This window comes from Lynx canadensis, chromosome D2 (assembly GCF_007474595.2).
Source record: "Lynx canadensis isolate LIC74 chromosome D2, mLynCan4.pri.v2, whole genome shotgun sequence".
NCBI classification, from domain to species: domain Eukaryota; kingdom Metazoa; phylum Chordata; class Mammalia; order Carnivora; family Felidae; genus Lynx; species Lynx canadensis.
In genome coordinates, this window is record NC_044313.2 from 19,258,864 (window position 1) to 19,473,530 (window position 214,667).

A 214,667-nucleotide genomic window follows, 5' to 3' on the forward strand; every position below is an offset into this window, starting at 1 on the left:
CCACTGGTGCACACGCGTGCTCTCTCCCTCTCTCTCAAAATAAATACATAAACTTAAAAAAAATAAAACAAAATAAAATAAAATAAAATAAAATAAAAATAAAATGCCCTTCTCAGGGACACCAGCCCATTCCCACCAAGACCTGGCACCCTCCCTGGGAACTCCTGAGAGAGACAGATCCCTCCCAAGCAAGGAAATGTTGAAAGTGTAAGCACTGGGTTTCAAGCAAACAAAGAAGTGGAAGATCTAGGAAAAGACCCTCCCCAGGAGCAGTGAGTTTGTAGCTGGGAGTTCTTGGGGCAGGCAGAGCAGACAGGGGGGTCGAATCACAAGTTCCCCAAACTCCTTGCAAACAGAAGGCTTTTCTCCCGGAGACGCCTGGACAAGCCAGGCCCGGCAGCCAGCAGGGCCAGCCCCAGTGTTGGGGCTTTATCTGGACTCCGAGCAGAATCCCTGGGGTGCCGGATGCCTGCCACCCCTCATCGGAGCTCACATTACAACCTAGGCTTCGGCAGCTGGACAGTGCACACGGCCTGCGTGTGTTCCTCCCTGGCCTGTGGTACGCACCAGGCAGCCGAGGTTCAGAAACGGGAGGGTGCAGACGAGGCCTCACGGCCAGCCAGCCAGAGATGAGGCCTCTACGCAGCACCGAGGCAACTGAGTTCACCCTCCGAGGGGTGATTTCACGGAACCGTGAGCAGGAAGCTCTGAGCCCAGGAACCACTCTCTAAAGACAGAGAAATCCACGATGGGAGTGGGAGGATCGGAGGCGCACTTCACAATCAAGGGTCCCTCTGAAATCCCAGTATCTCGGTCTGCACAGAGGCTGGCACTGCCCTTGGGCAACCGTGGGGGAGGCCGGAGCCCTGGCTTCCTGAGTGTCCTGTCAGCACCCTGGTCAGGCCACTGTCACCTCTGGGTTACTGCCCGGCTCCCCCCCACTAGCCTCCAGGTGCAGTCAGAATGATCGTTCCAAACAAACAAAAAATCTGGAGTCTCCTGGGTGGCTCAGTCAGTTAAGTGTCCAACTTTGGCTCAGGTCATGATCTCACGGTTTGTGAGTTCGAGCCCTGCATCGGGCTCTGTGCTGACAGCTCAGAGTCCACTTTGGATCCTGTCTCCACTCTCTCTCTGCCCCTCCCCCACTCACGCTCTCTCAAAAATAAATCAACATTTTAAAACAAAATCTGACTGTGCTCCTCTTCTCCCTAAAATCCCTCCAGTGGCCCCCCACTGACCTCAGGACAAATCTTTCCAGGTGGCTGTATGAGGGGCCCTGCCCTCTCCCGCTTCTCCACTCGCCTTTCAGCCTCTCACACCCAGTCCCACCGAAGTGGACTTTGTCTAGTAGCTGGAACATACGAGGCTTCCCCTCTCACCCCCACCATCTTTGCCAGACCCATTCTTGCCCATTCCTCCGTTCTCATCCTGCTGTCACTTCTCCAGGGACCCTCCTCTGATGCCTTAGCCCAGGCCAGGCCCCCTGGCAGTGAGGTCCCACCGCCCACGGCACCCCCCAACCCCATCACCCTCCTTAACCACTCCCTGCTGCCTGCTTATATCTGTCTCCTCCCTAAAGAAGTCTGGCAGAGCAAAGCCCCTCATCCTGTTCACCACAGCACTGAGCACAAACAGAGCAAGATCAGTGAGACTAGTCTGGGGACAGCTCCCAAAAAGAGTTGTTAAATAAATACATGAATGAATTAAAAAAAGGAATCTATCAGTCACTAAAACTCCGTGCCTTCTCTGAGGCCAGGGCATAAAAAAGAATCGTTCAGTGAGTATCTTCCAAGAAGGAAGGCTACGGGGTACTCACAGGTGCTGAGTAAGGACCCACAGAATCCCTAGTGTACCCCACGGACAGGTGTGACCACCGACCCCTCCCCACCAGGCCCTGCCTCATGGCTCACCACTGCTGGGCAGCTCAGAGTCTGCTTCTTGGCCTCCTATGTGGGGACCAAGTCACAGACATGAGGAGAGCCTAGAGAAATCCGGTCAACAGCCAGCTCCTCGGGTTCCCTAGGGCCGTCTCTCACCTGACTCACCAGCAGGCTGGGAGGATGGGGTGTGTGTGTGTGTGTGTGCACGCGCACATACGTCTGTCTGGGTGTCTATATGCATACACACTCTGTCATATTCGTAACAACCCCAACACAGAGTGGATGGAAAGAGGACCTGTGTTCTTCTAGAGCCGCCCAGTGACCCAAGCTGCTAGCCCACGGCCACACTGAAGGAACCGAGCAGCTGGCCTCCCTCCAGCCTGTTCCCCAAAGTGGTGGCACTTGGCCGTTTTCAGGTATCGGGTCCTACACTAGCTATTCCTGATTTTCCCCTCTGGCTACAGCCCCTGCCCTCGTCCACCCTCTTCCAAGCCCTGGAAGGCTGTCCCCAGGAGCCGCTCCCTTACCCTTCCTTTCTTCCGTGCTCTTTGTGTTGTGGCTAAGGGCAGCCATTCGGGTGTGGGAGTGAGAGCGGGGAAGGTACTGATTCTCGGGGTTCCCCACCCCGTCCAGACAAGCTTTGACCATGGCTGCGGAGGACGGGGGGGGCCCAGAACTGCGGTTCTAATGGTTTTGGTAACATCTCCCTCCCCTCACCCCTTTGGGTAGAGGGTGCTAACAGCTCCCACTGTGCACTCCCAAGGTCCTTCAGCACCGCTTGTGGGTTCCCCTTGCCTGCACCTTGTAAATAGTCCCCTTTCAATCTCTCTTTACTCACCTTCTCTGTGCGCCATCTTGTTTAGCTCAGATATAGATTCCAAAGAAGCCCCAAGTTCCTGCCTTTGAACAGCTGGAAAGAGCCTTAAAGCCCACTCCAGCTTGGCCTCCCACACCATCCAGAACTCCCCGTAATGAAATAAATTCCCCCTTCCACGGAGAACAGGAGAGCCCGGCTGCTTAAAAAAAAAAAAAAAAAAAAAAAAAGGCAGCTGGTAGAGGGCCGCCCCGGTGGCTCAGGCAGTTAAGCGTGGGACTTTCGATTTCAGCTCCGGATCGTGATCTCGAGCTTCTTCGGGAGATCAAGCCCCGCCCCCTGCCCCCTGGGGCTGTGCAATGACAGCAAGGAACCTGCTTAGGATTCTCTCTCTCTCTCTCTCTCTCTCTCTCCCCTACCCCACTCAGGTGCCTGCGCATATGCGTGCACGCTCTCTCTCTCAAATGTAAAAACTTTTAAAATTAATTAAAAAAATTAAAAAACACCTGCTAGAGAACCAGTGTTGGCGTCTCCCAAATGTCCACAGTCCGGGACATCTGGGTGGCTCAGTCGGTTGAGTGTCCGACTCCAGGTTCGGGTCATGACCTCCCAGTTCCTGAATTCGAGCCCCATATCAGGCTCACTATTGTCGGGACAAAGCCTGCTTTGGTTCCTCTGTCCCCACCCTCCACCCCTCTCTGCCCCTGCCCTACTTGCACTCTCTCTCTCTCTCAAAAATAAATAAACATTAAAAAAAAATTTTTTTAACGTCCACATTCCATCATCCCGTCCTCCTTCTAGCTCAGCTCCATTACCCTGGTAGGGAATCCACATTCCAGCATGGGGGGGGGGGGGCGGTAAGGAGGAGGAGACAAACCACAAGTTGGAGAGGGGCTAATTGTTATGAGAATCAATGACACACTACACTCCCCTTTAATTCTCTGTGTGACCTCTTCTTCCAGTACATACACGTTTGTCCTCAACTCCCCCGATGCTTCCACCCCAGGTCCTGGTGAGCAAAATATCCCTGTGAAAGAGGTTTTTAACCTGTTTGCACACAGAGACACGTGCACACACAAATACATTCATGTACACTCTCACACATGGACACATAGCCATTCACATTGTGTGCACACACACGCTACTCACATGGGCACACATACACAGAGGTAGAGCCCACATTTGAGATTCACACCAAACTCTCACTTCCACCCCAAGCCTCAGTGAGGCTCACGGCTCTTAGAGTCCCCAGCGTCCCCAAGGAAAACCTATGGCTTGCCCCCGGCCCCGTGTGCCTCACCTAAAAGCAGGACAGAAAAAGTAAAGCCAGCATTTTCTAGAATCTTAAAAGAGATCAACAGAAAAGCCCAGTGTGATTTCTTAGGCTAACAGTACCCAACAAGTGTTCCAGTGAACATGATTCACTGAGCTGCTCTTTGAAAAATAGAATTCTGCAGTCCAGGGAGTTTGCGAAACACAACCCACCATATGATCTCCTCTCAGAGAATCCCGAGGCTCTGACAGGACCTGAAGAAAAGCTTCCTGCTAAAGGTCATGTAACCCAGTATTTCACTGATAGTTGATAGACAGATGGACAGAGAGACAGATGGTAAATATGTGAGAGAGGAAGGGAAAAAGAGGGAGAGAGATTGAGATTGATTTTGTAGTTACATGAACTCCATGGAACACACGTTTAAGTAACACTGACCTAGAGCAACCTTCTTCATTTTATAAATGAAAAAAAAAAGTGAAGAAACGGGGGCTCAGAAAGGGCTCTGCCCAAGGTCACAGGGCACACCACTAGTAAAAGGCAAAGGTGGGACTAGAACCCAGGCCTCCTAATGCTCAGGTCCAGGTTCCTTCCAACAGACTCTGTTCCATTTTTGTACTTAACTCTAAACCCCAGGATTTCTGGGAATCAAAGAGATCAATGTTATTTTCAAAACAAACCCTGGTGTTTGTGATTGTGCTTGGTGCCTTCACATGGCCTCCCTCCCAGGCACACCCCGTGCTGCGGAAGACTCCCCTTCCTTCATCCCAGACTCCCAGGTCCACTGTGAGGGGTGGCGGGGCCCAGGGCAGAGGCCTGACCGCCAAGCCTGATATGGGCTGCTGACTCCGGCAAGGGCAGGGGCCTGGAGACCGGGATCCGGCTACTCTCCTTGAGGTGGGGAGGCAGGCTTCCTGACAGGTATACTCAAATGGGGACAGGAGCTCATGCCCCTCCTCACTCAGCCAAAGTCCTGACACCCTGCCTCCCACATCCTACCCCCTGAGCTCCCAGCCACAGTGTCCTCTCCCTTGCTGCACACAACTGGCACAGATAGATAGATGCCCAATGCCCTTGGTGGGCGCGCACATCCACTGCCCCCCACCACACTGTCACTGCTGAATGGCTACTTGATGCTTCCTGCAGGCACTTCCTGTCTCCCCGCACGGCCTTAAGGCTTCTAGAGTGCAGGGAAGACCCTAATTTCCACTGCCTCCCACAGAGACAAATGCCAGGCTCTGCAGGACCCATGCATGGAAAGAAGAGAACCGCCTTGTGGTGCCTGGCGTGCTGCTCAGCACACAGCAGGCACAGAGGGGTGTCTGGGGTTTATCAGCAACTCCCTTATCGAACCACGGAAAAGAATTCGTGCTGAATATCTGTGATCGGACAGAGAGCCGGGAGGATCTGCTGGAGGGACTGTGATGTCACACTGTCGATCAGCTTGTCAGGGTCTCAGGTCCCTGAACAGTACAACTGGGGGCTGAAGACGTAGGAGGACATTTCTGGCTCTCAAACTCTGATTCGATTATAGACTCACAGAGAGGGAGAGCCCAAGCGCTTCCCATTCTCTCCTCCAGCCCGTTAGTGTAGCAGAAACTGACCATGAACAAAGCCTTGGGGGGAGAAGGCTGTGTTTGTGTCCAGGCTCACACAGGGCACTACCCTTCCCCAACTCAAGGAACCTCACAGGAGTAAATCTGGCAAGACAGACTTCAGACCCAAAAGCCAGTGGGTTTTGATACCTCAACCAAAGTTACATAAAATAGGAGATGCGGCCGCAAAGACAGATTCTCTGGGCCCAGATAGGATCAGATGCAGACAGAAAGCTGTGGGGTGAGTCATCTCCTGATCTTTCCGCTAAGATCTCTGTGCGGAGCCCTTTCACCTCCTCAGATCCCCTCCCCACCCCAGACCTCTGCAGGCTGTTGCTTGAGCCCTCTGCGGTGAGCAAGCAGGGATGTCCATCAGGAACTCAAAACCCCAGCACCCAAGCCCTGTTTCCCCTATTTTCCCCAGCCCCATCCATCTTGGAGGCTTCTCCGCCGCTGGAATGAGGATGTGGGGTGACACCAGAGGCCTGCACTGCGTGGCACTATTGCTCACACTTCCCCCTTTACCAGGGAGCAGGGCACCTGCAGGTGAGGGCAGGGCAAACAGCAGAATAGACAGTCAACAGCAGCAGTGTTTATATCTGTCCCTTTGTCTGGGACACACAGCCCAGTTCCTGAGGGCCTGCCAGGGTGGCCTTTGTCTGGCATTGTTTGCCTTTGGGGCGATAGGTGCCCTGGAGTTGGCGGGGGGGGGGGGGGGGGGGTGGTAGCGAAGAGACAGGCTGAGTGCGGGTGGGGAGCAGGATCTAGCTCCAGTACCAGGCAGCCAGCCTTGGTGCCAAAGGCCATGGCTTATGAAGCCCCTGGGCAAGGAGCCAAGGTCCTGCCCACTCTTCTCTCTGCAGCTCCGAAGGCCTGGTGATGGCAGGAACTTCCCCCCTCTAACAAAGACCCCTCAGAACCACTGTTTTCCCTCTCCCAGGCCCCTCAGGGCCCAGATCACTTCCCAGAGCGCTCTCCCACCCCTGCACACACACCCCTGCCCTTGTGTGCACATGTGTGAGAGGTGGCTGGCCTTACAACTCCACCCTCCTAAACCGTGACCTGTCCCTTGACTGCCTCAGACCAGCTCGTCCATGAGCGGCTCTCCATCAGCGCCTCATCTGATTATACATATGCACAGGACCACTCCACACTACTCGGCTGTTCCTATCTGAATGAGGCAGCCTGGGTGCAGAGATCTGTCACCCTGAACTGTGAGACCCTGAGCAAGTCACTTCCTCTTTGAAGACGAGGGATTGGGTTCCTGAATCTCTAAAAGCCCTTCCAGCTTCAAAGTCACATAACCAGAACCGTAGGGTGAGGATCTTAAGCCCTCCTAGACAGCAGAGTGGAACTCAATACTACAGAAACACAATAGGAAGGATCCGTGCCTTTGGCCAGAGACAGTTCAAGCCACCAACCAATATATGGGGTTTTTTTCGGTGTTTATACTACACTTTGTGCACATGCCACACTCTGGGCCATACACAGAGGGCCCACATGTTGGGACACATGTTGCATATTATCACACTGTAAGGTGTGATACACATTTTGAAGTATATTCCATACTTTAAGGTATACCCACGCTTTGAGGTATATACACACTTTAGGGCATACAGACACTTTGCAGTATGTAACATTTTGTGTGTATCCACACACTTGGGCTACATCCCATACTTTGTGTATGTAGCACACTTTAGGTAGAGACTTCACTGCTGGGAGCATTCTATAGTGTCAATGTAATTTTGGCAAGGCTCTGAGGTTAAGAGTACAGACCCTGGAACCTGATAAAGCTGGGTATGATACATCTCCACCACTTGTTAACCTTGAGCAAAGCACTTGCCTTCTGAGACTCAGTTTCTTCACCTGTAAAATGGAGATAAAAATAGTATCTACCTCATAGGTTTTGCGGGGAGAGTAAATGAAGCAGAGCCCATGATGGGCTCATCATAGTGCCCAGGACATAAGAAACACTTAGTAAATGGTATCCTTGTTATTGCTGGCACTTTCAAAAGTGTTTTATAATGTAATGTACTATTTAATTTATATATATACATACATATATATATACATATATATGTATATATATATAATCAGATGTTCCCAGAGTCTCAAAGCTTTCGAAACTCAGATAACAAACAGAACCATTTAATTCATATTTATTTCACATTTGATCTGTAAACTTTTTATTAAAAAAAATTCACCATCATTAGCAACATGTGCTGACATTAGTTTGTCTTTAGTGAAATAAGAGCGCAGGCCTTAGAGAGTCTCTGTCTAAAACACGTAGAAACTCAGATGTAAACACGAGGTCTCTGCCCTTCTCCCTTGATTTGGGGAGTTCATCAATGACATCATCTCAACCAGAAAAGCAGGGGGGAAAGGACAACACTTTGATACCTAAGAGCTCTTGGGGCAGGAACTGTACAGTTTGGCAGGCTCATTTGTCTTTTCAAACTGTTTACCTTGGGCAAATTGTATCAGGTTTGCTTCTTCCACATAATTTCCACTCCTCCGTCTAAAAACAGCAGCCAAAAGATTTCTTGCAGTCAGCACTTTTGGGGAGGGAGGGGCAGGTGCAGAAACATACAAGATAGAAACATACGTATTCTTCAAGCAGTGGCCCTGGAGAGAGGAGGGAAGGAAGGAAAGAGGGAGGGAGGGACACAGGAAAGAGATACTTTTAAAGTGAGTTGCTGGGGTGAAGGGTGCATCGGAGGATAATGGCTTTATACACAGGGCTGTTGCATGGCAGAAAGGTTCCTTTACTTCTGTCTTGGTCCTTCGTTGTAGTATTTACATAGGAAAAGGCAATTATGCTGTTAGGCACAGAAAAAAAAATGGACAGAAATCTTTTCCCCCTCAGGATATCTCAAAGCAGGTCCAGGCCCAAGGGACAGTCACCAGTTGCTGGTGAAAAGGACACAGGAGGTAATGACACCGGAAAATGACTTGCATTACACAGGGGGTTGGCCTGAACCAAAGACAATGTATCAGCCTCAAGGGCATCTCCAACAGCATCAAAAGCCCAGACATTGGGGATCCTAGCGTGTACTATCAAAAATAGTGTGTATTTACAGTGGGGGATGGGGGGATGGGCAGGGCTGCCCTGAGCATTTGTTTAAAAACAGAGTTAGAATAAGGGGGAGAGCAATTAGCCAGGGCTGGGTAACCCCATCCATTAATCCTTTGTGATCAGTACTCTCTGGGGCCCAGTGTTTGCTTGCTCTGATCGGCATTGAGAACTGGACTCAGGGGAGGTGAAAATACCTTTAGGGAACAATACTGATTAGGGAGGGCCCAAGAACCCAGGAAGATCGTTCCAAGTCACAAGCGGCCCTAACAACAACTGGGGGGCCGGTGACCCTCTCAGCCTTTTCCCTGAGAGGGAAGAACAGAGGCCACGGAGCAAGGCCGGACACGGAGCAGGCAGGACCCGGGTTTCAGTGTGCTGGGCTATATAGACTCTCCCCTCGGTCCCCGCTGACTGCACTGGGCGCCAGTCTGTTGGCGGGTCGCGGACCCGGCGCTCACACGATCCGTTTCCTGTCCCCCCGGCAGAGGATCTTCTTGAAGGCGCGGCGGAAGTCGTGGTTGAAGATGGTGTAGATGACCGGGTTCAGGGAGCTGTTGCAGTAGCCGAACCAGAAGAAGAACTTGAAAAGCGTGCGCGGCACGGAGCAGCCCACGGCCGTGAGCGTGTAAGTGAAAAAGAAGGGGAACCAGCACACCACGAACACGCCGATGACCACGGCCAGCACGAACGTGAAGCGCTTTTCGCGGTTCTGCCGCCCGCGCCAGCGCGACGCCTTGGCGCCCCCGCCGCGCTCCTCCCCGGGCCCCGCCGCCGACGCGCCGGGCCCCGTTGCCCCCGGCCCACGCCGGGGCAGGCTGTCCCCGGGCTTTACCTGGCTCGCCCGGGGCTTGCCCTTGGCCCGGGGGCCGCGCTCGGACCTGCGGGGCCCCGGGGGCCGCTCGGCGTGCTCGGAGGACGAGCTCTCCTCCAAGTCCAGAGCGTCAGCGTCGCGTGGCCCTGCGGGCGCGGGCTCCCCGGGGGCACCGTTGAGCTGGGCGGGCAGCGGCTCGGCCTCGGCGCCCACGGGGCCCACGCCGCGCTCCGGGCCCAGGCCGTTGGGCCTGCGCTCGGCTCCCCCCGGCGGCGCGGCGGCGGCGTCCGGACCCCGGCGGCTGGGCGGCACGCGGGTGCGGCGCTTGGCAATCTGGTAGATGCGCACGTAGACCAGGATCATGATGAGGCAGGGCGCGAAGAAGGAGCCGATGCACGACGAGATTACGTACCACTTCTGGTCGTTGATCTCGCAGCGCGGCTCGGTCGGCTGCTGGCCGCCGCCGCCGCCCTTCTTCTCGATGGAGATGAGCGGCGGGAAGGAGATGACGGCCGAGATGACCCACACGGTGACGATGATGGCCTTGATGCGGCGCGGCGTGCGCTTCAGGTTATACTCGATGGCTTGCGTGATGGACCAGTAGCGATCCAGGCTGATGGCGCACAGGTGCACGATGGACGAGGTGCAGAAGAGCACGTCGAGCGCCAGGTAGATCTCACACCACGCCTTGCCGAAATACCAGTAGCCCATGACCTCGTTGGCCAGCGAGAAAGGGATGACTAGCGTGGCCACCAGGATGTCGGCCGAGGCCAGAGACACCAGAAAGAGGTTCTGGGGCGCCTTAAGTGCGCGGCTCGTGAACACCGCGATGATGACCAGCACGTTGCCGAACACCGTGAGCAGCATGAGCAGGCCGGCCAGGCACACCAGAGTCAGCGTCACCTGCAGGGAGTAAGGGGTGGCCCGGGCGCCGCCCCCCGGCGTCTCGGTCCCATTCCAGCTCGCGTTGCCCGCGTCCAGCTGCAGGGAGCCCATGGGCGCGAAGCTGCCCTCGGCCAGCGGCTGCTCCTGGCGGAACATGAACGCGGATGCCCGCTTGCCTGGGCCTGCTGCCAGTTGCCTTCCGGCCCAGCGCCCGTGGGTCCTCCTCTTCCTCCCGCGCCCCGCTCGCCCTTACGCGCCTCACATGGGGAGGGGACCGCAGGGACGCCGGCCGGAGCTGGAGAGCCGCTAGCAGCCCATGGGCCCGGCTCCCGCGAACGGCGCCCGGCCTGCGCTTGCGGCGCTCGTGGTGGGCGCCTTCTCTTTCCCAGCTCAGCACAAGTTTTATTTCTAAGCGGCGGGAGAGAGTAGGTCGAGCCGATGGGGAAAGGGAGAGAGATTCTTCAAGAAGGGAGAACAAAAACCATCGGTGGCCTGATGACTTGGAAGGATGACGGAAAATTTTTAAAAATATATCTATATCTTGACTCTTGAGCCCGAGCGAAACCAAGAGGTCTTACCGTGTGCGGGGCCCGCCCCCACCCGGGGAGGCAGCCGAAGGGCGCTGACGCGGGCTTGGGGTCTCGTGCCTGTCTTCTTACATCCCCGAAGCGAATACCGACTCTCCCGCTTCCCCCAGACGCGGCGGTGCCGGCCGGGCCCGGGCTGGGGCCAGCGTGCGGACTCTACCGCCTCTCGGAGCGCCGCCGGACTTCCAAAGTTGCGTGCCCAGCTGGGGCTGGGTCGCAGCGCGCGGAGCTCTGGGGCGGCGACGGCGGCGGGGTGAGCGCTGTGCGGGCCGCATGAAGACGCCCCCGTCCTCAGGTGGGCCGGGGCAGGTGGGCGACCGGCCCGCCGGGAGCCGCGGCCGAGGCAGAGGGTCTTCTGGGCGTTGGCCCGGCGAGCTGCGGGCGCTGGCCGCAGCCCAGCCGGACGGGCCGGGGTCCGAGGGCACCGTGAGTTGGGGCAGGAACGCGGGGCTAGGGGGAGAAGCTGCTGGGGGTGGCCGGGCGGCAGCGCTCCGGCTGCTGGGCGTCTGCACCGAAGCCAGAGCCTCTGCTGCTCGCCGCGCTCACCGTGGACTGGTTTTATAGCCCCAGGATCAAGCCAGCGTTGCCGAGCAGCCGGCGTCAGCCCCCACGTGGGAAACCGACCCTCCCCCGCCCCTTGCGCCTCCCCTCCGCGGGTCTAGCGCCCGCGCCCCGCGCGGGACCTTGAGGAGCGCTTGCCCCTCTGGCGGGACGGGCGCTTGGAGAGGCGGGTACCGTGAGCGAGGGGTTTAGTATATGTGCTGCCGAAGCGAGCACGTGAGCGAGGGGTTTAAAGAGCGTGCCCCGGGAGTGGAAGCGGCCCCTGCTGGGAATTGGCCGCGCAGCTCCGGGCCCGCGGAACAGAAAGCAGCGGGAACCCGGGAGTGCTCCCCATCCAGCTGGGTCCTGGGAGGAAAGAGAGTTGGGGACCCGGGCCCGAATCGGGAGAAGCCGCCACGGGTACAAGTAGCACCCGTAGCACGCTGGTCCTGGGCCAGGCCACCCTCGACCGCAAGTGCTCCTGGCGGCGAGGCGAGTGGGGTTCTGGTGAGAAAGGAAGGCACAGGTTCGGATCGAACCCCAGCTGCGGAATGGGAAGCACCCCCTGGAAGCGGGACCCGCCCGAGTCCGGAGCTCCGCTTGGGGAAGAGGAGGCCACCTGTGGTTCTAGCCGCAGAGTAGTCTGCGGGACACCCGGCCGTCGCGGGTCTGGACCGCACCTCCTTAGAACGCGGTGAGGAGGGGTCTTGGCGGCGGAGGCCGCGCGCCACGACTGAGCGAGGGCGCACTGACACCTGCTGGCAACTCGTCGTCACCGCTGCCATGCCGGGCGCTTTCTTCCGCCTCTGCAGTCTTTGCCTACAGCGCCTTCTCCTATTTCAGGATAAGTTTGGGTCCGAGCTCAGGAAAGAGAACCCAGATTTTAAAGTGCACTTTGTCACGTTGAAGAAATCTTCCTAAAGCATGTACTTGTGTGTCGGGAGTGGGAGTCCGCCTGGTAAAGTCACGCCGGGAAGGGCTTAGCAGGCTCAGAGGCCAGGACTGGCATTCCATGCTGGACTGACACAGCCCACTGTTCCCGCAAATAGGAGAGGCCTGGACGCTGCCCTAATGATTGACCAGTTCTGGCCTGCTGTGAACGAGTTTGTCTTTCTAGAGGCAGGAAAGCTATACTCCACCCCATCTTGCCCCCATTTCAGATGCAGACACATCATATTTCAGTTAAGGAGGGGGGTACTGGCCAAAAGAAGAGAGAATATTTTCCACGTTGTTTCCGATAGGAATAGCATGGAGTGAGGTGAATGGCTAGTTTTTCTCAGCATGCTGGATGTCCTACAATAGATCTTAACAATTGCTAGAGTATCAGCTTGTATTGTGCTGTCTGCACTTTTCTAATAGGCAGGCCGTTTAAGGGTAAGACCAGGGCGATAGGAGCTGTTAACAGGAGAGATTAACAGAAAAGTTAAAGCAAAGTTGCCTTTATTTAAGGACCCGATAAAGCAGAATATGTAGTCACCAGAGTTGGAAGTTCCAGATCAAACAGATCACCTCTCTGCCTGGCAGGGTGCAGGTCTGGCTGGGGGCTAAGGACAAATTAAGGACCTTGAGCGTGGAGTTCAGCCCCAACCGTCGTTGAGAGCCTGCACCAGTGATAGTTATTGAAGCTCTTGACATACATTGTCATGAAGTCTTTATTTTTTGAAAGTACTTCACAGATGTCTCATTTGACTTCAGTACCTTTATCTCCCAATCTCTGATCCAGCTGGGTGAACTCCTCCACCAGTCTTAATTCTCAGGAGCCAACAATGCCCTCTTCTGTGGGCTGAAAAGACAGAATTTCCTCCCTCTGTTGAGTCCCTCACTTCCCATCTACTCAAATCTCGGCTCTGAGTCTCATGGCGAGGCAGAAGCATTGCAGTAGGCTCGGCCGGAAATGTGATTATACTCATTTTTGCACAGCGACCAGGAGCCCCTGACTTCAAGTATGAATGATAAGAAAGACCAAAGCAAAGCCTGAGGCAGTCTGGGGCTCACGGTGTTGTTCACACTCGGGGAGTGAGTATCGGACAGCCATCACTGTCCATGCCCGCACCAGCTGCTAATATGATGCTCTCCCTGTCTCATTTCGGAAGCAAAAAGGAAAATGAAAACAGAGGCCACGGTGCTTTCCTTTCTGGATCTCTGCTGCCAGCCTGTGTACGACACCTCTTGTCCCATTTTCTAAATGCTTCCCAAATAGCCAGTGAGTTCCGCAATTCCTAGGTTTAGAGTCTTCTACTAGAATGAAAACAGGTGTTTCAAGGAACTAAGGTCTCTGAGACCAATAAACAACAAGGGCTGTCTTTTGTTAAGTACTTAGTATGATCATAGGCAGGGCTGTGTACAGGGCCCTCATGTGCCAAGTTCTTCCTCTTATACATGCACCTTATCACCTCCTTAGTTGGACACACGGTGTCTATCTGAGCTTTGAAAAGCCACGTGGACACCATTATTTTTTGCTAGAATTTTTAGTGCTGTGCCAGCTGAATGAGACAGCATTAAGCAGAGAGACATCCACAAAGATAATAGTTCTTAACCAGGCCTGTATATCAGCATTGCCCGGGAATGTAAAATACATTTATCAATGCTCCACCAGGGAAGTTATGATTCATCAGGGCTGTGGTGGGATGCAGCATGTGTATTTTAACAAAGTTCCTCGGCAGATGCTAACACACACACACTCAAGACTCACTGCTCTAAGCAGTAAATCCCAGCGGGGGGCAGGAAGAGAGTGTCCAAATGACCTGAGGACTTTGATGAGGCCAACCTAAGCTACAAAGAAGTGCCCCAGATTAAAAATCACTGCCCTGGTGGGACAGCCAGGAGGGTGACACAGTCCTCAGGGATCTGAGGCAGAATGGTTGAGAGCCACTGTAATATGGAGGTTGACTTTTCGTGGCCAAGGAGTCACCTGTGGGGGTCCATTGCGATTGCTACTATTAATAAAAATAAATACTTTTCATTAGCACTAACCCCCTGCCTGGCACAATGCTGAGCAGTTTATGTACTACATATTTTTTATATAATTCCAAAAACAACTCTGCAATGTAGACATTACCCGACTTTACAGATGGAGAAAACAAGGCTGAAAGAGGTTAAGTAGATTGCCCAGGGTAAGGGTCAGATCTGGACTTGGAGTTTCCTGACTATAAGCCCAGTGAGCTTTCTAACTATCTTTCTGAGGGTGTCCGTCCTCTACCACACTGACAAAGAGAAACCTCCAAGAGTCTCATCAGAAATGAAAGTGTTGGCGAGCTGTCAGATCCTCCCTATACCCCTGTCCTCCTAGTCCGCTTGTCGCTGCGAGGGCAGGACAGTAGAGGGCCAGACGCATCCCTTCATTCCACACCTGATGCTACTGCATTGGAGAAAGCGTTAGGCACACTCTACACAATACTGAACATTTCCCCATGACTGATGGAGGGCCAACGCGGCACTACCTGATGGTGCCAGCCTGGAGTTGTGTCCTCTCCTTGGTGGAGGTCACCACTCTGTCTCATGGGCGCCTGTGCATATTTCTTCCATGGCTTGGGTGAACTTTTATTGCACTAGCTCACCTGTTCACTTGAATGATGGCATAGTAAGGGGGAAGGACTGTTCTGTTCACCTTTGCATTCCTAGAACATAAAACAGCCTTTCCAAAACTCAGGTTTCTGGGACCTACCCCTTGGAGATTCAACAGGACTACAGTAGGACTTATGTTTTTAATGAATACCTGAGGAATCCAGTAATACCAAAATGTAAGACACACAGGTATAGATATTTGATAAATGTTTCTGTGATGACCGAATGAAAGAATTAGTGAATGAATGGGTATTACTTTCGATTATACTATCCAAGACATAAAAGGCCCAGAAGAAGGTGCCTAAGGTGGCTAGCATTTCTTCCCAAAATCAGGATTTAGTTGAGGTATCCTAACTAGTTCAGGGGTAGGATTCAGTATAGGGGTGGTTCAGTATAGGATTCTCTCATATTCTCTCTCTCTCTCTCTCTCTCTCTCTCTCTCTCATTACCTCTCTATAGATTTTTTTCTCCTAAAAACAAAAAAATGGAAACAGTGAGAGATGTTCTATTTATAACTGTCAGCTAGGCAATTTACCAATAAATGAAAGCTGCTTAAGCTAAATGATCTGTTTGTCCTGAATTTACATCTGTAATTAAAGTGTCAGGCAACACCAAAAATGTACCTTGACTTCATCTAAGGGAGTGAGGAAACTGGGTAGGAGGTAGTATTAATAGCTTACTTGTTCTTTTTTTCTTTCTTTCTTTCTTTATTTCTTTCTTTCCTTCTTTCTTTCTTCTTTCTTTCTTTCATTCAGACTTGACTAAAACAAAACAAAACAAAGCAAAAAACTACGTGCCTCGTTAGCTTGGGCACCTAGGCTGTGATATAATCCTCACAAATAGAAGTTTAGACACACAAACATAGGCCACACACCCACGCACACAGACCATACTTAAACACACGTTCTCACCCATCTGAACGCGACGAGCAGGTGGGAAACACCATGTTCCCACTGCTGCCCTTGCCATGTGCACAGCTGGAACCAAATGCTACAGCGAGCTACAAACATCTGTCAAGTCACTGCGTTATTGACGTTGGAGGCGGAGGGAGGGCAGTCACTAGAAAAAAATTCTATTGCTCCCTCTGAGCCATTATTTAATTCCTCCGCTCTCTTGCACCTGTGCTGGAGCCTTTTGGAGTCACACTGTTATTGGAGGTGAACGTACGCCAAAAGAAAAGCATCAGCGACAAGAGTGCTGTTACAGGGTGCTACCTCGTTTACCCCCTTCCATGAGTCTCATCACTAACTGCCAGACCGGTCCCGCTGAACCCACAAAGTCAAGTGCGAAGTGTTACCACTGCCCCCAGCTCTTTTTCTAAAGTACTAGCCCATGCCACCATCATCCCTGGAAGATTAAGCCAGGTGCTCTCTGCCCCTGCAAGGGCCCCTGGCCCAGACCAGGCAGAGAGGATTGTGCCACGATCAGTTCTTCTTTCAGGGTACACAAAAAGGATGGGCTCCTGCCTGGATCCTTGCTGCTGCCTAACCCTGCAGGACGTGTTTGTGTTTCCACTAAAATGTGACTGTGGAGAGCTGTGCACACACCGGAACCTTATCGTCACCTCTCGCAGTCCTCCAGGTTAGTCCTCACAGATAAGTGTCCCTTCCCACCACATCCTGTTCTGTCCAGAAGCATGAGGAAAAGCAAACCTTGAATGAGTTATGGCAAGTGATGAGAATTCATTCTCAGGGATAAGAGGTGAGCTAGAGTCTTGGGTATAAAGGCCATAATCTGTCACCAGTGTTAATAACTCTTAAACTAACATTCATTAATCTAGGTAGGTAAGGTGAAACACCCTTCCCATTTACTCAAAGAAACCATGGAGACATCGTGCCTAAACATAACACACACACACACACACACACACACACACACACACCCTATTTAAGAGATGGTCTGGCTATCACTGTTCCCTGGAAATGATTTCACAAACTCCAAGAGAAAGCCATCTTTCTAACCAGAAAAATCAGAAATGGGCTTCCTGGAAGTACACAAGTGACAGTAGCAGGGAAACCCAGAGAGAAGGGAGAAGGCATCCTCGAAGCGTGTATATGGCCGACATAAACCCAGGCTCACCTGTGAGCTGGTTGTGCATGTGACCAACAGAATGTAGCATGGCAAAGGCTTCAAACACTTCATTTTGGAAACAGTGGCCATCGGAGGAGAGACAAAACCTGTGATCTGAAACCAAGTAGGTTGATTTCCTATGAAAAGAAACAAAACAGATTTTAACAGGACCCAGAGTAATATAATGGGCAGGATATAACCCCAAATTACTCAACATACAAAGGACCAGGTATATATCAGGAAAGAAAATCATGAATAGATGCCTAACCTGAGATGTCAGAATTGTCCAATAAATAATCTAAAGCTGCTGTTACAACTATGTGCCAAGAGGTAAAGATAAATGCTCATGAAATAAATTAAAAGAAGTCATCAGCAGAAAAATAGGAACTACAAAAAGGGATCAAATGTAAAATTTTAAGCTAAAGAATACACAATCTGGAATTAAAAAGAAAAAAAAAAAACCTCACAGGAGGGCCTCTGTATTTGTTTTCTAGGACTACCAAAACAAATGACCACAAACGAGGTGATTTAGAATAACAGTTATTCTCTCACAGTCTTAGAGGCTAGAAGTCTGAAATGACATGTCAGCGGGGCCACATTATCTCCAAAAGCTTTAGGGAGATTCTTTTTTGCCTTTTCCAGCTCTTGGTGGCCCCTTGGCTTATGACAGCATCACTCCATCCTCTGGCTCCCCCTTCACGTGGCCTTCTTCCCTCTGTGCCTCTCTGTGTCCAAATATCCCTGCACTTTCTCTTTTAAAAACACTAGTCATTGGAAGTAGAGCCCATCCTAAATCTAGGAAGATTTTATCTTGAGATCCTTAACTAATTACATCTCCAAAGACCCTATTTCCAAATAAGGTCACATTCTGAAGTTCTAGATGAACATGAATTTTAGGGGATACACTACTCCACCCATTACAGGCTCAACAGCAGAAGAGTGATAACAGAAGAAAGAGTCAGTGAACTTGAAGATAGATCACTAAAAACACTCAAGGAAGTTGCTCGGTCTGCAGGGCAATGATACCAGAAGGCAATCTGGAACTTAAGGAATGGAAGAAGAATAACAGGAATAGGAAATACTTGGTGTATTAGTTTGCTAAGGCTGCCATAACAAAGCACTACCCACTGAGTGGCTTAAACAAAAGAAAAGTTTTGTCTCACAGTTCTGGAGGCTAGAAGTCCAAGATCAAGGGGTCAGCAAGGTTGGTTCCTTCTGAGGGCTGTGAGAGACAGCTATGCCCAGCTTTTGGTGGTTTGCTGGCAATCTTTGGCACTCCTTGGCTTATAGATGCATCACCCTGATCTCTTCCTTCATCCTCAACGTGATAATCTCCTCGTGTGTGTTGTGTGTCCAAATTTCCCCTTTTGATAAGGATACTAGTCATACTGGACTGGGGCCTACTCAGATGACCTCATTTTCACTTGATGGCCTATTAAAGATCCTATCTCTATCTCCAAATAAGGGCACAGTCTGAGGTACTGGAGGGTTAGGACCCCAGCATCCTTTTTCTTGAAGGACATAATTCAACCCACAACACTTGGGCAAAAATAACAGACTAGTTTTCTTCAAACATTCTTTAAAAATGTTGTTGATGTTGGGGTGCTTGATGGCTCAGTCAGTTAAGCATCTGACTTTGGCTCAGGTCATGATCTCACAGTTCATGGGCTCAAGCCCCACATCAGGCTCTGTGCTGACAGCTCAGAGCCTGGAGCCTGCTTCAGTTTCTGTATCTCCCTTTCTCTCTGCCCCTTCCCCACTTGCTCTCTCTCTCTCTCTCTCTCTCTCAAAAATAAACATTAAAAATTTTTTAAAATATTATTGATATTAAAATGAAAATTACAATATCTGACAGGGCTTTCAATGCCAGTAATTGTAATATATATGGCAATTATAACATAAAGAGGGAACATAAAAGAATTTACATAGTTGTAAGGCTTCTACATTTTATTTGAAATGGTAAAGCATTAAGTCTAAGAAGACTATGAATGATTAGGCACATATATTGCCATCTCTAGAACAGCCACTAGAAAAATAATGCGAGGATTATAACCAAAAAATAGGACAGAGAAATTAAAACAAAACAAACAAAAGCATTTGAATAATCAAAAGAGACAGTAAAGGGAACAGAACCAAAAAACTGAGGTGACAAACAGAAAACAAATAATAAAATGTAAACCTAAATCCAATAAAAATAATTACATTAAAGAGAAAGTCTAAGCCCCCCAGTAAAAAGAGATCATTAGATAGGATAAATAAAACAAGACCCAACTAGATTCTGTCTACAAGAAACCCAATTTAAATGTAATGACATAGATAAATTAAAAGTAAAAAGATTGGAGGAGATACCATGCAATCAGAAAGAATATTAATCAAATATAAACACTAATCAAAATGAAGCTAAAGAAGCTAAATTAATATTAAGGTCAGCTTCAGAACAAGGGAAATTGTCAGAATAAAGAAGGATACTACGTAATGATAACACAGTGGATACATCAAGAAAACATTAAAAGCCTTAAAAAAATGAAAGAAAGAAAAAATTAAAACCCTAAACAAAAGAAAACATTAAAATCCTGAATGTGTAGGGGCACCTGGGTGGCTCAGTCAGTTAAGCATCTGATTCTTGATCTTGGCTCAGATCATGATTTCATGAGGAGATAAAGCCCCCATCAGGCTCTGGGCTTACAGCATGGAGCCTGTTTGGGATTCTCCCTCCCCCTCTCTCTCTCTCTCAAAATAAACAAATAAACTTTAAAAAATAAAATAAAATCCTAAATGTATATGCACATTTAAGAACTTCAAATACATTAAGCAAAAACTGATAAAGTTGAAAGAAGAAATAGAAAAATCCACAATTACAATTTGAAAGCTCCACACTCCTCTCTTAATAATCAAATGTAGAAGTCCTAAACAAAACTATCAATCAATTGGATCAAATGGACATTTTTAGAACAAAAGATATACTCTTTTTAAGTACACAAGGAATACTCATCAAGGTAGACCATATCAGAAAGACAACCTGTTCATATACTGGGAGGCTAAATATTAAGGTGACAGTACTCACCAAAATGATCTGCAGATCCAATGCAATCCTTATTAAAACTACAACTGGCTTTTTAGCAGAAGGTGATAAACTGATCCTAAAACTCACATGGAAATAAAAATGACCCAGAACGGCCAAAACAATCTTGGAAAGTAAGAAAAAGTTGGAGGACTCAGACTTCCTGACTTCAAAACTTGTTATAAGCGACAATAATTGAAGCAGTGGACTAGAATCAAAAGTCCATAAATAAACCCACACATCTATATACATTGATTTTCCACAACAGTGCCAAGACAATCAAAGGGGGAAAAGAATAGTCTTTTCAAAATATGGCGCTGGGACAACTGGATTTCCACAAGCAAAAGATTGAACTTGAACACCTACCTCATGCTATATAAAAAAATAACTCAAGGGGCGCCTGGGTGGCGCAGTCGGTTAAGCGTCCGACTTCAGCCAGGTCACGATCTCGCGGTCCGTGAGTTCGAGCCCCGCGTCAGGCTCTGGGCTGATGGCTCGGAGCCTGGAGCCTGTTTCCGATTCTGTGTCTCCCTCTCTCTCTGCCCCTCCCCTGTTCATGCTCTGTCTCTCTCTGTCCCAAAAATAAATAAAAAATGTTGAAAAAAAATTAAAAAAAAAAAAAAAAAAAAAAAAAAAAAACTCAAAATGGATCAAAGACCTAAATGCAAGAGCTAAAACTATAACACTCTTAGGAGAAAACATACGTGTTAATCTTTGTGACCTTAGATTAGACAATGGTATCTTAGACACAATACTTAAAGCATAAGCAACCAAAAGAAAAAAAAAAAAAAAGATAAATTGTACTTTCTAAAAATTGAAAACTTTTGTGTTCCAAAGGACAGTATCAAGAAAGTGAAATACAACTCACGGAATAGAAGAAAATATTTGCAGAAGAAAATAAGAGTCTAGTATCTAGAGTGTTTAAGAACATTTATAACTTAACAACAAATAACCAGATATTTCTCCAAAGATACGCAAATGGCCAACGAACACAAGAAAAGATCTTCAACATTAGTCATTAGTGAAATGCAAATCAAACCCTCAATGATTTGCCACTTCACAGCCACTATAATGGCTCAACAAAAAAACAGCAACAAATGTTGACAAAGTGGTCATAGTTGGAAAGGGTTTCTCTATGCCCAATTAAAAAGGAAACCCCCATGTTTTCTCCTACTTACTGGTATAGCTTTAATTTTTACATTTAGATCTCTGATCCATTTGGAGGGCATTCTTGCTTCTGGCGGAAGGGCTGATCTAATGTTAACTTTTTCAAATGGCTGCCCGGTTGTCCCAACACCATTTATTTAGAAGACCATATTTTCTCCAGTGATTTGAGACACTACCTTTAGCACATACTAGTTTTTTATATGCAAGTGAGGCATTTCTGAATTTTCCACACCAATCCACTGGTCTGTCTATACAATGCATCGGTATCACATGTTAAATTTCAGTATCTTTTGTCATACATAGATACATCTGTATCTGTATTTTTAAACTTTTTTTTTTTTTTTTTGAGAAGGAGAGAGAGGGAGAGGGCAGGGGAGAGGGGCAAAGGGATAGAGAGAATCTTAATCAGGCTCCATACCCAGCACAGAACCCATTGCAAGGCTTAATCCCACGACCATGAGATCATGAGATCGTGACCTGAGCCAAAATCAAGAGTTGGACTTAACCAACTTAAGCCACCCAGGCACCCCTTATTTTATTTTTCTTCTTACTAATGTAAATGGGATTTTTTTCCATCTGTTGCATCTACTAACTGGTTATTATTCATGTATATCATACATTTTCAACAAGGGATTATTGCCCCTCAAAAGACAAAAATTGCTTTAGGAATGAAAAACATGATATTACAATGGTTTGTGGATCTCCAAAGAGTTACAGTAAACAGAGTACAGCATATTGTGTTAAGGTTTGGTCGCAACTCTGTCATAGTATTTTGTAAGTTCTGTACTACATTTATTGTGTTTCTTTCTCTACTTTATCTTTTCTTGCTTTTTAAAAATTTTAGATATTTGGGAAGGCCAGGGCCCCTGACTGGCTAGGTCAGTAGAGCATACAACTCTTGATATCAGGGTCGTGAGTTCAAGCCCCATGCTGGGTGTAGAGCTTACATAAGATGAGGTGAGAGGAGATGAGATGAGATGAGATGAGATGAGATGAGATGAGATGAGATGAGATGAGATAAGATAAACAATACAATACAATAAAATGTAAAATAAAATAAGTGTAGGAAGGCTTGTCTTTTTCTTCTAGTGGTTATCTTTGTATTAATACTTTTTTATAATGTCCTAGTTTTTTTTTTCTTACTAACCTTTGATTATATATGTTGCTTTTAAGTGGTATCTTTCAACTCTTATCTACACAACAATTATTTTATTCTCTTTTCCTCTCTCTCCCTCTTTTTAACAATTTTACTGAGATATAATTCACATAACACAACTATTCCACCTAAAGTACACAATTCAATGATTTTTAGTATATCCACAGAGCTGCACAAGCATCCCCACAATCAATTTTAGGAAATTTTCATAACTCCAAAAAGAAATCCTACGCCCATTAGCAATCACTTTCCATTTTCCCCGCTTCTCCCAGCCCCAACCAAACATGAGTTCTTTCTGTCTTTAGAGTTTTGCCTACACTGGACATTTATGTAGATGGAATCATATAATTTGTGGTCTTTTGTGGCTGGCTTATTTCATTTAGCAGGTTTTCAGTGCTCATCCATGTTGTAATACAATCATCATTCCATTTTGTGGGTACATCGCATTCTATTCATTCATTAGTTGATGATTCATTATGTCCACTTTTAGCTATTATTAATAATGCTGTATGAACATTGATGTACAAGTTTTTGTGAAGACAAATGTTTTCATTTCCCTTGGGTATATATCTAGGAGTGGAACTGTTGGGTCATCTAGGAAGCCTACGTTTCACATTTTGGAACAATCTGAGCATTCCTGTTTGTTCACATCCTCATCGATGTGTACTATTAGCTGTCTTTACTACAGCCATCCCCGTGGTATGAAGTAATGTCTCACTGTGCTGTTGATATGCGTCCCCTTTGGGGACTGCATTCTTTCTACTTGACTAGAACATTTGATGCTCCCATATTATTCTTCTACACTCACTCCATCCTTGTTTCCATCTCAACTCTACAAATATCCCAAATCCTCAGTTGGTGTTTGTTTTTTTCAGTCATCTTTTGACTAAATAGTTCTCACCATCTAGGAGATTCTTCAGAAGGGGCCCGTATTGGTGGTATTAGGATCTTGCAGGTCTAACACTACTTGTAGGCTTAATACTTGAAAATCAGCTTTCCTGGATGTAATAATCTTGGCTGACACTAGATTTCTTGATGGTCATGAGGCTTCACTGTTGCTGTGCTTTGCATGTTGTTTTTGAGAAGTCTGATGTCTCTCAGCCTCTTGTCTTTGTAAATTATCCTTTGGCCAGAGGCTTCAAGAAGTGTTTTAAATCTTTAAGTCTGATAGTTTTGCGATAGTTTCTGAGTCAGTTGTTCTGGTCGATTTTCCCAGGTACCCAGTGGGCCCTTTCAATGTGCACAGACAGATCTTCCTTCGTTTCTGGAAAGTCATCTTCCCCGTAGCAAATGTGGTGCCCTATCAAGTCTTTACTTCTAGTCAGTTTTTGGGCATTTACTGTCGAAATTCCTCTTGCTGGGGTACATTTATCTCTGCTTCTTAAACATCCCACTCCCTACTCCCCACACTCACGGGCTTGCAGCAGCAGCTGGAAGTGGAAACACCTTTCGAATTTGTCTTCTGTCTTCGAGTCGTGCTGAGGATGTGGGTCCTGTGTGGTTTCATTTGGTCTTGCAAGTTTTATGAAAGGCTCGGGAGGGGTATCGAGGGCTCCGGGATGGTGGGGAAATTCAAAATCAGGAAGCCACCTCGTTCTCCACACCTGGAAGTTCTCAACCAGACTTAAAGAAAGTCCAAGGGTAAGCCCAGACCAAAGTACAAAAGCACATCAGACCCCACCAAATGCCATATAATAAGATACATAACCCGAGCTGTATTTTCTGCTCTATTTAAAACCTCCTTTTATTTAAAAGTTTTGGCTGCCAATGGGCTTTGTTTTTTTTGCAATATTGTAATATACTTTATGATAGCAGAAAGACCTTCCAAGAAACAAAGACTGTGAGCCCTACCCACTATCCCAGCTAATTCCATTTCCAGATATAGGGGAAGGTGCTGCTATGAGTATTCAAATCTCTAATTCGGGGATGAAGAAATGAAGTTGAGACAGGGGCAGAGCAACAGAGAATGTCGTTGAATTAACTCACATTGAGGTGATTGAGTTTTCTTTATTTCAATGATTCTCACATACCATATCTACATTGACCCCTAAGGTTATGTGCAACAATATTCATATGCATCTTTTAACACACATGTGCGTGCACGTGCACACACACACACGCACACACACACACGGCTGACAGACAAGTTACCTGTGATCCTCATAAGTCTATTTCTTAAATTTCTAAATCTAAGCTGGAAATTTAAGACTCTAGGCACCTTTGAAACAGACAGACCTGCACTTGAATCAGCTTTCTCTACTTTCTTCCTCTGCACCCACACAGATGTCACTTAACCTCTGTGAACCTCAGTTTCAGCATCTGTAAGCTGGGAATAATAGAGTTTATTTCCTGTGGTGGGAATTAGATGACATGATGTATATTAAGTGTTTAAAAGAGTGCCTACCATATAGTCGTGGCTGGTTAATGACATGTATCATCACTAATATCGCCAATTATGTCCTAGTCTCCTATACATAAGTGGCATACAAGAGGTAAACAGGATGGGAAGTAAAGGCTGCCAATAGCACGAGAGAGGCCACCGAGTAGAAAGAGACCTCCCCTCAAAAAGATGTTTTGTGGAAGGTGATTTGGTAATGATGCATGTTTAAGGATACTGTTTTCTAAAACTCTGGAAGAGCACGAGAAAGAGTCCTCACATCCCCTCACATGGATCTTGGCACAAAGTTCATTATGCTAGGGAGCGCTATGCATGAGCACTGGAGAACCAGACTGGAATGTCTAAGCAGCTATCCATAGAGACTTGGCTAGAAAATGAGTTTCCAGTAAATCTCAGACAACACTAACGTAGGTGTCAGGTAACCCAGAGATCTAAAGGAAAACAGTAGAAGCAATGCCAGGTTTGCCAGACCAACTCAGACAAACTCTCACGTCTTTTCCACCAACACCTCAATATCCTCTCTTGTTGACAATGAGACTTCACTACATTGTGTTCTATTTTTTACATCTTCCCTCAGTCACCAACATATGTATTTCTTGTTTTTCTCAACGTTAGAATGTAATGAGCCAGAAGAATATTACTGGTGAGGAGAAGTAGTGAACGTTTTAAAATAAGAAAGACATACTAGAGAAATGCAGAAAGGCCATCTGAAGACTGAATTTTGGTGAAGGCAATTAATTAGCTTTTAATAGACAATATCCAAACAAAAGAAACTTTTAAAAGTGGCATTATTTTCACAGTATTGATTGCAATATAAAATGATTTTTATTTTTAATGTGCTAAAGAGGGGCTAAACCATGCTCACTGTTAGCACGGCAGAATTCAATATGCAGGATCTGGGAATGTTAACATGTTATCAAGGGTAACTCTGAGACTTACACAATAACCACGTGCTAGGGCTTATAAGTCACCTGCACAGCCACGAGCAAATAGTGCAAAATCATAAAGAATTGATACCTTGAGGCTGCTTATTACCACTTGGGGCATCAGAGTACTGTCCTAATTTCTTGGGAAAGGCAAGGAGTTGGCTTATCCCCAGAAGAGATAACAACTAGCGAATTTCTGAGGAAAAAATGGTGTCTCAAAATTTGAGAGGCTAACTATAAACATAACAGAATGGCTAAAATGACAAAAATAATACTGTCAGGCAAAATGTGGAGCTACTGGAATTTTTATCCATATACTGGTTTATGTGTACATTAATTCAACCACTTTGAAAAATTGTTCAGCAGTATCTACTAAAGCTGATCATGTGTATTGTCTATAAATAATAATTCCATTCTTAGGCATATACTCAACAGATATGTATATATCTGTTTAGTAAAAGACACATTTAAAAATATTCATAGAAACACAAAACTGGAAACGATTCAAATATCTATCAACAGTATAATGGTTAAATAAATTGTGGTATATCCCCAGGATGAAATGCTATATACAGCAATGCAAATCACCAAACTACAACTAAATGCAACACTATGAATCTCATTTGTAATTTGTGCACTCTCTGTCCTCTTCCGATCCTCCACTTTTTTTTTTAGACTTTATTTTTTAGAGCAGTTATAGGTTCACGAAATTGAGCTGAAAGTAGAGTCCTATTGTATGTACATCCCCTCCCCCTCCCCCCAGCCTTTCTAACCATCAGAACACGGCACTGCATTGATACATTTGTTACCAATGATGAACTAACACTGACATCTCATTATCACCAAAATCCACACTTCATACTAGGGTTCACTCTTGGTTGTATGTCGAACGGATACAAAGGTATAATAACATGTATTCCCCCCCCATCATAGTATTATACAGAATAGTTTCACTCTCCTCAAAATTCCATGCTCCTTCTTGTCATCCCCACAAAGCCCTTGGCAACCACTGATCTTTTCACTGTCTCAATAGTTTTGCCTTTTCCAGAACGTGATATAGCTGGAATCATACTTAACAATACGCATTTTGGGTTCCTCCATGTCTTTTCATGCCTTGATAGCTTATTTATTTTTGGCACAGAATATTTCGTTGTCTGGAAGTACCACAATTTATCCATTCACCTCCCGGAGGACATCTGACTTCCTTCCAAGTTTGGGCTATTATGAATACGGCTCCCACAAACATCTGAGTGCAGGTTTTTGTGTGGCCATAATTTCAACTCATTTGGGTAAACACCTAGGAGCATGATTGCAAGTGTATGTCTAGTTTTATAAGAAACTACCAAATGGTCTTCCAACGTGTCTGCACCATTTTGCATTCTTGTTGCTCTACATTCTCACATTTGTTACCAGGGTTTTGGATTTTAGCTATTCTAATAGGTGTGCAGTGGTATCTCGTTATTTTATATTTGCAATTCCCTAATGACACATGATGTTGGACATTTTTTTGATATATTTATTTACCATGTTTATCTTCTTAGGTGAGTTGTATTTAAATCTCTTGACCATATTTTACTGAGGTTAGGTTTTTATTTTTAAGTTTATTTTGAGAGGGGGAGGGGCAGAGAGAGAGGAGGAGAGAATCCCAAGCAGGCTCTGCACTGTCAGCACGGAGCCCAACGTGGGGCTCAAGCCCACAAATCACGAGATCATGACCTGAGCTGAAGTCACAGGCTTAACCAACTGAGCCACCCAGGCGCCCCAGGTTGGGTTTTTTAATGTTGAATTTTAAGAGTTCTTTGTAATTTTTTTTTTTTTTTGGATAAGTCCTTTATCGGATAAGTCTTCTGCAACTATTTTCTTCCAGTTAGTGACTCCTCATTCTTTTGCCAGTGTATTTCACAGAACAGAATTTTTTTAATTTTAGTGAAATCTGAATTTACTTCATAGATCATGACTTTGGTATTGTATCTATAAACACAACACCAGATCCAAGGTCATCTAAATTGTCTCCTGTATTATCATCTATGTGTTTTATAGTTTTGTATTTTACATCTAGGCATATGGTTCGAGTTAATTTTTGTGAAAGGTGTAGGTCTGTTTTTTTCTTTTACATGTGGATATCTGGTTGCTCCAACAGAATTTGTTGAAAAGACTACCCTTTCTCCATTGAATTGTCTTTGCTCCTTTGTTAAATATCAGTTAACTATATCTGTGTGCATCTATTTCTGAGGTGTCTATTCAGTTCCATTCACTTGTCTATTTTTTCACTAATACCACACAATCTTGATTACCGCAGCATTATTTAAGTTTTGAAATCAGGTAGTATATCCTCAACTTTGTCTTTCTCCTTCAATATTGTGTCAGAGATTTTGGGTCTTTTGCCATTCCTCATAGATTTTACAGTCAGTTTGTCAATATCCACAAAATAATTTTATGACATTTTGATCAGGATTGTGTTGACGCTATAGATCAAGTTGAGGAAGAACTGACATCTTGACTGATGAACATAGAATCTCTCCCCATTTTGTAAAATGTTTGTTCATTTTGCAAGAGAGAGCACAGGCAGGGTAGGGCCAGAGAAAGAGGGGGAAAGAGAATCCCAAGCAGGCTCTGCACTGACAGCATGGGAGCTCGATCTCACAAACCATAAAATCATGACCTGAGCCAAAATCAAGAGTGGGTAGCTTAACCAAGTGAGCCACCCAGGTGCCCCCCGCTAGAATCTCTGTCCATTTTCAGTTACCGGTTTCTCTCATCAGAGATTTGTATTTTTTACCACGTAGATCTTATACATATTTTGTTAGATTTATACCAAAGTATTTCATTATTTGGGTGCTAATGTTAAAAGGTATTGTTTTTAATTTCAAATTTCAATTGCTTGTTGCTAGTACATAGGAAAGCAATTGGCTTTTTTTTTTTTTTTTTAGCAGTTGACTTTTAACGTTTATTCATTTTTGAGAGACAGAGAGACAGAGCATGGGTGGGGGAGGGGCAGAGAGGGAGGGAGACACAGGATCTGAAGCAGGTTCCAGGCTCTGAGCTGTCAGCACAGAACACGACAAACCTCGAGATCATGACCTGAGCTGAAGTCAGACATTTAACCAACTAAGCCACCCAGGTGCCCCAGCAACTGACTTTTGTATATGAACTTTGAATCCTGTAACCTTACTATAATCACTTACTATCTAGGAGGGTTTTTTTGGTCAATTCTTTTGCATTTTTTACATAGACAATCATGTCATCTGCAGTTTTATTTCTTCCTTCCCAGTTTGTATGACTTTTATTTCCTTATCTTCTGTTATTGTGTTAGCAATAACATAATTCTAAATAACATAATAACATAATTCTAAATTCTAATAATTCTAAAAAAAGAATAAATGAGACAAGACATTTTGCCTCCTGTTTTTAATAGAAAAGTTTCTAGTTTCTCACTCTTTAGTATGTTGTTAACTGTACAGTTTTTGTTTTGTTTTGTTTTTTTGTAAATGTTATCAGGTTGAGGAAGTTACCCTCTATTTCTAGTTTGCTGAGATTTTTCATAAAGGGATATTTTATCAAATGCTTTTCCCATAACTTATATAATCATTGGATGCTTCTTTAGTCTATTGATATGATGATTGTATTTATTTTGGAATGTTAAAATAGCCTCACATATCTGGAATAAATCCCATTTGGTCATGGTGTACAGTTCTTTTTATACTTTTTATAGATTTTTTTATTCAAATGGCTAATATTTTGCCAAGAATTTTTGCACTGTTTATGAGAGATAATGGTCTGAAGTTTTCTTGTAATGCCTTTGTCTGGCTTTGGTATTAAGAGAATGATGGCCTCATAGAATGACTTAAGTATTCTCTCTGATTCCATCTTTTGGAAGAGACTGTGGGGAATTGGTATCTAATCTTAGTTAAATGTTTGGTAGAATTCACCATTGAAACCATTTGGCACTGGTGCTGTTTTGAAAGATTATTGATTCAATTTCTTTAATAGAAATAGGCCTGTTCAGACTATTTCTTGTGTGAGTTTTGGCAGATTGTGTCTTTCGGGGAATTGGTATATTTAATTTAGGTTACCAAATTTGTGGGCATAGAATTATTCATCATATTCCTTTTTTATCCTTTTAATATCCATGGACACTGTGGTGATGGCCTCTTTTTTATTTCTGCTATTTGTAATTTGTGTCTCCGCTTGTCTCTCTTTCTAGTTAGCCTGGTAGAGTCCTCTCAATTTTACTGATTTTTTCAAATCAGGTTTTGGTTTGGTTTCTATTGATTTTCTGTTTTTATTTTCACTGATTTATGCTAATTTTTATTATTTCTTTTCGTCTACCTACTTTGGATTTAATTTGACCATCCTCCCCCCACCCCATTTTCCTAAGTTGAAAGCTAGACTGATTTCAGATCTTTTCTCTAATATATCCATTCAGTGCTATACATTTCTCTCTAGGTACTGCTTTTACCACATCCCACAAATTTTGAGAAGTTGTATTTTCATTTTATTTTGTTCAAAATATTTTAAAATTGTTACTGAAATTTCTTTCAATATTCAGAAATGTGTTTAATGTGCAGTATTTTCAGATTTTCTAACCATCTTTGTTATTGACTTATAGCTTAATTCCATTGTGATCTGAGAACATATTTGTATGCTTTCCTTTAAATTTGTTTAGGTGTATTTTATGGCCCATAATGTGGTCCATTTCCATGATTGTTCCAGGTGATCTTGAGAAAAATGTGTATTCTGCTCTTGAATGAAGTAGTCTATAGACGTCTGTTAGCTCCAGTCGATGCAATTGAGTTCAACTATGTTCTTACTGATTTTCTGACTGCTGAATCTGTCCATTAGAGATAGAGGGGTACTGAAGTTTCCAACTAGATAGTGGGTTGACCTGTTTCTCCTTATAGTTAAATCTGTTTTTGCCTCACATATCTTGATGCTCTCTTGGTAAGCACCTACATATTGTTATGCCTTCTTAGAAAATTGACCTCTTTTGTAATGCCCTTTTATCACTGATAATTTTCCTTCCTCTAAAGTTTGTTTTGTCTGAAATTAATATAGCTACTCCAACTTTGATTAGTGCTAGCATGGTATATCTTCCTCCATCCTTTTCCTTTTAATCTATGTCTTTATAAATGACTTCTTGTAGGCAACATATAGTTGGTCTTGTTTTATGTACTGTGACAGTTTTAATTGGTGCATTTGGATCATTGATGCTTAAGGTGATTATTGATATAGTTGGATTAATATCTTTTATTCATTGACCTTGTTTTGCCTTCCACATTTTTTCTTTCTGTGCTTTGAACTGAATATTTTATAGGATTCCATTTTCTCTCTTAGCATATCAACTGTAATTTTTTCATTGTTAGTGGTTTCCCTAGAGTTTGCAATATACAACTAATCCAAGTCCACTTTCAAATCATACATCACCTTATTGGTAGAGTAAGCACTTTATAACAGTATTTTCCAATTCATCCCCCCATCTCTTACGACGCTGTGGTCATTCATTTCACTTATCTATAATCTATATTCACCAAATACATTGTTGTTATAATTTGGAACAAACTGTTACCTTTAGGTCAATTAGTAAGAAAAATTATTCTAAGGGCATTAATGTCCAACTCTTGATTCTGGCTCAGGTCATGATCTCACAGTCATGCTTTCCCTCTCTGCCCCTCCACCCCTGAATGCTTTCTCTCTCTCCAAATAAACATTATTTTTTTTAAAAAAAAGAAAAATGATTCTATTTTACCATCATTAATTCTTTAATGATTTTTCTTTATGTAGATTAAGTTTCTGACCTATATCATCTCTCTTCTCTCTTAAGAACTTCTTTCGGCAATTCTGGTAAAGCAAGTCTACTGGTGACAAATTGGTTAAGTCTTAGTGTGTGTGAGAAAATAGTTTTCCTTTGAAAGGATAACTTCACAAGGTACAAAATCCTAGTTGGTGCTCCCTCACCCCACACACTTAAATTACTTCACTCTTTTCTTGCATGGCTTCAAAAACAAGTCTGAGATAATTCTTCTTGCTTCTCCACGAGTAAGATGTTATTTCCCTCTGGTTTCTTTCAAGATTTTAGCTTTGATTTTTCTGCCATTTGAATAGGATATGCCTAAGTATAGATTTGAGGGCATTTATTCCGCTTGGTGTTCTTGGAGCTCCCTGGAATCCGTACTTTGGTGTCTGACATTAAATCTAATTCTCAATCATTATTGCTGAAATATTGTTCCTCTCTTCTTCTAGTTTTCCCATTACATGTATATCTTTTGTAATTGCCTCATAGTTCTTGCGTACTTTTTATTTAGTTAGTTAAAATTAGTTTTTCTCCTTGCTTTCATTTGGGTAGTTTCTACTGAACTTCAAGCTCACTGATTTCTTCCTCAGCTGTGTCATTTGCTAATGAGTCCATCAAAGACATTTGTTATTGTTTTTACTTCTAGCATTTTAAAATTCATTCTTAGAATTCCCATCTCTGCTTACATTCCTCTATTTGTGCATGTTGTGCACTTTTTCCACTTGAGCGCTTTGCATATTAACCAGTTATCTTAAATTCCTGGTCTAACAGTTCCAAACCTCCTGTGATATCAGTTTGGTTCTCATGGTGCCTGTGTCCCTTCAAGAAAAGTTTTTCCCTCTTAATATGTGGTGGCTCTGTCCCTTCAAAAAATTTTTTTTCCTACTTAATATGCTTTGCAAGCTTTTGTTGAAAGCCAGACGTGATGTATCAAGTGAAATGAACCTATGTAAATAGGTCTTCGGTGATGTGGTGATAGGATGTTGGGGGAGGGGAAGTGTTCTATAGTCCTGAGCAGGTCTTTTAGTGAGCCTGTGCTCCCGGGCTGTGCAAAGAGATAGATACTTCTTAGTCTTTCCCTTTCCCACCCCCATCATTTCAGTGGAACAGGAAGGCTACAGTTGGATGTTTCTATTCCCCCACATGAAAAGCTAGAGGAGCCTGTGGTTGGGTATTTCTCTTCAAGAAATACTTTTAGCCAAGTCAAATAGGCTAAATCTTCAGCAGGTTAGACTATGGTAAAATAGTTTCGCTTAAGGGCAGGGCTTGTTAAGGACGGAAATGCTCTGAGAGGCACCTGGGTGGCTCAGTTAAGTGTCCAAACCTTGATTTTGGCTGAGGCCGTGATCTCATGGTCGTGAGATGGAGCCCTGCGTCCAGCTCTGAGCTGGGTGTGGAGTCTGCTTGGGATTCTCTCTCCCCCTCTCCCCCACTCATGTGCTCTCTCAAAAAACAGAACAGAAATCCTCTCAGTAGATTTCAAAATGGCCACCTTTCCCCTTCCCACGATGGAAACATGAGGAAATTATTCTTCAGTCTTCACTGTAAGAACCTGCTAGGGCTTCTGGGGGCAAAAACTTTAAAAGTGTGGGGACCCGGTCCCTTTAGTTTGGGCTGCTAGGATTTTTTTTTTTTTTTTTTTTAACTCTCAGACTTGTCCGCACTGAGCTATTAGGAATTTGGGTATTACAGTTTAGGTTTTCCTAACCTCACACTGGTTTCCATGAAGATTCATGCTCATGGCCATCTGCTCAGGTAATTGTGATTCTCTGTATCCACCTATTTCTCCCGTTTGAGGGGCACTAGTTGCCCTGTGGCCTCAATTCTCTTACAAATCTTAAGATTTTCAGTTTGTTAAGCTTTGTCTTTATTGTTGGGACAGAGTGACAACTTCCAAGCTCCTTATATGCTGGACCAGAAACCGTAAGTTTGTTTTTGCTTTTTAAAAACATTTAGCAACCTTGAACAGACTAAAAAATTTACTTACTGCTTACCACTGGCCTTGCCTCACTAGAATGTAAGTTTCATTACTATGACCTGTTTTGTTGACTATTATATTCTGCACCTAGATAGGTGCCTGGCATCTTAGTGCTCAAATATTTGCTGAATGAATGTACAGTACACCATTTCTTCACACCCAAGCCTAGGATATAAAAACAAATGAACTTGAGTGCAGAATTCTTTACCAGCCATGTCTCAAAAGGCAACTATGAGAATCTTAATTTGGATCTATACTTTATAGGCCATCTGGCTTCTACGGTCTTAGATAAGTAAATACAACCTAGAACACCTGTCACTCCATTGTTCCCTTAAATTCATTTAAACTGACCAGGGGGTGCCTGGGTGGCTCAGTCAGTTGAGCGTCTGACTTCGGCTCATGATTGCTCACAGTTTGCAAGTTTGAGCCCCACATCAGGCCCTGTGCTGTCAATACAGAGCCGGCTTCAGATTCTCAGTCTCCCTCTCTCTGTCCCTCCCCTGCTCATTCTCTCTCTCCTCTCTCAAAAATAAATGTTAATAAATAAATAAATAAATAAACATGCTGCACAGACCATTATAAATTAAAAAAAAATAATAAACTGATCAGGAGGGCTAAGTAGCAGGCCCCCTTTCTTAATTACTACTCACACAGCTCCAAACGTCTCTCCCAAAGCTGAACCTTCAGAAAGGAAAATGCATTCACAGCCAAGCATACAATATTACAAAGCCAACATGATAAAGTCAAAAGAACACTGAACGAGCAGCAGTAGTCTCCAATGTCACTGTACTACTTGTTAGCTAGTTGGCTTAACAAGTCTTTGGATTTGATTATCTTTAAAATAAGTAGTGTCTCACTCTACCTGAAAGACAGAAATGGTTCATGTGATTTCTTTGAACCCTCAAATATAAAGGCATTGATCCTTGCTTTTGTCCAAAAGTTTTATCAGCAAATATTTCATGTATAATCAGTATGAAAGATTACCCACCCACACAAAAACAGTAGCAGTTAAGTATATAAATTATACATTGTAGATTTAAGTTAAACACTTTACTTGTAGTTTGTATCTTGCATTTGTGGTTTAAAAGGATGAAAAGGAAGGAAGCGTGGAACTCAATAGAAATTGTTCAAATTGACGGCTGTTACAATATATGGCTTTTCAAATTAGAAGATTCGCAGCGAAGGAAAAGTGTTGAGTTGGCTTTCACCTGGTTAGCCGATTTCACCAGGGGCAGTGTAGATGATGTGAGCCAGATGGGGTGGCCATACAATGGAGGAAGGAATTCTAAGGTGTCAGAAGGCTCAGGCTCTAATTTCAATGTTGACATGATACTGTATTAGTGTATAACTCATTCAATTACCCTGGATATTCCATCATCTTGAAAATAAAGATAATGGAGTCAGATTTACATAAAAACCAAAGGAACAGCAAGGGAAAAATGAAATTACTTAAAATAATATACAAATGATCTTTTAAAAAACCTAACCAAAACCAATTAAGTGGAAAAAATGATTACCAAGGTTGTCAAGCTTTTAAAGGTTCAAAATACCTTAACAATCCTTAGTGAAATTCATAGCCCATTGAATTCCAGTACTCCAAATTATTTTAAAATTCAGTCTTGGACAAACAATAGTACATTGTGGAGAAAATTTATATAACTGCCAAAAGCACTTAGGTACAAGCAAACGCTTGTTGAACCTAGAACTTAAAGACTTTCCTTGGTAGAAAAGTTGGTGTATTTTAGAATGTTTTTAAAACCTGGTATTTACTACATGATATTCAAACGTGCTTTAAAAAAGTTGGAGAAATGTAACCTCCATGAAGAGCGCATATATGTACATGGGTGTATGTATATAAAATGAAAAAAAGTTAACCCTAACACTCAGATATCTCATCCATGGGAAAACTTAATGAATGTGGTTAAGACTAATTATGCCCTGTGAAAAGTAGCCCAATAAGTTATAACCGTACAAAAGCAGAAAACTAGAAAACTTTTGCTTTTAGTTTTCATCTACAATCTGAATAAATTAGCGGTTACTTCGAAGAATTGATTGTACAGTGTTCTTTTGAAGTTCACATCAAAGCCAAAAAGTGTAGATTACTTCCATCTATGCTGATGTTCACGGAAGGGAAACATAAGTCACCAGACATTTTAGAAGAAAATGGTAATCATTCCAAACCCAGGCTCATCCGTAACTCACGTTAATATTTTCTTCTCTATAAACCAGTCTATTGGTACTCTTAAATGGCAATCAATGCTCTCAAATGCCTTAGGATGCCTTTATTAAGCAGTAACAGAAGGTGCTTTGGAGGTCAGAAAAATTGAATGAAATCAGCTACTCTTAATTTTTAAGTAGATTACTCAAAATAGGTGTGAAATCCATTAAATTCTGACCTCCTCAATGGCGAAAATTTGTCTGTAGTGTGTGTTTGACAAGGAAAGATATACAATAAACACTTTTGCACCAGAAGAGTGCCAGTCAAAATGCATGGAATCTTTAATAAAATTCAGCAAAACGTGACCTTCCAAATCAAGAAAAACCAGAGAACTTCTGACAAATTGTTCACCCACCGGAGTTGAAACAAAGTAGACTTCATTTATGTTTTCATCATTATGCTTTTAACTCTCACATTAATACAGATGTACTCACATATATGGCATATATCTTTACACTAGATATTAAAAGGCTAAATCCAAGCATTCTGAGTGTTACTTCTATCATAAAAAATATGACCATTTAGATGCTTAAACAGTGAGCATTAAAACTCCCTCTCGAATAAATTACATTAAAATTAGGTTTTCTAATTTTCAAAGTTAGCAATAGAAACTAAAAAAGAAATCCATTCATATTCTTACCTCTAATCTCAACAGGGAAATTTAAATAATGATATAGTTATTCAATCAAATGAAATATTTAAAAAGACTTGGACATTCACAATGCCTAATCTTGAAGGTAATTTTTAATATATATACTAGCTCTCTCACTAGGCATCGATGCACTTATAATTTAAAGGATAAATTATTACCCAGTTTTTAAAAATCTCAGTTAAAAACAGTTTAAGAGTTGACAGTTTCATTGCTTTAATCTACATAAGTCATTAAAGAACCAATCATCTAATCAGTTAACTTTAATCTAAGTTTTTATATAATGGTGTGCAAGTCAGAATTTTTTGGTATGCATTTTAAAATTGTGCCCTTCCCAAATACAGACATGCTCTTCCTGGGTCTACTTTTTATAAGCAGGGCTAAGATCATGAAAATCTAGTTCTTTAGCTAGACTAGGTAAGCCGGCCTTAATCAAAGATTTGTTTAAAAAAAAAAATGTATGGGGCACCTGGGTCGTTCAGTCCTGACTCCTGATTTTGGCTCAAGTCATGATCCCGGAGTCGTGGGATCGAGCCCCGCATCAAGCTCCGCACTGGATGTGGAGTCTGCTTGGAATTCTCTCTCAAATTAAAAAAAAAAAGAAAAAAAAATTGTATACAACTTGCCAGTTATTTCAAGTCTAATCTATTCCAAAAAATTAACTACAAAGAGTTAAACAGCTAAAGGGAAGAAAAACCACCATAAACAGGTTGATTTAATAATCAGAATATGGAAAAGAACAGGTAATAATTTTTTAAATAAAGAAAAATAGGTTAAATCTTTAGGTGACTTTTCTAGAGATAAGATTAAAGGGAATCAAACTTAACTAAGCAACCATATAAGATTTATTGGAAAGACCATGAAGAGTTGCCCTTAACATTCCTTATCTGGCACCCTCCACCCAATCTTAAAAACAAGCACTTGGTATAATCTCCAAGCTTTAGGGTTGAAAACTAATTATGGACAGTGGCTATAAATGAGAATTACTGTGCAACAGACTTTGATGACACAAATGTTCTGTATTTGCATTAATACATTAGTCAGCAACCATACATAGTTATTGATAAATTCATGTTACTAGTGTGACTGAGGACTTAAAGTTAAATTTTAATTAGTTTTAATTAATCTAACTTTAAATAGTTACATGCGGCTAGTCAGTGGCAACAATTTTGGACAGTGCAGAGTTGCAGAAAAACTGGTACAGAAATTAAAATGATATTGATGAATACACTGAGAACTTACAAATTGAACTCTGAATCAAACTGGCTATTTCCTGAACACCATATTCCTCCTTTCCTTCCCAATTCTACTACAGCTACTGCAATCTTTACAGGCCCCTCCCTACCTCGCAAAAGCTACATTTTGGAGTTCATCAGGATTCCATCCTGGAGGATTCCATTCTCTTCCCTTTCAACATGAGCTACCTAGGAAATTGTTTCAACTATCACCTCTATGCTGGACTGTCGGTTTCCGGGTCTAACCTATCAAGCACCAGATATAAGCATCCAAATGCTTACTTTGACCTCTCCACTTGAGGTCCCACAGGTACCAGATAGAACACGTCCTATCCCCATACCCAAAAAACTAGAAGAACCTGGTCCTCCTGCAAAGTTCCAGTTTAGTAAATACATTCAGATGCTTAAGCCACAATCCTAGAACTAAGATTTGATTCTCTCACTTTTTCAGATCAATCATGAAGTCTTACCACTATATCTTCCTAAGGCTCCCTTAATGTTTATTTTTTTCCATCCCCACTACTTCAATCCTGATGCCACTGTCATCTCTCACCCGGATTACTCCAACAGCTTCCCATTTGGTCACTTGGCCTCTAGTTTTGATTCCCTTCATCCACTCTTTCTCAAAGTGGCCAGAATGACCTTTTAAAAAACATGTACCAAAGAATGTTAAGAGGATACAGTTAATCACCTCATGCATAAGGACTGGTATTTGTGGCCTCCCCTGAGAACTTTTTTTTCTTCAGCCAATTAGATAGTTTCCACTGGGTAAACCTTATGGGTGTTGTTATCATGAAACATTTAAAAACATTAATTTAAATAATGTTCTTTATAGCCAATATCCCAACTTCATTTTTCTAGGAATCCTGTGCTCAATTCCACCTTTAGTTACTAAGACATCCTAAACGGCAGAGCAGACTTCTTATGAAAACTTACAAAAGCATTTGCTCGTGAAGGCTCAAAGAATGGATTACCTCTAATAATTCAGTATCTCCACGATACAGTCATTATATACCCTAATAGAAAAACCAAAACAGGAAAAAACCCAAAAACCCATATAGCTGGTAGTTTTATAAATAGTAAACAATATAAGTAAGTATAATGAATGTCACTCTTGACCATACAAAATACTTTGGTGCATTTTTTGTACACCTATTTTTCTATACTTCATGGTTGCCATTTGCTGTTTTAAAGTTTTCCAGATTAAATGGTAGTAGAGTCCCTTCTCTCAGTTCCACATTTTTGTAGTTCAAGGACACTGCAAAGGCTGATTTCATGTCCAATTTCAGTTACATGCAGCATTGAAAAATTTTTAAGACTCAGTGGCACAACATTTACAAAGACCTAATTTATACTGAATAACTTCATATAGGATAATTTAAAAAGGTAACTTTTATATGGTCAAAATAATGGACAATATAATTCAGGTTAACAGTACATTTTCTGGGGCGCCTGGGTGGCTCAGCTGCTCGAGCTTCCAACTCTGATCTCATCATCTCACAGTTTCAGGAGTTCAAGCCCTGCATCAGCTGGCAGCATAGAGCCTGCTTGGAATTCTCTCTCCCTCTCTCTGCTGTTCCCACACTCGCACTGTCCCTGTCTCTCTGAATGAATGAATGAATGAATGAATGAATGAATGAATAAAATAAAAATAAACTTAAAAACAAAAAAATGAAAGTACATTTTCTATACGCTATTTTATACCTCCCGATCTTAAAACATAATTCAGAAGAGCTAAGTATTCACCACGGTATACCTCCTGTTAAACATCAAGGGAAGGCTGAGCTTTACTAGGAAAAAAAAGTCAAAACTGTTAAATATGATTTTAAGATACTATCATTTTTGTAATGTTCTATCTTGTAACTGCCTATCTTATAAACTCTGTACTGTGCAAATTATCATGTATCTAATTAAAAACAAGTTCTGACATGCAAGTTAAAATATAACCAAAGGACACCATCATACAAAATACTTTGTTGACATTCTTGTTTAGCAATCACAAGACAACTGTTAAAAATGAGTTTTGAGGGGCGCCTGGCTGGCTCAGTCAGTTAAGCGTCTGACTTCAGCTCAGGTGATGATCTCATGGTTAGTGGGTTTGAGCCCTGTGTAGGGCTCCGAGGGGACAGCTCAGAGCCTGGAGCCTGCTTTGGATTCTGAGTCTCCCTCTCTCTCTCTGCCCCTCCCCCACTCGCACTCTGTCTCTTGAAAATAAAGGTTAAAAAAATTTTTTTTAAATGAGTTTTGAGCTAAGAAGAAAAACACTAAACAAGCAAAAATTATGTATATGTTTCTATTAAAGACAAATATTAAAATAAAAAAAACATTTGAGCCATACACATGATATTCCCTTCAGTAGTAGATACCAAGTTTTAAGTGCTAGCTAGACAGACTTACTGAATAATTTCTACAAAATTATCTAAAGAAAATGGTATAGACAACTAAAGCAAATGCTATTTGCATATTAAGTCTGATCAGACCACTGGAATTCTCCATATAAATAATACCAGTAATAACATATGAAATTTGATTAATAATGGTCATTAATAAAGTCCCTCTTAGACTTTCTAACAGTATTTTTTTATTTGTTTATTTCGAGGGGGGGGCGCAGAGAAGGAGAGAGAGAATCCCAGGCAAGCAGAGCCTGATGCAGGGCTTAAACTCACGAGCCGTGAGATCATGACCTGAACCAAAATCGGCCGCTTAACAGACTGAGCCACCAAGGTGCCCCTCCAAATAAGAGCATCAACAGCATTTTTACTAGTACCTATAACATATAAAATGCTTATAATGTAACTTAAATATTATTCAATTATTGTTACAATTGTTGTTGGAGCTCTGATAATCTGCACAAAGACTCACTAGCCCACTTAGTACCACTGGGCAAATGAGGGTGAAAAAAACGCTCCTTCCTCTAGACTCTCTACTTCCATCTGTCAGAAATTTGACATAATATACTGATTTTGTTAGAATGAGGCACTTTACTGCCATCTGCTGAAAAACTGCAAATCTATGATGTGACTACATCCACCAGCGTGTAGTGTTGTTGCACAATGCACAACCTGCAAAACCTGTATGTGACAGCCCTGTCCACACTACTCTGAATGGTGCAGACACTTCATAGTATGGACAGTAATACTTCCTCCTATCAAACCTTAACAAGTCCCCAATCTAAAACACCACAAATTACGATCCAGTGTGAAGTCTTGATCGTTAGCAAGTATTTACATTCAAAACAGTTTATATCTACAATACAGAATGTCAGCAGGAATAGTTAACAAGTGTGTAAAGTTTGTTTAAAGGTAATAATGATCCAACTTCAGTTTTAAAAGTTAAAAATCTCCTCCAAAAACGTACATTTTCACTTATATTTCAAAGTTAAAAATAAACACACAAACGTTTCCTTGGAATTAGTGTTAATCAGGTTAAGAAGGCATTCTAGTCAATAACAAAGTACAGATATCTATTTTATAAAACATTCTCTTAATTCTTTCTTAAACAGAACACTCAAGATATCCTTTTATATATAAACATCATAATTCTTTCATATTCGAATTCTCAGAGATGTGGTAGTCAACCAAACACTGTCACGTGTCTTCCAATTGCCCAAATTGGCTTGTAAAGTCTAAACAAACCAAAGAATACAGCAAGAGGAAAGTTTTAGCAAAGATATATAGTATGCCATCTTTACCCTCTGGTATAGGCAGAAGGAAACCTTTCTTTATAAGTTGTTTGTTTTAGTTGAATTTGGACATTTCAGGAATTTATTCGCTTGTTTATATACACTGTGCCATTTGTTTGGATCTAGTGTTAATCACCCAAGAATAACCATATAACCTGGTTTTCCAGAGACAGTTCTGACACATGGCTGTTGGGCCCAACATAATGACTAATAGTGCTCCCCATTTCTAAGTGTTCCATTTTATACACTTCAACCACAACCCATTCTTACTGATAAATAATTATAAATTCTGCAAGCTGAAATTTGGACTCAAGATGCATGGCTTAGCAGTAACTGATATGAAAAGTTGTAACAAAAGTTATCACAGAAAGACTATATAAATTGTAATGTATAACCATTTAAACATTTTAAATGATTCAGCCTTTAGAATGAGATAAGTTAGAAATATGCAATTACATTTTTAGAGGCCATTCCAATTTATCACCCACCTTTTAATAGAAGTACAAATAAAAGTTTAGTGTATTTTCTCCTCCAAGAGTTTCTATCTTCTGTTTTCATGTGCATCTATCAAGTCCATAAATTATTTAGCATCTCCCCCTTCTTTTTGTATGAAATAACCATATGGGATTTAAAAAGTACTGAACTATCACAAAAGGACTGTTTGATATGGTCATTGCAGTTTTGCTACTATATATTAACAAAAAGCAAAGTTTAGAGCAACTTTTTACAATGTAACATTCTAACCCCCCCCCCCCCCTTTTTTAGACTTACTGAGCCTTATGGAGAGACTAAACCTGATTTCTTCAAAAGAAAGAAAAATGTTTGGATATGCCAATGAGTCCCACTGCAGTTTCAGGAAAAGTATTTGCTTATATGTAGTCATTGAACAGTATCCCTAAACTATTTAAATATTAAATATCAATTTCATAAGGGTATCCCAATTAGAGTCCACTTAGTTTCTTGTTAGAAGTAACAAAATTCATGGGATCTTACAAGGTAGCAGCCTTAAAAAGGACATATGTTTTATACTTCTTACAACTTTTTTATAGAAGTCCTCAGCTATATATGGTTTGCCTAGAACATTACTTGTACACGTTAAGAGTGTGATCCTTCTGCATTTCTTTCTGTTGAAGACTAACATAAATGACAGCAGGGGAACCAAAATGTTTTAAAAATCAAATCTATTTTCATTTTTAAGAAACAATAACCTTTTCTCTCAAAAAAAAAAAAAACAAAAAACATTAGGTTACTGCCTTTAAAGTTCAAGTTCTATCATCTTTATACATAAACACACCTGGATATGATATTTTTTAAAAAACCACACATACACACAGGTATATAGAGCTGTAATAAACAAATTCCTTTTATAAACAAAATTTTAACTGAAAAGCCACAGTAGATGGAAAAAAAGAAGAAAGGATATTACTTGGTAAAATCCAGTGACATCTACAATAGTTTTACAGCACATTTAAGCATTCTAGGGTTTTATATCTTCACCTGCCTTCCATTTCTTACTTGTTCCTTAAAAAATTGCCAATTATGAATACAGGTTCAACCACAAACTTAGTCTTGATTTTGAGTGCCAGAAAAAGCAAAACATTCCAAATTTCTACCTTAATACAGCTTCAATTAAAAAATGGTTTTATTTAAAACACAATGCCCATCTAAATGGGAAAAAAAAAAAAGAAAACCAAGCAGCAATACTTAATTATACATAATATTCGTTATATGGGAAGTGTTTTCTAGGATGATATCTAGAATGCACTTGCTCTGTCTCTTCAATAATTAAATCGACTTAGGCTGACACTACCAAAAGTAAGATTACTGTATAAGGGGCACACACTTACAATACTGCTAGCCTTAAAAGCAGTAAAGCAAAAGAAAATGTATCAAATAGCACATGCACATCTTACAGAACTTCCACTGAACTGTCAATGGCTTCTATACAATGTGCCTCTTCTCCATAATTGTATTAACAACTACCAAGAAAGGAAAGATGAGATTAAAATCAATGGTACTGAACTGAATTGTTTGAAGCCAGTGCCCCACATGTGGGGAAAAGTGCATTTAGTTCAGCAGCAATACAGCACAGTGTGAAGATATTGTGCTTAGACGCAGATATTCCAGAACTGAAAAATGTACAAGGCAAGTCAAGATATAAAACCATAGTACACTGTTAAATAACCTTGAAACATACATATATTGCAGTGTTCAAAGAAAAACATTCATTTCATTGTACAAGGCTAGGGAGAAATCCTTAAAGTTACCTATTGTAGTTTATGATATAATAAATACATATCTATATAGCATTGTATATACATATATAGAATGTGTGTGTGTATGGGTGTGTAGGGTTTGTTTTTGTTTTTGTTTTGCCAAATTATTGTTAGTTTTTGTCATTCTGCAACTTACAGGAGTGAAAACTTTCATACTACAAGTTTCTGTTCCCCCAAACTTAAGAAAAGATATTTATTTATACTAGAAAAGGTCTCAATACCCTCCCCCCAACCTAAAGACTCACTTCAGATATTTTGCTTTACAATTGATCAGAGAAACACAATTAAAAGAATTCTAGAATTTTTGACTGTATCTTTTCACTTGCCAGTTGTTTCAACAAGCAAATATCTTTTAATATTTAAACCAGCTGATGCAAATTCTTTAGCAGAGGATATAAACTAGATTTCACTGATTAAAACAGAGCAAATCAAACAACAACAACAAAAAATCCAGTGATTTACTCTGACTGTAAACAATATATAAAATTTAAATCTCAAATTTCAAAATAAGTTAAAGAAAAATTCTACTTTTAGGGCCTATAATACTATAATGATCTGACAATTGGTAAGGGGAAAATGTATACAAAAAGTTGCAACAAAACTGTCCATTATTTTTGCTAAGAGAAAGTATATGTAACTATACTACCTCTGGCCCTTAAATTTAATAACTTCATAATTTGTTGGCAAATGTTTTAAGCAAACTGGCATTATCATATTACACAACAGAAAAACATCCATCAAGTTCAGCAAAGAAAACTTATATAAGCCTTTTGTACAGAATTAAAAAAAAAAATCTAAATGGCTATGATTCCTCTATTAGCAGAAACACATAATGCAGTCTTTATAAATCTGCCAAATATATCGATATCTACATAAATAGATACAGATATAGATATGAAACATTAATGGCAGTCTATTTTTGAACAGTGTGTGGGACCAGCAGATTTGTATCAGACCATGGCACGATATGGACCCTGCATCTTTAGGAACTGAATGATAAAAGAAGGACCCCCAGCAACAATCTGAGGTGGAAGGTGACTGAGTGGACAGTTCTCAATACTCATGATTGAAAGCTTGCTGCAAAGAGCCAGCTCAAAGGGAAGGCTATGTAGATTGGGGTTGTCATTCAAATACAGTTCTTCTAGGTTCTCCAGTGTACCTGTAAAAAAAAGAGAAGGAAAATCAATTACTATTTTTTAACAAATTCATTACTATTTTAGGGGCACCTGGGTGGCTCAATTGGTTAAGTGTCCGACTTCGGCTCAGGTCATGATCTCACTGTTTGTGGGTTCGAGCCCCACGTCGGGCTCTATGCTGACAGCTCAGAGCCTGGAGCCTGCTTCTGACTCTGTGTCTCCCTCTCTCTCTGCCCCTTCCCTGCTTGCTCTCTGTCTCTCAGATAAGAAAACATTAAAAAAAATTTTTTTAATTCATTACTATTTTAGAAATTCAATCGGGAATGATGTGGGCATTATATACACTGAATACATATTTCCTCTTCCTCTCGTCTCTTAGTTTTAAAGCTCTACAACCATGGTCTTAGATTTTGTTGCATATTCAAATCAAGTGGGGCCAATTTAAAGAACCTTATATCCAGGTCACACTCCATACCAATTAAACCAGAATTTCTTCCTTTATGGTAGGTTTTTAAACTTGTATTTTTTTTTTTTTTTAACACACATGCTGTATCTCCAAGGATTCTGTTCAGAACAACTTGGCATTGGTATGCATTTTTTCAAAACTCCAGAGATAAGTTTATTGTAAATCAGTGCTTATCATCACTTTCCTATTATAGATACTGTGATAATCTCTTTTACTAATAAATTTATCATGTGGAAAGATTTTTGTTACTGGGTATATAAATCCTTCACAAAGAGAGGTTATCACATATGTGGCAGGAAGCCAAAAATCAACTTATGTAATCTTTGAAAAATTTATCTTAGACTCTCTTAGGATATTCACACTTTGTAGGCAAATGTCTCCTGCAATCACATGAGGCTAGATGAATAAACATACTAAAAATGAAGTCACCTCCAGTGTTTTCTAATTTTTAAACTTCAAAATCTGTAATATTTGATAGCTGTATGCACAAGACTAATGAAAATAATGGCTACCAGGTAATGGATATTCACATTTAAGATTTTACTTAATATTCAGAGCAACCCTATGAGAAGTTACTATTATCATCCTTCCTTTGCACAAGTAGAAAACCTAAAGGCTTATGGTTTATCCAAAGCCATAAAGCCAATGAGCAGCACGGCCAGATTTTGAATTGTCTATTTTACTTCTTTTTTTTTAATTGAAGTATAATTACATTATAACTTCAAAATCATTCTTTTTGAGAGAGAGAGACGGGGGGGGGGGGAGAGAGAGAGAGGGAGAGAGCGAGCAAGCTAGCACGTGCACACACAAGCAGAGGAAGAGGGGGACAGAGAATCTTAAGCAGGCTCCACACCCTGAGTGGAGCCCAACATGGAGCTCGATCTCACAACCATGAGGATCATGACCTGAGCTGAAATCAAGAGTCAGACACTTAACCACCTGAGCCACCCAGGCACCCCAATTCCAAACTCCTTCTTAATCACTATTCTAAAAAGCGTCTGAAACAGCATGGTATATATGCAAGAAAATAATGCGTGAAACTACTAATTTAAGAACTATAATGTGACCTCAATCGATTCTCTTTGTAAAATGGGGTTACAACTTGAATTGCCTAAAATTCAAGGTAGTCACATTGATTATATGAAATAATGGATATGAACACTTAGAAAATTTGAAGGTACTGTCAAATATTAATTTAATCAAATATCCTAAAACCTCATAAGGAAATGTTCTTTTGGCATTGGATATTACTAATTTAATTCAAGTTTATATAATTTTGAAATGTAGAGGAAACAAGAGGATAACTTTTCTAAAATAAGGTTAAACCTATTGGAAATGTAAGTATGCTAAAACATTCTCAAATAAAATATTAACTCTAATACCCCATGCGGAAATCTCACCAAAACCAACCAACGAACTAAGAACTGGTGCTCTATAAAAATACAAAATAAAAATCTTGACTCTGATGTAACATCAGATGACAAAAACAAATTTGTCCCATCTGAAACACTGCTTGAACATACAAGAGCAAATTAGTAAGTACAGTCAAGCATCCAAAAGGTTCATACCAATTTCTTCAGGAAGATGAGTAAGCAGGTTCTCTCCAAGGCCTAGATGTGTGAGATTGGTAAGGTGACCAATGCCTCTAGGAAGGGTAGTCAGCTGGTTGTTTGTCAAGACTAATTTCTAAAAGATTAACAAAACAAAAGAGAAATACATATATATTTCTTACTACTGATGTAAATGTAAAACAATACATCTACTAAACTAATAAGATAAATTAATAGGTAAATTACATTGGGTAAGAATCACTCAATAAATTTCACTTTCAAAATATATCATTTGTTAGGAAGCAAAAAGCAGGCTACATAAGCATAAAACTGAGCCTTACTGCTACAACAGAAAAATCTCTAATTCAAGAATTAGATCAAATTCTTAAGAAAAATGCACAATTTGGAATGCACCCCAAAAACTTTAGTCGTAGAACTATAAAATCACCAGGATAATGTTTTACCTGTAAATCCTTAAGATAAGCAATTTCATTTGGCAAGGACTCCAATTTGTTCTCTTCTAGATCCAATTCTCTTAACTTCCTAAGGTTTCCAAGACCATGGGGAAGCTTTTTTAGAAGATTGTTTGACAGTATTAGAACCTAAGAGAAATTATTGACAGTATTTAGTAACTCAAGAAATGGAGTTATATATTACCATGTGTGGCTTAAAATTTATTAAACTACTAATTTTCTAAACAGTGAATATTAAGGGTAATGTTCATTTATATAACATAAAACATTTAATTTACTATTCTTAAAAAAACCACCATAGTTACTGGAAATAAAAGATTTTAAGTCAAAGCTAATGAAAGCAAAAGTTTAACTTTAACCATATTACAAAAAAATGTAAAATTAACTACTTGCACTAAAATTCATATAGTTAATGGTGTTTTGATACTGAATGATTACAAATGGGAATCTGATAGGAAGCCACTTATTTGTTCAAAACCCCTTACAAACTATCATTTAAGGGTGGTTAACAACTGATTTCTAAACTGCTAATTCAAAGCCCTACAGTTATTAGCTATGGTATATTTATTACATTGCAAGCCATCCTGTAATACACTGAAGAGAGAAAAAAGTGGTTGAGAAAGATAGTTCCTCTTCTTAGAGAAATTACAGTGGTGGTGGTGGAGAAAGTAGGGAGACAATACTGGGTATGGGACAGTGAAAAGAGCACTGAATGGAAAGACCTACGTAAGGTTTTGGGCTAATATTTTATGCCCACTTGTTTTCCCCAAAGTTATACCATACATAGTAAAATGAACATATGTAATAAGACCAAAAAATGATAATAATGATAATAGCTATTATTTATTGAGTTTACTACTTGCAAGGCACTAAATGCATTGCGTATGTGTTATCACATTTAATCCTAACTACAGCCTGTGAGGTAAATACTATCTTCTTCATTTCACAGCTGAGGAAACAGAAGCTTGGGCAAGTTAAATCCATAGAGATAAAAGTGGAATTGTACCTAGATCTGTCTTGCTTCAAAGCTCATGCTTTTTAACCATTATGCCATACTATTTTGGCTTACTAAATAAAATGATTAAAAAAAAAGAAATTAGATTTTTTTTAAAAACATGGATACAGAGGAAACTTTTAAAAAATATTTTACTATTAGTAAGCTTTTTCATCAAAAGGATGAAAATTCTAGGGACTCAGAAGCAGGAGAAATCATCCTTGACTAAAGAGAACATTAAGATGAATCTTTTAATTATGGAAAAAATTTTTAAAAGAAAAAATTAAAGGGATGAGGGGAGGGCATTCTAGATATTGGGAACAGTAAGACTAAATGTGCAGAGTTAGAAACACGCACAAATTTCCAACAAAGAAAACAGTCTAATTAGTAAATAAAAGAATACATGGGTAAATAGGATGTAAAAGTGGGCCAGAATCGTATGAAAGGTTCTCAATGCCAGTCTGAGAAATCTAGAATTATTTTGGTAGACAACAGTACAGGATTCTTTTTTTTTTTGGTTTTGTGTGGTTTTTTTTATTTAATAATTTCATTTTTTAAAATTTACATCCAAATTAGTTCGGATATAGTGAAACAATGATTTCAGGAGTAGATTTCTTACCCATTTAGCCCACCCCCCCCCCACAACCCCTCCAGCAACTCTGTTTGTTCTCTATATTCATGAGTCTCTTCTGTTTTGTCCCCCTCCCTGTTTTTATATTATTTTTGTTTCCCTTCCCTTATGTTCATCTGTTTTGTTTCTTAAGGTCCTCATATGAGTGAAGTCATACGATTTTTGTCTTTCTCTAATTTCACTTAGCATAATACCCTCCAGTTCCATCCATGTAGTTGCAAATGGCAAGATTTTATTCTTTTTGACTGCCAAGTAATACTCCATCATATATATATATATATATATATATATATATATATATATATATACACACACACACACATCTATATATGTATGTATATATATATATATATATATACATACATATATAGATGTTGCAAATGGCAAGATTTTATTCTTTTTGATTGCCAAGTAATACTCCATCACACACACACACACACACACACACACACACACACACACACACACACATCTTCTTTAACCATTCATCCATCGATGGACATTTGGGGTCTTTCCATACTTTGGCTATTGTCGATAGTGCCGCTGTTGCTGCCTGAGTTGTTAATGTTAGCCATTCTGACAGGTGTAAGGTGGTATCTCATTGTGGTTTTGATTTGTATTTCCCTGATGATGAGTGATGTTGAGCGTTTTTTCATGAGTTGGTTGGCCATCTGGATGTCTTCCTTGGAGAAGTGTCTATTCCTGTCTTTTGCCCATTTCTTCACTGGATTATTTGTTTTTTGGGTGTTGAGTTTGAGAAGTTCTGTATAAATTTTGGATACTAACCCTTTATCTGATATGTCATTTGCAAATATCTTCTCCCATTCCGTCGGTTGCCTTTTAGTTTTGCTGACTGTTTCCTTTGCTGTGCAGAAGCTTTTTAGTTTGATGAGGTCCCAGTAGTTCATTTTTGCTTTTGTTTCCCTTGCCTCCAGAGATGTGTTGAGTAAGAAGTTGCTGTGGGCAAGATCAAAGAGGTTTTTGCCTGCTTTCTCCTTGAGGATTTTGATAGCTTCCTGTCTTACATTGAGGTCTTTCATCCATTTTGAGTTTATTTTTGTGTATGGTGTAAGAAAGTGGTCCAGGTTCATTCTTCTGCATGTCGCTGTCCAGTTTTCCCAGCACCACTTGCTGAAGAGACTGTCTTTATTCCATTGGATATTCTTTTCTGCTTTGTCAAAGATTAGTTGGCCATACGTTTGTGGGTCCATTTCTGGGTTCTCTCTTCTGATCCATTGATCTGAGTGTCTGTTCTTGTGCCAATACCATACTGCCTTGATGATTAAGCTTTGTAGTATAGATTGAAGTCTGGGATTGTGATGCCTCCTGCTTTGGTTTTCTTTTTCAAGATTGCTTTGGCTATTCAGGGTCTTTTCGGGTTCCACACAAATCTTAGGATTATTTGTTCTAGCTCTGTGAAGAATGCTGGTGTTACTTTGATAGGGATTGCACTGAATATGTAGATTGCTTTGGGTAGTATCGACATTTTAACAATATTTGTTCTTCCTATCCAGGCAGGATTCTTGAACACAGTTAAGGGAAAAAATATGTTCTAAAATATGCTAAATTTTAGAGACCTTTTCTTTCAAAGACACATTATAGCATTCAAACCTACCAACTTTTAGTGGACAAGAGTAATTCAGAAGCATTGAGCCCAGATTATGTTCACACTTCATCAAGCTAATGGAGTTGTAGGTTTAAGAGAGCTCTAATATTTTTACATATGACCTTCTCCCAAAGAAATTGCTTATTTGAACTGGAAAGTTTGTAAGTGAGGTAACTGCAGAAGGTTTAAGGAGTTCTAAATAAACGGCTCTTTTATACTCACCTCAAGAGAAACAAGACCAGACACATCCTCAGGAATCTTTGTGAGCTGATTAGTGGCTAAATTCAATTCTACCATACTGGTCCAAGTTCCAAAATCCAAGGGAAGTGATGTCAACTGATTGTCCTGGCAAAGACAAAAAAAAAAAAAAAAAAAAAGTAACCAAGGTAGAACCACAAAAACTAAGCTCCATATATATATACCTCCCTATGGAAAGAGAATGCTTAAACACAAAACTTTATTCCCCTTTTTGATATCCAAATAAAGAAATTTAAAAGCAACAAAAAATATAAGCCTCCAAAGTTTTTCAGACAGTAATTAGGTTTTTATTTTGAACTGGAAGCTTGTTCCTTATGTGATTATCAGTATTGGATATGGAAAAATAGACTATACAGACCTAACACTGAGATGTCAAAGGTTCCAGTGAAAACCAGGTTTTCCCCATTTCACAATAATATACAGCAATCATGGAATAAAATGTGGATGGTCATGAGCACAATAGAAGAAGAAACATCTAATTATAGCCCATGAGGAAACCAAATAAGCTCAGCTATTCTAGAAATAGTGAGCAATAAATAGGAGAGAAAAAAGTCTAAAGAAGACAGCAAATTAAATCATTAAAACACTAATTGGAAGTATCCACAATTATACTTTAAAAATCCATATAAGAGATGGTAAAAATACATTTTTCAGTGAATAATAAAAACAGATGATGAAACAGTAGGATACTAATTTTGTTTAAAAATGAGATATATATAGGGATGCCTGGGTGGTTCAGTCAGTTGAGCGTCTAACTTTGGCTCAAGTCATGATCTCACGGTTCGTGAGTTTGAGCCCTGCATTGGGCTCACTGCTGTCATTGCAGAGCCCACTTCGAACTCTGTCCCCCTCTCTCTCTGCCCCTCCCCTGCTGGTGCTTTCTCAAAAATAGACATTAAAAAAAAAAAAGTAGATATTGCTATATGCAGAAAAAAGTGAAATATATGCCAGTGATTCACTATTTTTCTTCTTGCTTCTTCGTGTCTATGTCTAAACACATCTTCATCAATAACTCTTACCCCACTGTTTTTGTTGGGGCTTTTGGTATCAAAAGAGGACCATCAGTACCCTGATGTTCACTAATGTGTTAACAGTGATGCTACCTCTCAGTGGTAGGATTATTTTATGTCCTTTTTGTTAATCTGTATTTTAAATTTTTTCTGCAATATACATGGATTACTTGTCTCATTTTACACAAAACCATCCATAAATCTAAAGTAACAAACATCCATTTGAAACCAAGTTTTTATTTTATTATAATATTTATATTTATTACCTATTCAGTACAACATTAAACAAATTTTTTAATGCTTATTTTTGAGAGAGAGAGAGAGAGAGAGAGAGAGAGAGACAGACATGGAGTGCAAGTGGGAGAGGGGCAGAGAAAGAGACAAAATCCGAAGCAGGCTCCAGGCTCTGAGCTGTCAGCACAGAGCATGACGCAAGGCTCAAAGCCACGAACATGAGATCATAACCTGAACTGAAGTCATATGCTAAACCGACTGAGAGACATCCACGTGCCCCCACTGTAACAATTAAACTTATTAACTACTGATAATTAATTGTATAAGGCATTTTCATTAAAAAAAATTTACTACTGGTGCTTATATGAGGAGGAAAATGTCAGGTTTCATTTTGACTTCTTTCAAAAAAGTTTTATTAAACATTTGTCATATTGAAGAAAAATTAAGGCAAAGATCTGCTCAAACTTTTATTTCACTGAAAACAACAGGCCTTCCTAAGCTAACAGTACAATAATGTCATATCTATAAAAATGTATCACCAAATGCAAAAGCCAATGAACACCTGGACTGCTGCTGTTCTAAGCCTCTTATTAAACTGACCATTCAGAATTAATACCATTACCACTGGTAAATCTTATGTAACTGAAATGATGAACAATACATTTTATACCTGCTTAAGATTATAAGATTATCTTGAATTTCCACCAGTTCACTTATATACTTCTAAAGAATAATAAATATGGGGGCGCCTGGGTGGCGCAGTCGGTTAAGCGTCCGACTTCAGCCAGGTCACGATCTCGCGGTCTATGAGTTCGAGCCCCGCGTCAGGCTCTGGGCTGATGGCTCAGAGCCTGGAGCCTGTTTCCGATTCTGTGTCTCCCTCTCTCTCTGCCCCTCCCCCGTTCATGCTCTGTCTCTCTCTGTCCCAAAAATAAATAAACATTGAAAAAAAAAATTTAAAAGAATAATAAATATGTATGAACAAGTATAGATAGAATCAATAAATTGTACATTTAGACTACAGTTTAAAGAACCACAATTATGCTGAAATAGTTCACCAAAGATAAAAGAATGTAGTAAGATACAACAGAAAGAACACTTATACCTGGAAGCAGGAAATCTAGGTCTCCTGGATTCCTACACTTCAGCCATAAATTAGCTATATGGCCAATTTATTTATCACCTCTCAGCCTAAAGTTTATTCACTATAAATTAAATCATTGGAAAAATCAGGTTTCATTTCATTCCTCCTTTTTTATAAATGTGAAACATATTCACTGTAGAGAATGTAGATAAGCAAAAAGAAACTAAAGATCACCCATCAAAAGAAAATACTTCCAAGTAATGTATCTCATAAGGGGTTAACATCCAAAATATATGAAGAATCCCTATAACTCAATAGCAAAAGAACAATCCGATTAAAAAATAGGCAGCAGATGTGGATAGACATTTTCCCAAAGACATACAGATGGCCAACAGGTACATGAAAAGATGTTCAACATCACTAGTCATCAGGAAAATGCAAATCAAAACCACAATGAGATACCATCTCACACCTATCAGAATGGTTGTTAGCAAAAAGACAAGAAACAACAAGTATTGGTGAAGATAAGAAAAATAAGAGAAACTTTGTGCACTGTTGGTGGGAATGTAAATGGGTGCAGCAACTATGGAAAATGGTATGGAGGTTCCTCAAAAAATCAAAAGTAGAATTACCATATAATCCCCCAATCCCACTTCTTGGTATTTATCTGAAGGAAATGACAACATTAACTCAAAAAGACATATGCATCCCCCTGTTCATTGCAGCATTATTTATGATAGCCAAGATACGGAAGCAACCTAAGTGTTCACAGATGAATGAATAAAGAAGTTTCAGTACACACACACACACACACACACACACACACACACACAGTATTCAGCCATAAAAAAATCTTGTCATTTGTGACAACATGAATGGACCTTGAGAGCATCATGTTCAGTGAAGTAAATCAGATGGAGAAAGACAGATACCATATGATCTCACTTATGCAGAATCAAAACAAAACAAAACACCAAACTCAAAAATAAAAAGAACATATTGATGGTTGTCAGAGGTGAAGGTTAGGTGGGAAAACTAGGTGAACAGAGTCAAAATAAGTCATGACGCTGTCAGATACAGCATGGCAGCTACAGTTAATAATACTGTATTACATATCTGAAAGTTGTTAAGAGACTAAATCTTAGAAGTTCTCATCACAAGAAAAAAAAATTCTGTAAGTATGTATGGCGATCAGTGCTAAGTAGACTTATTGTGATGATCATTTCCCAATATACAAATATTGAACCATTATGTTGTACAACTGAAATACAATGTCAGTTATTCCTCAATAAAAAAGACCATCCATAGTTCTGATATCCAAAAATAAACATTTTGATAAATGTTCGTTATATGTATACATATAAATCTACAGATATCTAGTATTTAATTATGAACGTTAAGAATAGTTTTTAAAAACTGTGGAAAGTCTTGCATGCTGTAACTTTTTTCTAGTTAATAAACTGAGAATGTTTCAACTGGCATTTAATATTCTCCTAACTAGAGTATTATTTTTTTTTTTTTTTTTTGGGACAGAGAGAGACAGAGCATGAACAGGGGAGGGGCAGAGAGAGAGGGAGACACAGAATCGGAAACAGGCTCCAGGCTCTGAGCCATCAGCCCAGAGCCTGACGCGGGGCTCGAACTCACGGACCGTGAGATCGTGACCTGGCTGAAGTCGGACGCTTAACCGACTGCGCCACCCAGGCGCCCCTAGAGTATTATTTTTAATGACTTCAGAGAATTCCATTGAAGATATAGGAGTTTTAAAAAATGAAATCTTTGGGGCGCCTGGGTGGCGCAGTCGGTTAAACGTCCGACTTCAGCCAGGTCACGATCTCGCGGTCCGTGAGTTCGAGCCCCGCGTCAGGCTCTGGGCTGATGGCTCAGAGCCTGGAGCCTGTTTCCGATTCTGTGTCTCCCTCTCTCTCTGCCCCTCCCCCGTTCATGCTCTGTCTCTCTCTGTCCCAAAAATAAATAAACGTTGAAAAAAAAAAAAAAAATGAAATCTTTATTAAGTTGGTACCAATTAAACAGTTAAATAGAAAGCTCTACAATAAATATCCCTACAACTGTGCTTTTATGGACATTCATGATTATTTCTTTAGGACAAAATGCTAAAATATTTGTTATCTAATACAAATTGCCCTGAACTATCATTATCAGTTTAGACACCATCAGCAAAACACAAGTACCTATTCTCCACACTGATAGAGAAAATGCCAATATTAATAGAAGTACTAGTAATAGGAGCAAATTGTTCCCCCTCAATACAAACAGAGGCTTACCTTCATATTTAGCTTACTTAATACTTTTGCTCTGGAGAAAATTCCAAATGGGATCTTATTGATTCGATTGTGTTCCATGTTGAGGGAATAGATGGTGGAAAACTGAGATGGACCACCTACTGGATATAACTGGAAGCAATTTCTAGCTAAGGTCAAACTGTTCAGTTTCACAAGACTTGATAGAAGACTCTGTAAACAAATAAAATAAACATAGGAATCAGAACTGTAACAAGATTTACTTCAGAGTACAGAGCAACAGTCACAAATGCCTCAAAGGGCCTTACAGGTAACAAATGACAGAGACTGGTTGGGATGGCTCTGTAATGCCTCATATAGAGCAGTCACTACTCAGCTCTAGCTAATTGTTGCCTTATAGGAATGTGAAGCCAACAGTCAGATTTTCAGATTTTACAAAGAACAGAAAACTCATATAGACTCTGATTTTTATTCATTGGCTTCAGCTTATTTAAAACACTCAATGAAGAAAATATGTCTGTAAGAGGTTATCTCCTGAGCGTCCAGTTTAAGAAATTTGCAGAGCAGAATCTTTGGCATCCGACAGTCCTGGGTCTGAGTCCCAGCCCTGCCACTTGCTAGGTGACCAAACCTATTCAGGTCTGAGTTAATTATCCTCTAAATTATTATTAACATAATACCTGGCTCAGAGTAAGCTGTTATGCAGTAATTTAATGGCTCCTCTAAGGAATATTCGATTCAGAAGATAACACTTCCTGATATTACATAATATTGTTTTTCCATATGGGAAAATTTCAGAGGGAAATATCCATCTATCAATCCAGTGTTTACTGCACAGAATAGCCCCATATCCCCTTACTTTAGCCTCCTACCATGTAACCACAGTGTGAGGTGTTCAGGTATTACAAAACAATCTCTGCCATTAAAAAGACTAAACCCTATTTAGACAAATAAAGCACACGGATAGTAAAAAAATAATACATAACTGTATAATCAATAATAAATTACATGTAATTGACTCTTGTTACTCAAAGTATGTTTGAAAGAAAAGTAGCATTAGCTTGTTAGAAATCTAGACTCTTAGGTCCCACTCCTACAGAATCGATATGAATCTTAACGAGATTCCCAAGTGATTTGTAGCCCCATTAATATTTGAGAAACACTGGTATAGGCTATAAAAAATTCTGAATTCTGGCTCTATCTTTCAGTAGCTTGTGACTTTGGGCAAAATATTTCTCCAAGCCTTAATTAATTCCTTTGTAAAATGATGATGCCTTATTTTATAAGTTGTAGTGGAGACACTTTAAAGAGATAAAATACATAGCTTTACAATCTCTAGTATATAGTAAGTGCTTAAATTGTAAGTCCCTTCTCTATTTAAATTTAAAGAAAAGAAGGAATACTGGAATAACTGGAAAAGCAGGAAGAGACTGACATCTTGAAGGATGGAAAAAATTTAAATATTCAGAAGTAGAAGAAACAGTGAAAGCAGGGAAGAAACAAACCATGTGAGGTGTGTTATTTTAAATAGTGCTCAAATACCAGCTGTATACCATGAGAAAACTGAAGACTTAGTACCTGAAGTGTCAGCTGATTTGCAAGGCCAGCCGAAGGAATGAAATAACTATGTAATTGAAGGTATAATTATATGGTGAACTGAAACTTGTTCTTTATTCTTAACGTTAAGAAGCTTTCAACATTTGTCTACTGATGTGCACAGATAAAAGGAAGAGCTCAGGTGAGAGTGGTGAGAAAACCGCATGGCAGTCAATTCAAGAAAAATGTCTACATCCTACTTTACAGAAACAATGCACAAAGTTTTGAGTCTCATGGCAAAAATGTTATTTTTATTATTCTTACAGCTAACTTTATGGACATTCTTTGCAAACAACTGAGGGTATCTAAAAAGTGGCAACAAGAAGGCAGGTCTCCAACCTTTCATTCCTAGGTCATATGATGAAGCTTTGCAGTTGCTCACCATTGTTTTAAAGTCAGACACATGTGGATCCCCACTTAGGACTTCCACTTACCAGTTTTGTAACTTTTAGTGAATTAGACAATCAATATGTATCTCACAGTACTCCCAGAAAAATATTTAAGGTAACAAATTTGGCCAAAAACCTAACTCTCCTTAAGTCTAATTACCCTTCCTAGCTGATAATACCCCAATAATTAGTACGATTATAGTGAAGAATTGAATGGGATAATCCATGTAGAGCTCCTAGCCTTACACCTTAAGCTCATGTGCTTGAATTTATTACATTCCTTTTTATGTGTTTGTGTCCACATTAAAACTAGTCTATTTTCAGACAGTCATCAAATGGAAAAGTATATAGTCATTTTGCTGGCTCTGATTTCAGCCATGAGCCCCAACTGAAAACCACTTTCCTGATTTTACATGCCTAACCCAGCTTGAATGTCTAGTAAGTGCTGTCTAATGGATTTTATTGTTTTCCTTACTGTGCTCATTATAAATGCAGATAATTACATATTTGCATTAGGAATATGCTGCTTCCAAAGCACACAGACCACTTTTTTTAAGTACTTATTTGAGACTTAATGCTTTCCCAGATTTGGACAAGGCCAGTCAAGGATTTTCCCTAGAGCTTCTCTATCTGAAAACAGGCCAGTTTAAATACATGTGCACACACACGCACACACCACTTCTTCCACAGCAAGACTGAAGAGAGCTGTTCTCTTTATAATTCTCTTATCAAAAATAAATCTTGACTAATTTCAGTCACAAATATTTTATGTGAAACTACTTAGCACAATGTCTGTATCCTAAGAGATACCAATAATTATTAGTTTCCCCCCACATATAAGTGGATATAAAAAAAAAATTTTAATTTTCTCACTTTTTGAAATTTAATAAGTACCCAGTCTTTGTATTTAGTCTTACAGACATTGTAAAAGTAGTCAATCTTATTTAAGCTCACATCCTAAAAGAATCCCAACAAGGTCTAAATACTGTGCTAATTACTGTTAGCAAAGGGGATGATATTAAATAGTAGAACCCCACCCATTTTTACCATTCTAAATTACCGCTAGCAAAGAAAGACAAAAATCCAGACAGTCTAGCTGTTAGGGCTGTATCTACAATCTGTGGATTCTATTCCTTATCCTATTTAAAACGCAGGGTGAGATACTGTCACACAGCAGTGGCAGTAAACTGGTCCATCCTAGAAGACTACAATCCTGGAAAACTCATTTTTGTACTCTGATCAGTCTTCTAAAAATCCAAACAGCCAGAATAACAGAAGCAAAATTAATAGGTACTACTTTTTTCTGTATCCCTAAGAAATCAATTAAATACATTTATTTTATAAACTAATCACTACAAGCTCATAGCTTCATGTACTCAAATTGTTATAAATCATAGTATGTATCTGAAAATATCCACCCAAAGCAACTTTATTTTTAACGTTTATTTATTTTTGAGAGAAACAGAGAGACAGAGAGAGACAGAGAGAGAGCAAGTGCACACGCGCCAGCATGGGAGGGGCAGAGAGAGACGGGGGACACACAATCCAAAGCGGGCTCCAGGCTCTGAGCTGTCAGCACAGGGTCCAATGCTGGGCTCAAAGTCACAAACTGTGAGATCGTGACCTGAGGCAAAGTTGGGACACTTACCCGACTGAGCCACCCAGGCGCCCCCAAAGTACCTTTATTTTAAATTCAAATACACACACACACACACACACACACACACACACACACACACGCGGGAAAACTAGAAATAGTCTAAAAGGTCACTTATATCAAACATTTTTAATTCTTAGGAAAAAAAGACTTTTTTGCAAAGCTCAATCAATTAAGTCCATAATTCCATTCTTTTATTTGTTAGAATACTACAGTAAGATATTATGCTTGAATAACCATAAGCAAACATACAAGTTGTGGGTATGATAAAATAATATATAGCAAAAGAAGGAAAGACAAAAGAATATTGCATTCTGCCCAATAAATCTCTAAGCAAAGTAAGTGAAAATATTTTTTCATAGAACAAAACCCAAATTAAAAATAATGTGTTAAAAAATAACAAATTTTGGTGACTGGCATATGCTAAATAGGTTTTAATATTATTGTATACGCAGGGTAATAATATGGGTCATGGAAGTGTTGTGGCTAATATTAATCTGATTAATAAATAGTATGTTCTATTCTATGTAGCTCATTCCTTTCTTGTGTGATCTTTCTATAGGACTTCTTAAAATAACTGAACTGGGTGGGGTAGAGTTTTAAAACAACTAACCATACAACTTTTCCTTAATAGCATTTGCTGTCAATTCCAAAATGACACAAGAAAGATTTCTACGGGAAAGTAGCCATTGATCTCTCACTTTAGTTTCTCTCTTTTATACATAAAAAAAGAAAAAAATTAGTGTGTTCCTATAATCATACCTATTCTTTCTTCTTTGGAATATTTATCTTAGTGGTGGCTAAATGTCTGTAGCATGCTCATTATTTAAACAATCTCAATAATAAAATTATTCACCCAGCTGTAAAGATTTACCACCTCTCACCTCTGGTAGAGCAGAAATGTTATTGTTCTCTAAATTCAGCTCTTCAAGGGCACTGCATTTTGCCAAGGATCTGGGTATTGCTGACAGTCTGTTGTATCTCAGACCAAGACGACTTAAACTGGACAGGTTTCCTGTGAACACAAAAAAGAATTTTTTTTTTAATCTGATGAACTTGTCACTCTCCCTGGCAGTAATATGAATTACTGTGAAGTACTATTTCAGCAGGATCCTTAATTCCTAGCACCAAGGAACTACACACTACCCTTTCAATTAGGATGAAACTGAAACCACTTTTGTGTCCACTTGTCTTAGAGAAATAATGAAATACACAGTCATAAAGTCAATTTTAAAAATGAATTATTACAAAGTATTGGCATACTGTAATAACAAATTGACCTATTTAGATATGGCCTAATTGAATGCCAAAGTACTGTATCTTTTAAATTTATAATAATCATCCCATTTGTATATATGGGATCTTGATCCAACAAAGAACAATGGTTATATATAAAAATGTTCATGTAATTTTAACTAAATTTCCAAATTTCTAAAATGGCATTAAAATACAAATGCACAATTATTTTGTGAGATTGGAAAGGTTCAGTATTTTTCATGAGTTTAAATACAAACGTTCCAAAATTTCTGAAGATCAACCTGATGGTAAAAAATTTCTGAATTTTTCTTTTAAATTCCTTTACATTAAAATTTTTTTAGAAAGTTAAAGTTATATTCTCTCTTAATAATCTAAGCATAACCAATTTAAGCACAAATTAGCTATAACTGAATACATTAAAAAGCAGAGTAGAAATATAGGCTAGTTTATTGGCAAGTTACATGTAAGCTTACATAGATGAATATGAGGATACCTGCCATCATAAAAAATTTAATCAAACTTGATTTCCCAAACAATATACACTAGAGAACAAGTTTATTTTTGATACCAGAAAGGGGAAAAAAAAAAGGTAACAGTTACAAGAATTTAGTTCAATGTAACTATTTGTCATGGCTGGTTAATTTCTTTTCTGACTTCACATTATAACTGTTGCTGTCACATTTTTAGATGGGCCAGGTTTAAATATCAAATGTAGCCTCTAGTTTTAAATTGAACAGTATTACCAGTGTTAAAAAAAATTACAGCAGTAGATAGCTCCTGTGCCACACTTAACTTTTTGGAGACCAATATTTTGATGTCTGTCAACTTCTACCAACTTTCTGAAGTCTTCCCATTTCTTTCTCTTTGCTTTGACCATTTCTCAGAAAGTTATTGGGTAACTTTCTTTCTGAGATATAACATTACCACAGTACTTAAAGAAAACACATAATTAGCTTTTAACACAAATTAAGCCCTGGAACCCCACGAGGGCGGTCACTATGCCTCATAATCCTATCTAGTCATCACTCATCTGCATTGTTCCCTCTTGCTGAAGAGATCAGTGATTAAAGTTGTAAAAAAATGATTAAACAGAGCCAATTCTTACTCTTTACATCTCCAAGACAATAATTAGTCATTCATAAAGTATTCTGACAATACCATAAATCTAGCCAGCATTATATAATGCAGAAAAACTTAGCAAACATTTCAATTCCTGTAGGAATTGTAATTAGACCTATTCCAGAGGTATGTTATTTTCATTTACATTACTTTCTTATGATAGTGTCTGGAAACTGGGCCAATAGTTTGCTGGTTCTGTGTAAGCAAGATTCCAATAGGCAGAAAACTGAATTCAAAAGCAACAATAAAAACTATCACTTAACAAAAACAAATTAATTTTGTCTTTAAAATGTTTTCTAAATTAACTAAGGATGCTTCACTAGAATCTTTCTAATGACATTCTGGTAAGATGTGTCAATTTTGGAGGGGGAAAAAAACAAGCTGAGGCTTGGACTTTCCAAAGCCCCAGAGAATTTAGAGAATAGAAATAAGGGCAAGAATAATATTTACTATTGTTATTACTGTATTATGACATTGAATATGATACAAATGTTTCTTAAAAGTTGGGTTGGCAAAAATAAAATAAGCTGTTTTATGATGAAATGTTAATTATAGTCATATTTGTAGTGACAAAAATGGGGTCAACCTATTTACTCAAGAATACATGAAGAATTACTTAAACTGGAGACACCACAGTGTCAGACAAAACAAAGGGTTTTACATGATCTATAGGACTCTGGGAAAGTTACTTAACTGAGACTATTTCCTCATCCATAAAGTGGGGATAACACCAAATATTCCACAGCGTGGCTCTAAGGGTTAAATACAATGTGCATAAGATATGTAGCACAATGAGTGATACATAACAGATGGTCAAAACATGATTTTATTCTATAGAACATGTCTATATTCTGCTATATTCTATACCTATTAAAATTATGTTACAAAAATTTTAAGATGTGACTTTATGATGTTAAGTGAAAAAAGGTAATAAAAATTATGCATTTTGTATGATCTCAACGATGTAAAAAACAAGTGGAAAAGAGTGGAAAGAAAATATCAAAACTAAAGTTATCTCTATGTGGTAGAATTACAGAAGGTTAAAATGTTTTTCTTTGAACTTGCCTTTTCCTAATTTTCTATAGCTTTGTCATTTTTTTTAAATTTTTTTTCTTAATGTTTTTATTTATTTTTGAGACAGAGAGAGACAGAGCATGAGCAGGGAAGGGGCAGAGAGAGAGGGAGACACAGAATCGGAAGCAGGCTCCAGGCTCCGAGCCATCAGCACAGAGCCCCATATGGGGCTCGAACTCACAGACTGTGAGATCATGACCTGAGCCGAAGTCGGACACTCAACCGACTGAGCCACCCAGGTGCCCCTATAGCTTTGTCATTTAAAAACATTTTGATAAAGAAAAATCTGTAATTCTAAAGTATTTTAATTTTAAAATCTGCAAAATCTTTTACCATTCTTTTTTTGAATGAATATTTTACATTATGGAGAGGTTTTACATACTAATGTAGAGGTAAGACATTTGGACACTTTACATTGTGAGGCTCATCTTCTGCATAAAGGGTAGATATGAGATAAACTGCAAAAACAGAGTGTGGTGGTTTGAATTCTTAGATAGACACCCTGATTAAAAAGAAAAAAGGCAAAAGATGATAAAATACCTAAGAAACAGCAGAAAGAACCATTTGAGGGTAATAAGCATGGACTTCAGCATAAGATATGGGAAGAGACTTACCAAAGCCACCAACTAGTTACTGGCAAAGCAAGAATCAAACTCAGAGGGCTCCTTATATCAAGTAATCATTCTTCAAGATCTCTACTGATTGTGCTCCAGTTTGCTTGTTATACTTCTTGACACAGAAGCAAAATATGTTCATTCTTACTCCCATGCTGTTGGTCCATGCTGTAGTGCTCGTGGAATACATTTTTATTCCATACGGAGTCCAACAGATTCATTCATTTATGAAGCTTTCCCTGGCCATTCCATCAAGATCTCATAGATTTTCCTGTACACTGGACTTATGGCTGCATACTGTTTTCACTATAAGATGGCATTTAATTATACTTGTTTTTATGTTGTCATTTCATAGATGAGTTACCTCCACCCAATAGACAAAACCCTTTAAGTAACAGACCTTACATATTTCTATCTCCCCACAGAGTATGCTTCAGTGCTAAGCACACAGCAGGCCTTCACTCATACTATCTTTTTTTCTTTAATGTTTATTTATTTTGAGAGAGAGAGAGAGAGCGTGCGCGCGTGAGCGAGTGCACACAGAACCCGAAATGAGGGATGATCTAAAAAACCATGAGATCATGACCTGAACCGAAATTAAAAGCCTGATGCTTAACCGGCAGATGCTTAACTGACTAAGCCACCCAAGTGCCCCTATTCTGATTTTGAAAGTGATAAATTCAAAAGTTATTTTGCTTTTGGACGATAAATTTTAGGAATCTGCTTCTATTTATTGGGCTTTTAAGTTGATAAGCATTTAGAATTTGGTTACCATAACTAATCTTTTGTTATTAGAGAAAGCTTCTAGGTCTTGATCAGAATTAAAAATGTTTAAAATATTGTATTTCTGTACTATTCTACTCTTAACAGTGATTGAATGAAGCATGTCAACTGATGGAAAAAAATTATGGAGTCTTTGCACTTTACTCTTCAGGCAGATTTCAAAGACTCCTTGGCAAATGCTTCAGCCTTTTATTAAATGAAACAGGTTTCTTCCACAGGCAAAGCAGTGGTATGAAGGACAGAAAGGGATGGTCTGTCTTACTTCCATTTTTTTCCCTAAGGTTGACTGCCTTTTTTACCTTTAACTTCATATAGCAAATTAAATTTTACTATAACATTTTGAAGCTCTTTAAAATCAGATGTTATCACTGTGTGTAGAAAAATTTCCACCTTGACCAGCCTTGTAGCTATAGTGGCCATAGGGCATGGGAGAGGCAAAGAATAAAATATTTCTTCCTTCCTTCCCTCCCTATTTTAAAATGAGAACCAAAGAAAAGCATCTCATATAATTTTAAGATTTTACATTTTGCTCCCTAATAGAGACAGGAGGACAAACAGTAAAATGTTTTAGTTTCTACAGTATTAAAAAGTATGAATGGGGATGCCTGGGTGGCTCAGTCAGTTAAGTGTCTGACTCTTGATTTCAGCTCACGTCATGATCTCAGGATTCCAGAGATCAAGCCCCACTTCGGGCTCCTGCTGAGCACGGAGCCTGCTTGGGATTCTCTCTCCCTCTGTTTCTGCCCTTCCCCACTCATGTGCTTTCTCTTTCTCTCTCAAATAAATAAATAAATAAATAAAAATAAAAATAAAAATAAAAATAAAAATAAAAAGTTAGAACAGGTTTCTTTAAACATTATAAAATGAGGGGAGCCTGGGTGGCTCAGTGGATTAAGCATCTGACTTCAGCTCAGGTCATGATCTCACGGTTCAGGAGTTTGAGCTCTTCCATCAGGCTCACTGATAACAACTCAGAGCCTGGAGCCTGCTTCAGATTCTGTGTGTGTGTCTCTCTCTGCCCCTCCTCCCCTGCTTGCACTCTGTCTCTGTCTTTCTCAAAAATAAATACGATCTTGTATCTCCCTCTCTGCCCCTCTTGTGCTTGTGCTCTCTCTCAAAAATAAACATTAAAAAAATTTACAAAATGAAAATGATGTAGTCAAAATGCCACATGACATTATCTAATACAGAAATTAGTGGTTATTTAAGCAAAAATAGTACCTCCAACTTTCTTGAACTTTTTCTTTTTCCTTTTTTTGGTGGGGTAGAAGAAGTTTAACTTCCAAAACTGTAATCTGTAAGAATATGCTGTTCTGATGAACAGCTCACATTTGTGAAGCCCTTACCACTTTACTGAGAGCATGGCATGTTCAGAGTCATCCACATTTTGCCAAAATCCATTACTCTCAAAAAAAAAGAAGGGTGAAATATCAAAACTCTCTTGTGCCAGACAAAAAACCTGGACATCAGAAATCTGATATTTACTGTGATTCACCCGCTGCAGTGGTTTCAACTCTAACCTCTTTCAGTAAGCAGGTTTTACCACAAACTAAACAGCCTAGAAATCAAGCCATAGCTTGCTTTAATGTTGAGCCATTGTGACTAAGAAATAAAATCAATGTTGCTGAGCTTCTGTGTATAAATGTAGGCTGATCACTGCCAATCACTGGCATTTAGCTTTAAGTGCTTAACTTTAAATGTAAGTTGTTCTGTGCTCTGCTCTGACAGCTTGCTTTCTTATGCTGTCAGATTTTTAAATTACAGCAACATCAAATGGCTATGAATTAAAATTGGATGCTTTTAACTTCAGCAAATATAATCAGCATCTTTAGGTTAATTCAGTATAACTTTTGAGTAAATTTCTTACTCAAATGATCTTAATCTTATTTTAACAAAGTCTCAAAAAAAAAAAAAAAACAAATCAGAAAAGACACACAGTTTTAATGATTAAATAATGTCAAAGGTTTTTTTTTTCCAGAAATGGTGAAGAACCTAATATCAACCTGAAAAGCAAGCAATATAAAGAATTCTTAAATGAAAACCTTTAAGAATGCCACAATTAAAAAGAAAACTAGTAAAGCTGCAATATGAAGTTGCACTGCAATTACCTAAAACGTAATTATTAAAACTCTACTTGTTGCTATAACCATAATTACTGTAACATTTCTTCAGAGCCCAGTGCAACAAAATATCTCTGAATTGTTCTGTGCTCCAGCCTCGAAGGCCAGGTCTTGTTGCAGATTTCTTTCTTTATCTCATTTGAGAAGAAATAGAAAATAAAACATTTTTTCCAATTTCAGACCTTTCACCACTATCCACCACTGGTTTCAGAAAATCACCAGAGTTATCTCAGAAGGCTTTAACAAAACAAAATGACTGCTGTAACGAAGTTTAATTATTTTCTTTAGTCATAACTGACTCTTGAATGAGAAAATATTTACATGAAAGAGAATATACTTTTTACTCAGCAGGGTAGACTAACGGTTAAATCAGAGAGACTGTAAATATGTTTTTAAGTACTCTCTCACTTAACTGCAACCAGCTGTCTCCTCCCCACTTCCTTCTGCCTCTTCTTCACAGAACAAGGTGTAAATGGCAGTTTACACTGCCAACCAGTGATAACTACTCTAGGAGGGTTCATGTTAATTAAAGAAAGGGGTAAAAACATCTTGGTCTACTTCTAAGAAAAAAAAGGCAAGGAAATAAAGTGATTTTTAGAAAATTGACTGTCAGGTGACAATTAAAAGATCTCATTTCAATTGTGAATTAGGGCAAGTTTCTCTGGTCCAGAAAAAAGAGAGTAGAGCAGCTGCTCAGGACTCAAATCAACTGTGCAGGACAGGTGTTCCATTTTTGTTTGTTTGTTTTTCATTTTAAGTTATACTTTTCAGGAAGTAGATTAGGAAAAAAAAGGAAAAGTATCAGAAGAACCATATTCCAGTTAGTTTGCTACTAAATGTTTTGGGGTGAATTTCTCTTCTCCAATAAACAAGAGGAAGAATCACAAAGGTCAATTAAGACTGTTGAGATTTATAACAGACCAAGACCCAAATGTTCAAATTTCTCACCAAATCTCAACCTTCTGCTATACAAAATACTGGGGATGAGAGGGATGGAAAAGGCAAAGTAATTATTTTAATAATAATAAATGACAGTATTATAGGGGCACCTGAGTGGCTCAGTTGATTGTCTGACTCTTGATTACAGCTCAGGTCATAATCTCATGGTTTGTGAGTATGGGCCCCACATAGGACTCTGTGCTGAGAGCATAGGACCCTGCTTGGGATTCTCATTCTCTCTCTCTCTCTCTCTCTCTCTCTGTCCTTCCCATTCTTGGGCGCTCTGTCTCTGTCTCTCTCAAAATAATAAACTTAAAAAAATGACAATATTATAAAAAATTATAATAAACATTACTTATTCACTTTGCCATTATTTGGATTAACAGTTATAAATACTCTGTTTGCTGAAAACTATCAAAGCATATAAAAATAAATAAAATATTAAATTTTTTCTTATTGTTGGGGCACCTGGGTGGCTCAGTTGGTTAAGTGGCCAACTTCGGCTCAGGTCATGACCTTGCAGTTCAGGAGTTTAAGCCCCATATTGGGCTCTGTGCTGACGGCTCAGAGCCTGGAGCCTGCTTTGGACTCTGTCTCTCCTCTCTGCCCCTCCCCTGCTCATTCTCTGTCTCTGTCTCTGTCTCTGTCTCTCTCTCTCTTTCTTAAAAATACACATTAAAAAATTTTTTAATAAAATTTTTCTTATTGTTAATATTTCAGTTCTCATTGATTTCCAATACATACTTGTAACCTGATCGCATAGAATATGCTAGAAGCGAGGCATTTGTGTTATTCTGAGATGATATCTTAACCACAACAGATTAATAATGAAGTCAAATGTTTTCATATTAATAAACATACTTAAAATATAGTAAATCTGATAGAAGAAGAGATACATACAATTAAGAAATCCAGGAGAAAGGCGGCTACATGGTGAAGTCACTCTTTGTCAGAGAAAGTAAATCCAAGACACCCTGACCCTAGTCCTAGTAAATGTAAGATGTTATCATCCACTACCACCTATACTTCCTCTTTTTGCCAGGGCTGTTCATTTTTGTACTTTAACTTCATCCCCCTTTGATTGTTATTTAACATAACAGAGATATAGACACATGCATAAAATATTAAACAAAACATTGTTGGACTACTTAAGAGTAAGACCAGGGCTGATTGAGGAACAAACCCTATATATATATATATATCCATTTGATCAGCTGAAAGAGGAGAGGAAATTATGTGGGTATTTAAGAGAAAGATCATAAGCAGAGACACCAAGAGGTATAAAGGCCCCTACACTAGAACTTGCCTGATAACGCTTAAGGACCAATAAAGTGTTTAGCATCTATAATATCCTAAGAAATATACAGTGACTAAGCATCAGTGAGAGGGATATGAGTATTAATACCAGTTCAAGCATCTTTAATTTTGGTTTCCCTAGGTGATTTGCAATAAATAACCTTTATTTTTCTTTCTACAACTGAGCAAGACTTTAATTTTATAAAAGAAGTTGCTTTTTTAAAGTGCTTTTATATAACATTCCACTGAAAACTGATCATGTTAAGATTATGCATTATTCTTTCTTTTTTCCTTTACTGTTGCCATTAGTTGGCTGTTTAGAACAAGCAAACTTACAGACCTATCTTTCAATGTAGGAATATACAATCTATGTAAATAGGTCTACATAACCCAAGAAAACCATATATAAACTACATAAAACTATCAAAATTAAACCTATGTGTTGAGTTGGCTCAGAGTATCCCAGGTAAATGGACCATGAAAGATCAACACTAAGAAGTTATAACAGAGTTCTTAAATATACTAGAGTTCTTGAATTTCAGAAATGAAGAAAAGTACTCTGCATGGCCAGGCAAAAAGATTAAGTCACTTGCAATGGGGAAAAAATTGAACTGGCCTCATACTTTTGTACATTCAATGCCAGAAGACAGTAGAACTCTCTCTTAGTTTTACAAAGATTCTTAAAGTAAACAAAGCTGGACCCAATGATTTTTATATCCATCCAAACTGTTCAAATATAAAGATTACAAACAGAGATGCCTGGGTGGCTGAATCAGTTAACTGTCTGACTCTCGGTTTTGGTTTAGGTCATGATCTCATGGTTCGTTGAGTTCAAGCCCTGCATCAGGCTCTGTGTTGACAGCACAGAGCTTGCTTGGGATTCTCTCTTTCTCTCTCTCAAAATAAATTAATTAATTAAAAAAAAAATAAAGGCTACAAACATTCTATAACTAGGGAACAGTTATTTATGAACTGTTTCTAAGAAAACACTACAAGACTGACTTAAGCCAACCAAGAGATGACTGGGACAACTATGGCAACAGGACTGTCAATGAACATGAAGATGAAAAAGAACCAGAGATCAGTCAGCACAAGATATATATACCATGAATGTCCCAACAGTGTAATTAACACAAATTAGGAGGAAATAAGGACAAAAAAGGACAGGTAGTAGAATAAATTTACTGATTGCCTCATCTATGTCATTCCACTCAGTAAACACAGAACACATATTCAGCTGCACATGGAAGACTTACCACATACTGAGCCATAAAAGAAGTCTCAATAAATTTAAATGATTCAGGTCACAAGTTATGTTTTCAATCACAACAGAATTACATTAGAAATCATAAACAGAAAACCCCTTGGACAATTGTCAGATACTGGGAACTAAATAACGCACTTCTAAATAAACCACAGATCACAGAAGAAACGAAAAAGTAAATAAGAAGGTATTTTGAACAAAACCAAAGAGAAAAACACAATGTATCAGGATTTGGGGAATGGTACTAAAGCAGTACATAAGGAGAAATTTATAGCACTAGATACATGTATGAGAAGAAATCTTCAAAGTAACAGCATACAACACAAATTAAATATGTCAGTATGTAGTACAAACAAACTCCACCTCACATCAATGACATCAAGCTTCCACTATAAGAAACCCAAAAAGAATAAAACTCATAGCAGATAATAAAGGCCAAAGTGGAAATCAATGAAATAAAAGTCAAAGAAACAGAGAAAATCAATAAAATTTAGAGATAATCAATGTAATTGATACAATCTAATCAAACAGGAAAAAAGAGAGAAGATCTAAGTTACTAAGTTACTGATATCAGGAATGAGAGTATAGATTCTATAATACTACCATATTATTATTAATAAGGGAGTATTATAAACAATTTTATGCCTATTAAATGTGACAACTTAAATGAAATGAACCTATTCCTTGAAAGACATAAATGATTACGTTTGCTCAAGAATAAAGTGATAACCTAAACAGCTCTCTTTTAAGGAAACTGAAAATTGTTTTTAAAAGCATTCCTACAAAGAAACATCTGGACCCAGGTGGCTTCATTGATGAATCTTACCACAGCTTAAAGGAAGAAATAATGATAATTTTATACAAACTGTTCCCAAAACTGGAGTAGAAAACACTTCCATATTTATTGTATGTAACCAGCATTACCCTAAAACTGAAACTAGACAAAGACAAGTTTTAGAACATTATATGTGACTAGAAGGTATATTCAAAGCAATTAAGTAAATCTAATTTTTAAAACTATCAGAATGTATCTTTTTTCACTATGTCTTCTTGGTAAGCAATGTCAATCATATTAGCTGGGTTTTTGTCAAGTTCAGGGCAAGATTATAAAAGTGTATTTTATTAGTTTCTTCATTGTATTACTTATATTCTCTTTCTAGAACTCCTAGTCTTGTCTCCCGAGACTCTTTTTCAATTATTTTGTATCTATTTCAAATATTTTGTATCTTCTTTTTGTTCCAGATTCTTCCACTGATCCTACACCATCGCTCTTTTGGTCTTTGGATGTGTTCATTATATTATACAGTATTTCCTTTAAAGTTAAACTTTATATGGCAAGGATATTTCTAAGCAAAGTATTCTTTGCTTCTTTTTTATATCAGCCTGATCATGTTCTATAGATGTAATACAGATCTTTTCTCTTTTTCCTCAAGGGCCATTTTTCTTTGTTTATTTTGGCCATTTCAACAGATTTTAGAGAGAAAAGGAAGAAAGAATTACATTCAGTCTCTATTGAACCAGAAACTGGGATTCTTTTATTTACACAGGAAATCTGGTAAAATTATTATGAATATTAGTAGAGCAATTCACTATATGCTGTACATCATCTTGCCTTTCAGAGATGAATCTAATGCAGTTAACTAGAACACTTAGTCTGTTGCCACTACAAATAACAATGTGATATAAAGAACTCTGGACCAAGAATCACAAAGATACAGGTTCTAATGGCTAGCTGCTACATCCTAAAGAAGTCTCAGACTGCTTTCCCATGAAGAAATAGCTGTCCTGTAACCTAGAACAATTTAATATAACTTATTTAAAAATTTTTTAATGACTGCTTCTGTTTCAAGTAACAGTAGACTAGGTAATTCAGACAAACCCTTCCACTGAAAAAAATTTAAAACTCTTCCAAAACAAAAGTCACAGAGCTAACAAGATAATGACTAATAACCAGGGCAGAAATCAGGTGGGAACCCAAAGAAATAAGCAAAATAATGGAGAAAATTTTGTCCTAAGAGTGCTTCTCTAACTAGAAGATTCAGTTAATTGGGCATGTTTCTGCCAAGAGTCAAAATCTACAGCCAGCCAAGGGTGGAGAGTCCAGAAATCAATGTCAACAGCTAAGGGCTGTACCTTAGCACTAAGAGTAAACCGAAGTAAAACAGCCCTCCAATTATCTACACGCTACTTTTGAATGACCAGGGACCAGAAAAATCTCAAACCTTAGAACACAGAAGCATTCAAGTGGTCCCTTAGGTACCTGACAGAAACAAACGAAAATCTTTCTGGAGAAAGATATCACCATCACAGGCCTCTTATGATTTAGTAACAGAACCACAGAAATATTCATTATAGAAATTATAAAAATTAAGTACAGGTATAAGTTTCCTAAGTAAACATTATAGTATCCTTATAACAAACCAGTAAGTGAAAAGGTGTCCAAACTTTTTAAAATTTCTTTTACTGGTTTGTACAACTATATGGGCATTTAGAAAGATAAACATGATTCTATAAATATAAAACATATCACAACAAGCAGTTCCAACTTTTGGAGGCTGTGGCTAGGTCTTTGAAACACATTTTGTACGTCAAGACATCTCTTATCTTAGTCCCTTCAATAGCAGAGATGAACAAACTTTAAGCTATGTTGGCCAAGATTTTAAAAACTAAACAGTAGTGGTTTTATTTTTCAGTGTGGTTTGCTTTAGCAAAGGGACCACACCCTATATAATAGCATGCAACATTCTGAAATAAGCAAAAACAAAAAATGCACTCATTCTGCAATTTAAGCAGTTACAAAACATATATTCAATATCCAATATTCAACATTCTTTTTGATAGTCTAATTGAACTCCTTTCCTAAAACCTAATTATTTTCTTCACCAAGAAATGGAAATAAAAACCACTTTTAAAATATTCTCTTTTACAAGTTTTACTACTTTAATGGTGAATTTTAATCTTTTAACTTTTCTTATAGAAATGGATCAAAAATAGTCTTTTTAATGTCCAAGTAGTTACAAATGACTATCAGTATCTTCTCTCTCCATTCATACCTATAGTATCTGGGAGGTCTAGCAGTTCATTGTGCTGCAAGTCAAGGTTGGTTATCTGTGTGCAGTTTCCAATCTCCTTTGGGAGGTGTTCAAGTTGATTGTGAGCTACATCCAGCGTAATGAGGTTACATAATTCACCTGTAAAATTGACCAACATAAAAATTTAACAAGAATTATTAATGAATATATTAAATAAAACTGAAAGAAAGCTTCATGTTTTTTATCATAATTACACTTTCTGAAAAGGCAACAAACACAAGATCTGAAACTGTTAGAAAATGACAGCTTACAAATATTACATCATTATGTTGTACACCTGGAACTATTGTAATGTTATCTGTCAATTATACCTCAATAATGATAAAAAAGAGAAAATGACATCTAATAAAGTTAAAATGTTGATTATAAATGACTACCAATCAATATAAATAACCACCAATATTATACACATAGATTCAAGTAACCAATTCAACCACATTTATGTTTGTAAATTCCATACTTTAAATAGAGCTCACCAATTTTTTAACCAAATTCAACACAAAATATCAAATTCATCTTGAGTTCAACTTGACGGTCAGGTCACCTTCTATCTCAAAATATATATGCTTTCAAATAGGCATACATTCTGATGTCACAGAAATGTACAAAGTGAGGGGCGCCTGAGTGGCTCAGTCAGTTAAACGTTGGACTTCAGCTCAGGTCGTGACCTCTCGCAGTTTGTGAATTCGAGCCCCGTGTCAGGCTCTGTGCTGACAGCTCAGAGCCCGGAGGCTGCTTCAGATTCTATGTCTCCCTCTCTCTCTGCTCCTCCCCTGTTCACACTCTGTCTCTCTACCGAAAATAAACAAATATTTAAAAAAAAAAAATGAACAAAATGAGATTTATAAACTGACTAGATTTAAGAGTACTGCAAAAGTTTAGAAAATAAGGTATATTTTTCCTCATTCTGGTTGAAAGGGCTGTACTGGCAATTCAAATTATCCTCAGTGTTATTCTGCAACAAAGAATGTTGCACATTTGAACATAAAGTTTTTGAACTAACAGCTACATTGGTTCCCTCATGATTTCCCTTTTGTTCTAAAAGCAGAAGCTGGAAATACTGAAAAAGTAAGATGAGCAAATAAAGTGCATAAAACTCTGAAAATTGGGTCTGGGATTATTAAGCCACATTGTTATAAATACAGGCAACAAAAGAGAAAATGGATAAACTGAATTTCATCAAAATTAAAAACATATGTTCCATTAAAGGATACTATCGAGAGTGAAAAGGCAACCCACAAAATGGGAGAAAATATCTGCAAATCATGTTATCTGCTAAAGGATTAATATCTAGAATATATAAAGAACTCTTACAACTCAACAACAACAAAAACCCCGATTCATAAATGGTCAAAGAACTTTAATAGACATTTGTCCAAAAAAATCTACAAATGGCCACTAAATATACGAATATGCTCAATATCACTACTCACTAAAAAAAAAATCAAATCAAAGGTACAGTGAGATACCACCTCACATCCATTAGAATGGCTATAATTGAGGGGCACCTGGGTGGCTCAGTCGGTTAAGTGTCCGACTTCAGCTCAGGTCACGATCTCATGGCTTGTTGAGTTCAAGCCTCACCTCGGGCTGTGCTGACAGCTTGGAACCTGGAGCTTGCTTCCGATTCTGTGTCTCCCTCTCTCTCTGCCCCTACCCTGCTCACACACTGTCTCTCTCTCTCAAAAATAAACATTAAAGGGGCGCCTGGGTGGCGCAGTCGGTTAAGCGTCCGACTTCAGCCAGGTCACGATCTCGCGGTCCGTGAGTTCGAGCCCCGTGTCGGGCTCTGGGCTGATGGCTCAGAGCCTGGAGCCTGTTTCCAATTCTGTGTCTCCCTCTCTCTCTGCCCCTCCCCCATTCATGCTCTGTCTCTCTCTGTCCCAAAAATAAATAAACGTTGAAAAAAAAAAAATAAACATTAAAAACATAATAAATAAATAAATAAATAAATAAATAAATAAAATGGCTATAATCAAAAAACAGAAAATAACAAATGTTGGCAAGGAGGTGGAGAAACTGGACCCTTGTGCTTTACCACTCAGGTTTCTCAGGATGAAGACAGAAGAAAAATCCCCTCCTGTTCTTACCCAAGCACTGTATAATCAAATTGTAGAAAATCCAAGAAACAAAGAAAATTTTGGAAGAAGCTACAGGATAAAAGCACCTTACTTTTAGAGGAACAAGGGTAAAAACTGTACTAGACTTCTCTTCAGAATACCACTTAGGCAAAAAAAAAAAAAAAAAAAAAAAAAAGAAAGAAAGAAAGAAAGAAAGAAAGAAATGGAAATATTTAGTCTTGAAAGAAAAAAAACATCAACCTAAAAGTCTGTATCCAGTGAAAGTATCCTTCAAGAGTAAAAGAGAAATAAAGACTTTGTCAAACAAAAATTGACGAAGTTTGTCGCCAGTAGACCTGTCTTGCAAGAAATACTAAAAGAAGTTCTTCAAAAAGAAGAAAATTATATAGGATGGTAATTTGGATCTATATGAAAGAAGAGCATGACCTAACAGATAACAGGCTTGTTCAAAGTAATAATAGCAACAATATATTAGATGATTGTAGATTAACGATAAATGAAACGAATGACAGCAGTGTTATAAGGGACAGAAGGGAGGAATTGGCTATATTCTGTTATAAGGTAACCACACTACCCATGAAGTGGTATAGTGTTATTTGAAAGTTGACTAATATTAGCTGTAAATTCATACTGCAGACTCCAGGACAAAACACTCACTCTTACATCTAAAAATTAAAAGAAGTATAAACAATACACTAAGAGAGAAAATGGAGTAATCTAAAATCCTCAATTAAAACCAAATAATGCAAAAGATGATGAAAGAACAAGTTTAGCTAATAGAAAACAGTTACCAATATAGTTTATATTAATCCAATAGAACCAGTAAACATTTTATATGTAATAAATATACGAAATAAAAGAGACTGTCAGAGGGGCTCAGTTGGTTAAGCATCTGATTCTTGATTTCAACTCCTGTCACGATCTCACAGTTTGGGTTTCTGAGATCGAGTCCCTCTTCAGGCTCTGGGGTGACAGTGTGGAGCCTGCTTGGGATTCTCTCAGCTCCTCTACTGCTCATGTGCGCATGCACTCTCTCTTTCAAAATAAATAAACATTAAAAAAAAAAACAAAAAACCCAGGGGCACCTGGGTAGCTAAGTTAAGTGTTTGTCCAACTTCAGCTCAGGACATGATCTCAGGGTCCACGAGTTCAAGCCCTGCACCGGGCTCTGTGCTGACAGCTCAGAGCCTGGATGGAGCCTGCTTCAGATTCTGGGTTTCCCTTTCTCTCTGCCCCTCCCCCACTCGTGCTCTCTCTCTCTCTCTCTCTCTCTCTCTCTCTCTCTCAAAAACAAAAACATTAAAAAAACATTAAAAAAACCCCAACTGCATGTTGTCTTCAAAAAAGCCACTTTAAATACAGACACCGGTAGATTAAAAGTAATGGGATAGAGAAATACAAAGTTAATGTTAATCAAACGAAAGTGGGAGTAGCTACAATAAATTCAGACAAAGTTGACTTCAAAGTAAGGAAAATTATCAGGGATATAGAAAGCGTTACATAATGGCAAATGGAGCAACTCTCCAAAACATAATCCTTAAAGTGTACATACCTGCTTATCTCCCCTATATCTAGTATTTTGTGTGTGTGTGTGTGTGTGTGTGTATTATAGCATCACACATTAACTTAAGGAATGAATGAAGATAACTGGGGAAGGTAAAATTTGGGCTCTAATACTCTTCAAGCCAGAAGTAATAAAAACATTTTTTTTATATTTGCCATCATCTTTTGTAATAAATGATACTTAAAATTTAGTTTCCATTAAAATAACTTCTACTACCCTAAAGGAAGATACTCCAAAAGTGAGTTGAGGCAAGTAAATAAAGCAAGATGGAAGACTTTCTTTAACTTTAACCCATATGGAACAGGGGTGACTCAACTCAGTTACCAATATACTGCGGGACTCCTCAACTTCAGTACTATGACATTTTGGACTGGATAATTCATTGCTATAGGAGGCTGTCTTATGTATAAGCAGCACCCCTAGCCTTTACCCATTAAATGCAAATAGCACCCACCAACCAAGCTGTAACAATCAAAATTGTCTCTAGACATTAACAAATGTCCTCTGTTGTAACATTAACAAAATTGCCCTCAGTTGAGAATCACGGATACGATGGAATGATAAAATTCAATACTATCCAATTTTCACACTTTTCAAAAGAAGCTGGAAACCTAGATTTTCATGTAAAATCTTTTAATGCTTAAATGCTAACTAATTCTTAGGTTAAAACAGAACAAAACACTGTCTTACTAATAAACCCATTTGTGGACCTTTTTCAGTATTCAGAATGCCAGTTTGATAACCTCTGAACATAGATCAGTTACTAACATTTTAGGACAGAAATTTGCATATGACTATCTAATATTAAAACTAAAAAGTGTTTTTAAAAAGCAGAATATAATCACCTGGACTCAAATTAAGTTAAACCCTTTTGATTTGTGTAAATCACCACATGGCAACTGGACTATTTTGAACACATATTCTCTCCAGAAAGTTATCCTCCAGCACTACAAAACTCTGCAAAGTCAGGAAATCATGGTAATACTGACATATTAGGAAAGAGTGTCACCTAGTAACACTAATACTTCTTTCTCACAATCTAGTAATCTCTAAATATTTTGAAAATGATTAAAACTCAGGAAATGTGATTTAATTTTAACAACACACAAAAAAATAACATGAGGGGCGCCTGGGTGGCGCAGTCGGTTAAGCGTCCGACTTCAGCCAGGTCACGATCTCGCGGTCCGTGGGTTCGAGCCCCGCGTCAGGCCCTGGGCTGATGGCTCAGAGCCTGGAGCCTGTTTCCGATTCTGTGTCTCCCTCTCTCTCTGCCCCTCCCCCGTTCATGCTCTGTCTCCCTCTGTCCCAAAAATAAATAAACGTTGAAAAAAAAAATTAAAAAAAAAAAAAAATAACATGATTCAAAAATCTGGTCTGTTAGTCCCTGAAATATTGTATTGTACACTCTATTATATACATTATATTAATGTATATTATATATATTATATAGTTAAGTATAGTTATATATAGTATTGTGGATTAAATGTGAAAATTATTTTAGACTTTCCCCAAAATTCATGTATGAATTTTAAGATCCATGAAGAACTTAAAATTTTCTTCAGTCCAAAGAAAAAGATCTAGTAAACTTCAGGGAAGCTTATCATTTATATATAGTTTCCACGAAAATCTGAAATATTTTCAAAACTAATCCAAAATGTCCTATTTAATGCAATCAACAAAACCTTCTTAGTGGTGGTGGTGGGACAGTTTAAGATTGCTCTTCTTTAGAGTAATACTCATAACTTCCCAAGCTTCTCTTGTTCATATTCAAACAGTCAGAAACCTCTGAAAATTGTGAATATATGATAAATTCTGTAGTTGGCAACACTGTGCCAGGGTAAGAGCCTAGGTTACAATTTGCAAGATATTTACATATTAAATATCTAAGCACTTCATGAAATAATTTGCTATAGCACTATTTGCTATTTCTATACTCTGTCCAGCTACACAGTAAACATGTTTCACCACATATGAAACAAATATAATAAAAACCAAAACAAAATATAAGTCCATTCTAGATGGTTTTCAAGGACAATAACCAAGGTGTTAATAGTGACTTGCTTCTGATGGGGTTTAAGAGTGGTTTTTATTTTCTACTTCATACATTTGTATTTTGCAATTTTTGTTTTTATGTATTTTTTAATTCCAAGAAGAAAAAAAGGGGGGAGATTCAAGAGGGAAACACTAGCAGTCTCTCCTCCACTATTCATGGAAGAGCACTTTCTGACCCCAAATAGAAGCTTCCTGTCTGTGGAGCAGATGCATCCTTCAGTGAAAACAAATGGATCACCCTATTGTACTGCTAACGTCAGCCATTAATATTATGCATCTTAGGACTCATATTCCACACTTACTAAGCAATCTTTTGATTTTAAATTTGATTTCCCACACATATGCCTACAGAGAGAACACGGACTTCATTCAGTCATCCATTCTACAAATGTTTATTAAGCATCTACCATGTGCTAGGATACGGTAAGAGAAAAAAAGATAAAATGCTTGCCTTCATAGAACTTATATTTTAATTAGGAAAAAATAAACTAACATATGATCAAGGTGAGGAAGTATTAAGAGCTATAAAAGAAAATAAAGCCAGATAAAAGCAGAAGAGTATGATGGGGGAAGGAGATTGTAGATGCTGACAATAAATAAAAGGGAAAGAAACCCCGATGAAGTAGCACTTTTTAAAAAATATTTTTCCTTTCTTTATTGAGAGAGAGACAGGGTGTGAGCAGGGGAGGAGCATAGAGAGAGGGAGACAGAACTGGAAGCAGGCTCCAGGCTCTGTCAGCACAGAGCCTGATGTGGGGCTAGAACTCATGAACCGTGAGATCATGACCTGAGCCAAAGTCAGACGCTCAATCGACTAAGTCACCCAGGTGCCCTTCGATGAAGTAGCATTTGAAAACAGACCTAAAATAATGGGAGAGGGAAGAAACAATGAGACTATCTGGTGGAATAGTTTTCCAGGCTGAGTGAAGAGCAAGCACAAAGACTCTGAGGCAAGAGAGTAGTTCAAAACACAACAGAAGGCCAATGTGGCTGGAATCATGATTAAGGAAATCAGGTGGTAGGAGATGAAGTAGATCTCAGTCAGATTCATTTAAGGTCTTGTAGGCTAAGGTAAGGATTTCAGCTTTGACTAAGGAGATAGTGGTAATGGTAATAAGAGTGTTTTTTGTTGTTGCTGTTTTAATAGCAGTTTACAGAAAAATTGCACAGCAAGTACAGAGAGTTCCCATATAGCCTCTTCCCCACAATTTCCCCTATTAACATCTTCCATTATTAGGTGGTACACATGTTGCAGCTGATAGATCAACACTGATATATTATGTCTAACTGAAAGTTCATATTTTACATTAGCATTCACTCTTTGGGTTGTCCAGTTCTATGGGCCTTAATACAAAATATCATGTATCCATCATTACAAATATCGTATAGAATAGTTTAACTGCCCTAAAAATCCCCTGCTTCACCTAGTTATTCACCCCACTTTCCCTCTCCCCCAGAGCCCCTGGCAACCACTGATCTTTTCCTTTTTCCTTTTCTAGAGTGTTACATATAGTTGGAATCATAAATGATGTAAAATTTTTTAGACTGGCTTGTTTCATTTAGCAATATGCATTTAAGGTCCCTTTATGTCTTTCTGTGGCTTGATAGTTCATTTATCACTGAACAATACTCCATTGTATGGCTATATCACAGTTTATCCTTCATTTATTGAAGGATATCTTGGTTGCTTCCTATTTTTAACAATTATGAATAAAACCACTAAAAATATTTTGTGTGCAACTTTTTGTATGGACAGAAGTTTTCAACTCATTTGGGTAAATAACTAGGAGCATGACTGATAGACTGTGATGGTAAGACTATGTATAGCTTTGAAAGAATATGCCACTGTCTGCTAAGGGTCTATACCATTGTGCATTCTCACCAGTAAGAAAAAAGACTGCATCTGTATTTGGTGGAGTCAGTGTTTTGGATTTTAATCATTCTAATAGGCACATAGCGATTGTGGTTGTCTTTTGAAAGTATAGCTTTACAGGACATAAAGTAGCCCTATGGAAAAGCAGTAATAATGTGATAATGTTTGCCCCAAAAAAACAAAATTTATTCTGGAAAATTAAGACCTACAAATATAATAATAAGTAGAATGTTGTAGGCATCAAATAGGAGGTAAATACAAAGTGATGGGTAAATCAAGAAACAAGATTCTGGCTGGGTGGATTGGGGAAAGCTAGATTTCAAAAGATGGTCAGAAACTACAGATAAGGCCCCAAAAAAGAAATAATATGAGGAAACTAGGGAGGCAAAAAGAAAAAAAAAAATCATGGGCTCAACAATTCCTTTGCTAGGGATATATTCAATAGAAATGAATCCATATATTTAGCAGTAGACTTTTATCACAATCACACAGTAGCACTATCTGTATTAGCCCCAAATTACAATACCAAATAACAGAATGGATAAATTGTGGCATATTCACACTATGGGATAATATGCAATAACGAGACTAAACTACCTCTAACTACATACATCAATTATGATGAATAATGCCAAGAATTGAAACACAAAAACATACAGAGATTATGGTTCCATTTATATAAAAACAAGGAAAATTAATGTTTGACTGTAGAAGTCAGGATACTAAGTTTACTTGATGGGAATGAATAGTGACTGAAAGGAGTCTCCTGAGTGGTCTTGATGCTCTATTTTTTAACTTGGACGCTGATATTACACAGTTGGCAAACAATCTTCAGTTGTACATTTATGATATATCAATAAAAAGTAAACAAAACAAAACCCCAACTCTGGCCCAAGCTCCTGCTTTGGACATGCTTTAATCCAAACCTGGCAGAGAAACAGAAAAAAACATTTCTTCAATTTGTATTTAGATGAATAATCTTCAACATTTTTAGTTAAAAATTTAACTCTAAATTAATTCCATTCTGAAAAAATTATTTTCCTTTCATCTTATCTTTAGAGGAGGCAAAGGTTGCACACTATATCTAAGACTTTTTAAGCATGATATTATATATTATCCTACATCCAGACAATGGAGCATGCTGGACATATTCTTTCTCAAAGGTGACGACACTGTCTAGACTCTTGTTGGGAGATTCTTCCCACTATTTCTGTAAGCAATATTGTCCCCCAGGTTACTCTAATATATTCAATCCACTTTCATTTTGTAATACAGAAAGGTAGTGGTTCCACATGCAAAAAGCAGCAGGACACATGGTACCTGAAAACCAGAAGTCAGATAGTTGGAATGTAAAACTAATGTTCATCAAACAACAGAAAGGTGATTTTTAGGAGGAGGAAAGTTTTTTTCCCCTCTTCTGGAGATTGCCAAGTTATTAAAATGCAGTTAAATACCAACTTCTTGAGGATTATTGGGAATTTTTCTAAGTTTCTTATTTTAGAAAGATTTTTGACCTTTAATAATTATTGTTAAAAATATTTTATGCATGGCTTTGTTCATAGTAGAAGCTTAACAAATTATGTGATTAGGTGATAAAACTAAATGTGTTGGGTTTAACCAGTAACAAAAAAACATTATCATACAAACATCTGAATAAACTATGTCCATAAAACATAACAGAAGATAAATTATTGCTCTAAGAGCATTAATTCAATCAGTCAGAAAAAAAACTCTTTACCAGGCACATGTGTATTCTTTTTACCAGGCACAATTCTAAGCACTAAATATACAAAGAAACTATAAGACATTAAATACTTGTTCTCATGAAACTTAAAAGTAGTAGGAGACAATGTGTGATTTGATGTAGGCCAGTGAGGGCTCTGCTTGTGAAATCTCACCATTAAAAAACCATTCTTGTAGATCTTCAAGGCCTTTCATGGTCAAAGTTCTTTACTTTTAGGATGACCATCTCATTTACTTATTCATTCAAGAAAAATTTATAGTGTACCTACTGGAAATTAAGCAGTGAACAAAGTCTATTCTCAAGGAGCTTATATTCTACTATGCACGAAGGGAGAGAAATCAGAAAATAAGGAGGCACCAACATGGCAGAGAAGTAGGGGGATCCAAAGTTCCCTCATCTCTCAAACAAAGAAACCAGTGTTGAGGCCAAAGGACTTTGAACTCCAAGAGCCCAGGTGGCAAAGTGACAGAGATGCTTCCAGGGACCCACTGGGAAAACCTGACAGGACAAAGAGCTACTTCAATAAACAAATCAAAGCACGAGTGGTGGAAGATCCAAAACATCATTACGAGTAGGGAGATAAAGTAACCCAAGTCACAACAACAGAGGGCAAGTAACACTCTCCAAAACACAGCTCCTAAAGGGCCAGGCTCTGGACAGTGTATGACTCCTCTTTAATGTAGTAGTGCTCGCAGGTGCAGGGCATATAACAAGCTTTTAATACACGTAAGAGACAAAAAAAACTAGCCAAAATGACGAAACGGAAGAATTCTCAAGAGAAATTCAAGGAAGAAATGACAGCTAAAGAATGGATCAAAACAGATATAAACAATATAACAGAACAAGAATTTAGAATAATAGTCATAAGATTAATCACTAAACTTCAAAAAAGCATAGAAGACAGCAGAGAATCTATTGCTGCAGAGATCAAGGAACTAACAAAGTCGTGATGAATTTAAAAATGCTACAAATGAGGTGCAAAATAAACTAGAGGCAGTGACAGTGAGAATTTAAGAGGCAGAGCAGAGATTAAGTGAAACAGAAGATAAAATTATGGAAAAGATGAAGCTGAGAAAAAGATAAACAAATTCTGGACAACAAGGGAAGAATTAGAGAACTAAGTGGTTCAATGAAAACTGAACAATATCCATATCATAGGAGTTCCAGAAAAAGGAGAGAGAGACAGAGGGTCGAAGGTGTGCTTGAAGACGTCATAGCTGAGAACTTCCCCAATCTGGGGAAGGAAACAGACATTGAAATCCAGGAGGCACAGAGAACTCCCTTCAGATGTAACTGGAATCGATCTTCTGCAGGACATATATGAAACTGGCAAAATACAAAGATAAAGAGAGAATTCTGAAAGCAGCTAAGGATAAATGGGCCTTAACCTACAAGGGTAGACACCTAAGGGTAGTAACAGACCTATCTACTGAACGTTTATTTATTTATTTATTTATTTATTTATTTATTTTTGGGACAGAGAGAGACAGAGCATGAACGGGGGAGGGGCAGAGAGAGAGGGTGACACAGAATCGGAAACAGGCTCCAGGCTCTGAGCCATCAGCCCAGAGCCTGACACGGGGCTCGAACTCACGGACCACGAGATCGTGACCTGGCTGAAGTCGGCCGCTTAACCGACTGCGCCACCCAGGCGCCCCCAGACCTATCTACTGAAACTTGGCAGACCAGAAAGGAGTGGCAGGAAATTTTCAATGTGATGAACAGGAAAAATATGCAACCAAGAATCCTTTATCCACCAAGCCTGTCATTCAGAATAGAAGGAGAGACCAAGGTTTTTCCCAAACAAAAACTGAAGGAATTCATCACCACTAAACCAGCCCTACAAGAGATCCTAAGGGGGACTCTGTGAGTGGAATGTTACAAGGACCACAAAGGACCAGATACATCACTAGAAACATGAAACCTACAGATATCACAATGACTCTAAATCCATCTTTCAATAATAACACTGAATGTAAATGGACTAAATGCTTCAATCAAAAGAGACAGGGTATCAGAATGGATTAAAAACAAACAAACAAACAAGACCCATCTATTTGCTGTCTACAAGAGACCCATTTTAGACCTGAGGACACCTTCAGATTGAAAGTGAGGGAATGGAGAACCATCTATCATGCTACCACAAGTCAAAAGAAAGCTGGAGTAGCCATACTTATATCAGACAAACTAGATTTTAAACTAAAGGCTGTAACAAGAGATGAAGAAGGACATTATATCATAATTACGGGGTCTATCCATCAAGAGCTAACAATTATAAATGTGTACACACTGAATTCAAGAGCACCCAAATATATAAAATAAATCACAAACATAAGCAATCTTATTGGTAAGAATGTGGTAATTGCGGGGGACTTTAATACTCCACTTACAGCAAAGGACAAATGATCTAGACAGAAAATCAATAAACAATGTCCCTGAATGATACACTGGACCAGATGGACTTGACAGATATATTTAGAACTTTTCATCCTCAGGCAGAATACACATTCTTCTCAAGTACAAATGGAACAATCTCCAAGACAGATCATATACTGGGTCACAAAAGAGCCCTCAATAAATATAAAAGAATTGAAATCATACCATGCACACTTTCAGATCATAATTCTATGAAACTTGAAATCAACCACAGGAAAAAGTTTGGAAAACCTCCAAATGCATGGAGGTTAAAGAACATCCTACTAAAGAATGAATGGGTCAACCAGGCAATTAAAGAAAAAATTAAAAAATATATGGAAACAAATGAAAATGGAAACACAACAATCCAAACCCTTTGGGATGCAGCAAAGGCAGTCCTAAGAGGAAAATACACTGCAATCCAGGCCTATCTCAAGAAATAAGGAAATTCCCAAATACAAAATCTAAAAGCACACCTAAAGGAACTAGAAGCAGAATAACAAAGAAACCCCAAAGCTAGCAAAAGAAGAGAAATAATAAAGATCAGGGCAGAAATAAACAATATAGAATCCAAAACAGTATATCAATGAACCTAAGAGTTGGTTTTTGGAAAAATAAAAAAAATTAATAAACCCCTAGCCAGACTTCTCAAAAACGAGAGGACCCAAATAGATAAAATCATGAATGAAAATGGAATTATTACAACCAATCCCTCAGAAATACAAGCAATTATCAGGGAATATTATGAAAAATTATATGCCAACAAACCAGACAACCTGGAAGAATTGGACAAATTCCTAGATACCCACATACTACCAAAATTCAAAGGGGAAGAAATAGAAAAGTTGAACAGACCCATAACTAGTGAAGAAATTGAATCAGTTATCAAAACTCGTCCAACAAGGGGCGCCTGGGTGGCGCAGTCGGTTAAGCGGCCGACTTCAGCCAGGTCACGATCTCGCGGTCCGTGAGTTGGAGCCCCGCGTCAGGCTCTGGGCTGATGGCTCAGAGCCTGGAGCCTGTTTCCGATTCTGTGTCTCCCTCTCTCTCTGCCCCTCCCCCGTTCATGCTCTGTCTCTCTCTGTCCCAAAAATAAATAAACGTTGAAAAAAAACAAACAAACAAACAAACAAAAAAAACTCGTCCAACAAATAAGAGCCCTGAGCCAGATGGCTTCCCTGGGGAATTCTACCAGACATTTAAAGGAGAGTTAATACCTATCCTTCTCAAGCTGCTCCAAAAAACAGAAATGGAAGGAAAACTTCCAGACTCATTCTATGAATCCAACATTACCTGGATTCCCAAACCAGACAGAGACCCTACAAAAAAAGGAGGATTATAGGCCAATACCCCCGATGAACATGGATGCATAAACTCTCAACAAGAGGAGCGCCTGGGTGGCTCAGTCGGTTGAGCTTCCGACTTTGGCTCAGGTCATGATTTCACGGTCTGTGAGTTCGAGACCTGCGTCGGGCTCTGTGCTGACAGCTCAGAGCCTGGAGCCTGCTTCAGATGCTGTGTCTCCCTCTGACACGCCCCCATTCATGCTCTGTCTCTCTCTGTCTCAAAAATAAACAAACATTAAAAAAAATATTAAAAAAAAAAAAAAGCTCTCAACAAGATACTAGCAAATCGAATTCAACAGCATATAAAAAGAATCATTCACCATGACCAAGTGGGATTCATTCCCTGAGCTGCTGGGGCTGGTTCAATATTTGCAAATCAATCAATGTGATACATCACATTAATAAAAGAAACGATAAGAATCTTATGATCCTGTCAATAGGTGCAGAAAATGCATTTGACAAAATATAGCATCCTTTCTTAAATAAAAACCCTCAAGAAAGTCAGGATAGATGGAACATACTTAAACATCATAAAAGCCATCTATGAAAAGCCCACAGCTAATACCATCCTCAATGGGGAAAAACTGAGAGCTTTCCCTCTGAGATCAGGAACACGACAGGGATGTCCACTATCACCACTGTTGTTTCACATAGTGTTGGAAGTCCTACCGTCAGCAGTCAGACAATAAGATGAAATAAAAGGCATCAAAATTGGCAAAGAAAAAGTCAAACTTTCACTTTTCGCAGACGACATGACACCCTACATGGAAAACCTGAAAGACTCCACCAAAAGACTGCTAGAACTGATACGTGAATTCAGCCATCACAGGGTATAAAATCAATGTACAGAAATCGGTTGCATCTTTATACACCAATAATGAAGCAACAGGAAGAGAAATGAAGAAACTGATCCCATTTACAATTGCACCAAGAACCATAAAATACCTAGGAATAAACCTAACCAAAGATGTAAAAGCAATCTACACATTCAATGCAATCCCAATCAAAATTGCATCAGCATTCTTCTCAAAGCTAGAACAATCCTAAAATTTGTAGAGAACCACAAAAGACCCTCAATAGCCCAAGTAATACTGAAGAAGAAAACCAAAGCAGGAAGGCATCACAATCCCAGTCTTTAGCCTCTACTACAAACCAGTAATCATCAAGACAGCATGGTATTGGCACAAAAACAGACACACAGACAAACGGAATAAAATAGAGAACCCAGAACTGGATCCACAAATGTATGGCCGACTAATCTTTGACAAAGCAGGAAAGAGCATCCAATGGAAAAATGACAGTCTCTTTAGCAAATGGTGCTGGGAGAACTGGACAGCAATATGCAGAAGAATGAAACTAGACCACTTTCTTACACCATACACAAAAATAAACTCAAAATGGATGAAAGACCTAAATGTGAGACAGAAAACCATCAAAACCCTAGAGGAGAAAGCAGGCAACAACCTCTTTGACTTCAGCCGCAGCCATCTTCTTGCTCGACACATCTCCAAAGGCAAGGGAATTAGAAGCAAAAATGAACTATTGGGACCTTATCAAGATAAAAACCTTCTGCACTGCAAAGGCACTAAAAGGCAACCGACAGACGTATCAGATAAAGGGTTAGTATCCAAAATCTATAAAGAACTTACCAAACTCAACATCTGAAAAACAAATAATCCAGTAAAGAAATGGGCAGAAGACATGAATAAACACTTTTCCAAAGACATCCAGATGGCCAACAGACACATGAAAAGATGCTCCACATCATTCAAAATCAGGGAAATACAAATTAAAACCACACTGAGATACCACCTCACACCAGCCAGAGTGGCTAAAATGAACAACTCAGGAAACAACAGATGGTGGTGAGGATATGGAGAAATGGGAACCCTCTTGCACTGTTGGTGAGAAGGCAAACCAATGCAACCACTCTGGAAAACAGTGTGGAGGTTCCTCAAAAAATTAAAAATAGAACTACCCTACGACCCAGCAAATAGCACTACTAGGAATTTATCCACGGGATACAGGAGTGCTGATTCATAGGGGCACATTTACCCCAATGTTTATAGCAGTGCTTCCAACAATAGCCAAATTATAGAAAGAGCATAAACATCCATCAACTGATGCATGGACAAAGAAGATGTGGTTTATACATACAATGGAATACTACTTGGCAATGAGAAAGAATGAAATCATGCCATCTGCAGCAACATGGATGGAACTGGAAGGTATTATGCTGAGTGAAAAAAGTCAGTAAGAGGTCAGATAACCATGTTTTCACTCATATGCAGATCTTGAGAAACTTAACAGAAGACCATGGTGGGGAGGGAAGGGGAAAAAATAGATACAGAGAGGGAAAGAGGTAAACCATAAGAGATGCTTAAATACAGAGAACAAACTGAGGGTTGATGGGGGAGTGGGGGAGAGGGGAAAGTGGGTGATGGACATTGAGGAAGGCACTTGTTGGGATGAGCACTTGGTGTTGTTCGTAAGTGATGAAGCACGGGAATCTACCCCAAAAACCAAGAGCACACTTTACACACTATATGTTAGCCAACTGGACAAAAATTATATTAAAAAAAAAAGAAATCAGAAAATAAGGAAATAAAGTAATCGGAAGTGATAACTGTTGTAAACCAAAGTAAAGCAAGGAAAGAAAGTTAGAAATGAGAGTGTAACGGACAGCAAGGAGGAACCATGTGCATATGTGAACAGAAACACAGGACAGGTGAGGAGAAATAAGGAAAACAGGAACAGAACAAAAGAGATCTGGAGTCTTAAATATAAAACTAAAGAATATAGACCTTTTTGCTCAGGTAATAAAGTACAATTTAAAGTTTTTGAATAAGCATGATATGCAGGATGTTGTTCTAAAGTCTATTTTCTCAGGGTGCCTGGGTGGCTCAGTCATTTAAGCAACTAACTCTTGATTTCAGCTCAGGTCATGATCTCACACTCATGAGACTGAGCCCCATATCCAGCTCCGCATGGGTGTGGTGTCTGCTTAAGATTCTCTCTCTCCACCCCCCCTGCCCCTCCCCCACTAACATTTTCTAAATAAGTAAATAAATAAAAGTCTATTTTCTCATAGATTTGAAAGATGTACTGGAGCAAGCAGAATTAGGAAGCACAGTCTATTAGGAAGCTACTGCTGTTAGCCTACATGAAATATAATATGAGGACTACACTGAATAATCAATAGCAGTGGAATAAATAGGCCCAGTATACAAGCAACTAAGAGACATGGAAAAAACAACAGGAATGTGGTAAGAACAGTGATTCTCAAATCATATGCAGTGAATGACTAGTTTGGGTTTTTGTTTTTTTCCCAGGGTTGTGAACTAATATTCTGTAAACTACAAAATTGAGTTCTTGGATGTTCTAGCAATGTCAAATTGTCATACAAGATTCTAAATGCTTACTCTCAATTTCTGTTATTAACTTGTGACAAAAAAATTGGTTGGCCAGCAATCTGTCTGGTGATTAGACCACACCTTGACAAGAACTAGAACAGGAAGAAAAATCCTCAGATTCCAAGATCTTGAACCTGAGTTGACAGAGAAAGTAATGATGCAATTAAGAGAGAAACAGAATCCAAAAGGAAGAGATGTATGGTGAGGAGTTATATTTTGACCATGCTGAATCTATCAGTGAGACATCTAGGTAACAATCTATTGGTTAATTAGGAAAAATATATATATACAGATCTGAAGAAAATGTTCTCATGATAGAACATTTTTCTTCCAAAGAGAGAGTTGGGGTTAGTATCTGCAAAGAGTCAAATATTGGTCTTCAGAATAACAGTAATGGTGGAGTCCTGGATAAATTATTTTATTTTAAAAAAAACACTATATAAAAGCATGCAGAGAGACTAAACGCAGAAACTAGAAGGAATTCAACTCTTGCAAAATGGGAATTGTGGTAGGCAGAGTTTTAAGATGGCCCCAATGGCCCTGTCTCATGCGTAACTGTATACATTGCATAATTACCCCTTCCTTGAGTGTGGGCTGAACTTAGTGACTTGCTTCTAATGAATAGACTATGAAAACAATGATGTCACATCTCTGATTAAGTTATAAAAGATTGTGCTCTCATCTTGCTAGCACTCTATTGCCTTCTCAGCTTACACCCTTTGATAAAGCAAGTTGCCCTGCTGGAGAGATCCTTGTGGCTAAGAACTGAGGGCAGTCTCTAGCCAACAGCCAGGAAAAGCTGAAATCCCTTAGTCCAATAACCTGCTAGCTAAGTGAATACTGAAAATAACCACATAAGCTCAGATGTGGACCCTTTTCCAGACATGCCTTCAGATGACACCTCAGTCCTGACTACCCCTTGGGTGAGAGTTAAGCTATGCCTGATTCTGAACCAGAGAAACCGTAAGATAGTAGTAAGTGAGTGTTGTTTTGGTTTTTTAATTTTTTTTTAACTTTCTTTTTTTTTTTAATTTATTCTTGAGACAGGGAGAGACAGAGCATGAACAGGGGAGGGTCAGAGAGAGGGAGACACAGAATCTGAAACAGGTTCCAGGCTCTGAGCTGTCAGCACAGAGTCTGATGCGGGACTCGAAGTTGAGTGTTGTTTTAAGAGCTATGCTTCAGAGTAATTTCTTATGCAACAGTAGATAACTTACATAAGAAATTACATTGGGTAATATCCACATTTGCAAGGCTTTTACCATGAAGTTACTCACAAATCTGCCAGCAGAAAATAAATCTCAAGTAGAAAGCCAGGGTCCTACTGCCTGAGAAGCCAGAGGACAAGGTCTAGGATCGTTAACAGTGGCTGGAATTCAAGGTTGGATATCCTGGAAAGGAGGAAACCTTGAAGAGTGGAGTCCCAAAGTCTGCATATTCATACCCCTCAAATTCCTGACTGACTCCAAAAGTACACCTATGGGAGAAAGGACTGAAAGGAGCTTAGGGGAAAAACAATAGCTAGAAAGCTATAAGAGCCAAGCAGAGATTTTGACAGCTACCATCTGCAGTGGGGATAAGATTTTGGAATTTCAATTCTGCCAAGTTACAGGGGTCAGGAAACAAAACCCCAAAAGGGAAATACTATAGAAGTAAAGACCTTGTATCAAGACTAAATGCCAAGAAAAATATAATATCTAAAATTAAAATTTTTTTGTATGGGATTAATAACAGATTTAGACACTAAAAAAGGTACCATATAGAGCAATAAAAAAAACAGCAACAGGAACATTCTAAAACACACATAAAAAATGAATAGAACATCAATGACCTGAAAGGTAACATAATGAGTTTCAATATACACATAGAGATCCACAGAATAGAAAAGCAAAGAGGGGACCAAAACCAAGAAAATTTCAAAAAATAATGGCCTGTATCTTTCTACCTTTGATGAAAACCATAAACCCACAGATCCAAGAAGCTCATAAACTCCAAGCAGAAGAAACATGAAAAACACCAAACAAAGTCATATTATTAACAAACTGCTGGAAGCCAGGGACAAAGAAGAAAATTTTTAAATATAGAGAAAAAGACTACACAGAAACAATAACAGCAAAACTCTTGCTCGAAACTAGGCAAGCCAGAAAAACAAACAAAACAAAACAAACCCAGAGAGACATGAGAGACATGTTTAAAATATAGAAAAAAAGAAAAGCTGTCAATCTAGATTTCTATACCAAGAAAAATAGCTTTCAAAAATAAAAGCAAAACAAAGGCTTTAGGACAAACAAAAGCCTGGAGAAATCATTATGAGCATAACTGTACTACAATATATGTTAAAGGAAGTTCTTGGGAAAAAGAAATTCAGATCTACACAAAGAATGAAAGTACTAGAAATGGTAAATTCATGTGTAATCATGACAGGGTTTTTTTTTTTTTTTTGAAAAAAAAAATTTTTTTTTTTGCATCTTTTAATCTCTTTACAAGATAACTGAGAAGGATGATAGTATGGCAAAAGGTACAGGAACCAACCTAAAAGAGTCAACAATAACCAAAGCTAGAACAAATTGAGCAACAAAATAACAACACTGGGCTGGAACCACAGAAGAGAATAAATGAATCCAGACTGATATAATTTAAGTAATGGAATAAATAAATAAGTGAGGGAGAGAAGGGACAGCTATTCATTATAGAATTTCAATTAATGCAAAGGAAATGAGGGAAATTTTTTAAAAATCACCATTAGAATACAGTAATAATTGTTTCAGGGAAGATCAAGATCCACCAATGAATACTAAAATTAAGGAGCAAAGGATGAAGGAAAAACAAGATATTGTCATAGACTAACACCAGCACTCCTCAGGGTAATTATTAATTAAAAAGAAAAAATAATTAACTTTAAAGTGGAGGGGTGCCTGGGGGCACCTGGATGGCTCAGTTGGTTAAGTGTCCAACTCTTGATTTCAGCTCAGGTCATGATCTGGTTGGTGAGTTCAAGCCTCATGTTGGCTGCTTGAGATTCTCTCCTCTCTCGCTCTACCCCTCCCCTCCCTCAAAACAAACACTAATAAATACATGAATGAATGAATGAGTGAATGAATGAATGAAGTGGAGAAGAACAGCAGAAATCACCATAACCAAGGTCAAAACCACCAGCAATGAGACATATCAACATCCTATCTCTTAATATGATTCACTGGAGAAGGTACCACAATAACCTCAGTGGTTTTCTTGCCAAAACACATAACCTCAAACTAGTCATGCAAAAACATAATCCAAACAAAAAAAAAGAGTGATCTAGTACATTATACTTGATCAGTAGTCTTTTTTTTTTAATTTTTAAAAAATGTTTATTTTTGAGAGATAGAGACAGAGCTCAAATAGGGGAGGAGCAGGGAGAGAGAGGGAGACAGAATCTGAAGCAGGGTCCAGGCTCTGAGCTGTTAGCACAGAGCCTGATGCAGGGCTATAATCCACAAACAACATCATGACCTGAGCTGAAGTCAGATGCTTAAATGGATGAGCCACCCAGATGTCCGGAGCAGTACTCTTGAAAAGCATCAGTGTCATGAAAGAAAAGGAATGACTTTCAATCTTTCCAACTGTCACAAGTTGGAGTTGACTACAGATATCTGACTATTAAATGTAATGTAGGATTCTGGAATAGAAAAAGGACATTAGTGGAAAAACTGGGAAATCAAAATAAAATTTGTAGCTTAGTATTATTGTACCAATGTAAATTTCTTGGTTTTTATCACTATATAATAGTTATGTAGAATGTTAACAAGAGAAGAAGCTGGGTTAAGGGGTATATGAGAACCCTGTGTATTGGTTTTATAAGTCCAAAATTTGTTCAAACTGGAAAGCTTAAAAAAGATAAAGTTCATGGACTCCTGGGTGGCTCAGTTGGTTACGAGTCCAACTTTGACTGAGGTCATGATCTCATGGTTTGTGAGTTTGGGCCCCATGTTGGGCTCTGTGCTGACAGCTCAGAGCCTGGAGCCTCCTTCGCATTCTATGTCTCCCTCTCTCTCTGCCCCTCCCCCACTTGTGCTCTCTCTCTCTCAAAAATAAATAATAAACATTAAAAAAAATGATAAAGTTTAAAGTAAAAATAATATCAATGTATTATTGTGAGATTTATAATATATGAAGTATAAAGGTATGACAATAACTGCAAAAAGTGGAATAAAAGTGTTCTATGTAAGGTTCTTAGGATATATGTGAAGTGATATACTATTATTTGAATGCAGACTGTGTTATGATATGTACTGTAAATACCAGATCAGATACTAAAGCAAAGTAACAAAGACGCATATAACTAATATGCCAACAGTTGAAATAAATGGAATTTGTAAAAAAGGAAAAAAAAAAGTCAATCTAAAAGAAGGCATGAAATGGGGGGGGGGGCGGAGAATAACATATGGCACAAACAGAAAATAGATTAATTTAATTCAATCATATTTGAAACTGTATTAAATATAAATAGTCTAAACCCTTCAAGTAAGACAAAAACTGTCAGGATTAAAAACCACAAGAACTATCTATATGCTGTCTACAAGAAACCATTTTAAATGTAAAGACACAAAAAGGTAAAAGAATGGCAAGAGATATACAATGCAAGTACCAATTAACAAGGAAGTTGGAGTGGCTGTATTAATACCAGATAAAATAGGATTTATAAAAAGAAATATTACCAGGAATGTTATCAGAAATACAGACATTTATTAATGATATAAGTAACCTCATCAAAAAAAAATGCTAGGTATATCTATAACCAATAACAGATTGAAAAAACAGCAGACAGAAGATTGATAGGGGTACAAAATAAATGAATTATCAGCTAACTTGACCTTGCTTGAAAAAAAAAAAATTGCAGTGTATATTCTTTTCAGCTGCATACAGAACATTTACTAAGACAGGCCATATTTTATAAATCAATAACAAAAATATCGGAAACCATCTCTCAAACACTTGAAAATTGAACAATTCACTTCTAAAGAATCCCTGGGTTACAGAAGAATTAACAAGAGATATTTAAAGAATATTTAAAACTAAACAATAATGAATATACAACATATGAAAATTTGTATGCTGCTGCTAAAATAGTACTTGGGAGATTTTATAAAGAAATGTTCATATAATGAAAAAAATCAATCTAATCTGATAACTTAAAGTAGACAAACAGCATATTAAACCTAAAGAAAAAAAAACTAAATAAGCAGGAAAAAAAAAGAAAAAAAATCAGAGAATAGAAAAAACCTGAAACAGGTTTACTTATTTATCTTTTGAAAAGACCAATAGGGGCATCTGGGTGGCTCAGTCCGTTAAGCGTCCAACTTTGGCTCAGGTCATGATCTCACGGTTCATGAGTTCGAGCCCACCGTCAGGCTCTGTGCTGACAGCTCAGAGCCTGGAGCCTGCTTCGCACTCTGTGTCTCCCTCTCTGTCTGCCCCTCCCCCACTCAAGCTCTGTGTCTCTCAAAAATAAACGTAAAAAAAAAAAATGACCAATAGAATTGATGTATCTCTAGCCAGACTGATCAAGCAAAGAAGACCAAATTACCAATATTAGGAATGAAATAAAGACATGATTACAAATCATACTGCTGACATTAATAAAATACAGAACTATTAGAACTTCATGCCTAAATTCAACAAATTAGGTAAATGCTTTGACAAATTCAAACTACCAAAATTCAACTAAGCAGAAAACTCAAATAATTCTGTATCTCTATTAACTAAAATAGACCAGGAATTAAAAACCTTCCTATAAAGAAAACATCAGCTTCAGATTGCATATCTGATAAATTCTTCTAAACATTTGAGGAAACACTAATTATACACAAACTCTTCAAGAACATAAAAGAGAAATACTTTTCAACTCATTCTGTGAAATGAAGCCAGCATTACTCTGACAGCAAACCATTATTAAAGAGAGACAATTACAGACGATGCATTCTATTCTATTCTATTCTATTCTATTCTATTCTATTCTATTCTATTCTATTCTATTCTATTCTATGATGAATATAGATACAAATCCTTTAACAAAATTTTAGTACAGGTAATTTAAAAAATAAATTAAATCTACCAACACAGAAAAAGGCCCTATTAAAATGTACATAGTAGGCACTCAAATACTGGTAAATAATTAGATTTCACAAGTTGTGACCTGCCCAATGAAGCCATATGACCTTCCCTTTCAAGTGACATTAAAGATGCTGATATTTTAATTTTTTTTTTCAACGTTTATTTATTTTTGGGACAGAGAGAGACAGAGCATGAACGGGGGAGGGGCAGAGAGAGAGGGAGACACAGAATCGGAAACAGGCTCCAGGCTCTGAGCCATCAGCCCAGAGCCTGACGCGGGGCTCGAACTCCCGGACCGAGAGATCGTGACCTGGCTGAAGTCGGACGCTTAACCGACTGTGCCACCCAGGCGCCCCTAGATGCTGATATTTTAAAAATAACTTATTCCTGAACTTATAGGGATATTTCCAAAATATTCAGAGATTAACTCTATGAAAAATCACATTAAATCTTACTAAAATAATTTGTAAAATCACATAATTAACAAGAGCTGGAAATATCTATCACACAAGCTTGAGCAGATTTAGAACTTACATCAGAATTTATACTACTGTATTACTTAAATTTGTATTATATGCTTAATTCTCCCTTTCATTTCAAAGACAAATTCAGAAGCTCTTCTAAGCAGGGGCATCCGCAACTAGGCAACATGGACAACAGTGACTATATTCCTTTGGATGGGTAGCATGCTGTCATTAGAATACAATGACTGCCCTCTTCCCTACACCTCAGTAGGGTGGAAAGTCAACTTTATCCTCTCTGATCCTATCAACCCCTTCTAAGATGGCTCAAGTGATATTCTCTCAGTTCCCTTACCACCTCCTTTAGCAGTAACAACTTGTACAGGTTTTTATTGTTCTGTGAAACATGTGACAATCTGGTAACAATAAACTAAGTTAGTTAATAGTTCATTTCCAAGTCTCTGGGTTTCTTGCTGATTCCCAGCCAAAAGGAGTTATTTATTAACAACTATGAATTCCCTTTCCTGATTTCTTTTTCCTGCCAAACTAAGTTACTAATTAGCACTTGTACAAAACACTCAAATGGGATCGATTAAATATCATTACCCACACCATGAAAGCAATTTTATCATCCCTGGCAGTCCTGGGAGAATTTCAAGAATTTTAGGGACTAAAGGTTACAATTTGAGTTAATGTTGAAAAATGGGTCACTTGAGCATGTGACTCTTGATTTCAGCTTAGGTCGTGAGATCGAGCCCCATGTTGGGCTCCCCCTGCCCCCCCCCATGGCTCATGCTCCCTCTCCCTCTCTCAAATAAATAAAATGAAAAAAAATATTTTTTTTTGTGAGTAATAATAGTATTATTGGGCTTCACTAAATTCACTTCAAGCCTCATTTACTGAAAACTTACCATTTATTACCTACAAAAAAAATCACAGAAAACATAAGGAATTCAAATCTCTAATCCTTCAACTTAAAAAAATTGATTTTATATATAAAAAATTATATATATATGTAGCTTGACTTACAGAAGATAACACAGCAGTACTTCAGTATGGTAGGAATTTTTTCAATAACTGTGACTGCATCAAATGAGTAAAAAAAAATGTTGCTGATTCTGTATATCTGAATGTTGTGAGAGGTTTCTTTCAAATGAGCAAAAATGATTTGAGTTCCCAAAAAGCATATACATTTTAACATATCGTTCTCATAAGCAAAACAGGTTATTTTGACAAATTCATGTGAATTGTATATTATATAGAAATGATGTAGCATTTTATTTAACATATGATGTAGGAAAAATATTTTTTTTAAAAAATATTCCTTCTAACAAGAATAAATAAGGGGGGAAATTTAAAGAAATCCTAAAACTACTAGCCCATACTTCAACAGAGGCAAACTGTAGGAATATTCATGAAAGACAAAGATGGAGTTTTTCCTGGCTTCAAAGAGCAACCGTTTCTTTCCTAGAAGAATAAAATCCTTTAAAACTTCATTTTCCAGAAATCCCTAAACTAATTATTCAAATTGACTATTTGATGGCCCTAAGTCGAATCCATCCAGGCCAAAAAGAAAAAAAAAAGAAAAATTTACAAACGCACATCTCCAGGGGAGCCTGGGTGGCTCAGTGGGTTTTAAGCGTCTGACTCTTGGTTTCAGCTCAGGTCTTGATCGCACGATTTCATGAGTTTGAGCCCCACATCAGGCTCTGCGTTGGCAGCGCGGAGCCTGCTTGGGATTCTCTCTCTCCCTCTCTGCCCCTCCCTCGCAGGCGCTGTGTCTCTCTCAAAATAAATAAATAAATTATAAAAACAAAAACATACCTCCAGAATGAAACTCAAGGGAACCAGTAGGAATTATGGGAAGAAGGAGTGATTATTTCCTGTTTTCCCTCTCAAAACAATTTAACTGTCTTGGTGTACAGTGATGAGTCTCTTTTAAGATTATAAATGGTAAAAGAAGGTATGGGCAGGAAGGATGGAACACTAAAGTAAAAAGCAATGACTTTTTAATCAGTAAAAGAACGACTAAGTGTTCCACCTATCTACTTAACACAAAAAGACATTTACTTTATGTGTCCATCCATGTCTTATCACACAAAAAGAAAGGTAAATGAATATTACCAAATGAAGTTTTCTAGGCTACTCTGATGTATTTATCTCTGGCTCTTCACATGGTTACATTTACTGTCTGTTTGGTATCCTTTTACTGTTTTCTGCCAGTGTTCACCCGTGTGAATATATATCACTGGTATGAAATCACATGGCATTAATAAAGATGCCATTAATGCTTAAAGAATACTCTATAAAGCAGAGCAGCTTGTATCATCATGACCAAATTCCAAATATATTATTTAAACTAAACAGTAGGGTATATTTCAAAACTTCTAATTTCTCATATTTCTCAAATATATTGCTGAACACAAGCTAGATGGCAAGACTGATAGTATACTCATATAAGAAAATAAGCATGTAATATGCATAATATGAACCCAGTATCTATAATAATGCAAATCTAATTCATAGAAGGAGAAATTTAATAAAACGATAATGACCATGTATTTTGAATTGTAAATTCTCGTTAGGGGTTTCAGCAGTAAGTCAAACTACATGAAAGGTATATAACACTTTAAAAAATGTCAAATTTCCATTTTACTTGTTCTTTCTGCATAGGTCTTAATTTGTAAACAATTTCAAAGGGGTTCAGGATTTTATTTTTTGTAATTAAAAAAGCAGTAAAGCAAGATCTGCATCACAAAAAATACTTCTGTCTTTTTCTTTATAATAAAAGATAGCTTTCAAAAACTAAAAACAAATTCAGTCATCAAAACTCTGCAAATCAAAACCACAAACGTACCACTTCATACTCATGGAATGGCTATAATAAAAAGAGGATAGCAATGGTGCTGAGGATACAGAGAAACTGGAACCCTCATACACTGTGGTGGGAAAGTAAAAAGGTGCAGCCACTGAGGTAAATAGTCCAGAAGTTCCTCACAAGGTTAAACATAGAGTTACCATATGATTCAGTAATTCCACAGCCAGGTATATAACTCAAGAGAATTGAAAACAAATGTCCACACAAAAACTCGGACACAAGTGTTCACAGTAATTTTATTTGTAACAGTCAAAAAATGGAAACAACCCAAATGTTCAACTGATGAATGGGTAAATGAAATGTGGTATATTAATACAATGGAGCATTATTCAGCAATCAGAAGGAAAGAAGTACTGATACATGCTACAACCTGGATGAATTCTGAAAACATGCTAAGTAAAAGGGGTCAGTTACCAAAGACCACATACTGTATAACTCCATTTATCTGAAATAACCAGAATAGGCAAATCTATAGAAACAAAATAAATTAGTCTACCTAGGGCTAAGGGGTTTCAAGAAAACAGAAGAGGGGTAACTGCTAAAGTGCACAGAGTTTCTTTTTAGAGTAATAAAAATGTTCTAAAACTGTGATGGTTGCACATGTCTATGAATATACTGAAACCCACTAAACTGTACACTTTAAATGTGTGAATTGTACAGTATGTGAATTGTACCTCCATTAAGCTAACATCCTCCTCCCTCCAAGGGAAAAAAAAAATCTAATAACTGCAGCTATACATAGAATAACCTAGCATATTCTTTGAAAGTACAGATCCCCTGAACCAGCCAGACCACTAAGTCATCAACTATGAAGTGGGACGCACTTTTCTAGACTAGAGGGGCAGTACAATAAGACCGGTTCAAATCCTGTCAACTTCCTAGCTACATGACTTTCAGTAAATTATGTAATCTCTCTACATTTTCAGGTCCTACTTCAGTACAATGCAGGAAGAAATGCCTATTTCACTGGGTTACTATAAAAACTTAATAAGATAATATATACAAAGTATACTATAGGACATATTGTGCTCAAACAATATTTTATTATGATTGTTATTTTTACTGGGCTTTTATTTTCCTGTTCTTTATAGAACTTCTCCAATATCTGCCCCAAATCCATGTATCTAAGTTAAACCTTATAAATCTTAACTCTTTTCAAGAAATAATAACTTTTCGGGGAGGCTGGGTGGCTCAGTCGGTTCATGTCAGACTCTTCATTTCAGCTCAGGTCATGATCTCAGTTTGTAATATCAGGCCTCGCATCAGGCTCTGCAATAAAACCTTGGGAGCCTGCTTGGGATTCTCTCTCTCTCTCTCCCTCTGCCCCTCACCCACTCGCACTTTTTCTCTAAATAAATAAATAAGAAATATTAATTTTTGGAGCACCTGGGTGGCTCAGTCAGTTAAGCAGTCAACTCTTGGTTTCAGCTCAGGTCATGGATTTAGGCCCATGTCGAGCTCTACACTGGCAGCACAGAGCCTGCTTAGGATTGTCTCTCTCCTCTCTGCCCCTCTCCCCGAAATAAACAAACATTAAAGAATTTTTTTTAATTTTTAAAAAGAAATATTAACTTTTATCTTTAAAAGCAGTTTATTGTCTATCTGATGCCCTGCCTGGAATAAAATAACATTTATGAAGTTACTATTTTTACAGAAATACAAACATTACAAGAACACAAACTTCAATAACACCACTAATGGTGGGAGGGTGCTCCTTAAACAAATTCCATGGTTATTTTTAAAATTACAAACTTAGGCCTAAAGGTCAAAAGATGAGGCAGACACAAATAACAACCAAATAAAATTGGCCAATTTTTAAAAATACATTCACTTTAGTAAAAATGCTATACCTATATGCTAAGAACAAACTGAAGTAAATTTAAAGTCCTGTAATTTCTTAAGAAATGTACATTTTTAATTCCCAGGTAAGTTGATAACATCTCTATGGCAAAAAATCCTTAGTAAGACTCTCATGTGAATTAAAGCCAACATTTTCATATAGAGTGTAATACATACACAACACAGTAAGAACACAAACAAGAAATAACATTTTATATCTCTATATAAAAATTTAGCATTTCTTTTGCTAACAGTCTCTAATTCTATTTAAGAATGAAACATATATACTATGGTGAAATTGTGACTAAATCTGGTATGAAATCAAAAGTCAATCAACAACCACATTCCTATCTGAAGACATGAAAATGAATATTTCCATTCAAATTCTGGAGAATATTTTAATATCTCATAAGTGAGTCATATTTTGAAAGTACAGTTCATTGCTTGAGAAAATCTGTCATGGATTTTCTAAATGCATTTAATTAAACCAATTAAATTAAGATTTTTAAGTTTCTGGTTAGAGTTAAATGTAGAAGAGCACAATACCTAAAATTTATACCTTTTTCAAAGTTAAATAAATTTTTAAACACACCCACAGAATATTATATCTCTACAAAGCTGCAGTGTCTAAAGTTTCCTTTGTTACCCACTGTAAGAGTAATGCTCAAGCAACAATATATTCAATTCACCTATTTTATTCGGAATAAATGTGCCTTTCATAACAAAGAAACCTTCCCTTAAAAAGCTCCATAATCAACTTTTATGTAATTTTTTAAAATGTTATAAATCAAGCCCAGATATCTTTATCAATTTCTCAAAATTGGTAAGTCAAGGTTTACTATACTCCGTAACTTAAAAATCAAAATAACTACTTTTACTGACTTGTTTACACATACATATTTCCTATTTTTTATACTACTACCACTCTTTTGCTTTTTTACAAGGCTCTGATATGCCAATCTTTTGTAGCAAATTAGGTAGAAAAGTCAAGTAAAAGTAAACAAACATTTTTCAGATAAAGAAGGGCAAATGAAAGACCTGGAAAATGTAACCCTTAATGAATCTACTGTACTTTTTTAAATATTTTAAAAATAGATGGTAACAAGTTAAAAATTCAGGAAATATTTTTTTACTGCTACGTATTCACTTTCTCCAAATGAAAATGAGAGGATAGGTTCATATGAAAAAGGCCCAACTACATCTATACTCTAAGTTTATAAAATAATCTCAAACCATATAATACTGCTAAAACTGAATAATTAAAGTAAAACATAAAGAAGACATTAGGAATCAGCTGTTTTTAGGCAAGTATCAGATATTTTCTGATATGGAAAGGCACTTGACAAAATTATCTGGCATAACAAATACTACAAATAATAGTAACCCAAGGTCTCTTACCAATTTCAGCAGGTAGTTGTTTGATTTTGTTCTCTCGAATGCTAAGCATGCTGAGTTTTGACAGATTTTTGATGTCCTTTTCCACAGTAGTTATACGATTAAAGCGAAGGTAAAGAGTGGTGAGAGAATCTAGCCTATATACCACTGAAGGAATTTCTCTCAGTTTATTATGCCGTAAATCAAGCATCCGCAGCTTCTTCAAGTTATCAAGAGAGTCAGGCAAACTGGTAAGTGAGTTTTCATTTAGAGCCAGTGTCATGAGATTTACTAGACAGCCCACCTCTGCCGGGAGGGACTGCAATTTGTTGCTATATAAATAAAGTTCTGTTAATTGAGTCAACTCTTTGATTGATGATGGCAATATGTGTATAGACCTCTTGGATAAGTCCAAACGCATTGAATTCTCTTCCCGGCATTTGTTGAGCTCTTTAATCACCTCTGCATTGCTAGATTTTTTTCTAGTCCCAGGTGCTGGATTTGGCCGTTTGATCGTATTGTCAACTGAAAAAGCCACCCCTGGTTGGGCAGCACTGGAGTCCTTCTTTCCATCTTTGGCATCTTTCCCTTTGGTCTTAGGTTCTTTTTCTTTGCTCTCTTTCCCAAAACCTCCAGAGGCTTTTGCCTCCTTTTCTCTTTCCTTGGCTGATGGCACTTTGGGATCTTTCTCTTTAGAGTCTTTTTCTTTTCCTAAACTACTACTCATGGTGACTCAAGCTTGGGCAAAAACTACATGAACTCCTTTGTTTTATTTGCCAACAACAGTCATTGGAATTCAAAGATGAAGAGACAAAGATCCTACACAATCAAAAAAGGTGTTGGCTTGAAGAAGTAATCACCATGGAGTAACAGCCATCTGTTACACGTTAGATCTAAAAGCACTATGCCCATTTCTGATAACTCATTCCAACTGGTAAAATGCTGCTGGTCAACGATTCATTAGAATTCCTGAAATATAATACAGAAAGAATATTAAATTACTTTAGATTATAATTTATATTAAGTAAATGGGCTCTGAAAAACAATCTTACTGAAAATCTGGCCATTTTATGATTTGATGCAGTAATTTTCTATTGAACATTTTGTTATGCAAAATCCACTGAAAAGCTATAAAAATTAATAAGGCAGGTTCTATCTTCAAGGACTTTATAATCTAACAGGAAGAGGTAAGATAAGCGTACAAGTTACTGTAAGTTTGTAAGAACTGAAAATTGGGGGAAATCATAATAATGTTTGAGTGCTTTCTATGTACAAGCACTACTGTTAAGAAATTTACAAATATTAACACATATAACAGCCCTATGAGATCAACTGTTGTCCCTATTTTATAAATAGGACACAAAGGCACAGAAATATGTTTAAGTAACTAGTTCTGTGATCTTGGAAAAGCAACAGAGCTGAGATTCCAATGTATATATCTATAGCCTGTGTTCCTAATCACTATACTAAAATTGTTCTATCTGCAATTAACTGCCAGACAGCGTTAGGTAACAGGAAGGATTTCAAAGGCCACGATGATAGAATTGGGAACAGTTTCACAAGAGAACAAAATGAGCTAAGTAAAATATGTATGGAGCACAGCGAACAGTTCAGGTAAAAGGGCATGAAGAATGTGTAGTTCAATAACCATTCCAGGTGATTCTAATGCAGGTAGATGCAGGGACCACCTTTGAGAAACAGTAAGAGAGAGCAATCTCCAATGATATCTATATACTAAAACATGTGAATAGTGACAAGGACTCTTAAGGGTTCTTAAAAATAGAAAAAGTTCACTGGTAAAATGACCAAAACGAGCTACAAAGGCTAAAAACAGGAGTAAAATCTTTGTGAAGGAGGCAGTCCTCCCTCTAAGCATTTTCAAATTTAAAATATAATTTGGGGGTGCCTGGGTGGCTCAGATGGTAAGCATCTTGATTTTGGCTCAGGTCATGATCTCACTGTGAGACTGAGCCCCATGCTGGCTCTGCATTGACATTGTGGAGCCTGCTTGAGATTCTCTCTCCCCCTCTCTTTGCCCCTCTCTCGCTCATGCTCTCTCTCTCTCCTCTCTCAAAATAAATAAATAAACATTAAAAAATAAATACAATTTGTATTTCATGGCTCTTGTTAATTTTATAAGTAACTGGATCTTTATGTGGTAGTAGGGCTTAAAGATTACAGACAAAATGACTAATATCCAATTAGCTTAAGAGGTTAAAAAAGTTAATAAAATTTTATGAAAACACCAATAGTATTTAATAGTCTATGTGCACAGGATCGTGCTAAGAATTTCTATATAAAAGATGTGAGCTCTATGCCACACAAGGTTACAGTTTAATTAGACAGCCAAAACACTCAGCAAATCAGTCCAGGTACATATAATGAAAAGGTAATTTAGGCCAAGAATATTGAATGACCTTAGTTTGCCATAGGAAAGCGAAAAGGTAGAACTTTGCTGAAGCAAAGGGTAAGAGGTGCAGTAATAACCAGAACTGGGTAGAAAACTGATGATCTGTAAATTCCCAGACTAGAGTTTGAATTTATCAGCTTGTAAGATTCTACAATTAAATAAACATGCTATTAGTTGCTAGCACACCAGAAAAGCTATTATCTCCCCCCTACTCACCATCCTTTCAAAACGAGAAAATATTTTGAGCTACAATGGAGACTCGACTAAAAAAAACCTTAGAGGTACGGATTGAGAAACAATGCTGATGAGCCAAAATGAAAGCACATTTATTAAAATGATACAACAAAGAATAATGGAAGATATACACAGATGACGGAATACAGACACTGCTTACTGATTTGTGTATAAGAAACGTATTATGCCAAGTTTCTGGAAATCAAATTTCTATTTAGCAAGATACGTATGTACTGAATTTAAAGTGAGTTGCAGATGGTATTAAAAGATGTTACATATTAAAGAACAAATCTAGCCTCTCAAAAAGTAAAGTTTCTGCTTAATAATCAGATTTAAAAGCATTTTTGTGAGAGTTAAAAATGACACTTTTTTAAACACACACTTGGCATTTTTTAAGATGGAATCCTTGTTCTTCTATTCTGATGTTTCCCAAACTTCCCTAATAACAAAAAATAAAATAAAATAAACCTGGGATATTGGTTAAAAAAAAAAAAAAATTCCCAGGGTGCCTGGGTGGCTCAGTTGGTTGAGCATCTGATTCTTGGTTTTGGCTCAGGTCATGATCTCACAGTTCATGGGTTTGTGCCCTGCCCTGGGTTTTGCACTGTCAACACAGAGCCTGGTGAGATTCTCTCTCTCTCTCTCTGAAAATAAATAAATAAATAAATAAACAAACAAACAAACAAACATTAAAAAAATAAAATAAAATTCCCAGGTTCTATCCTAAACCACTTAATTGGAATCTTTAAGAAGAATAATCTCGGAAACATATTTTAAAAAGAAAGGTCTCAGCAAATGCTTATCCACTTTGGAAATACCTGATATAACCAAATCTAAACACCAAACATCAGACCACTGGTATATTAAATACTGTAGTCCTTAAATATTATTTTAAAAATGAAAACTGAGGGGGTGCCTCCTGGCTCAGTCAGTAGAGCATTTGCCTCTTGATCTTGGGGTTGTGAGTTCAAGCCCCACTACAGGTATAGAGGTTACTTTAAAAAATTAAAAAAACAAACAACTACATAAATATTTGTATGGTGCATACATGATACTGCTATAAATGTTAAAAATGGTCCCATAAAAAATAAACTAAAAATGAAAATTGAGGATGGGGGGAGGTCAGGAAAGAAAACTGTAATAATGACAAAACAAGTTACTAATAATTTAAAATTTCTACTTAAGTCTGAAAAGAGACTTCCCAAAATGTATAAATACCACCACTGTATTTGACATTAATAGTAGAGATACTTGAGCTGTTTAACAGTTTTCCTGTGGGGTGCCTGGGTGGCTCAGTCGGTTGAGCGTCCTGACTTCGGTTCAGGTCACGATCTCGCCATCCCTGAGTTCGAGCCCCGCGTCAGGCTATGGGCTGATGGCTCAGAGCCTGGAGCCTGCTTCCCATTCTGTGTCTCCCTCTCTCTCTGCCCCTCCCCCGTTCATGCTCTGTCTCTCTCTGTCTCAAAAATAAATAAATGTTAAAAAAAAAAAATTAAAAAAAAAATAGTTTTCCTGCAATAGTGATGGATTTGAACTGACCCACACGCTCATCCTATAATTCTTATAATGAGATTTACTGGTACATACAATAGCTAAGTCAAAGTTCATAAAAATATAACTAGTTACAGAGAATAGAATTTGGACTTTGACATTTCACCATACTGAAAGGAATTAACTAACCAGGCTTGACTATTAACTAAAAAATTTTCATCCAGTAAAAATATAGGTCGTCTAAGAGAACAAATGACTTGACAGCCCAAAGTTGTTATGAGTCTAATCCAGACCTCACTCAGGTGACACTGCTAAATGTTTTTTTGACAAGCAAAAAGTATTGTGAGTACTCTTTCATGGTTCTTGGAAATTAACTATTCAATAGGTTTTTTAAAATCACTTTATAACATAGTGGGAGAAAACTACATTTGCACAGAATTTGACTCTTGCACCCACTTATGTAACAGAAAGTGACAGTACCCGTTCTAAAAATGTTTAAAATCTAGTGAAAAAAACATAAAATTGCACCAATTACTAAGCTGACGCTAGCAATGGTGTTTTTATACTGGGATCTTTACCACTCCCAAAGATGCCTTCATTCCCCATCCCATAATACCATGTACAGAGCATCTGACATGAATTTTTTATCTTACTTCAAATTCTCACAACCACATCAAAGAAGATATTTAAAGTGTCTCTACTTATAACCAAGGTAGATTCCTTGAGTCCATTTTATCATTAGTTCAAAAATGACACCAAATTAGAAACTACCAATGCCATCTGTTAGTAGAGGTCTAAGTTGATGCAATTTTTCTCTGGTATATAGCTATGTTCCAAATAATGAAAATTATTTTTTTAATGGTTAATTTTTTTAATGTTTTTTTGTAGAGAGCGAGAGAAAGAGACAGAGCATGGGTGGAGGAAGGGCAGAGACAGAAGGAGACACAGAATCTGAACCAGGCTCCAGGCTCTGAGCTGTCAGCACAGAGCCCCCATGTAGGACTCGAACCCACGAACCATGAGATTATGACCCAAGCTGAAGTCGGATGTTTAACCAACCGAACCACCCAGGCACCCTCAAATTATGAAAATTCTTAACTTCAAATCCCTAAGTAGAAGAGTTCCTCTATTTCCAATTTATAGACAAGAAAATTGAGGCACTGAAGTCAGATACTTGGTAAGTAAGGAAAAATTCAAAACCAGGTCTGCCTGACTCTAACTAAGCCCATGTATGTTCTTTCCACTATACCATGGTGTATTTCAAAGATAACCGTCCAGATCATCATTGTAGGAGGATGCTGATTACAATGCTTTAGGCCTCCAATACCTTCTAAGTCAGGGATCAGCAAATTTTTCCTGTAATGGGCCACATATTAATTTTTTTAGGTTTTGTGGGCCAGATGTTCTGTTACAGATACTCAATTCCATCATGAAACACCTATAGCAAGAAAACACCTGCAGACAGTATGTAAATGACTAGGTATGGCTACATTTCAATAAAAGTTTACCAAAGGAGGCTTCATACTAAATTTGGCCCTCAGGCGATAGTTTTCCAAGTCATACTTTCTGATTAAAAAAAAAAGAAAAAATTTTAACATTTATTCATTTTTGAGAGACAGAGCCTAAGTGGGGGTGGGGCAGAGGGAAAGGGAGACACAGAATCTGAAACAGCCTCCAGGCTCTGAGCTGTCAGCACAGAGCACGACACAGGGGCTCAAACTCAGGAACCGTGAGATCATGACCTGAGCAGAAGTCAGGTGCTTAACCGACTGAGCCACCCAAGTGCCCCCACACTTTCTGATTTTAAATCATTCCTTTCAGGAATGCAAACTGAATGCAAGAAGTAAAAAACAAACAAAAACACTTTTCCTTGTTCTTATATTCACATTACTTTTAGCAATTTCTAAAATAGCTACAATTTCCTAAAATCTAGGGGAAGGAGGACTGGAGGGGAGACAGAAGTGAGAAAGCACCAGCCTAGTAAGATCTATTCTTGGTATAAGACTATAATGATAATCATCAAATGTAATAAATATTTTTAAAAAACACATCAATAAGGCCACATATACTAAATATATTCCTTAGTCTGTCTTACCATAAATGTGGATGTGAAAGTTTTACAATACTGCATATTGAATTACAATGAATAAGGGGCGCCTGGGTGGCGCAGTCGGTTAAGCGTCCGACTTCAGCCAGGTCACGATCTCGCGGTCTGTGAGTTCGAGCCCCGCGTCAGGCTCTGGGCTGATGGCTCGGAGCCTGGAGCCTGTTTCCGATTCTGTGTCTCCCTCTCTCTCTGCCCCTCCCCCGTTCATGCTCTGTCTCTCTCTGTCCCAAAAATAAATAAACGTTGAAAAAAAAAATTGAATTACAATGAATAGGACTTCTGGTTCCAAACAAGATGAAGTAAACCCCTCTGACTCCATTCCACCCTTGAATTATAATGTAAAACTCTGGATAAAATACATAAAGCAACTAGCAGAAGATTCTGAAAGGTACAAAAATGAAGGTACAGTGGCTAGGGACCCTGGATGAAGGATAACCTGGTAATACATTCTATGTTTTTTTGTTTTTGTTTCCTACATATCCTGGCAGTAGAAAAGCCAAAATTCAAAAACACCAATAGGCACCTACAAAAAAAAAAAAAAAAAAGTCTAAGAAAAGTCCTCTCTCTCTAGTCAAAGGACTATGAGGAGAATGAAAAGACAAGCTACAGTCTGGGAGAAAATATATCTGGCATACATAAAGAACTCCTTTAAATAATAAAAAAGCAATCAATCCAATTAGAAAAGGGGTGAAAGACTTATAGAGACACTCCCCAAAAAAACACATGCAAAAATGTTCTACATCATTAGTCATTAGGGAAATGCAAATATAACTACATGCCTATTAGAAGAGCAAAAATAAAAAATATGAATGATACCAAGTGCTGGTGAAAATGTGGAGAAACTGGATCTATCACTTATTGCTGATGAGAATGTAAACTGACAGCCACTCTGGAAAACAATGTGGCAGTTTCTCATAAACATACATTATACAACCCAGCAACTGCACCTGTAGGTATTTACCCTAGAGAAATGAAAACTTACATTCACACAAAATACTGTATACAAACGTTCATAGCACCTTTATTTATAAATGCTCCAAAAGTGGAAACAACCCAAATGTTTTTCATCTGGTGAAATGATAAACTGTGGTACATCCATACAATGGAACACTGTTCAACAATAAAAAGGATCAAACTATCCATGCACACAAAAACTGGGATGGATCTCAAGAGCATTATGCTGAGTGAAACAGTATCAAAAGTTAGCATGTGTGATTCTGTAGGATTCTGTTCATGGTCTATTTTTAAATGGCAAAAGTGTAACGATGGAGAACAAATCCAGTGGTTGCTATGGCTTAGGGCTGGGTGAAAGTAGAACTATAAAGGGGTAGCAAGAGGGAAATTCTTTGAAGTGATGAAACAGTTGTGTACTTTGACTGTTATGGTAGCAGTTATAAGAATTTGTACAAGTTTTCAAATTTCATAGGACTATCAGAGTGCCTGGGTGGCTCAATGGGTTAAGTATCCACCTCTTGTTTGATGTTGGTTCAGGTCATGATCTTAAGTACAGAGCCTGCTTGGGATTCTCTCCCCACCCCTCTCTGCCCCTTCCCTGCTTGTGCTCGCTTGCTCTCAAAATAAGTTTAAAAAAAATTTCACTGGACAATCAACGTCCACCCTCCAAAAAAAAAAGACTGCATGGAAAAACTGGTGAAATCTCAGACTGCAGTTTACTTAATAATATTGTACCAGTGTCAATTTACTGATTTTGATAATTGTACTACAGTTGTATGTCATTATTGGTGGAAAATAAATGCAGAGTATTTATTTCTCTTCATTTCTCAGAGAAGGGGAACTCTGTACATTTTTATAAATTCTATCAATCTAAAATTATTTCAAAAGAAAAATGTAAACAAAATACAGTGGTCAATACAACTCTACCATATATAAATTATAAAAAAGCATAGAGGTTTTTTTTTTTAATTGAACTTTTAAAAACCTCATTTTTGAAAAAAAGATGATGAAAATAATTTTTTTTTTCCAGGATAGAGGTAGGGGGGGTAGAGAGAATCTTAAGCAGCCTCCACACTCAGCACAGAGCCCAATGTGGGACTCAATCCCACAACCCTGGGATCATGACGTGAGCCAAAACCAAGAGACTGATGCTCAACCAACTGAGCCACCCAGGTGCCCCGAAAATTAAAAAAAAAAAAAATTAAATAAATGAATAATAATTCAAATTGGCTGGGGAAAGATTTTTCTCAATCTTGTTCAATATCAGATAAAAAAATATACCCATTTACAGATATCATTCAATTTGGGAAGGCACATATTCCATCAACATTACCAGGAAAGAAAAGATTCTTTTAAGTACAAATACATTTAAATACACTTTAGTTAATATAATTATCATTCATAAAATAATGGTGGGTAAATCAGGAACATTCTAAGCATACATTTGTCTTCTAGATAAAGTTAAAAGATAACTAGAATATTACACATCAAAATACTCAGTAACTCCAGTCTTAGTTATTTTCATATCTAACAAAAACTGACCTTTTAGTTAAAAAAAAAAAAATTAAATGGGAATGGAATGAGGAAAAATATCTGCAGTGCTGTCGTGGATGCTACCATAAGCCTGAGGTATAGCCTGCCAATATCCAGCTAAGTAGTGTTGTGCAAATGTCACACCAGTACTCTTAGAATTTGAGGGTCAGATTAAAAGGACAGTTCCAGTAGTTTCTTTCCTCGAAAATAAACGATTTCATTATTTTGTAATTCATCTGATTAAAATTTAAACACAAGTAACATAACTGACATGTATCATAGAATTGAAGGTGAACATTACCCTGGAAAAATAAAAGGTAAATGAGTTATAACTATATTGGGCCCAAGAGGAAGGGAACTAGAGACTATTCTGGAGCACAATTCTGGCAATATGGTAAAGAAGCAATGCACAGAAATTTTATTTACTCAGGCATTTTATAAATAACATGTGTATAGAAGATGAATACTAGTAAGACATACATAAACAGTTTCTAACTGACAGTCCAAGGAAGACTTCAAGCAAAAGAAATATAATTACATCATGTAAGCATTTAACAAAGTATTTATTGCACTCCTCTGTGTGCTAGGCATCATGCTAAGTGATAAATAAAACAGACATGGTTCCTACCCTCAAAGTGCTTACAGTCAAGGAGAAAAAAGAAACAAAAAAGCATTCCATAAAGAGAAAATAAGATGTAATGGCTGAGATATGCAAGAACATTATGAGGCAGAGGAACTAAATGGAAGCTAAGGTTTTACTATCTGAGATCAGACTGTACTTAAGAACACAAGATTACGCAGGATTTTGTAGCTATAATGAGCACAGATTTTCTTCTAAACCACTCAGTGATTTTAAGAGAGTAACATGATCTGTTTTTAATCTCTCACAGTACTGTATAGAGAATGGATTTTGAGGCAAAGAGTAGAAGCAGGAGACCAATTAGAAGACCACTGCAGTAACAAGGTGGGACTTGATCTTATATTAAAATATTATGCAACAGATGGAAAGTGGGTACATTCAAGAAATGTTTAGTAAGAAAAATTAACAAACTTAGTAATATACTCTATATGGACAGAGAGGCTGAAGCAGGGAATCCTGGAACTAAGAGGTTTGAGACAAAAACAAATTTGGGAGTTATCAGCATATTGCTAGTTTATAAGACCATAAACACTGCCAAAAGCAGGGCGGTGGGGAAGGGGAGTTCAGGACTAGACTCAGGACATCTGTAACAAACACCATGACCCTAGACAACTACAAAATTTACAGATAAGGTAGAGAAGGTTCCTTCCTGGGGACAAAGGATGGGCTAGAGTGCTAGGAAGCAAAATCAAAACAATATGGTATCCTGATTATAACAAGTATTAACAAGGATATGGAAAAACTGGAACCCTAACTCTGCTACTGGGATTGCAAAAGTTTTCCCAATTTGGAAAACAGTTTGGTATTCTATGAACATGAATAAACTCTTCCAATGTCAAAGGAGACCTATGAAATAAACTATCATAGTATACTTATGATTATATTCTCTCAATGCACTTCAATACCTGCCATGTGAATATTATTCACATGGTCCATTATATCTAATGTTATTTATCTCAGTGTTACAGCAAAACAGTTCACCTGCACAGCCACCACGATAAAAAATACTCATGTCTTTACGTTAAAAGGTACATAGTACATAAATCTAAAAATTAAAAGGTAAACAATGCACACACTTTCTTGGGAAAGGAATTATCAGTCATATTTATACCATCAATACCAAAACTAGAAAAACCTGTGAGATCATCTAGTACAACCCCATCATCCTAACAACCCCCACTCAGTCACCAAGCACCTATGAGTCAGGTACTATACTCTATCTGGGGCTAAAAAAACCCAATCAAACAAAAACCAATATTTTTGTCTTCAGTGATCTCACAAAGAGAGGGAAACAAGCAAGTTATAAAACTTTAGGAAAGATAATATGAGAGCACAAAGATGAAGGGGTGGGGGGGGAGTACTGTGATGAGGCTACAGTTGAGTCCTCAAAGTTGAAGAGGGGTTCACAAATTCATTCTGTGGGGATGGGCAGATATTGTGTGCGCAGTTTGAAATGGCATGAGAAAATTATCCAGACTGGGAACCATAAGCAGTTTTTCTACACTGGAGTTTAGGCCCCAAAATAAGGTTGGAAATCAAGACTGTCTAATCTTGAAAGGCTAAGTATTCAAACTTAGTAATTTGGACTTTATTCTGCAGCACTACAATTTTCAAACTCTACGCTCTAAACCCTAATATTCTAGAAGAATACTTTCAGGGGCTGTCAAGAGTAAATATGCAGAGCCAATAGAGGACTCATGAAAAAGAAGAGGGCATGATCACAGACCTATTTTTAAAAATTTATCTGGTACTGTTCTGAATGATTTTGAAAGGTCAGGAGTTTAGAAGAAGACAGAAAAACTAGTTAGAGGGCCACTACAGAATCTAATGATTGAATCTCAAATGCTCCCAAATCAGTGCTAGATATGTTTTAGGAGAATCATTTAGGGAGCTTAGAAATCCCAAGCCCTAATCCAAGAATGCTATCAAAATAAATATCTGAGGTAGAAAACAGCAATCTGTATGCTGAAAGAGTTTTCAAGGTGATTCCAATGCAGGACCAAATCTGGAAACCATGCAATGAAGCCATGCCAAACATAATGATAAATTCAACAACTTTTAATAAGAGTATTTTGAAATTTATAGGTTCATTGTCTCACTGTTTAGGGAAGTGTGGCTGGCATTACGGGCCAGGGTGTGGAGGTATGAAGAACCATCTCTGCACGCTGCACAACCTTTAAATTCTCATCAGGTATGCATACCTAGGTGAAACACTTATTTATAATTTTTAATGCTTAGAACCTAACTCCATTTTTTTAAAGTAATCTCTATACCCAATGTGGGACTTGAATTCATGACCCCAAGATCAAAAGTTGCATGCTCTACCAATTGAGCCAGCCAGGCACCCCTAGAACCTAACCATTTTACATATAAACTCTAAATTTTTTCACTTTTCAGGAATGAAAACAATGTCTACAGTCTAGAAGGAAAGTTACTGTGTTTAGCTTAGAACTTCAAGAATTTCATTTTTTATTATTTCTGACCATCACACACCCATACAGATCTTCGCATTTGAGTCACCAAAACAACCCTCCCAAATAAGTTTCCAACTGTTAAATGTACAAGCTTTTGGTTCATTATTTTCTAGTATTGTGCCTGAGCATTTTCATATTGACAAACAAAAGGTGTATTTTCTTTTATTTCTCCCTTCAATTAATCAATTACACGGATTTTTTTTTAATTATGTAGGTTACCACCGTTTCAGTATAGTAAAGGAAGTATTACAAAATAATTTGTTATATAAATGGGACATTAGGTCTGAGGCACCTGAGAACCACTGATTTAAACTAAAACCAGAGGTAACAGCAGATGACGAGAATAACTCAAGAGACATTTTTTTTTTTTAATTTTTTTTTCAACGTTTTTTATTTATTTTTGGGACAGAGAGAGACAGAGCATGAACAGGGGAGGGGCAGAGAGAGAGGGAGACACAGAATCGGAAACAGTCTCCAGGCTCTGAGCCATCAGCCCAGAGCCCGACGCGGGGCTCGAACTCACGGACCGCGAGATCGTGACCTGGCTGAAGTCGGACGCTTAACCGACTGCGCCACCCAGGCGCCCCTCAAGAGACATTTTTGAGACAGAATGAATGAAACCAGTTGGAGATGAATGGGAGTAATCCTCCCCATTCCCCATGAATGGGAAGAGATCCAGAGTAATGTCAAACTGCTGGCTTAAATAACCAGATACATGTAGCGTGATTATCCAAGTTAGGGAACCAGAAAGGAAAACCTGTAAAATTGTGAACAAACTTCTACTGAGGATCCCGTGAAAACATCTACTCTACACCTGAAAACAGGATTTAGAATAAAACAGAAAGGTCTAGGCTAAAAATAAGCTTATGGCTTTGGTATCAATAGCATAATGGCACCTGAAGGTTTGAGGATAGAAAATCCACAGAGGGCATATAAAATGAGAAAATACTGGGGCGCCTGGGTGGCTCAGTCGGTTAAGTATCTGACTTCGGCTCAGGTCATGATCTCACAGTTCATGAGTTTGAGCCCCGCGTCGGGCTCTGTGCTGACAGCTCAGAGCCTGGAGCCTGCTTCAGATTCTATGTCTCCCTCTCTCTCTGGCTCTCACCTGCTCACACTCTGCCTCTCTCTCTCAAAAATAAATAAACATAAAATTTTTTTTTTCAAAAATGAGAAAATACTGGTACTCTTGGGAAGATAAACATTTAAGAACAGGTGGATGAAGAAAAGAAGGACGCAATGAGTATCTTGTTTTCTTAATCTCTGAATAAAGTTCCAAGCTCACCTAAAAAGGCAACCCAGATGTCTAATTTTGCAGGTCAACTAAAACCTTTTCTTTCAATTAACAAACAGGCTACAATTACATCTGACATCTCACAAAAGTAAGCTACTTATAATATATTTTACTGATAATATGTTCATTAAAAAGAATACTTTATTATTAAAAGATTTTTCTAGAGCCAAATCTTTTCTTCTATTTTTCCTAAACATAAAAGTCATCACAATAATGGTAATATAAGGCAATAAAAGCAAATAATCTAAACCTAACCAAAGAAGGGAAATTTAAGTCTTAAAAACTTCATTTTATACAAGATTAAAAATAATCTTTCACACAGGTAAGAAAATTTTTCAAACTGTAAGGAATCTTAAAGGTAATTTTTTATACCTTAATTTCAACATTCTTTAGGACAAGGAGTACCTTATGAAACACAAAGATATAAAACCAGTAAAAGTGTCAAAGGCCACAAGGCCGAGAGGCAGAGTTGCAAGTAGTTGTATCTGAAAAGACAGAGCGGTCTTAAAGAAATGGATTGTAAAACATTTGTTGTATCCAGATAAGTCACTTTAGGCAATTAGGCACATATGGACTGGACAGCAAATGAAGCTCTTACAGGTGACTCTACAAAACCCACAGTTTAGTACCTTACTAAGTATTGTGCTGCCTATATATTTAATGAGCATGTTTCCACCATTTATAACTCTGTCATATCCCTGAATTTTTAGGACAATAACCTTTAAATTATCTGGAGGGTTGGGCCACATCTAAATATGGAGGCCTGTCAGTGTAAGATGTCAGAGCCCAAGTGGAGGTAACATCAGAGAAAATAAAATAGCAGTGAGTACCTCCAAAAATTCAATCCCCCACAAAATCAATGGGGAAACTGGCAAAAACATTTGGAATCAACTTTATCAGAACTCTCAAAATTAACCAAAAGTTTGCCCCAGGGTGCTTTTAGAAATGAAGGAAGGAAGGAAGGAAGGAAGGAAGGAAGGAAGGAAGGAAGGACGGACTCTCAGCAAGAACAAGTTTTGTGACATTTAAACTTGTCCTAGTCCCATTCCCTGCTCTCTAAATAGATGGCAGCCTTGAAAAATTATAGCCCATATTCCCAGTGCAGCCTAGCTGCCATCAGAGGGAGCAAAACAAAGCTGGAGGTCACTGAAAGCTTCATTCTCCCCAAATTATTACTATTAGGCCTGTCTGGTAGCTCCCAGAAAGATACCACTTGCAATGCTATCTATATTTGACTTAATTCAGCTTGCCCAGTGCAAAAGACATTTTCCCCAAGAGAAGTGTTGTTGAAAACATTTATAGGCAAGTGTTTCATACTCACAGCTGCTTGAGGTGGTGGCTAACGTAGGGCAAACACCAGACTAATCCAAAAGTTCTTAAAAACTAGGATTGAGATACCATGGGGACTTGGAAAACTTCCAACACATTCCAGGGAATCTAGAAGTACATGCTTAAGTTAGTGTGCACGTCCAAGGTTGTGTATAAGCTCAGGAAAAACCTGAGAAGGCCCCAAGCTCTTTTAACTGAGGGGCCCTGCACAAACAGGAAGTAAAGGCTAAGGCAGAGAGGTCAAATGCCTAGTTGAGTGCTGAAGGTACATCCCCAACAACAGAGTTCTTTGGTTCCAGGCATTTAAAGACATATCTGTTCAATCATTAGCTAACCACGAAGCTAAACAAGTAGAGACTTGAGTTGCCACACACAAATGATTTAGTTCAGAAAAGTCACTAAACCAACGACCACCACAACAAGCAGCAACAAAAATAGACCCTGGGGAAAAGACAAAATCTCCATAGTTGCCATGTTTTGTTATTTAAACCTCTGTATTTAAACAGTTCATATAATTTAAATGTTCATTTATTATTTAAAATGTCCAAATGTAATTTTTCAACAAAATGTCTCACGTAATACAGAATATGAATAAAAAGATGAAAATTATTTGGGGGGAAAAAATCAAACATAATCTGATATTGAAAGTACAATAACCGAAATGAAAAAGTCACTATAAAGGTTCAACAACGGGTATAAGAAGGCAGAAGAAACAGTGAACGTCAAGATAGATCAATTGAATTATCCAGCCAGAAAGAGGAAAAAAAAATGAATAAAAATGAACAGAGCATCAGAAATCTGTCCAACACCATCAAGTGAGCCAACACATTTTTACTGAGAGATGGAGAAAGAGACAAGAGAAAGTCATAGAAATATTAGAAGAAATAATGGCTAAAAGTTCCTTTCCAATTTTGAAGAAACACATTAATCCATACCTCCAAGAAGCTTAAAAATTCCAAGTATGATAAATTCAAAGAAATCTACACATAGGCACCATTACCAAACTGCTAAATGACAAAATGACAAAGAAAATCTTGAAAGCAGCAAGAGAAATAACTCATTATGTGTAACAGATAATAAGATTAACAGATTTCTCATCAAAAAATATGGAGGTCAGAAGGTAGTTCTGAAAGAAATAAAAAACAACCATCAATCAAGAGTTCTTTATCTAGCATTATTCTTTAATGAAGATGAACTTAAAACATTCCCAGATAATCAAAACTGAGAGCATTAGTTGCTGCCCTGTCCTACAAGAAATACTAAAGTAACTCCTTCAGGCCGAAATGAAAAAACACTAGACAGTAGTTCAAATACAAATGAAGAACTAAAGGTCACCAGTAAAATTAACTACAAAAATAAATATAAAGAACCACATAAATGTATTTCTTGATGTAGCTTTTTTCTCCTATCCAATTTAAGACAAAATTTAAGACAAGATGAATGGAAACGTTGAGTCACTACATTATATACCTGAAATGAATACTACCTTTTACATTAACTAACTGGAATTTAAATAAAAACTAAATAAACACATGTGGCTCTACTTCTGGCTCCACCAAAAAAACAAAAACAAAAACAAAACCTCATACACAATACTTGTACATCTGTGTTGATGGGCACACAATGTGTATAAAGATATAACATTTATGATAATAAACAACAAAAAGGAGGAGGGAGTGGAGGTATATAGACACAAAGTTTTCGTACACTATTGAAATTAACTTGATATTAATCAGAACTAGATTCTTATGATTTAAGGCATTAATTTTGTAGGACGACCACTAAGAATCACAAAGAAATTAAAACAGTACTCTAGAAAATATCTAGTTAACACAAAAGAAGTCAGTAATGAAGAAATAGAGAAAAAAAAAGATGAGACACAAAAAACAAACAGTGAAGTGGCAAATGTAAATTATACCTTACCAATAATTACATTAATTGTGAATGGAATAAACTCTCAAATTGAAAGGCAGAAGTTGGTAGAATAGATGGAAAAAAAAGTGATCTAACTATATGCTGTCTATAAGACACCATAGACTAAAAAACATAAATTAACAGTAAAAGGACAAAAATGGTATACCATGCCAACAGTAACCAAAAAGGAGTTGAAGCAGCTACACTATTATCAGACAAAATAGACTTTAAGACAAAAATTACTACTAGAGGGATGCCTGGGTGGCTCAATTACTTGAGCATTCAACTTCAGCTCAGGTCATGATCTCATAGTTCGTGGGTTCAAGCCCCATGTCGAGCTCACTGTTGTCAGTGAGGAGACCGCTTCAGGTCCCCTATATCCCTGTCTGCCCCTCACCCATGCTCACTTGCTCGCTCTCTCTCTCTCTCTCTCTCTCTCTCTCTCTCTCAAAAATAAACATTTTTAAAAAACTACTAAAGACAAAGAACATTTTATAACCAAAAAAAAAAAAAGGGTAAACCCATGAAAAAAATGTAACAATTATAAACATATATGCACCTAATAGAGCACCAAAATACATTAACTGACAGAACTGAAGAAATAGATGATTTAACAATAATAATAATGACTTCAATACTCTTTCAATAATAGAACTAGACAGGATCTAAGCAAGAAAACAGAAGCCTTGAACACCACTATAAGCCAACTAGTCCTAAGAGAAATTTATCAACATTCCACCCAACAACAGCAAAATATAGACTGTTCAAGTGAACATGAAATATCCTCCAGGACAAATCACATTATTAAAGTCTCAATAAATAAAAAGGAAGGTACACTGTCCAAGTACAACTGAATAAAATAAAAAATCAACAGAAACATTTGAAACATTTACATATATGTAGAAATTAAAAATCACCCTCCTAAATTATCTATGGGTCAGAGCAAAAAAACACAAGGGAAATTAGAAGCCCAAGCAGATGAGAAGAAGTATCACAAGAGAGGGGATCCAATTCCCTGGCAAAGGAAGTCAGAGACTGAGCAGGCCAAGGGGAATGTGTATCTGGGGCTTAGACTGGGTATCTGACAAAGATTTTCTCGAAAATCAAGTCTGTCACTGCACAGAAAACCGAGTATATTTGTACCCAATGATAAAATTACACCTTAAAACAAAAATCATAACTCTGAAAATATGTATCCTTTACCACGAATTTGAAAAGCTACTCAATTTCTCAATTTAAAGACTTTTCTTTAAAAAAAAAGTGACCTTCGATCTCGCGGTCCGTGAGTTCGAGCCCCGCGTCGGGCTCTGGGCTGATGGCTCAGAGCCTGGAGCCTGTTTCCGATTCTGTGTCTCCCTCTCTCTCTGCCCCTCCCCCGTTCATGCTCTGTCTCTCTCTGTCCCAAAAATAATAAATAAAACGTTGAAAAAAAAAAATTTTTAAAAAAAAGTGACCTTATTAACAAATGTGGATTTTTTAAAATACTCGAGAATAAAAGGTATCAACATTTAGAAAATCTGTATAACTCAATAAACCAGTATCTTCCAGTTAATTACTTAATGTATAATTACTTAAAATCATGCATGATTACTTAATGTATGATTATTTAAAATCATTTATGATTACTTAATGTATGATTACTTAAAAACCACACATGGATAAAAGATCCATTGAAACTACAAGACAGATCAATGAATTTTATTTTAACAGAATGAAAAGTTCATTAGATGAACTCAGACATTCATAGGATAAGTGAAAAAGGGAGAAAGAGCCTCACACTAAATCTCACTGATAAAAACTTAATTCAATAATTAGAAAGTAAATTAAATAAGTTAATTCAAAATCATGGATAGTAAAATATAAACCTAACAACTTTGAGAGGTAAACAAATGAGAAAATCTTTGGGGCCTAGATTTGACAGGTGTAAGTCATAAAAAGCACAATTTATACAAGAAAAAACTCATAAATCCCACTTCATTAAAATTTAAAAATTTCACACCGCAAAAGACCCTGTTAGTAGGATGTAAAGATAAACTATGGGAGAAAATATTTGCAAACCACACAGTCGAATTTGTTGACTTAATCCAAACACATAAAGAACTCTCAAAACAACATTAAAAAAACAACCCAATTAAAAAATGAGCAAAGATACATAACAAACCTTTGGCCAAAGAGGAAATACAGATGGTAAAATGGCAAAAATAAAATATTCAACATCATTGGTCATTAGGCAAATGCAAATTAAAACCAATATCACTACACACCTATCAGAGTACCTTAAAATGTGGTAATACCAAATGCTAACAAGGATGCAGAGAAACCAGGTATGTGAAGAAACAGTTTAGTAGTTACTTATAAAATTAATTGTACACTTACCATATATGACCCAGAAATTTCACTCTGGCATTTACCCCAGAAACATATTTATGTTCACACATACATGCAAAAAACTGCACACCAAATGTCAATAATATTTGAATTTTTTTAATGTTCATTTTTATTTATTTAGAGAGAGACAGAGAACATGAGCAGGAGAGGGGCAGAGAGAGGGGGAGAAAAGAATCCCAATTAGGCTCCGCGCTGTCAGCGCAAGAGCCCAAAGCAAGGCTCAATCCCACAAATTGTAAGATTATGACCTGAGCCAAAATCAAGAGTGGGATGCTTAACCAGCTGAGTCATTCAGGCGCCCCATAATATTTATTTGTAATGGAAAAAAAAAAAAAAAAAAAAAAAAAAAAGAATCAAGCCAAATCTCCTTCAGTGGGTGAATGGTTAAACTCTGATATATTCAACACAATGTAATAACACTGCTCAGCAACAAAAAGGAATGAACTACTGATACATTCAATAACCTGAATGGATCTCAAGGGTATTATGCTTAATGAAGAAGTCAATCTCAAAAGGTTACAAACTTTGTAATTCCATGTATACAAGATTTTTCAAATGAAAAACTATACAAATAGAGAACAGAACAGTAATTGTCAGGATAGGACAAGGTGGAGAGGGAGTTCCTTTGTGATAATGAAACCAGTCTATATCTTGACTGTGCTTGTAGGACTCTATACATGGGATTTAAAAGCACAGAATTATGGACACATCCAAATGAATACCTAAAAAAAATGGCAAAAAAATGAGTAAGGTCTATCGTCTAGTAAAAAATAATATATCAATGTCAACTTCCTATTTTGACAATGCACTACAATTATATAAAATGCCAACAATGGGGGAAGCTGAGTGAAGTACTATTTTTGCAACTTCCTATGAGTTTACCACTTCTAAATAAAAAGGGGGGAAACTTCAATGATAATAGTTTTAAAATCTACATTGCATTAAACTTTAAGAAATTGCTGCCATTTCGGTCATAAGAGGAAAGTATATAGCAATCCAAGCCTATGTACAGAAGGAAGAAAGGTCTCAGATACACAACCTAACCTTACCCCTTAAAGAGCTGGGGGGAAAAAAACAGCATATAAAACCCAAAACCAGCAGAAGACAGGAAATCATAAATATCAGAGCAAAAATCAATGCCATCAAAACCAATAAAAAAAAATAGATCAATGAAACTGGAAGCTGGTACTCTGAAAGAATTAACAAAATGGATAAATTGATGGGGGGTGGGAGGGAGGAGAGGGTGGATGATGGGTATTGAAGAGGGCATCTTTTGGGATGAGCACAGGGTGTTGTATGGAAACCAATTTGACAATAAATTTCATATATTAAAAAAAAAAAATGGATGAACCACTAATCAGTTTGATCAAAAACAAAAAGGACCCAAGAATGAAAGAGGAGAGATCACAACCAACACAGCAGAAATAATAATAAGAGAATATTATGAACAATTACATGCCAATAAAATGGGCAATCTGGAAGAAATGGACAAATTCCTAGAAACAATAAACTACCAAAAGTGAAACAGGAAGAAATAGAAAATTTGAACAGACCCATAACCAGTAAATAAACCGAATTACTAATCAAAAATCTCCCAAAACACAAGAGTCCAGGGCCAGATGGCTTTCCAGGGGAATTCTACCAAACATTTAAGGAAGAGTTAACACCTATTCTCTTAAAGCTGTTCCAAAAAATAGAAATGGAAGGAAAACTTCCAAACTCTTTCTATGAAGCCAGCATTACCTTGATTCCAAAACCAGACAAAGACCCCACTAAAAAGCAGAATTATAGGGGCGCCTGGGTGGCGCAGTCGGTTAAGCGTCCGACTTCAGCCAGGTCACGGTCTCACGGTCCGTGAGTTCGAGCCCCGCCTCAGGCTCTGGGCTGATGGCTCGGAGCCTGGAGCCTGTTTCCGATTCTGTGTCTCCCTCTCTCTGCCCCTCCCCCGTTCATGCTCTGTCTCTGTCTGTCCCAAAAATAAATAAAAACGTTGAAGAAAAAAAAAAATTTAAAAAAAAAAGCAGAATTATAGACCAATTTCCCTGATGAACATGGATGCAAAAACCCTCAACAAGATATTAGCCAACCGGATCCAACAATACATTAGAGGAATTATTCACCATGACCAAGTAGGATTTATACCTGGGATGCAGGCCTGGTTAAATCAATGTGATTCATCACATCAGTAAAAGAAAGGACAAGAACCACATGATCCTCTCCATAGATGCAGAAAAAGCATTTGACAAAATACAGCATCCTTTCTTGATAAAAACCCTCAAGAAAGTATGGATAAAAGGATCATACCTCGAGATCATAAAAGCCATATATGAAAGACCCAACACTAATATCATCCTCGATGGTGAAAAACTGAGAGCTTTCCCCCTAAGGTCAGGAACAAGACAGAGATGTCCACTCTTGCCACTGTTATTCTACACAGTATTGGAAGTCTTAGCCTCAGCAATCAGACAACACAAGGAAATAAAAGGCATCCAAAATGGCCAGGAGGAGGTCAAACTTGCACTCTTCGCAGATGACAGGATACTCTCTACATGGAAAACCCAAAAGATTCCACAGAAGCACTGCTAGAACTGATCCATGAATCAGCAAAGTTGCAGGATATAAAATCAATGCACAGAAATCAGTTGTGTTCCTATACACCAACAATGAAGCAACAGAAAGAGAAATCAAGGAATCAATCCCATTTACAATTGCACCAAAAACCATAAAATACCTAGAAATAAATCTAATGAAAGAGGTGAAAAATCTATACACTGAAAACTAGAGAAAGCTTATGAAAGAAATTGAAGACGTCACACACACAAAAAAGTGGAAAAATATTCCAGGCTCATGGATTGGAAGAGCAAACATTGTTAAAATGTCAAATACTACCCAAAGCAGTCTACGAATTCAATGCAATCCCTATCAAAATAACACCAGCATTGTTCACAGAGCTGGAACAAACTATCTTAAAATTTGCATGGAACCAGAAAAGACCCCAAACAGCCAAAGCAACCTTGAAAAAGAAAACCAAAGCAGGAGGCATCACAATCCCAGACTTCAAGCTGTATTACAAAGCTGTAATCAACAAGACAGTATAGGACTGGCACAAAAGCTGACACTCAGATCAATGCAACAGAATAGAGAACCCAGAAATGGACCCACAAATGTAGGGCCAAGTAATCTTTGACAAAGCAGGAAAGAATATCCAATGCAAAAAAAGACAGTCTCTTCAGCAAATGGTGCTGGGAAAACTGGACAGCGACGTGCAGAATGAACCTGGACCACTTTCTTGCACCATACACAAAAAATAAACTCAAAATGGATGAAAGACCTCAATGTAAGACAGGAAACCATCAAAATCCTCGAGGACAAAGCAGGCAAAAACCTCTTTGATCTTGGCCACAGCAACTTCTTAGTCAACACGTCTCCGGAGGCAAGGGAAACAAAAGCAGAAATGAACTACTGGGACCCCATCAAAATAAAAAGCTTCTGCACAGCGAAGGAAACAATCAGCAAAAGTAAAAGGCAACCGACGGAATGGGAGAAGATATTTGCAAATGACATATCAGATAAAGGGTTAGTATCCAAAATCTATAAAGAACTTCTCAAACTCAACACCCAAAAAACAAATAATCCAGTGAAAAAATGGGCAAAAGACATGAATAGACACTTTTCCAGAGAAGACATCCAGATGGCTAACAGACACATGAAAAGATCCCCAACATCACTCATCATCAGGGAAATACAAATCAAAACCACAATGAGATACCACCTCAAACCAGTCAGAATGGCTAACATTAACAACTCAGGAACAACAGATGTTGGCGAGGATGCGGAGAAAGAGGAACCCCTTTTGCATTGCTGGTAGGAATGCAAACTGGTACAGCCACTTTGGAAAACAGTATGGAGCTTCCTCAAAACATTAAAAATAGAACTACCCTATGACCCAGCAATTACGCTACTAGGTATTATCCAAAGGATACAGATGTGCTGTTTCGAAGGGGCACATGCACCCCAATGTTTATAGCAGCACTATCAATAATAGGTAAAGTATGGAAAGAGCCCGTGTCCCATTTACTGATGAATAAAGATGTGTTGTGTGTATGTGCGCGCACACGCATGCACACACAGTGTAATACTTGGCAATCAAAAAGAATGAAATCTTGCCATTTGCAACAATGTGGATGGATCTACAGTGTATTATGCTAAGCGAAATTAGTCAGAGAAAGACAAATATATGACTTCACTCAGATGTGGAATTTAAGATACAAAACAGATGAACATAAGAGAAGGGAAGCAAAAATAATATAAACACAGGAAGAGGGACAAAACATAAGAGACTCTTAAATACAGAGAACAAACAGAGGTTTGCTGGAGGGATTGTGGGTGGGGGGATGGGCTAAATGGGCAAGGGACATTAAGGAGGACACTTGTTGGGATGAGCACTGGGTATTATATGTGGGGGATCAATCAATGGATTCTACTCCTGGAATCATTACTGCACTATATGGAACTAAGGTGGATATAAATTTAAGAAGGTAAAAAATTAAAGAAGTATAAAAAATAAAAATAAAAGTAAATGGATTCTGAGTCCTACCTTTGGCTATATGAAAGATCTAGAAAATTATCTTTACTAGTCATCAGAAGAACATGCATTTAAAAATACAATAAGAGGGGCACCTGGATGGCTCAGTCGGTTAAGAGTCTGACTTCGGCCCAGGTCATGATCTCACAGCTCGTGAGTTCGAGCCCCGTGTCAGGCTCTGGTACTGACAGCTTGGAGCCTGGAGCCTGCTTCGGATTCTGTGTCTCCCTCTCTCTCTCTCTCTGCCCCTCCCCAGGTCATGCTCGCACTGTCTCTGTCAAAAATAAATAAACTTAAAAAAAAATTAAAAATAGAATAAAAAACTTATCTTAAAAAATACAGTAAGAAATAATATATCAAATTGAGGAAAATATAAAACATTGCAGTAAGGATACAGAGAAATGAACACCTAATGGATGGCTGGTGGGCATATGATTCAAGTAAAGCTTTTCAGAAAGTATGGCTTCTTAACATAAGTTTGGGGGGGGGGGTCTTTGTTAGAAGAAAGTTTGTAATTTATGTGAGAGTTACACATCTGTTTAAGAACAAAGAAGATTTAAAATATATATATATATATATATATATATATATCTCCATCCCACACTGTTCATTTAAGTGCTTATCCCTCTATCTGGAAAAGACATGGGAATTGGGAGTGATGTAGGGGTGGGTAGGAAAGAAGGGAGTAGAAAGGAATAAGGTATGTCTTGAAGCCCTCAGCTAAATTCTTTCCCAAAAGGCAGATTTCCATTCCCTGTTTTTACCTGTTTGGTCCTAATGGTATAAGATTTGTTACCTCAGCTCAGATAGGTTGAGAGTTTATAACTGCTATCACGTAATCACATTCGATTTCCAAAATAACTGTGAAGTAAGCACCCAAAGTATTCTTCCCATTAACAGAGGAGTCAACCAAGATTTATGGAAGTTAAATTATTTGCCACACTCTGGTGTGAATCTGACAATAACATCATGAGCAACAAGAGATAATATTTACTGAGTACTTACTACATACCAGGCACTGTACTAGGTGCTTTTAGCTGTTTTCTCACTCAGTCCTTGCAACAATTCTGAGGCAGATTAATCCCCACTTACAGAAAAAGAAATGAGGCTCAAGAACAATCAAATTACTTTATTAAAGATCACACAGATCATAAAGCAAAGTCATAAGACTAACAAAGTTCTGATTCCAAAACCCATGTCTTAACCCATGTCTATACCATTTCAGAATACATTAAATAGGTATAAATAATGATGTAAATAAACATGAACCAAGGAACATTTTTGACAGAACAAGACTTGAAAAGATAGGACTGCTTTCTATAGTCTGAGGAAATGTTGACTAAAAAGAGCCAACAAAATACAGAAAATCTAAATATCTTAAAAAAATTATTTCTCCCCTCATCTAACACCTAATTTTATAGACCACACTAGTACTTTACTGACTTTTAAAAGAGAAATTTCTCCCCATAATATATCATATGTCTTAATGCATAATTCACATTACCTTGAGTTCATTTTGTACTGAGTGGTATCTTCCTGAAAAGTATGACAAAAAGAATATATTTTATAATTTAAACTCAGTATGTTAAATTCTACAGTCATTTAGGTCCAGTTTTCCATTAATAGAACATATAAATAAATGTTTCCATAACTGACCACTAGGAAGTGATTATGCAGATCAATTTAGAAAAGAACCTGACTCATGCATCCTTGACCTAAGGCACCAATTATTAAAAACTAGCACTAATTAGTCCTTAGTAATAATACTAACAGTACATGCTTACTTTAAAACTTGTTTCAAGTCAGACAGTAAAGCATACTAGCTAATGCTAAAGGCTCTTCAGCTAGACTCTTGGGAGTTCCACAACTTCCAACTCCCCAACTTACTAGCATGTTAAGGTTTCTGTGCCTCAGTTTCCTTCTCTGTATGAAGGGGATAATAATACTACCTGCCTCTCAAGGCTGTGATGAAGATTAACAATGAATATCCAAACACTTGATAGAACAGGGCCTACAACATATAAAACACTGTGGAAGTTTTAGATTCATTATAGTTAAGTGAGGAAAACTCAGCTTTAAAACAACATCATGTTACCATTTATGAAAAAAATATATACATATATATGTATAAAATATCTGTGGAAGAACACACAAAACTGGTAGTGGTTTCCCAGGAAAGGAAAATACGCAGAGAGGCTGCAGAGTGAGAGCAAGATTTGCTTTACACTTCTGTATCTTTTAGATTTTGTACCATAAGCATGTATTGGTTAGCTAAAAATTACTACTTAAATTTAAAAACCTTAAAGAATTGGGGCGCCTGGGTGGCTCACTCGGTTAAGCATCTGACTTCGGCTCAGGTCATGATCTTGCAGTTTGTGAGTTCGGGCCCCGCGTCAGGCTCTGTGCTGAAAGCTCAGAGCCTGGAGCCCACTTTGAATTCTGTGTCTCCCGGGGCGCCTGGGTGGCGCAGTCGGTTAAGCGTCCGACTTCAGCCAGGTCACGATCTCACACTCCGTGAGTTCGAGCCCTGCGTCAGGCTCTGGGCTGATGGCTCAGAGCCTGGAGCTTGTTTCCGATTCTGTGTCTCCCTCTCTCTCTACCCCTCCCCCATTCATGCTCTGTCTCTCTCTGTCCCAAAAATAAATAAACGTTGAAAAAAAAAAAAAATTTTAAAGTGAATTCTGTGTCTCCCTCTCTCTCTGCCCCTCCCCCACTCACAGGCGCGCGCGTGCTCTCTCTCTCTTTCTCTCTCTCTCTCAAAAATCAACATAAAAAAAAAAAAACCTTAAAGAATTTAAGTTGACTGAACACAGTGCTACTTTTCTGGTTAGTTCTTTGACTTCCATGCCTAAGGTATATTTACTCAGATCACAGGTCACAAATAACACTCTCAGAGACAAATGTATTTTCTCCACCAAAGCATCTACAGGAGTTCAGATATTTAATGTTACCACATAAAATACAAAAGAGGGCTCCTGGGTGGCTCGGTGGGTTGAGCTTCGAACTCTCAGGTCATGATCCCAGGCTCATAGGATGGAGCCCCACCTACATCGGGCTGCACACAGAGCGTAGACCCTGCTTAAGATTCTCTTTCTCCAGGGACCCCCACCCCCTCTCCTGCTCGTGTTCTCAAAAAAAAAAAAAAAAAATTAAAATTAGGGATGCCTGGGTGGCTCAGTCAGTTAAGTGTCCAACTCTTGATTTCGGCTCGGATCTCATGGTTTTTGAGTTTGAGCCTCACATCACTCTCTCTCAAAAATACACATTAAAAAAAGATTAAAATAATTAAAAAATAAAAAGAAACTTATCTTTGGAGACAACACTTCAAAGACATATACAAAAAAATGTTCACAAAATGTGCATATAGCAAAACATTGGAAACACAGGCATCAGTAGTCTCCATAAATTATAGTGCCACACAATGGAATATAATATAGATACCTGAAATGATAGCATATGCATAATACAAATTTATGTATGAAATTATAATTTTTTGCATTAGGCAGTAGTTATGGACTCTTTCCACACAAGAATACAAATATACTTCATTTCTTTTCATTGCTATGACTTGTGGTATAACTATAATATAATCATTCTCCTATCGACTGACATTTAGGTTGTTTCTATTTGCCTTTTTTCATTTACTTTTTTTTTCATTAAAAAAATATATATGGGGTCCCTGCGTGGCTTGGTTGATTAAGCATCCAACTTTGGCTCAGGTCATGATCTCACGGTTTGTAAGTTAGAACCCAGCATTGGGTTCTCTGCTGTCAGTGCAGAGCCTGCTTTGAATCCCGTCTCCCTCTCTCTCTGCCCCTCCCCTGCTCGCGCTATCTCAAAGATATAATAAACATCAAAATATATATAAATATATATATTTGGGGGGGCAGTAAATAGTGCTTTTTGAGCATAAATAGTCACAAACAAGACCTACTATTTCTGCAAGGCAGATTCCTGAAAGCAGAACTGTTTGGTCAAAACTAATACGCATTTTATCTTTTATTTTTATTTTTTTAACATATGAAATTTATTGTTAAATTGGTTTCCATACAACACCCAGTGCTCATCTCAAAAGATGCCCTCTTCAATACCCATCACCTACTCTCCCCCTCCCTCCCACCCCCCCATCAACCCTCAGTTTGTTCTCAATTTTTAAGTGTCTCTTATGCTTTGGCTCTCTCCCACTCTAACCTCTTTTTTTTTTTTTCCTTCCCCTCCCCCATGAGTTTCTGTTAAGTTTCTCAGGATCCACATAAGAGTGAAAACATATGGTATCTGTCTTTCTCTGTATGGCTTATTTCACATAGTATCACACTCTCCAGTTCCATCCACGTTGCTACAAAGGGCCATATTTCGTTCTTTCTCATTGCCACGTAGTACTCCATTGTGCATATGAACCACAATTTCTTTATCCATTCATCAGTTGATGGACATTTAGGCTCTTTCCACAATTTGGCTATTGTTGAGAGTGCTGCTATAAACATTGGGGTACAAGTGCCCCTATGCATCAGTACTCCTGTATCCCTTGGGTAAATTCCTAGCAGTGCTACTGCTGGGTCATAGGGTAGGTCTATTTTTAATTTTTTGAGGAACCTCCACACTGTTTTCCAGAGTGGCTGCACCAGTTTGCATTCCCACCAACAGTGCAAGAGGGTTCCCGTTTCTCCACATCCTCTCCAGCATCTATAGTCTCCTGATTTGTTCATTTTGGCCACTCTGACTGGCGTGAGGTGATATCTGAGTGTGGTTTTGATTTGTATTTCCCCGATGAGGAACGATGTTGAGCATCTTTTCATGTGCCTGTTGGCCATCTGGATGCCTTCTTTAGAGAAGTGTCTATTCATGTTTTCTGCCCATTTCTTCATTGGATTATTTGTTTTTTGGGTGTGGAGTTTGGTAAGCTCTTTATAGATTTTGGATACTAGCCCTTTGTCCAATGTCATTTGCAAATATCTTTTCCCATTCCGTTGGTTGCCTTTTAGTTTTGTTGATTGTTTCCTTTGCAGTGCAGAAGATTTTTATCTTCATGAGGTCCCAATAGTTCATTTTTGCTTTTAATTCCCTTGCCTTTGGGGATGTGTCAAGTAAGAAATTGCTGCGGCTGAGGTCAGAGAGATCTTTTCCTGCTTTCTCCTCTAGGGTTTTGATGGTTTCCTGTCTCACATTCAGGTCCTTTATCCATTTTGAGTTTATTTTTGTGAATGGTGTAAGAAAGTGGTCTTGTTTCATTCTTCTGCATGTTGCTGTCCAGTTCTCCCAGCACCATTTGTTAAAGAGACTGTCTTTTTTCCATTGGATATTCTTTCCTGCTTTGTCAAAGATTAGTTGGCCATACTTTTGTGGGTTTAGTTCTGGGGTTTCTATTCTATTCCATTGGTCTATGTGTCTGTTTTTTGTGCCAATACCATGCTGTCTTGATGATTACAGCTTTGTAGTAGAGGCTAAAGTCTGGGATTGTGATGCCTCCTGCTTTGGTCTTCTTCTTCAAAATTACTTTGGCTATTCAGGGCTTTTTGTGGTTCCATATGAATTTTAGGATTGCTTGTTCTAGCTTAGAGAAGAATGCTGGTGCAATTTTGATTGGGATTGCATTGAATGTGTAGATAGCTTTGGGTAGTATTGATATTTTAACAATATTTATTCTTCCAACCCACGAGCACGGAATGTTTTTCCATTTCTTTGTATCTTCTTCAATTTCCTTCATAAGCTTTCTATAATTTTCAGCATACAGATCTTTTACATCTTTGGTTAGATTTATTCCTAGGTATTTTATGCTTCTTGGTGCAATTGTGAATGGGATCAAGTTTCTTTATTTGTCTTTCTGTTGCTTCATTATTATTGTATAAGAATGCAACTGATTAAAAAAAACAAACAAAAAAAGAATGCAATTGATTTCTGTACATTGATTTTGTATCCTGCAACTTTGCTGAATTCATGTATCAGTTCTAGCAGACTTTTGGTGGAGTCTATCAGATTTTCCATGTATAATATCATGTCATCCGCAAAAAGTGAAAGCCTGACTTCATCTTTGCCAATTTTGATGCCTTTGATTTCCTTTTGTTGTCTGATTGCTGATGCTAGCACTTCCAACACTATGTTAAACAACAGCGGTGAGAGTGGACATCTCTGTCGTGTTCCTGATCTCAGGGGGAAAGCTCTCAGTTTTTCCCCATTGGGGATGATATTAGCTGTGGGCTTTTCATAAATGGCTTTTATGATGTTTAAGTATGTTCCTTCTACCCCGACTTTCTCGAGGGTTTTTATTAAGAAAGGATGCTGAATTTTGTCAAATGCTTTTTCTGCATCTATTGGCAGGATCATATGGTTATCTTTTCTTTTATTAATGTGATGTATCATGTTGATTGATTTGTGAATGTTGAACCAGCCCTGCAGCCCAGGAATGAATCCCACTTGATCATGGTTAATAATTCTTTTTATAAGCTGTTGAATTCGATTTGCTAGTATCTTATTGAGAATTTTTGTATCCATATTCATCAGGGATATTAGCCTGAAGTTCTCTTTTTTTACTGGGTCTCTGTCTGGTTTAGAAATCAAAGTAATACTGGCTTCATAGAATGAGAGTCTGGAAGTTTTCCTTCCCTTTCTATTTTTTGGAATAGCTTGAGAAGGATAGGTATTATCTCTGCTTTAAATGTCTGGGAGAATTCCCCAGGGAAGCCATCTGGTCCTGGACTCTTATTTGTTGGGAGATTTTTGATGACTGATTCAATTTCTTCGCTGGTTATGGGTCTGTTGAAGCTTTCTATTTCCTCCACTTTGAGTTTTGAAGTGTGTGGGTGTTTAGGAATTTGTCCATTTCTTCCAGGTTGTCCAGTTTGTTGGCATATAATTTTTCATAGTATTCCCTGATAATTGCTTGTATTTCTGAGGGATTGGTTGTAATGTTTCCATTTTCATTCATGATTTTATCTATTTGGGTCATCTCCCTTTTCTTTTTGAGAAGCCTGGCTAGAGGTTTATCAATTTTGTTTATTTTTTCAAAAAACCAACTCTTGGTTTCATTGATCTGCTCTACAGTTTTTTTAGATTCTATATTGTTTATTTCTGCTCTGATCTTTATTATTTCTCTTCTTCTGCTGGGTTTGGGGTGTCTTTGCTGCTCTGCTTCTATTTCCTTTAGGTGTGCTGTTAGATTTTGTATTTCGGATTTTTCTTGTTTCTTGAGATAGGCCTGGATTGCAATGTATTTTCCTCTCAGGACTGCCTTCGCTGCATCCCAAAGCGTTTGGATTGTTGTATTTTCATTTTCGTTTGTTTCCATATATTTTTTGATTTCTTCTCTAATTGCCTGGTTGACCCATTCATTCTTTAGTAGGGTGTTCTTTAACCTCCATGCTTTTGGAGGTTTTCCAGACTTTTTCCTGTGGTTGATTTCAAGCTTCATAGCATTGTGTTCTGAAAGTATGCATGGTATGATCTCAATTCTTGTATACTTATGAAGGGCTGTTTTGTGACCCAGTATGTGATCTATCTTGGAGAATGTTCCATGTGCACTCGAGAAGAAAGTATATTCTGTTGCTTTGGGATGCAGAGTTCTAAATGTATCTGTCAAGTCCATCTGATCCAATGTATCATTCAGGGCCCTTGTTTCTTGATTGACCATGTGTCTAGATGATCTATTCATTGTTGTAAGTGGGGTATTAAAGTCCCCTGCAATTACCACATTCTTGTCAATAAGGTTACTTATGTTTGTAATTGTTTTATATATTTGGGGGCTCCTGTATTCGGCGCATAGACATTTATAATTGTTAGTTCTTGATGGACAGACCTTGTAATTATTATATAATGCCCTTCTTCATCTCTTGTTACAGCCTTTAAAGTCTAGTTTGTCTGATATAAGTATGGCTACTCCAGCTTTCTTTTGACTTCCAGTAGCATGATAAATAGTTCTCCATCCCCTCACTTTCAATCTGAAAGTGTCTTCAGATCTAAAATGAGTCTCTTGTAGACAGCAAATAGATGGGTCTTGTTTTTTTTATCCATTCTGATACCCTATGTCTTTTGGTTGGCGCATTTAGTCCATTTACATTCAGTGTTATTATAGAAAGATATGGGTTGAGTCATTGTGATGTCTGTAGGTTTCATGCTTGTAGCGATGTCTCTGGTACTTTGTCTCACAGAATCCCCCTTAGGATCTCTTGTAGTGCTGGTTTAGTGGTGATGAATTCCTTCAGTTTTTGTTTGGGAAGACCTTTATCTTTCCTTCTATTCTAAATGACAGATTTGCTGGATAGAGGATTCTCGGCTACATATTTTTTCTGTTCATCACATTGAAGATTTCCTGCCATTCCTTTCTGGCCTGCCAAGTTTCAGTACAGAGATCCGTCACTAGTCTTATCGGTCTCCCTTTATATGTTAGAGCACGTTTATCCCTAGCTGCTTTCAGAATTTTCTCTTTATCCTTGTATTTTGCCAGTTTCACTATGATATGTCATGCAGAAGATCGATTCAAGTTACATCTGAAGGGAGTTCTCTGTGCCTCTTGGATTTCAATGCCTTTTTCTTTCCCCAGATCAGGGAAGTTCTCAGCTATTATTTCTTCAAGTACACCTTCAGCACCTTTCCCTCTCTCTTCCTCCTCTGGAATACCAATTATGCATAGATTATTTCTCTTTAGTGCATCACTTAGTTCTCTAATTTTCCCCTCATACTCCTGGATTTTTTTTATCTTTTTCCATAATTTTATCTTCTAGCTCACCTATTCTCTCCTCTGCCTCTTCAATCCGAGCTGTGGTCGTCTCCATTTTATTTTGCAGCTCATTAATAGCATTTTTTAGCTCCTCCTGACTGTTCCTTAGTCCCTTGATCTCTGTAGCAATAGATTCTCTGCTGTCCTTTATACTGTTTTCAAGCCCAGCGATTAATTTTATGACTATTATTCTAAATTCACTTTCTGTTATATTGTTTAAATCGTTTTTGATCAGTTCGTTAGCTGTTGTTATTTCCTGGACGTTTTTCTGAGGGGAATTCTTCCGTTTTGTCATTTTGGATAGTCCCTGGAGTGGTGCAGGACTGCGGGGCACTTCCCCTGTACTGTCTTGAATAACTTGCATTGGTGGGCGGGGCCACAGTCAGACCTGATGTCTGCCCCCAGCCCACCGCTGGGGCCACAGTCAGACTGGTGTGTGCCTTCCCTTCCCCTCTCCTAGTGGCGGGATTCACTGTGGGGTGGCGTGGCCCGTCTGGGCTACTTGCACACTGCCAGGCTTGTGGTGCTGGGGATCTGGCGTATTAGCTGGGGTGGATCCGCAAGGTGCACAGGGGCGGGAGGGGCAGGCTCAGCTCGCTTTTCCTTTGGAGATCCACTTCAGGAGGGGCCCTGCGGCATGGGGATGGAGTCAGACCCGCCGGAGGGATGGATCCGAAGAAGCACGGCATTTTGGTGTTTGCGTGGTGCAAGCAAGTTCTCTGACAGGAATTGGTTCGCTTTGGGATTTTGGCTGGGGGATGGGTGAGGGAGATGGCGCTGGCGAGCGCCTTTGTTCCCCGCCAAGCTGCAGTCTGTTATCCGGGGCTCAACAACTCTCCCTCCCGTTGTCCTCCAGCCTTCCCGCTCTCCGAGCAGAGCTGTTAACTTATAACCTTCCAGATGTTAAGTCCCGCTTGCTGAACCAACACACTCCGTCCGGCCCCTCCGCTTTTGCAAGCCAGACTCGGGGCCTCTGCTTGGCCAGCGGGCTGCCCCTCAGCCCTGGCTCCCTCCGGCCAGTCCGTGTAGCGTGCACCGCTTCTCCGTCCTCCCTACCCTCTTCCGTGGGCCTCTTGTCTATGCTTGGCTCCAGAGAGTCTGTTCTGCTAGTCTTCTGGTGGTTTTCTGGGTTAGTTAGGCAGATGTGGGTGGAATCTAAGTGATCAGCAGGACGCAGTAAGCCCAGAGTCCTCCTATGCCGTCATTTTCCCCCTCTTGTCCCTAATATGTATTTTAAATATTTATAGGTAGTTCCAATCGGTCTCTTTCAAAGAGACGACATCAATTTATACTCTCCCAATCTTACCAATTATTAATCATTTTCATTTCTATCAATCTGATATATGAAAAACGATATATTTTAATCTACAGTTCCTTGATTAGGGAGGGCAAACAAACTTTTCCATTCTTCCACTATTTGTGGTTTAACAAAATATAGACCATGGCTACATTATGTTTAACACACATTACAGTTTTAATTTTTTTTTTATTTGCCACTATTTAATAATTGGGAGCTCCACTACAATCCAGACCTCTACTTCTCATTTAAAAAATAAAAAAAAATTGCCACCACTGGGTCAAAAATCAACTAGTGTTGAGTAGAAGCTATGCCCTCCAAGTACTCTCCAACCCAACCACCTCATATATTCTCCCTACTGTGTTCCCTCATTTATGTTACCTGCCTGGTTTCCTGCAGGAATTTAAGTTTAGGACCCGATCTCTATGCAGTTATTTGGTTATATACTAGTTATTAGGATTCTTTGTATGAAGGATATTAATACCTTTTCTTACATATTTATGTCATAACTATTTCCTCTCTGTGGACAGCCTTTAACTTAATCACAGCATTCATAAATATATATAAAATCCTAAAAGTCTACAACACCCATCAAATGACAACAATATTTATCCTTGGGGGTTAGGATGGTTTTCAATCTCTGTATTATTTTTTAAATGCATAAAATAAGCATTGATTCCTCTTATAATCAGGGAAGGAAAAAAAACTATTTTCCTTTTTTTTTCTTAATGTTTATTCATTTTTGAGAGAGAATGAATGCAGGGGAGGGGGCAGAGAGATAAGGAGACAGAGAATTCCAAGCAGGCTCTGCACCGTCAGCACAGAGCCTGATGCAGGGCTTGAACCCATGAACCATGAGATCATGACTTGAGCTGAAGTCAGAAGCTTACCTGACTGAGCCACGCAGGCACCCCCCCCCCGCCCCGCAAAAAGCTATTTTCATTTTGAAACAGAAAAATTCTAACAGTGATAGTTTGGTTATGTTGACTTTAAACTGACAAAGGATAAAGCTAATTAAAAAAGACAATGTATAATACAAGAGGAGCTCACCATAATAATCAAAGCTCATAAATCTTAATCCAAGATAACCCACCTATGAAGAACTAATATATCCAGCACTTCAGATTTGAATTATAATTACAATTTGTTTTTACAAAAGCTAGTCAAAAGACCATGGACTGATCTGATTCACACTGAAATCATAAACAAAGTTTTTGGATACCTGGTGCTTCAGAAAAAAATTTTTTTCCTCCAACTATAAATACAAAAACTTTATTTTCAGGGGCGCCTGGGTGGCGCAGTCGGTTAAGCGTCCGACTTCAGCCAGGTCACGATCTCGCGGTCCGTGAGTTGGAGCCCCGCGTCAGGCTCTGGGCTGATGGCTCAGAGCCTGGAGCCTGTTTCCGATTCTGTGTCACCCTCTCTCTCTGCCCCTCCCTCGTTCATGCTCTGTCTCTCTCTGTCCCAAAAATAATTAAACGTCGAAAAAAAAAATTAAAAAAAACAACTTTATTTTCATTCAGACATTTAATACATACTAAGTAGCATGCACTGTGCAAGATGCTAAGTATGCAACAAGGTGGCATGGTACTTGCCTGTAAGCTTACAAACCAGTGGAAAAGGCAAGAACATAGTGTGGTAAGAGGTGCTGAAGCACAAAGAGAAAGCACTTAAAAACCAGTGTTGGAGCTTAGAGAAATAAGGAAAGGCTTTTTTTTTTTTTTTTTTAATTAATTTCTTTTGAGAGAGAGCACAAACGAGTAGGGGCAGAGAGAAAGGGAGAAAGACAATCCCAAGCAGGATCCATCCTGTCAGTGCAGAGCTCAAAGAGAGGGGCTCAAACTCACAAACCCAAATGTAATATCATGATGTGAGTTGAAACCTAGTACATGTCCGACTGAGCCACTCAGTCGCCCATAAGGAAAAGCTTCTTAAACAGATAACATCTAAGGAGAAACCAACTAAGAAGGGTGGAAGGGGACCAGGAATCTTGCAGTCATCCTGACTCCTCTCAGCTCAACTCTCACTCACATCCTAACAATCACCAACTCCTATCTATCCATTGTAAAATGTCTGACTCTTCAACTTCTCTTCATTCTCACTGCCACTACCCTGCTCCAGGGCATACTAAATTCTCTCCTCTAACATCTCTGTAACTGATCTCACCACATCCACACCACCCCCATCCTGCTCCTAACCAAATCACTACACTGTAATTACAGTCATCTTTCAAATACTCAAATCTAATCAGGTTACTGTCCAACTTAAAACACTTGGGGAATAGTGGATGACCCCCACAAACCTAACCTTCAGGATAAAATCCAAAATTCTTAACAAGCCTTTCACGACCTGGCCCCTGCTACAACTCCAGTATTTCCCACCTTGCATTCAGGTCACATGAACTTCTTTCAGATCCCATATCAGGTCCTGCTACCTCCTGTCCCCAGGACTTGTACACAAGCGATTATTTCCTCCTGTCAGAAACACAGGTTTACAGTTCACTGAGCTAAGTCTCCTGTAGTCTACAGATTTCAGCTCAGAGGTCAGGGAAGACTTTTGTGATCACTCAAAAGCCTTTCTGAATAGACCGCCCTCCAAGCTCCCACTTAAACTTCCCATCAGGACATTTATCACACTTTATAAGTGCCAGGTTAGTTGTCTTGACTCTCTCATTTAAAGTGGGAAAATAGGGATACCTTTGCCTTTTTCACAGTCATATCCTAGTACAGTACTTAGAAACCATACTTACCATACATAGCAGTTATATTTACTGAAATAATTATAAATATTTGTTAACTTAGCTTTATCTCCCCTAGTAGACAGTAGGCACCTTACACAAAGAAGCAGTTTTTACTCAACAAAGCAATAACCTCAAAGATACCATGAACTTTTTATTAAGTACACAGTAAGTGCTCAGTGAACACTTGTTGAATAAAGACAGTCAACCAATAAGGACAAAAACCTTGTCCCATGCATAGTTTCCCTATACTTAACTTAAAATTAACTCTAAGTCACTCAGATTTTGATATGAATACCTAAAAGTGACAAGATTTCAATTGTATTTTCCCTTGTTTATAAAGATCTGAAATGTTCTTTATTCTTTTAAGTAGTTTAAAGGACAAAAATAAAACATTTCCCCCTCCGAATCACATAAACCTATATATTTTTTTGTAGTTCAAAAGTGTAAAAAAGGAATCTTGAAAACTAGAAGACCCAAAACTGAAAAAGCACCCAAAATTAACATGCTCAAAGGAATGTTATTGTTCAGACAGAAATGGAAAAAATACATTAAATTAAGCAGCATGAATGAACCAGAGGTAAAGGTAGTTTTCATGGAGGCTAATAAGTCTGTGACAAAATACAACACTCTAGCCCATGCTAATTAGAATTATGTCAAGACTACAGAACTTCTAGCACCTTCAAATTCATTCATTCAACTTTTTTTCCTTTTGGTGAGGAGGCAAGATGAAAACTGTTTGGACTGGCAGGGAGAGATAGGGCTAATTTATATAAATACATGAGAGTTTTTAGGAAAATCTGCATTTTTTTTTCTTATGGAAAAGCCTAAGATTATGAAATTCTGATTCTGTGCAAAGTTTTAAGCAAAGAACTGAAAATTCCTATTTATCCAACCCACAACACAAGCCATAATTGGAATTACAGCTCTCTGGGACAACACTTCGATTCACCAGATAGAAAAACTGCAGGATCCTCCAACAAAGCCTCAAAATAAAAGGCAGGGGTGGGGCAGGAGGGATTTAAATGTCTCAATGGAAGTAAGATATAATGGTAAACATCAAATATCTTGATCATTCTCTGAAAATTCTTATGCCACCCAAACAACTCTCCCCAAAAGACTGAGCTGTCAGTGTTTGCTTAAACTGCTTTTTCTACCAAGAAACTCAAAACATGTCACACAAAACCTAAGTATTCCCAAAATATGTTACTTTTCATTTACTATGCACCAACAGACAATAAAGAAAAAGATGATTACCTAATTATTAGTGTAAAACAACAAAGAAAAAATGTAACTGCTATCTTAGTTTATATTCACTAAGATGAATATTATATTCAATAAAGTATTTTCAACTTAAAAAACAAATGCTTTTCAGCACTTGTAAGCTAAAATTAAGTTAACTATATCTAAATGCTTCATTTTTATACGTATAAACCCACGTATTCCTTCACTAGGTGTTATCTGATTATAAATCCTTTCTATTACTCATTCTATAAATTATTCACCAGAAACAGTCAGAAAACATGTAAACAAATATAATGTTATACACAGCAACATTAGAAGCTATGTGGCCTCCAGGTAGGTATCTTACATTTAAGAATCAGTATTTGTCAAGTTGCCATTATTAGGGATGCCTGGCTGGCTTAGTTGGTAGGGCATTCGACTCCATCTCAGGGTCAATGAGTTTGTCAAGCCCCACACTGGGTGTGGAACCTACTTAAAAAAATATGTATGATAGGGGCACCTAGGTGCCTCAGTCACTTAAGCATCCAACTTCTGCTTGGTTCATGATCTCACAGTTTGTGTGTGAGTATGGGTCCACATCGAGCTCTCTACTGTCAGACCAGAGCCTGCTTCGGATACTGTTTCCCCCTCTCTCTTCCCCTACCCCACTCTTTCATGCGCTCTCTCTCAAAAACTAAACAAACATTTAAAAAATAAATAACATTATAAAGCAAATATCCTTTCTCACATTTATACAGTCCATTTTTGAGACTATTTAGATGAAGACCAGATGCTCAACTAACCATTTTATTTATCTACCTGTCCTGGTAGTTAAAATAGGATTTGCAGAATGCATTTTGGGCTTTAAAAATATAATCTCATTATCTCTGTATTATATTTGTCAAAAATATCCCAAAACAAAAAGATTTGTCAAACAAGATCAAAAGAAATATACTGAGCAGCCAAGTCCAGTTTAACTTAAGGTTAATAATAAAGAATTTCTCCCATCAGAACCATCCAAAATATTCAAAGGCAGCCCTTGCTTACATTTTTGAATATACATAAAAGGACATTATTTTTGTAAGTTAACACATTAAACCCAACCAATTCCCAGCTGGTGTGTACTATCTACCATCTTGTGACTATAATCCCAAAATTATTCTCACATAGTTTACACAAGTTTTGACATTAAAAATTCTTACACCACAAAGATGTAAATCATTTAGTAATTTGCAGGTAGTGATAGGATATTTAAATCATGCCAGAAAGAAAAAACATTATTTGGCAATAGTTAATTTTAATTACCCTTGAAATCAATGCAATTATTATCAAATTGTTAATTATAAAAACTGGACAATGGTATAATCAGGAAAGAGAGGAGCTAATTAACAAATTATTTTTAGCACAGGAATCTACCTACCATTTGTGGATTATCAATTTTCAAAGAATCTGAACATAAAAAAGTATAGCAAAACTTCAATTTTATTATTTTCAACTTTCTTTGATGAAACAGAAATCTTCAAGATCTTGCCACAGGATCATGATTATCAATTATTACACACACACACACACACACACACACACGTGAGAATGTCAGATAAAATGGAGTTTCAGTAGAGAGAAGCGAGTAATTTCATTATATTTTTGTATATAATTAGTTATGCATTAAGGCATTACTGACAGAGCTAACTGCAAGAATTACATAGGTGACTTTAAAAGAAACTTATTCTTTCCTTTTCTGTATCATAAAAATCTTTAAAACTGAAACATTTTAACTCTAATATACACCTGCATATTACAATTCCTGCTGATCAACTCAGTCCCTTTAACAAAATAAGATGGCAAAGAAATGTTTTACCAAACGCCTTTAGGACCATACTTTCCTGAACAATGAATAAGAACTAGTAGATTTCATTCTTTACAGGCAGGTGCTAATCAGTTTCAGTGTCTGGTTCTCACAGGCTGACATAATGCCGCAATGTTTCCATTGCACAACATTCTGGGGGAAATGTTTAGGATTATTTCCACTGAAATTTTTAAGCCCTGTACACAAGCATCATGGAAATGTTTAAATCAGAGCTATCAAACCTAAATAAAAATTTTAATTCAACTTTTGTTTTAAAAATAGTGACCCCATTTTTTAAAAAGTCATTTTTCTCAAGCCTGAAAACAATTCTTGCTTTTCCTGCCTTTTTTGCAGGGTAAAACATCACCACCTGATGTATGTCATTCAATCACTAATTAGCACTATATTTGATCATCGTTAGCTCCTTAGTACTCAACAAAAAACCTGACAGCCTCACATGTTTTGGAGACTTCAATACAATTTGTTCTTGTCCCAAATACTCATGTTCTGTGTGTACTACTATAAGCCATTATATAACAGGGGGTGGGGAAAATTAAAAAATACTGCAGCACTACAAGCCATTTAGCATGCTGAGTTCTCACAGTTGCTTAGTGGGTGTTCTGAAACTAGGCCATATTTCTAGTATTAAGAATTTCAAATCACTACTTCCAGATACAGAAATAAATGTCTTCAAGATTAAATCATAAACCTTACTATTTTCAGCTGCCTAGTATATAAGTATCCTATTTCTATGAGTTTAAAATGGTATTTAACACATGGTAGATAAACCAACATTTGTTTTAGTAACAAGAAATAACTAGCTTTTCTACCTATCCTTATAAAGTCCTAGAATGCAACAGATTACAATATTAAGATAAAGTGCAGTATATCTGAACAAGAACTAAAGCCCTTAGGTGAAATTTTGAATACTTTATCCCAGAAGATATATAAAATAAAACTGAATTAAATACAATCTATTTCAGGTCACCCAATCTGTTAAATTCCACATACTTCTAGCAAAGAAATAATTATAACCCCCAACCTAATTTTTCCAGTCCAGGTTGCCAAGAAACACAATACATAAATAGATAGATAGATAGATAGATAGATAGATAGATAGATAGATAGAGCTTACTCTCTTTAACAAAAGTTGCAGAAATATTTATGTCATTTTGTCACATCACTGCAACAGGTAGGTTTTTATTCAAAACTAATTAACAAAAACATGTTACCCAATTTTACATATTTCATAGCTAAGCTAACAAAGAAACATGGTCAGTATAAAAACTACATCTACAAATTGTAAGGCAATAATACTATACTGCAGTGATTCAGTATTTTCAGATAATTATTTGTTTCAACTTATTATTCAGTACTTATGGTGCCTACTATGTTTTCCCCTCACTAAGCAAATATTTCCAACAAAAGCTTGACACTGAAATTTTTAATTACATCATTTTAGGTATAAAACTTTTCCCAAATACAACACATGGTCCTGTGTAATTTTTTTTTTTTTTTCATTTTGAGAGAGAGAGCACAAGCAAGGGAGGGACAGAGAAAGAGGGAAAGAGAATGGCTCCACACTGTCAATGAAGAGCCCAACGTGGCGCTTGAACCCACAAACCATGAGATTACAACCTGAGCAGAAATCAAGAGTCAGATGCTTAACTGACTGAGCCACCCAGGCGCCCCTGTCCTGTGTTTTAACAAAATTTACTAACAGCAATTAATTTCTTCTTCTATCAGCATTACTGCTATACTGTTCCACATATAAAACAAATGGGGTCTTGAAAGATCTAAATATGTTTATCACAAGATGAAGTTGCCTTAACCTGTTATATAAAAAAAATGTCTTGTATCTGCTTTTTAAGTGTTTTCCCCTCTGCTCTTATTTTCAACTCTTATGGCCTCTAGGAGATATCCCAGTCCTATTTACATTTGGTTACTAAACTTTCTTAATTGTACATTGAGTAAAAAAGCCTTCAATTAAGGCCTGAGGAAATCTAAGAGCAGAAAATATGTTAAAGAACAGAAGACTATGACATCTCTTTGTCCTTTTTAGTGGTCTGTTTTGGGGCTCAATACTTAGTTTCAGTAATTTTTTTTTTTAATTTTTTTTTTTTTCCTCAACGTTTATTTATTTTTGGGACAGAGAGAGACAGAGCATGAACGGGGGAGGGGCAGAGAGAGAGGGAGACACAGAATCGGAAACAGGCTCCAGGCTCCGAGCCATCAGCCCAGAGCCCGACACGGGGCTCGAACTCCCGGACCGCGAGATCGTGACCTGGCTGAAGTCGGACGCTTAACCGACTGCGCCACCCAGGCGCCCCTGTAATTTTTTTTTTTTATTAGGAGCCTACAAAGTTATACACTGTACATACACTACAGAAATGGTAGTAAAGAAGCCAGACATACCTGATGCTATCATGAAACTTACAGTCTGCAAAAAAGACAGATATTACACACATCATCACAAAAATGTTAAAAGAAAAAAAGAGGAAGTGCAGGTTAAGGGACCCTAGAACAGCAGAACCTAAGGATCAAAGAAGACCTCCCAAACGACATGATATTGAGGCCAGAAGGGGGATTAGGTTCACCAGGTAAAGAATGTTTGGGGTTGTATCCAAGGAGATGATACCAGAAAGTTTTAGTTTCCTAATAAATAACCTTGAGATAAATGTGAGGATATAAAATTTATAATGTAATTGCTAAAATGTGAAAACTTTACAAAGGAATTTCTCAAGTTTGAATAATGAAAATAACTGGAGGGGTTCCTGGGTGGCTCAGTTGGGTAAAGCATCTGACTTCGGCTCAGGTCAAGATCTCAAGGTTTGTGAGTTCAAGTTCCAGATCAGGCTCTCCAGTGACAGCATGGAGCCTACTTCAGATTCTGTCTCTCTCTCTGCTCCCCATTCCCACAAACTCATGCTCTCTGTCTCTCTTAAAAATAAATAAGACAAAACAAAACAAAAAACACAAGTGGAAGGATCAAAAGCAACAACAAAAAACAGTATGAGAATGTTTTAAAATGAGAAACTATGGCACTCTGGAGGGAACAGAGTTTGGAATGGCAAAAAAAAAAAGAAAAGAAAAAAAAGCCCTCAAAGGAGTATTAAATCATACTATAGGAAAAATTATTAATATTCAAGTTCAGAGAATTTTTAATTCAAATAAGCCATACAAAGACTTCTACCAGGACATAACTGCTGATTATACAGTCTGACTTACCTAAAGGAAAGAGTGGCACTTTGAAATAAGTATGGAAGAAAATGACTTTTAATGTTTTCAGAAGAGTCAATTTTATTTTTTTAAGTTTATTTACTTTTGTAATCTCTGTACCCAACGTGGGGCTCGAACTCACAACCCTGAGATCAAAACTCATATGCTCTTTCAACTGAGCCAGCCAGGCTCCCCCAGAAGAATAACTTTAAATGCACAGTAGAAACTTACCATGAGTTCTAAGAAGGCTCATAAATATTACTTTTAACATGATGCATAAATGCTGAGAAAAGATACTTAAATGTGATTCTGAAACACAACTATTCAAGTTCTAAACCTGGGAGATTATTCCACATCAGGCTGATATGTTCTTCCTGTAATTAATTAAAATATTAATGAAAAGTACTTAGTTAAAAGTTTTAAATAATAATTTGAAGCAGATCCCTAACATTCATGCAGATCCACAGTCCAAGGCCCGAACTAAATTAGGAACACAAGAAATAACAATCTCTAAAAGTACAGGCTTTAATGAATGCCTACTCGATCACCTAAAATACTAGGTCTTACATAGAATCCAAATTGCTATTCACCTGCAATTCTCCAAATGGACCTTACCATGTCTAACATCTACGCTTTTCTATCCACTACCTATCCTACTTAGCCCTCAAGAGTTAAGTTCAAGTCCTATCTTCCAGCAAGCATTGCTGGTTACACATGCATTCTGTGCCTTAACTCAGCTCAGTTCTCCAGCATATACCGCTATCAAAGCACTTGTCACATTGTAAAGTAATTAACTACTGACTTGTACAGTTCATACAACAAACTGTGAACTTACTAAAAGCAGGAAACATAGTATATTTAACTATATATAATGGCACTCATTAGAAAGTCTATGACATTATGAATATTAAGCTCATAGTAAGAAATATTTATAGAACAAAATTTTAAAGTTAAAGACTATTTACAAAACTGTGAAAGTCCCTGAAAGCAGGAAGGAGTGTTATACAACACAAAACCTGAAACTCAGAAAGTGCAAATTTAACTGATAATATCTAGAATTTGGAGTTAATTTCATCAGTGTCAAAACAGGTAATTTCCACTTTACCTCCAAAATATTTGAAAAACCAAAAGAAAAAAAGATTTATCTTTGTAAGTTGTGAAATTAATTAAAATTGTAGGATTTACAAATAGTATTTGAGGGCAAATAAAGTGCTTAAACTGTGAGCGCTCACCATGCTATAAACATTAGAAGACAGGCCAAAATACTTCATAAAAAGTCTTTCAGGTTCATTTCACATAGGGACCAATTATACTCACTTTTAAGGTCTCCTTTAAAACTGTTTTAACTTCAAGCAGTATGTTCATTCTTTCCGATAAAAGAACCCTTACCTTTTACAGCATGAACTACTTTTTGCAATCAGTTCTGATCTTTAAAGAAGAGGAATGAGATTTATCATGTGAAATCTAATTAGTTCTTTCAAATCTTGATAATGGAAACTTCATACTTTCGGAGAAAGCACATGTTACCAACATTTCAAAAGCTAAAGAGCTCTTTGTAATTAGAATATTCTTTTCATGTGTTAGAACTTTGATTTGCAGAATTAAAGATCCTGTACTAAAAAAGTTGGGAACCAGGGGAAAATACCAAAGAATGAAAGTTTGTTTACCTCAAAAATAATGCAATTACATATTTTAGAACATAAATCAGCTTTTCCCACTTATGTGTGTTCCTTTCAACCTGCACTGACTGCAATTACATTTCAGAACACTATAAAAAGTTCAAGCATTCCATAGGTCACCTTGTGACTTAGAAATTTTTCAGATTTTAAAAGTCCATGTAAACAAGAGAGCTACAAAATTACAAAATTTTAACTGTTTTATTATCGGAGAAAAAAATGTTCAGAAAGATTTATATGGCATCACTTTGACGTGGTATAACCAGTAAATAAAACAAAATTCAGAAGACAGGGATAGCAATTTTTAATAATTTAGTCTATGAAAGATTTAGCTTTAAATTATAATATGCCAATGCATAATATATAATGCATGAAGTGTAAGTCAAACAATAAGCAAAAACAGAAACTAATTTAATATTTGCAGTACTAATTTCTCAAGCACCATCTGAAAATACTTAATGTATCCTTCTGCTAAATTACAGCTAATTTCTATCCAATTTATCTACAACAAAATATTTATCAATTCCCTATTAGTCTTATTAGGAAAAGTCAAAGTGTTTATTCTATATCTAAATTTCTTCTCCTGATACTTTATAAACTAATTCAAGAACACTTCCACCTAGGCCAAAATATAAACCTCAGAACTCACTGAAGGATTTGTAGGTCAACCTGTTTGGTGGTTTTACTGTGTTGTTTTGTTTTGTTTTGTTTTTTGGTGGGGTGGGGGGGGAAGGGAGGAATAGCTGGTCTTGTTTTGGTTTTTTTGGTTATAAGCATAGATTTTATGTTTTCATCCATGACTAGTACATAAATGATACATGAATATAGTAAACTGAATTCTAAAGATATATTCTTTCAACCTCCAAAAAATATTCATCCTTTTATCTGCAAATACAGGTTCAGGTATATTTTACATCAAAACCATAACAGTTTATTTTTATATTTAAATATCTTACTAGAAAAAATCTATAAATTGTTTAAAGAACACAAATTTACAGAAATATTAAATTATACAACAAATATTGATAATCCAGCATATTTTCAAAACAAGTATGATTGCTTGTATAACAAAGAAATTCAATTTTATTTACCTTTCCCCACATGGGTAAGGCAAGTCAAAAAATGCACCAACAGAGGGGTGCCTGGTTGGCTCAGTCACAAAAGCATGTGATTCCTGATCCTGGGTTTGTGAGTTCAAGCCCCACGCTGGGTGTAAAGATTATTAAAAAAATAAACTTAAAAAAAATACATATATATATATAGTATATATCAGAAGCTATTCAGGAGGCATCTTTGGGAGTATTCCACATAGAATTCCAATTTATATTTCTCTAAACATGGGACAAGCCCTGTCCCAAGTCACTAAAGAAATAGTAAAACTTAAAACGCATAATTCCAGCAAATATAACACAAGAATGTATAATTTTGGTGTTCCTTTTGAAAAGTGAAATGTTTCAAATTTCTGACACAAAGTTCACAAATTGTATGAGTCTGGCTACAATTATCACAACACAGCTCTAATCAACTTTCTGAATATCATTTTAAAACTTTTAAAAAACCCAGCTGCAAGCTATTAATGTATCTCTTAATATCACTCTTTAATCCGTAACAATTTAAAACAAGAGAAAAACAAAAACTGTATTAACAATGAGAGATCACTAAACAAATAAATGCCAACCTACGATAAACGTAGTTGTTTCTCCAAAAACTAAAACACAAGATTACAGTAGTAATCTTAGAAATAGGCCAGATCCATCCCTCAAAACTAGCATTTCAAAAATAGTTTGTTAGCTTTATATATTTAAGCCATTTGAAAGTCACAAATCTTAAAGCCTTTATTTACTTGTCTAAGAGCTATTTTTCAAATGTATATTCATAATTAAGTAACAAGTTTCGTAGTGTACCTTATGTCCAAATAAATACTTAAAAGATTTATCCTATTCAGTAGAAATGCCATAGGTAGGGAAGGGTCATATACATGTTATTCCTAAAAATTCTTGTCACTGTCACACAGAAAAACATCAACATTTGGTAAACTCAAAGTATAAATGTAAGCTTACTTAATGTTACAAATTGTACCCAAGAGCTAAGTTTCTTCAAATAATGTTAACAGTTATAAGGGCTATGGCATCGAAGGATGAGGGTAGAAATTAGTACACTAATAAACTGACGTCTTTAAATAAGACAATTTGTTAATGCTGCATTCAAATACAAAAATGCTTGGATACACAAGTATGCCCTAGAATTCTGACAAACAAGAAATTTTAGATCCAGGAATCGCGCCGAGTAGATACTAGAAGCTGACATTTATGAAGAAGTGTACAAAATTGCACAAGTGAAAGCTTAGAGAGAGACTGTTGGTAGTTATCATGATGGAAGCGAATACTATACAGTACACGTCTGCAACCCAATTTTGCTTCAGCATCCCCAGAGACTTAAAAAACATTTCTTTGGGTAGGTTGCAAAACATCGCTTCCTCTTTTATTCTCATCACCCCCATTATGATACAAAGCAACAGACAAAATCAAATCACCCACCAACTGTAAGTACTGAAAGCTTAAAAACTCACACAAAAGCATCTTTCCAACTCCCGAATCGGTATTCATTCCACCTGTTTGTAAATCCATACAAACACAATAACACAAAACCTCTACTGATTTAAAAAAGGGGGGAGGGGGCAATTAATGGTTTGAAGTCATTCTTCTACCTAGGCTTGGGGCGGGGGAGGGGGAAGGTACAAAACAATGGATACTGAGGGGCTGGGGAAAAACCTTTTGGCCCAGAAGCCTTCGGCGTTAAGAGCGGGGGGGGGGGGGGGGAGAGGAGGAGATAAGAGTACTTTTCCTCTATCCCTAAAAGCTACGGCGGAAAGAGGTTGCCACCAGGCAAGTCCAACAGGGCGGTCTTGGATGCCTACAACTCGCCTCACCAGGCAACATACCCAAAGCCAACTCACCACTCTTCACCGAAAGAAGACGGGGAGAGAGTGGTGGGCTTTGAGTAGGGGGCGAGGAAATACCCCACCCCGCACCACCAGCGCTGCGCCAGGGCCCCCCACCAACGACTAACAGCCCCCGGACGCCCACGGGGCGCCCAAGCAGCCTGGGCCAGGTGCCCGAGGAGCAGAGTGGAGCCGGGCCGTCCACCGGGCGCCCCCGGCCCCGCGCCCTCGCGCCGGCTCGCCCTCGCCCGGGCGCTGCCCCGGCCGCCCGCCACCACCGCAGGCCCAGCCCCGGCCGCTGTCAGAGCCGACCGGCTCGGTCTCGGCGCCCAGCTGCGGGGCCCCGCACAAGAGCCGGCTCCGAGGGCCCAGCCCTCCCTGCGACAGCACCCAGGAAAGCGGCGGCGGCCGCGGCGCCTCCCAGGGCCCCAGCCCCTTGGGCCTCGCCCCGGCCCCGCCGGCTCTAGCCCCTCAGGGCGCGCGGGGCCTCCCTCTACCGACAGCCACCGGACCGCCCGACGGGTAAGAAGGAAGGCAGGAAGAACCGACCGACAAACGCCCTCCCGCCTCAGCAGCCCCGGGTTACCGTCAGGAGCCCCAACTCCGCCATCCTCTTCGCTCGCCCTCCTTCCTCCTCCTCCTTAGAAGCGACGCTGCCCAACCGCCGCCCCCCGCCCGCCCCTCCCCCACTCGCCCCGCCCCGCCTGCCCCTCCACACACTCTCGCTCCTACCGCCCCGCCCCACCCCTCCGGCTCAGGCCCGTCACTCGCTGGGAGAAAAACAGGCGGGGCCAGGGCAATCGACACTACCCAATCACAGTGAGGCACTGGCGCCAACGACGCTGTCCAATCGGAGTGAGGCATTGGCGCCAGCTTCCCTCGCTCCGCCCTTTTCCTTTCCTCAGCTGCTCTAGGCCCTCTCTCCCGCCCACTGGGCGCCGCTGGCAAGCCGGGCCATAGAGTAAGCCTCCGGCTGGGTAGAGTGACAACTCGCAAACGGAAGTGACTGTTGACGCTAAGGCAGCCATAACTGCTAATGGCAAAGGGAGTTTCCTGGCCTCCCGTCTCCAGTGTGACGTAGTTTTCCCTTCGTCCAATCTCACCGTTGCCCTGGGCAACAATCGGGCGGTCTGGGAAGAGAGGCGTCTGTAAGTAGGCCCGAAAAAGGACCAAAGGTGACCAGTCATCCCAGGTTAGACAACTTAATTCATATTCGGAACCGCCTGCCCGGGTTGGGGGAGAGGAAGGAGCAGGTTTCCTGGCCCTTATTTTGCTGGGACCTCTAATCACTTACCTAGGTGGACAAAAGGTTAGGGTTCCGAAAATCCCTGTCCCGCCCGGAAGTTGCATTTGGCACTTCTGAATGGGGTCATGGCGGAAGGGTGGGAATAGCCCCCGGCACCCCAGGGAGTGCCCATTTCCACTGGAGCCGCCAAGTGAGGTGAGGATCCGATCTTCCCTGTCCCGTGAGGACGGCCCAAGTTAGACGGCCCAAGCTAGACGTCCCGCGGGTGACGGAGAGCCGGGGAGGTGAGGGGAGCTCACAGCCGCTTCCGCTGGAGGAAGGTTTTCTTTCCGGGCTGGCCTGACGGCGGCCCGCCCTACCTCCGCCCCTCTGAGGTTCCCTGTCGGGCGAGGCCGCTCCACCATCCTCTCTAACCCAGCTGCAGCCAGCTGGGCCCGGCGGGGGCTTAGGCTCGTGCTACGGGGCGGAGCCCCTCACTCCCGCCGCTGGAGCTCCTGACCGCGCCCCCTTAAATTCCTATTGAGTACTTCCATCCCGACCTTTGGAGGACGGAGAATTGTGGAGCTTGAGGAAAACGTTTTCCATTGCCGGCTAGAAAGGAAAAAAGGTGGTCCTCCACCACAGCGGCCACACCTCTTAAGTCTTATTTTCTCACCTCTTGTCTTCACATTTTGAATTTTCTTCCTTTTCTTTGTTTCTCCTCTTTTGTGGGTTTATAAGCATTAACTGCAGTTCTGGGTAGAGGTATACCGTCCTAATCCTCCATGTCTGCATTTTATTAAACAACTTACTGCTTGTGAATATTCTTAAAAATACCGTAATACTTTTACATGGTTCTTTCCAAAAGTTGTCACACCTTAACTCGTGTAGTTCCTTCTGTACGCTTAAGTCAAGAACTGTCAGTCAGATTGGTAATGCTGGGTTGGATGCCTAAAGTTGCGGGGGGTGGGGGGGGGGAGGCGGCGGGGGGAAAAGACCAGGAGAACTTTCTCAACAAGGGTGCAGACCCACCTTCATTATTTAATCTCTTTCTACTACCTTACTACTCACGCTTTAACCAAAATGAACTACTCTGGTTTCTTCCAAGGTTAATCATTGAAGCACTAACCTTTTGTGACTGTATATTAATGTCCTAGTTACCCTTGGAGATGTTTCCAGATTCTCTCCAACAGGAAGCAACTTCCTCTGCCCTTACCTAGCACTTTCTGTACTTCTTTTAGGACAATCTCTATTTTATATAACAGCTGCTTACGTTCTTAGCTTTACTGCTGTGTTTATGTCTAAAATGGTTTTTATCAGATTCATCTGCCTGTCATATTATCCTGCACATGATATTATTTTGGTAAGTACTTCCTAAAAGATTGAATATTTTTTGGTGTCCTGGGGACCTAAGACACTGCCAGCTTTAGTTTATCAAATTCAGTGTGGTTCCTGTTACTCAACCTTTTCCTAGTCTTCCCCTCTGAATTCCTTCCAACATGATTTCTTCCCTCAAAAAACAGAAATCATACATTAAAAAGTTGAAGGAAATACAATAAATATTCATATACCCTTTACCTAGATCCAACAGTTGTTAAATTCTGCTATATTTATTTCATTCCTTCTCACACTTTTTTCATTGTTGTTGAACTATTTGGAAATAGGTTACCGACCTATTGTTAAGCAGGCACCTCTAAAATTTCCAAAATGTATTTCCCTAAGGATTATAAAGTTCTGCAAAACACAGTATCATTATCACAACAAAGGAAATTGTTCTGTAATATTTAAAATCTAGTCTGTATGTACATTCTCCCATTTGACCTAAGAATATTTTGTATATCTCTACCCCTGCTCCTCCAACAAAATTCAGAATCCAGTCAAGGTTTATGTATTGTGCTTGGGTATTGTAACTTTTAGCCTTAATTGAGAACAACTCTCCTATCTTTTTTTCTCCTGTGATGTTGGCATTTTATTTATTTATTTATTTTAACGTTTATTCACCTTTGAGACAGAGACAGAGCGTGAATAGGGGAGGAGCAGAGAGAGAGACACAGAATGTGAAACAGGCTCAGGCTCTGTGCTGTCAGCACAGAGCCCAACGTGGGGCTCGAACTCACGGACCGTGAGATCATGCCCTGAGCCAAAGTCGGACGCTTAACCAACTGAACCACCCAGGCGCCCCAACGTTGGCATTTTAAAGAGTCCAGAGTAGAGGTCTTCTTGAATGTCTCCTTTTTTCTTATTTCTTGTAAATCAGAAACTGATCTAGAGGCTTGATTAGATTCCATTTAACATTTTTTCCCCAGAATACTTCACAGTATTCATACTTCTCCAATCATGATTAATGATTAAGTCTTCTCAAATGTGACTACATCTACCAGTGGCATGAGTGGCTAGTTAAATGCATCCCACTTCTCTGCACACACACCCTGCTATGCTGTCCTACAAAGAAGAAATTAGTATTCAATCCTCCTGTCTGTAGAGAGGAAGTGCTAGTGTCCTCGGCTGTCGACCTTTAGTAAAGTATTGCTGCTACTTTGCCTACACTTGTAGCTGATGCAACATAATCTGCAACAGTGTACTGATGTCAGCATAGTTTCATGAGTTTCAACTCCTGGCACCCTGAGGACTGTTGATGAAAGATGTGTGGGCCCTGCAATTGAAATACAGATGAATCTTGATGTTATCAAAGCAGATACCAAGGCAACTGCTGGCCATCTGGTATTTTGTGTGAGTGGGATGTGTCATTTTCTATTAACTTAATAGTAGTGTCTGCTAGTGAAGTATACCATCATCCAAGTTCATCCAAGAAGAACAGTTCCTGTTCTTAGGCCTAGGCACATTTCAGAAGCTAAACACCGCACATTTTATTCACATGAGTCTAAATTAATTAGCCAAATTGAACATGTTGCAACATTTTCCTACCAGCAGATGCCAGATAGCAAACACAGTAGAACTATTATAGTTTCCAAATACGTGACATATGATGTTATTTGGCATCTCCAGATGAACATTATCAATCCAAACTAAGCACTCTGCTAGTATGTGGGCAGCCCTCGAGTGAGAATGAGCATTACTACTTTGTGTCTGCTAAAAAGAAAACACTTCTTTTGGGGCTCCCTCTTTCACCTTCATGTTAGTTTACATTCAGAAATCTAATATGCATTTGAAAATTCATCTGTTAGGGGCGCCTGGGTGGCGCAGTCGGTTAAGCGTCCGACTTCAGCCAGGTCACGATCTCGCGGTCCGTGAGTTCGAGCCCCGCGTCAGGCTCTGGGCTGATGGCTCGGAGCCTGGAGCCTGTTTCCGATTCTGTGTCTCCCTCTCTCTCTGCCCCTCCCCCGTTCATGCTCTGTCTCTCTCTGTCCCAAAAATAAATAAACGTTGAAAAAAAAAAAATTTAAAAAAAAAAAAAAAAAAAGAAAATTCATCTGTTAGTCGATCATAAGTCTTGAATAAAACAAATAAAATCTTTCATATTTTTCCTGCAATTCCTGCCACTCCATCCACAACCTGTACTAGGCAGATTGAATTTATTTAAAAAGATCTAAACTAATAAATATTCACCAAACAATATCCTCTATTGTCCTTTACAGAAACAAATTGCTTCTGGTACCTCCCTCAGTTCTCTAAGATTGTATCTTGTTTCTTAATACCTATTAATGGTAAAATAGGACAATTTGGAATATAATGTGTTATAGTGGTTCTTGTGTATTCTATTGAAGTTGTGACATTGAGTGCCTATAGCAATGAGGATGGTAAGGGAAAGGGAACAATAGGCAGAAGTGGGGGACTAGACAAGTCTCCACATTCATCTGGGACATTACTTTCCAGCCCTAGCCAAATTTTGCCATGTGGAAAGTGTTGCCAGATTTGCCAAGAGGAGCTGAAATTTGGACTTTATGTGAAGATCTTGTGATTTTTAAACATAGTTTCAAATACTTTTTAAATATTTAGCAAGCCAGCAAAACATTTAACCAGATAGGACCAAGGGCCACCAGTTGGTGACCTATGTTTCTTATATGAAAACAGGATTGGCAGTTAGGCCAGAATCTGAAAATACTTTAGAAATGTTTTTCTAAACATATTTCAGGTACATTTATTTTCTTAGGTTAGGCAACTTCCATTTGTCACTTCCATCAAAAATTCAAGATAGAGTCTTATGTACACCGGGCTTCTATTCCCTATAATTTTAAAGGTTTTTACTCTTTGCCACCAACTTAAAAACTTGCCCACATTTGCTCAACCTTGAATTATATTATGAAATAGATTTGCTTTATCATATTTTTTATGTTTTAATGTTTATTTCGACAAGAAAACGAGTGGGGGACGGGGGAGAGAGAGAGAGAGAGAGAGAGAGAGAGAGAGAGAGAATCTTAAGCAGGCTCCACACTCAGCATGGAGCCTGACGTGGGGCTCAGTCTCAAAACTGTGAGACTGTGACCCAAGCCAAAATCAAGGGTCGGACGCTTAACCAACTGAGCCACCCAGGCGCCCCCAAAAGGTTCTTATCCACTGTAGCTCCTTCATTTAGCTGTGACTGGCATTATAGACATTGGTATGTTTGTTGAAAGGAAAAATGTGTTTGGATAGGAACATATGATCCCAAATTCCTCTTTTGTTACATTTGTTTTTCATTCTGAAAGAGTAAACTCCCTTGTCCCGAAAAGAGCATCCTTTCTACTCGTCTTCACTGTCCAGTGTTTACTTTTAAAGCTCTGTCCTTATTAATAGATATACAGCCATTAACTTTATTTTTTATCTTCAGTAATTATTTTGTCCATGTATAACTTATTTTGATCAATTTTTCACTAATAATGGTAATAACTCAATCCAGAATATTTTAGTTTTTCATTTGTAAACATTTTTGTAGAGAAATATGGTAGGATAATCAATCATTAAAATATGGTTAAGCATGAAAATATATTACAGTAAAATTAAGTGGAATGGTAATAGAGGTCTAGGGAGAAAAAAGATGTAAACTTTCTGACTTAAAAGTAAGTTCTTCATTCTTTTTACTAATGGAGGATAATAGCTGTCAAGTTTTTATGATATTGAGATTATGTTGGATATATTTTTAAAAGACTGATATGGAGCACCTGGGTTGCTCAGTTGGTTAAGCGTCCAACTCTTGGTTTCAGCTCAGGTCATGATGTCTTGATTTGTGAGTTTGAGCCCTGCTTGGGATTCTCTCTCCCCCACTCTGCCCCTTCCCCACGTGCTCTCTCTCTCTCTCTCTCTCTCAAAATAAATAAACAAAAAAAATAAAACGAAAAAATAAAAGACTGATATAACAGTTATTTTTAAATATGCTGGAAATTATGTCTTTAGAACTATTTGAACTTAATAAATTTGTCAATTTAGAAATGTGTAAAGGGGTATTTAGTTTTTCTACCTAGTTTCTAAAAATCTGAGGGCACCTGGATGGCTTAGATAGCAAATCATCCAACTCTTGATTTCCACTCAGTCATGATCTCACGGTTGGTGAGTTCAAGCCCCTTGGTGGGCTCTGCCCTGATGGTGGAGTGCCTGCTGGGATTCTCTCTCTCTTCCTCTCTTCCCCTCCCGTCTGTGTGCTTTCTCTCTCTCTCTCTCTCTCTCTCTCTCAATATATAAACTATAAATAAACTATAAATGAATGAATGAGTAAATGGAATAAAAATCTCTGCGTGTTAATGCAAGCATAAAATTTGAGGACCACTTACATATATTCTCTGGGTTCAGGACATTTTAGTGCTCTTGTCCAGTCCCATACACAGTTTAGTTCAAGTATCAAATTAACTCACCCCAGAAATTTTTAACTTGTCCAAGTTGTAAAATTAACTTATATTATCAACATGTGTATGATTGATATAAAGTAGTAATCCTTCCTAGACTTAAGTGTCTTTCAACTCCGCCTACAGCTTTGTAAAATATTTCATGACAGATTTGGTTTCCCTCCAAGTTCTTCTGCATTAATTTTAGGCATCCAGCTCAATGGCTACGACAGGTTTGCTTACTTTGTTATGACTTTGAAATGTACTATCCATCAAAACCATTATCTCTGGGACAAATTACAAACTAAAGAAACTACGGGGGGAAAGGAAGTAGATTATTTTCCAATTACCCAGACCAAGAGCTTCAAAAAATTATTGACATTCTATTCTCCAAGCATTAAAAGTTTGGGTTACATTAGTGTAAGAATTTTACTTCTGCAATTGAATGTGTTTTCTCTTAAAATATACCTTGACAAATGTATCATTTTAAAATCTGGCATAGTAGTCCATTGTATGGCTGTTACAGAATTTATTTAACCTTTGATGTATTGCTGAATATTTAGATTCACCTATTGCTGAACATTTTGCTCTTCAATGCAGTGCTTTAATGAACATTCTTATTCTTATGTCTTTATACACCGGTGCATTATTTCTTTAGGGCCCATCCTAGAATGCTTGGGTCAAAGAAACTGTGCATATTTAGCTTCAGTAGATAATACAAAATATTAATAGATACTACAAAATATCTAAAAAATCTGTACCAAGAAACCCACCCACCAACAGAGAATGCCCATTTCTCTCTACCTTCTCTAACTCTAAATACTGTCAGCTTTAGATTATTTTTGCAATTTCAAAAGATCTAACACACACACCAAAATGTCACATGATTTTCACTTGCTTCATGAATCCATGATCATTTTCCTACTTCAACTACAGTACCCACTTCAGCACTCCTACATCCCATTAAACTTTATTTTCTATAGCACTTACTACCTTATAGCATCCTATTATTTACTTACTCTAGAGTGTAAGCTCCAAAAGGTTTGAGGTTTTGTCTGTTTTGTTCACTAAAGAATAGTGCTTTGCACGTTATAGACATATTTATTGAATTGAATTACATGGCACTTGTATGATACATGTGAATTTCTGTCATAGCTGATATGTTTCTTCTTTGACCCATTTGTCCCTAGTAATACACACATCTTACCTCATCATAATAAGAAAGTACCTTTAGAAGCAACCACAACTCCTTAGGGCACATTACACCAGACAAAACACCCATGTTTGGCCATTATCAGGTGAAGGAAAGAAATGTTCCTTCCTACTGTGGACTCCCTGGGCAGTTGATCACCAAGACACTGTAACCTTGCCAGTGAGGGTCATCCAACCACCACCTTGCTTATTTTAGCCCTTCCCTTCCTGTTTCTCTCCTGCCAGTGCCTGGGGAGTGGGGGGTGGGGGGGGGGGCGCCTAGAACAATAGCCAACCCTAGTAAAGCCAACACTCCACCCAGGCAAGTGACTGCCAGCACTGATATTCCCCACACCAGACCCAACCCACTCCCTACCAGGCTTTTGGCCCCACACCCTTTGCAGTAACAATGGCAGCTTAGTGAAACAGAACTAAGGTTTAGTAAAGCACCAAGTTTCATTGTTTTCCTCCAGCCAGATTTTGCATGTGAAAGAGGGACAGACTAGAGAGAGCAAAGGATTGTGATTGAGTTCTGAGTAGCTGAAGTTGCTACTCTATAAAACATTGAAGACTGTAAGTATTCATCCACTGTTTTGCTGATAAAAAAAAAAATTGGTGATACAAAAACTCTTGGCTACTGTTATTTCTTTTCACATTTATCAACATCTATAATGTTTATCCTCCCTTTTGGCAGCATATCATGTCAGATTTGCAACAAATAAGGGCTTACTCAACATGTTCATTGTGATATTTTAGTGGAGAGGCTGTTTATTATAGCTTATAGTTCATATTCAGGCTAATCAGGGATCTGCAATGCTATTAGCTTTCAACATAACCACGGGAAAAAAGGGAAATGATCACTAGATACCACAGCAGGCCTAACAAGAAAAGAATATGGCTGAAGAAGTGCATTCTAAGGAAATTGCATATTACATTTATCTCATTCCATTTAATGAGGAGTTGCTACTTCATTCCTGGTCCATTCCCTATTTCATATTCACTCCCAAACAGAGCAGTGTAGGGGTTAAACTTTGATGACAAAGTTCTGGAAAATGTATAGAGGTTCCTTAGGAACTTTAGATGTTCCAGAATGGGAATTTGAATGAGAAAGGAGAGGCTTGGATGGAATAGGAAGCTTTCTTTACAAATGTCAAAGTTAGTAGTAGAGTGGGAATAACAGACCAGAAGCAGCTTCACTTGATTATAACTAATTTGCAGTGGGCGGTAAAGGCAGGCACCACGCCAGCATCACTACTTTATAAATAATAAATCTTTCTTCTGTGGTAATGTTGTGAAAGGCACATGGTAAGGTTGCATCAGTATGGTGAAATATCGCAAAATGGGTGGGTCTGTCTAGAGAAGCATCTGTGTTTGTAAAAGGATCATGCTACAAATTACAATCCGGAACACCTTGAATATACAGCATAGCAGTAATCTGGAATGTAACACTGGAAACAAATGCCATCAGCCAGAGATGGCATATATGCTGGTATGTTCTTAACAAAATACTCAAGATAAAGGTATTTGCTGGCACTTCAGCATGTAGTATCTCTGTATTAAAGGAAAGTAGTAAACTGAAAGCATACCTCACTTCTGTTCTTCAAGAGCCAGTTTCACCCGTTTGTGTTGCCTCCTTACAAACAGGACCGGTATAGCCAATAACTGTTCCTTAGGATGCTTTTTGTCATGATAGTAAAGGGATTAAAGTAGAAGCCAGCTGTTAGCTGTTGAGAAGTGGGAACGTTAGGAAATATTTACCTACTACCTCCTCTTTTTCCTAACTACCTGCCTTACCCCACTTCCCAAATGGTAACATTTTTTTACCCCATCCACCTTCAGGGAGATGCTATCAGTGAACCAAATGGCTGCACAAAAATGCTTTTGGTTTTCCTCAGCTGGCCTCTATTAGGTAATTATGCCAAATAAATGAAGCCCTACCAATTTTTCACTACAAGGGAAAAAAACATAGAACATGTAGCCTTCCAAATTAACACCTCCACTGATTAAAGAACATTGACACACTCCAGATCCTTACATTAACTCTCTCAATCTTGTTTCAATGAAAAGACTCCTAGGAAATTAATAGGAAAATTATGCAAGGGCAGGGTAGTTCATTTTCTGTAGGAGTTGTGATTTTACTTCTTAAAGTATAATGGAAATATCTCAAGCAATATGCTTTGGAAATTCATTCTTGAATGTTAACAATTGATTTCTCATTGAAGGAAAAAACTTAGCTGTATCCAACAATTCAGATATGGCGGAAGTGAAGTCAATGTTCCGGGAAGTTCTTCCAAAACAAGGTATCTAAATTACAAATACTTAGGTCACAGAATATTACAGGTACCTAAAAAGTAGTAGGCACATAGGCTAAGTAGCTAAACATCTGTAACTATTTTGTGTCTTGTATGCCACATTTACCATCCACTCTTTTACAAGTATAAAGAACTCATCCACTGCTTTTCTCCCCCCACAGTAAAAGGATAACAAATGAAGCATTGTTCAACCTAGGAATCCTGTTATACTCAAATTTGCAAATTACAATATGAAATTTTCAATGAAAAAACTAGTACTGTAATTCACCATAATGTTAAATATGGTCTGGAAATGGGGAAAAAGAAACCTAAGTCAAGCAATCATTAAGAAAAGCTGACAGTTTAACATTCAGTAGTTAATATAGTAAAAGAATGGTATTAACATGAATATTAAGTATTTTTATGCACTATGTATTTCTCCTGAATCTTTTTGCACATTAAACATTTGACACAAAATGAGTCGTGTGTCTCATAGGTAGCTTGGAATTTTAGGTACCAAGTTCAAAAAGGCGTCCTTGTGAACTCCCTAGTATTAAATGTTGATATATTTGAAGTGACTGTGAAAACAAAAGATTTTCATTGATAGTGGATTAAGTCTTTAGACTTTCATTCTAGCTGCAAATCCAAACTACCAATCAACTGGATCATCTCACTCAAATTGTTTCTTTTTAAACTTAGGGCAGCTGTCTGTGGAAGATATAACCACAATGGTGCTGTGTAAACCCAAACTTTTACCCTTAAAATCTCTGACTTTGGAAAAATTGGAGAAAATGCAGCAAGCAGCCCAGGATACAATTCGCCAACAAGAAATGGCAGAAAAGGAACAACAGCAAATAACTCACTGAATGATAACTTAGCACTTCTACAGAATACCCTACCTTAGTATTAACAATAGCTAGAAAATAATTTGCACCTGTATGCTGAGAACAGTGTGTGTTAATAAAACTGATAGTGCTTATAAATAATATAAAAATACCCAAGACTAATGAAACTTGTATTGTGAATTTAGACACTGTGGTTTGTATTGAACATAAGCAATTAAAAAAACTTTGAACCCAAATTTTATGGGTTTTTTTTTTTTTTACCCAAGTTTTTAGAATTGTAAATTATTGTTCACCATTCCTATCAGTCTTACGGGTAAAATTCTTAGGCACAAGTGACTAAATGCAACTCTTATGTTCACAAAATCTTTACATGTTTATTAAAAACTAATTTGACGATACATTCTAATCTTGTACAAAGCGTTTTGGGGCTTTTACATTACCTAACTTTAAAACTTTTACAAATTTTGTTTTTCATGTTTAAGGCTATTTTGCCTAACCAACTGATTCTACCAGTAATGACAAAACTAAATAAATTTGAAACCCTCACTTATCCAGTAGTCCCCTGAGCTTTTTGTTTTCATAAAACGTTTTGAAGTTTATTTATTTTAAGAGAGAATGTGCGAAAGGGGAGGAGCAGAGAGGGAGAGAGAGAATCCCAAGCAGGCTCTGCACTGCACTGCCAGCATGCAGCCTGACACAGGGCTCAAACTCACGAACCACATGAAGAGTGTTACCTGAGCAGAAATCGAGTCAGACACTTAACTAACAGTGAGCCACCTAGGTGCCCCAGTCCCGAGTTTTTAATTATCCTGACTTTAAGGACTAAGAATTACCTGGCTACCTTTATCATCCAGGTATCAAACACACAGTTAAAACTACAAACTTGAAAGAGCCCATGGGATAAATATCAACATTAAATTTGGAGTTTTAATTCTAAAAGGTTTAAGTCTAAACCTACAATGGGCATATTCCTAATACCTTTATAAATTCTGAATATAATTCTTGGCTGGTTGCTACAATCAATAATAGACCATTTAAATTACCATGGACCTTGAGGCCTTGCTGAGTAATCAGGCTCTACAAAAGAGGTTAGAAATGTAATCGTTCTTTAGATAACTGCTATTTATTGGTAGCTACTATTTTCTCAAACACTGGATAAATGTAAAACTTTTTGAGTCACTGAAGAATTTTTTATAACACAAACATTAGCTGGTAACAGAATTTAAGAATGATGAAATTTTAGAAATTTCATTGAGCTTTAGATAAGATCAGAAAATAAGTATGCGTGCATTTCCCACATATAATATTAAAAGAACTTATTTATGATTGTACTTTTGATTAAAAAAATTTTTTAATGTTTATTTTTTGAGAGAGAGCATGAGCAGGGGAGGAGCAGAGAGAGAGGGAGACACAGAATCTGAAGCAGGCTCCAGGCTCTGAACTATCAGCACAGAGCCTGATGTGGGGCTCAAACCCACAAACCATAAGATCATGACCTGAGCCAAAGTTGGATGCTTAACAGACTGAGCCACCCAGGTGCCCCAAGTACTTTTCATTTAAAAGTTTGCAAAGAACAAAATTTAAATTCACTAGGTTCAAATATGCTCCCTTAGAGGATTTAAAATTTGCTGTGTAAAAGTTTTTTTTTTAATTTTTTTTTTTTCAACGTTTTTTATTTATTTTTGGGACAGAGAGAGACAGAGCATGAACGGGTGAGGGGCAGAGAGAGAGGGAGACACAGAATCGGAAACAGGCTCCAGGCTCCGAGCCATCAGCCCAGAGCCTGACGCAGGGCTCGAACTCACAGACCGCGAGATCGTGACCTGGCTGAAGTCGGACGCTTAACCGACTGCGCCACCCAGGCGCCCCTGCTGTGTAAAAGTTTTTAAAAAGACCTAAAATAAATGTACTCCCAATGAAGAATCAACACTGCTTCACATGTTTTATTTTGTCATACATTCTTTTAGAACCAGGTTCATTTTTCCAGTTTTGTAGAAAAATAGATGTTCCAGCCACCATTTATTTAACTGTCTAGTCTTTGAGACCAATCAATATGTTCCCTGGAAAAATGAATAAGTCTTATGACTAACTCATTTTCTTAAAATTCTTTAAGACAAAGAAATAACTTTTTTTTTTTTTTTTACGCCCAAAGCACAGTATTCCAACAGCAGCAGCCAACATGGGGTTTTAGCAGCTTAACTTCACCCCCTAAATAAAGCTTTGTATAAACCAGTGATTTTACTACAAAAACACTGTCCTTGAAAGAAAGGAGTGGCAGTCAGACATCAATGCAAAACTTGGAATGATTAGGTCATAAACATGGCACTTACAAAAGGTAGCTTATGAGAATATTCCACTTAAGAAGTGGTTACTCTTCTGTCCCTCCTTTACACCCTCAAAAAAACAAAAATACGAAAGAATGAAAAAAGAAAACACTTCCTTTAAAAATTCCCCTTAAATTGTAAGTTTATAAAATTTCAGAAATGCCTTGTACCCAAAACAAGTGCTTCAAAAACAAAACAAAACAAAAAACCTGTGCTAACAACTCTTACAATTCAGATATATTTATATATTTTAGAACATCTAAGACTGTAAGAGTTCTTATATTCAGTAGCTCTCTGGTTTAAGGCGACCTCCATCTCCTTCACTTACAAAACGTTTTCTGCCCCTGTAATGAAAAGAACACAAACATGAAAATGGAGATCAATTCTATCTATAAACAAACAAACAAAAATCTTGGGTTCTTTTGGTTAGTCATTAGGTTTTGAAGGGTTCTGTTTAAAAAAATAGTGAGCATGCCTCTAATCCTTTTGAAAAAAGACTCTTTTCTTGCTATGTATCCTAGGAGGTAGCAAATCAAATGAACTGTTAATGTTAATCCAAGCAGTTTTTAGTTAAATAAGAGCTTAATTATTGAATAAGTTCATTGTCAAATGGAGTCATGTAAAAGAAAAGTTAAAATATAAGGCAAACATGCTTTTTGGAACTTCAATATTTACTTCTCTGAGTATTATTTGAAAGCTAAACAGTGAGACAAAGAGACACCAACATGATTTGGAATTATGCAAATTAAAGCTACAGAACCTATGAAAATATCCACGTTAAAAATTTTGTTTTAACTTTTTCTCAAATCTAGAAAAGCCGTAACCTGAACATGGAAAAATCAGAATCCAATTAATTCCTGTCTATGCCCCATTTTGGGATTCCTGCTATTTCTTTTTTTTTTTTTTTTAATGTTTATTTCGAGAGAGAAAGAGAATCCCAAGCATGGGATTCATGCTATCAGCACACAGCTCAACATGGGGCTCAATCTCACAAACGGTGTGATCATGACCTGAGCAAAACTCAAGAGCTAGACGCTTCACTGACTGAGCCACCCAGGTGCCCCGGGATTCCTGCTATTTCAAAATCAAGAGGTCTTGCTTTACAATGTAAGCACACTTATGCTGTATGTAGCCAAACACAGTAGCTATGTACAGCCCAGGAGAAATATTTGACCAGCAGCGTAAAGCAGTAAGTGGAAAACAGAGTTGTCCAGGATTAGTCCTCATTTTCTGACCCTAGACCAACATGCGCAAGCATTCAACACCACACACAAGTGTGCACTTCACCCAAATAGGCTAATGGATAGAGGATAAAAAGTCAAGGTTCTATAGCATACAGTGAAAATTTAGGTATCTCCCTCAACTGATCCTTGAGGGTAAAGCCACAATAAAAATGACCATTTAGACTTCTGAACAGAGGATGAAAAACTTAAAAAGCCAGTGCCAAGGTGTTGACCCCTTTTCACACGAAGTCTAAGTGGAAATCAGCTACTTTTTCTGGCACATACAGGCTTCAGACTGTAAATATAAGGAGACTGAGATGCAGAACAAAGCAGTAAGTAGCAAGAACCCTTGCCAACATTGGCAGTATTTACTGATGTATACAACTTGGCACATAAATGATGCCATCACCAAGCACAGAGAGAGATTTTGGAGATGGATATTTGCAAACATTTTTATCAAAGCCATTAAACAGTATCTTCCTCCTCTTCTCTCAAAAGCTTCTAAACTTTCTAGAGCAACAGACACTACCAAGAACTATTTTTCTGAGATTTAATTCTCACAATGCACTTAAAATAGACAAAGCTTTGCAATTTTTTCAGTTTAAAAATTACAAAAAGTTAAAATTTACATAAAACAGACACACACAGGCCACCCAGGTAGCCTCAGGTCAGGATCTCATGGTTTGTGAGGTCATGCCCCGTGTCGGGCTATGTGCTGACTACATAGAACCTGCCTGGGATTCTCCATCTCCCTCTCTCTCTATTCCTCCCCTGCTCTCTGTCTCAAAAATAAACAACATTAAAAAAAAAACAAAACAGATATACACAAGTTTAGCTATTACTAACATTTATACTTATTTATTATAAACTTACATTATAAGCTTTATTTTAACCACAAAAAAATTCATCAACTCCTAAAGAGTTAGATCCTAGTAGCACAAATACAGTATCTCCAAAGAATCACACACATATACTTTCTAATGAGATAAGACCCAATTAGCCTCAATTCTCCATTCTATGAAGGAATAAAAGGAAGCTACATGGAGTAAGGAATAGCCTATATCTTGGAAGCCAGAAAAGGTCTGGATTCATCCTTAGCCTCTACTGTGTGTGAACTTAGGAAATTTCTATTACATCTCCTTGAACCTTAATTTTCTCATCTCATTGGTGATAATACCTACTCTGAAATATTTCAACTACTTAGAACAGAGCCTGGTACACAGAACTACTACACAAAATTAGTTTCCTTCCAGTGAAAAGGGGCTTCATGAAGTAGCCCTGTATAAATTTTACAAGGGGGCAAAATAAGCTTTGCCCTAGTTTTTCTATTAACTCAAAACTCATGATTTTCACTCTTGAGTGGCTTCAGGGGAGATATTACTTTTCTGACAGAATTCCAGAATTTTTCTGGAATGACAGAAAATCAGCTTAGCCTTTCCAAGCACCTCAGCCAATATTTTATGCGGAAAAAAGTAATAAAATACCTTGAAGGACAAAGATCTCTGAGTTGTTTGGAAATTATTCCAGCCTGAAAACATTCTTCTACAAATCGTTCAAGCACAGAGTATGAATGTGGGACATCCAAATTAATGTCTGGAATTTCATTGTAAATTCTCTCATAACCCTAAAACAATGAAATTATATACAGAATTGTTAGCCCATATAAAGTACATAATGCCATATGACCCATCACTGTCATCAAACGATATTTAAAGACCAAACATTCGTAAAATTAGACTGAAGTCAGATCTGATCTTTGAAAAGTATAGACAATATTTGTCATAGAATGTTTTCTTTAAAATTTTTCTCTTAAAGGAGTTCAGGCGGACATCAGACACTGGACACATTTCTTCATCTGTATACATTTAGTACACTTTTTAAAATATAAGGCAAGTAAGCACCTCACCAATATCTTAAATAGGAATAAATTAAATACTTTAAAGAATATTTGTTAAAAGATCATGTTCATGTTTGTCTCTAGATACAAAATAAAAACTATCATATCTTAAAAATAGAACTCTTGAGGAAGAACAATCACATCTTTAAAAAAGACAGGGAAAAAAACTCAGTGAAGTGTTACTTTCCAAGAAATCAAACATAATCACAACCATTAAAAAAAAAAAAAAAAAAAAACTATAGGCACAATACTATTTAACATACCTAAAAGAATATTTCATTGACAATTCATAATATGTATTCAATTATTATACATTTAAGGTAGAAGCCTAAAAATTGTTCAAAATAATGTTATACTTACTCTTTTCATTTGGTCTAGAGTAATGGTAGAAGATTTCCAAAGAGATTTTAATAAATTCAAAATCATCTTAAATGCACTTTCTCCAGTTGACTCTAAAACCATTACAATAGCCTAAAAATTGAATGAATGAATAAATGAATGAATTTTTGGTCATTTAAATTTATATAAGAAACTGCTCCTAAAATGTATCAGATCCCTTTTGTCTTATATGTAATTATAATCATTATAAAAATTTAAAAACAACTTTCTCCCTTAACATTAAAATTTTTTAAAAGAATAAAAATAGATGTACACTATTAAAGAACCATTAAGTCACTGTGGTGCAAAAAGGAATACTTAATAATAACTCTCTTTGGAATGTCAAAGTAATCTTACTTCATATACAAGCTCATGGTGAAAATGAGGTACTTCCAGTTCCTTAAGGCAATGTTCAGCTTCAGATATATCTCCAGAGAGTAAATACTCTTTCAGCAGCATATCAATCTATTAAATTTAAAAATTTAGATGTATTAGAATTCCTAATTTTTTTTTTTTAAACTGTGCTTTCTGCTTATAGGATTTACTTACTCTCAAATAGCAGGTCACCAACAGCTGTGTAAGAACATACAGACTTGACACAACACTATCATAACAAAATTTTTTTCATAATTAAAAAGTAAATCCCCAATTTTTACAGGGCTGATAATTATAAAGAAAATGCAGCGCTTCAGCGTGCCTTAATAATCACTGAGATCTATGACTAGACTTAACCTCAGTTGTGACCATAATACTTCAATGCTCACTGTAAAACAAGGGATTTTAAAGACCACTAGAGGGCACTGGCTGAAAGTCTCAAAATATATTTTTACAGTGTCACAAACTTTCACTTCCATCAGGATGACCTTAATAGTCACTGGAAGCCAAAAAATGATGATAATAGAGCTTTACTAGACAGGGAAAAATATCCATACAGCTTCTCTTTTCTCTTCAAATAGGATTTGAAACCTATTATCTAAGATGTTCATCTGGAATTCAGTTTCTAGTTGTAACTAAAGAGGCAAGTCTTGACTTTCTTGTTCAAATACAGTAACATCTATGGCTCCAGAGAAAAGGAGGAAAAGTTTTCCAGCACAAGAACTTCAAACAAGAATGTTCTTCCCTATACATGGCCTGTTAAAATCACCTTTGCACCTAGTGGACACTCAATGAATGTTGGCTCACTTAATTAAATAATCTCATTTAAGTTATCTTTGACTTCCAACTTCTGCAATGTATTTAATAAAGGGTAAAGTAAAATTTGATCAATAGAATACATACCGATGATACTGATACATACTGAATAATATCTATTATCATGCTTTAGAAAAGTAAATATTTAGGGGCGCCTGGGTGGCTCAGTCAGTTAAACGATTGACTCCTGCTCAGGTCATGATCTCACAGTTCGTGGGTTCAAACCCTGCATCGGGCTCTGTGCTGACAGCTCAGTACCTGGAGACTGCTTCAGATTCTCTGTCTCCCTCTCTCTCTACCCCTCCCCTCCTCGTACTCTGTCTCTCAGAAATAAAATAAACATTAAAAAAAAAAGTACATATTTAAAGCATGGCATTTGAATAAAGTGTTTTTACTTTATAATTGTAAATTAATAAATTTATTATTTAAATTATATCACTTACAGTTTTTTAACTTTGTTATAGAACTTGAAGTATTTCAATGTTTCCCATCAGGCTCCATGCATTTTTTGAGAATGATAAATTATAAATACATACATATACATTTCTAAAAGTCCTCTTTGTCCAACTCATCCTTCCATGTAAAAATAAATGAATACCCAAATAATGTCAACCTCAAACTCATATTGGTAGTTCTATTTCCATTTCTATCTTGACTATTTTTTCGTTGAGATAATTCACATAAAACAGTTTGGCACTTTCTCAAAAAAATAATTTTGGGGGAATATTACCATCATTTTTTTTCAGTTTATTATTTTTTTAGTAATCTCTACACCTAACTTGGGGCTCAAACTCACGACCCTGAGATCAAGAGTTGCAGCTCCTCCAACTGAGCCAGACAAGCACCCTAAGTGTTATCATCTTAATATTAAGTCTTCCAATCCATAAACATAGGATATCTGGATATCTATTTTAAGTTTTAATTTATTTCAACAATGTTTTGCAGTTTTGGTGTATAAGAGTTGCACTTCTTTTGTTAAATTTAGTCCTAAGTATTTTGATATTTTTTATTCTATTGTAAATGCAATTGTTTTCCTAATTTCATATCATTCGTTGCTAGTGTACAGAAGTAGAATTGAATACTGTATATTAATCTTATATCCTATAATCTTGCTGGATTCATTTATTAGTTGACAGTTTGGGGTTTTTTGTTTTTTGTGGATTCATTAAGATTTTCTGTATACAGATCATGTCATCTGGGAATAGAGATAGTTTTACTTCTTCCTTTCCCATCTAGATGCATTTTATATCATTTTCTTGCCAAAATGCCGTTATCTTGACTGTTTTTATACCTCAATCTTCCTAACCACATGAAATTTTTTTTGAAAGCAGATATTATAATCATGACATTATCTATCCTAAGATATATAAAAGCAAACTGGTCAAAAATCTATAGTTTAAGCTCCTTAACACTCAAACTAGGTACACATATCATTAAAAGATTAAGTATCAAAACTATAGTCACATGAAAAGATTATACTCAAAAGTCAGAAGTACATGAACTGTAAGACTTCTAATTTTCTTAATTATCTGCAAGTAATGGGGCGCCTGGGTGGCTCAGTCGGTTGAGTGTCCGACTTCAGCCCGGGTCACGATCTCGCGGTCTGTGAGTTCGAGCCCCGCGTCAGGCTCTGGACTGATGGCTCAGAGCCTGGAGCCTGCTTCCGATTCTGTGTCTCCCTCTCTCTCTGCCCCTCCCCCGTTCATGCTCTGTCTCTGTCTCAAGAATAAATAAACGTTAAAAAAAAAAATTAAAAAAAAATAATCTGCAAGTATTATTAAGTACTTTTTCTGGTTTCTTGTTATAGAACATTACTGCCAGAAAAAAAAAATCCATAGAGAATAAACCTGGCGCTTTAATGAAATAAATCAATTACTTTAAAGCATGCACACAAGTAGTGAACTTCCTTACAAAAATCGACCACTCTGATCTACTCTAGTGTTCATAATTCCTAACTTATGTTCTAAGAGTATCCAGTTTCAAATTGCTCATATAAAAATGTAGTTAATAGGGTGCCTGGGTGGCTCAGTAGGATGAGCATCTGACTCTTGATTTCGGCTCAGACTGTGATCCTAGCATCATGGATCGAGCCCTGCATTGGACTCTATGATGAGCAGAGAGCCTGCTTAAGATTCTTTCTCTCCCCCTGCCCCACTGCCCTCCTCCCTGTCTCATACTCTTTCTCTATAAAATTTTTTTAAATGTATTTATTGAATAACTACAAAATAGAAAGTCTTGTGTTGACAGTATTTGAAAAATTTTAACTACTACAAGAAAATACTTCAGGCATTCCTCTCAGGTTCAAATACAGCATTCTTATGAGAGCTCTTTTAATTTAACACAGTCTTTTTTTTTAGTCAGGGAAGCCATAAACATTTAATAATAATTATATAATTATTGTATAATTTATAGCACCAGGGAATAAAGCCAAATACACAAAGATTATCCAATTTTCCATTTATAGCTTTAAGACAGAACTTAATTTTTATCCAAAAAAATACCAGCTAGAGGGCATAGTTTACTTCCCCTGAGGAATACATGTATATTAAGTTAAAGACAATACCCAGTAGTTACCTCTTTAACAAGGTGGTTAACAGACTGCTGCCCACCTCCAGAGCCCCACACACTGTCTTTGCGCTTTCCACCTTTAGACATACTCAGAAGCACAGTAGCCTTGTCCAGAGCAGCTCTACCAGAAATAATAACAACAATAATAATAATTTTGACAACTTAGAAATGCTTCAGGTTGACCTAAAAGCTTTCACGTAACCTAAAATCAATCTAAAATTCAAAATCTAACCTTATTACAAAATAATTGATCTACACTGAGTGGAAACATGTCACATAAAACTTAACTTTTACATAGTTCTGCACCTTCCCACCAGGGCAACCATTCCATTCTGACCTGAAGTAGTCTTAGAAATTTAAGTTAACATCTACACCTGAGCAAATCTAAGACATGGCACTGACTAAATTTAAGTTTCCAGGAAGTTACAAAAAACCATACGGCATGATTCCCAAATATCACATTTAGCTTAAAATTAATTATAACAAAGAACAAGAGTGAAAACATTATTTCCTAATATTTCTGTAGCAGATAAATATAAAATAAAATTGAAAATGGGGCTCCTTTGTTAATACTGTCCATCTTCTTAGAATATTAAATAATTACAGAATGTGAAAACCTGAACAGAGCTTAAAGAAACATTCTCAGTCAAACCCTTCATTTTATAAGTAAGGAAACTGAGGCCCAGAGAAAAGCGGCTTGACATAAAGGTAGCTAATGGCTTAGTTAAAATCCCAAACTTCTACATTACAGTACTGTCCTCTTCCTATTACACCATGTCAACAATCTCTCAATTTTTTTAACAGTGGAGAATATACACAAATGACAAACAGATGTCCACAATGTCTGATTAATTCAAATATCATTTCAATAAAATGCTGTAGAATTTTCCCCAATTTTGAAATTCTAAGTAGGAAAATTAATTTACTTACCTAGCCTGTACACAGTCTACAGTTCCTTTGTAACTATCAATATAGGTATTACATAAAATTCCATCTCCAACAGCTCTAGCAATAAACTGGCCAACCAACTACAAAAAAAAAAAAAAAAGCTATATAAAAAAATCTAAAATGAAACTCTATAGGACACAATTTCTAATACGTAAATGATAAAGACTGGCTGGACTACAGAATCAATAACTAAGACATGTTGGAACACTCAAACATCTATCTAGCACCTGCTAGTTATGTTTGACATACATTCCCACATCTTAACCTCCAAGGTAACTACCCATGGGGGGGTGGGAAGGACACATATCAGTTTTGCTCACTACTGAATCCCCCAACACCTTGCACACTGCCTGAAACACAGTACATAATCAAAAACGCTTGTTAAGCCAGTGACCTAAATTTAAGAGAAAACTCTCTTCTGGAAATAAAAAAAAAAAATGGGACTAGGTTTTCTCAAAAACTGTCTGATTAAAGGAATTTATTGTATGGAGAAAACACTGTGTAGAAATTTCTATCTGAAAGTATATTCATAGTGTTATTTTGTTTTGTTTTGTTTTTAAAGTAGGCTCCATACCCAGTGTGGGGCTCAAACCCACGACTCCCAGACCAAGTGTCACATGCTCCACCGACTAAGCTTGCCAGACGACCCTATGCATAACCTTTTTTTTTTTTTTTTTACATTATTTCTTATAAAAACTGGAAACAACTTCAGTGTCCAACAATAAAGGTGTGGTTACATGATACATACAATGGGGGTCATTATGGGGTCATTAGGAAATACATTTACTACTTTTTATAGTGTAAGAAAAATCAAGTTTACAAAACAGCACATACAGTATAATTCCACTTCTTACTAAAACAAAAATGCAAGGATATACAAAAACCATACACTGATAAACATCCACAGAAAGTAAAAGAGATTTAACACCAAAATGTTTAACAGTTAACACTGGTTATTTCTGCTGGCTTTTCTTCATTTTGACTTTATTTTTCAGAAATTCTATAATATGAACTTATGTAATCATTTTTTTAACATATGAGTAGTACTGTTATAAAAAGAAAAAAAAAGTCCACGTTTGAATCATAGCTCAATACCTTATCAGACTACTGTCTGGCATAGAAAAGAAACAGCATTCAGGAATTAACTTATACATATATTCCTAAATTAATGTTTAAGTGCTCCTGCCTTTTTAAAAAATTTTAATGTCTATTTATTTATTTGGGGGGGGGAGCGGGGAGGACAGAGAAGAAGGAGATAGAGAATCCCAAGCCATCTCCAAGCTGTCAGTGCAGAGCCTGATGCAGGCTCAATCCCACAAACCGTGAGATCATGACTTCAGCCAATATCAAGATTCAGATGCGTAACGGACTGAGCCACCCAGGTGCCCCAAGTGCTCCTACCTTGACTTAAAACTCTGGTCAAGTAAACAGAAACAATTTCACACATTTTTAATTTCAAATCAGAAAGTCACATTATACTATCAGCATGTATTGAATCTAATAAATACATAAGGCTTTGAGATCAGAATCTAAACAGAAACATAAATCATAAATTTTCTAATAATTTTCCCACAAGCTACAAAGGGGAACAGACTTATTTATGATTATTTTTATAATAAACATCAGTCAAGCCAATTCAATCTTCAATTATAACAATCTACATATTTTTTAAATCCTAGATCATACAACAGCTTAACCACATATAATAGAGAATATACAAGCAGCAAAAAAACAAAACAAAAAACAAAAGACCTACAAACTATACAGAGCATGGGTGGAAAAGCAGGATATAAAATTACAGTATGATGAAAACTATATTTGAAAAAGAAAAACAGCTAGACAAAAATATGCTAAAATGTCAGAGGGCTATTTTTGTATGGTAAAAAATATGGGTCATTTTGTCCCATTTTATCTACTAAAGTTTCTTAGAAGCATGTATTATTTCTATAATTGGAAGTGTAGTGGGGAAGGGGGAGGGAGAGAACGAATAAAAAGAATCATACAAACCTGTGGTGCTCTAGGAGTATCCAATGCCAATTCAGGTAGATCTTTCAATAATTTGTCAAATGATTTTTCTACATCATTTGTGCTCATTACTGTCCCACACAGGTCAGAAAGAAGCTTAGATGTCATTTCTCTATGACTAGCCTTTCCCTCCAATGCCAAGGACACTGCCAACACTGGTACTCCACTTTTCATTTCACCAAGATTTAAATCTCTTAGCATTTCCTATTAAAAAAAAAAAAAAAAAAGTTAAAAAGTATGTCACTACCTTTAGTTCAGTATGATTTTAATTTTGAAAAATCAAGATTTTATCCATATATCCTTACCTCTTCCCCTTTGGAAATAATCAGAAAAGCAGTTAATTTTGTAGGAAAGGATAAATTCATCTTTCTGTGCATATTAATTAGATATTGATCCACTTTGTCAAGCTTTAACTATCTAAACATCACTAAACTCAAGAATGTGAATCATACCTAAAAAACTATATATTGCTAAGTATAGTATGAAACTATATATTGCTAAGTTTGTGTTAGGAATTAACTAACCCTGTCCTTATAATTTTTTTTATTTTCTTTTTATTTAAGTAATCTCTACACCCAATGTGGAACTCAAACTCACGAACCCAAGATCAAGAGTCGCATACCCTTCCAACTGAGCAAGCCAGGCACCCCTAATTTCTAGGAATATTCTTTTATGAATATTTGTGGAGAGATTCATTTTACATTATCATAAGCTGTTTATACTCTACTTTTCAAAGTTTTCTCTTTGCACTAAAGTTTATAGTGTTCACATTAAGTTTAAAGGAGATCTTTTTTTTTTTTAATGTTTATTTTTGAGAGAAAGCATTTGGCGCATGAAAGCAGGGGAGGGCAGAGAGAGGGGGACAGAGGATCTGAAGCAGGCTCTGGGCTGACAGCAGCGAGCCCGATATGGAGCTCCAACTCATAAACCACGAGATCATGACCTGAGCCAAACTCAGACACTCAACCACTGAGCCATCCAGGTGCCCCCCCTCTTTTTTTTTAAAGTTTGTTTATTTAAGTAATCTCTAGACCCAACGTGGAGCTCAGACTCATGACCTGGTGATTAAGAGTCACATGCTCTTCCGACTGAGCCAGTCAAGTATCCATAAAAGTTCTTAAACCATCGTTTTTAAGTGGAATTATTGCTTCAAATGCTGGGATTCAGTTAAAATTTCCTATTAAAAATAATAATAGCAGCTGCTAATACTACTGTATATAATGTGTCAAGCATTGTAACAGGCATTTTAGTTTCTATTATCTTATTTAAGACTCAAAACAACCTTTTCAGGGAGATATCATCATATCCATCATACCCAAAGCAATGAAAAATTAAGTATCTGCTGAGGACATATAGCTGGAGTGGCCAAGTTGAAAGTGGGATATAGGCAGTATGACCCTAGAGGCTAAATTCTAACTCAGTTATTTAAAGTGCCTTCCTTTTACAGTTTTCTCAGAGTGTTTAAGTCATGTTATACTACTAAAAGGGTGCCAGAACTATTTTCACAGCCACCTAACTGGTGTCCTTGTTAGCAGTCTCTTCCACTCAATTTCAACTTCCTGGACTATGGTTGAACAACTCACTCACTGCCTTTAAACATGATACTTCTTTCTGGAAAAGTCTCTTCAACCGTCTTCCCCTGGCAAACTTCTAATTATCCTTACATAGTTCAGAATCATCTCTAACACTCTTCATTTTATGCTTCCATAATATTCTGTTCATAATACTACTCAGTTAATAAATACATAGTAGACCACTAGTCCCCAGGCTAGGTACATAGGATTCCAATAGTCCCTGTCCTTACAGGATTTAAACTCTTTCTCTGCAATACAAGGCTTCATATGATATTTTAGTATCTATTTATATATCTCTTTCCTCACCTGACTGCGCTTCAAAAGAGCAGGAATCACCTATTACAAATTCCTCCACATGGTATGCGCTGAACAAATATTGATTTTATATTCAAATTCTACAAATATAAGGATATCAGACCTCATGGTATTAGACAAACCAAGAAAGCTCAGTCTGAAGTAAAAGAGTATAAATTAAAAAGCCTTTTAAGGAGTTACAATTTTAAAGTTTACTTATTTTTGAGAGAAGAGAGAGAGAGAGAGAGAGAGAGAGAGAGAGAGAGAGAGAGAGAACGCATGATGAATGGGGGAGAGGCGGAGACAGAGAATCCCAAGCAGGTCCGCACCAGCAGCGCAGAGCCAGACACGGCGCTTGAACCCACAAACCCATGAGATCATGATCTGAGCTGAAACCAAGAGCTGGTTGCTCAGCCAACTGAGCCACCCAGGATCCCCTAAAGACCTGCAATTTTAGTACTTTAAGTCAGTAATCCTAGTTAGGTAATTTTATTTTACCCTTTTAGATTTATCTTATGAACAATTCATAACACAGGAAATGTTCCCACGCAAATTACATTTCAAAAAAACATTTGTTCTCTTAGTTTCTGTATACATTCTTTTTCAGATCTTTGTGTTCTCTTTCTTTTGGACAGAGTACAAAGATAAATTTTATCTTAATCCTGAGCATTGAAATGAATGGCAAAAAAAATAGAACGACATCAGGCATTAAAAAAAAATTTTTTTTTTAACATTTATTTTTGAGACAGAGACACAGAGCATGAGCAGGGGAGGGTCAGAGAGAGAGGGAGACACAGAATCCAAAACAGGCTCCAGGCTCTGAGCTGTCAGCCCAGAGCCCGATGCGGGGCTCGAACTCACGGACCGCAAGATCATGACCTGAGCCGAAGTTGGATGCCCAACCGACTGAGCCACCCAGGTACCCCTAAATCAGACATTTTTAACTGAGATTCCTGAAGAGGTTTGAGAAGGTTCATAGATGCCTGAAATTATATCATATTTTATACACTATCAATTACAAAAATATATAATTACAAAAATTGTTAAAATATTGTTGTGCCGTTTTTCAGGTAGGGAATGGCATATAGCCTTCATCACAAGTAGGAAAGAACTAAGTTAAGGATATTTTACTTCATTTCTTAGAAATTCATTTACGTAAAAGAAAATGCTTATTAAAACTTATTCAGTGATCAAGGATAATTTCGGATATAATGTTTTGCTTTTAATAATGTTTTTTCTATGTTAAGTAAATTATACATGCAATTTTAAACCTACCGCAACTTCATTAGTATCTCCATGCTCAAAATATTCCTGTATGATTGGTGTTAAAGTCTTCTCAAATGCTGTTTCATCCAAAGGCAAAACTACAGTTTCATAAACACAGTTTTCCTAGGAAGGGAAGGAGAAAAAATTACAAATTAATGAATAAAATGCTAAATAAAATGACATTTGGTTTATAATTTTATATTCCAGGGCCCCTGGGTGGCTCAGTCAGGTAAGTGTCCAACTTGATTTCGGCGCAGGTCATGACCTCACGGTGGTGAGATCAAGCCACAAAACGGGCTCTGTGCTGGGCACGAAGCCTGCCTATGACTCTCCCTCTCTCTCCCTCTCCCTCCCCCTCTCCCTCTGCCCTTCCTCTGTTCACATATACACTATAAATAAATACTTTTATGTTCTAACTGTATATCCCAACGAATTTTATATTCCATCCTCATTCAGGACAAGAAAAAGATGTGCTACATGCTTTGAAAACTGATACTAAAATAGAATCCATGTCTTTTTTTTTTTTTTTTACAAATCTATGAATAAAACTAACAGTTTAGAACTACTAACCACAGCAAATATGACTTGCTCCCAACCCCCCACATCTTAATTTTTTTTTTTACCTCTCATAATACCAGTCCTTCAGTGACCAAGAAGCTTAAGATGACTTCCTATCATACCTACTGTTTTCATTAAAACTTCACTTTAAAAAAAAAAAAATGAAGGAACCAAAGATTTCATGATTAATATTATAATAAAAGTCTTTGTAACGAGAATCAATGCTGTAGTGACTAAAAAATCTCTAAGAAAAAGCATTATTCAACAGAAATTTCAAAAAACAAGGAAATTCATGTCTATTAATTTTCTATCTCCCTTCTCCTCTGGAAAAAGGCCAGAAATGTTTATGTGCAACTTGTGACTAGTTTTAGTCTCACTTGAAAGACTGTATGTTAAGATTAGGATATATAGGGGCACCTGGGTGGCTCAGTTGGTTAAGCATCTGACTTGATTTCAGCTCAGTCGTTATTTATCTCGCGGTTCGTGAGTTCAAGCCCCACTGCAGGCTCTGCCTTGACAGCTCTGTCACTCTCCCTCTCTCTCTCAAAATAAGTAAATAAACTTAAAAAAAAAATATTTCCATGTCCAACAATTAGCTAAAACAAACAAGTATATACAAATAATACGCAATAAAAACAATCTATCATATGCCCTGATAATTTCCTATCTAAAATTTTTATCACCATGCAAAGACAGTTCTTTAGAAAAGATATCATAACGTCTGGGATTTGTTTCAAAATAATCCAGAGCATGGGGGGGTGGGAGTGGTGCATGCAGAAGGGATACAAGAGGAAGAGTAAACAGAGGTACAGTATAAAATAAGACTGCCTATGAGTTATTAATTATTGAAGTCAGTAAAGCTGGGAGAGGAGTACAAGCAGTTTCATTATACTATTCTACTTTTGTAAGCTACACATTTTCCATTAAAAATATAAATATATAGGAGCTCTTGGCTGGCTCAGTCGATGGAGTGTGCAACTCTTGATCTTGGGGGCTGTACGTTTAAGCCCCATGTTGGGTGTAGAGATTACTTAGAAATTAAGTTTTTAAAAAAATAAAAATAAAATATATGTATATGTTCATTATAAAATCTATTAAAAACTTACATTCTCATCAATGGACCTAAGTGAAATAAGACTCAGAAAGACAAATATCATATGATTTCACTCATATGTGGAATCTAAAAAAGTAAATAAATAAACAAACAAAATAAATCAGACCTGCAAACACAAACTGACAGTTGCCAGAGAGGAGGGGCAAGATTGACGAAGGGGAGTGGGAAATACATGCTTCCAGTTATGGAATGAGTAAGTCATGGGAATAAAAGGCACAGCATAAGGAAGAAAAACAAAATTTACATTCTCATATTGAAGAAAGACATTTATGTTCCCAAAATAAAATTTACCATAAGGTTATCATCCTAAACAGTAACATTTAAAAGGAACCTAATACCTATTAACTCTTTTATGATATTCAAAATAATATCTATTTTTCTCGATTTTCATTACTATAGAAATTATATTAACTCAACAGACTTTACTGAAAAATAACCAGCTTGATAATCCTAAGTGAATCTGTAAAGACCTACTTTTGACTCACTTTAGAAATGAAGGGAAAATTTATCACTATCAATTAATTTGGTTTCCTAATCCAAAATTTACCTAACAGTCTGAGAGTACTGAGTATATGTATGATTTAGATATAGATAGTAATGTGTGTGTATACACACGTATGTGTTACACGTATGTATACACACACATTATATATATACACACACATACTACAAATCATATATATATGATTGGCAGGCACAGAGTATAGATATGGAATGTATGACCTGACAAATGTATGAGTAAACTACAAACATGAAGGTGAAAAATTTATAAGCATTTTATTTATTTTTTTTTAATTTTTTTTTTTGAACGTTTATTTTTATTTTTGGGACAGAGAGAGACAGAGCATGAATGGGGGAGGGGCAGAGAGAGAGGGAGACACAGAATCGGAAACAGGCTCCAGGCTCCGAGCCATCAGCCCAGAGCCTGATGCGGGGCTCGAACTCACGGACCGCGAGATCGTGACCTGGCTGAAGTCGGACGCTTAACCGACTGCGCCACCCAGGCGCCCCTATAAGCATTTTAAACATGGATTTTAAAAAGAAAGTAAAACACTGATACCTGGTCATCATCATAGTTAGGATCTTTCACATCCACCTCCTCCACATCATATACCTGTCCAGGTGTACCCCAGACACCTTTGCCTCCTGCTCCACCTGAAAAAGTTTAGAATTGAGAAAGAAAAGAACACAAAGCTCATAAGTTCATAAAGTTTAGTTGAAATCTGAAATAATTCTAGATATTCAGATATTAAGTAACAGTTAAAAACTGAATTTTAATTTCTATGCTAATTTGTTTCCAGTTGAGTTATACTTTAAATATTTAACTCAGATCACTTTTTCAGTAATGATTAGATATTATATATTTTATAACCTATTTCCAAAACATCAAGTTGAAATAGCTTATAAAGTTAAAACTAAAAAGGCAGATGCTTTAAAATAAAAGCAAAAATGAAACCAAAAAAGAACAGAAAAATAGCTGTATCGGGGACCCCAAGGGGCCATGATACTGTATGTAGCTGAGCTCTAAATTTTATTGGACATTTCATAAGGCCAAAACAACAATATGTTGAGCCAGTAAAATGTGGCATAGGAAACTTAACAAGGGAAAAATTATTTAACAAAAAGCAGTTTCCACTGTTAAGTGTTTCAAAGTCAAATACTCTTTTTTTTAAGGTTTATTTATTTGGGGGGCAGGGGGGAGTGGCAGAGAGGGAGACAGAGAATCTGAAGCAGGCTCCACACTGTCAGCGCAAAGCCCAAAGCAGGGCTCAACCCCACAAACTGTGAGATCATGAACTGCGCCGAAGTCGGACACTAAACCAACTGAGCCACCCAAGTGCCCATTTATTTTCTTTTAATTAATTATCTTGAGAGAGAGACAGACAGACTGCGTGCACAGGGGAGGAGCAGAGAGAAAGAATCCCAAGCAGGCTCAGCGGTGCCAGCGCAGAGCCTGAAGTGCTCAATCCCACAAACAATGAGATCATGACCTGAGCTGAAATCAAGAGTCAGAGGCTTAACAGACTAAGCCACTCAGGCACCCCTCAAATACTCTTTAAATATAAATGTACACGTTAAACTATACTTGACAACTGGCAATATGTTACAAATTACTAAGCTATTTAAGCATTAACTGCACTTATCTTTATTTCTCTGTACTTCTATATGGAAACTGACCAGTTGAAGTTTAACAATTCCAACTTTCAAAGTGGTTTTTCTACATAAACTGAAATGCTTTTGTAAGTCTCAACATACTGCATTATTTTTAAAGAATTTTTCAGTATCACCAATTATTTTTAGGTTGTATTTTTATACCAAGAGTATAATCCCTGCCACTAGAACAAAACAGAATCTGGTTACTAGGATTCATTTTTATCCAACCAATGGTTGTAGAGCCATTCAACAAGAATAACAGTTTTTGGCAGATCACAAAAAGATTTTACAAGATTCCTAGGCTACAAATTGAAGTTCCCACCATTCAGAAACTAGTGAAATCTCCAAATTACATCAAAATCCTACCATAGACCAAAACTAACAGACCCCTTATCAACAAATATTTAAATATATGCAACTACTCCAGGCCCTGGAAATAGCAATGAAACAGACCAATCCACTTCAGTTTCCAAAAGAGAGCAAAACACAACTTGGGTGGTGCCTGGCTGGCTCAGTGGGTAGAGCATCTTAACTCTTGATCTCAAACTGTAAGTTCGAGCCCTATGTTGGGTGAGAGACTACTTACAAAATAAAATCTTTTAATCAACCAACCAATCAGTCAAAGAGAACTCAGAACCAGATCTATAAAATTATTCAAATTCTGATCCAGAGGGGCGCCTAGGTAGCTCAGTTAAAGTTAGGTGACTGACTCTTGGTCTCGGTTCAGATCATGATCTCACCATTCTTGGTTCACAAGCTGGAGCCCCTGCATTGGGATTCCCTCTCTCTCTCTCTCTCCTCCTCCCCTGCTTGCGCGTGTGCTTTCAAAATAAACTTGAAAAAAAAAAAAATTCTGGGGGCACCTGGGTGGCTCAGTTAAGCCTCCAACTTCAGCTCAGGTTATGGCCTCACAGTTCATGAGTTCAAGCCCCACATCATGCTCTGTGGTGACAGCTCAGAGCCTGGAGCCTGCTTTGGATTCTGTGTTTCCCTCTCTCTCTGCTGCTCCCCCACTCATATTGTGTCTCTCTCGCTCTCAAAAATAAACATTTTAAAAATTTTTTAAAAATTCTGATCCAGATATTAGCAATCCAATTTATATCTATCATGTATTCTTAACAAAGGACATAATTATATTCATTAGATAATTGGTATAATGAATCTCTCTTTTCTTTTTTTTAACTTTTAAAAGTTAAGTAATCTCTGCCCCCAATATTGGGCTCAAACTCATGACCCTGAGATCAAGTGTCACATATTCCACTGACTGAGCCAGCCAGGTACCCCAGGTATGACGAATTTCTGACCCTACTTTTAAGCAAAGTTAGAGAATACATGCACAATTCATAACTGTACAAAACATCCATGTATATTTTGCTGAAAAGAAAGTTCTGCTCAAGAAACTGAATCTCCTCAAGAAAAAAGGCTCAACTTAAAAACAAGTGGGATGGTCCTCAGATTATTACTTTGTAAAAACATACACAAATCATAGCCTCTTACACCATCATTGTTTAAATTTCTCATATTCCTAGAACAAGGAAACCATAATATAAGGTAATATTGTTTTGTTTGCTTCTGTGGAAATGGAACACACCAACCTTTCTTTGGCAGTCCCCTTCCTTTCCCAGATCTGGATCGCCTATCTAGCAACCTTCCCTTTGGACTGGTTGGTACAGTTACTCCACTTCTAAGGGCTTCACTTCCATTATCACTGACTGAATCGCCTCTGCCAGAGTCCCGGGATGAGTTTTTCCTCAGGCGCCTTTTTGCCTTGGCATTAATTCTAGCTTCATTAATGGAGGATGCCGAAATCCAATTTCCATTTATCTCATTTTTTATTTCCTCAGTCCCAGCATTTTCTTCATCACCAGAAAAGAGAGAGTCACTTAAATTATCAGGATCTTAAAGAGGAAAATGAAGAAAGAAAATTCTAAGTAAGTACTTTAACCATTCACTGTCATACCAGCTATAGTCATAAGTTACCTTAAGTTGAATCACATGAAATTACATTTTTTAGGTCAGTAACAAGTCACATATTGGAAATTTCACATGATTCAATCTAATAAATGACAACTAAACAGGATTACTTTTCACATTATCATAGAAAATAAGACAGTGAATTTTAATGAGCAAAGTTTAATGTTATCTCATATGTTTAGAAATAAATTTTATGTTAATATACAACCACAAATAAATCCTTTAGACTTCTGTGAGCTAAGGGAGTTAAGCAATTGGAGATAGTAAGAAAAGACTAAGAATCTTGAGAGGAGAGATAAACTAATATTTAGAGAATGCCTATTATTTATCAGGCACTGTGCTGGGCGTTCTGTCATTTACCCACAAGTTTGAGAACTATTTATTACATACTGGATCATTACTACAGATAAGGAAACTAAGACTGAGAGTGTTTAAATACCTTGCCAAACACCTCCTGATTAATTACAGATACTTAGGAAATATTCTAATCCAAAGAACCTGAAAGATACTTGGCAAATAAATGATCACATAATATTACTGAGCTGAACCATTGAGGCTTCATTGCTCTGAAAGATAAAGCTTGCTTTTAAAGCTTTACTTCACCTCTCCAAACCTGACTTATATTACTTACCATCTTCTGAAAATCTTCCAGCCTATGTAAGATTTGTACATTATCCCCTGAAAGACAGCAACATATCTGGAGTTCCCAATGGTCCTATTTAGAATGTCATCCTCATTGCTGTTTTCACTTATCAAAATCTTTTAGGATATACTCAAGTTTTATTTCCTTCACATAACTTTCCTAACAATTCTCTAGCCACAATAACACTAATGCCCACACTCTATTCATTCACCACATTGCTGAAACCACTTTGTTATTTCTATTTATGCAGGAGTCTTGCTTTTCCAAATAAGTCATAAGCCTCAAAAGAGGAACCATGCCTTTACCTGTACTTCTTTGTACCCTCAGCACCTAACTGAGTATCCTTCATACTAACAACTCAAATGTCCATGGAGATACCTGGCTTTGCTCTAAAAAACTCAGAAAGCTACTGAATTAGGTACCCTTGGGGCAGAGTTTTGTTTGTTATGGCTAAGTCAAGTCAGAGTTGAATCTCTCAAGTGGTTTTAAACATTCCTAAATGTAATTAGGCTGTGTCAAGTCCATGTGTATAGACTTTAACATGTCTTAATATGTTGAAGCTGAAAATTTCTTAAGTCAACCTATAAAAAACATAGATGTGTTAAAACCTTTATAATTCTTGACAAAAAAGTATGAAAGTTAAGAACACTGTGATAATCAAAAACAAACAACAACATTAAATAGAGTCCATCATTAGTCTCTGTGCTTTCCAACCATTCTCCAAACTGCATGGAAATGGATTCTGTAAAACATGCCCCCACTGAAAACCCTTTGAAGGTTTTCCCACTAGTTCAAAATAAAGTTTAAACTCATTATCTTGTAACTTAACATCCTACATAATCTTGCCCCTGCTTATGTCACCAGAATAACTGCTGACCACTACCACATTCAAATGGTCAGAGCTTAGACTGATATCATATGCAGTGATGGAGAGATTGGTTTAGCAGAGGAATACAGAATATGTAAGTTAAAAGAGAAAGTATAAAGTGAGAGACCAGCTAAGAAAATGTTGCAATAATTCATTCACTAACTGAAAAGAACAAGGGTAGTAACTTTGGGTTAAATAAAGTGACACTTAAAGAAAAATAAAGGACTTTTAAACAGAATAAAGAAGCATGAAATGAAGTCTTAGAAGTTTTCAGATGGGAAGTCAGTGTTAGAGGGTGAATGTGAGACATCATCATAACCATCATCATAACTGAACTACTATACTACAACTACTAGCAACAGTCACAGTCACAGCAGTAGTGCAACTTCTTTTGTCATTATCATCACCGTTGTTACCACTAGATACCAGGTTCTATGGTAGGCACTCTACATACGTGATCTATAATCTTCACAAAGCTCTATAACAAAGCTGTTTATCCTCAATTTACAGATGGAAGATGTTTCATAGAAAGGTCACATATCTAAAAAGGATTATGGCCAGTATTCAAATCCACGCTTAAATATCAGATGATTATAACTGTAGAAAATACAGAGCTAGAGTACAGCAGAGTAGTGACAGCTAAAGACACAGGACAAGGGAGTGATTATAAGAGAGGAAAGCAGAAGAGGAAGGAGAAAAAAAAGACCAGAGATCAGACAAGTTAAATGGAATTTCAAGTAAGAGTAGGTAATTGAAGAAAACATTAAACATTTACCTGTAACATATTGCTTTCATTATTCTACAATTAAGGCAAACCACCAAACTCATCCAGAAGATAAAGGACCTCAAATTATAATAAACTGCTTTAAACTGTCCCTTGGAGTCCTAAGTATTCAATTTAAACATCATTTCCTACAATTGGATTTCTTTTCAACTATTTTAATATCCTTTCAAATACATGTTTGTATGACTGCAGCAGAACATATCTAGGTATATTTTATATATTAGACCTTATAATTTTTAACTCATGTTTCTATCAATTACTCATTTATATTTCACTATTCATACTTACCTAGGTTTAGGGTTCCATAACCACTATTGATCTGACTTTAAAAAAACCAAAATTCCAAAGATGAAAAATCTCACCATTCAGAATATTTCAAAATCCTACTTAACTCTACAAAGATTAGTCTGAAAGCTATAAGTATATTTTAAGTTGTCTGAAGTTACTCAGCGTTTGGACAAATATTCTACAAAACCATTTTTATGGAAAGTAAGGAAAATACCATAGGTAATTTATAATAAATAAATTATTAGGAAAGAAATCAAAGAAATCAATAACAGTTTATATTGCAGAAACCAACTAGTTCATTTGAAAATATTAATGAGGAAGTTCACTATTCTCCATTCTGTAGCACATAGTTTATTATAAACAGTGGAAAGTTAGAATGTATGGAATGTGAAAAGATGGGCAGAAAAGAACATGTGAAGAATTTCTACAAAAATAAGAATCACAAACTTGATTTTTTAAAATAATACAACTTACTTGTAGCATAATAAGATGGCTTTTAAAGTAAAGATGGTTTTAGTATTATGTTTTCATAAAATTTGGTATGACCTCAAACTTGCTCACAATATAGTCAAGGTTCAAAATATTCTTACTTACCTGTGGGGTTTACATTCAGTATCTGCTCATTTTCTACATCCATTGTTCCTTAATGTCACTTGCACTGATTAAATTACTAATGGAAGTCTTCCCTTGGGATCTATTTCCTTAAAAAGAAAAAAAAAAACCTTCAACATCTTCCAAACTGATAGAATTAAGGTAAATTCAATTTACTTAATCACATTGTAAAAAAAAAATAAAACCAGCATCTAAAATTTTTTAGATGTTTTAATTTATCTTTGAGACAGAGAAAGACATAGCACTAGTCAGGGAGGAGGAGAGAGGGAGACACAGAATCTGAAGCAGGCTTCAGGTTGTGACCTGTCAGCACAGAGCCCAACACAGGGCTTGAACTCACGAACCACCACATCATGACCTGAGCCGAGATTGGACACTTAACCAACTGAGCCACCCAGGCGCCCCAGCACATAATTTTTTTTTAACATTTATTTATGAGAGAGAGAGAGAGAGAGAGAGAGAGCGCGCGCGTGTATGTGTGTGTGAGTGAGCAGGGGAGAGGAAGAGAGACAGGGGAACAGGGGATCCAAAGCAGACGTCACATTGACAGCAAAGAGCCTGATGTGGGGCTCGAACTCACAAACCATGAGATCATGACCTGAGCCAAACTAAGCCACCCAGGCTCCCCTAATTTTATTTTTTTTTTAATTTTTTTAACGTTTATTTATTTTTGAGACAGAGAGAGACAGAGCGTGAACAGGGGAGGGGCAGAGAGAGAGGGAGACACAGAATCTGAAACAGGCTCCAGGCTCTGAGCTGTCAGCACAGAGCCCGACGTGGGGCTCGAACTCACAGACCGTGAGATCATGACCTGAGCCGAAGTCGGACACTTAACCGACTGAGCCACCCAGGCGCCCCTCCCCTAATTTCATTTTTAAAAAAAGAGCTCTCTTTACTTTGAAAAATAGTTTACCACAATTAACATTTGGTTTCAATCTTCCTGACAAGTGTATCTGTGTCCAAAATAACCCTCCATACTTCTGAATGTGCCAAAGCACCCCTCTAACTTGAAGTAAAAGATGTATTTGCTATACATGGTTATTTCAAGTTAAAGCAGCATATACATACTCCAAATTTTTCAGGACTACCAGTCCTCATAATTAATCTGATGTACATAATATTGTATAGTTCACTACCAATGAATTGAGAACTACTACAAAGCGCAAGCAACAGTTTTGGTTAATCAAGCATATCACAGGATTCTGTTCTTACACCACAACACATCTGAAGGCAGATAACAGCTGACATTTCATCACCCAGGTGTCTATAATTAGCATTATAAGACTTTGGGAGAAATTGTTAATGGTGTTTTCTATAGTAAGAGTATTTTCATAATCAGGGCACCTAGGTGGATCAGTTGGTTAAGCGTCTGACTTCAGCTCCGGTCATGATCTCATCATCCATGAGTTCGAGCCCCACTTCGAGCTCTGTGCTGACAGCTCTGAACCTGGAGCCTGCTGCTGATTCTGTGTCTCCTTCTCTCTCTGCCCCTCCCCCCCCCCACAGTCTCTGTCTCTGAAAAATGAATAAACCTTTAAAAAATTTTTTAAAGAAAAAAGAGTATTTTCATAATCTGAAAACCCCATTCTTATTTTTAAAAATTTTTAAAGATTTTAAAGAAATCTCTACAGACCCAATGGGGCTCAAACTTACAACCCTGAGATCAAGAGTCATATGCTCTAGGGGTGCCTGTGGCTCAGTTGGTTGGGCATCCGACTTCGGCTCAAGTCATGATCTCACAGTCCATGGGTTCGAGCCCCGCGTGGGGCTCTGTGCTGACAGCTCAGAGCCTGGAGCCTGCTTCAGATTCTGTGTCTCCCTCTCTCTCTGCCCCTCCCTTGCTCATGCTCGGTCTCAAAAATAAATAAAAATATTTTTAAAAAAGTAAAAGAAAAAAAAAAAGAGAGTCACATGCTCTACTGAGCCAGCCAGGTGCACCCCTCCTATTCTTCTTAAAAAAAAAAAAAAAAAAAAAAAATGTGCCTAGGGGCGCCTGGGTGGCTCAGTCAGTTAAGCAGCTTAAGCTCAGGATCTTTTTTTTTTTTTTTTTTTTTTTAAGCATCAGGCTCTTGATTTCAGCTCAGGTCATGATCCCACAGTTTTTGAGTCTAAGCCCCATGTCGGGCTCCACACTGACGGTGTGGAGCCTGCTTGGGATTCTCTCTTTCCTTTTCTCTGCCCTTCCCCTGCTCACACACATTCTCTCACTATCTCTCAAGAATAAATAAAATAATGTTTTAAAAAACTTGACTATTTAAAAAAGGAGTAAGTACAATGGTAGTAGCAACTCAATATTTTAGACCTTAGCTTCAAAATGACTTAAAAATTATTAATGCTGTAAGGTGTTGAAACCAGTTAACTTTAACTTAGTGATATAAATCTAATGTTACATGAAAGACTAGCAAAATATATTTCATGAAAACTATTACCAGAAGGTATAACCAAATATGATTTTAGAATCTCTCTGTATTTTTCAAATAGTGGTTTATAGTACTTAAGCATTGATCTGTTCAAATCATATAAGTTAGATATAAGCCCTTCCAGTCATTTATAATCATTTCACGAGCAGTGTGCTTTAAGATATGCACAAATTAATGAAAAAGACTAATAAACTAATTAAAGGAAAGTCTTTCTCAAATAACCTACTATAAGATCTCATTTTAAGATAATAATATATGATGCCTCCTGGGACTCAACTTTTTTTTAAGTGAACTTTTCCCCCAACATGGGGCTCAAACTCAGGATTCCAAGATCAAGAGTTGCATGCTGCACTGAACTGAGCCAGTGAGGCACCCCTCACCTGACTTTTAAATTCCTCAATATATCGTTTTAACATCTCAAAAGTTTATAGCCCCTTTGCTCCAGTTTTCAAAAAGGTATTATTTTGTAAAACAAGAATAAACACACCTTAATGCTAAAATGGTAAACTTCTGAATATGGCATAATCCTTAGGCTACTAAGATGCTATATTGCTTCAGAAGAAAATGGGGTGATCACTCTCTAATTCTATTCAGAATAAACAGATTCTACATAATGATCTTTCTAATATCATAATTTCCAACAACTCTGGATTTAAGGGGGAAAATGAACCTTAAAGATATGTATATAGAGACACATATAAATATATGAACAAAAATAGTTTGTAAACCTAAGCATATAGTGTTCTCCGTGTCTTAAAATTTGTCATATCTCACTTCAGTATATGGGTTACATGATACAGAAAAGTGAAAATGTCCTATGATGTGTGTATGAGCTTTTTAAAATAGAATTACATTAGAAAGTCTTTTTCATACTTGATGCAAGTATGATCATTGACAGGACACTTTCTGCAGAACCTTGCTACTAAAGGAAATTATTATAACTAATATTTATAAAGCCTTTTATAATTCACAGAGAATTTTACATGCATCATTTCATGTACTTCTCAGAACAACTTTGAGGTTTCCATTTTGCACACAACCAAATTCAGAGAAGGTAGTTAATCTGTCCAGATAGAGACAGCTGCTCAATGGAAGAACCAGAATTAGAAACCAGACCTTTTCAATCCAGTACTGCTTGCACAAGTTCAATATAAGATTTTAATATATCACAAGAAGATTCTTTTTTAGGGGCTAACAGACAGAAGCTTATTAAAACACAGACTTATTAAAGTCTTTGGGGCTAACAGACAGAAGCTTATTAAAACACAGTATTTAAAGATACTACTTTAAATACTACTTTCCAAACACTAAAAATAATATTTATTTAAAGTATTACACAGAAGACATTCAGTTAGTCAAAGAAAATTATTAGGTAATGACTATCATCTATAACTTACCATATTTGTTTTTTTTAAGTAATCCTAACCCCAAAAAAAGTGTCGTCTTGTCTTTAGGCAATGGTAACGCAATCAAGAACTCAGTCACACTTGATAGCAACACAGACATTTTAAGAATTTAGAGAAGGATAAAAATACATTGCATGTTTTTCCTCTCTTCAATTCGTGGAGCTTTTTTCCAGTTTACTTAACAATCCTTAAGATTTTTGCCCCAAAGTTAACAAAAATATAAAGCAAAAACTCCAAAAGCCACATCCTTCATACTAAACAATAAAATTAATTTGGAATAAAAAAACAAAACTCTACATGTAAGTTGAGCAAAACTAAGGCTAGCATTAAACAATTTTCATTTCTTTAATAGTTTTACAGAAACATATACTCAGAAGTATTCAATTGCCAAGACATTCCCTAAAAGACAAAGCCTCCCCCCCCTCCCCCCCCCCAAATCTGTTCCCTGAAATACACCCCACAAACCACTCTGACATTTTCTGGAGTCAAGTTTAGGCCATATGCTAACCAGAAAATTATTTGTATTCATTCCAGGGCCACAATCACAGCTAATTAGCAACTTAAAATCAGCTAAAAGTATTCAACCACAATGATGCAAAAGCAAGCACTGCAGAAAATATCAAAGTGTCCTGTATTTTCGCACTCCCAGACACTATTTTCCCTTTCTCATTACTACAACAGAAAAAAAAAAATTAAAATATAATTCAAAGATCCCTGCTGAGATTGTAAGGAATTTAAGAAACCTATAATGAAGGAAGGTTAATGGCACAAATACGAATAATTAAACTCAGAACACATCTGCAGTGCTCCCTTTTTAGAAGAGTATATGAAGGTTTCTAAAAAGCCTCACATTAGTAAGAATGCCCAAATCGTAAAACTTAGCAGAAAAAATACAAAACAGGCGGTGACTCCTTTTTTTTTTTTTGTCTTCCACACGAAGCCGCATTTTTTATCATTTTACTCATTGCAGATCCTGCACAGTTGCTGGTTCCATAACCAGTTCTCACAAGGGCATACGAACAGGAGATACTGACTTCTGCAGTTAGTTTTTGAAGCTCCAGCGGAGTGGGGGGGCGGGGGACCCCTTCTCGTGTACATTGCAGAACCGAATTGACAAATGCAGCAGACTCGGCCTGCGCTTCACAGAAAGAGGGCTCCCTTCCTGTCTTTGTTTTCCCTGGGAGATTTTCACTTGAACTAAAAAAGAGCGCCCCTTTGCCCCAAGTCCGCGCAGGGCCGGGGAGGCGGGCACGTGTCCGCCTCCCAGCGGCCCCTCCCGCAGCGGCTGGCCCTCCTTCCCGCCGCGGGTGCAGGCCGGGACCCCGCGGGCCCTAGTCCAGGCAGGCCCCAGAGGCTGCTGGACCGCAGCGGGGCGGGCCTGGGCTCCGGGTTGCGGGCCGAGGGCCAGGGTCGGTGATCGCCGAGCGGGGGACCGCGTCTTCAGGGGGCCCCCCAAGGGAGGCCGGGGGGGGGGCGGGGAAGGCGCGAACCTTCCTCACAGGATTTCAGTCAGGCCAGAAAGACGTCTCCCAACGCCCTCCCCTCAAAATAAAAATGGAAACTCGGCCTTCTCGAGGATGAGGAGTAGTCCCTCGCTGGCGAGCGCCCCGCGCACCCCGCTACGCGGGAGGGGATGCAGGAGGGGGCGGGCCCGCGCCACCGCGCTCCGGGCCCGGGCCCAGAAGGAGGGAACAGGGGCCCGCCCTCCGCCGCCCGGGCGTTGGGGCGGCCGCGGCCCTACTTGCGGGGCTCCGAAGAGGAGGCCGGACCCTCGCCCACCCGGCCGGGACTCGGCCGCGGCCTCACGCCCCCTCCCCCTCCCAACGTGCGGCTGCCTCAAGAGGAGACGGAGCTGAGGGAGAGGACGCAGTCGTCCCGGGAGTGCGAGCCGCCCCGCTGGTACTGACCCCTCGGGCCGCTGCCGCCGCTTGCCCAGGTCCTCGGTCCGCCGGCCCAAACCCCGCTGCTCAGCCTCTGCCGCCGCCTCAGAGCGTCTCTGCCCCCTCTCGCTCTGTTTGTTTTTGTTTTGTTCTACCCAGTAACACGGGGGCGAGAGAGCGGCGTTTATTGGTCAAAGCGAGGAGGTCCGCTGGCCAATCGCGGCGGTGGAGCGGGAGCAGAGGAGGAAAAGAGAGGGAAGTGAAACGTGGAAAGCTGGGCTGGGGCGCCGGAGGGCGCATGCGCACCTGACTCCAGGGACAGGCTGGAGTGGGAGCCGGGCGGGAAGCTGGAGGCGGGAGGTTGGGAGGCGCCGCCAGATGGAAGCGTAGGCGAAAAGGCAGTGCCTTGGGGTGAGGACTAGGCTGAGGCTGTCTTGACCCGCTCACCCTTTCCTCTTACAGGCTAGTCAGCAATCTCGCCTGAATGTTGGGCTTCCTGAGGGCCCTGCCTCCATTTGCAGAGGCTCCTCGGTTGAATACCCTTAATCTCTACAGATGCTTCTCCCGCTGGTCCTGTACACTCCTTGGCTCCCACTGTGCATAGTAAGAATTTTATCTCCGTGAAAGCTCTCATCCCTTGAAGATGGAAATCATTCCCATGTCACAGATGAGGAAACAAACAGACTCAAAACCTCTTTGAAGTCCCTGTGCTAATCATGACTAGTCAGGCCTCTGGGATTCAAACTCCCGCATTCCCGCTGCAAGGCTGGGGTTCTCAAACTTCGCTGTAACTTCTTTCTTGAAATTTGCACCCCAGGCAGCTGGTCTCGGAGTCTTTCCTCCTTGGCTGCGTTCTCTTTGGCTTATCTCGTGCTTTCATTCTTCCTCCTTCCCTCTCCCCGGAGGTAATGACCAGAACCTTCTGCTGTCTTTGTGCTCTCAGGAAAGAACTCAGCCATTATCTCTGGCCAGATTTTACGATTGTCTAATGTGCAACACCTGAATGGTCTATGTGGCCTTTCAGCAGCACAAACTGCCCCCCCACCCCCCCCACCCCCCCAGCAAGCTCCTTCACCTGACTTACCTCTATCTGCCCAGTCACCCTGCCTGGGAATCATCTCTAATAGTATTACTTCTCTGAACAACGGCAACACCAACAAAATCTTCGTTAGCTTTCCGTGGCCCACCTGGAGCATCAGTGCCTCGACCAGGCATTTAAGGCCCCAGAGCGTGGCTTCAAGACATTCTGGCCATGTCTCCACACCTTCACAGGCCCCACGCCCCTTTGGCTGGAACCTACTTTGACCTCTCGCGGTTCCATATGCTTCCCCACCTCCTGAGGCTTCTTTATGGTATCACCTCGAAACGCCTCTCTTATCCCTCACCTCTACCTGGTACAATCCTATCCATCCCTCTTGGCTCTCCCACACAGGCCTTCTTCAGCCTCATGACTTGATATGAGTGTCCTGTCTCCTGATTCCTCACACTAATGACTTGTTGTACCTCTGGGGACATTGAAACATTCGGCCTGGCATTGTGCTACCTGAGTCCCTGTCCTAGCTCTTCTCCCCCATTAAACTGTCACTTTGTTGAAGGCAAGTTCACATCTTGCTCATGTGTTACCATTATAGGTCTTAAGAAGATGTCTTTCATGTTTACTGTACTGGTGCAATAAAAATTCCTCAATCTGAGTTCACAAAGGTTCTCAGCATTTTGTGCTCAGCCCCACGCTCCTGGGCAAGAGCATCTTGGCTTGTCCAGCATCTGAATTAGCCTTATGAGTCACTTTTACTTTTTAAAAACAAAGCTTCCCGGTCACTCAGTTTTGTTTTGTTTCGTTTTCTCCATCACCTGCAGCTGTCTCGTTTCTCTTCTCTGCCAGGGTTCATCCGTCCTCCACTGAGCAGTAACTGCTGGCTCCTTTGCTTCACCCATCCCCCTCTTTCTCCACATCTTTCCTTTTCTCCTTTTCAGCTCATGACTCTTCTTCCTCCCTGCCACCAACCTCCTTGGGCTTCTGCTGAGTTCTTTAATTTACTGATTCATTTAGTATATTTATTAAGCACCTATCGCATACCCAGGCCACAGTGAACAAGCACCCCAAGATCTATGAGGTAACAAAAGAGTAGGATGTGATCACCCACTTTTAAAAGCATCTAAAACAACCTATATCTTTTTAGCAAATTACCCCAAAAGAATGCATTGTGGAGTAAAATGTTCACATCCTTTTTACCCATCATCCCTAGATTATGATGTTTGGCATCCCAGCACCCACCCTAGAGAATGGCCCTAGCAATAAGAAATGGGATTCTAGTTTGGACCAAGCAATAAGAAATGGGATTCTAGTCCTAGTTCCCCTACTAACTACCTATAAGAACTTCAACCCCTCTCAGGACCTCTTTTTTCACCAGTAAAATTCAGAAATCGAGTTCAATTAGTGGTTAGCAAGGTATTTTCCAAAGAACATGAATTTTGTGGAACTTTAATGGATATCATGAGAAATATGTGGGAGGGACTATTCTATAATCATATCAACCCAGAAAGAAATTGTTTTAACGAAGTTAAAGCTGGTTTTGGGGGGAGGCCCAACTCTTCTCAGTATTTTTAATGAGCTAATGAGCCTTGAGAATCTTGAGAGCCCAGAGTAAGAAGCCAAGTAGCACTTCTCCAACTTATTTAATTTTTCCCCCGCTAATTAATTTAATCAGTGTTACTTAGAAACCAGTTTGGGAAATATAGACGACAGCCACTGTCATCAACATTCCTTCCAGATGTATCAAACACTGGCGATGTGCACCTTTGCTAAACGTTAAAGAAGAATAAGCTGAAAAATGGAAAAGTATCCAAGTGCTAGGAATTTTTGTCCATCAAATCAATCCACAAATATTTATTGTGTGACTGTTCTGTGAAAAGCACAGAGCTGACCCAGCTGTGTTCTTGGCAAAAGGCATTACATTCTACCGTAGGGTAAGTAGTGTCTGAAGCATAGAGCTGCCCAGGTTTCTGGGCCACAATGTACACTTTCATTTCACATTATAATTGCTCACAACCTGACTGTTTCCTAAAGCCCTGTGCTTGTGGGCTTGTGTTAATTTAGCTGTTGGACGAGAGAAAAGGGGAAAACCCTTCATCTTAACTCATTCTCTCCAGAATCACGGGAGTTCAACTTCTGTTTCCTTTAAGAATGACCCATTCCAGGGGCACCTGGGGGGCTCAGTCGGGCGTCCAACTTCGGCTCAGATCATGATCTCACAGTTCACGAGTTTGAGCCCCGCATCGGGATCTGTACTGACAGCTCAGAGCCTGGAGCCTGCTTCAGATTCTGTGTCTCCCTCTGTCTGCCTCTCCCTCTCTTTCAAAAATAAACATTTTTTTTTTAATTTTTTTTTCAACGTTTATTTATTTGTGGGACAGAGAGAGACAGAGCATGAACGGGGGAGGGGCAGAGAGAGAGGGAGACACAGAATCGGAAACAGGCTCCAGGCTCTGAGCCATCAGCCCAGAGCCTGACGCGGGGCTCGAACTCCCGGACCGCGAGATCGTGACCTGGCTGAAGTCGGACGCTTAACCGACTGCGCCACCCAGGCGCCCCAAAAATAAACATTTTTTTAAAAATTAAAAAAAAAAATGACCCATTCCAGTTTAGGAGAGGACGGGCCACCACTGTTGCCGGGAATGAGACAGCCATTCAGAGGTGGCAACAGAACCAGTGCTGTGATCAGAGAGACGTACACAGTGTCTCTCATCTTCCCCATACCCCCAGGTTTAAGCACTATTGATACCTGGAGGGACACAAAGAATGTTTAATTTGTTAAGGTGTATGGGGGTTAGGGTGGAGGACAGTTTCTAGGTGTTGCCTCTTAAGATGGGTTATTGACTGTATCTCTAGCTAGCTGTGCTGCCTCGGGTGTTTCACTTCCTCTCTCTGGGTGGATTGAATGCCTCAGTCTTGCACTGTAAAAGGAGTTGGCCCCTGCAGGGAGTCTTTAAGGAGTCATTCCAGTTTTGACACCATGACACTGGGCAAGGCACTGAGATGGCACCATTGCAGTCCTGGTAGTCGGGGACCAGGGGTGTGAGGGTTTGCCACTGGTGACAGGGAAGAATTCATCACCAGGTGTGGATAGAGGAACTGTCGCTCTCGCCCCAGGGGCTCTCTCTAAATGCAAAGCTCAGATAAGGTCACCTCCTACCATCACAAAGGCAAGACTGAAGGCTCACGTCTTGTTGGAAGCACTAATGAGTTATTGTGAGTAAATGACTTGGAAATACATAGATGTTAGGCAAAAGATAAGCACCTCAAATTACTATTATTGTCCTTGGAACTTCCAAGGGCTTTTCATTCTTTGGGCAAAGCCCCATTTGAGGACACGAGTTTGTCAGTAAGCACTGTTCCCGCCCTTGAATAAGATCAAAAAGAGTCAGTCTCTCTCTGGGGACAGAGGGAAGCCTTAGCCCACTTCCTGAAGAAGAATTTTCAGATACCACTGCCATTTGCAACAACATCTACCTGAGCTGACCTCTGCCTCCTAGTTCGTCAAACCAAGGACTGAATTTTAAGAATTCCTATAAGGCACTGAACTGCTCTTTAGCAGAAATGATAGAAGACATGGAACACACTCTGAGGGGAGAGTTGCATAAAGAATTCTGATAATGATGATAACCTACATCTGTGTTGTGTTTTAGGGCTCTGTGAGCACTTTCACATATACTTTTGCCCCCTCCCTGTGACGTGGACAAGCAGCTATTACTCTCCTGGCTTTAAATATGAGGAAAATGGGGCTTGAGCCGGTAACTGGTAATCATAGGACTTTCATGATAAAGGAAATGCGGGGGATCCCTAGTCCAAACCTTTCATTTTGCAAACAGAGAAACAGAGACCCAGAGAAGTTTAGTGAGTTGCCCAAAGCCACACAGCTAGTCAGTAGTAGAGCCAGAGTACCAATGAGGTCTCAGTGTCCCTTGCATGGGCTGGGCAACATTGACAGGGGAGTCCAGACCTTCTGGTACCCAGGCCTTGACTGGATTCTTTCTGCCACTCAACTTTGAGTCTCTTGAATAAAAGTTAAATATCTGAGCCAATTTTGGTCCCCAGAGCCTCCTGCTATCTGTGGAGTCCATTTAAGGTCCTGGAAGTGAGGGAGGAGGGGGAGTGGTGGTAGGGAGGCTTAGAATGATATTTAGAAGCTGTTGATGGGGGCATTTTTAAGAATATCTTTCCTAGACTAAAAAACATAGACTAATGGGCAGCATGCCACAAAGAAGTAGATGCAATATTTTTAAATAGTACCAAGAAAAGCTGATATGGTTTTACTTCCCCATTTCAAGTTTCGAGAGGTTTTCTTGGTGCATTTATCTTTGTTTCCACCACCAAATCACTCCTGCTATCTTAGGATGTAGAAACAAACTAAATTCAGATTCAGGAACTCCAATAGATCATCTTTTCCCCAAAAGCCCATATATTTTCAACACGTCTCCCATACCTGGCCTGAGTTTTAAGCCTATAAAAACTTCAGCTCCTCAGAATTTTGCAATCACAAGACCATGCAAGCAGATGCTTTTCCAGTACTTCCTACAACTGTCACATCCTCCATCGAATTAATTATGTTGAGTCAGAGAAGAGAAGTGCTTCTGAATTGTGTCGCCAAGGGCTTTATTTGCATTCTTCTGGAACACAGGATCCTAGGCTGCACACTTCTCAGAGTTCATCCTCTTCTCTCCAGTGAGCACTGAGCTCACAGAAGATGCCTATATGCCCCCATCCTGTCTGTGCTGCAATAGTTTCTGCTCAACTCCTAAGAGGCAGTAGAGCCCAGGGGGCCTGGTGTGGAAATGAGAGATTCTTTGTACTGGGGGGAAAAAAAAAAAAAAAAAAAAAAAAAACCACACACACACAAAAGGAATTAATGATCATGGATTGTGATTAAGAGAACCTGATCTGCAGGGAAAGGAGTGGAGGGTGGCCCAAGAGGCCAGTGCTGGGTAGATGGAGACACACATAGAAAAGGAAGTTAAGGAAAGGAAGCAATCAAACCTCTATCTTGGGCAAAACAAAATAAAAGTAGTGGAAAATAAGAAGAGGTGAGGAGCAAGCCAAGGGAGATATTGTTTTGTATTATTAGATGTTTATATTAAAAATGAAGTTAGCTTCATGGAAGGTCAGAAGCAGAAGAAAGTCCCGGGAGATGGCCTCGCTGGGTCCACTTGTTTGCATAGTAATGTAAAAACTGAAGCCTAGAGAGGGGAAGAGGTCTGTCTCCAGGCAAGTTATAGCCAGTCGTGGTACCTCTTCCTACAATACGCAGCTGTCTTCCTTTATTCCGTATGGTTCTTCTCTGCATATGTCTTGCCCTTCAGTCTTCGCTTTCCTCCCTCTCTCTGTCTCTCTCTGTCTCTTTCCAAAAAGGGCAGTTTCCAGAAAGAAAAACAAGGACTGACATTTTAAAGCAGTTCCAGGAAATCCCCAAACCCTGCATTTAAAGCAACATGATTGGCAGCCCTATGGCACGATTGACAAAGTCAGCATCGAAACAGGAAATAGTAGATATCAAGGCATCAAGAACCAAGAATTCAAAAGAAAGAAAAAAAATTACTCCTGAGGGGGCAACCTAAAGTCTTACCACTACCATTTCTTGTGTTGTGTATGTGTGTGTGCATTTTGTTTTATAAAGTTCTTTTTGAGAGCAATGAATCTAGGTCAGTGATTTACTGATGAGCTTCAAAGGGTATAAGAAGTCCACCCTACAATTTTATTATGAATATGCATTTTCAGCCCAGGGGGTCTATAACTTTTTTTAAGAGACCCCTGAAACAGTCATGTCCCAGAGAAGATCAAGAACTTCTGGAATACAGTATATTATTACGTTTGGGCCCATATACAGAGTGGTATTCCACCAAGAAGTGCCAACTTTCCTCTATATGTCAAACCAGGTACAGAATCAAAGCACCTTCAAAGCAACCACAACAGGGAAGCAAAGGGAAACAAAATTGGTTTTTAGGATAGCAATAGTCCTAAAAAGAGACGGAATGTCATCTTGGGACATCCCAGTAGTCATTCTAGTCAGGTATGGTAGCTACCTTCCATTATGTTGACCTCTATGGGCCAGAGTTATAAACTGAACCTCCTAACATTTCTGAAAGTCATAGCTCCAATAACCATGAATTTATCTTTTAAAAAACCTCAAACTTATCTAAGAGACAAAGCAGTACATAGTGTCTCTCAAAATATGCTCTGCAGATGTTCTATCACAGAAGGGTTCTAGGATAAACTTAACTGGGGAAAACTACTTATCATCTCCCCTCTTGGAGGATCGCTATAAAAAATGGTGTTTTGGGGGCGCCTGGGTGGCGCAGTCGGTTAAGCGTCCGACTTCAGCCAGGTCACGATCTCGCGGTCCGTGAGTTCGAGCCCCGCATCAGGCTCTGGGCTGATGGCTCAGAGCCTGGAGCCTGTTTCCGATTCTGTGTCTCCCTCTCTCTCTTCCCCTCCCCCGTTCATGCTCTGTCTCTCTCTGTCCCAAAAATAAAAATAAAAACGTTGAAAAAAAATAATAAAAAATAATAAAAAAAAAAAATGGTGTTTTAAAGGCTCTGAGAAATCCTATCATAAATTAGTCTATTTAATTCTCTTTAGCCCAATGTTTACTGAACTTACCTGACCATGGCACTCTTTTTACATAATATAAGAAAGTACTTATATAGTAGAATGGGACCTGAGCTAGAAGGCAAGAGGCCTGAATTTCAACCCTTGTTCTATTACTGGATTGTGTGGCTGTGTGACCATAGGTCTTCTGACTGCTCTGAAAGTGTAGAACACAAAAGGCCTCCCAGATTCTTTCTGGGCTGTGATCTAACCACTATGATCTCTGGGTTGGCTGATGGCCTAAGATCCTGCATGTAGTGTTTTTCTATGATTTTGCATATTTTTATCCAGGAGACTAGACAGTACCTGCTATGCCAGTAAGCCATCGTCTCTTGAGAATCCTTTGGAAGTGGGACATACAAGCTTCCAGTTATGGAATGAAGAAGTCACAGGGATGAGAGGTATAGCACGGGGAATATAGTCAATGGTATCGTAATAGCGGTATATGGTGACAGGCAGTAGCTACACTCATGATGAGCACAGCATAGCATATAGAACTGTTAGATCATTATGTTGTACCCCTGAAACTAAGGTAACATTACGCATCAACCATACCTCAATTTTTAAAAGTCAAGACTCCTTTGAAGAGATAAGGTAAATGTCTAGGCACTAGAACAGAATGGAACCAACACTGCAAAGTTGTGTCAGTCATAGACCCTATTCAATACAAACACTAGCTAACAAATGTTAATGTCATATAAGGAATTTAAGCAAGTTACACTATTTTAAAAAACACAACTAATGTATTTTAAGAGAAACCCTTCTTTCTGCCCTCACCTCCCTACTCCCATCCCCCTTCATGAATGAAGACTCTAAGAGAAGAAGTTATCATAAAACAAAATTTTGTAGACTCCTTCATCCAGAGTGCTTACATGATGATTAGGTTAATACCGTCTTCTTATAAAATTTCTCTTTTCTATTTAGAAAAAATTTTTGTAGCCTTGATTATTTATTACCAAAAAAGCAATGCAAAACTCCAATATATCGAAAAATACTTTCCCCCTTCTCACAGCACCGCTATATATAACAGAATAATCAAGAGAAGATTGCTAATCTAGATGGAGGAACCTTCAAATTATACCCAGACACCCAGTGGTTTATTTACCCTCCCTTCCCTTTCTCATAAGAACTTAAAAAAAAAAAAACACCCATACAAAAAAAATGTCAGAAAATTTAAGGGACCCTGTCCAAACAGTACACAGTTAGTTCAGTGTCAATAATTCACATTTTGCAACAAAGTATATGGATATGATTTCTTTTACAGAATTTGCAGTGTCAAAAAAAGGAAATTAAGGGGGCGCCTGGGTGGCTCAGTCAGTTGAGCATCTGGCTTCGGCTCAGGTCATGATCTCACGGTTTGTGAGTTCAAGCCCCGCGTTGGGCTCTGCACTGACCGCTCAGAGCCTGGAGCCCGTTTCAGATTCTGTGTCTCCCTCTCTCTCTGCCCCTCCCCTGTTCATGCTCTGTCTCTGTCTCAAAAATAAATAAACATTAAAAACAATTTTTAAAAAAAGGAAATTAAGGCCATCAGATTTGCAGCTTAAAAATTCACAAAAAAAGAAATATGACAATATTCTGGGCCTCTGAGAAGCTCTATACTGTATGTAGATAAGGATTACCATACTTCTTTATTTTGAAGAAGCCAATTGACTAAAGAAGTTTACATAATTGCACAGCTTCTATTGGATGCTCTTGGGGCTTCCTGCTGGTGGAAAAGTTCTTCCATCTCTTCCTCTTCAGGTATGTATTAAAGCCTATACTTCTGGGGCGCCTGGGTGGCGCAGTCGGTTAAGCGTCCGACTTCAGCCAGGTCACGATCTCGCGGTCCGTGAGTTCGAGCCCCGCGTCGGGCTCTGGGCTGATGGCTCAGAGCCTGGAGCCTGTTTCCGATTCTGTGTCTCCCTCTCTCTCTGCCCCTCCCCCGTTCATGCTCTGTCTCTCTCTGTCCCAAAAATAAATAAATGTTGAAAAAAAAAATTAAAAAAAAAAATAAAGCCTATACTTCTTTGTGCAACACCCTCTCCCTGAGAATTTTCCAATATAACCTTCACGTCTTCACCGGTGCCTCAATACTTCTGGCAATGGGGCTGGGTTTTTTTTTGTTTTTTTTTTTTTTTTTTTTGCAAATTACACAGCCTCTTTGAAGCCAGTAAGATTTTACTAAGCATGACCACCGTGACCTTAAGAGCAAATGCCTCTCTTCAAAGGACCAAAGTCATTCCCACAGGCATTATTACCCTCTGGGAGAATCCCCTATCTCAGAGAAAAAAAGTGCTGGCTCTAGCTCACTTTCAAAGGTGTTGGAGTCAGTAACCGCCCTGACAGCAAGCTTTCCCAGGGAATACTAGAGGCCTGGGAGCACATTAAGTACTACCTGTGAAGGTCTTGAGCTCTTGCACAATCCCTGGGGAAGTATTAAGGCTACATGTGCTTTCTGCATCCCAGGTACAGGAAGCTCTATAAAAATTTTGCAGGCATAACACAGGGAAGATGTCATAAAAAGCAGTGGCCCAGAGCTGCAGGCAACAAAGCCAGAGATGAGTTGGAACTTGTTCCATGGAAGGGCTTTCCCCAGACACCACCGGACAGTGTGTGTGCCCTAGTATCCAAGGGGGGTCACAAGATACCATTCCCAGGATACGCTCCTCTGGTCTTATGGCCCTCTCCCAGGCTCAGCTCTTTCTTTTCACAATGGCTCCCCACTGGACTGTAGGTTCCAGAAGGACAAAAAACCCGCCTCTGCATCAGACACTTAGTAGGTGCTTGACAATAGATTCTTTGGTGAAGGAATAAAGAAACTAGTACCATTTTGGTTTTCTGTACAAGAGCATGTCTGAAGCTATCAGTGGGAGTCTCACTTCCTGGTTTAGCCCAGCAGATGCCTGCCTGTCATTCGCTGGGTCTGCAGGGACTTGCTCAGGACAATAAACTACAACAAGCAGCCTTCAGTGCCTGCAGCTGAAGCCTGACTTTGCTGAGGCCATGCTGAGGAGGGAAACTGTGGCAGTTTGTAGGGGCCTCCAGGAATGGCAGGAAGCTGGAACTCTCCGGGGACCCAGCCACGCTGGATTCCAGGCAGAACGTGCAGAATAACCCTCCAGCTGTCTCAGGAACACTCTGGCCTGACGGGCTGAGGCAGGATTGCTGTTTCTGCCCCAGCCCAGGGGCCAGACCCAGCACCCCAAGCTGTTTCTGTTCTCACTGAGCCTGCTTCACCGGGGTGAGGATGGGCTCAGAGGAAGAGCTGACAAAAATAAACCCAAGGTGGTGAAGTGCTGCGCAGGAAGTGGCGGGCCTTGGAGCCAGAGCAGAGCTCAGGTATTTAGGTGACAGGCCACAAGAAAGCTGCCTGAAGATCAGACCCAAGAACAAAACCCTGGCTCCATTTGCATTTGAGGGGTGCTTCTTTCAGGAGTCAGGTCAACAGAACCTACCATTATTCTCAGGCAGATGGGCTCCAGGGTTGGCCTCTGCCACAAACCAGATGGTTTGAGCTTAGACAAGTGGCCCTTCTGAGCCTCATGTTCCTGGCCTGGGAGCCTTTGGGAAAGTTAAACAAAAAGCGTAGGCTAAGGGACCAAGCGTTTATGTAATAAGTTTCTTTCCTTCCTTTGCTATTCAGCATTCGTGAAGGTGAACTACAAGGCCTCCAGGAAGAAGACGAAATCTTACTGTGAGAGATGATACACACACTGCCCACAATAAACCACACACATATACCCCCCCACACACACACCACACAGCACATCCACGCATCATACAACACATCCACTTACCACACACATACACACACCATACAACATATATATACATCACACACATATACACGTATCACACACATACACACCACACACAATACACTACACACACACACACACACACACTGCACGCAGTGTACCACACACATGTACAGACCACACAATACATACAAATATCACACATACACATACACCCCATGCACACATACACATGCTGACTTTAAAACATTTATGGGTCAACAACTCTAAATTCCACAGTTCTTCCTTTGGCTGCTCCCTGATTAGAAGCAGATCGTCTTCCCCCCAACTGTTTCTGGGACAGAGTTCCTCTAAATGTGGGTCTATTCATAGTGATTTCGTTTCCTTTTCTCAGTCAACAGTCATCTGACACCATTACCCGGGTGTTCTCTGCAGCCCCGGCCTTTATTAGCTCCTAAATCTGGAAACTGAGGGAATGTTTACAAAATTTCATAAAGACCCCACCATTTGTTGAGTGACTACTGTGCCTGGCACCCTCCCAGGTGTCTGGTCCTCACCACACCCAGCAAGATATTTTTATAATTCCCTCACACAACAGATAAAGAAATTGAGGCTCGGAAAGATCAAAAAATTGCCTGAGACCTCACAAGCAGCAAGGGGCAGGATTTGGCCCCCAGTGACCTATTAGCCTGAACTGTTTCCCCTGCCCTCTGCGGCCTGGCAATGTAAAACCCGATTTACTCTTGTGCAGTTCCTAATCCACTGTCCTGAGTACCACCCGGACTGTTCCTCTCCTGAGTTTCTACTTGGGTTCCTCTCAAGTTCCCTTTCCTTCCCTCTGACCTTTTCACTCTCGGGAGCCACAAGCTTTGCCCCCTTGGAGCAGTGCCCTGCGGGCAGAAGGCTGGAGGCCTCTACTTCCCTTGCCCCCACCAGCGGGGCCAACACAAACTTCTCAGGGGAAAACACTGTGTCCTGTAGACAAAGGCTCTGTGTGATGTTCTGCTACCTGCCTGACGGGTCTTCTGTGAAAAGACCCAGCTGAGGTAGCTGCGCTGCCAGACCTGGGACGGGCAGAATTCATAAATAGCTTCTCCAGCCACGGAGCTCAGGCTGGACTGGAGCCAAATGCTGCCTGCCTCAGTGTCTGAACCCTCCCTGGCCTTGGCTAGCCAGAGCCCTTTTCTGGGAAACAGCAGGAAAGCCGAATTTTCAGGGGCCGGGGGGGAGAGGGGCCTTCACAACAGAAAATGGGGGTGGAGTCAGGCATTCCCAGGTTTAAATCCCAGCTCTACCACCTTCTACCTGTCTGACTTTAGGAAAGCAGCTTCCGCTGCGAGATCCTTCAGCTCTCTCAGCTGTAAATGAAATGAAAACATCCACTGTTCTTAACCCAGTGCTTGGGTCTGAGTCTCCCTATCTCTGAAATGCAAGGGCTGGGCCACAGGCCCTTGAGGTTTCTATCTCAAATGCTCTCTATGCAGGCTGGGTTGGAGGTGTCCTTCCTGCTCATGGGACAGTGGATGAGACACTGGATGTCCTGTTTCTCTCAGAGTGAACTCAGCCCTGTAGGAGAGTTCCTGGTTTAATTCAACAAATTTTATTGAACACCCCATGACATCCTGTACTGTTTTAAGGACTCCGGGTACAAAGATAAGCATAGACCCTGCCCTTAAGGAGCTCATAGACTAGACCAGTAGGGATGATAAGACCCATAAAAATAAGTATAGCATGCAGTGGGAAGTGATAAGTGTATTAGGAGGGGTACAGATAAGACTGCGAAGGCTGAGAGCAGAAAGAGGGTGATTCTGGGCTGAGAGGGCGGTAAAACCGTGGCCAATCCATAAAAGGTCTTGAATGATAGTTTGGACATTATGGGGCCAGACTGTTGGGAGCCATCAAAGGCTTCTGACGAGGACAGTGGGCAGATTCAGAGCCATGGGGGCTGGAGCAGTTCATTAGACTCCCACCAAACAAAGCAACCACGGTGGAATTTCTAACAGAGAAAGACTCCAGTTCCACCATTTTACAGGGTCTTTGTTCTCTGAACTCAGGGTTTGAAACATGTAGTGGTTTGAAAGCTGACCTTTATTCTTTGTACCGCAGCCCGATGCCCACTCTCTCTCTCCTCTGGGTCCTCTCAGCCAGCCTTCTCCTTGCACGAAAGATAGGAGGTTGAGGCATATGGGACAGGAGGCAAGCATCCAGCTCCGGGAAATGGTCCTGGCTCAATAAACACGGCGCCCCGGGACCTTGCTGCTCTGCCAGTTTGCCTTGGCCCAGCTCACAGCCTTCTGGGAAGGAGTCGGCCTGTTGAGGAAAGGATGTGTCAGTGAGTTGCAGTTGGCTTAATTTCCCTGAGAAGTGTGTGTATGGGTGTGCGTGTGTGCATGTGTACTCAGGACTAGGTGTTTTGCGGCCAATTTGCAATCTAGGTCAGAACTGAGCAGCCCTCAGTACATCACTATCCAGAGAAGATAAGATTGAACAATCCTCTCCAGTGCTGAGCAGCAATAAACTAGCCCTCTGGATGTAAACACAGCAATTTACCAGGCTCTATATTAGCAAAAGGGGTCTCCAGGTGGGTAGTGGGTTTGGTTAAATCTCCCAGAGAAACAGAGGTCTGCAGTGGGCCCACACTCCTGGCAAGAAACACAGAAGAGGCAATGGTGAGGTCTGCCCCAACCAGGCTCCTGCCACTAGGCTCATCAAAGAAAGCACATACAAGGGACCCCTGGGTGGCTCAGTTGATTAAACGGCTGGCCCTTGACCTCGCTCAGGTCATGATCTCATGGTTTGTGGGTTCAAGCCCCACACTGAACTCTGCACAAGCAGTGCAGAGCCTGCTTGGGATTCTCTCTCTCCCTCGCTCTCTTTGCCCTTCCCCCACTCATGTGCTCTGTCTCTCTCTCTCTCCTCTCTGAAAATAAACTTAAAAAAATTTTTTTGCTTTACAAAAAAAAAAAAGTACAAGGCTGAACCTGACAGGGCCATGGAGATGAGGAAGCTCCCTCAGGTTTTAGGACTTTTTCTGCCACTCAGCTACCATGTGACCTTGACTGAGTCACCTTGTCTCATTGGCATTCGTTTCCTAATCTGTAAAGTGCAACCAATGCTTTTAGCAATGTGCCAACCAGGAAGAAAAATCCCCAAACAGTTCTGGGTAATCAAAAGAAATTACTCTAACTGTCAGTCTATCTCATGTTCTTTACGTGGAGAAAAGCCCTCGAAGATCTTCTCCTGGAGCCTGGGTTTCTTTAGTTTAGGTATAATGAGAATGTGGCTTGGTTTTCTGGCTTCCTGGCATACCACAGATGACAAACAATTGATTAGCAGGGGTTGGTCTGCTAGAGATAGACATACTGATGACTGACAAAAACACTGAAGGCAACCAAGAGAGCAAGGAAGGGAAAAGAAATACCATAGGGCAGAAACTAGATCTTTAAAAACCACACAAGCCATTTAGTACTATGGCAAACACATTTACATGTGTCAGTAGCTCTAAGGGCCGTGGTGCCTAGCAGCCAAGTGTGATAAAGGATACTTTCAAGGACTTAGCAAAGCAGGGCTCTATAGATGATTATTTTAGGAAAATCTCCTTCCAAACGTTTTAAGTTAATAAAGTATCGGTGCTTAAAAGGAAAACTCTTTGGTATTCTGAACGTTCAGACATTGGGAAAGACGTATATAATCCGGGAGTGCTCTGGAGGGCACAGTCATACCTGTTCTCTGCATACCAGTGTTTGGAGCCCAGGATCAAATCAAATAATAGGAACAGAGAAGCTCCCGAAAAGGTATGAAACCCTATCCAAATTAACAATTGGGATAGTGGGGAGTAAACCCCTTGGTCTCAAATCATTCTCGAACACTGACTATTTAGGAACGGTACTAACAAACATGTTTATTGGTGAGTTAGCCTGGAATGCAAATTTGTTTGGCCTTTATTCACGTTCTCAACATGTGTGGCATACCCGCTGTGGGAGAAAGGAGAGGGGGGGGGGGCCAGGAAATAAAATTTCTGACTAGGGAAAATGTCCTTTTCAATGAGCCAAGCTGTTGTCTTTAGGTCCACATTAATACTGGGGGCCGGTGGAGAAATTTAACCAATTAAGCCCCACACTTTTACCGCTGATCGGGTTCTATGCTAGGTGTAGAGGAAATGAGGGGCGCCTGGCTGGCTCAGTTGGTAAAGCATGTGACTCTCGATCTCAGGGTCTTAAGTTCAAGCCCCACATTGGGTGTGGAGCCTACTTACAAAAAAAAAAATTATAAAAAAAAAAAAAAAACAAGAAAATACATATGACAAGACAGAACAATTAAAAGCATCTTTAATCCCATCACACAGAAATAACCAATATTAACATTTGTATTAACAAGTTGTGGAGCTGTTCTTCGAAATGAGTACATTTATAGGAACACACAGCACACAGGCCTTTTTGGCTCAAAAAAATTATGGGTCCCTGAATGCATTCAAAGTGATGAGAGAAGAAAAACCTCAGAGACACATCATCAACATACATTCCTCATCTACTCCAAATAGAAATTCCTAAAATATTAACAATATGAATATAAATAAATGAAGCCTTAAAAAGATGATAAGATAACAAAGGAGACCAATTATGTAACATCAGGGTAGGATGACTTCTTAAGCAAGACAGGAAACCCAGAAACCAGAAAAAAAAAAAAAATACACATTTGAATACTGAAACATTTAAAACTCCTACATGATGAAAAACAGCATAAAGTTTAAAGCCAAATAGTAGATCTGGGTAAGATATTCAAGACATTTAACTGAGCTGCAAAACACAATGTCCTTTCTTTCTGCCAACAGACACTTAATGTACAAAAAAATGCCTACCAGGAAGAACAGCTCAAACATCCAAATAGAAAAATAGGCAAGGAAAATAAACAAAGAATTCACAGAAGAAAGGCAGATGGCCAATAAACATAAGAAGATGTTCAACTTTACAGTTGTCAAGGAAATACAAAGACTGAAAAATTAATGGAACCCGGTGCTTATAAGGATATGTGTAAGCACGTGATATCATCGACTGCAAGTTCAAGTGCAAATGGCACACCTCTGGGAAGTAGGTGATTTGTTAGAACCTAATGTGTGTACTTTCCACATGTGTACTTTTTGACCCAGCAATTCGACTTTCAGGACTCTCTCCTACAGAAGCAATAACATAGATTCATAAGTATGCCTGTCAGTTGCAGCACGTTTGATAACAGAAAAACATCAGAACTGACCAAATTTCCATCAGTAGGTTGTGTTAATTGCCACCTAGCTATATGAAGGAGCACTGTGGAGTTGGTATAAAGAGTCATATTTTATATGTATGGACCTAAAGTGATGTATATAATAGATTTTTTAGGTTTATTTATTTTGAGAGAGAGCCCACACGTTGTGCATGTGCAAGCTGGGGAGGGGTAGAGAGAGGGAGAGGGAGAATCCCAAGCAGGCTCTGCTCTGTCAGCTCAGGGCCCCACACAGGGCTCAATCCCACAAACCATGAGATCATGACCTGAGCTGGGATCAAGAATCAACTGCTTAACCGACTGAGCCACCCAGGCACCCCTGTGATTGATTGTTGAACAGAAATAGATCAAGTTACAGACCAATATGTACAGTAATATTTGGTTTGTAAATAGATGCATGTGTATACATATATATCTGTGCAGTATAAACCTAGGGAAAAGTCTGGAAGTATTTGACCCAAAATATTAATAATGCACATCTGAGGAGGGGGATTTGACTGGTGAAGATGAGGACTTTTACTTTCCTCTTTACATATTTTTAAATAGATCAATTACTATGTTCACTTTACATGTAAGGTTACTTTGGTACATAGAAGTTGTGACTTGCCAAGTTCAGATGACAGAGTTGCTACTGAGTGGCAGAACCAGGACTCCAGATGAGGTTCACGTGGCCCTAAAGCCCATGTTCTTTCCATGTTCTTTGCCAGGCTTCTCTGCAAGAACAGCTTGCAGGGTTCTTCAGGCTCTTTGGGACCTAGGCAGGCAGGATTAAGTCTATGAGTAGCTCTGAAGCCATCTCTGCTTTTGGCTCTCTGGCCTCTTGCCTGAACCAATATGACAGGGCAACCCTATCCTGGTTGACTTTCCCGGACTTGGCTTCTCCCTCACTAGTCTCATGGTGTTCACCTGATCCTGCCTTCCTTATACACCCTTCCAGAACTTCTCAACAGAGCACTTCCGGGCAGCTGTGCCCTGGCCAAGGTGACCTACTGACAAGTTGAGACGTTAAAGCTGTCAGGGGTCACTGACTTAGCATCCTTACAGACAGGCACACGCAGGCTGGTGAATTTCCAGTGCTCTGAGTCTGGACTGTAAGCTCCCTGAGGGCAGGGACCATGGCAGCTTTGTCCACCAATCGTACATTCAGGGCCCAGCACATAGAAGGCTCACATTAGAACTTGTTGACTGAATGACTACTAGATGAATCTATTTAAACTCCCTTCTCCCCAGCCACTTACGGCAGCTTAAGTCATTCCAATGCAGTAGATAATCCACTTGAGCAAGATCAGCAAACTTTTTCTGTAAAGGGTCAGACAGTAAATAGTTTAGGCTTTGCAGACAAGAGGCAAAATTGAGGCTATTGTATAGGTACTTAAAAAGGCAAAGATAACACATTTCTAATGAGATTTTTAGTCATAACATTTAAACACAATAATCATAATAGAGTATATATATTTTTTATAATACAGGTCTCCTAATGAGAAGAATAAATTTTGTTTTTGAGGAATAACATTTCACTTAATTGGGTTTCAAAGTCAGTGTCTTCTGGGGCACCTGGATGGCTCAGTTGGTAGAGCGTGTGGCTCTTGATCTTGGGGTTGTGAGTTTGAGCCCCACGTTTGGTACAGAGATTGTTTAAATAAAAAAGCGTAAAAAAATTATTTTTCCAAAGTCAATGTCTTCTATCATCAAAATCTATTGCAAACATTCATCTGTTAATGCTGATAGGTAATGAGATATGTATATATTCTTTGAAAACGAAAGTTGAATTTCATATAATTTTCATAAAATATTATTCTTTTAATTTTTTTTTTTTCAGTGAAGCTCAGCCCATGGACAGTATAAAAACAGGGAGTGGGCTGGGTTTGGTTTCAGGATGTAGTTTGCTAATTCCTGCGCTTGAAGATAATAGAAAGTAGGATACTCTTGGGGCACCTGGGTCATGATCTCGTGGTTTGTGAGTTCGAACCCCACATTGGGCTCTGTGCTGACAACTCGGAGCCTGGAGCCTGCTTCAGATTCTGTCTCTGTCTCTGTCTCTCTCTCTCTCTCTGCCCTTCCCCACTCACATTCTGTCTCTCTCTCTCTCTCTCTCTCTCTCTCAACAATAAATAGACATTAAAAAAAAATTTTTTTTTCAACGTTTATTTATTTTTTTTGGGACAGAGAGAGACAGAGCATGAACGGGGGAGGGGCAGAGAGAGAGGGAGACACAGAATCGGAAACAGGCTCCAGGCTCTGAGCCATCAGCCCAGAGCCTGACGCGGGGCTCGAACTCCCGGACCGCGAGATCGTGATCTGGCTGAAGTCGGACGCTTAACCGACTGCGCCACCCAGGCACCCCAAAAAAAAATTTTTTTAAAGAAATTAGGATATCCTCACTCTCTCACCTCAGCTCCCTAAATCCTACACTTTCAAAATCTTGACATTTCCCAGACATTTTCACTCCCTTTCTTGGTGCCCTTTCTTTTCCAAAGGAGGACATGTAGGCTGAGCCTGACAGCTCCCGAGAAGGGGATCAGGAGCTTCGTTATTGCCCAAACGCCCAGGATCAGAGAGTAGAGTCAGAAGAGCTGTAAGCCCTTCCTTTCCCAAGGCTGTGGCGTTAGCTCTTTGCCAACCACATGAAAACCGCTGGGAAGGGCTTGCCTGTGTTTCTTCTCCAGCCCAAACCACGGAGCGGAGGGAGGCCTCAGAGCGCCTGTGTTAATGGGAAACAGTTGTGCTAGTCCAGCCCTGTGCACAGAGGGAACAAATTTCAATATCTAAAATCTCACTGCATCCTGAAAAACCTATCATTTGGAAAAGACAACTGACCACAGCACAGAATTCAATGCTGGCAAAATGGCGTAAGTAATGCACTAAGGGGACCTCACTTTTTGTAAATATAGAGAGAACGAAGGGGATCAGAGACTTGTGAAAGCATCGATCATTCACTGACTCGTTAGTTTATTCAACGGATCATTTTCAGGGGCCTGTTATGTCCCGGGCACTGTATTAGGCGCCGGGCCCACGGCAGAAAATAAAACTGACAGTTTCTGCTCTCATGGAGTTTACAGTACTATTCAATGACATTTGCTAAAGTTCAGTATTCTGTGACATATTGCTAACTATTTCTTGAATTAACATGATTCAAATGGTAAAGTAGCTGGGGAAAGAAGAGATTAAATGAAGTCAATCACATTACTTTATTCTAAGACTTTAGAACCGTCAGCATGCAGATTTCCACGGAGAATCTCCGAGCGAGGCATGTAGAGAAGGCAGCCTTCACAGGCTGGTTTAACTATGACGTCCTTTTTGTGAGGAGCATCCTGCGGCACCAGAATCCCACGGAACACAGTTTGGGGAGCATGGCTCTCAGGACCACTGGGTAGAGGCGTGTAGGTTGTGCGCTGAACGGCTCTGGCAGGACCACTCACACAGATTATTTATCCAAGGTGCCCTGGAGTTTTCTGACTGATGGACCTGATCTCTGTAACTACAGGGCACAGCATGGACAGCACAGGGTTCACAGGGCTGTCATTCAACTCCCTGCTGCTCAGCTCCCTCCCTCCGAACAGGCCAGAGAGGCTAGGGCTCAGAAGCTGGGAAAACTGACCCAGTTGCAGAGATAGCCTTAGGGTAGGTGGCGGAGAGGTCAAAGTACAACATTCATAGGTCTCCAGGCAGAAAGAAACCAGTAGAATAAATCTAAAAAAAAAAAAAAAAAAAAAGTTTTTTAAAGGCCCACACCAAGGTACAGCACAGTTACATGTAAAACTCTGAGGATAGAAAGAAGACACTAAAAGCTTCCAGGGAGGGAAAAAAAAAAAAAAAAAAAAATCAGATCACACACAAAGGATCTGTTATAAGAATAGCATGGAGTTTGCAAAAGCAGCATTGGAATTGAGAAGACAATGCAGTCATGCTTTCGATATTCCACATGAAAATGATTTTCGGGGTGCCTGGCTGGCTCAGTTGGTTGAGCGTCCGACTTCGGCTCAGGTCATGATCTTGCAGTCCATGAGTTCGAGCCCCGCGTTGGGCTCTGAGCTGACAGCTCAGAGCCTGGAGCCTGCTTCTGATTCTGTGTCTCCCTCTCTCTCTGCCCCTCCCCTACTCGTGCTCTGTCTCTCTCACTCTCAAAAATGAATACATGTTAAAAAAAAAAGAAAAAAAAAAAAAAAAGAAAATGATTTTCAACCCAGAAATTTCTACTAGGCCAGACTCCCAACCAATGTTAGAATAGAAGTATTTCAAGAATCACAAAATTCCAGAATTATTACCTCTCAGGCTTTCTAGGAGCTATTTGAATGTATGTTCTACTGAAAACAAAAGCAAATAAACAAAGAGAAAGGTATGAGCTCCAGAAAACAGGAGATACAAGATAGGAGAGATCCAAAGGGCATCTAGGATGATGGCAGGGACAACAGGTAAGGGAAGTCCAGAGGGCAAGTGGTTCCAATTGAACTGGATGAAGGGACAGAAGTGGATAAAGAGTCTTGGGGGGAAGCTCCAGGCAAAAAAGCAAAACACAAAAAGCAAAAAACAAAAAAACCCAAGGAATCAAGAGATTATCTGACCCTGTGGAAAATCTTAGTTATAGAATGAGAAGACCTATCCATGAGTTTGAAGGAAACTAACAACAACGGAAAGAGGTAATGATTAACAAAATATATATATAAGAAAGGGAATGTGATCACAGTTTGCTACTTGGCTCACGAGTGATTCATATCTACTTAACTACAATAAAAACACAAATATCCATTTGGAATTGGGAGGAAGGGAGGTTCAGAAGAGTGTAAGCAAGCTAAAATTATCGAATCATCCAAGGAAGTCAATAGATAGTGTTTAAAATTCACTTATCAAGAATGAATGCGTGTATGCATATTATTTAGAAACATGGAGTTAAATATCTGAAGGAACAGCTGAAACAACGGAGAGTGGTTGGGAGCCGGTGGGAGGTGGGGAGGCACAAGAAAGTGCCGTTTTTTATTATTTATTTATTTATTTATTTTTATTTATTTATTTTTTTGATGTTTATTTATTTGTGAGAGAGAGACAGAGTGAGAGAGGGGAAGGGACAGAGAGAGGAAGACTCAGGACCCGAAGCAGGGTCCAAGGTCTGAGCTATCAGTGCAGAGCCCGATGCGGGGCTCGAACACACAAACTGTGAGATCATGACCTGAGCCAAAGTTAGACGCTTAACTGACTGAGCCACCCAGGCATCCCGGAAGTGCCATTTTTTAAAATAAACCTTTTAGCACTATTTGACTTTTTATGTTGGGTGCATACAATTACTTTGACTTTAAAAATAGGGATGGTAGGCTGTTAACCGGGTTGTCATTGGCCAAGTGGCTCATGCCACTTGTCAGTTTCAAAGCTTGCCCAATTAAAGCTCCTGGATTAATAAAAGCACAACTCACTGCATGTTCTGGGCCTTTGGGACTCAAGGAAGAGTACAAACTGAAAGCATCAAACCTGAGAATAATGAGTTTACTGACACACAGCACTCTAGGCATGGACCAGAAGCATAGGGGAGCACCCGGGAACCTGTTAAAAATAAACAATCTCAGGCCTATTGCATTTTGTAAGATCCCTAAGGTGATTCATGTGCATGTGAATGTTTGTACTGGGATGATGGCAGGTGGCAAGGTATATAGAGTGGAGGGTCCCATTACAGATGATATTGTATATAGGCCCATTATAAAGTCAGTGGTGACAGATCAAGAAAGTAATGGGGAGGAGGGACATTTTAAGGGTCTCTGGGGCTTTAGAGGTCCCAATCCACATTATAAGAATCCCACATTACAATAAAATGTATATACCTACATATGAGATTAGTTGAATTACAGGAGACTAGTTGACAGGTTTTCAAAAATTAAACATTTATCAATTAAAAACAACAAAAAGTACAGAGTGCAGGGGCGTCCAGTGTAGGCAGGAGTCAAGGACAGGGAGCCTTGGGCCAGCCCATCGGACAAATGGGGCTATTGGTCAGTATCCTTGGTTGCATGTGACATAATTCCAACTCATTCCAGCTAACGCAAAGCAAACAAGTCATTGCCTTTCATAACTGGAACGTCTTCTTCAGTGTTGCAGGCATGCCACCCAGGAATTTGGTCCAAATATTTATATGTCTGGACTCTGACTCTGTTTCTCAGTTCTGCTTGCCTTCCTTTTCAGGCAGCTTCTTGCCACATGATGACAAAAGGACAGCTGTCTGTCTCACCTTATAAACAGTCATTCTCTAGTAGGTCTTTCAAACAATGTAGGACCCCAAAGAACTTTTTGATTATGTGCACTCTAAAAAAATTTTTTTTAATATTTATTTATTTTGGGGGAGCTTGGGTGGCTCAGTCGGTTGAGTGTCCGACTTTGGCTCAGGTCATGATTTCATGGCTCGTGAACTCGAGCCCTGGGTCGGGCTCTGTGCTGACAGCTCAGAACCTGGAGCCTGCTTCAGATTCTGTCTCTCTGTCTCTCTCTGCCCCTCCCTTGCTCACATTCACTCTCTCTCTCTCCCCTCAAAAAGTAAATAAACATTAAACAAAATTTTTTTTAATATTTATTTATTTTTGAGAGAGAAAAACAGGGTTTTGACCTGAGCTAAAATCAGATACTTAACCGTCTCAGTGTCCCTGATTATGTGCACTCTAGCTATAAATATTTAACTACAGTAGAAAATAAAACTGAGAAAAAATTTAAAACATGCATAATTCATTTAAAAAAACAGTAAGAAATGTATTACATGTGAATTTAAAGAACACATTCTTATGAGGAAATAATATTTTCCAGAACAAACAGTATTTACTAAGAAGAGTGTCATTGTTTTTACATTTTTGCAAATCTCTTTAATTTTAGGATTAAGAGAAGATAGCTGGATTTTCCTATATACTTCTGAATTCATTTTGTTGCAATATGTTGTTTTGGTTGAAGTATGTGAATAAAATCTGGCCTCACAAAGATATGTGGGTAGAGAAGGGAAGAATATTTTAATAACTTTTTCAGATAATTGTGGTAATGCTTTTTGGATACCACACCAAAATTCAATGGTAGTACCGGGGGCCAAGGGCAGGCTGCCCCAGGATGGGCCACTTTAGCATAAAGATTATTTTGAGTTAAAAAGCAATCAAAACCCAGGAGATTCAGGAAAAGTTCTTTACCTCCAACAATGGCCTAAAAAGAATTTAGAAAGAGGACCCTTTCCAAGAAGAGAGCTATCACCGTAGATCACTGCTTTATGATCAGAACTAGGTATAGGCCAGAGAGGAACCTGGCAAGCCCTGTTTGGTCAAAGTCCTCTGTTTTTTCCATTGTTTCTGAGTGGCCCAGCAAACATTTGTTCACCAAACATTTACTCTTTTTCATTCTTCCTAAGGATTGTATTCTTTCCCTTTGGATATCCAGACCCCTACCTCCTTCTTTTTTGTTCAGAATGACATATATACCTCATTTGCCTGTCTTTGGAATTCCCATGTTTGTATGGATTCCTTGTACGTATACTACTACATTTGATTTTCTTCTGTTAATTTGTCTCATGTCAATGTGATTCTTAGTCTGTCTAGAAGGACCTTGAAGGGAAGGTCTAGATTCTTAGTCTGTCTAGAAGGACCTTGAAGTAGTTACTAAAGGGTAGTCATAGCAATGGGGAATCTGAAGCCATATCAATAAACTTTTCATAT

At 38.6% G+C, this 214,667-nt stretch overlaps 4 protein-coding genes across 7 annotated transcripts; 1 reads left to right on the plus strand and 3 right to left on the minus strand.

The window, feature by feature from the left end:
* Positions 1 to 7,721: 7,721 nt before the first annotated feature.
* ADRA2A (adrenoceptor alpha 2A) lies at positions 7,722 to 11,071 on the minus strand. The gene has a single exon (XM_030335201.1). It carries the CDS (start codon positions 10,485 to 10,487, stop codon positions 9,090 to 9,092), a length of 1,398 nt encoding a protein of 465 aa, XP_030191061.1. The 5' UTR covers positions 10,488 to 11,071; the 3' UTR covers positions 7,722 to 9,089.
* Positions 11,072 to 42,690: 31,619 nt separating this feature from the next.
* SHOC2 (SHOC2 leucine rich repeat scaffold protein) lies at positions 42,691 to 150,211 on the minus strand. Of its 2 annotated transcripts, none has more exons than XM_030334970.2 (9): positions 149,963 to 150,211; positions 101,690 to 102,634; positions 72,494 to 72,631; positions 59,859 to 59,989; positions 55,357 to 55,545; positions 50,708 to 50,830; positions 47,246 to 47,383; positions 46,800 to 46,917; positions 42,691 to 44,788 (listed from the first exon to the last, which is right to left on the minus strand). In XM_030334970.2, exons 2-9 carry the CDS (start codon positions 102,390 to 102,392, stop codon positions 44,580 to 44,582), a joined length of 1,749 nt encoding a protein of 582 aa, XP_030190830.1. In that variant the 5' UTR covers positions 102,393 to 102,634; positions 149,963 to 150,211; the 3' UTR covers positions 42,691 to 44,579. The 2 variants fall into 2 exon arrangements, with proteins under 2 accessions (XP_030190830.1, XP_030190829.1); XM_030334969.1 differs by lacking the exon at positions 149,963 to 150,211 and adding an exon at positions 149,255 to 149,336.
* BBIP1 (BBSome interacting protein 1) lies at positions 149,733 to 160,212 on the plus strand. Of its 2 annotated transcripts, none has more exons than XM_030334974.1 (3): positions 149,733 to 149,816; positions 159,063 to 159,140; positions 159,831 to 160,212. In XM_030334974.1, the coding sequence occupies exons 2-3, from the start codon at positions 159,095 to 159,097 to the stop codon at positions 159,995 to 159,997; spliced, it is 213 nt and encodes a 70-aa protein (XP_030190834.1). In that variant the 5' UTR covers positions 149,733 to 149,816; positions 159,063 to 159,094; the 3' UTR covers positions 159,998 to 160,212. The 2 variants fall into 2 exon arrangements, with proteins under 2 accessions (XP_030190834.1, XP_030190833.1); XM_030334973.1 differs by having other exon boundaries at positions 149,758 to 149,860.
* A 1,680-nt stretch (positions 160,213 to 161,892) lies between these two features.
* On the minus strand, positions 161,893 to 190,508 carry PDCD4 (programmed cell death 4). 2 transcript variants are annotated; one of them, XM_030334971.1, is made up of 12 exons: positions 190,393 to 190,506; positions 184,642 to 184,748; positions 181,086 to 181,388; positions 178,397 to 178,491; positions 175,674 to 175,787; positions 172,513 to 172,734; positions 170,488 to 170,585; positions 169,564 to 169,678; positions 166,156 to 166,263; positions 165,781 to 165,891; positions 165,008 to 165,147; positions 161,893 to 162,644 (listed from the first exon to the last, which is right to left on the minus strand). In XM_030334971.1, the coding sequence occupies exons 2-12, from the start codon at positions 184,682 to 184,684 to the stop codon at positions 162,584 to 162,586; spliced, it is 1,410 nt and encodes a 469-aa protein (XP_030190831.1). In that variant the 5' UTR covers positions 184,685 to 184,748; positions 190,393 to 190,506; the 3' UTR covers positions 161,893 to 162,583. The 2 variants fall into 2 exon arrangements, with proteins under 2 accessions (XP_030190831.1, XP_030190832.1); XM_030334972.1 differs by lacking the exons at positions 169,564 to 169,678; positions 170,488 to 170,585 and having other exon boundaries at positions 190,393 to 190,508.
* Positions 190,509 to 214,667: the final 24,159 nt, after the last annotated feature.

Bases quoted from the DNA above. Each gene is read 5' to 3' on its own strand.
- ADRA2A (XM_030335201.1), bottom strand. From the start codon at position 10,487: ATGTTCCGCCAGGAGCAGCCGCTGGCCGAGGGCAGCTTCGCGCCCATG.
- SHOC2 (XM_030334970.2), bottom strand. From the start codon at position 102,392: ATGAGTAGTAGTTTAGGAAAAGAAAAAGACTCTAAAGAGAAAGATCCC. The intron at 47,384-50,707 runs GTGAGTATAAAA...AATTTCTCTTAG, and splicing joins CTGGTCTTGTTTCTCTTGAG to GTTCTAATACTGTCAAACAA. The intron at 44,789-46,799 runs GTATGAACCTTT...TTTTTTTTACAG, and splicing joins TCATCTTCCTGAAGAAATTG to GTACACTGGAGAACCTAGAA.
- BBIP1 (XM_030334974.1), top strand. From the start codon at position 159,095: ATGGCGGAAGTGAAGTCAATGTTCCGGGAAGTTCTTCCAAAACAAG. The intron at 159,141-159,830 runs GTATCTAAATTA...TTTTAAACTTAG, and splicing joins GGAAGTTCTTCCAAAACAAG to GGCAGCTGTCTGTGGAAGAT.
- PDCD4 (XM_030334971.1), bottom strand. From the start codon at position 184,684: ATGGATGTAGAAAATGAGCAGATACTGAATGTAAACCCCACAG. The intron at 181,389-184,641 runs GTAAGTAAGAAT...TTCCTCTTTAAG, and splicing joins ACTGAATGTAAACCCCACAG to ATCCTGATAATTTAAGTGAC. The intron at 169,679-170,487 runs GTAAGTAAATTA...TATTTCTGGTAG, and splicing joins GTAGACTGTGTACAGGCTAG to AGCTGCTCTGGACAAGGCTA.